Source organism: Somniosus microcephalus, chromosome 1, assembly GCF_052327205.1.
Source record: "Somniosus microcephalus isolate GS21.2 chromosome 1, FLI_Smic_1.0, whole genome shotgun sequence".
Lineage (NCBI taxonomy): Eukaryota > Metazoa > Chordata > Chondrichthyes > Squaliformes > Somniosidae > Somniosus > Somniosus microcephalus.
This window is the reverse complement of record NC_140987.1, coordinates 215,298,385-215,586,742: the sequence shown is the minus strand read 5'-3', so window position 1 is coordinate 215,586,742 and position 288,358 is coordinate 215,298,385. Positions and strand designations below refer to the sequence as shown.

Genomic DNA, 288,358 nt, shown 5'->3' with positions numbered 1-288,358 from the left:
ACCAAATTTCTCCCCCTTAGTCCTTTTAGAATGATTATTTACTGTGGCCCTGTTTGATTTACACATTTGATTTCTCTGCCTTCTACTTTTGCTTTTCTCCTTCCTGTCTTTTGCTTCTATCCTTGCTTCCCTTTCCTCTGTCTCCCTGCACAGGTTCCCAACCCCCTGCCATTTTAGTTTAAACCCTCCCCAACAGCACTAGCAAACACTCCCCCTAGGACATCGGTCTTGGTCATGCCCAGGTGCAAACCGTCCAGTTTGTATTGGTCCCACCTCCCCCAGAACCGGTTCCAATGTCCCAGGAATTTGAATCCCTCCCCCTTGCACCATTCCTCTAGCCACGTATTTATCTGAAATATCCTTCTATTTCTACTCTGACTAGCACGTGGCACTGGTAGCAATCCTGAGATTACTACCTTTGAGGTCCTATTTTTTAATTTACCTCCTAACTCCCTATATTCAGCTTTTAGGACCTCATCCCGGTTTTTACCTATATCATTGATACCTATATGCACCATGACAGCTGGCTGTTCACCCTCCCCCTCCAGAATGCCCTGCAGCCGCTCCGAGACATCCTTGACCCTTGCACCAGGGAGGCAACATACCATCCTCGAGTCTCATTTGCAGCTGCAGAAACGCCTATCTATTCCCCTTACAATAGAATCCCCTATCACCATAGCTCTCCCGCTCTTTTTCTTCCCATCCTGTGCAGCAGAACCACCCATGGTGCCAGGAAGTTGGCTGCTGCTCCCTTCCCCCGATAAGCCATCTCTCCCAACAATATCCAAAGCGGTATATCTGTTTGAGAGGGGGATGGCCACAGGGGACCCCTGCACTACCTGCCTGCGCCTACTACTCTGCCTGGCAGTCACCCATTCCCTGCCTGCCTGTGCAACCTTTACCTGCGGTGTGACCAACTCCCTGAACATGCTATCCACGACGTCCTCAGCATCGCGAATGCTCCAGTATTCATCCATTCGCAGCTCCAGCGCCGCAATGCGGTCTGCCAGTAGCTGCAGCTGGATACACTTCCCGCACACATGGTCGTCAGGGACACTTCCTGAAGCAAAGTCATTATTTAATATTTCTGCCATCTCTCTATCACTGTCTGTGGCTGCCTATCCCTTAGTGGCCCTATTCCCATCCCGACCTTTGTTTTTTTATTTATGTGCCTGTAAAATGTGCCTGTTGGTTCTGAGAGTCTTGTTGAATCACAGATTAATGGTTAGAGAAAGTGATTTGCAGTTGCTCAGATCCACTGAGAAACCTGCATTTTCAAAACCCACAAGACTTAGTTGGACAAAAATTGACACCAAACCAAAGAAGGAAATTTTAGGAGAGGTGACTAAAAGAGGTAGGTTTTAAGGAGGCCTTGCAGGAGGAGAGAGGTGGAGGTAGAAATTTTAGGAAGGGGATTCCAGAGCTGATGTAGCAAACGGCTGAAGGCACGGCCGCCAGTGGTTAGATGAAGGGAGTGGGGAATGCACAAGAGGCCAGGTCGGAGGACTGCCCAGTTCTTGGATGGTTGTAGGACTAGAGGAGGTCATGAGATATAGAGGAGCAAAGCCAGGGTTTTGAACACGGGGATGAACAGTGGGTTTAAAGTTCCTGACTTAGTATAACTTATCTTTTGGAATAAAGACAATGTGGTTCAACAACAATAATTTGCATTTATGTAGTACTATTAACTTAGAAAAATATCCCAAAAAAAACATGTTACAGAGGCATGAGGAAAAAATGGAGACTGAGAGAAAAAAGGAGATGCTGGGAGGGTGAGCTGAAGTTTATGGAGGATGGTGTATAGAAGGTCAGCCAGGAGAGCATTGGAATACTGAAGTCTGGAAGTGGCAAAGGCATGGTGAGTGTTTCAGTGGCAAATGGGCTGAGGCAGGGGAGACGTTATGGAGGTGGAAGTATGCAGTCTTTGTGACAGAGGATATGGAGTTGGAATCCCATGATTGAATAAGATGCTGAGATTGCGAACAGTCTGGTTCAGCCTGAGATAGTAGGCAGGTAGAGGGATCAAGTTTGTGACAGGGACTGAAGACAATGGGGGAAAAAATCAGTTGTTTGCGCTTCCCATTAGAGCCGTAAGAGGGCGCTAATGGGGCGCAAACCAACTAGCGCCCGGGCGCGGCGATGTTTGTGCCGCTCGCGAAATTAACTAGACATTTTGCAGCAGCGCTAAACGCTACCGCCATGATCTCCTGCGCCGGCAGATCATGACATCAGTGGAGTGCGCAACACCCCGGTAGCGCCCCGGACTGGATATTGAGTGGCGCCCCCTGCCTTACCGCCTGCCGCTAGGAACGACAGGTTGAGGAGAGCGTTTTGCAGTCAGGAAGGGACTGGGGGAGCGCTATTTAAAGGTGACCGCTTCCTGCCTTTTTTTGTTGGTGACATTTTTGCACCACGCATTCTGAGAGAGAGAGAGAGAGACTTCTGGAGAGATCAGCGCTGTGTGAAGGAGTTTTGGGTACTGACCAGCACTTTGCAGGTTCATTTTGATTTGCCCTTCCTTGTATCTATTTAGAAGAGACTGTGGGGGCTGCACTCTGAGCTCTTTCCCTGGGTCTCTCCATTGTTCTTTCCAGCAGATTTGATGTACAGGTCTCTCCAGGCCGAGATTCAAGGCTGCAATGAGCAGGATGTGGATGGAGAGCAAAATCAACCCTCCCCTTTAAGATAAAAACAGAAAATACTGGAGAAACTCAGCAGGTCAAGCAGCATCTGTGAAGAGAGAAACAGAGTTAATGTTTCAGGTCGATGACCTTTCGTCCGAACTCCCCTTTAAGAACTGGCCGGCACCAGTGTGTGTGTGTTCCATTGCTGACTGACATCACATGAGCTTCGCCAGCGCTCTGAGGCAGCGCTTCACTCCTCGGCCTTTGCGCCTTAAGACAGGTTTGAAGCGCCTGATTTAGCGCTCCAATCACCTCCAGGGGCGATAAAAGCCAAGTTTGCCGTCGGAGGCGATAATTAGCGCCAGGCGCTACACTTTGCGCACGGCCGATAATGGTGCTCCAAACGGGACGATACAGAATTTTTCCCCCAATGACTTTGGTTTTCCCAGTGTTTAGCTAGAGAAAATTGCAGCTCATCCAAGACAGAGTGTCAGAAGCACAAAGGCAATGGAGGAGCCGAGATAGGGGGTGGAGTAGTTGAGCTTACATGTAGTAGTTAATCCCATGTCTTTGGATTATGCCACCAAGGGAAAAGGAGGGGACTATGGGTATATCCTTGAGGAACTCTGGAGCGAACAGTGCAAGGGCTGGAAGAGAAGCTATTGCTGGAGATCCTCTGGTATGATCAAATAGGAATGATTGGAAACAAATAAGAGTAGTCCTATGGAGATGAACAATGGAGATGCCTTGGGGAGGATGGTATGGTTGACTGTCAAAGGCTGTCGAGAAGTCAAGGAGCTCAAGGAAAGATAATTCACCACAGTCACATTCACGGAGAGTGTCATTTCAAACAGGGAGTTGCGGGAGTGATGGGCATGGACCTGGGCAGAATTCAGGTGACAGAGTACATTAGAAAGAGAATTCCAAAGTGTGGGGCCTAAATGCCATTGATACAAGAGTTGAGGGAGGATATACAGATAAACATTGGAAAAGTGCAAGCTGGGCTGTAGGAGCTTGCAATTCAGAGCAAGACTGAAACAACATTTCAGAACTGTTCTAACCTTAAATTTACTTTATTTCCTACTTGAGTGCAAAACTCCTACGACATTATAGTGGCAAAATTCGGTTGCATTGCTTCTCCCGTTAGCGCCCTAAGGGGGCACTAACGGGGCGCAAAGAAACTGGCGCCCGAGCGCGACGCCACAAATGCCTCCCGTGAAATTCAGCGGGAGATTAGCAGCAGCGATAGCCGGTAGCACCCTGCGGCACTCTGCCTCCAGCGATGACGTCATCACCGTGCGCAACGCCCCGGCTGCAAACTTCGGTCGCACCCCCTGACGTACCGCCGGACACTATGTCCGACAGGGTCAGGGCGTATGTCTGGCCGGCCTGGGCGACAATATTTAAAAGGGATGTGCTGGGCGGCCATTTTTTTGCTGGCCGCCTGCCAGCGCCTGCCCCCTCTGCCGGCCTCCCCGCTTGAGTGCCAGGCTCTTTTATCGGCACCCTGATCCCCCAGTTCACGCTGCACAAGGCCCCTCCCCTTTAATAAGGGGAGGAAGGCCTGCAGTACCGCGGCGCGACTTGCTGGCGCACGTGGCGCTGCGGCACGTAGCGCCGTAATATTGGGCTAGAGCGCCCCAAGAGGGAGGGGGAGCCCTTCCAGTAGCGCCCCACCTCCTACTTGGGGGGCTGCCATCGAATATCTGGCGTGGGGATGCTAACTTTTTCGGGGCGCTACTTTTAGCGCCCCGGCGAAGTTATACCCTCAAAGGGGGCGCGACCTAATGTTTGCCCCTATTAGTCTTAAGAGGAGCGGGTATGGTTTTTGACTTTATTGTAACTTCTTTTGAAGTAACGAAATTTAATGCACCTCGATGTATTTCCAAATACAGCAGCAAGTAGTGAATTATGGAGGAGTGGAATGTAGTCAGGTGGAAGAGAATGCTTAATACGAGGAGGCTTAATTTTGCAAACATTATGTTGTTGCTGACACGTTGGGCTCAAATTTCCAAGCCCCGTGGAGGCGGGTTTGGAGGCAGGAGTGTGGGGAAAATTGCAGAATCGGGGGGCATGAACCCTTCCCACCCCCAACCTGCCTCCATGTCCGTTTCCCAGGAGGCGGGTACCCGACCTGTGCTGGGAGCCGCCTCCCTGAGGCGGGGAGGGGATTAGTGTCAATTAACTGCCTGTTTTTGGCCTAATCCCTATTTTTAGCCCTGAAGTGTGGGCTGCCCGATGGCTCCAAACCACGCCAAGTTAGCGAGGCGGACTGTCAGGCTGAAGGACTTGGAGGGTTCGAGATGTCCAGTGTTCAGGTGAGTGATGGGTGCATGAGTGCAGAGGTAAGTGTGTTTGGTGTGTGTAAAGTGTTTAAATAAGTTTTACTTACTAATGCAGGCTTCCTTCCTTCAGGTTTCGGGAGTCCCTCATCTCACCGGCACAGAAAGCAGAATGGCTGCGAGCTGTCAAAAGTTGCAGCATTCGGCTTTCTGTTCTGGAGAGATTTCTAATTGAGTCTGTGGAGAAAGACTCAAGTTAGAAGTGAGATTGTCAGTGTTTGACAGCTTCGCAGAGCTGTCAAATGCTGATATTTCATCTGCCAAAAGCTCTTGACAGGTGAAATGTCAATCCCTGACGTTACCTGTAACCGGGTGCCCCTTAATTGGTTTGCTGAGCCCGCTGGGCGGGCTCAACAAGGTCAATCAAGGGAAAATCGCGTGGGTTGGTCACAAATCGATGGAGGCGGGACTACAACCCAAAAAGTGCGAGTCCCACCTCCATCACGTCCCCATTGACAAAATCCAGCCCGCTATGTTTAAACTAAAGGCGTGTCATATGAGGCTCTTATGATGATCAAATTGCCGAGGATACTGAATATAAGTGATTGTATACTTGTTTATATCTCAATTTAAAGCTGCAAACTGCCTAGAGCCATAGTCTACTGGAAAGCCAGCAGTAAGAAAAAAATCATGACCTTTTAAATAACCCAGTAAATGTGGTGGAAAGTGCATTCATCCATACAGAGGAACCAGTCATGAACCTGACTGCTGGTACAAATTCGCTCTAGGCTTTTGACATCAAGAATGTGACCCAGTCTGCTGTCAATTGGTGTTTGAGTTGGAAGTCTGTCTGCATTTGTCCCAAGCTGGCGTTTTTATGGGAAAAATATCCATACCGCAGAGACAGTAGTGTTTTCCATCATTTGTTTAAGAGCATTCTGCCCCCCACCCACCCGCCCAGTCCCCAGCCACCAAACTATTGTCTACCAGTTGCAGTATTTATATTTCAGGTTGACATTGTGCAGTCTTCTTATGTTATACACCAACACCATCATGCATAGCACTGCTGGCTTCCCAGAAATGTGAATATTGGTATCAGTAGTGAGAACTGATTGGTTTAATAGATTTTTGCTCATCACGGTGAGGGATGTTAAAAGGAGCAGTGTCTGATACAGCACAAGCAGATGCAGAATAAAGCTTCCTGTACTCTGCCCCAACAACGTGCTTCAGCCCCAACCTCAGAAAAACCCCAGTGTGACATTTTTTTCCATTTTTCACTTCAGCTATCCTGTGGCCTTTCTGAGTGAAATTGCCAATTAGTGCTGATTTTGACAGTTTTGTGCTAGAACTGGATTAAAACTGCCCAAGCTCATTTTCAAATAAGACTTCTACAGCTAACAGACTGAGGAACCTTTCATCCCATCAGTCTGGGTTGGCTTTGTACACTGGTTTCAGAGATGAAAGACCAGAGCATGCTGCTTCTTTAAACTACACTTTTGAACTTCAGGCAATCTGCTGCATTGCCATTCAACTTGTAATGATTAATTTTAATTTATGCCAGCCAGTGTCTCTCATACACAGAAATCCACCATGCTTAATTGTTGTATCCATGTGTTAATGGAGACACGGAATGCAGGAGTTGGTTTAACAGGTGTTTACTGAACAAAGTCTGGAGGTGAACTAAAAGATACAAGACGCTATACAGGCTTATATACCCGAGTGGTCACTACCGGTATTACAGTACACAGGGGCTCTTAAAGGTACATACACTACAATTCCTCCCCTTTTAGATAATTAGTACATAACATTTTAAGTAATCATTAATTAACATGTTTACAAGAACAATAATCTACACATTTGCTGCAGTTAATCAATTATAAGTCAGTCTCTCTGGAGGCTTCCTGACTTGGTCCGGATAAAGCCTCGGTGGTGTAGTAGTTTTCGGTGGTGTAGTAGGTTCTTTTGGCAAGGTTGATTCGGCTTGAATGCCAGTGTCGGGTTCATCTGGTTCCAGTATCACCGGATCGGAGGTAGATACTATGGGTATCTCTGCTTCATCATTAGGCGTATAGAGTTGTGGTGTAGGCTGTCCCTTTTCGGATGACTCTATGATCTGGTCAGCATGGCGCCTTATTATGCTTTCACCAATGTCCACGGTATACATCAGCGGTCCTAGTCGTGTGCAAATAGTTCCAGGCTGCCATTTCTCGGTACGGTAGTCCCGGGCCAAAACTTGTTGACCTATCTGGAAGGTTCTAGTTGGCCTTTCATTCATGCCTTGAAATTGCCGGTTCTCTACGTCCCTTCTGATGTTTGGCTTGATCAAATCCAGCCGGCATCTTAGTCTTCTATTGAAAAACATCATGGCGGGAGTTTGGTTTGTAACCACGTGTTGCATTCCTGTACGCAAACAAGAAGTTATCTACCTTATGTTGTAGATTTATGTCTTCATTACCCATGGCCTTTATGGCCTTCTTGAAGGTCTGGACAAATCTTTCAGCTAATCCATTGGTGGCGGGATGGTATGGGGCGGACGTGTAGTGCTTAACCCCATTGTTTTTTAAGAACTTCCTGAATTCTTCGGACACAAATTGCGGTCCATTATCAGAACAGATCTGTTCAGGCAGCCCATTCCTGGCAAATATGGTCCTTAATACTGTGATGGTTTTTTCCGTGGTGGTGGAGGACATCTTTATTACCTCCGGCCACTTGGAGTGTGCATCAACCGCGATTAAGAACATTGAGTCCATAAATGGACCAGTAAAGTCGATGTGTACCCTTTGCCATGGAGATGAGGGGTTGATGGTCAGTCAACAAGGTAAATTTTTGTCCGTGTAGGTAATGGTTGAATTTCTTCACTCCCCACACCAGGCTGAGTGCTTCCCTGTCGATCTGGGCATAGTTACGCTCAGCTGAGTTCAATGAGCGTGCCGCAAAAGCTATCGGCCGCTCCGAGCCATCAGGGAATCTATGCGATAATACCGCTCCTACGCCGTAAGGGGATGCATCGCACGCCAGTCTGATTGGCAGTGATGGGTTGTAATGAGCCAACACTTCCTCGGACGTGATCAAGCCTTTGCATTTATGGAAGGCACATTTACAGTCTTCGCTCCATTTCCAAATTACTCCCGTTTGTAGCAGTGCGTTAAGAGGGTGCAGAACAGTTGACAAGTTCGGTAAAAATTTATGATAGTAATTTATCAATCCCAGGAACGACCTTAATTGTGAGACATTTTCAGGTGCTGGGGCTTTTATGACCGCTTCAATTTTTTCAGGTGACTTATGCAACCCTTCTTCGTTAATTATATGGCCACAATATGATATTTGTTTCTGGAAAAATTCGCACCTGGGGCGAGATTTGCTCGTCGGCCCCGTTCTCTCAGCCTAGTGAGCACCTGCTCCAAATTGGCAAGGTGCTCGTTGTTGTTTTCTCCTGTTACAAGGATGTCGTCTAGGTAGCATTGAGTCCCCGGAATCCCTTGCAGGACTTGCTCCATAGCTCTTTGCCAGATAGCTGGAGCTGATGCTACTCCGAAAACCAGTCGATTGTACTGGTACAGGCCTTTGTGTGTGTTTATCGTGAGATACTTTTTAGAGGCCTCCTCAACCTCCATCTGTAGATATGCCTGTGCCAAGTCAATTTTGGTGAAACGTTTCCCTCCGGATAGTGAGGCGAAAATATCTTCTATCCTCGGAAGAGGATACTGTATCGTGTGAAGGACCGGGTTTACAGTCACCTTGAAGTCCCCACAGATGCGAATTTTTCTCTGTTCTTCAGATTTATCATTATTCAACGTTTTCTTCATGACCGGGACGATGGGTGTTGCCCACTCGCTCCAATCTATCTTGGATAACACGCCTGCTTTTTCCAAATTCTCCAGCTCTGCCTCGACTGCTGGACGAATTGCGTATGGCACCGGCCTTGCCTTAAAAAACTTGGGAATTGCCGCATCTTCCACTTTTATTGAGGCGGTGACGCCTTTCAAGGTTCCTAGTTCCTGTTGAAACACTTCTTTGGCGTTAGCCAAGATGTCTTTTAATCGTTCAGGTATGACATCATCATCATTTTTTTTCTTACTGGTCACCGTCAGTGCCTGAATGGAGTGCCAGTCTAAACGTATCTTCCTGATCCATTCACGTCGCAACAACGGTGGACCACCATCTTGCAGAACATATAAATACAACTTCTGTATTTCCTTGCCGTTGTATACAACAGGCACCGTTATTTTCCCTCTGGGGTATACTTTCTGCCCCGTATATGTCTTCAAGATAATGGATGTGTCTTTCAAAGGTATATGCGGAAATAGCCGCTCGTAATCCCGTCGACTTATGATGGTCAGAGCTGATCCTGTATTTAGCTCCATTTTAACTGGGGACCCTGCTATCGTGAGGGTAACCCAAATGGTCTGGTAATCTTCTTTGGCAATTACATTATGTAATTTGAGACAGCTTAGTCTCTTGTTTCCGGAGTCGCTATCGCTCTTCTGGTCTTCGGAGCTACTGTCCATCATCATTTGTACCTTTCTGTACTTTTCCTTATTGATTTTTTTTCTGTCAGTGGATTTTTTGTTTCCAGATCGGCATACACGTGCAATGTGTCCCATCTTTCCGCATTGCCTGCATGCTTTGTCCTTGAACCAGCAGTCCCTCTGGCCATGGGTGGATCTGCCGCAGCAATAACATCTCTCGAAACCCCGTGTCATTTCATGGGTGCCGAAGTCCTGTGGCTTTTGCTGTATCTCTGCAGCTCCTCTTGCTGCTGCTTCGTATGATACAGCCACACTGAAAGCCTTGTCCAGTGTCAAATCTTTCTCAGAAAGTAGCCTTTTCTGTGTTCCTTCACTTAGGAGACCGCAGACGAATTTGTCTCGTAGAGAATCTGCCAGTCCTGCCCCGAATTGGCAGTGCTTTGACAGCTTTCTTAATTCGGTGAGGTAATCAGCGTTACTTTCATTCTTGTGCTGATTCCTCCTGAAGAATTTGAATCGTTCCGTTATCAGCAGCGGTGTTGGGTTTAAGTGCTCCTGTAGGGTATCAACAATCTCCTTAAAATTCTTGTCCATCGGTTTGGCTGGAGTGATTAAGTTTTGTAACAGCCCGTATGTCCTTGCGCCCATCAGATTTAGAAGTACCGATGCCTTTTTATCATCCTCTACTTCATTCGCTGTGCAATATACCTCCACTCTTTCCACATATGTGGTCCAATCCTCTATATTACTATCGAAAGCAGTAATATTGCTAGTCTTAGGCATCCTGAAAATCAAAAATGGCGCCCCGCGCGCTTTCCTTTCTTCCCTGCCGAGAAAAAAATGGCGCCTCCCGCGCTTTCCCGCCGCTGCCGCTGCTGACAACGCTGTTCTCCGCGGTTTTTATTTACACAGATATTTTTAATAGTTGGAGACTCGTTCCCGCCGGACTCTCTGGGACTTTTCCCTCCCTCTGCTTGGTCCGAACCCCGACCTGCTTTGCAGCGCTGGCCGTCTCCCGAGTGCTCCACCCTCCGTCTCTGTTTGCCTCCGCCTTCCGGCTCGCTGCTCGGCCCCGCTGCAGAGCCACCCGATCGAGCCCCAGCCCGCCGCCCAGGAAGGATTAGTGCAGTACCTGCCACCAGCCTGGCTAGCTGGTGAAACCACAGTTTTTTTTTTTCTTCGACCTTTGTCTGAGGAATCGATCTCCTTGAGGTGCTGCCGAATTGCAGGTAAGTCCGTTTCCAATTCGTCGCCACTGTTGTATCCGTGTGTTAATGGAGACACGGAATGCAGGAGTTGGTTTAACAGGTGTTTACTGAACAAAGTCTGGAGGTGAACTAAAAGATACAAGACGCTATACAGGCTTATATACCCGAGTGGTCACTACCGGTATTACAGTACACAGGGGCTCTTAAAGGTACATACACTACAATTAATCATCTCCAAACTGTACTGCTGACAAATCAAAAAATTGTTTTTGTTTGCCTGACTTGGATTGTACGCTCTCTCCTATGGGAACTCACCTAAGCCCAGAGAACTTAGACATAGTTTGACTTAGGGACCCCAAAGTGTAGCTACGCATATTGCTAGCTGACTAAATCCATGAAGCACACAGCACTGATGAACTTTGCCGTTTAGGACCACGCTAGTTATTAAGGCTGACCAGTCGACCTATGCCGGACAGCTTGTGACTTAATGATTAAAGAAGAGATGACTATTAATAACAAAATGTCACCAGCAGTTAGAGGGAGATAAATATCTCCACGTTTATACAATTGAGAATGCTCTGCCTAGCTCCGCTCAATAGTGATGCAAGAAGACAGCATTACCCTGGGTGTCCAATTGTGTCACTATTAGAAACAATATGACTGTCGGGCATAACATTTGCACAAAGTGGAGCCTGTACCGAACTGTTATAGCTGAAGAGGTTGATGATATGTTTCCATCCCAAACCACCAGCTAACATCTTTGTTGTGACACAATGGTTTTCACAAGCATCTCTGGAGCAGCAGTAGTACCTCTGGTGGCAAATGTAATTTCCGTGCCTGAGAGAGCAATAGAAAGACTGCTGCCTCTTACGGCCATGGGCAGGTAGAATGCTCAGAATAAAGATCACACCTGCTGAGTTGACTTTGACAGAAAAATGAATACTAATATATCACCCTCTCATATTAATCTACCTTTACACTGTCACTACTATTACAAAGTACATCTTTAAGAGGTGATAAATTCTAATATTCATACACAAATTTTGGCATTATTTGTGCAATAGCTTAAAAGACTATTTACTGTTCAGTGATCTCCTTTGACATTTATACGTGAGTTAATAAGATAATTAACACCTGTTCCAGAGGTTAAGACTAAAATGCCTGTAAGCCATTTTGAAATGCTTTGAGGCTTTTTTAATCCAACCTAACATTTGCATTTTGCCCTTGTATATATTTTATAATGTTCCAGGTCTATCTAAAATGGCAGTCTTTGTATGTAAATGTTAGAATTTGGCAGCTTTTAAAGATGTATTTTGCAATACCAGTGGCATTGTAAAGTTACATTAATATTTGAGAGATATTTTATCAGTGTTTTTCATGTTTTTCTGTCTAATCAATTCAACAGGCACAATTTTTATACTTGTCTCTAAACAATTGCTACCTAAAACTTTTCACTAATTGTATAGTATAAATTAAGGATTAAAATATGTGTGTGGATTAAACTGAGGCGATACCTTGTGCTGCATTTATGTTACAGAACCACTTCTGCTTGAAGTCATGCTTTCTGTATTTGTAGTTTTGTATAAACTTGTGTAGAAAACTAACTTGGTCTGTCCGGTTCCAGCAGCTCTGTAAGCAACCCCGTTTTGGTCTCAAATACAGCAAAAATTTGGCGCTTCACTTTGCGGCAAATTTTGTATCCGACATTTAAATGCCGGGGGGTGGGTGGTTTCCGCAAGGATCTTCCAATCTCCCGCCATAACTTGGGGAGAAGATTGTCGGAACCCCCGGTGAATGGCCATTTTTAGCCATTTATGCAGCTTCTCCGGGGAATTCTGCCAATCTTCAACCGAAGTTATGTCAGGAGATCGAGCGAACTCCTACAGAAATTCCAGCCGCGGGTGTACTCGACTGGTCTAATGTTCTCAATCCCAGGTTGTATTAAAATGTGTTTGTTTTACATTGTGAGTGATTGATTTGTATAGCACAGGTGGCAACAAGCAACTTTGCATATGCAGTTATTTAAAAGTCATGAATTATAATGTACATTTTACTATTGGTCCTTCCCTGACAGGACTATTGGAGCTTACGGCATGTAAGGAGGTTATTCAGCCCATCATGTCTGTGCTGACTCTTGCTAAGTAATTCAAAGCGAATCCCACTCACTCGCCATAGCCTCATATTTTCCTCCTTTCAAATATTTATCCACTTTTCCTTTAAATGATGCAATGGTTTTTAAGACATTCTATCCTCCGAAAATTCTCCGAGTAAAGAAATTGCTGGAAGATGGGAATCAGTCAGCATCTATTCCCAGCACTTTCCATTCCATTTTTATTGTAATTAACCATGTTTGATTCTCAAATGCAACAGAAACTTGTGCCCCTCACTTTGATTTGTATTCAATATCGGATGCAATGTTAGTCCCAAGTTGTGTTTGCCCGAAGCATAAGTTTTTATTAAAATATTAAAGGGTTTTAGCTTTGAAATTGACTTTGTCTTCACCTCCTTTTAAATTTTAGGTTTCGACATAGTCCAAACTGCTGGTATTTAAGAGACTGGACCATCCACAGCTGGATTCGACAGTGCTTGAAGTATGGTGCTAGGGACAAGGCCTTGCACACAGTGAGAAACCAGGTACAATTAGTAAACTATTTCATTGGATTAACATGCATTTCAATGGACAACATTTTAGGAAAGTATGAAAGAATAATACAGCACAGTATAGAAAAATAGAAACATAGAAGATAGGAACAGGAGTAGGCCATTCGGCCCCTCGAGCCTGCTCCGCCATTCAATAAGATCATGGCTGATCATCCAGATTCAGTACCCTGTCCCTGCCTTCTCTCCATATCCCTTGATCCCTTTAGCCTTAAGAAATATATCCAACTCCTCCTTGAATATATTTAATGAATTGGCCTCTACTGCCTTCTTTGGCAGAGAATTCCACAGGTTCACCACTCTCTGGGTGAAGAAATTCCTCCTCATCTCTGTCCTAAATGGCTTACCCCTTATCCTTAGACTGTGACCCCTGGTTCTGGACTCCCCGACCATCCTTCCAGCATCTAGTCTGTCCAGTCCTGTTAGAATTTTATAAGTTTCGATGAGATCCCCTTTCATTCTTCTAAACTCCAGCGAGTACAAGCCCAATCAACCCAATCTCTCCTCATACGCCATTCCTGCCATCCCAGGTATCAGCCTGGTGAATCTTCGCTGCACTCCTTCCACGGCAAGCACATCCTTCCTCAGATAAGGCGAACAAAACTGCACACAATACTCAAGGTGTGGTCTCACCAAGGCCCTCTACAACTGCAGCAAGACATCCTTGTTCCTGTACTCAAACCCTCTCGCTATGAAGGCCAACATACCATTTGCCTTCTTAACCACCTGCTGCACCTGCATGCTTACTTTCAGCGACTGGTGCACAAGGACGCCCAGGTCTCGTTGCACTTCCCCTTCTCCCAATCTATTGCCATTCAGATAATAATCTGCCTTCCTGTTTTTGACACCAAAGTGGATAACCTCGCATTTATCCACGTTATATTGCATCTGCCATGGTTCTGCCCAATCACCCAACCTGTCCAAATCATACTGGAGTTTCTCGGCATCCTCCTCACAGCACACACGCCCACCCAGCTTTGTGTCGTCTGCAAACTTGGAGATATTACATCTAGTTCCCTCGTCCAGATCATTAATATATATTGTGAATAGCTGGGGTCCAAGGACCGATCCCTGCGGTACCCCACTAGTCACTGCCTGCCACTCGGAAAAAGATTTGTTTATTCCAACTCTTTGCTTTCTGTCTGCCAACCAGTTCTCTATCCAAGTCAGTACCTTGCCCCCAATCCCATGTGCCTTAACTTTACACGCTAATCTCTTATGTGGGACCTTATCGAAAGCCTTTTGAAAATCCAAATACACCACATCCACTGGTTCTCCCTTATCTATTTTACCAGTTACATCCTCAAAAAATTCCTGTAGATTAGTCAAGCACAATTTACCTTTTGTAAATCCATATTGACTTTGTCCGATCCAGTCACTTTTTTCCAAGTGCTCTGCCATTACATCCTTTATAATGGACTCTAGCATTTTCCCCACTACCGATGTCAGGCTTACCGGTCTGTAATTCCCCGTTTTCTCTCTACCACCCTTTTTGAACAGTGGGGTAACATTAGCTACCCACCAATGCATGGGTACTGTTCCAGAGTCTATCGAATTTTGGAAGATGACCAGCAATGCATCTACTATTTCTAGGGCCACTTCCTTAAGTACCCTAGGATGTAGATTATCAGGACCTGGGGATTTATCGGCCTGCAATCCCATCAATTTCCCTAACACCATTTCCCTACAAATACTGATTTCTATCAGTTCCTCCCTTTCATTAGACCCCATGTTCCCCGACATCTTTGGGAGGTTATTTGTGTCCTCCTTTGTGAAGACAGAACCAAAGTATGTATTTAATTGGTCGGCCATTTCTTTGTTCCCCATTATAAACTCCCCTGATTCTGACTGAAAGGGACCTACGTTTGACTTAACCAATCTTTTTCTCTTCACACACAAAAGCTTTTACAGTCAGTTTTTATGTTCCCTGCAAGCTTACTCTCATACTCTATTTTCCCCCTCTTAATTAATCCGTTTGTCCTCCTTTGTTGGATCCTAAACTGCTCCCAATCCTCAGGTTTACTGCTTTTTCTGGCCAATTTATATGTCCTCTCCTTGGATCTTATGCTATCCCTAATTTCCCTTGTTAGCCACAGTTGAGTCACCTTTTTTGTTTTATTTTTATGCCAAACTGTGATGAACAAATTCTGTAGTTCATCCATGCGATCTTTGAATGTTTGCCATTGCCCATCCACCGTCAACCCTTTGAGTGACATTCCCCAATCAATCCTACCCAACTCACACCTCATACCATCGTAGTCTCCTTTATTTAAATTCAGGACCCTAGTCTCTGGGTCAATTATTTCACTCTCCATCTTAATGAAGAATTCTCTCATATTATGATCGCTCCGACCCAAGGGACCTCGCACAACAAGATTGCTGATTAATCCTTTCTCATTACATAATACCCAGTCTAAGATGGCCTGATCTCTAGTTGGTTCCTCGACATATTGGTCCAGGAAACCATCCCGTATACACTCCAGGAATTCCTCCTCCACAGTATTGTTACTAATTTGGTTAGCCCAATCTATATGTAGATTAAAGTCACCCATGATAACTGCTGTGCCCTTATTGCACGCTTCTCTAATTTCCCATTTAATGCTATCCCCGACCTCCGCATTACTGTTTGGAGGTCTATATACCACTCCCGCTAATGTTTTCTGCCCCTTGGTATTTCTCAGTTCTACCCATACAGATTCCACATCATCAGAGCTAATATCTTTCCTTTCAATTGTGTTAATCCCCTCTTTAACCAGCAATGCTATCCCACCTCCTTTTCCTTGTTGCCTATCTTTCCTGAATATTGAATACCCCTGGATGTTGAGTCCCCAGCCTTGGCCACCCTGGAGCCATGTTTCCGTAATCCCAACCATATCATATTCGTTTACCTCTATTTGCGCAGCTAATTCATCCACCTTATTACGAATGCTCCTCGCATTTAGACACAAAGCCTTCAGGCTTGTTTTTTTAACGCTCTTAGATCTTTTAGAATTAATATTTAATGTGGCCATGTTTGATTTAAACCCTTGATTTCTCTGCCTGTCACTTTTGTTTTTCTCCTTCCTATCTTTTGCTTTTATCCTTGTTTCCCTTTCCTCTGTCCCCCTGCTCAGTTCCCAACCCCCTGCCATTTTTGTTTAAAGCCTCCCCCAGAGCACTAGCAAACACTCCCCCTAGGACACCGGTCCCAGCCCTGCCCAGGTGCAAACCGCCCGGTTTGTACTGGTCCCACCTCCCCCAGAACCAGTTCCAATGTCCCAGGAATTTGAATCCTTCCTCCTTGCACCATTCCTCTAGCCACATATTCATCTGAAATATCCTTCTATTTCTACTCTGACAACACGTGGCACTGGTAGCAATCCTGAGATTACTACCTTTGAGGTCCTATTTTTTAATTTACCTCCTAACTCCCTATATTCAGCTTTTAGGACCTCATCCCGTTTTTTACCTATGTCGTTGGTACCTATATGCACCACGACAACTGGCTGTTCACCCTCCCCTTCCAAAATGTTCTGCAGCTGCTCTGAGACATCCTTGACCCTTGCACCAGGGAGGCAACACACCATCCTCGAGTCTCGTTTGCAGCCGCAGAAACGCCTATCTATTCCCCTTACAATAGAATCCCCTATTACTATAGCTCTCCCCCTCTTTTTCCTCCCGTCCTGTGCAGCAGAGCCACCTCTGGTGCCAGGAAGTTGGCTGCTGCTGCCTTCCCCTGGTAAGCCATCCCCCCCATCAGTATCCAAAGCGGTATATCTGTTTGAGAGGGGGATTGCCACAGGGGACCCCTGCACTACCTGCCTGCGCCTACTACTCTGCCTGTTGGTCACCCGTTCCCTTTCTGCCTGTGCCACCTTTATCTGCGGTGTGACCAACTGATTAAATGTGCTATTCACGACGTCCTCAGCATCGCGAATGATCCAGTATGAATCCAATCGCTGCTCCAGCGCTGCAATGCGGTCTGCCAGTAGCTGCAGCTGGACACACTTCCTGCATACATAGTTGTCAGGGACACAGGAAGTGTCCCTGAGTTCCCACATAGTATGAAAAATAAATATTAAAATGGGTGAAGATTATATTTTTAATTCTGTTTTAGTACTCCTGGCATTGGTCTGAAAGATTTGTCAAACAATTTATTTGTACATATTTGATCTAAAAGTGATTCATTTTTCATAAAATAAGTTATAAACTGTAAAAAATAAAGACTTGCATTTATATAGTGCCTTTCACGACCTCAGGACGTCTCAAAGCGCTTTACAGCCAATGAAGTACTTTTGAAGTGTAGTCACTGTTGTAATGTAGGAAACGCGGCAGCCAGTTTGCGCACAGCAAGGTCCCACAAACAGCAATGTAGTAATGATCAAATAATCTGTTTTTAGTGATGTTGATTGAGGGATAAATATTGGCCTGGACACCAGGGATACCTCCCCTGCTCTTTTTCGAAATTGTGCCATTGGATCTTTTACGTCCACCTGAGAGAACAGACAGGGCCTCGGTTTAACGTCTCATCTGAAAGCTGGCACCTCTGACAGTGCAGCACTCCCTCAGTACTGCACTGGAGTGTCAGCCTAGATTTTTGTGCTCCAGTCTCTGGAGTGGGACTTAAACCCACAACCTGCTGACATATATATAAATTCATATTTCCAAGAAGCAACTAATTTGAACTTCATCACAGAAATGGCAGTGCATAAAATAGAGTTTCTGGTGTATTCCCAAGGTGGAGTGCAGAACAATCCTGATGGCATAGGTAAAGCACAAAATATATTCCCACTGAAAACAAGAATGTAGCATGCAATCCTGCACTGCGTTATCACTCACATAGGCAGCATCACCTCATTTTGAGTCATACAATGCAGTTACTGAGTCAGAATTTATTGCTACCAGTTTTCATAAAGACTAAGCCTGTGTGTTATTAGAACACTTCTGTATATGTGCTTCCAGAGAATAACTGATAACTTTAAATTGCTGGAGTTTTCTTTCACGCTTGACTTCATGACTTCATCTAAACTCTCAAGCTACTTTTTTGTAACAATTGTAAACTTTGTATTCTGTACAGTATCAGGCATACGACTAGAAAGATGTTTGAGGCTTATCTCCAGGTAGGAGATTGGAATTCTGATCGTCATATCTAAGGCTGTTGACAATTTGGCAGTGGTAGTGTACCAGAAAGCTATCCCTCAGTAATAAATAGATCCGAATATTTTCTGACAGATTCCCCCTAACATCCTGAAGGGGATTTGTAGCTAAAAGATCATAGCCTAGATGTCCCTTTTTATGATGAGATTACCACTTTGCTTGACAAGAGAATAATGAACTATGTTCCCACAGTCAGTACTTGGAATGCCAGAATGGAGAGAATAGGGTAACCAACGGTAGAAACAGCAGAATTATGAACCTACTCTTAAATTTCCTCCATTTATTCAATCTCAAGGGTGACCTTAACGATGCAATGTTGCACTGGTGATTTTTTAAATATATATCAATAAATTGCCCATCTGTGTTGCCATTGTACCACAGGGCAGTTGTGCTTACAGCGCAAGTTAATTTTCTTCTCTTTCTCGCTGGCAGTAGCCACGTTTCTGGCTCGAACAGCACCAGTTTTTTTTATTTGATTGGCATTAGTGGAAAATATGCTCAAGGGAAAACTCACCGCTTGTGATGGTAGCTATCACCTATCAAGAGATGAATCTGCATCTATCGTTCCTCCCCGGGCTGCTGGTTTTCTTCCCTTTTCTTCTGAAGGCAGTAATTTCTGCTGAGGTAAAGTTGCCCAATAGCTATCGGTCACACTTTCGAAAAAGGGTCAGTGGATAGTAATGTGAATTCTGGCTAACTAATTTCACCCTTGGAATTCAGAATCTAATTGTAGTGACTTTATGGCTATCTTAGTTGATATTAGATTACTCAATACAGACCAGAGATTGAACCTGAGACCTTGGGTGTGTATACTGCATTAGCACACCAGGCTGTGGTTATACCCAATGGGCCATCAGATTAAAAACTATAATTTTCAGTTACAATGAAGGGTGAAGTTGGTAAGTTTATCTTTCATCTTCAGAACTCCAGAAGTTGCCTTCGGCCCCCTCCCCTTCCTCATCTACATGCTGTCCCTTGGTGACATTATCCGTAGACACAATCAGCTTCCGTTTGTACATTGGTGACCCCTTATTCTACTTCTCCACCATTTCCCTCAAGCCCACAGCCACCTCTGCACTATCAGCATGCTTGTCTGACATTACGTTATGGAGGAACCAGAATGTCCAACAGTTGAACACCGGGTAGACTGTAACAATAGTGTGCAACCTCTGCCAAAACCTCCACACACTTTTTTTTAATATTCATTCACGGGCTGTGGGCATCGCAGTTCCTTTAATGGGCTGCACGGCCCATTCAGAATTTCGTGCATGAAATCAGATTTGAAAAGTCGGTCCCGGGCTGCGCAGGACCTCCAGACAGCGCAGTTTACAGGGAACGTTCGTCAGGAGTGTGATGGAATACTCTCCACTTGCCTGGATGAGTGCAGCTCCAACAACACTCAAGAAGCTCGACACCATCCAGGACAAAGCAGCTCGCTTGATTGGCACCCCATCCACCACCTTAAACATTCACTCCCTCCACCACCGGTGCACCATGGCTGCAGTGTGTGCCATCTACAAGATGCACTGCAGCTACTTGCCAAGGCTTCTTCAGCAGCACCTCCCAAACCCGCGACCTCTTCCACCTACAAGGACAAGGGCAGCAGGCGCATGGGAACATCACCACCTCCAGGTTCCCCTCCAAGTCACACACCATCCTGACTTGGAAATATTTTGCCGTTCCTTCATCGTCACTGGGTCAAAATCCTGGAACTCCCTACCTAACAGCACTGTGGGAGTACCTTCACCACACTGACTGCAGCAGTTCAAGAAAGCGGATCACCACCACCTTCTCAAGGGCAATGAGGGATGGGCAATAAATGCTGGCCTTGCCAGCAATGTCCACATCCCAGGAACGAATAAGGAGAAAAAAAATTTACTACCTGCAGAAATTACATGCAACAGTTTAAATTGTTAAATTTCTGGGCCAGAGAGGTTGATTGCCATTGTATTAACAATTATCTTATTACTTATGCTGTTAATTTCCAGACTTGAGTTTGTGTGGTGAGTTTAGTGGACAATTAATGTGCAAATCCAGCAAGTTCTTAAAAATAACAGGGAGGCTAAGGGCGAGATGCCATTTGAGTGAAGCAAATGCCAGAGCGGGGTGACTCGACCAGCAGGTTCTGGAGATTCGCAACTCACAGCGAATGTATCTCTTCATCCCCTGGAATTGCTGGCCAATTTGCGCATTAATAACGGCGTGTGTCGTTAACACGCCGTTACTTTTCCAGCAAGATCCGGCCCTATATCTGCAATATATTCAAATTTATTTCTCCCAAGTGCTGAGCTTATATTTTCATTTTTTTAAACCAGGCCATTTATCTTCTAATGAATTTTGTTCTAGACCCAAATATACACTATTGCATGCTTTGTGGTCACAACCTTTTCATTTAGACGATTTAAGTATGATTTAACTTTATCATGATGACTAACTATAATACTGATATGTGAAACAGATGTTTTCCAGCGTCAGTTTTAATCTCTTTTTCCAAATTACCATGAACTGCTATGCAGTAACGTCAGTGGATTACCCTGAGTGCTGGAGTGAGGTAGTGTGTTCACAGTAGTGGATTGTTATAGCTAGCTGTTTTTGCACTAGATTGGCGTACTGTCTTTTTGCCATGCTAATAGAATTTCTGACACAGATTCAATAACTAGAATTTAAAATATAGGGAGAATTCTCAACAAGAACCTGGAATCCAGAGTCTGTTTTCCACTATACGGTGCATCTATTAATTAAAAAATATAAATTTAGTTTTAATAACTATTATAGGTTGTTTAACTCTTAAACTGACAGCAGGTTAAGGGAAACTCTTGTTTCCCTAAACTATCCCGGTCTCTTTATCAGCATGGCTGCTCAGGGACTGAAAGTAAATATTGATGATACAGCAATAATTCGGGTCGCTAGACATCTGCAGCACCCATAGAATCATATAATGGTACAGCACAGAAGAAAGCCATTCAGCCCATCGTGCCTGTGCCAGCTCTTTGAAAGAGCTATTCAATTAATCCCACTCCCCTGCTCATTCCCCATAGCCCTATACATTTTTTTCCTTCATGTATTTATCTAATTCCCTTTTGAATGTTACTATTGAATCGGCTTCCGCCAGCCTTTCAGGCAGTGCCTTCCAGATCATAGCAACTCGCTGTGTGGAAAAAAAAAGTTTCCTCATGTTACCTCTGGTTCTTTTGCCAATCACCTTAAGTCTGTGTCCTCTGGTTACCGACCCTTCTGCCACTGGATACGGTGTCTCCTTATTTACTCTATCAAGATCCTTCATGATTTTGATCACCTCTATCAAATCTCCTCTTAATCTTCTCTGCTCTAAGGAGAACAACCCCAGCTTCTCCAGTCTCTCCACATAACTGAAGTCGCTCATACCTGGTACCATTCTAGTAAATTTCTTCTGCCCGGAATTGAACACAATACTCCAGCTGTGGCCTAAACAGTTTTATAAAGGATTAGCATAACTCCTTGCTTTTGTACTCTATTCTTCTATTTACTAAGCCAAGGATCCCATATGCTTTTTTAACAGCCTTTTCAACTTGTCCTGCCACTTTCAAAGATTTGTGAATGTACACCCCCAGGTTTCTCTGTCCCTGCATCCCCTTTAATATGATACCATTTAGTTTATATTGCCTCTCCTCACTCTTCCTACCCAAAGCGGATTTCTGTGGCAAGCCCAGCCAGATTCTGCAGCACATATTTATATCTTCTGAAAAATGTAACTGTAGCAATTTTTATATTAAAAAGCACAAGTTTAGAGAATGGGACTTGAATTACAAACCTACAGTCCATGGTGAGGAAGTGAGGAAATGGAGAGCAGCAATGAAACAAGCTGAAGGAAAGACTGCAGCCGCCAGGAGCAGACTGGGAAACCGAGACCGGGAGCAGCCAGTCAGCCAATAGCCAGTCTACAGCCACGCCAACAGCCAGCAGTCAGATTGTTATCTTAACACTCGGCTTTAAATGTACAACTTCACATCGATATTGAAGGCGGCACTTTGGCCAAAGACTACTGACCCCTAGATTTTTGCCATTATACAAATCTGTCCATATACTGGCTAATGTAGGATGGCAGCGCCATCATATACACTCTCCTGCCTTTACAGAAGGTGAACTGAAAAGCACTGTAGTGAGAGGAGGCATGACTGCAAACCAACAAATTGACGTATTTTACATAATTACAGAAATGAGTGAATAGAATAGTTTTCATGGCAATGTCAGTTATTTCCCTATGTTCCTCATTTCATGAAAAGTGAAAAAGATATATTCTCACCAATTCTTACTTTTAAGCTAGCTATCCCCAAGTTAATTGGCCCTGTCTTTTCTGTAATATGCAACAAGTCTTCTATGTATGATCCTCAGGTGACATTATCATTTAATTGAATATTGGGCAATAAAAGGTGCACTCCTGATCAAAGAGGACGTGAGGTCCACTTATGGGAGTGAGCGGTGATGCTGAACTCGGGGGAAGATCTAGCACAAAACCCAAAGTTTTTGTAACAACTATCGGATTTGGATTGACACTCACACCCCTTGTAATTGGGAAGTTGGCAGAACTTTGTGTCATTGTCAAACAATGATAACATTTGATGTTTGTATTCATTCTTCTGTTCAAATTATGTTTTAGAGTTTAATCATTTGCCTTCTATTCAGACTCCTATTACAGAAAGATCAATTGATTTCTATTACAATATTTATCACCAGACTGTGTTTGGTTACATTTTTCACTAGCAAAAATATAATGCTTGTTGTTTCGCTGATGAATTTGACCTTGACAGACTCGATCATTTTTTTAGAAAAGCATTGTGTCTGGTACTAAGACAGAGTATGCATCCTTCGCTAATGATAAATCAATACATCCTGAAAGGATTGCCTTGTATGATTGTAGGAGACTTGAGGCATATTGAAAAAATGGATGCTTCATTTATTTTATTGCACTACTACACTACTACTAGAGAGAGGCCCCAGTGTTGTTTGAGACACACAGGCTGAGTGGGCCAGCCCAACAAAGTATTTTCCTCTATGTAATTTTAAGAGAAAAAAAATCTAAATCACTACACATGATCAGATGGTATACCCACATAAATTGACAATTTTAGATTTTCCCTGCAGGGATCAAAATGGTGAGGAGGTGGCACTACATTTTTAAGTGAACACGATTTAGGAATAGAGACTATAAGCCTGTTTATTGCCAGTGCAGTACTAAATTAAGTTGCTTTGCAAATGAGACCAGCAGTCGTGGTGAATCTTGGGCAAGAGGTACACTGGTTGAGTCTAGGTGATTTAGTATTCTAGTGCAGCTTGTATTAAATCAAAAGGAAATGTTGTATAAAAGTTATATTTTAGAAGACTCCTTTGATTTAGGTGTTGGAGATTTTATTTTCCTCTTTTAGATCTGTAATTTTCAAATCCTTTTGCAGGTGCAATATGGAATTTTTCCAGATAACTTCACATTTAATCTACTAATGGACTCTTTCATTAAGGAGGAAGACATTACAAGTAAGTGAGGAAGTGAATTGTCTGACTATAGTTTGTATATTTAAAACAATTTTCTGCTTTGAGGGAAAAACACTGCCTGTCTTTTATCTCCATATTGTTCATTGTATAAAGGTTATAAGTGTGCTAAAAGTCTGTCTTTGGGCATATAAACCATATATACATTTAATGTTATGTAAGATTCCTGTCATTAAAATCTCTTTAGTTTGATGATGCCATATGTGCTAGTAATTATTAAATGTCAGTTTGCTAATGGCAATGCAGTGCATTTTGACCGTCAATATGCGCTGCCATGGAGTGAGAGGATGTAGCTTTCCATCCTTGGTTACCTACACATTACTTTACTGGCTTCAGCTGCACCGTCATTAGAAGGCCCCATGTGGAGACCAAGGGGGCTACATTCAATAGCCCCCGAAAACGGGCACAGGGATCGCGATGCGCGATTAACCCACGCCCGTTCAATGTGATACAGGCAGCATGCGAACTTCATGCTGCCTGCTCATTGCCATGATTGTAATGTGCAGCGAGCGCTAACCGCACTGTTGATTGGCTGCATGCATCAGCAGGGGCCCAAAATCGTGAGGTTAGCACCACTTAAAGCTACTTAAAGGGGAGGTGCATTGTGGCTGGAGCAGGTGGTGGAAGTCGTTGTACAACTGATTCTGACCTGGGAAACATTCAATAATAGCACAACATGGGAGAGCGCGTTCGCCAAGGTTTTCCGCGCTGCACTGGAGACCTTGGTGGAGGAGGTGGAAATGAGGAGAGATGTGCTGTATCCACAGGAGGCCAGGGGGTCCTCCAGACACATGCTCAGAAGGCAATGGGACCAGATAGCCATGGTGTTCAATGCCAGGAGTCAAGCCCCGAGGACCTGGATGCAGTGCCATAAAAAATTCAATAACCTTATACAAGTGGTCAAGGTTACGGGGATAGGGCTTGGGTGGGATGGCTGTCGGTGTAGGGACCGGGTGCTAGGGTTTGGATGATCAGCCATGATCTCGTTAAATGGCGGAGCAGGCTCGAAGGGCCGAATGGCCTACTCCTGCTCCTATCTTCTATGTTTCTATGTTTCAATGAATGCATCTTCAAATGCCATATCACATCAACTGCACCATTAGCCTCATCAACTGCACAATGCACCACAATCCCATCGCTCACCTACCAACAATCTCTATCAATCAGGACTCATACCTAACATTCATAGCTTCAGCTCACCCTCACACACTTAGCACTGCTGCAAGCCTCACACCCACATCTCACAACTTGCACCCACTGCCAGCTATTCAACCATGACATAAGAACATAAGAGTTAGGAACAGGAATAGGCCACAGTGCCCCGTGAGCCTGTTCCGCCATTCAATAACATCATGGCTGATCTTCGACCTCAACTTCACTTTCCTGCACTATAGAAACATAGAAGATAGGAGCAGGAGAGGCCATTCGGCCCCTCGAGCTTGTTCCACCATTTAATGAGATCATGGCTGATTATCCAAACTCAGTACCCTATCCCTGCTTTCTCCCCATATCCCTTGATCCCTTTAGCCTTAAGAAATATATCTAACTTCTTCTTGAATATATTTAATGAATTGGCCTCAACTGCCTTCTGTGGTAGAGAATTCCACAAGTTCACCACTCTGGGTGAAGAAATTCCTCCTCATCTCAGTCCTAAATGGCTTACCCCTTATCCTTAGACTGTGACCCCTGGTTCTGGACTCCCCCGCCATTGGGAACATCCTTCCTGCATCTAGTCTGTCTAGTCATGTTAGAATTTTATGAGTTTCAATGAGATCCCCTCTCATTCTTCTAAACTCTAGCGAATACAAGCCCAATCAACACAATCTCTCTTCATACGTCATTCCTGCCATCCCAGGTATCAGTCTGGTGAATCTTCGCTGCACACCCTCCATGGCAAGAACATCCTTCCTCAGATAAGGTGACCAAAACTGCACACAATACTCAAGGTGTAGCCTCACCAAGGCCCTGTATAACTGCAGCAAGACATCCTTGCTCCTGTAATCGAATCCTCTCGCTATGAAGGCCAACATACCGTTTGCCTTCTTAACCGCCTGCTACACCTGCATGCTTACCTTCAGCGACTGGTGCACAAGGACACCCAGGAATCGTTGCACTTCCCCTTTTCCCAATCTATTGCCGTTCAGATAATAATCTGCCTTCCTGTTTTTGCCACCAAAGTGGATAACCTCGCATTTATCCACATTATCATGCATCTGCCCAATCATCCAACCTGTTGAAATCATACTGGAGTTTCTCTGCATCCTCCTCACAGCACACACGCCCACCCAGCTTTGTGTCGTCTGCAAACTTGGAGATATTACATCTAGTTCCCTCGTCTAGATCATTAATATATATTATGAATAACTGGGGTCCTAGCACCGATCCCTGCGATACTCCACTAGTCACTGCCTGCCACTCGGGAAAAAGACCCGTTTATTCCAACTCTTTGCTTCCTGTCTGCCAACCAGTTCTCTATCCAAGTCAGTACCTTACCCCCAATCCCATGTGCTTTAACTTTACACGCTAATCTCTTATGCGGGACCTTATCGAAAGCCTTCTGAAAGTCCAAATACACCACATCCACTGGTTCTCCCTTATCTATTCTATCAGGTACATCCTCAAAAAATTCCAGTAGATTAGTCAAGCATGATTACCTTTTGTAAATCCATGTTGACTTTGTCCGATCCTGTCACTGTTTTCCAACTGCTCTGCTATTACATCTTTTATAATGGACTCTAGCATTTTCCCCACTACCGATGTCAGGCTTACCGGTCTATAATTCCCCATTTTCTCTCTCCCACCTTTTTTAAATAGTGGGGTTACATTAGCTACCCTCCAATCCATGGGGACTGTTCCAGAGTCTATAGAATTTTGGAAGATGACCAGTAATGCATCTACTATTTCTCGGGCCACTTCCTTAAGTACCCTAGGATGTAAATTACCAGGCCCTGGGGATTTATCGGCCTTCAACCCCATCAATTTCCCTAACACCATTTCCCTACAGATACTGATTTCATTCAGTTCCTCCCTCTCATTAGACCCTATGTTCCCCGACATCTCTGGGAGGTTATTTGTGTCCTCCTTTGTGAAGACAGAACCAAAGTATGTATTTAATTGGTCAGCCATTTCTTTGTTCCCCATTATAAATTCTCCTGTTTCTGACTGCAAGGGACCTACGCTAGACTTCACCAATCTTTTTCTCTTCACATATCTATAGAAGCTTTTACAGTCAGTTTTTATGTTCCCTGCAAGCTTACTCTCATACTCTATTTCCCCCCTCTTAATTAATTCCTTTGTCCTCCTTTGCTGAATCCTAAACTGCTCCCAATCCTCAAGTTTACTGCTTTTTCTGGCTAAATTATATGTCCTCTCCTTGGATCTTATGCTATCCCTAATTTCCCTTGTTAGCCACAGTTGAGTCATCTTTTTTGTTTTATTTTTATGCCAAACAGTGATGAACAAATTCTGTAGTTTATCCATGCGACCTTTAAATGTTAGCCATTGCCTGTCCACCGTCAACCCTTTAAGTAACATTCCCCAATCCATCCTAGCCAACTCACGCCTCATACCATCATAGTTTCCTTTATTTAAATTCAGGACTCTAGTCTCTGAGTCAACTACTTCACTCGCCATCTTAATGAAGAATTCTACCATATTATGATCGCACCTCCCCAAGGGGCCTCGCACAACAAGATTGCTAATTAATCCTTTCTCATTTCATAATACCCAGTCTAAGATGGCCTGATTTCTAGTTGGTTCCTCAACATATTGGTCCAGGAAACCATCCCGTATACACTCTCGGAATTCCTCCTCCACAGTATTGTTACTAATTTGGCTAGCCCAATCTATATGTAGATTAAAGTCACCCATGATAACTGCTGTGCCCTTATTGTACGCATCTCTAATTTCCCGTTTAATGCCATCCCCGACCTCCGCATTACTGTTTGGAGGTCTATAAAGCACTCCCACTAATGTTTTCTGCCTCTTGGTATTTCTCAGCTCTACCCATACAGATTCCACATCATCAGAGCTAACATCCTTCCTTAGTATTGTGTTAAATCTCCTCTTTAACCAGCAATGCTTCCCCACCTCCTTTTCGCCTGTCTTTCCTGAATATTGAATACCCCTGGATGTTGAATTCCCAGCCTTGGTCACCCTGGAGCCATGACTCCGTAATCCCAATTATATCATATCCGTTTACATCTATTTGCGCAGCTAATTCATCCACCTTATTACGAATATCCCCATATCCCTTGATTTCCCTAGAGTCCAAAAATCTATCGATCTCTGTCTTCAATATACTCAACGACTGATCATCCACAGCCATCTGAGATAAAGAATTCCAAAGATTCCCAACCCTCTGAGTGAAGAAATTCCTCCTTATCTCAGTCTTAAATGGCCGACCCCTTATCTTGAGACTATGCCCTCTAGTTCTAGACTCTCCAGCCAGGGGAAACAACCTCTCAGCATCTACCCTGTCAATCCCCCTCAGAATCTTATGTTTCAATGAGATCACCTCTCATTCTTCTAAACTCCAGAGAGTATAGACCCATTCTACTCAATCTCTCCTCATAGGACAACCCTCTCATCCCAGGGATCAATCTAGTGAACCTTCGTTGCACCGCCTCTAAGGCAAGAATATCCTTTCTCAGATAAGGAGACCAAAACTGTGCACAGTACTCCAGGAGTCGTCTCACCAAGGCCCTGTACAATTGGAGCGAGACTTCCTTACTCTTCTACTCCAATAAAGGCCAACAGGCCATTTGTCTTCCTAATTGCTTGCTGTACCTGCATGCTAACTCTGTGTTTCCTGTACGAGGACACCTAAATCTCTCTGAACACCAGCATTTAATATTTTCTCACCATTTAAAAAATATTCTGTTTTTCTATTCTTCCTACCAAGGTGAATAACCTCACATTTCTCCACATTATACTCCATCTGCCACTTTATTGCCCACTCACTTAACCTGTCTATATCCCTTTGCAGGCTCTTTGTGTTCTCCTCACAGCTTACTTTATCACCTAGCTTTGTCTCATCAGCAAACTTGGATACATTTTACTCGGACTCTTCATCTAAGTAATTGATATAGCTTGTATATAGCTGAGGCCCAAGCACTGATCCTTGCGGCACCCCACTAATTAAATAAGCCTGCCAACCCGCTCTCTGTTTTCTATCTGTTAACCAATCCTCCGTCCATGCTAATATATTACCCCCAAACCCATGAGCACTTAACTTGCATAACAACCTTTTTTGTGGCACCTTATCGAATGCCTTTTGGAAATCCAAATATACTATCGCCGGAGGGTGAGGTCGCACACGAGTTCTGCTGCAAAGGACTCAGATGAGCACTTTGATGGGGCAGGCTACAGAAGAAGGCTGATGGGTATGCACAATGAAATGCTTCCAGAAAGTCTACGTGCAATGTCGAGGAGCATGGAGGAGTCTGGCACCAACATTCACAGGGCTTTGCGCAGAGCTTGCAGCCCATCCTTTCCAGCATGGAAGTGGTGGCCAACTCCATTAGCACACTTGTGGACCCAACCACGAAACAGCGTCTGATGGCCGATGTCTCAGCTTGCATTGCAGCACACGCAGCAGCCACCCAACGTCTGAGTGATGCAGTGAAAACTCAGACTACTGCCATGCAAGCTCAGACTGCTGCCGTCATGTCTCTGGATTCTAGTGTGCAAAGGGGCTTGCAGGCCCTCACAGCAGTCCAGCAATTTGTGCTCTAACAGATTACTAGGATTGCTGAGGATCCTCCTCGGGGGAGTGGCAGTGGCTCCGTGGAGCACGAACCTGCTGTCCTCTCTCAGGATGACCGCATTCATCCTTCCACCACTGCCACTCTGCCAGTGACCTTGCTGTTGCCCGTCAGTCAGCCAGCATAGACTGCTGCCGCCTATGCCGAGATGGTGCAGTGCGCAACGGGCCTTTTAGGCCCAGAGCTGCTTGAGGTCATCCTCCAAGGCCATCTGCAGTCTCCCATACTGAAAGCCTTTCACCAGCCATGCTGCAGCGGCTGATGTAGCACTGTGTAGGAGCACTCGGACAGGGAAAGGCACACGGAAGACGGGCACTAAGGGAATGCACAAGGGTGATTAGTTTACATTTGTATGCAATATGGCATGATTTCATTTATAAAATCCTCTTCCTCCTCCTCTTCCTCATCCTATTCCTCAGCTCGTCACAGTATAGCTGGTGGCAAGAGCTGTGCCCTCATGATGGCGAGGTTGATGCAGCAGACCACCATGAATCTTGACACCCGCTCTGCCGAGTACTCCAGGGCTCCTCCAGAGCAGTCCAGGCAGCGGACATGTTGTTACATCACGCCAATGGTCTGCTCTATCACATTTTGTGTGCCAGCGTGGCTTTCATTGTATGCATGCTGCCCACGTGTGCATGGGTTGCGCATCAGAGTCATGAACCATGTCGTCAGTGGGTAGCCCAGTAGCCACCCTTTGGTTTGGCAGGGTGGCGCAAATGCAGAAGGCACAGCGGACTGCCACAGAGTGAAGGATCATGACTGCTGCCAGGATACCGGGCATTGACCTGCATGACTCGCTGCTTATGGTCACACACCAGCTGGACATTGAGGGAGTGGAATCCTTTTCGGTTGCGGTACATGGCAGAGTTGACATGCGGCGCCTGCAAAGCGACATGCGTGCAGTCAATGGCACCCTGCACCATGGGTAAGCCTGCAATCATAGTGAAGTTGTGTGCTCGCTGTGCCTGCTGCTCACTGGCAAGACAATGAAATGTATTCAGCTCTCTTCGAATAGAGAGCCTCAGTGACCTCCCTTACGCAACAGTGGACAGTAAACTGCGAGATGTTGCAAATATCCCCAGCTCCAGCCTGGAAGGAGCCCGATGCATAAAAGTTCATTGCCACGGATACCTTCACGGCCATTGCTATCCTTGCCCTGCTCTGAGGTTACAGCTGTGGCTGCAGCAGGTAGCAGATTTCAGTGAGGACGTTGTTACTGAAGCGCAGATGTCTCACACACTGTTCCTCGCTGAGGTTCAGGTAGGAGAATTGCTCCCTGAACACCCTGGGCGGATATGGCCTCCTGCTGAGAGCCCTTCTCCCCCTCCTCCTCCCTCTTCTAGCAGTTTGTCCTGCTCTGCGTGCCTCTGTTCATTCTCCAAGTCATGCTGCATTCCAAGGGGAATGCCTACTGGTGCACCCATGTCTGTCAGCAAGTGGTTTGTGCAGAAACCTTGAAGTCAGCAAAAAGTCTTTCACTTGCCACACCACTCCCTGTAGACTTTTGCAACTTGAAACAACTATAGAAAGCACCAAACACTTGTAGAATCATAGCAACAGCCAGAAGAAAGCAGCAACTAACCTGTAAATAGGTGATGATCCCTTTAAATAGCGCTGGTGTGAGGGTCCTTCCTGCTGCTGAATGCGTGTTCAGCTGTGCGAAGTTAAGGGAGGACATTGAGCTCCAAAATGGCAGCGCTGGATTCAAATCAGCATTACACGCTGATTGACGTCATGATCTACCTACTCTGCATACATTCGGCGGATTCTCACTGTGCATGTGCTAACGCACTCACCAGTATGGCGTCCGACGCGACTCGCACCAGAAGTTTGCGGGCCTATTTTGGACCTCTAAGGACACTCGTAGCACTCAAAAAACGGATGCTATGGATCCAAATTTTGCACCACAGGTGTTTTCCTATACGGATGGAAAAGTCACCCTCACCCACTGTCAATGTCCTAGCCATTGGTTATTGAGTGATATACTCCGGCCATCATGGTGTATAGGGCAGGCTTGATGGACCAGCTGGTCTTTTCCTGCCCGTCAATTTTGTATATTCGAATATATAGAGGCTGAAAGCAAGCCACCCATCCATCCACCCTTTTGGCCAACCAAGCTTGATACATTAGTTGGAGTACATCAGGAGTCATAGAGTCATAATGGCACAGAAGGAGGGCATTCGGCCCATCGAGTCCGTGCGGCTCTCTGCAGAGCAATCCAGTCAGTCCCATTCCCCCGCTCTATCCCCGTAGACCTGCAAGTTTATTTCCCTCAAGTGCCTATCCAGTCTCCCCTTGAAAACATTGAGTGTGTCCACTTCCACCACTTCTGTCGACAGCAAGTTCCAGGTCCTCACCACTCGCTGCGTAAAAAAGTTTTTCCTCACATCCCCCCTGTATCTCTTGCCCAAAACCTGAAATCTGTGTCCCCTAGTCCTTGTACCATCAACTAGTGGGAACAGCCTTTCCCCGTCTAGCCTATCCAAATCCATCATAATCTTGTACACCTCTATCAAATCACCCCTCAACCTCCTTTGCTCTAATGAAAACAAATCCAGCTTCTCCAATCTGTCCTTGTAGCTAAGATCCCCCATCCCCGGAACCATTCTGGTAAATCTCCTCTGCAACCTCTCAAGGGCCTTCACATCCTTCCTAAAGTGTGGTGACCAGAACTGGACGTAATACTCCAGTTGTGGCCTAACCAGCACTTTATAAAGGTTCAGCATAACTTCTCTACTTTTGTACTCAATACCTCTATTTATGAAGCCCAAGAGCCCATATGCTTTGTTAACCACACTCTCTCAATATGTCCTGCCACCTTCAGGGATCTATGCACATTAACTCCCAGGTCCCTCTGTCCCTGCACACTCTTTAAAACTGTGCCATTAAGTGCATATTGCCTCTCCCTGTTCCTTCTGCCAAAATGCATCACCTCACATTTCTCTGTATTAAATTCCATCTGCCACTTGTCTGCCCATTCTGCTAGCCTTTCTATGTCCTGTTGCAGTTGATTAGTATCATCATCACAGTTTGCCACACCCCCAAGTTTGGTGTCATTGGCAAATTTAGAAATTCTACTCTGTATTCCAATATCCAGGTCATTTATTTATATATATATATATATCAAAAAAAGCAGTGGCCCCAGCACTGACCTTTGGGGAACACCACTGTCGACCATCCTCCAGTCTGAAAAACAGCCATTTATCACAACTCACTGTTTTCTGGAGGGGAAGAAGGTTTTTTTCAATTTCACCTAAAAAATTGATTCAGTATGGCTAATGATGATCCTCCCTTCCAACTAACCTAGATCACTTCAATCTTTTTTTCCCATGGTTAGCTGTCTCTTCCAAGTGCTGCGACCATTCAGTATAGTTGCGAAATGCACCTTCAAACAAAGAGAAAGTTAAATGTTCATTAAGATTTGTGTTTGGGGAGTGAGAAAGGCTTGGGATACACAACAGTGAGCTGTCTGACAGTTTCAGCATTTAATTAACAAGAAGGATGAAATCTCTCCCCAGTGGCTCAGTAAGTAGATGCACTGATTTTTATGGAACTGAGGCATGTCTTCACCTCCACCGTGTGCTGCAATCAGTTTCATTCATACAAAAATCTGTCAAACCAATGATGTTAACTATGATGTGAGGCCCTTCTTAAGGCAGGCTGTGTAACTGAGGTCATGGTTCTCTGCTCCATTGTTGTGATTACTTTCATTTTTAATGATTGTACAATAGATTTATAATTTTGTACACACTTAGAAGGAGAAAGGGTGTTTGTGCAATAAATAATATGTAGGAGAAATGGGGTTTGCCTTAATTAAAAATATTTTGTTTCTACATTGACTATGAGGATGACACGTGAAACTGTTATTCTCTTTCCAGATGCACTAGCTGTTGTCAGTGAAGTGATGCTACAAGAAGTGTTTGATGAGCAATGTACACAGCTTCTTTCTCTCTATGTTCTACATAAATATCTACATAGTAAGCCAGAACTGAAGGTAAAAAAATACGTAGATTTTCTCAATAGTGTCATTGTTATGAAACACACATCCTAGCTCTGGTTCAGTAGTTGACTTATGGTGACAAGTTGCAAAGGAATTTATTTTCTCCCTGAGAAGCCGATTTGAATTCCGCATGTGTCTGCACTTTCATTAGTTAACCATATTTTGGCTGACATGTGAAGGAGCATTAAACCTTCAGTATATCTTCAGTATTTATGCATTTAAGGGGAAGATAATGCATTCAAGGGGAAGTAAGAGAAGCATATGAGGGAGAAAAGAATAGAAGGTTATATATTTTTTTATTCGTTCATGGGATGTGGGCATCGCTGACAAGGCAACACCATCAACTGCGAGGGATTATGGAGTGTCCTCCTCCAATTCGGCTGCCCTCAAAAGTTTGTCACCATCCTCCACCTGCTTCACGACGACATGCAAGCCGTGATCCCGACCAACGGATCCACCACAGACCCAATTCACGTACTGACCGAGGTCAAGCAAGTCTGTGTCATCGCACCAACGCTCTTCTCGATCTTCCTGGCTGCAATGCTCCATCTCACCCTCCGTAAGCTCCCCGCTGGAGTGGAGCTAATCTACAGAACAAATGGGAAACTGTTCAACCTCCGTCGCCTCCAGTCCAAATCCAAGGTCTTCCCATCCTCTGTCATTGAATTACAGTATACTCTGAGGTCGAACTCCAAACCATCGTCAACATCTTCACCGAAGCATACGCGAGCATGGGCCTTACACTAAACATCCATAAGACAAAAGTCCTCTACCAACCTTCTCCCACCATACAGTACTGCTCCCCGATTATCAAAATCCATGACGAGGCCTTGGACAACGTGGACCACTTTCCATACCTCGGGAGCCTACTGTCAACAAGGGCAGACGTCGATGACGAAGTCCAACACCACCTTCAGTGTGCCAGTGCAGCCTTCGGTCCCCTGAGGAAGAGAGTGTTTGAAGACCAGGACCTCAAACCCAGCACCAAACTCATGGTCTACAGAGCAGCAGTGATACCTGCCCTCCTGTATGGCTCAGAGACATGGACCATGTACAGCAGGCACCTCAAAGCACTGGAGAGGTACCACCAATGCTGCCTCTGCAAGATTCTGCAAATCCATTGGCAGGAAAAGCACACCAACATCAGTGTTCTCGTTCAGGCCAACATCCCCAGCATCGAAGCTTTGACCACGCTCGATCAGCTCCAATGGACGGGCCACATCGTCCGCATGCCCATACGAGACTCTCAAAACAAGTGCTCTACTCGGAGCTCCGACACGGCGAGAGAGCCCCAGGTGGGCAGAGGAAACGCTTCAAGGACACCCTCAAAGCCTCCTTAGAAAAAGTGCAACATCCCCACCGACACCCGGGAATCCCTGGCCCAAGACCGCACAAAGTGGAGGAGAAGCATCCAGGAAGGCGCCGAACACCTCAAGTCTCTTCGCCGGGAGCAAGCGGAAGCCAAGCGCAAAGAGCGGAAGGAGCGCATGTCAACCCAAGCACCCCACCCACCCGCCCCTTCAACCACCGTCTGCCCCACCTGTGACAGAGACGGTAGGTCCCGCATTGGACTCATCAGTCACCTGAGAACTCATTTTTAGTGTGGAAGCAAGTCATCCTCGGTTCCGAGGGACTGCCTAAGAAGAGGAGAAGATTTATTTCCCATCCCTAATTGCCTTTGAGTGGCTTGCTGAGCCATTCAGAGGGCTGTTAAGAGTCAACCACATTGCTGTGGGTCTGGAGCCACATATAGGCCAGACCACGTAACGGTGGCAGATTTCCTTCCCTAAAAGACATTAGTGAACCAGATGGGTTTTTACGACAATCCGGCAGTTTCATGGTCACCATATTACTGATACTAGCTTTTTATTCCAGATTTATTTAATTAACTGAATTTACTCCAGCTGCCGTGGAACTCTTCCCTCCAGAATGTTAGTCCAGGCCTCTGGATTACTAGTCAAGGTTAGATGAAGAGGGTTGGGAGGAGGCTCGTGTGGAGCGTAAACAGTGGCATGGATCGGTTGGGCCGAATGGCCTGTTTCTGTGCTGTACATTCTGTGTCATTCTATGTCTTTTTCTTCTGTTCAGGCCAATGGCAGATGATTGCAGTTACAAGAGAACAAAAGGGCAGTTGGGGGATGGTGATCGGAATCTTACAATTATATGAAACTCCAGCTTGGAGTAAATTGTTTGGAGTAAATTGTTTGCTGATTCCTAATGCACTGAATGCAAGCCTGAAGTCATTGTCATTGTCTCAATGTGTGTAAGTTTGAATATGCAAAAATTTCCATAAAAGGAAATTGTGATCTTAGCAACTATTCTATAGATGATTCTCACATGCGTATCCAAACCCTGCACCCAGGCAGCTTGGTTGTTACCAATAGCTATATATTCCTAAACGTGAGTTATAGATAAAACTCTTGGTTGATCGAGTTTAAAAATACTAGCCTGCAACCTTGACGGTTAAAGTTACCAAGTTTCTATGCATTTTGCGTGATGCTCTAATATAAACTTACATGACAATCCCACTTATTGGTTCTAATTTTTGCATTTATGGTGCTGAAATAGCACAGCGATCCTCTAAGGATTACTAGGCGGATTACTCCAGGACTACTTATGCTGTGAAAGTAAGTGTTAAGTACCACAATCAAAATTAAAATCTCTTTTTTAAAATTCTTTTCACGAAACCATGATTGTACTTTTTATCTTGTGTATATACAGATTAATCCTGACTAATTTATAAGATCTCAGTGGCAATCATGTGGAACATTAAAGCTCTCTCTAACGTGTGATGGATTTTTATTGCTTTCTTTCACTTATGGATCAATTATAATATTGCATTTGATACTTCAGATGTAAAATGCATCATCACTACAGCAGATATGTTACCTGAAATCTGACATATTTTAGAACAAAAGAGCTCAGAGGTTGAACAAAAATGATAATTTTTGAACCTGCACTTTAAGTTGTTCTGCGGGGCAAGTCTAATAACAGGCTTTGATTTCTATCAAAATCATAGCTGATTAAGATATATAGGCCTACCTAATCAATGGTCTTGTGGCATATCAGAGTAGCAATTCATCATTTTATGACCTTGTATGTATCTTGTATGTATGAGACAATCTAATGAAAACTTTGCAGCAGATCTAAACAAAAGCTGATTTGAAAGTTTTTTTTCCCCTCTTCCTCCATCCCATTTCTATTTGTTCATTTTCCATTCTCTGAACCCCTGCAGTCCAGCCTATTGTTGCCTGTCCAGCCGTCATCTGTGGAAGTTGCATTAGTAAACTGGCTGTGAAGTGGTGTTTTCTAATCGGGAGTCCATCACTCTAGTATTGTCAACTATTAGGCTGCCTTCAACATAACGCATTTCCCAAGAACAAAGTGTTTTGCATAATGGTTTAATATTTAATGTGTCCAAGTTTTTATTTAGGAAAATGTACATCGAGTGATATTAGAAATGCTTAAAAAAGAGAGCATATTAAATCCATACCTAAAAAATTCTCTTTGGTACCTTGCAAGTGTTCTGTTTTATCTTAACATAAAAATGAGTTTTATAGCATAAATGGTGAGGTTAGGCAGCCTCCACTCATTCAGGCCCGATACAGAGACTGGACCTTCCATGCCAGACTCTTTGCTGTGTGCAGTATTACTGAGGAATCTGTGTGAGACAGTGGTCCAATTGGAGTGCAGAATTGCAGCTCGTTGCACTGTCTTAGTTCTGTTTTGTAAACCGAGGTTAGATTTGTGTTTTTCTCCTCTCCTGAAGGTGCTGACTCTTGCGTGGTTCACCAGGCATTGCTGATCCTCCATTACCTTGCAGCTGTGGCCATTTTTACCATGTAGGCCTAAACAACAACAACTTGTATTTATATAGTGCCTTTAATGTAGTAAAACGTCCCAAGGCGCTTCACAGGAGTATTAAAAGACAAAAAATGTTTTTGACACCGAGCACATAAGGAGAAATTAGGGCAGGTGACCAAAAGCTTTGTCAAAGAGGTAGGTTTTAAGGAGCATCTTAAAGGAGGAAAGAGAGGTAGCGAGGCGGAGAGGTTTAGGAAGGGAATTCCAGAGCTTAGGGCCTAGGCAACAGAAGGCACGGCCACCAATGGTTGAGCGATTATAATCAGGGATTCTCAAGAGGGCAGAACTAGAGGAGTGCAGATATCTCGGGGGGGGGGGGGCGCGGTTATGGGGCTGAAGGAAATTACAGAGATAGGGAGGGGCGGGGCCATGGAGGGATTTGAAATCAAGGTGTTTCTTAACCGGGAGCCAATGTAGGTCAGCGAGCACAGGGGTGATGGGTGAATGGGACATGTTTAGGACATGGGCAGCCAAGTTTTGGTTAACCTCAAGTTTCCGTAGGGTAGAATGTGGGAGGTCAGCCAGGAGAGTGCTGGAATAGTCAAGTCTAGAGGTCTAAAGGCATGGATGAGGGTTTCAGCAGCGGATGAGCTGAGGCAAGGGCGGAGACAGGTGATGTTACGGAGGTGGAAATAGGCGGTCTTAGTTATGCTGCGGAAAGGTGGTCGGAAGCTCATTTCAGGGTCATATATGACACCAAGATTGCGAACATTGTGTTTCAGCCTCAGACAGATGTTAGGGAAAGGGATGGAATCAGTGGCTAGGGAACGTTGGGTGTTGGCAGGTTATTCAACATGGAGGGCATCACAGCCGAGCCTGATTCTGTCCTCGCATGACATTCACACATGCACATTTTCCAGGGGGGAGGAAAACCAAAACAAAGGTGTGGATAAAAAATATAAGTAAAAATGTAATAGGGGCCGAGGTTATGATCTGAAATTGTTGAACTCGATATTGAGTTTTGGTTTTGGTTTTCCCCCCCCCTTTCCTTTTTTTCTCTCTCCCGCATGGCAGCTGTCTCCCATTCTGCCAGCGCATTTCACACCTAATGTAGAGCCGTCTTTTGTTTCCACTAGTCCTATCACCATCTCGTCTCGTTTTGAATACCTCTTAATGTCTCTTCTCTTTTGTTCTCTCCCAGCCTGGCCTCTTAATCTATTTCATTCCCTGTGCCTCTTTAGTCTTGATAAAGGGTTTTGACCCAAAACGTTGACTCTAATTTCTCTCCACGGATGTTGCCTGGCCTGCTGAGTTTTTCCAGCATTTTCTGTTGTTATTTCGGATTTCCAGCACCTGCAGTATTTTGCTATCAAATTACTTTTTACAGTGTTTTACAACAGTTTTTAATTAGAATTAACTTTTTAAAGTTTTAAATTGATCTAAAGTGATTTCAGAACAGACAGCTCACTCACCCCTCAATGCCAAGCCTTGCTCTGATTTATAGCGTCTGTTCCCAGCTTTTCATAGCACCATGTGGTCGGCCTGCAGGGTCAGCTAATAGCTGTGCCATGAACAAAGTCTTTGCTTCGTCATTGAGCTCGCTACGTTGCAGTCAAATCAATGTGTGGTGTATTGCACCATTGCAGAAATGTCCGGGCCGTTGACAGGTGTGTGATCCCGGACAAGATGTGGTTTCAGTTGTCATCAGGTGCCAACAGCAAACTGTCTGCGAGGTTGCCTGTCTTTACATTAAAGAAAGTATATCCAATAAATGGGCAGCATGGTGGCATAGTGGTTAGCACTGTTGCCTCACAGCGCCAGGGACCCGGGTTCAAATCCGGCCTCGGGGTGACTGTCTGTGTGGAGTTTGCACATTCTCCCCGTGTTTGCGTGGGTTTTCTCCGGGTGCTCCGGTTTCCTCCCACGGTCCAAAGATGTGCGGGTTAGGTTGATTGGCCATGATAAAAAAATTGGCCCTTAGTGTTAGGGGGGGATTAAATACGTGGGGTTATGGGGTTACGGGGATAGGGCTTGGGTGGGATGGCTGTCGGTGTAGGGACCGGGTGCTAGGGTTTGGATGATCAGCCATGATCTCGTTGAATGGCGGAGCAGGCTCGAAGGGCCGAATGGCCTACTCCTGCTCCTAGTTTCTATAATTCACAGTCCATCCTGTGATTTTCAGTTCCCTACTTTGCACAGCCTATAACACATGAGGTGGCTAAGAGGAGCTTTGTGGAGTCGTTTCCCACCTAATGCCCATTAGAATTTCAGTCAGAGGCTACTAACGAGATGTACAAAGATCTCAGTCCATTTCTTTTGTTTTGAATCAGTTTATCTGGTATTTCACTTTTTAGTTTCTTGCTGCATCTTTCTGCTTCTGTGTATAATTTTGTAGGTAAATTTGACTATTTTGGCCTTGTAGGTTAGTCTGATGTTGTATTTACTAACTTTTGCATAGACAGAATATGGTGAGCATCCCACGTGTTTTGTGGAGCAAATACCATAATTAAGAGGTAATTGTTAGCCTATAGCTTGCTATCTCACTCTCAGGTTTCGGTTCAAAGGAGACTCACCTTGTGGAAACTAACTTTTTGCTGTGAGCAGAAATTAAGGGTGCTGGAAGAAAGACAAAATCACAAAAATCAAATCTGAAATATTTTTAGGTCTTGGTTAGTGGTTAACTGATAGATTTCTAACTGTAAAGCCAGCTCAAATGTAAAGATTTTTATCTATTACACTTATTTTCTGTATAATCTGCTTTTTTCCAGTCACAAGATGAGCGGAATCTGGGTGCAGTTTTACTTTTGGTCGGGCTGAAGCAGAACAACACGGTTGGCTTTAGCTCTCAGCTTCTGGGCTTTGCATTGCTTGGTATGTTTCCTGCAGCTGTTTACTTTAATATATCTAATGTACCATCTTACATGAGAAATATATAATATACAGTATGTTCAGATTGCTTTTGACCCTAAGCAGATTTATCTATATGTATTAATTTTCTGACAATGTGGATAATCTTAACAGGAAAAGTTGAACTATCTAAAGGGATCCGTGCTGTTTGCACCAAAATGCCCCTGATCTGGACTCCAGGGTACTTGAATCGAGCTCTAAATGTAATGGAGAACACGGTGAAAGCATCAAATGGAAAAAGGCTTTGTAAAGAAGCGGTAAGAAATAACAAAATAGATAGCATTTCTTTTTCATTTGAGCTCTTAATCTGCTATATGTGGATGCTACTTTGTATTAAAATTCACTCTGCTTAAAGGCCTTGCTTGTATCAAACATAAGCATCCTGCATCTACTGCCAGTGACACTTATGGTTGGCCTTAATGGGGGCAAGTGAGATTGGATGGTGAAAGTTTGCATCACTCTCCTCTTCCATTTAGCTGGGCACTTGAGATGGGGTCTCAGCGCGGAGTAGGGAATGGCACCTTTGTCCCACTGATCCCTGCTCAGACACACTGCAGTACTGGAAAAAATACAATGTTATAATTGATTCCATTCAGAATGCCAAGACATTTAGTTTAAACATAAAATATAAAATACTTTTAAAATAGTTTGGTTTCCCTTTTAAAAGCTCTAAGTAGACTCTTGGAGACAATACACAGGTACAAATGGAAGAATGTGGCACATGTGAAGTTATTTTGTTTGTGTGCAGAAGATCTTCAGCCAGTCCCGTGTACGACATCAAAATGTCAATTATTTGCATTACGAATATTTTCAGTCCCGCAAACCATATTTCCTCTTTACCTTGGGATGGGTATGAAGGTCTGAGCCGTAAACATTCTCTGTAAGTGGAGGACGATGTCTGTTCTTCCTGCCTGACCTGAATTGCCTTGCCTCTATGCGATGATTTGGTCAGAAACTGGCACAATACTGACAAAACTCATTCGTAGAGCTGAGCACGTTTGAGTGGCAGCCAATCCGGGGACTCTCCTCTAATCGGGAGCCACTTTAATTCCTGAACCACCTGCAGTGCCATATATTTTAATGCACTTTAATGATCTTTAATCTGTGTAGCTTCTATAAACAGGAATTGAGTGAATTACGTTACATTTTTTAAAAGCTATTTTGATTATAAAACACATCTTCAGCACAGGATAGAATTTCTTCCTCTTCTACACCGTATCTGCACTGCTCAAAGTTCATTGTGCCTGAGGGTAATTGCTGAGCAGTAGCCCACATAATGCTGGCAATTGACCATCTAATTTAATTGCCAGCAACTGTCTGCTGCTGTTAACATCCTCAAATACTTCAGCCAGTTCAGAGAAGTGTTCGTAATGTCGATGTTTTGAGCACTGTATCCTATTGCCATAAAATATTAGATTTAACTATTTGAGGACATTGGTGCTTGACTTATGAAACCTCTCAACAAACAAGTAAAAAGTCAACATTAAATAAAAGTGCTGAAGGCAGCGTACTCCTACAATATCATTTGTAGTATTGTAAAGAACGTTGTTGAAATTAAATATTATGTTACCATATGCATTTGTAACAAAAGAAAATGCTGATGGATTTTACAAATGAATAATTCTTTGTGTAGCTCTGGAAAATTGTTCATAGTAGTGCAGAAATGAAAGCCCATCGAGGATTATGGCCTTGTAAGGTTCAGTTTTGAGATCTTAATTCCAGCTCCTGTGGCAAGCTAACCCAAAACATGAAATCATTCCTTTTTTAGAAATGACTTGAGCTTTTAAATTAATAAAGTGGGTGGATAAAAAGCTCTTCATTTAAACATCCCCCACACATCTTGGAAGTGAAGCCTAGCTAGATTAGTTGTAGAGAACCTTGTGCTTAGCACATAACAAAAATGTCATCCTGACATTGTAGTTATACGGTGTAGCCTGTGGCCTCTTATTGAAGTAAAAGCCCTTATCGTCCTTGATTGGCACTGGCGAGGCACTCTTGTGGACTCGCTCTGAGTGTCTGCCAAAAGTTGCTTCCCGGTTTCATTTTGGGCCAACAAACTGTCCTATTGTTTTATCTGCTGTCACCCCATTTTGAAGTGGAGTGCTTTTACTTTGTAGCCACTAATAGAACTCTAAGTTACTCTGTCTCACAAAGCAAAATTTGGAAGTGTCTACAGATATTTGTTTCCTGTGGTGTAAAGCTGCAGATAGCTAAGTGGATGGTTAAGTGCATTCTGTACCACTCACGTCTTGCAGGGAATAATGCCAAGGAGCAGAGTCAAGGGTCATTCCACTCTTTCCTTCATTTCTTTCTGAGCATCTTTCAATCGGGTTCCAAATGATAGTATTTACAAGGCTACCACATGGAGCAAACATTGCACGTTTGTTAAACAATATCACCTTCACACAAAGGGTAGTGGAAATCTGGAAATCTCTCCCTCAAAAAGCTGTTGAGGCTAGGTCAATTGAAAATTTAAAAACTGAGATTGATAGCTTTTTGTTAGGCAAGGGTATTAAGTGTTATGGAGCCAAGGTGGGTAGATGGAGTTAAGATACTGATCAGCCATGATATAATTGAATGGGGGAACTGGCTCAAGGGGCTGAATGGCCTACTCCTGTTCCTATCTGCACACAATATTGACTTTGGCAGATCAGTCCTGGCAGCTGGTGTTTGAATTGTTAGCTGGTCAGCATAAGTGGGACATAAATTTATGGGCCAGCCAACTCACAACATCACCAGCAGAATGAACTGTGATTTTGTAAAATGTGCTATTCTTGATGCCTGAAGAGTGCAGTCGAATGTTTAAGAAATTAAGGAATAATCGTTCAGTACATACAGAGAAATGGAATTAGAAGATGTGTGGAAGATGTGGCTAAAAAGCGAAAATGTGACTGGCTGCCAAGATTGTTGTTGTGAACTGAAGTAACTGGAGCGTGAGAGGCCAGAAGAGTGTCGACGTGAACTTCTGGAGTAGAGGACAAGTTGCAGGACAAAGGGGGCGATTTAGTCAATGGGGGCGCCTTGGAGGCAGGACTGCTGCTTGTCGGGTTTTAGTCCCGCCTCCATCGACTTCTGGCCAGCCCACGCTATTTTCCCTTGATTGACCTTGTTAAGCCCACCCAACGGGTTTAGCAGACCAATTAAGGGGAAGTCGGTTACAGAGAACATCAGCGTATGACGTTTCATCTGTCAAAAATTTTTGACAGATGAATTGCCATCTGACAGCCCTGTGAAGCTGTCAAACACTGACATTCTATGTTGTTTGATGAGTCCTTGTATTCAAGACTCATCAAACCTCTTTTGTGAGCAGAAATTAGATGGCTGCTGCATCGGAAAATGCAGCAGCCATCTGTCATCTCTGCCGGTGAGATGCGAGACTCCCCGCATCCCCAACTCTTGAAGCCTGCAGGAAGAAACAAAGGTAAGTAAACATTTTCTATCACTTTTCACTCACCTCACATACTTACCTCTCCACACTTGCACCCATCACTCACCTCCACAGCGCACTTTTACACCCCGCAGACCCACTGCTCGCCTCGGTAACCCTGGCGGGGTTTCCCGACGTTGGGAAGCCTGCGCCTCTGTTGGAAAAATGGAAATAATCCTCTTAACTGCCTGTTAACTACCTGTTAACAGGCAGTTAAATGGCTGTAATCCCCTTAACGCCTCCAGGAGACGGGACCCGACGCGGGTCGGCTACCCGCCTCCTGGGAAGATGGCACGGAGGCGGGTTGGGGGCGGGTTGGGGGCGGGATGGGCACCTGTCCCCAAATTCTGCCATTTTCCCGGCAGTCCCGCCTCCCCTGGGCTGGCAAAATCGCGCCCAAAGTCTCAGAAACAATGGAAGCTTTTAAATTGTCAGGCATTACAGGAGATAAATGGGAAACTGCAATTAGTCTGAGTTTACCCAGTGGACATTTCACAGGACAATGAATATTTTAGAACTTACTAACCAGGAAATCACTCATGCCTCAATGTGAATTCAGCCTCGAGGTGCCATTTGACAGGAATTTTAACTTTATTTTTCTTAAACTTAATACTTGTGTAAAGTAAGAGGAGTTTGATTCTTATGGGAGTTCAGGCTAACACTATCTACATTTTCCAGAGTGTATCCACGGGCAGCGTATTTACATTGAGTGTTGGAAAATGAGGATCTTTGTGCTCAAGCAGCAATTGGCTGCACTCCACAGTATGATAGAAGATGATGGGTTTCTGGATCCTACTCTCCAGAATGTGGTCAACCTAGAGGCTGTGCTAGACAGTTCAGGATTCGGAGCTAATGTAGAAAGAGAGAACTGGGTGACCATCCTCAAGGGTCAGCAGTGGGATGCAGGATCCACAGATGCAGGGAACCCCTCAGTTACTGGAACTCTTCAGTAGATATAGCATTGGACGAGTATGAGGTGAACAGGGACAGCGTCTGAGCATAGTGGTACTAAGCAATATTGCAGCACCGTGGAGTGAGAGACCACCTAAGGGGGGTTGAGATGCAGGTAGACTACAAGAATAGGAGAATGGTAGAAGTGGGAGATTCTATAGTTATTAAAAGTATATAAGACCTTTTTTGGTATTATGACTGGGTGTCGCAAATTATTTCCTCATCAAGGTTTTCTTTTGTTTGTGGCCAGTAAAACCCTCAATTAATTAAACCCCAATTTCCAATGGCATAAACATGTTAATCTTGCCCTCCTGTCTCATCACTTGTCCTCTTGTCTTAACAGTAATTGGGTCCCTCTTGTCATTCCACTAGCCTCTGCATCATTACGTCTTCTGCCTTCTATCACAAGATGGCACCATAAAACACATCCTAGCTTTCCCTCTCCACTTTTTGGAGACACCATTTCCCTCTGTGGTACTCTCATTGACTTTTCCATCACCTACACTCTTTCCCATGCAACTGTACCAGATGTACCACCTGTCCATTTGCTTCTTCCCACATCATTGCCAGGGGCACCAAGCACACTTTGTATATGAAGGATTTATATGTACCTGCTCCAGTCCAGTATATTGTATTCGCTGCTCACTGTGTGGTGGTCTCTATCTTATGGCAATCAAATGCAGATGCTGACAGCTTTGCTGGACATCTCCATTCTGTCTGCAAGTCTGATTCTGATCTCCAGTGCCCCTCCCATTCTCACTGACCTTTTCATCTGTGCCTTCCTGTCTCATCCCTCTCCCTCCTCTCTTACAACAATAACTAACCAGGTCCCACTTGTTGGCTCTTTCCATTCCACTAGCCTCCACATCACTAAATCATATGCAATTTCCAATGAATTGCAATGCAAACTTCAAGAACATAGGAACAGGAGTAGGCCACTCAGCCCTTCCAAACTATCCTACTATTCAATTCAATTGTAGATCTGCACCTCAACTCCATTTACCCGCCATATCTCTTGATACCCTTACCTAACAAAAATGTATCGCTCTCAGTCCTGAAAATTTCAATTCACCCAGCACTCTCAGCCATTTGGGGGGAGAGAGTTCCAGATTTGCACTACCCTTTCTGTGGAAAAAGTGCTTCCTGATTTTTCTGTATCTACCCTATCGAATCCCTTAATCATTTTAAATACCTTGATTAGATCACCCCTCAACCTCCCAAACATGAGGGAATGCAAGCCACATTTATGCAACTTGTTCTCATAATTTAACCATTTATGCTTTGTATCATTCTGGTAAATCTGCACTGTGTCACCTCCAAGGCCAATATATCCTTCCTGAGGTTTGGGGCCCAAAACTGATCGCAATATTCCAGATGGGATCTGACCAGGGCTCTATACAGCTCAGGTCAGAAGTGGGGCTGCTTGCTGATGATTGCAGTGTTCAGCTTCATTCGCAATTACTCAGATAATGAAGCAGTTCATGCCCACATACAGCAAGACCTGGACAACATCAGGCTTGGGCTGATAAATGGTAAGTAAAATTTACACCACACAAGTGCCAGACAATGACCATCTCCAACAAGAGAGAGCCTAACTACCTCCCTTTGACATTCAGTGGCATTACCATTGCTGAATCCCCCACCATCAATGTCATGGGGGTCACAATTGACAAGACCTCAACTGGACCAGCCACATAAATACTGTTGCTACTAAAGTAGGGTATTCTGTGGAATGGCTCACCTCCTGACTCCCCAAAACCTATCCAAGGCATAACTCAGGAGTGTGATGGAATACGCTCCAGTTTCCTGGATGGGTGCAGCTACAACAACATTTAAGAAGCTCAACACCATCCAGGACAATGCAGTCCACTTGATTGGCACCCTATCCACCAGCTTAAACATTCACTCCCTCCACCACCTGCGTACCATGGCTGCAGTGTGTACCATCTACAAGATGCACTGCAGCAAGTTGCCAAAGCTTCTTTAGCGACACCTCCTAAACCCACGATCTCTTCCACATCACCTCCACACACCATTCTGACTTGGAAGTATATTGCCATTCCTTCATCATTGCTGGGTCAAAATCCTGGAACTCCCTCCCTAACAGCATTGTGGGAGTATCTTCATCTCACGGACTGCAGCCATTTAAAATAAAGACTCACCACTACCTTCTCAAAGGCAACTAGGGATGGGCAATAAATGCCGGCCTTGCCAGCAACGCCCATATCCTGCGAATAAATAATTTAAAAAGTTTTGAAGCATCACTTCCTCACCTTTGTATTACCACCCCTTAAGATAAAGGCCAAAATTCCATTAGCCTTTTTGATTACTTTTTGTACCTGTCTACTAGATTTTAGTGATCCATGCACATGGACACCCCAATCCCTTTGCTCCTTCACAGTTTCTAGTCTATCATTATTGAGAAAATATTCTGATTTGTCTTTCTTGAATCCAAAGTGGAAGGCCTTGCATTTCCCCACATTGAACTCCATCTGCCGTAGATTTGCTGGCTCTTCCACCTCCGTAACATTGCCTGTCTCCGCCCTTGCCTCACCTCATCCGCTGCTGAAACCCTCATCCATGCCTTTGTTACCTCTAGACTTGACCTTTCCAACGCACTCCTGGCTGGCCTCCCACATTCCACCCTACGTAAACTTGAGGTCATCCAAAACTCAGCTGCCCATGTCCTAACTCGCACCAAGTCCCTTCGCCCGTCTCCCCTGTGCTTGCTGGCCTACATTGGCTCCTGGTTAAGCAGCGCCTCGTTTTCAGAATTCTCATCCTTGTTTTCAAATCCCTCCATAGCCTCGCCCCTTCCTATCTCTGTAACCTCCTTCAGCCCCACAACCTCCCCGAGATATCTGCGCTCCTCTAATTCTGCTCTCTTTAGCATCTCTGATTATAATCGCTCAACCTTTGGTGGCCGTGCCTTCTGTTGCCTAGGCCCTAAGCTCTGGAATTCCCTGCCTAAACCTGTCCGCCTCGCTACCTCTCTTTCCTCCTTTAAGACGCTCCTTAAAACCTACCTCTTTGACCAAGCTTTTGGTCACCTGCTCTAATTTATCCTTATGTGGCTCGATGTCAAATTTTTTGTCTTAAAATACTCCTGTGCAGCGCCTTGGGACGTTTTACTACTTTAAAGCTGCTATATAAATACAAGTTGTTGTTGACTCATCTGTCTGTGTCCCTTTGTAACTTCCTGCTCCCATCTACACAACTAGTGCAATGTCTCTTTCTCCTGGGCACTCTGCTGGCCTCTTTTCTCAATATTAGCAAATTCAGTCTTCATGATTTTCCTGCCAGCTTCTCCCATTCACATTCCACTTTGCTCCCTTCCATTTTGGAGCTGTTTTACTCAAGGTTTGTCTTGCTAATTCCTTTTTGCAGCCGGACAGAGATAACCCTTATATGTCATCCTGCACTTTTCCTCTCTTTTCAGTTTTTAAAAATCAATTTACAGGGTATTAAACTCACAACTGAAGTGGACTGTGGTAAGCCCTATGACATGGTGTACCTCAGCTTCCAAAAGACTTCTGATAAAAGTTTCACATGAAAGGCTATAAATTATACTCAAAACTGTAGGGATTCAGGGTAAACCCTATGAATGCATAAGAAACTAGTTGAAGAGTAGGAAACAATGAGTACCCTTTAGAGGAGTTATGTGAGAGTGGGGCAAAGTACTGAGTAGGGTGCCTCAAGCCTCAATACTTGGAGGACAACGGTTTCAGAAAACCAATGCAAAGTAGTTGAATTTGCAGATGATACTAAACTAGGTGGTCAGTAGAATCAAAATAATCAGCTCAGAAGATACAGAATGAGGTGGACAAGTTATGTGAGTGGGCAGAACAATGGCAAATGAAATTTAATGCAGATAAATGTTACACATAGAAAGAAAAAATAGACAATATACATATTCCATGAATGTTGTTGACATTGTTAAGGAGTCTTAGTAAATCAGGGCACTGGAGCGTAGTCCAGAACAGCAACTGCAAATGCTGACTTATTAGCTGGTGAAGTCACTGGAGATTTTTGTTCTACAGGTGGATGCCATGGCAACCATATTGGAGATGGCAGCAACTGAGACCAGTGAACCCACGGTGACAGACGAATCACAGGAAACAAAACAAGAAGCTGCACTTGATGAGGATGATGATAATGAAAAATCAAAACTTACAGACTACTTGAACAAATTTAAGGTATTTAGAAAAATGACAATGTTCTTTACATTTTGTGTACACTGAAATAGTTATGTGAATTTCTAATACAAAATATAATTCCACATCAAGCTAGATTTGTACAAAATAACATTGGGAAACTGTCCCAGGAGAGTCTGAGATTACTGTTACACTGAATGCTCCTTCCCAGTATCCCTACTGTATTATTTTGTTTAAGCACCTAATCTCTGGCCTTCATAGATAGGCAGACACGTACATTACCTTTATGTAGTAATAACTAGCAAAATATATTTTTACTATTTTAATTTTTATAAGCCACTTTTCCAAAATCCTTTATATTTGCTAGTGTAAAATGTCCCTATCACACTGAAGGCTGTTTTCCTTGGGCTTTTTATGCACAAATGCTTGCTTTTTAAAATCTTCCCTCACAACAATCAAGACACTTAAGTTTCTATCACATCTAATAAAGAAACAAAGCTTTAGTTCATCTTTTATTTAAAGAACATTCTGGAATGATACTCTGATCAGGAAATGTTTTTTTCCAAATCAATAACATTAATGTTCATTACAAAGCAACCGTTCAGTACCTAGCCTTTAATTCAAACAGGAAATAGTTTGTTGACAAGCAAAGCAAGATCCAAGGCCACACATTTTCTCTCTGCAGGGATCTGCCTAATGTCACTATAGATTTTTTGGGTCAATCATAGTTGTATTACCAACAATGACAACTCCTTAAAGGCCCATTATGTTGCGCTGCATTGAGCTATTTCTGACTGACCAGACTAACTTGCCCAGCCTTGTTGGTTTACTGTTTCAAATCAGTTGTCTAGTACCTTAGAATTAAAGTGCACTAAGGTACTGTGTACTTAATTATTCATTTGCTGTTGTGTTGAAACTTAACTTCAAAACAAGATATAATTACACACTGCTGACTGAGAAATGGGATTTAAGAAACTGAGGGAACGAAAGTACATTAATTTCTTTAAAATTCTGTTTTATCGCAAGGTGTCTAAGAATGAGAAGGTACACAACATGTTTCAGAGCAATGTATTATCTCAATACCAATTGCAGGATTGGTTTGTTTTGGGCTAGTAGCCTAGAAAACAGGCTTCATTTAATGTTTTGTCGTTGCTCAGGCTCGCATATATTTGAGTCTGTTTGAATGTGATATTTTAGAAATTTACTTTAATTTTAATACTCAGAAGATTCAAAATGTTACATTGAGAAATTCCAGTTTTTCACAAAGACTGTTACAATTTCTGTAACTGCTTTGCTGCAGACTTTTGTTAAAATATAATGAGGGGGGGAAAGCTCCTCGTTTTAAATATGAAGCTGCATTCTGCTCTAACATGTCTGTGTTTCATTTGTTTTTCTGTGACTTAGAGATAGACAAGCTAAGATAAACAAACTTTCATTTTTTTTCCAAGACAAAAAAAGGTGTTTAATCTTCTTGCCTGTTGAACAGATGAACTCTCTGTGGAATGACAAGGAGCCTCCAATTTAAGTTGATACTTGAGCTACCACTAAACACTAGGGACAATATTTTCCTCTAATTGCTAAAGAGTAGGTGTGATCCAATATGTCACTAGAGAGTAGCAGTGGATGTTTGTGCTTAGTTACTGCAGGGAGTATCCTACCCTTCCAAAGATTCATGAAAAGTTCAGGAAAAAAATGGATTTATGCTTGTTTCATTAAGGAACATGCGTAGCATTTCTCAGTTGCAGTCAAATTGAAAAATTGAGTGTTTTACTCCTGATCAGACCTGGTGTTGGTGAGTTTAAAGAATGGGAAGATTTCAAATATGGCTATAGCAGTGACCAAAGTGAATAGCGCAAGCCAATACAATGGAAGGGAGAGGCGTTTTGTATAAATTAAATACAGCTCTTGGAGGATGTGTAGGGATAAAGTAGACAGGGGTGTGAAGGTGTGGGAAAATCTGGGGATTTTATTTCTTTTTTTAATTAATGCCTCTATTTAGTGCAGAAAAACTCCTAACTGTGCAATGTTAGGTTTGCATATATGCACAGGATCCTGCTGGTAAGAATTATAGAAGAATACAGCACAGAAGGAGGCCATCATGTCTGTGCTGGCTCTTTGAAAGAGCTATCTAATTAGTCCTACACCCCTGCTTTTTCCCCATAACCCTACAAATGTTTCCCCTTCAAATATTTATCCAATTCCCTTTTGAAAATTATTGCTGATTCATAAGCTGATTCTAGATCATAACAACTCTCTGCGTAAAAAAACATTCTACTCATCTCGCCTCTGGTTCTTTGCCAGTTATCTGCTCTAAGGAGAACAACCCCAGTTTCTCTAGTCTCTCTATGTAATTGAAAGTCTTTCATCCTTGGCATCATTCGAGTAAATCTCCTCTGGTTACCGACCCTCCTGCCACTGGAAACAGTTTCTCCCTATGTACTCTTATCAAAATCCCTCAAAATGTTGAATACCTTTATCAAATCTCCCATTAACCTCCTCTGCTCCAAGGAGAACAATCCCAGCTTCTCCAGTCTCTCTATGTAACTGAAGCCTTTCATCCTTGGCACCTTTCTAGTAAATCTCCTCTCTAAAGCCTTGTCATCCTTCCTAAAGTATGGTGCCCAGAATTGGCCACATTACTCTAGCTGTGGCCTAACCAATGTAAATAAAGGTTTAGCATAACTTCCTTGATTTTGTACTCTATTACTCTATTTATAAAGCCAAGGATCCCATATGCCTTTTTAACAGCCTTTTCAACTTGTCCTGCCCCCTTCAGAGATTTGTGTGTGTGAGCCCCCAGGTCTCTCTGTTCCTGCGACCCCATTAAAATTGTACCGTATAGTTTATATTTCCTTTCCTCATTCTTCCTACCAAAATGAATCACTTCACACTTTTCTGCATTAAATTTGGTCTGCCCATTTCACCAGTCTGTGTCCTCTTGAAATCCGTTACTATCCTCCTCACTTGAATATATTTCCAAGATTCATCTGCAAACTTTGTAATTATGCCCTGTATACCCAAATCCAGGTCATTTATATAAATCAAAAAGAGCAGCGGTCCCAACATTGGCCCCTGGGGGATGCCACTGCATACTTCCCTCCAGTCTGAAAAACAACTGTTCAACGCTACTCTCTGCTTTCTGCCCCTTAGCCAATTTTGTATCCACACAGCCACTTCCCCATGGGCTTCAATTTGCTAACCAGTCTATTCTGTGGTACTTTATCAAACACCTTTTGAAAGTCCATATACACAACATCAACCGCACTACCCTCATTAACACTTTCCATTACTTCAAAGAACTATTCTAAACCTGATGATATTATGATCACTGTTTCCCAAATGCTCCCCCACTGAAACATGCTCCACTTGTCCTACTTCATTCCCCAAAACTAGATCCAGCACTGCTTCCTTCCTCGTTGGGCTGGAAACATACTTGGCAAGAAAGTTGATCAAAGAAGCATCCATGCACATGAAAATAGTTTGTATGGTGACATTCACTGTATTAGCCTGGCTGATTATTTACTGTAAATTAAGTTTCAAGGGGAGGAAAATGAGCTAAAAATAAGGGTTAAAGGGCCAAAGATGAGGCAAGGAAATGCAAATTGGCACTGGCTTCATAAAGTAATAATCATGAGAATTACAAATGTAGGCTTTTGTACAAAGGTTCAGGCACAGCCAGTTCTAAGGAAGGGTTAGACACAGCGGCCCAGTAATTCCGGTCCCAACGCGTGGGTACGGACGGGGTACTCACACGTGGGCCCGTTGGAAGTGCCAGATTTCAGCATGCACAGCGCATGCGCGGGAAACTGGCATTTCCTCCAAGGGGTTCAGAGGTCCAACGCGTGCGCGCAGGACTCTGCGCGCACGCGTTGAACTTCCTTCTTTTTGACAGGTTTGCCCGTGTGTAAGGGCCTCAACTTTTTAGAAATGTAAAAAGGAGACGTAAGGACTTGATTATTTAAGGTAAGTGGTCTATTATTTAAAATTATAACATTTTTTCCACAGCTTTATTGTTTTTAAGGACTTTACAGTAAGGTAAGTGTATTTTTAGACCCGATTTCTTAAAAAAAAAAAATTCAAAAATTTGATTAATTGTTTAAAATAGTTTTTTAAAGTTATTTATAGTTCATTTAATTAGTGGGATGTTTTTTAAAATTTTATTTAAAGTTTAAGTAGTGTTTTGGACGCACGTAGTTTTCATGAGTTTGACAGTTCTTACTATCAAACTCATGAATGAAGTTTTCCCTCCCCTGATTGGCTGCCCAGTGCTCACCTGATCCCAGCCGGCACATCAAACTAACTACTCCGCTGGATCAGGCAAGCACAGCGCTCCGACAGCTGAACCGGGCCAGTGACAGGAATTCCAAGCAGGCCCAGGCTTCAGCTGTCGGCGCGCCGGGTAAGTGCACATCGGGGGCTTGCACGCACGGCAAGCCCCCGAACCTAATTTCTGGGCCAATATATTAACTTGTCATTTCTAATTACCAATATTGGCTGATCTGTTATGCATTTCCCGCATTTTCTGATTTTATTCCCATTTCTAGCATTTCTTATTATTTTTCCATGTTTATTGATATCTTTGGTGTTTTAATTGTTTTACAGGATGTTTTCTCACCACTGTTTTTTATTTAGTATCTCTCTTGTGGTTAAATTGTGCCACAAAATTACCAATGACCAGTAACACCAGCCAGTTTCACTGTCGGATTTCCGGCCACCTTCCACCCCCTTTCTGTGTGTCTGTTTTGTTTCTCCTGTGTGTTTCTCTCTCCTTCCATTTGTTCTTTTACCTTCCCTCCTGTATGTGTGTGTCTGTCTATTTTTTCCTGCTGCCCCTTTCTGGTTTGATCTTGTGTTCTCTCTCTCACTCTCTCTGGTTCACATGCTCTCTTTTTCTCTCTCTGTCTGTCTCAAGCTCCCCCTCTCACACCTTGTCCCCTTTTCCAATTTATTGTCTTACCTAGTTTGCTTTTTCTGATTCAGTTTCTTATTTAGTTCATTTTTTCTCTTTCCTTTTCTGATTCTTTCTCACCGTTTTTCCTCTCTTTAGTCTCTCCTCTATTCTCTCTCTCTCTTTTCTATGTCTTCCCTCTTCTCTCTTCTCTCTCCTTCATCCCCGTTTCTTACCTGTTTATTCTTCTGCGGGATGAGAAGACAGCAGGTGCTTGATCAAGATTTGCTGGATCCAGGGCTGTGGGAGCAGGCTAACCTGTAGTGGCCGTGGGAAGAAGTGAGTCAGGACTATTGCAGAGTGAAACAGAGTAGATCAGGTAGAAGTGGGTCAGGAGGACCATTGCAGAGTGAGAATGAGTGAGTCAGGACCGGTGCCGAGTGATTCAGTGTAGACCAGGTAGAAGTGGGCCAGGACCATTGCAGAATGAGAGAGAGTGGTGGTGATTTCGCCAGTGGAGGCAGGATCGCAGCGGGAGAGGTGGTTGGCGGGTTCTGGTCCCATTCCCAGCTACAACTGCTCTGCAAAAAGGATTTTCCGTTAATGGGGCTTGTTAAACCCGCCCTGCGGGGTTGCTGGCCAATTAAAAGGAAGCGGGTCTGATGACGTCATTTGATGACGCGTCATCGACCGGTTTCCTTAAAGGGACCATGGCCACATTTATTTTGACAGTTGTGCTGTCAGTGTTCTACAGCATTGAGGTGCTGCAAACACTGACGAGCACTGCACAAAGGTGCACGGCTGCACCCAGGCTCTCCCAGGACTCCCTCCATATGCTTATGGAGGGAGTCACAGCACGCAGGGAGCTTCTCCTCCTCTCCAAGGGCGGAAGAGACCTCCCCAGGACATCAACACAGCCTGGTTGCACATTGCACAGGAGGGCACAAGCAGGGATGTCGTCAGGAGGACCAGGCTGCAATGGCGCAAACCTTTCAATGATCTCAGTAGATCACGAAACGTTACTGCAAAGCCACACTCAACCTCATCCTGCAGTGCCACTCGTCACATCCCCATAACTCTGCCTTCCCTATAATACTCCTGCACATCTTTACTCACACCAACTCACCTTGCACCTCCACCCATCCCTCTCTATCTACATTATCACTTCCCCATCTCACTAGCCACCCCTCACACTCACCCTCATCCTAGTGCAATCATACCAACTAACAACACACAAGGGTAGGCACTTGGGTGTTTTATGCAATGTTCATGTAAATTTTCTGTTAATGTGCGGTCAAACATTGAAATCTTTATTTTCAACACTTTGCCTTATTGTACAGATCTGTGCTCACATTTGGAAGTGTCTTAGTGAGTTGCAGTGAATGGTGAGACATAACGGTATCCCCGCAATGGTGATGAGTGTGAAAGGAATGGCTTGGTCATTGTAGGAATGCTTTATGGTGATGGTGTAGGGTGATGTTAACCTGGCGGTGACAGTGGATAGAGTTTTTACTCCAAACACTTCCAAACTGCATACAGCTCAAAAGTGTTTTCCAAGTCCTGAAGGCTCAAGCTTCTAACATTGGAAAGTGACCAGCTGTGAAATGGAAGCTTTCAGACCACTTTTGCAACTGTCACCTATTCACAGCAATGGGGAGACATAGAGAACCCAACCTACTTACCTGACGTGATCTCCGAACGACATGAGCCCCGTTAAAAAAGTGGTAAAATAGAAAAAGGCTGGCAAAATAGTAGTAAACAAGCAGTTAAGTATCTTAAATGCCTCCCCCACCACTTGGTGTCGGGTCTGTTCTGAAATCGCAGACCCGGCACTCTGGAAACTTACATGGCGGCGGGTTCCCAACATGCTGTCAATCACTTCGATTTTGACAGCGGACCCGCCTCCAAACCCGCACTCTGAGCGCCAGCAAAATCCAGCCCAGAGCGCCAGCAAAATCCAGCCCAGTGTATCAGGAGGAATTGGGTCATTGGCAACAAAGGCAGTAGCCCCAGCTACTTATTCAAAATGGAAGAACTGGAAGGGAGGGGCTTGCCAAGACTGGCATGACCTGCAGCCACTAAGAAACAGCTGAAGCAGAGCCACCCCCTCCGCCCCCATACCAATAGTTTTTAAGACACTTTTTAAGGAGCTTTCACCATGTTGCAAGCTTGCATGCCAAAGTTTCAAATTCACAAAAAAAATGTGTACTTGTGCCTGGATGCCCACCCCTGAGAAAAACCTAGGTGATTGGCCAAGGCCCATTGTTCAGGATAAAAGATTGGGGGGGACAAGATTTATTTATCAAGATAAATCAAGAAGATATGCTAATGTGACATCACACTTGGGCTTTAAAAGCTTGTAGATTGCTGCTGCTTTAGTTGTACATAGTTCCAAGGGTTTTGGTGTGATAAATATTGGTTTACAGTGAAACTGTAGTGAACAAAATATGGATTGAACTTCATAGTATGTAAAAATGGAAAAATAGCAAATGCTGGAAATCTAAAAAGAAACAGAAAATGCTGGAAATACATAGCAAGTCAGTCAGCAACTGTAAAGAGAAACAATAGGTTATGACTCTTTGGGTGTGGCCCTTCATCAGAACTGAAGTCTGAGATAAACAGACATTTTAGTAAAGGTGGAAAAATACAGAGACAAGCAGAGAAGCAACTGGTACACCAATTACAGAGCAGGGGTTCATGTGTTAAATGATCCGCAAACCGTTTAATAGAAAACTGGTAGGTGGTATGAAAGATAATCCGTGAGACAGTGCAGGACAAAAGATTGTGCGAATTGTGGGGAAGACATGAAAAGAAACAGGAGAGGTCTGTGTACATAAATGTATGAGAAATTTTTTTAAATGAGATAAAAGCTGCAATACAGCAGATATGAAATAAAAGAATATGAAATGAAATGGCAGAACATCCAAAGGTGACACGAGGAAAAACTTTTTTACACAGCGAGTGGTTATGCACTGCCTGAAAGGGTGGTGGAGGCAGATTTAATCGTGGCTTTCAAAAGGGTTGTAGTCCCGCCTCCATCGAGATGCGGCCAATCCACGCGATTTTCACTTGATTGACCTTGTTGAGCCCGCCCAGCGGGCTCAGCAGGCCAATTAAGGGCCACCCAGCAACAGGTGACATCACAGACTGAAATTTCATCTGTCAAGACATGTTGACAGATGAAGTATGAGTGTTTGACAGCTGTTTGAAGCTGTCAAACACTGACAGTCTTACTTCTAACCTGAGTCCTTCTACGCAGACTCAGTTAGAAATCTCGCCGGCACTGAAAGCTGCAGGCTGTCACTTTTGACAGATCGCAGCCATTCTGCTTCCTGTGCCGGCTGAATGATGGACTCCTGAAGCCTAGAGGAAGGAAGGCTGTAAAGGTAAGTACAGGTAATTTAAACTTCTTTACACACTTTAGACACACCAAACACACTTACCTTTGCACTCATGCATCCATCACTCACCTGAACACTGACATCTCGACCCCTCCAAGTCCTTCAACCCGACGGCCCAACTCCTCTAACCTGGCGTGGTTTGGAGCCGTCGGGAATCCCACACGACACCCTTCAAAATAGGGACTAGGCTAAAAACTGCCTGTTAACAGGCAGTTAATTGGCACTAATCCCTTCCCGCCTCAGGTCGGCGGGTCCCAGTGCAGGGCGGGTATCCGCCTCCTTTGAAACTTACGGGATGGTGTCGGGACCCCCGAATTCGGGATTTTAGCCCCCCGCACGCCTAAAAGCCCGCCTCACGGCACACTGAAAATCGACCCCTGTGGAACTGCCAATCACAATAAGAGGAAAGAAACGGATCCATACCAAGGCTTCCAACTCCCGTCAGCTCTGAAAAAGGGTCTCCGATCTAAAGTTGTTCTCTCCCAGGACACTGGAGCATACCTCCTGTTTCTTTTCACCTTGCCACTATTTGCACATTCTTTTGTCTTTTTCATATGCCTGAAATTTCTGACCAATGATCTTTTATATTACTTATCTGTCTTCCATTGAGCAGTTTGCAGGTCGTTTAACACACAAACTCTCCCTCTTTGATTGGTGTATCTGATGGTTTTCTCTTCCGCCCGTTCCCTCTTTTTCTCTCTATTTTTCCACCCTTACTAAAAATGTCTGTTTATCTCTGTCTTCAGTTCTGATGACGGATAAATGTCCAAAACAGTACAACCTGCCTTTTCTCTTCATAGACGCTGTCTGACCTTGCAGTTCTGGTTTTTATGAATAGTATGTAGTTACTTTCTCTAATATGAATGCACCTGTTCACCGTACTCTTGCAGACAAGTTCTTCTGTTTAGTTTGGTGGTATTGCTTTGTTTAACTTGGCAGGAACTAGGAGAAAGAAGGGTCTATGGTTGGTGCTGATGCCAAGAACAAATTCCTTGGCTCATCACATTCATACATTTCCTTATGCTTTTTAGGTTCCTAATACTGTTTCTGTGAGCCTCATTGTAGACTAATAGAAATTTCTTTCTAGATTTATATTCTACTGATGGTAATATAGATTCTTGGTTCCCCTCTGATAGGAGCTATATGCAGAGCTGGAGTCTCTTGGAAAGATTGAAGCAGAAAGTCTATTGACTCTGACAGACAAGCTTGTCAAAGAAAATCTCCCATCATCTGAAGCTGCTGAGATCCTTAATTACGAGAAGAAGTTAGAAAAGTGGGAAGAAGAGCGTGCAGCACTGATTCAGCGAGAAAAAGAGTTGAGGGAGAAGGCTCGTCAAGAAAAAGAAGCCAGATTAGCAGCGAAAGCCGCAAGCCAAACCTAGTTAAGCTCCACCTTCTGTGGAGGTGACCATGTTGTCCTGCAAAGTTGATTAAATTGTGCCTGGAAATGCAGCGTGTGTGTATTTTTTTTCATTCTATTTTCAAAAATTATAAAGCAATAGAACCACTTTTGAGTCTTGCCGAGTGAAATCTGCAAAGTTACAAATATATATTTTCCTAATTCAATCCGAACTTCTGTATGTGGATCATAACACTTTCATCCCACAGTGAACGTAAACTAACATCTAACTGTTTGTAAACTGAAAATGTATTACAGGTCAAATAACCATTTATATCTGGGTAAGAATTACTTAACATAAAGATGCCCAAGAGCATATCGGTGTTAAGATTACTACATTCACCAGTCAGACTTATAATGAGCCAATCATTTGCAGAAGACCCTTATTTGGTCAACTGTTATATTAAATATTAATACTATTAGGAGAGTGTAACCTTCATAGAAAGTTGGCAGTTGTGATATCCTCTCAAGTTATTTGCATTGGGTTGTAAAATTCTAGCATTATAAAGTTTCAGATGGAAAATTACTGTTTTAAGTTATTATAGGAGAATGATCCACAAAGTAACTTTATCCTTATCCCACTTTAAACTTTTAGATATTGATGAATTGTCTTTTATGGGGTTACTAAGAGCTTAAAAATTGGGAAATTCCCCTTTATTGTAATGTATTTGCAATTTTATCTCCTGTTAACCATGCTAAGTCTCTATTTCAAGCCTGATTTGGAACACTTATTAGATCCATTGATACATGGTTTAGATCAAACAAAGGGTCTAGCAAGCAATAGTGATAAAATAAAAATGCTGGTGTTTAGTTGTTTATAACACTAATAAATCGTGACTTTATTTGACAATTTTTAGAAGTTATGGATGACGCACACAATACAAACTCTGTCTTGCTCCTTTTTATGTCCTTGCACTTAGGTGTCCAATAACCCTGATACATCACCTCTGTCAGTTTAAAACAAACCAGCTAAGCCATTTCTGCTAATCTTCGCAAGACCATCCTGTCTTCTGCATTGCAGTGAGTATTCAAGGGAATGAAAGCAGGAATGTGTATATTTTTCAGGGGGATGCAAAGGAGGTGATATATTTGGAGTTGTCTTCTTGTCATCTCCAAATGGGAAACTAAGGTAGAAGGGCCAAGCCCCATAGTGCAGGACACTAAGATTGAAAAGAGTAAAACCAAAAATGAGATAAAACAAAAAGTATTGATGCCAAACTTGGTTTTAACAACCTGAAGCTTGTATAAGGAAAAAATATGCAGGGGTAAGGTGTTTCATGGTTTTGAAATTCTGGGAGAGAATGTGTTCCAGTTGGAGACTGTGATGTGAGTCTTGACGTTAATACAGTGGTGAGAGGCTGTATGGAGAAGGAAGAGTGTTCTGGACTGCTAGACTTAAGAAGTCACCTCATTGTCATCAGCATCTCCAACTGTGAATACATAAACATTGGCTGGATATTAATCTGTGGTAACTTTGCATTTCAGAATTTTTTCCTTCTAGGCTGTTATTGAGGCTTTGGCTGGTTTTGTAAGTTTTATATTCCATTCTTAGAGTGCACGTACTACACCTGCAACTGTAGATGATGTTTTTTTCTCCAATTTTCTCCCTTCCTCGGGGTGAAGTCTCATGCCATAATCTGGACACACAGGCTAGCAGCCCTCCAAAATCTCCCACCAAATGGCATGCTTCATGTGTGAATTTCAACATTGAGTGGCGATGGATTATTACACCTAGAGGAGACATCACCACAAAGCCTGATTGTACTCTCACCCAGGGTTCACACCCACCCATTTTCCAGCAGAGGTCACTAGATTATGATTCCATATTAACTGACAAGTTTGTAAACCCTTGACCATTTTTTCTCCTCCCTAGTCCAGCTACACAAAGGCCAATTGTAGCACCCTTATCACTGTCTAGGCAGAAGTCAGCTAATTGAGCGCAGGTTCGGGATTGAACCTTGCACTATCCTAGTTTTGGCTCAGTGTCATATTAGATGGTACTATTTATCCAAAAGATCTCAGTATTCAAATTTTGCATGGTCTGTCTAATCACTATTTAACGATGTGCAAAATGGAGTGGAGGATAGAAAAGAGTAGAAACTTGGTACTAAACATGAATTAGGGAAAAAAGACCTTGTTCTGTATTTTTTGAAAGAGTGATGTGGTAGTGTGAACTCCTGCTATGAAGCACTAAGCTGGCGATCAGCTGGCCTTGCTAGTGATGCCCATATCCCAAGAATGAATTAAAAAAATGGGAAGTCATATTTGCTCCAGTCTAGGTTATTGCAGGATGAACCACAAAGCAATTTTGATATCTTATGGTAAAGTAGGAGGCATATTTGCACCTGTGACTTTCCACATATGCTAAATGAATACCCAGGTCTTTTCCCATACAGAGGGAAAGGAAAATGAACTGATGCATTACTGCTTTGGTTTTCCTTGATTTTTAAGAGGGCTTTTTTTTTGGAAACTGGCTTGTTACCATTGACTTCTGGCATACAGCCTGTGGTCTCTGTGTTCACACTCCCCCGGTCCCTTGGTCTAGGTCACCCACACTGAACTACGGACGATTGCCTCATTCACAACAAAGAAAAAAACTATTTCTCCACCTTTAAGTATGGAGACAGCAAAGTAAATAACAGGAAGACATGATAGAATTTAAGAGTTTACAAGTAAAGGGTTACAGAAAGGACAGTGCAATGAAATACCGAACTGAAAATACCAGAAAGCCTGGAGCACAAAATAGCTGAAAAATGAATAGAGTAGTTTTATAATACAGTAACGTTGTGGTCAAAAATATATGCTGCATCAATTGACTTTCTTCCTTCAACCAACACTTCCAAAAACAGATTATTTAGTCATTTATCTCATAGCTGTTTATGGGACCTTGCAATGTGCAAATTGGCTTCCACACTTATCCACGCAATAACGGTAACTACACTTTGAGTGTTTATGGACATCCTGTAAACATGATAAGATACTATATAAATGGAGGTTTTTGTCTTTAGCAAGAGAGACTCTTGGAGACATACTGAAGGTGTAAGACCCAGAAGGGAGGAACAGAATTGTCTAGTTGTGCAGCTTTGCATTGAAATAGCACTTACCAATGTGTAAAATGGAGTGCAGGCTGGAAAAGTAATGAAACACAAATTATTGAAAAGTTTTCCTACTGAATACTGGATGTCAGTTCAAAATGGACAGATTGAGATTCTGTACAGGCACAATTTGTGATATAGCAGAGGCAATAGATCAATAAAACCACGGGTTTACAACACAGAAGGAGGCTATTTGACTCATTGGAGGTGATTTTAACTTTTGACGCCCATTATAAACCTCGCCTGATTTTCCTTTCCATTGAAGTCAGTGGAAAGGAAAATCTTGCAGGGATGTAATGTTTATGTACTCTTCCCTGAAACAATGTCTCCGTTATTCCCTGCGGCAAAGCATTCTTTACTCTAATGACTACATAAAGAAATGTCTCTCGACCTCTCTTTTCACTCTCTTGGTCATAGCTTTAAATTGATGACCACTTGTCACTTAATCCTCAACCAGAGAAAACAGCCTTTCCCTACTTAATCTATCAAAAACACTTCATAATTTAAAAAACCTATATTAAATCCCCTCTTCACCTTTTCTGCTCCAGTGGGAATAGTCCCAGCATCTCAAGACTCAAAGCTATGATATGTCATCCCTGGTATCATCTTGGTGAACCTTCATTCTGTACTATGGCTTCAATACCCTTTCTATAATGGGGGTAACTGCACACAGCTCTTTAACTGTGGGATAACCAATGTTATGTATAAATTCATCATTACTTCTTTATACTTGTACTCTGCCCCTATTTATAAAACCCAAAATTCTATTTGTCTTTTTAATGGCTTCATCAACCCACACTTGCACTTTCAGGGAATTGTATATTTGAACTCCTAGGTCTCCCTGTTCAACTGCATCCTTCAGTGTCTTTTCATTAAACATATACTTCAATTCTTTGTTTTATCTCCCTTTATCATCTCACATTTATCCACATTAAAATGTATCTGCCATCTGTCTCTCCATTCTGCTAACCTGCTACGCCCTCCTGAAGTCTTTCACAGTCTTCTTTACTGTTTGCCAAACCCCCAGTTTTCTCAGCTTTTCTTGCAAAGGTGCTAACTCACGCTGGTAGTTCTGCAGACACTGGACACCTTTCAGTATCTTGTCCAAATAGGCATTCTTCAAATGTGAGCCTAGTCAGTGGATGTTGATAGTCTTTTCAACCATGGGGTCATCACAGCCAAACCCATTTCATGTCCTCACCTGACATCGTCATGTGGTTGCTGAATATCAATCAGGAGTGGAAACCCTGGTAGATTTTTTTTCCCTTACCAAGGCAGTGGGACCAATTGTGTGGCCCGTACTGTCACCCAGTTAAAATCAAATTTAAAGTTTTCCTTTCTATTTTGTAATATATTTCCACCTCTTCCAAGTCAGAACTTCAAACCCCATTCTACGACTTGAGCAAAGAAGATCAAAGAGCACGTCTGCTGCCCTGGCTAATAATTATCCTTAAGCCAATGCCTTCAAACAACAGATTAATTGGTTATTCCTATTTGTGAGACTTACAAAACAGCAATGACTACACATTAAAAGAATAGTTGGCTATGGAGTGATCTTAGACCAAGGCACCCTATAAATGCAAGTTCTTTTAATGCAGTGTGTAAGGTGTTAAAGACGTGAATATCGGCACTTGGGGAGATACCAGAGGACAACTCGCATGCCCCAGTAAGAACGCAACACCTTCCGGACAGGACACCTTTGATGTCATCAGGACATTCTAAAGTGTTTCACACAGCCAATGTATTACTTTTGAAGTGTAGCGTGGCTGCAAATGTTATAGCCACTTTTGTGAACAGTAAGGTCCCACAAACAACAAATGAGATAAATAATGAATCAACTCTGCTGATGTCAGCTGAGATATGAACCTTGGCCAAGAGAACTTAATGCTCTTTGAGCAGTGCTGCAAGGTCTTTAACATCCACTTGAATAGGCAGATAGAGTTTCTGTTTCATATCTCATCAAAAAAAATGCAACTCAAAGTACACCATATTAGATCCGTGTGTTAATGGAGACACGGAATGCAGGAGTTGGTTTAACAAGTCTTTACTGAATGGAGACAACCTGGAAACTGAAACTACAGAAGCCTGCTAGGGCCTTTTATACAGGGGTGGTCACTGCCGGTACTGCAGTCTGAGACCAGTTATTCCCTTAAAGGGACATACACAACACACCATCCTCTCAGTAACACAATGAAGCACCAACCTAGAGTACAGGCTGAAGTCCTGGGGGGTGCTTAGAACCCACAACTTTCTGGCTCAGAGATGAAAGCGCTACCAACTAAGTTAAGCTGAGACTTTGACTTAGATGGTAGCGTTCTTTGGAGGGGAGCAGAGAAAGGAAAACATTTCGGCTGACTTGTAAAGTTAACTTAAATGTGTTTAAAAAAGTAGTCAAACTTGCTAAGTAGTGCATAACGTTTAAAATGTTTTCCAGTAACTGAAGTTTGTGATAAATCCTAAGCATAGCAACACTAGCTACTGACTGCTTCAGTAATTCAGAAACTGACTGAACTTTTCATGGAAATGATGTCAAACTCTGATAATTTTGCTATCGTTTTTCATGTATGAAACTTTAATCACTAGCAACCATCCTAATGTGACATTCATTTTCTAATTTGAATAATGTTACAGGCCACTTTTGTGACTGTTTAATGACTGAGATTGCACTTTGTTTTTAATTCCATGGAATACTCTTGCTTTATGATACGTAGAATAACCTCCAGCCGTGAGTGTGTTCAGACATGCTAATAGCATCACAAACTACAAGAGTGAAATTGAAGCAGTTTATGAATTCTATCCTGAATCCCAAAATTGGGTTACAGCCTTTTGTCACCTGTGTGCTGTTTAGTTGCCTAGGCCCTAAGCTCTGGAATCCCCTCCCTAAACATCTCTGCATCATTACCTCCCTCTTCCTTTAAGACGCTCCTTAAAATCTACCTCTTTGACCAAGCTTTTGATCACCAGTCCCAATATCTCTCTATGTGGCTCGGTGTCAAATTTTCTCTGATAACGCTCCTGTGAAGCGACTTGGGATGTTTTACTATGAAAGTGGCGCTATATAAATGCAAGTTATTGTTATTTAATATGTCTTTTCAGAAAGGACAATTTTACAGTAACAAGTTTAAAGCACTGTGCAGTGTTTTAGCATTGAAGCCACGGTGTGAGTTTAAAACCATCCTGCAACTCACTCCTGTGTTATACAGTTGTACCTTAAAAACATAGAGGATCATGTGAGTATGGGCATAATAGTAAAAGAAATGTCAATAGGCATAAGCCATTAATAGGTTGGTCTGATATCTGTGAGCAATGTAGTCTTGACTGAGTTACAAACAGCACCATGACTAGCAATATTTTTCATAGATTTCCTTGCTTCCAATGTAGTGAGTGCTTTATTCAAAAATAGATTATTATTTGAATTTTTATGTTGCTTTTTTCTTTTAACTGGTATTTATGTGAGGTAGGCAGACCATTTAATACCCATCTTCATGTCAGCTGTTTCCCCAAAAATGGCATTGCAACCATATCTGAACCTCCCTGTCCTAATGTCCGTCCACATTCACACTTCCTCGCAGGAGTCACTGGAGAGCAGGAGTGAGAATTTGGTCCCATTCCCTCTCCAGCTCAGTAACATGGAGGCTAAACATTGTGCTCCATCAGTCCAGGTCATCTAATTCAGCACAGGGCAAGGTTTCTTCCTGCTCAGTGCCATGTCACATGGTGCATTTACTCCATAAGCCACCAGAGCACTCCTAGGTTCTCAAAATGATTGAGGGGTCACCTTCATGGAGGTAGAAATTGAAATGAGCTATATGTCAAATGAGTAGATTATAATGTTGGGGGTGGGGGATAGGAAAGTGCTTGTTGCTGAGACTGCAGTGTTGGTAAAACAATAATTCCACTCCCTGCAGTTAATGATGTTGTGCAATGTAAAATATGGAAAACATTTCCCTAGGTTAGTCCCCACATATAATACTTTTTAAACATAGAACAAAGTGATTTGATGTGGAAATTAGCATCTACCTATGCAGCTGAGAGGAAAGAGCCGTACATCATTAAGAAACAGAGCACAAGTATCTGTCTCAATCTTGTCTCTCACCCTCCCATAATTTCTCAGCAGGAAAACGGATAAGTATGTTTTAAAATATTATTCAGAGTTTTGTTTAAACTACCTCATGGCTGCTTCTAGAATCATTATTGTACTAGTGCTGGCAGCAAATCAAATAGAATGTGAAGCTGTTGCTTAAAAAAACATGATGCCATGGGGGACATGTTTCCATTGTGTGGTCTCTGGAGGCCTATTACTGCTTTTTAAAAAAAAAATAAAAACATTATGCTTGTGAAGGTGAAGATTGACTTTGCAGCAAGTTGACAGTAGCAGGTCAGGATTGGTATCTACTGACTCTTTACTGCAGTTCACAAATCTTGGGGAACTTTGGTACAGAGTTAGAAAACATTCCTTGAACAACAGCCAGCAAGTTGCATTCATAGTTTAAAATCTAATATGTTACATTCATCTAAAAAAATATATTTTAATAATTTAGCAAGAGATATTCTGAGGTGCAGTAGAAAGAACTTGCATTCACAAAGTGCCTTATAATGTCCTCAGCACATCTCAATGTGCTTCATGAGCAGTTTTAGGCTAATTACAATGTTATTCATAACTGAATGAACATGAACTGAATCATATTCAGAATGAAAATGCAGATAAGTTTATTGCAGTACATTTCCCATTAAGGAAGGTGTATTTAAATTTGAAGTTGTTCACTGACTTTCAATAGTGAATAGATTTTTAAAGCAGATAAAGCAAACAGTGCTTTATTAGAGGAGAATTTTGTCTGCATCAAAACTGATCAAGCTATGCTTAAAATGAATACATATGCATGCGGGTACAGTAGCATAGAGGTTACGTTACTGGACTAGTAATCCAGAGGCCTGGACTAACAACCCAGAGACTTGTGAGTTCAAATCCCACCACAACAGCCTGACATAGTCATACTCACAGAATCATACCTTTCAGCCAATGTCCTAGACTCCTCCATCACCATCCCTGGATATGTCCTGTCCCACTGGCAGGACAGACCCACCAGGGGTGGCGGCACAGTGGTATACAATCGGGAGGGAGTGGCCCTGGGAGTCCTCAACATTGACTCCAGACCCCATGAAGTCTCATGGCTTCAGGTCAACCATGGGCAAGGAAACCTCCTGCTGATTTCCACCTACCGCCTGCCCACAGCTGATGAAACAGTTCTCCTCCATGTTGAACACCACTTGGAAGAAGCACTGAGGGTAGCAAGGGCACAGAGTGTACTCTGGGTGGGGGACTTCAATGTCTATCGCCAAGAGTGGCTCAGTAGCAGCACTACTGACTGAGCTGTCATAGCTGCCAGACTGGGCCTGCGGCAGGTGGTGAGAGAACCAACACGAGGGAAAACCCTACTTGACCTCATCCTCACCAACCTACCTGTTGCAGATGCATCTATCCATGACAGTATTGGAAGTAGTGACCACTGCACAGTCGTTGTGGAGACAAAGTCCCATCTTCACACTAAGGACATCCTCCATCGTGTTATAAGATACTACCACCATGCTAAATGGGATAGATTCAGAACAGATCTAGCACCTAAAAACTGGGCATCCATAAGGTGCTGTGGGCCATCAGCAGCAGCAGAATTGTATTCCACCACTATCTGTAACCTCATGGCCCAGCATATCCCTCACTCTACCATTACCATCAAGCCAGGGGACCAATACGATAGCAAAATACTGCAGATGCTGGAAATCCAAAATAACAACAGAAAATGCTGGAAAAACTCAGCAGGCCAGGCAACATCCATGGAGAGAGAAATAGAGTCAACGTTTCAGTTCGAAACCCTTTGTCAAGACTGAAAAAGCACAGGAAATGAAACAGATTAAAAGGCCAGGCTGGGAGAGAACAAAAAAGAAGTGAAGAGACATTAAGAGGTATTCAAAGCCAGGGGACCAACCCTGGTTCAATGAGGAGTGTAGAAGAGCATGCCAGGAGCAGCACCAGGCATACCTAAAATGAGGTGCCAACCTGGGGAAGCTGCAACACAGGACTACATACATGCTAAACAGAGGAAACACAATGATATAGTCAGAGTTAAGCAATCCCACAATCAATGGATCAGAGCAAAGCTCTGCAGTCCTGCCAAATCCAGTTGTGAATGGTGGTGGACCATTAAACAACTAACGGGAGGAGGAGGCTCCATGAACATCCCCATTCTCAATGATGGCGAAACCCAATACACAAGTACAAAAAACAAAGCTGAAGCATTTGCTACTATCTTCAGCCAGAAGTGCAGAGTGGATGGTCCATCTCGGCCACCTCCTGAGGTCCTCACCATCAGAGAAGCCAGTCTTCAGCCAGTTCAAATCACTCCACGTGATATCAAGAAACAGCTGAGCGCACTGGATACAGCAAAGGCTATGGGCCCCGACAAAATCCCGGCTGTCGTGCTGAAGACTTGTGCTCCAGAAGTAGCCGTGCCTCTAGCCAAGCTGTTCATGTACAGCTGCAACACTGGCATCTACCTGACAATGTGGAAAACTGCCCACAAAAAGCAGGACAACTCCAATCCAGGCAATTACCACCCCATCAGTCTACTCTCAATCATCAGCAAAGCGATGGAAAGTGTCATCGATACTGCTATCAAGCGGCACCTATTCACCAATAACCTGCTCACTGATGCCCAGTTTGGGTTCCGCCAGGACCACTCGACTCCAGACCTCATTACAGCCTTGGTCCAAACAAGGACAAAAGAGCTGAATTCCAGAGGTGAAGGGAGAGTGACTGCCCTTGACATCAAGGCAGCATTTGACCCAGTGTGGCATCAAGGAACCCTAGTAAAACTGAAGTCAATGGGAATCGGAGGGAAAACTCTCCACTGGCTGGAATCATACCTAGCACAAAGGAAGATGTTTGTGGTTTTTGGAGGCCAATCATCTCAGCCCCAGGACATCGCTGCAGGAGTTCCTCAGGACAGTGTCCTAGGCCCAACTATCTTCAGCTGCTTCAACAATGACATTTCCTCCAACATAAGGTCAGAAGTGGGGATGTTCGCTGATGATTGCAGTGTTCAGTTCCATTCACGACTCCTCAGATAATGAAGCAGTCCGTGCCCACGTGCAGCAAGACCTGGACGACATTCAGGCTGGGGCTGATAAGTGGCAGGTAACATTCGCACCACACAACTGCCAGGCACTGACTATCTCCAACAAGCGAGAGCCTAACCACCACCTCTTGACATTCAACAGCATTACCATCGCCGAATCCCCCACCATCAACACCCTGGGGGTCACCACTGACCAGAAACTTAGCTGGACCAGCCACATAAATACTGTGGCTACAAGAGCAGGTCAGAGGCTAGGTATTCTGTGGTGAGTGCCTCACCTCCTGACTCCCCAAAGCCTTTTCACCATCTACAAGGCAGAAGGAGTGTGATAGAATACTCTCCACTTGCCTGGATGAGTGCAGCTCCAATAACACTCAAGAAGTTTGACACTATCCAGGACAAAGCAGCCCGCTTGATTGGGACCCCATCCACCACCTTAAACATTCACTCCCTCCACCACCAGCACACCGTGGCTGCAGTGTGTACCATCTACAAGATGCACTGCAGTAACTCACCAAGGCTTCTTCGGCAGCACCTCCCAAACCCGTGACCTCTACCACCTAGAAGGACAAGGGCAGCAGGCTTATGGGAACACCATTAGCTCCAAGTTTCCCTCCAAGTCACACACCATCCTGACTTGAAAATATATCGCCATTCTTTCATTGTCGCTGGGTCAAAATCCTGGAACTCCCTACCTAACAGCACTGTGGGAGTACCTTCACCACACGGACTGCAGCTGTTCAAGAAGGTGGCTCACCACCACCTTCTCAAGGGCAATTAAGGATGGGCAATAAATGCTGGCCTTGCCAGCAACGCCCACATCCCAGAAACGAATAAAAATAATATCCATTTTGGTAAGGTGCTTTCATTGAAACCATTGTGGATTTTTACATAATTGTATAATGACGTTATTATATTCTTTACAATTACTGGTTTCAGGCAGACATTTTGCATTAAAACTCCCTCTCAAAATGACATCAACAGGTTCTAATCCAATGGTAGGAATATGAACAGTGGGTTGTGGATAGCACTTGCATGATGCCACCTGAGAGGAATTCTACACAAAGGGCTCATTTTAACTCCCTGGCGGGAACACAGTAAAGCGAGCAGCCAGCCCGTCAGGGAGCGGTACCAGGCAGGCTTAGCTGATATTAGTGGCCAGCCCTCATTAACATGCTACTTGCAGACTTCCCAACTAAAAGGGCTCAAAAGTCAGATAGTAAGAGTTTTTATAGTTATATAAAAAGAAAAAGGATGGCTAAAGTAAATGTTGGTCCCTTAGAGGATGAGACCGGGAAATTAATGGTGGGAAATATGGAGATGGCAAAAACACTGAATGAATATTTTATATCAGTCTTTACAGTAGAAGACACTAAGAATATCCCAACACTGGACAAACAGGGGGCTAAAGGGGGGGGGGAGGAGCTAAACACGATCAAAATCACTAAGGAAGTGGTACTCGGTAAAATAATGGGACTCAAGGTGGATAAATCACCTGGACCTGATGGCTTACATCCTAGGGTCTTGAGGGAAGTGATGGTAGGGATTGTGGATGCATTGGTAATAATTTTCCAAAACTCCCTGGACTCGGCAAAGGTCCCGGCAGACTGGAAAACTGCTAATGTAACACCCTTATTTAAAAAGGGCAGTAGACAGAAGGCTGGAAACTATAGACCGGTTAGCCTAACATCTGTGGTAGGTAAAATTTTGGAGTCCATTATTAAGGAGACAGTAATAGGACATTTGGATAATCATAATTTAATAGGACAAAGTCAGCATGGTTTTATGAAGGGGAAGTCATGTTTGACAAATTTGCTGGAGTTCTTTGAGGAAGTAACATATAGGGTGGATAAAGGGGAACCAGTGGACATAGTGTATTTAGACTTCCAAAAGGCATTTGACAAGGTGCCACACAAAAGATTATTGCTTAAGATAAAAAATCACGGGATTGGGGGTAATATTCTGGCATGGATAGAGGATTGGCTATCTAACAGAAGGCAGAGAGTTGGGATAAATGGTTCATTCTCAGACTGGCAATCAGTAACTAGTGGTGTTCCGCAGGGGTCAGTGCTGGGTCCCCAACTCTTTACAATCTATATTAACAATTTGGAGGAGGGGACCGAGTGTAACATATCAAAGTTTGCAGATGATACTAAGATGGGAGGGAAAGTAGTGAGTGAGGAGGACATAAAAAACCTGCAAGGGGACATAGACAGGCTAAGTAAGTGGGCAGAGATTTGGCAGATGGAATACAATACTGGAAAGTGTGAGGTTATGCACTTTGGCAGGAAAAATCGTAGAGCAAGTTATTATCTTAATGGCAAGAAACTGGAAAGTACTGAAGTACAAAGGGATCTGGGGGTCCTGGTGCACGAAACGCAAAAGGTTAGTATGCAGGTGCAGCAAGTGATTAAGAAGGCCAATGGAATGTTGGCTTTCATTGCTAGGGGGATAGAATATAAAAATAGGGAGGTATTGCTTCAGTTGTACAAGGTATTGGTGAGACCGCACCTGGAATACTGCGTACAGTTTTGGTGTCCATACTTAAGAAAGGACATACTTGCTCTCGAGTCAGTACAAAGAAGGTTCACTCGGTTAATCCCGGGGATGAGGGGATGGACATATGAGGAGAGGTTGAGTAGATTGGGACTCTACTCATTGGAGTTCAGAAGAATGAGAGGCGATCTTATTGAAACATATAGGATTGTGAAGGGGTTGGATCGGGTGGATGCGGGGAAGATGTTCCCGATGATGGGTGAAACTAGAACTAGGGGGCATAGTCTTAGAATAAGGGGCTGCTCTTTCAAAACTGAGATGAGGAGGAACTACTTCACTCAGAGGGTGGTAGGTCCATGGAATATGCTGCCCCATAAAGCTGTAGAAGCTACATCATTACATAAATTTAAAACAGAAATAGACAGTTTCCTAGAAGTAAAGGGAATTAAGGGTTACGGGGAGCGGGCAGGAATTTGGACATGAGTCTAGGTTCGGATCGGTCATGGCCCTGTGGGTAGCGGAGCGGGCCCAGGGGCCGTGTAGCCTGAACCTGCTCCTATTTCATGTGTCTAATTCTGTTAGATTCAGGAGATGGTTCTGTGATAGTGGATTGGCGGTTAGGATCAGATCAGCCATGATCTTATTGAATGGCGGAGCAGGCTCGAGGGGCCGATTGGCCTACTCCTGCTCCTATTTCTTATGTTCTTATGTAAGCGACTACCTGACCAATAAAATCAGGTAACAGGAAGCCGTCATCGGGGACCCAGGGAAACAGTCCTCGGCACAAGGTTAGTGCTCCAGAGGGAAATCCCGATCGGGGAGGAGAGGGGAGCCTGGGTTGAGGGAGGCCGAAGGTTCTCTTGAGGCGCCAGGAAAAGCACGTCTGCTCTTTCTGGCCCACAAGGAAACTTAAAAAAATGTTTAAAGCTTACCTTGCTGGCCCTGGCTGGTTTAACGTTGCAGGGAAACCACCAATACTCTCCCACTCAGGCCTCAGGTTAAAATAACAGATTGGGCCCTGATAACGACAATTAAAATTTTTTTAATTGCAGTCAGCCAGATCGGGGCAGGAAAGGAGTAAGTTCCCTATTCCATTTTAACTGCCCCCCACCTGGTGAAAGTTATAAGCTACTCCAAAATGTCTACTCGCCAGCCTGCTTTTACCCAGCTGTGTTAAAGATCAGAACAAGGTAACTAAGAAACATTGATAAGCGCACATGCCTCTGTTTTTCTCCCTTTATATTTAGAATTATGGGAACAATTAGTGAATCGTATTTCCTCCTTAAGTAAATTAGTGCAACACCCACTCGCCAAATAAATTCATACATAAACTCTGTATTTGCTTTAATGTAAACTAAAAGTGGACGGCAGTATGTAACAAAAACTTGTAAAGTCTAGTTTTGTTAGAAATGAAACAAACCACAAGGTGCATTATAATATTACAGATTCTATCCTTGCAATCTGTCTCTCAACGAAAGCAGTCAAAATTAGGTTAATGTAAGGAGTGAGACCTATGCTCAAAATGAGAGTAATTGCTGATCCTTTAAATATGCAGCTGTGATTGCTTTTAATACATTAAAACAGAGTCTGACTGTAAACGATCTGGAATTGACTGGCCAAACCAAATTAGCAATAATATTGTGGAGGATGAATTCCTGGAGTGTGTACTAGATGTTTTTTTAGACCAGTACATTGAGGAGCCAACTAGGGAACAGGCTATCCTAGATTGGGTATTGTGCAATGAGAAGGGGTTAATTAATAATCTTGTTGTGCGGGGTCCTTTAGGGAAGGGTGACCATAACATGATAGAATTTTTCATGGATGCAGGGAGGATGTTTCCCCTGGCTGGGTGGTCTAGAACGAGGGGTCACAATCTCAGGATACGGGGTAGGACATTTAGGACTGAGATGAGGAGAAATGTCTTCATTCAGAGGGTGATGAACCTGTGGAATTCTCTACCACAGAAGGCTGTGGAGGCCAAGTCACTGAGTATATTTAAGAAGGAGATAGATAGATTTCTAGACACAAAAGGCATCAAGGGGTATGGGGAGAGAGCAGGAATATGGTATTGAGATAGAGGATCAGCCATGATCATATTGAATGGCGGAGCAGGCTCGAAGGGCCAAATGGCCGCCTCCTGCTCCTATTTTTCTATGTTTCTATGACAGGGTTGTATATTGGGCAAAACTCAGAGGTGTAAGTGAAACTTTCTGTGATTGCTGCAAAATTGCATTACAAAGAAATGGCTGCAGAGATAGTGGATGCATTGGTTGTGATCTTCCAAAATTCCCTAGATTCTAGAATGGCCCCAGTGGATTGGAAGGTAGCAAATGTAACCCTGCTATTCAAGGAAGGAGAGAGAGAGGAAACAGGGAACTCCTTCTTCTTCTTCTTAGGCAGTCCCTCGGAACCGAGGATGACTTGCTTCCACATTAAAAATGAGTTCTCAGGTGACTGATGAGTCCAATGCGGGACCTACAGTCTCTGTCACAGGTGGGGCAGACGGTGGTTGAAGGGGCGGGTGGGTGGGGTGCTTGGGTTGACGTGCGCTCCTTGCGCTGCCTGTGCTTGGCTTCAGCTTGCTCCGGGCAGGAACTACAGGCCAGTTAGCCTGACATCAGTCATTGGAAAAATGCTGGAATCCATTGTTAAGGAAGTGGTAACAGGGCATTTAGAAAATCATATGATTAGGCAGAGTCAACATGGTTTTATGAAAGGGAAATCATGTTTAACAAATCTATTAAGAGTTTTTTGAAGTTGTAACTAACTGGGTAGATAAAGGGACATAATATATTTGGATTTCGAAAAGGCATTCAATAAGGTGCCACACAAAACGTTGTTATGCAAGATAAGGGCTCATGGGGTTGGGGGTAATATTTTAGCATGGATAGAGGATTGGTTAATGGACAGAAAACAGAGAAGGGATAAACGGGTAATTTTCAGGTTGGCAGGCTGTAACGAGGGGGGTGCCACAAGGATCAGTGCTTGGACCTCCGCTATTTACAAAACTAGGTGATAAAGTAAGCTGTGAGGAGGACACAAAGAGCCTGCAAAGGGATACAGACAGGTTAAGTGAGTGGGCAATAAGTTAGCAGATGAAGTATAATGTGAGGAAATGTGAGGTTATTCACTTTGGTAGGATGAATAGAAAAACAGAATATTTTTTAAATGGTAAAGAACTATTAAATGTTGATGTTCAAAGAGATGTGGGTGTCCTCGTACAGGAAACACAGAGTTAGTGTGTAGGTACGGACAAGGTCAACATGGATTCACAAAAGGTAAATCGTGCTTGACTAATCTACTGGAATTTTTTGAGGATGTAACTGGTAAAATAGATAAGGGAGAACCAGTGAATGTGGTGTATCTGGACTTTCAGAAGGCTTTCGATAAGGTCCCACATAAGAGATTAGCGTGTAAAGTTAAGGCACATGTGATTGGGGCAAGGTATTGACTTGGATAGAGAACTGGTTGGCAGACAAAAAGCAAAGAGTTGGAATAAACGGGTCTTTTTCCGAGTGGCAGGCAGTGACTAGTGGGGTATCGCAGGGATCGGTCCTTGGACCCCAGCTATTCACAATATATATTAATGATCTAGACAAGGGAACTAGATGTAATATCTCCAAATTTGCAGATGACACAAAGCTGGGTGGGTGTGTGTGCTGTGAGGAGGATGTCGAGAAACTCCAGGATGATTGGGTGATTGGGCAGAAACATGGCAGATGCAATATAACGTGGATAAATGTGAGGTTATCCACTTTGGTGGCAAAAACAGGAAGGCAGATTATTATCTAAATGGCAATAGATTGGGAGAAGGGGAAGCGCAACGAGACCTGGGTATCCTTGTGCACCAGTCGCTGAAGGTAAGCATGCAGGTGCAGCAGGCGGTTAAGAAGGCAAATGGTATGTTGGCCTTCGTAGCGAGAGGGTTTGAGTACAGGAACAAGGATGTCTTGCTGCAGTTGTACAGGGCCTTGGTGAGACCACATCTTGAGTATTGTGTGCAGTTTTGGTCGCCTTATCTGAGGAAGGATGTTCTTGCCATGGAAGGAGTTCAGCGAAGATTCACCAGGCTGATACCTGGGATGGCAGGAATGACGTATGAGGAGAGATTGGGTCGATTGGGCTTGTACTCGCTGGAGTTTAAAAGAATGAGAGGGGATCTCATTGAAACTTATAAAATTCTGACAGGACTGGACAGACTAGATGCAGGAAGGATGTTCCTGATGGTCCGGGAGTCCAGAACCAGGGGACACAGTCTAAGGATAAAGGGTAGGCCATTTAGGACTAAGATGAGGAGGAATTTCTTCACCCAGAGAGTGGTGAACCTGTGGAACACTCTACCACAGAAGGCGGTGCAGGCCGGTTCATTAAATATATTCAAGAAGGAGTTGGATATATTTCTTAAGGCTAAAGGGATCAAGGGGTATGGGGAGAAAGCAGGGACAGGGTACTGAATTTGGATGATCAGCCATGATCGCATTGAATGGCGGAGCAGGCTCGAGGGGCCTGGAATGTTGGCCTTTATTGCAAGGGGGTTGCCGTACAAGAGTAAGGAAGTCTTGCTACAATTGTATTGGGCTGTGGTGAGACCACACCTGGAGTACTGTGCACAGTTTTGGTCTCCTTATCTGAGGAAGGATGTAGTTGCCTTAGAGGCAGTGCAACGAAGGTTCACTAGATTGATTCCTGGGATGAGAGGGTTGTCCTATGAGGAGAGATTGAGTATATTGGGCTTATACTCTCGAGTTTAGAAGAACGAGAGGTGATCTCATTGAAACATATAAGATTCTGAGGGGGATTGACAGGGTAGATGCTGAGAGGTTGTTTCCCCTGGCTGAAGAGTCTAGAACTAGAGGGCATAGTCTCAGGATAAGGGGTCGGCCATTTAAGACTGAGATGAGGAGGAATTTTGTCACTCAGAGGGTTGTGAATCTTTGGAATTCCCTACCTCAAAGGGCTGTGGATGCTGATTTGTTGAGTATATTCAAAGCTGACATAGATTTTTGGATTCTCGGGGAATCAAGGGATATGGAGATTGGGCGGGAAAATGGAGATGAGGTCAAAGGTCAGCCAGGCTCGCGGGTCGTATGACCTACTCCTCCTTATTCAAAAAATTGCAGTAGCAAGAGTGTCACAGCTCAATTTGACTTAAGTATTTACCTTCAATTTGTTATAATGGTTTAGACTATGATTATGATAGAAAATAGCTCTAAATAGAACAGTCAATAAATAGTTCTAACCAGAAATCATTTAATTCTACCAAGGGTACAACCTCATACAATTAGCTAAGGTTAGCCTGTTTGCACTGGGCTAATTTGAAATTACTTGCTGTAGAACAGTGAGGGCTCTTGAATGATGTATCTTCCATAAGAGCACAAGGTGACCACTTCTTTTTAACTGCCAGGTTAGAATTGATTTGATCAATTGATGTCTAACGGCGTTTCCGCTGAGGGTCCTTCCTATCTTTATTGAGGTTGGTGTTGATTTGGGTCATCATCCTTTGCAATATCATACCCTGATCTTCCCTACTGTGTTAGCGTGTCCCTAAATCATGGAGCAAGAAATAGCCAATTGGCCCATCCAATCTACACCCTCCAAAGACAATGTACAACCAACCCTATCATGCAAAATCCAGATCGTTCATCAATATTCTCATCTCCATTGTTTAGCCTGTCCTTCAAAATTTCTCTTGATTTTTTTTTATCATCTCATTCTATGCCTATGATATTTATCCACCTTTTAAAGAATTGAATCCACTCGGCCTCAACTGCATTTGTTGTACTTAATATTGACTACTGTGTGGGAAGATAGTTTCTAATCTGGCTCAGACTTGTTAATTTTAAACCAGTGTCTTCTAGTTCTGATCTCACAGTCCAAGTTAAATAGTCTGATTGCCACTACATCATGTACGTCTCTTGGCAATTCAACAATTTGGATCATATCTCTTTCAATTGTCTTTCCTCTAATGAAAACAAGCTTTGACTTAAGAGTCTCTCCTCATAACTTACAACCCAATGTCCTGAAATCAATGTCATTTCACTTCTTTGAATCCTCACCAATATCTTAAAAATGACATTAATATGAAACATTATCATGTCCTCGGGACATTCTAAATCACTCCATATCCAATTATTTTTTTTGAAGTGTAGTTACTGTTATATAAACAAATGTGCAGAGTCATACAAACAAGACATTACCAGTTAACCTATTTTTGGTTGGTGTTGGTCAGGACAACTTCAAGTTCTTTTTCCATGAAATTGTTTATATTCACCTGAACAGGCAGGCTGGGCCTTAGGTTAACACTTCATCTGAAAAATGGCACGTCTACTCACTACTCCCTCAGTCCTGCACTGAGGTGTCAGTCTAGATTATGTCCTCATGTCCTGGAGTGTAGTTTGATGCCACAACCTTTTGACGTAAAAGCAAGAGTACTATTGAATGAGCCAAGTTAACACATTAATAGAGCTGTTGCACACAATAAGTGACTGTCCTAACAAAGAACCTCAAATTACACATACTATTCCAGGTATGGTCTCACCAGTGATCCGAACAAGGTTAGAATAATTTGTTTCAACTTCTAGTCACATCTATGTTTACATCTTGAAAACCCACTTGCTCCCAGCCAAATAAGTGTCCTGTTCCTTTTCAAAAAAGTTAATAATCTCAGCTTTAATTGCTCTCAAATGTGATTACATTAATGGAATACAGTACAGTACATACAGCACCAAAGGAGGCCATTTAACCCATTATGTCTGTGCTGGCTCTTTGCTAGAACATTCCAAAACTAATCCCGCCTCTCTGCTCTCTCCCCATAGCTTGAATGTTCCGCTGCATTGTCTCTGTAAAAGATGCACTGGTCTCTTCCTCAACTACTCCCTGTGGCAAAGCATTAGCTTTCTTTGTACAGAAATTTCTCTCCCCATTATGACAATTTTAAATTGATGACCCTTTCACCGCTAATTCCCCAAACCGAGGAAAATTGTTGGGAGCGGTGAGAGCGGAGTTTCAGTATTTAAACTCACTTTCGCGGGCTTTTTTTACAGAGGCCATTGTCGAGAGCAGCGTTTCAGTGAGTAGTTAAACTCACTTTCGCAGGCTTTTTTACAGAGGCCATTGTCGGGAGCGGTGAGAGCGGAGGTTCAGTGAGTAAACTCACTTTCGCAGGCTTTTTTTACAGAGGCCATTGTCGGGAGCGGTGAGAGCGGCGTTTCAGTGAGTAGTTAAACTCACTTTCGCAGGCTTTTTTACAGAGGCCAGTGTCGGGAGCGGTGAGAGCGGAGGTTCAGTGAGTATTTAAACTCACTTTCGCGGGCTTTTTTTCACAGGCCAGTGTCGGGAGCAGTGAGAGCGGAGGTTCAGTGAGTATTTAAACTCACTTTCGTGGGCATTTTTACAGAGTCTTACCAATCTCGCAGACCGGCGGCTGCGTTCCAGAGCCATGTCATAATTCAAAACGTGACGCGGGCAGGAGGGAGCAGCTGATTGGGTGAGTACTTATACTACTCTATAGTTTGACAGTTAAGGTTCATAGTTTATAAAATTTAGAAGGTCTTAATTTTGTGGTTATAGTTTCTACAGTCTCTGTTGTGTAGCGGGAAATGCTAGGATACGAGGGCCCTTGAGTATATCATTTAATTGTAGTATAATTGGTGGTATTGATTTAATTTAAATTAATTAAAGGGTAAGTCATGGCAGCAAAGCACGGCCCCGTGGCATGCTCCTCCTGCACTATGTGGGAAATCAGGGACAGTTCCTGTGTCCCTGACAACCATGTGTACGGGAAGTGTATCCAGCTGCAGCTACTGGCAGACTGCATTGCGGTGCTGGAGCTGCGAATGGATACATACTGGAGCATTCGCTATGCTGAGGACGTCGTGGATATCACGTTTAATCAGTTGGTCACACTGCAGGTAAAGGCTGCACAGGCAGGAAGGGAATGGGTGACCACCAGGCAGAGTAGTAGGCGCAGGCAGGTAGTGTAAGGGTCCCCTGTGGCCATCCCCCTCTCAAACAGATATACCGCTTTGGATATTGTTGGGGAGGATGGCTTATCGGGGGAAGGCAGCAGCAACCAATTCCCTGGCACCATGGGTGGTTCTGCTGCATGGGATGGAGCGGCTGCAGGGCATTCTGGAGGGGGAGGGTGAACAGCCAGTTGTCGTGGTGCATATAGGTACCAACGATATAGGTAAAAAATGGGATGAGGTCCTAAAAGCTGAATATAGGGAGTTAGGAGGTAAATTAAAAACTAGGACCTCAAAGGTAGTAATCTCAGGATTGCTACCAGTGCCACGTGCTAGTCAGAGTAGAAATAGAAGGATATTTCAGATGAATACGTGGCTAGAAGAATGGTGCAAGGGGGAGGGATTCAAATTCCTGGGACATTGGAACCGGTTCTGGGGGAGGTGGGACCAGTACAAACTGGACGGTTTGCACCTGGGCAGGACCGGGACCGATGTCCTAGGGGAGTGTTTGCTAGTGCTGTTGGGGAGGGGTTTAAACTAAAATGGCAGGGGGTTGGGAAGCTGTGCAGGGAGACAGAGAGAAGGGAAGAAAGGATAGAAGCAAAAGACAGGAAGGAGAAAAGCAAAAGTGGAAGTCAGAGAAATCAAGGATGTAAATCAAACATGGCCGCAGTAAACAATAATTCTAAAAGGTCTAAGAGTGTTAAATAAACAAGCCTGAAGGCTTTGTGTCTTAATGTGAGGAGCATTCATAATAAGGTGGATGAATTAGCTGCGCAAATAGATGTAAACTGGTATGATATAATTGGGATTACAGAGACATGGCTCCAGGGTGACCAAAGCTGGGAATTCAACATCTAGGGGTATTCAATATTCAGGAAGGACAGGCAAAAAGGAAAAGGCGGTGGGGTAGCATTGCTGGTTAAAGAGATTAACACAATAGTAAGGAAGGATATTAGCTCTGATGATGTGGAATCTTTATGGGTAGAGCTGAGAAATACCATGGGGCAGAAAACGTTAGTGGGAGTTGTATACAGACCCCCAAACAGTAATGCTGAAGTTGGGGATGACATTAAACGGGAAATTAGAGATGCATGCAATAAGGGCACAGCAGTTATCATGGGTGACTTTAATCTACATATCGATTGGGCTAACCAAATTAGTAACAATACTGTGGAAGAGGAATTCCTAGAGTGTATATGGGATGGTTTCCTGGACCAATATGTCGAGGAACCAACTAGAGATCAGGCCATCTTAGACTGGGTATTATGTAATGAGAAAGGATTAATTAGCAATCTTGTTGTGTGAGGCCCCTTGGGGAGGAGCGATCATATGATAGAATTCTTCATTAAGATGGAGAGTGAAGTAGTTGATTCAGTGACCTGTGTACTGAATTTAAATAAAGAAAACTACGATGGTATGAGGCGCGAGTTGACTAGGATGGATTGGGGAATGTTACTTAAAGGGTTGACGGCGAATAGGCAATGGCAAACATTTAAAGATCGCATGGATGAACTACAGAATTTGTTCCTCCCTGTTTGGCATAAAAATAAAACAAAAAAGGTGACTCACCATTGGCTAACAAGGGAAATTAGGGATAGCATAAGATCCTAGGAGAGGACATATAAATTGGCCAGAAAAAGCAGCAAACCTGAGGATTGGGAGCAGTTTAGGATTCAGCAAAGGAGGACAAAGGGATTAATTAAGAGGGGGAAAATAGAGTCTGAGAGTAAGCTTGTAGGGAACATAAAAACTGACTGTAAAAGCTTCTATAGATATGTGAAGAGAAAAAGATTGGTGAAGTCAAGCATAGGTCCCTTGCAGTCAGAATCAGGGGAATTTATAATGGGGAACAAAAACATGGCAGACCAATTAAATACATACTTTGGTTCTGTCTTCACAAAGGAGGACACAATTAAACTCCCAGAGATGTCGGGGAACATAGGGTCTAATGAGAGGGAGGAACTGAATGAAATCAGTATTTGTAGGGAAATGGTGTTAGGGAAATTGACGGGATTGAAGGCCGATAAATCCCCAGGGCCTGATAATCTACATCCTAGGGTACTTAAGGAAGTGGCCCTAGAAATAGTACATGCATTGCTGGTCATCTTCCAAAATTCGATAGACTCTGGAACAGTTCCCATGGATTGGAGGGTAGCTAATGTAACCCCTCTATTCAAAAAAGGTGGTAGAGCAAAAACGGGGAATTATAGACCGGTAATCCTGACATCGGTAGTGGGGAAAATGCTAGAGTCCATTATAAAAGATGTAATAGCAGAGCACTTGGAAAAAAGTGACCGGATCGGACAAAGTCAACATGGATTTACAAAAGGTAATTCATGCTTGACTAATCTACTGGAATTTTTTGAGGATGTAACTGGTAGAATAGATAAGGGCGAACCAGTGGATGGGGTGTATTTGGACTTTCAGAAGGCTTTCGATAAGGTCCCACATAAGAGACTAGCGTGCAAAGTTAAAGCACATGGGATTGGGGGTATGGTACTGACTTGGATAGAAAACTGGTTGGCAGACAGGAAGCAGTTGGAATAAACGGGTCTTTTTCTGAGTGGAAGGTAGTGACTAGTGGGGCATCACAGGGATCGGTGCTAGGACCCCAGTTATTCACAATATATATTAATGATGATCTAGACGAGGGAACTAGATGTAATATCTCCAAGTTTGCAGATGACACAAAGCTGGGTGGGCGTGTGTGCTGTGAGGAGGATGCAGAGGAACTCCAGTATGATTTGGACAGGTTGGGCGATTGGGCAGATGCAGTATAATGTGGATAAATGCAAGGTTATCCACTTTGGTGGCAAAAACAGGATGGCAGATTATTACATGAACGGCAATAGATTGGGAAAAGGGGAAGTGCAGCGAGACCTGGGTGTCCTTGTGCACCAGTCGCTGAAGGTAAGCATGCAGGTGCAACAGGCGGTTAAGAAGGCAAATGGTATGCTGGCCTTCATAGCGAGAGGATTCGAGTACAGGAGCAAGGATGTCTTGCTGCAGTTGTAGAGGGCCTTGGTGAGACCACACCTTGAGTATTGTGTGCAGTTTTGGTCGCCTTATCTGAGGAAGGATGTTCTTGCCATGGAGGAAGTGCAGCGAAGATTAGCAGACTGATACCTGGGATGGCAGGTGTGGTGTATGTGCATTTAAGAGCAATTATGGTGTATGTGCCTTTAAGAGCCCCAGGTGTGCGTAATGCCGGTAATTGCCACTTGGGCTATATAAGCCTGTGTATTGTGTATATCCTTTAGAAACCCCCCCCCAGACTTGCTTAGTAAATACCTATGAACCAACTCCTGTCTTCAGTGTCTTTACACACGGACACTACAGTGGCGACGAAGTGGAAACGGACTTACCTGCAATTTGGCAGCACCTCAAGGACATCAATTCCTCCAGCGTCCAGAAGACTCAAGGAAGTAAGAGAAACTGTGGTTTCACCAGCTGGCCAAGCTGGTTACAGGTACTGCGCTAATTCTTCCTGGGCGTCAGGCTGGAGCTCCAGCGGCGGGCTCTACAGCTGAGACAGGCAGCGAAATCGGAGGCAAGCAATAACGGACTGGGAGGGTGCACTCGAGAGACGGCCGGCGCGGCAAGCAGGTCAGCGTTTAGACCTCCGTCGGGAACGAGTCTCCAACAGTGAATAAACGGAAACCACAGTAAAACAGCGTTGTTATCGGTAGCAGCGGCGGGAAAGCGCGGGAAGCGCTATATCGTTGCTACAGAGAGAAAAAAAAAGCGTGGGAAGCGTCATATCGTTTCTGAAATGCCTAAATCTGGTAATATTGAGGCTTTTGATGGCGAAATAGAAGATTGGACCACATACGTGGAAAGAGTAGAGGTTTATTGCACTGCAAATGGAATAACAGATGAAAAAAAAGCTTCAGTACTTCTGAACTTAATGGGCGCGAAGACATATGGGCTGTTACGAAATTTAATCACTCCAGCCAAACCAAAGGACAAGACTTTTAAAGAAATTGTTGATACCCTGCAGGAGCATTTAAACCCAACACCGCTGCTGATAGCGGAACGATTCAAGTTCTTCAAGAGAAATCAACACAAGAATGAAAGTAATGCTGATTACCTAACCGAATTAAGAAAGCTATCAAAGTACTGCCAATTCGGAGCAGGACTATCGGATTATCTTCGAGACAAATTTGTTTGCGGTCTCTTAAGTGAAGGAACACAAAAAAGACTGCTTTCTGAAAAAGATTTAACATTGGACAAAGCTTTCAGTATGGCTGTATCATACGAAGCAGCAGCAAAAGGAGCTGCAGAGATACAACAAGAGACACAGGACTTCGGCACCCATAAAATGACACAGGAGTTCGGAAGATGTTATTGCTGCGGCAGATCCACCCATAACCAGAGGGACTGCTGGTTCAAGGGCAAAGCATGCAGGCAATGTGGTAAGATTGGACACATTACACGGGTATGCCAATCTGGACAAAATAAATCCACTGACAGAAAACAAAAAATCAATAAAGAAAAGTACAGGAAGGTACAAATGATGACGGACAATAGCTCCGAAGACCAGAATAGCGATAGCGACTCCGGAAACAAGAGACTAAGCTGTCTCAAATTACATAATGTACTTGCCAAAGAGGATTACCAAACCATTTGGGTTACCCTCACAATAGCAGAGTCCCCAGTTAAAATGGAGCTAGATACAGGATCAGCTCTAACCGTAATAAATCGACGAGATTACGAGAGGCTATTTTCGCATATACCTCTAAAAGACACATCCATTATCTTAAAAACATATACGGGGCAGAAAGTCTACCCCAAAGGAAAAATAAGGGTGCCTGTGGTATACAACGGCAAAGAAATACAAAAGTTGTATTTATACATTCTACAAGATGGTGGTCCACCGTTGTTGGGACGTGAATGGATAAGGAAGATACGTTTAGACTGGCACTCCATTCAGGCACTGACGGTGACCAGTAAGGAAAAAAACAATGATGACATCATACCTGAACGATTAAAAGACATCTTGGCCAACGCCAAAGAAGTGTTTCAAGAGAAACTAGGAACCTTGAAAGGCATCACCGCCTCAATAAAAGTGGAAGATACAGCAATTCCAAAATTTTTTAAGGCAAGACCGGTGCCAAAGGCAATACGTCCGGCAGTCGAGGCAGAGCTGAAGAATTTGGAAAAGGCAGGCGTATTATCCAAAATAGATTGGAGCGAATGGGCAACACCCATCGTTCCAGTCATGAAAAAATCATTGAAAAATAACTCTGAGGAACAGAAAAAAATTCGCATCTGTGGGGACTTTAAGGTGACTGTAAACCCGGTCCTTCACACGGTACAGTATCCTCTTCCGAGGATAGAAGATATTTTCGCCTCACTATCCGGAGGGAAACGTTTCACAAAAATTGACTTGGCACAGGCATATCTGCAGATGGAGGTTGAGGAGACCTCTAAAAAGTATCTCACAATAAACACACACAAAGGCCTGTACCAGTACAATCGACTGGTTTTTGGAATAGCATCAGCTCCAGCTATCTGGCAAAGAGCTATGGAGCAAGTCCTGCAAGGGATTCCGGGGACTCAATGCTACCTAGACGACATCCTTATAACAGGAGAAAACGACAACGAGCACCTTGCCAATTTGGAGCAGGTGCTCACTAGGCTGAAAGAACGGGGCCTACGAGCAAATCGCCCCAAGTGCGAATTTTTCCAAAATCAGATATCATATTGTGGCCACATAATTAATAAGGAAGGGTTGCATAAGTCACCTGAAAAAAATTGAAGCAGTTATAAAAGCCCCAGCACCTGAAAATGTTTCACAATTAACGTCATTCCTGGGATTAATAAATTACTATCATAAATTTTTACTGAACTTATCAACTATTCTACACCCTCTTAATGATCTTCTACAGACAGGAGTGATTTGGAAATGGAACGAAGACTGTAAACGTGCCTTCCATAAATGTAAAGACTTAATCACATCCGAGAAAATTTTGGCTCATTACAACCCATCACTACCAATCAGACTGGCGTGTGATGCATCCCCTTACGGCATAGTAGCGGTATTGTCCCATAGATTCCCTGATGGCTCGGAACGGCCGATAGCTTTTGCGTCACGCTCATTGAACTCAGCTGAGCGTAACTATGCCCAGATAGACAGGGAAGGACTCAGCCTGGTATGGGGAGTGAAGAAATTCAACCATTACCTACACGGACAAAAATTTACCTTGCTGACTGACCATCAACCCCTCATCTCCATATTCAACCCTAAAAAAGGTGTCCCCATTATGACGGCACAAAGACTACAGAGGTGTTCCCTTTTTCTAGGGGCACACCAATACAACATTGAATACAAAGGGTCAAAACAGCATGGGAATGCTGACGGTTTATCACGCCTACCGTTGCCAACGATAGAAGTGGCACCTACAGTAGACCCAGTAGAGATATTCCACTCTACCATAGTGGAATGTCTACCGGTGACAAATTCTGCCATTGAAAGGGAGACAAGAAATGACCCTACTCTCTCACGGGTCTACGATTTAACAGTGAAGGGATGGCCAGCACATGGCGAACCACTGTTGCCAGCATTCTCGCAAAGAAGAGAACAGCTGTCAGTGTGCCGAGGAACCTTGATGTGTGGATCCAGAGTGGTGATTCCACCCAAACTCCAGGATAAAGTGCTAAAGGAGCTTCATGAGGGGCATCTGGGTGGAGTGAAAATGAAGAACCTAGCTAGGGCGTTTGTATGGTGGCCAGGTCTCAATGGAGACATCGAAGACATGACCAAGAGCTGCCTAGGATGCCAGAAGGTCCAAAATGCTCCGCCACAGGCCCCTCTACATCCATGGGAGTGGCCCTCATCTCCCTGGCAAAGGGTGCACATCGACTTTGCTGGTCCATTTATGGACTCAATGTTCTTAATCGCAGTTGATGCACACTCCAAGTGGCCGGAGGTAATAAAGATGTCCTCCACCACCACGGAAAAAACCATCACAGTATTAAGGACCATATTTGCCAGGAATGGGCTGCCGGAGCAGATATGTTCTGATAATGGACCGCAATTTGTGTCCGAAGAATTCAGAAAGTTCTTAAAGAACAATGGGGTAAAGCACTACACGTCCGCCCCATACCATCCCGCCACCAATGGATTGGCTGAAAGGTTTGTCCAGACCTTCAAGAAGGCCATCAAGGCCATGGGTAATGAAGACATAAAACTTCAGCACAAGGTGGATAACTTCTTATTTGCATATAGGAATGCAACGCATATGGTTACTAACCAAACTCCCGCCATGATGTTCTACAATAGAAACCTAAGATGCCGGCTGGATTTGGTCAAGCCCAACATCCGAAGGGACGTGGAGAACCGGCAGTTTCAGGGCATGAATGAAAGGCCAACTAGGGCCTTCCAGATAGGCCAACCGGTTTTGGCCCGGGACTACCGTACCGAGAAATGGCAGCCTGGAACTATCTGCACACGATTAGGACCACTGATGTATACCGTGGACATCGGAGACAGCATAATAAGGCGCCATGCTGACGAAATCATCAAGTCATCCGAAAAGGGACAACCTACACCACCACTCCATACATCTAACGATGAAGTAGAGATACCCATATCTACCTCCGATCCGGTGATACTGGAGCCCGATGAACCCGACACTGGCCTTCAAGCCGAATCAGCCTTGCCAGAAGAACCTACTACACCACCAGAAACTACTACACCCCCGAGGCGTTATCTGGACCGAGTCAGGAAGCCTCCTGAGAGACTAACTTATAATTAATTAATACAGCAATGTATATTATTTTGCATATAACATGTAATTAATAATTACTTAAAATATGATGTACTAGTTAGCTAGAAGGGGAGGAATTGTGGTGTATGTGCCTTTAAGAGCAATTATGGTGTATGTGCCTTTAAGAGCCCCAGGTGTGCGTAATGCCGGTAATTGCCACTTGGGCTATATAAGCCTGTGTATTGTGTATATCCTTTAGAAACCCCCCCCAGACTTGCTTAGTAAATACCTATGAACCAACTCCTGTCTTCAGTGTCTTTATCTACACACGGACACTACAGCAGGAATGACGTATGGAGAGAGATTGGGTCGATTAGGCTTATATTCGCTAGAGTTAATAGCAAAACACTCACTGTGGAGTGGGTGAATATGGGTTTCTGTCACCATTGGGCGAACGGGAACCATTACTTTATATTCGGCCATTGACACTGAGTAAAAACTGCTAATTCAGTCACATCTATTATTAAGTATCTTACAGGCATCCTGTAAACAGAGTATTGTAGCCTGCATATCGCCTTATCTGAGGAAGGATGTTCTTGCCATGGAGAGAGTGCAGCGAAGATTCACCAAGCTGATACCTGGGATGGCAGGAATGACGTATGAGGAGAGATTGGGTCGATTGGGCTTGTACTCGCTGGAGTTTAGAAAAATGAGAGGGGATCTCATTGAAACTTATAAAATTCTAACAGGACTAGACAGACTTGATGCAGGAAGGCTGTTCCCAATGGCGGGGGAGTCCAGAACCAGGGGTCACAGTCTAAGGATAAAGGGTAAGCCATTTAGGACTGAGATGAGGAGGAATTTCTTCACCCAGAGAGTGGTGAACCTGTGGAATTCTCTACCACAGAAGACAGTTGAGGCCAATTCATTAAATATATTCAAGAAGGAGTTAGATATATTTCTTAAGGCTAGGGATCAAGGGATATGGGGAGAAAGCAGGGACAGGGTACTGAATTTGGATGATCAGCCATGATCGCATTGAATGGCGGAGCAGGCTCGAGGGGCCGAATGGCCTACTCGTGCTCCTATCTTCTATGTTTCTAAAATATCTTTCGCTATTCACTCTAGCAAAGCTCTTCATAATTTAAAAAAATCTCTATTATATCTCAATCTTCTATGCTCCAGTGAAAATAGTCCCAGAATCTCAAGTCTCTCCTCTTAATGATAGTTTCTCATCCCTGGTATCACCCTGCTGAATCTCTGCTATATCTCTATGGCTTTAATGTCCTTTCTATAATTTGGTGGCCAAAACTGCACACATTGCTTTAACTGTTGCATAACCACTGCCTTGTACAAATTTATCATTAGAATAACTATAGACTGGGACAGCAGATGGGAAATGTAATTTTCTCATATTTGTTGCACATCACAGAAACATTGCTGGGAAAAAAATAACCACAACTCATTGTCATATTTCATTTTATTGTGGGTTTTAATTTAATTGTTCCCTTTACATCAAATACTCCAGTGGCAGGGGATATTGCACACAATATCTGAAAAGCACTACATAATACTTTCACTGAAAACTAAGTTCTACATTAGATATGACTGGATAGAAGTTTGCAGGATTATAAGACACAAATACCATACACAGCTGCAGTTTGACACATAAAACATTATTCAGATAATGGGAGGATTGTGAGTTGCTGCTCAGCCAGCTGTAAGGCTGGTGCTTTCCATATCTGGAAGATAAAACTGCATGCAAGTGTTTAAGCAGATTCTTTATGCTCGCAGTCTATTCATTTTTACAAGTCATCAGCGGAACTTCTGTGAATTAGGGATGAGAGTAAATTTGGACAGTCACATGGTTGGTTGCAGTCACTTACCCGGGCATTAGGCATGAACAGTTTTTGGTCACTATTACTTTGTAATGTCACAAACATCCCATAAACAGCATCACTTAGTAAATCAGCTGAAGTATCATCAAGTCACAGCTACACAATGGTGTCACACATATAATTCAATGTGTCGAAACACTTTTACAATGAGATTTGTTTTAAAAAACACTCGAAACCCCAAACACCCATTCATTCTGATCTCTACAAGTGAGCAAGTTCCCTCACCACAGTTGCTATCCCAATTTTAATGTACTCAATTTTTCTTTTTATTAAAACAAACTTCACAACACATACCCTTTTGATCCACAGACTACCATAATGGGCACATTTGTGGTAAGGTGGGAATGAATTGCATTGCGACCTTTAAACTTGCAAGTGGATTGTGAACAATTGTATCACCAGAACCCAGTACGTTAGTTTGGAATACAGTATATAAATCTGGAAGAAAGTTAACTATGGCAGGATATCAGTGGATTGTCTATTTCAAAAAAAGGTTGGTTGTTGGAATGTAACATGTTCAAACCCACTTAGTTATGGCAATTCATCATGGCTTGTTCTTTGATCCTCAAGGCCTTTGGAAACCATCAGAAATAAGTACGCAATCATTTTCACCTTACTGACATTGTGAGTTTGAAGTCTTTCAAAAATACCACACAGAAAAAGTAATTGTACAATACATAGCCAAATTCAGGTAAACTCATTCCATAAATTCTACCATAGAGGTTCCATGCTTGCCACGGCACAGAGTTTGACTTCTTACCAAGTTCCTTTAATATTGACATTTAGTACCACAGTGCAATCTTACAATTACACATGATTTGTCCAACTCAGTAAAATTACCCTTTTTGTCTGCAGGAAATGTAAACATGAAACAGGAAACAAACAAGGGTGCAATCATCAAATACAACTTGCTGTTTATTTTTTACAAAAAGCTGACTTTGACCATCCAGCCTTTACCCCCTCTTCCATATTTGCTGCCCCCATCCTAATTTCATGCTTTACAGCAATTTAACACTCCTCCGAAGGCCAGGTTTTGATGTTTTATTTTTAAAAAGAAAAAATGGTTGCTACAAAACATTCCATCACTATTCAGTAGAAATTAATGAAAAAAAGAGCAGGGGAAGGGACCTGTGTAAAGGTAAGCTTTAAAAGTACAACAATGCATTTGAAGAACTGCACCCCGTGTCAAAAAGTGTGTACCATTAGGAAAAGCTACACACCACTCCGTGCATATATGCACCTTGTTCTGGGCAAATGACATGCCTCTTCAACCAGAACTATTTGAGAAGGTGTAAAGACACACTTAAATGAACTTGAAGCAAGTCTCCACAAACATTTTACACAGGGACACCAATAAAACAGCATGCCACGTGCACATTCTCTCAACACTCATCCCATGATAACACAACTATCTGCTCGAGGTTTCATTATGGTTTCAAAGAAGTGTAGGGAAGGGCAATTTATCTGAAACAGTCATAACAAACTCCTTCACATAAACATAAATTAAAACAGCTTATCTTACAATATTTTTAAATTCAACCATTGGTTCTAGACTAGAATCATACAGCAACGAAAGAGGCATTTGGCCCATCAGGCCTGTGCTGGCTCTTTGAAAGAGCTATCCAATTAGAAAAGGGATTTTTTAAAAATTGGTTAATAATTTTGTACAGTCAGTAAGCTATGGACTATAATGGAACTAAATCTTCAAAAGTGTTCTTGTACCAACTTATTTGAACACAGCAAAGTTACTAGTGTCAAGAAACTGGAGCGTATGAAACAGGGCAGTTACATTTTTCATGTTTTGTCTGTCTTCAGAGCTGTGCTAAGGATGTTCCCGTGTGAAGAATCATTCAAACGATTTTCTTGAATCTTTTGAATTTTGCTGTTTTTGTATCTCTCCACGATTCTAAAAAATAAATGCTACTTAGCAACATAATGAGCACAAGGAAAGAAGATAAGGTGGCATGGCGTCACTTTTGTAAGATACCTGAACCACCACCCCAACTATCTGCACCTAGCCTTTACTAGACTGCTCTTGAGCCAGCTAGTAGGAGATGTGCAAGAGTGGCTCGGGGCTTCATTTATTGATTATTTTTTAAAATGCTGTCTTGTGGGGAAGTATCGGAGACTTCACTTGGCCCTTCGTCCTGACAGCGTGGCTGATAATAGGACCACGTTGTGTAAAAGCTGAATTCTGTCACCCTGTAGTATAATGTACAGTTTCTAACACCAGCACCTTTGAGCAGCTCAAACAAGCCTAATATAAAGTACATGGTCACTGACTTTTTAAACTTCTACATAATTATAATTAGGGTGAGACTATCATTTAAAAGTACAGCCTTTAATTTAGTTAGCATTAAACCATACAGGTACAAAACAAACACCTTTAGAGTATCTAAAATTTACTTAAAATTGAAATGTTGGCATTAATCATAGAAGCTAAAATTAAAAAGGTGTTTTTTAAATAGCAAAAACAAATAATTTAAAACCATGTGCTTCATTAATGCTTCTTAAATAACCTACTTGGAACAATATCTTCAAATAAAATACCACAATAACAAAACTTTATAATACAAATGTAATATTGCATAAGTTCGGTGTCTGAAGCAACACAATAAAATTTGATTCTAATGAAGCCTGCCACATTAGGAAAGCTGTGTACAAAAACAGTGCAAACATAACGGTGCTTTCATTTTCTGTTAAAACAATTTTGCATCACACTTTTGTTCACAAAGTATTTAAAAATAAAATAATCAGCTTTTAAAAAAAAGTACTATACAAAAATGAGGTCATATCTGTGGGGAAGCAGCTGCTTAAGTTGTACATCTGGCAAAGTTACAATCAGTGGGGGTCAAAGGGCATCTAATTCCTGACTAAGGTTCATTAACTAGATCCAACAGTGGACATTTTTGGACCACAATGGTGAAGGAAGTTAAATCAGATGTGAGGGGTTACTAAGAAGTCAGTACGTTTTCACTGTCCTCATGCATATTTTTTCTGTGCACTGATTAATTTTTGTGTGTCCGGGCAGAAATCCCATTATGTAAATAGAGTAATGATCCACTTTTGTAAATAACAATCTCTCAAGGAATTCTGGCAGGGGGTGCACAACACTATCTACATGTTATGACTGCCTTTCACCAAAATAGTTGGAGGCCACAATATTTAAACCCAATCAAAAATCTCAACAAAGCATCCACAAATCTGAATGACACATGATACCACAGTTTCAATCCAATGTGATTTCAATTCTGCACATTCAGCTGGAGGTGGAAACATGCAAGTATTACAGCAAAGAAACAGCTGTCATATTTGGTATAAAAGAAAAGTACATTCTTGTCACAAAGATTTACATGGTATTCTGCTCTCAGTTATAAGGATTTTTAACTGGAAAACTGCAAGCTTTGGAATAGTAAGCATACAAGAATGAATCAAGACTATTTGAAAATAATGGGCTTCAGATTATCATTAACGCTGCACATTCACATCTTGTGTAGCATTGAGTGTTATACTGTGCTACCGTTTATCAGATTAAAACACAACTACTGTAGTTCTCAATGCATTTCACTTGAACATTTAGGCATTTGTTGACTTGCGTTTCTCCTAAAATTAATTTCCCCTATTTCAACAAAGAAATATATTTACTAAAATATACACCAAATACATTCTCAACACAAAAATATAGTATTCAAAAATATACACGAGCTTCCTTGCAAGATTTTCTAGGAAAGGTTCACAAGTAGGAACAAAATTATGACTAACGTTCATAGGGAGGGTATTTGCAATCATTTTAGATGCCTAAAATGGCTTATGTGGACTCCAATCATACTGCTGAAAAATCCCCAAAACCTTCATTGCAAGTACCTAATTCACTGATGAACTGCTGGTAAACCATTTGAAATAACTTTGATTTGAAATAGTGTTAATTTTTCTAGCATTACTTTAGTCTTCAACTAACCAATCATTATCATCATCCACATACACATTTTAATGTTTTGTTAAAGGTACAAGTTGATTTCGGAAAACTCCCCCAATATTTCCAACAGCACCATCTCCTATCGGGAATCCAGTTTTATACAACATGAAACTGCTTATTTATTTGCTCAAAAACATGCAGCACACATTTTTTCTTTACCAAAATAATTTAAAAAAAATCTTAAGTGCTTCCCAGGTTTTGACACTGCACTCCCTCACTTTTCAACTCAAAGATTGACTGGTTTTAACCTTCTAGCAAAACAACGCTGTGAAGAAATGCACTCAACACTTCTTGATTCCTTCCATGACACAAACACTACAATTTTGTTCACCACATAGTTTGGTACACTTATACTTACACCTGTACAACTTGTGTGTGGGTTTCAAGGTAAAACAACTCAAAAGTTTTATCATTACAAATGCTTTGCAAGTACAAACTTATTGAAGAAGATATACCAAAATGTTTTTCCACTGTTGGATCTTTTTCAAATGTGAATTAAAACAGAATGAATTCAAATTTGGACTGTACATTAACAGTATTACACCAGTGACTGCACATTGCCAGACCGAGTCAAACTTGGATGTCGTACTATTAAAGGTAAGCTATAAGGATTCTAGCAAGATCATTTTTTGACCTATAAATGGTCAATAATTTAGCTAGTTACATGAGCCACCACCCTTTCTATCTAAGTCAACATAATGCACCCAGCTAGTGAACCTTTACTTGGCTTTTTTTGGCTGAAAAAAAAATTAATTCATTCAAAAAGAATGGAGGCTACCTACTAATAACATGTTACATAACCAAAACAAAGAAATAAAACTCTCTACACACTTGTAGTGATTCTTTTTCCATATTCCAATTTCACTTGATCCTGTGGTTGCTAAAAACAATTACTTTTGGAAAAAAAAGTATACATCACATCTGCTATGACTGGTCTCAAGGAAATCATGGTGTCGCATACACATACAGACACATCCACACCCACACACATCACAGCACTACTCAAACTACCGTCCTACACTGATCTTCACTACTGATCTGTTGTCTGCCTCATACACTTCCCATTTAAAAAAAAAGTGCAACCTAGATCACAATACATTCAAGTCACTGTCTAAGGCAAAATGACTAGTATGTGTACTCCCAACTCCTTTGGTCTCTGCTTAAGTATATTAGCTGTCATTTTTTTAAGCATGCAGTTTTATCAAGGCTTAATGGCAATATGCCACGTTCAAACGCAGAATTAAATCTGTCAAGAAGCTGGTACACAGGGAACATGCCTTAGTTAAATATCTCTGCATATTTATGGGGGGGATGGGCTGGTTATGTGAATAGGGTTCAAAATACTTGTGAGTTTAGTACATGTTAAAGATATTGTGTTACCATGTGGAGTTCAAAGTTGTATACTGCCTCGCACAACATTATAGTCATTAAAAAGTTACATTTTACACTTTTTTAAACTATTGTTGTTAACAGTTTGTGACGATTTGTTGCCGTGTAAAAGTTGTTCCCACAGGTAAGAATCATGTAACCTTCTTTCACTGAATCAGTTTTTTCTAAACACAAAGAGCCTGAACTAGGATCAACCACACCACAAGTGTAATGGATTCCGAGCTTGGCATTTCCAAGTATTTTAAACCCTGTTGTTATTTTTTTAGGAATACGAAAGTTTTGCCTTAGCATAGGAACTAAATAGTCTGGAAAGTGTTACACGCTAGTGACCTGTATAACAAATCTATCGTACAGTATTCAGCAGACATTGATTTACATCTGCTCTCCCTCTTTTTTTAAAATTTCCATTTGAGTGCTTCCCCTTAGACAACTGGTTGAATGTTCTGGTTTTATGGGATTCCCAGTTACAGTTCGATCTTGCACGCAGGGAACGATTCGTCTTGCATGACGACAGTGCTGCTGCTTGCTAGTACCATGATGTTGAGGTCCTGTTGCTTCTCGTGAGTTTGCTGGTACCATTCCCGCATGACTTCGGAATCATGGGTTGGGATCAGGGTAACCTATAATCCAACACAAAACCATGGTGAAACTACTCCATCTACTAACTACTAAACAATCAGAGTCACAGCTACTCACTATTCCCTTAGTATGAGGATAATAGATCCATGAAACAAGCTGGCAGCTGGTGCAGTGAGTGCTGACTCTTTGCAACCACTCAAAAGAGAGCTGAACCAGTTCCTGGCTGAGGCAGAGATAACATCTTATAAAAGATAGCTGAAATACCAGCTAATATAAGCAACAACAACTTGCATTTATATTGCATCTTTAATGTAGTAAAATGTCCCAAAGGGCTTCACGGGAGCGAATTTTAAAACGAAATTTGACACCGAGCCACTTAAGGAGATATTAGAACAGATGACCAAAGGCTTGGTCAAAGAAGTAGGTTTTAAGGAACGTCATAAAGGAGAAGAGAGATGTAGAGAGGTGGAGAGGTTTAGGGAAGGAATTCCGGAGTTTAGGGCCTAGGCAGCTGAAGGCAGGGCCGCCAATGGTGCAATGATTAAAATCAGGATGTGCAAGAGGCCAGAATTGGAGGAGCACAGATATCTCAGAGGGTTGTAGGGCTGGAAGTGGTTACAGAGATAGGGAGGGTTGAGGCCATGGAAGGATTTGAAAACAAGGGTGAGAATTTTAACATCGAGGCCAGTGAGCCTAACATCAGTGCTAGGGAAATTATTGGAAAAAATTCTGAGGGACAGAATTAGTCTCCACTTGGAGAGGCAAGGATTAATCAAGGATAGTCAGCATGGCTTTGTCAGGGGGAGATCATGTCTAACCAATTTGATTGAATTTTTCAAGGGGGTGACTAGGTGTGTGGATGAGGGTAGTGCAGTTGATGTAGTCTACATGGACTTCAGTAAGGCTTTTGACAAAGTCCCACATGGGAGACTGATCAAGAAGGTAAGAGCCCATGGGATCCAGGGCAATTTGGCACATTGGATCCAAAATTGGTTTAATGGCAGGAGGCAGAGGGTGATGGTCAAAGGTTATTTTTGTGACTGGAAGCCTGTGTCCGGTGGTGTACCGCAGGGATCGGTGCTGGGTCCTTTGCTGTTTGTAGTGTACATTAATGATTTAGATATGAATGTAGGAGGTATGAACAGTAGGTTCGCAGATGACACGAAAATTGGTGGAGTGGTAAATAGCGAGGAGGGAAGCCTCAGGCTACAGGACGATATAGATGGGTTGGTTAGATGGGCAGAACAGTGGCAAATGGAACTTAACCCTGAAAAGTGTGAGATGATGCATTTTGGGAGGACTAACAAGGCCAGGGAATACACAATGAATGGTAGGACCCTAGGAAGGACAGAGGATCAGAGGGACCTTGGTGTGCATGTACATAGATCCCTGAAGGCAGCAAGACAGGTAGATAAGGTGGTAAAAAAGGCATATGGGATACTTGCCTTCATTAACCGAGGCATAGAATATAAGAGCAGGGAGGTTATGATGGAGCTGTACAAAACGCTAGTTAGGCCACAGCTGGAATACTGTGTGCAGTTCTGGTCGCCACACTAGAGGAAGGATGTGATTGCATTGGAGAGGGTGCAGAGGAGATTCACCAGGATGTTACCTGAGCTGGAGTGCTTCAGCTATGAAGAGAGACTGGACAGGCTGGGGTTGTTTTCCTTAGAGCAGAGAAGGCTGAGGGGGGACCTGATTGATGTGTACAAAATTATGAGGGGCATAGATAGGGTAGATAGAAAGGAACTTTTCCCTTTCTTCTTCTTAGGCAGTCCCTCGGAACCGAGGATGACTTGCTTCCACATTAAAAATGAGTCTGCAGGTGACTGATGAGTCCAATGCGGGACCTACAGATTCTGTCACAGGTGGGGCAGACGGTGGTTGAAGGGGCGGGTGGGTGGAGTGCTTGGGTTGACGTGCGCTCCTTGCGCTGCTTGCGCTTGGCTTCCGCTTGCTCCCGGTGAAGAGACTCGAGGTGTTCTGCGCCTTCCCGGATGCTTCTCCTCCACTTTGTGTGGTCTTGGGCCAGGGATTCCCAGGTGTCGATGGGGATGTTAGCCTCCTTGAAAAAGTGTTTGAGGGTGTCCTTGAAGCGTTTCCTCTGCCCACCTGGGGCTCTCTTGCCGTGCTGGAGCTCCGAGTAGAGCACTTGTTTTGGGAGTTTCGTATCGGGCATGCGGACAATGTGACCTGTCCATCGGAGCTGATTGAGCGTGGTCAAAGCTTCGATGCTGGGGATGTTAGCCTGAGCAAGAACACTGACGTTGGTGCGCCTATCCTACCAATGGATTTCCCTTTACTGGAGGGGTCAATAACCAGGGGGCATAGTTTCAAGGTAAGGGGCAAGAGGTTTAGAGGGAATTTGAGGAAAAACTTTTTCACCCAGAGGGTGGTTGAAATCTGGAACTCACTGCCTGAAAGGGTGGTAGAGGCAGGAACCCTCACAACATTCAAGAAGCATTTAGATGAGCACTTGAAACACCATAGCATACAGGGCTACGGACCAAATGCTGGAAAATGGGATTAGAATAGACAGGGCTTGATGGTCGGCACAGACACGATGGGCCGAAGGGCCTCTTTCTGAGCTGTATAACTTTATGACTGTGAGACTATGACAGACCGGGAGCCAATGCAGGTCAGCGAACACAGGGGTGACGGGTGAACTGGACTTGGTGTTAAGATACATGCAGCAGAGTTTTGGATGAGCTCAACTTTATGTAGGGTACAAAGTGCGAGGCCGGCCAGGGTCAATGTGGTCTCCTGGACTAGTTTTGATCACCTAAGGGGGTCAGAGATGCATTTTCCAGGATTTTTTCCCCTAATATGCTATGGGGTTTTAAACATTTCTTTGCCTCTCAAAGGCGATTACATGGCTGCTGGTGGCTAGGGGGTGTCTAATCATGATGCTTCAGGCATCACGACTGTGCAGCCTTGATGGACCAGATGGTCTTTTTCTGCCCATCATTTTTGTATGTTCGTGCAAATGATGCTGATGAACAAAATCGCTATTGTTAGAAGATACTAAACAGGGATTACCAATGATTCTTTTTCATATTTACATTAGTTAAATATTTTCTATTGCATCACTGATTTTGAGGTCGCTATGCTTAGCTTCATGTTCCACCATGTCCCCTGCTCTAATTGTTGTGGTGGTGGAACAGCAGTCATCTCCAAATACCACCTTTTACTCATTCTTCCAGCTCCTCCTCTTTTGAACGCTTGATTCTTGCAGGCCTCACACCTCTTCAAGATCCTCCTCATCTAATGATTCACAGTTGCTTTCCTCTCAGAATTTTCTTCCCTCATATCTGTCCTCAGGTTTTTGCACCAAGAGTCCACATCTAGGGTGATTTCAATCCCCATCGGAACTCACACTCACTCACCCGAGCTGACTTCCTTGCCCTCTCTTCCATCGTCAACCTCGCCCTTCAAACTCACTCCCCCATTGATACACGGCCATCTTCTTGATGTCAAGACACAATCGCAGAAATTGGACTTGTGCCAAAAATGGGTGGCAAGTCAGTGAAGCGATTGCTTTGCGTGCTGGTCTGTGCTGGCCTGAGGCACAAGCCAAATTCGGCATCGGGCCGCATTTGAATAAAAGCAGCAAGTTGTGAGCACCAAACAGATGTCCTGAATACAGCTCACACCTCATGGCCTGACAAATTCTGGCCAGCTCCAATGCTGAGCTGGTCCACAGCTGGGTCCTTGGCGGTGGGGGGGAAGGTAAAGCCAAGGGCTGGGGGGGGGGGGGCGGGGTGGGGGAGTGGAAACTGACAAGCATGGGCGGGCAGAGGCCCACAATATATAACTTTTAAAATGATTTGTAGCTATTTTTTGAGTGGTCTGCTGGTTAAGCTGTTCAAGACCTTATTTTCAGTAGATCCCAGACAGTCTCCACAGCTTAACATTTAACCTGGTACATTAGCCACCTCCACAAGTAGTCCTACACCTGGCTTAGGGCCCCAATCTGTATAGAAAAGCAGCCATATGCCTGTTTCAGGTGAGCAAACTGCTCATCCATTTACAAGTCCTCATGGCATTTGTCTGATTAATGTGGTTGTGGAGCGCCTTGGGATGTTTTTCTACATTAATGGCGCTATATAAATGCAAGTTGTTGTTGTAACGTAAATGGAAAATAGTTATATCCAGTGCAAGTAAAAAATTTAAACATTGTAAATATATTATTTAACTGCGATTCATTCTGAAAATTGTAAAAATTATAAAATATATTTTGAAAGAAAGAGTCAATAACCTTACCTGCATGTTGCTGCCCCACTGAGACTTGCCCTCCAGGAGAGCATCCAGCACAGCCCTGCTCGGTTCCTCAGCTGCATGGTCATTTCCACTCACTACATAGTAGGAAGATCTCACTCGTTTGAAAAATTCTGCATCCACAGTCTTGGCACTGCAGTGATTTGGAATGTATACCAGGTCAAGGTACATAGGAGGTCCTGGGGGCACCGATGGCATGCCTGCTGCCTTACTGCCGCTGGAACCTTAAATAGAAAGGATTCAATGTTTTACTATAATGACATTGCAAAAATTGATACCTTTTAAGAGAATTTGAATTCCAAAGTTTTTATCTAAACACTATAGTTTAGCAACGATACTTAAATCAAATGCATTTTTCCCCAATTTCTCCTTGCCGTTCTTGAAGGCACTGATTCATGTTGGATATAGTTCTGCAGATGCTGGTAGCCCAACAGAACCTTGGCCAAGCCATTCATCATGTGCGAGCCTTGACAATGCACTTTGGAGCACTATTCAACCACTGGGGGCCTAAACTGTCCTCACCTGAATGCTACTCTGACTGAGTCCTGCTCCCATCCTAAAATATGTTCACAGAAATTAGCAGCACAGAAAATACATTTTGCTTATTAAGACCTTGTTAAAAGCCAATCAAGAACAACTTGGTCACAATTATGCAGCCAGGAGAGGAGCGGAGGGAAAGATAAAAGAAAAGTGGGCCCTGAGTTCCAGTTCAGAATGGTGTTACCAAGGACAAGATTTCAATGTATCCACAGCATTGAGAAGTGAATGGTACAGAGGAGCTTTCAGCTTACAGCCAGTGTAGCAGCCATTGCTGAGTAACTCTTAATACAGCTGGGTCGGAAGAAGAGGACAACCCAGGAATATAGAGAGCAGATGAGCGCACATCTTGCAGAACAAACACCTCAGACAGTAGATCTACCACAACAGCATTAACTACCAGGGGGCTTGACCAAGGTGCAATGCTTAGGTTGAACAGAGAGGCCTTGCGGAGACAATCAACTACTACTGGCAGTGAAGGCCACCAGTGCTCTCACGTTATATGCCACAGGGTCTCTCCCAAGCACTTAGGGCATCACAGGAGTCTGCTATCTTGCTGACTGCTACTCCATTAAGGTGTTAACTAAAGACCTGTTATGCTATGCACCCACTTACATATAGTTCAGTAACAATTAGCAGCAGAGGCAGCTAAAGATTTTGAAAATGGTTGCTTTATCACACTACAGGTATTATTCACTGTACACGTGTAGTCATTTGTGTCCATTAACAATTCTTTGACATACCTAAACAGGAAGGGGCATTGTTGCATAATGACAGTTGGTGGAATGCCACCAGAAAATCATGAGAGGTCTAGACAGAGTAGATAGAGAGAAACTGTTCCCATTGTCGGAAGGGTCAAGAACCAGAGGACACAGATTTAAGGTGATTGGCAGAAGAACCAAAGGCGACATGAGGAAAAACCTTTTTACGCAGCGAGTGGTTATGATCTGGAATGCACTGCCTGAAAGGGTGGTGGAGGCAGACTCAATCGTGGCTTTCAAAAGGAAATTGGTAAGTACCTGAAGGAATTTTTTTTACAGGGCTACAGGAAAAGGGCGGGGCAGTGGGAATAGCCGAAGTGCTCTTGCAGAGAGCCGGCACGGGCTCGATGGGCCGAATGGCCTCCTTCTGTGCTATAACCATTCTATGATTCTAAAATAATTTACATCAGGTTGTTTTCATTCTGGGGCAGTCAAATGTGGCACAACTCCATGAAGGAGAGGAATAATGGATAGCTGGCTCATTGAAGATGTGAAAGACATGGTGCAACCATGCCTGGTGACACCTTTCCATAATCCTCTACAGCAGAGAACAGAAGGGGTTCTCAAGTGGAAACTCTTTGGGATCAAGTTAGCACTAAGATGGCACGACTGGGATGAAAGGTTGTAACCAAGGCGACCTTCCATGGTAGATTCAGTAATCCGATACATGACCAGACAGGTTCACAGTATTCCAGGCACTGTTGATGACTGACCAGCCAGCCTGGCTCATTAATGGAACATCAAGGGATGGACCGGTCAATGGCAGATGGGATTCATCCCATTAAGACTCCAGATATCCCTGAAAGCCAATAACCTAATAGGTAGGTTGGTCCTAGCAGAACAAGCAGCAGGAAGATTACCTGCATTCAGTGGTGCTAAACTGCAGTTTTAGTTGGTCAAACTCCAGCAATCGCATTAAGTTTAAGCAGACTTTGGTAAGTGGCAGAAAAAGTCTTTTAAGTGCATTTACTGAATTTTAGTGAGTAAAAAAGTGAATTATTTGAAGTAAGTTAAATTTTTTTGAGTAAATTAAGCTGTTGGGGAGTTGAAACCGGAAGTAGAATCCGGGTATAAAAAGGGGCGGGCTTTCGGGCAAGTGGGAGGTGAGGGGGTGCTTGTTGCTCTGTTTTGCTTCCCTCTCTCAGGCTAATCCAACACTGCGGACGTGGAGCAGTGAGACAATTCAACCAGACAGGTCCCCCAGACAGCTTCTACGAGGGAGGTTGGTGATCAGCTGGTTGGTAGGTTCTCTTCCTTCTCTTCTATACCTTTAAGTTGGTAAGTCCTATTAAATAGTGGTGTAATATTATCATCTATATCAGGGCAGAGGGTCTTCATAACTAATAATAAGAAATTTAATTAATTACACAGATATGGGTGAACAGGTGATGTGTCACTGTTGCGAAATGTGGGAGCTGGTGGACCCCATTGAGGCTCACGGTGATTACATTTGCGATAAGTGTTTGCTGCTAGAGGAACTCAAGCTCCATGTTAAAGAGCTTGAGACCGAGCTTCAGACACTGCGACACATCAGGGAGGGGGAGAAGTTCCTGGACTCTATGTTTCAGGAGGTGGTCACACCTATGAAATTAATTACTGCAGATGTAGTCCGTGGTCAGGGACAGGACGGTGTGACTACGAGTGAGGAAGGTACAGGGATCCAGGATGTAGTGTTGAAGGAGCCGCAGCCCTTGCTCTTGTCAAGCAGGATTGAGGTTCTTACTCCCTGTGAGGGCAGGAGTGGGGACTGCAGGGAGGATGAGCAACCTGGCCACAGCACCATGGTACAGGGGGCCATTCAAGTGGAGGGAGTAAAAAGAAATGTTGTAGTGGTAGGGGATAGTATCATTAGGGGGATAGATAGGGTTCTCTGCAGTCAAGAGCGGGAGTCCCGAAGGCTGTGTTGCCTGCCCGGTGCCAGGGTTAAGGACATCTCTTCTGGGCTGGAAAGAAACTTGGAGTGGGAGGGGGAGGATCCAGTTGTCGTGGTCCATGTTGGTACAAACGATGTAGTTAGGACAAGGAAGAAGGTTCTGTTAAAGGAGTATGAGCAGCTAGGGGTCAAATTAAAAAACAGAACCTCAAGGGTAATAATCTCTGGGTTATTACCTGAGCCACGAGCGAATTTGGCTAGGATAAATAAAATTAAAGAGTTAAATGCGTGGCTCAAAGACTGGTGTGGGAGAAATGGGTTTTGCTTCTTGGGACACTGGCACCAGTACTGGGACAGGAGGGAGCTGTTCCGTTGGGACGGACTCCACTTGGCCAGTGCTGGGACTAGAGTCCTGGCGAATCATATAACTAGGGCTGTAGAGAGGGCTTTAAACTAATTAGTGGGGGGGAGGTTTCTGGAGAGCAAATAACAGAAATGACAACGGAGAAGGTCATAGACTTAGGTAGCAGTGGGGAAATTAAAAAACAGAACGTGTCAGGAAGGGACAGAAGTTATAGAGTAAAAGGTAAAGTAGTAAAAGGGGAAAAAACAGGAACTAAGTGTCACAAAACATATTTGAAAGTTCTTTATCTGAATGCACGTAGCATTCGTAACAAAATGAATGAGTTAACGGCACAAATAACTACATATGGGTATGATCTTGTGGCCATTACAGAAACATGGCTGCAGGGTGACCATGACTGGGAATTAAACATACCAGGTTATTTAACAATCAGGAAGGACAGGCAGGAAGGGAGGGGAGGTGGGGTGGCTATGTTAATAAAGGAAGGAATCACTATAATACAGAGAAATGATATTGGGTCAAAGGAGCAGGATAGTGAAACAGTTTGGGTAGAGATAAGGAATAATAAGGGGAAAAAAACACTAGTGGGCGTAGTCTATAGGCCTCCGAACAGTTGCAACTCTGTTGGACGGAGTATTAATCAGGAAATAGTTGAGGCTTGTAATAAGGGAACAGCTATAATTATGGGGGATTTTAACTATCATATTAACTGGACAAATCAAATTGGGCAGAGCAGCCTTGAGGATGAGTTCATTGAGTGTATTAGGGATGGGTTTCTTGAGCAGTATGTAACTGAACCGACCAGGGGGCAAGCAACCTTAGATTTGGTCCTGTGTAATGAGACAGGATTAATTAAAAATGTCCTAGTAAAGGATCCCCTTGGAATGAGTGACCATAACATGGTTGAATTCCATATTCAAGTAGAGGGTGAGAAGGTTGGATCTCAAACAAGCGTGCTGAGCTTGAATAAAGGAGACTATGAAGGTATGAGAGCGGAATTGATTAGAGTGGACTGGGAAAATAGATTAAAGCGTAAGACGGTACATGATCAGTGGTGTACATTTAAGGAGTTATTTTACAACTTTCAAAAAATATATATTCCACTGAGGAAAAAAGGGTGTAAAAGAAAAGATAGCCATCCGTGGCTAAGTAAAGTAATTAAGGATAGTATCCGACTAAAAACAAGGGCATATAAGGTAGCCAAATCTAGTGGGAGGATAGAAGATTGGGAAGTCTTTAAAAGACAGCAAAAAATAACTCAAAGATTGATTAAGAAAGAGAAGATAGATAATGAAAGTAAATTAGAAAAAAATGTAAAAATGGATAGCAAAAGTTTCTATAGTTATATAAAAAGAAAAAGGGTGGCTAAAGTAAATGTTGGTCCCTTAGAGGATGAGACTGGGAAATTAATGGTGGGAAACATGGAGATGGCAAAAACGCTGAACAAATATTTTGTATCAGTCTTTACAGTAGAGGACACTAAGAATATCCCAACACTGGACAAACAGGGGGCTCTAGGGGGAGAGGAGCTAAATACAATTAAAATCACTAAGGAAGTGGTACTTGGTAAAATAATGGGACTTAAGCCGGATAAATCCCCTGGACCCGATGGCTTACATCCTAGGGTCTTGAGGGAAGTGGCGGTAGGGATTGTGGATGCATTGGTAATAATTTTCCAAAACTCCCTGGACTCAGCAAAGGTCCCAGCAGATTGGAAAACTGCTAATGTAACACCCTTATTTAAAAAGGGTAGTAGGCAGAAGGCTGGAAACTATAGACCTGTTAGCCTAACATCTGTGGTTGGTAAAATGTTAGAGTCCATTATTAAGGAGACAGTAACGGGATATTTGGATAAACATAATTTAATAGGACAAACTCAGCATGGTTTCATGAAGGGGAAGTCATGTTTGACAAATTTGCTTGAGTTCTCTGAGGAAGTAACATACAGGGTAGATAAAGGAGAACCAGTGGACGTAGTGTATTTAGACTTCCAAAAGGCATTTGACAAGGTGCCACACAAAAGATTATTGCTCAAGATAAAAAATCACGGGATTGTGGGTAATATTCTGGCGTGGGTGGAGAATTGGCTCTCTAACAGAAAGCAGAGAGTTGGGACAAATGGTTCATTCTCAGACTGGCAATCAGTAACTAGTGGTGTTCCGCAGGGGTCAGTGCTGGGTCCCCAACTCTTTACAATCTATATTAACGATTTGGAGGAGGGGACCGAGTGTAACATATCAAAGTTTGCAGATGATACTAAGATGGGAGGGAAAGTAGTGAGTGAGGAGGACATAAAAAACCTGCAAAGTGACATAGACAGGCTAAGTAAGTGGGCAGAGATTTGGCAGATGGAATACAATACTGGAAAGTGTGAGGTTATGCACTTTGGCAGGAAATATCATAGAGCAAGTTATTATCTTAATGGCAAGAAACTGGAAAGTACTGTAGTACAAAGGGATCTGGGGGTCCTGGTGCACGAAACTCAAAAAGTTAGTATGCAGGTGCAGCAAGTGATCAAGAAGGCCAATGGAATGTTGGCTTTTATTGCTAGGGGGATAGAATATAAAAACAGGGAGGTATTGCTGCAGTATTGGTGAGACCGCACCTGGAATACTGCATACAGTTTTGGTGTCCATACTTAAGAAAAGACATACTTGCTCTGGAGTCAGTACAAAGAAGGTTCACTCGGTTAATCCTGGGGATGAGGGGGTGGTCATATGAGGAGAGGTTGAGTAGATTGGGACTCTACTCATTGGAGTTCAGAAGAATGAGAGGCGATCTTATTGAAACATATAAGATTGTGAAGGGGCTTGATCGGGTGGATGCGGTGAGGATGTTCCCAATGATGGGTGAAACTAGAACTAGGGGGCATAATCTTAAAATAAGGGGCTGCTCTTTCAAAACTGAGATGAGGAGAAACTTCTTCACTCAGAGGGTGGTAGATTTGTGGAATTTGCTGCCCCAGAAAGCTGTGGAAGCTACATCATTAAATAAATTTAAAACAGAAATAGATAGTTTCCTAGAAGTAAAGGGAATTAAGGGTTACAGGGAGCGGGCAGGAAATTGGACATGAGTCTAGGTTCGGAATGGTCATGGCCCTGTGGGTAGTGGAGCGGGCCCAGGGGCCGTGTAGCCTGGTTCTGCTCCTACTTCTTGTGTTCTAATTCTGTTAGATTTCAGGAGATGGTTTTATCCCTGTTCCTGGCTGGGGTGGAGATCGCCTTTACAGAAGGTAAGTACTGTAGAAAATATAGGGACAGCGTGATCTCCTGGAAGAGTTTCGATCGCCTCGATGGGTCGGAGAGGAATTTCCCAGATTTTTTCTCCAAAATTGGCCATTGGGTTTTTAATCTGGTTTTTTGCCTCTCCCGGGAGATCACATGGGTTCGGGTGGGATGGAGAGTGATAGAAGATTTGAGGTTAGGATCAGATCAGCCATGATCTTATTGAATGGTGGAGCAGGCTCGAGGGGCCGATTGGCTACTCCTGCTCCTATTTCTTATGTTCTTAGCAGTACGCCCACATGCACTTGGAGACGTTCAGTCACCAATGGTCACTTTTACTGGGTCCGGCTTTTTATTTCCAGATTTTTAAAATTTAGAATTTGAATTCACAAGTGAACATGAAGCTGTCGGATTGTCACTAAACCCCAAATGGTTAACTAATGTTCTGTAGGGAAGGAAACCATCCTTACCCGGTATGGTCTATATTAACTCCAGCCCCACACCAATGTGGTTGACTCTAAACTGCGCTCTGTAACCTAGCAAGCAAGTCCACCACCACCTTCTCAGAGGAACGAGGGATGGGTAATGAAAGCTGGCCTTGCCAGCAACGCCCACATCTCAAGAATGAATAAGTAAAAAATTTTTTTTTAACAACCCTGTGCCTAAGCTCTTTGGCCTTCGGTAAGTGCGGTAAGTCCCTATGATCATACCCCAAGTACACAAGTCCAGAGAGTTTTCATTCCATATCGGGCAAACAGAAATTCTAGGTGTAGACATCTTAGTAGCTTAGCTCAGAGACTCTTAAGCATGGTGACGAAAGGTCATCAACCTGAAATGTTAACTCTGTTCCTCTCTCCACAGATGCTGTCTGACCTGCTGAGTATTTCCAGCATTTTCTAATTTTATTTCAGATTTCCAGAATCCGCAGTATTTTGCTTTTGTAGCCTTGTATTATCTTCCTTGTTACATCTTAATTAACAGTTCTCTGTATAAGATTTTACTGATATAATGTTAATTATCTACCACTTAACTTCATTTCTGCATCTGTCCAATACTGCTACTTTATAATTGCCTTTCTGCGGTGCTCTTTCTCAAACTGTGAACCTTGTTCAGTTGTGAAGTTCCTCTAGTGCTTCTTAGTAGTGAACTTGGGGGGCAGCTGATCGGTCTTGCCATTATGCAGTTGACAGGGACCTCCATGGTCCTGTCAGTGAAATGGATTCACAAATTTGCTGTGGAGCTATTTCTCAAAAGCTTTACACACTCTAAAGCTGAATTAACAAACGTTTCCTTACTTATACTGCTTAAGTGGTCTGTTTGCTGCTTGAGAAGTGTTAACGGACCATTACAAATGCATGATAAACCAGTTTTCTGCCATTCACATTAACAAGTTATGCTGCACATAATTGCTTATTGTGAAGATCATTAAAATCATGAGAAAAGACATTTAGCCTTTTTTCAAAATAAGAGGAAAATGTGGTACCTAATCAATAATTTAACCGTGTAAGGAATACTATAGCAAAAGTCCAGCCTAATCAAAGCACAATAAAAAGCACTGTGAGTGAACAAGTACTCAATCATTTAGTGCATTCCTGCTTCTACTTAACACTAACATTTACAGAAACTGAGGTTATATAAGGTGGCAGAATTTCCTCAGGGTTTATGGTGGGAGAATTTCTGTAATGTTGTCCCAATTTCCCACCGTAACTTCGGAGAATGATCAGCAGAGACCCTTGGGAAATGGCATAAATTCCTCCTGGGTTTCTTGCAAGGTTATGGAGGGAGATCAAGAGAACACTTGTGGAAATTCCTGGCAAATAAGTTTATTTATTTTAAAAGAGCTTAAATACTCAAAATGTTGTGGTATTCTGGATCTAAATTGAATTATTCAATGCACCAGGTCACTATATAAAGTCTAAGGGGTAGAAATTCGGTTGATTAGCGTCTCCGGGGGTTGATAATGGGGCGCTAGCAACTTGCCGACCGGGCACAGCAATGTTACCGCCACCCGCAAAATTCACCTGGCGTTTTGCGGCGGCGGTAACCCCAGGAGCCACGATCTCCTGCGTCATTGTGACGCCATCCGGCTGCACAGCGCCCCGGACCTGAACTTCGGTTCTGCCCCCCTGCAGCATCGCTGGGCGGAAATACCGGCAGCTGCAGGAGGCGTTCATCAGGAGGCCGGGCACTTCCTTCCTGGAGCACTAAAACCCAATTTTTTAAATACTGGGCATCATCAGTACCTGACGCTAAGTTTCCCAGCTTTCAAAAGTTACCGCCCCCAAATGGGGCAATACGGAATTTCTCCCCCTAAGCATTTTACCTGGATTTTTAGTAGTATGTGTAGATTTTGAATTTGTGGTGTTAGTAGCATTCTTTGCTTCTTTGTCATCACCTCGAGCGGCCTTTACTTCTGGATTAGTGCTAGCTTTGGCTCCTTTGTCCACTGAATCTTTCTTTTTAGGAGAAGCTGTTTTTGCAGTTTTATCAGATGATTCCTTAGCAGATGCTGGTGCATTTGTTCTGGAAGGAGCACTGGGATGCTTTGGTTTGCTGTCAGCTTTTCTAGAAGGAGAGGAAGACTTTGTCTTCGTGGCCTGTTTTTTGGTCTTCGTTCTCTCTTTAACCTCTTTCTTCAAAGGCTTATCTGCCTTTGCCACGTTCTGTTCAGTAGGCAACGCTTCAGGATCTACCATGCAAACATCTGGATGTGGTGGAGGAGGACTAGGGTCCTTTAACAGAACAGGTGGGGGATCCATTGGTCTGTGTACAAGTGTTCTGTCTGTAGGAAGAGTTTCTGACTCATCTTCGGAGTCTAAGGCAGCATCTGCAGTGATGGACGGGCATTCTTCTGTTCCAGGAGGAAAATCTGAATCAGTCTGTGATGGAGCTGACTCACTGACTGACGTTCCTGGGGTATCGTCACATTGACGCGCTTGCTGCTTTCCACCAGATGGGGGCTGGGCTCCTCCACCTTGTGTCAGTGGTCTTTCAAGATCTTCAGGAGCATCTTCTTGCTCAAAAAATTCTAATGGGCTTGGATTGATAAAAGAAGGAGAAAGATCAGCCATATTGAGCTTGAATGAAGTAGGAGTTTTAAAACATACATCGGCACTATGTTGAACCTCTGTTGGATGCACTGTTCTGGATGCAAAATGTCCATCTCCAAGCTCACGTATATCTTTGGCTTTATCTTGTTTGCTGCTGAATATCTCCATTTCTTCCATGTCTGACTGCACTATTGGAATTTTGCTTTGTGAGAGAGCAGGCTCTTGTAATGAGCGCAATGCATACACAGCAGATACTTGCTCTGAAGAAGAAAACATTGATGATACCACTGGAGTCTTCTCCTGCAGCAGACCTGAGCTTGATGAATCATACATGTGCAGATGAGACACTTCTTTTGCAAGTGAAGGAGACTGCGAAAGATCAAACATCTGCAGATCCTCCTGTTCTTGCAGTGGAGAAGTTGTTTGCGGTGTATGGGCAGTTGATACCCTTTCTGAGAGTAATGGCTCTCCAGAAATAATTGCTTTTGCAGATGGGATGACAGATGGGACTGAAGTATAAACACCATATTCCTCTTGGAGTGGAGAAGTTGTTTGTGGTGTACGAGCAGATGAAGTTGATGGAGAAGCCTCTGTAGGTGGGGTTGAACCAAATTGCAAATGATCCCTTTCTTGATTGTAGAATGGTCTGTCAAGTGTAGGCATGCCACATGGGATAAATCCAGGCTCGTGCATGTCAGATGGACTATAATCTACTTCAGTAGGCCCATTTTCAGATATGTGCTGGAAGCTGGCATTAAATGCAGGTTGTTCAGGAGATTGTCTACTGAAGTCCAAAGCCAAAGACTGTTCAGGTGACTCCTGACTAAACTCCACAGACATTGTTGAATGCTCAGGTGACCTAACTTCCTGTACAGGGGTTCTAGATTTTGCAGTTTTTGGAGAGACCTCTGGAGGAGAAATTGACATCGGCCTTGGGCAATCCTCTTTAGAAGGTGAAACTTCAGCTTCTTGGAATGCTGTAGGCGTTTGCACAACAGATACTGAAAGGGATTCATCCACTTCGGTTGAATGAGGAGACCCAACTTCTGCATGCAATGAGGGAGATACATCATCTGCTGTAGGTTCTGGAAAAGAACTTGTAGCAAGAGATGCTGTTGAAGCTGATGCAACACCTTCTATATGGGAATAAGTGTCTTCTGCTACCACCTCATCAACAGGAGTAGCTGATTTGTCTGATGTGGTTCCTTCGGAAATAGACATTTTGCTGTCTTCTTTAATAGAACCAATCTGGCTGAAATCTACCAGTGTTGGGGACAGTTCAGCTGCTGTTTTATGTGCTTCAAAGGGACCGAGTGATGGGAAGGTAGCAACTGCGCTTTCCTCCACTTTGCGTTCCTGGCTAAAACTATCTTTGGGGGTCAACAGTTCAAAACCTGCTGCATTTTCTTTTTCAGGTGCAGCAGGACTGGATGAAAAATCTTTAAATGGATAAAGACGGGGTGAAGAAAGAAGTTTAAGTTTATCGCTTGTGAGTTCCATTGCACCTTCAAGAAATTGTACTGGGAATTCTTCTCCATCATTTGGAGAGCTATCAACAGGTGAACTGGAACCCAACATTGGGGGACTACGTAGCGGAGACAAAACTTTTTCTACAGGTGATTCTGAATCGGGTACAGGCTCATCCATGGGACTATACCTTGGACTAGTCTCATCGACTTTCATATCATCAGTCTCAATAATAATTGGGGTTGGGAATTTTCCTGTTAATTCAGTTGGAACTTGACTGTCTTTCTCATCTACTGGAGACTGATAAAATGGGGTGTGACCAGCACTAGGAGGACCAGACTGTGCGGGAGATGCCATCTCTAAGGTTTTTTCTTCAGGACTAGCACAATGATCATCTGGAACTTTATGGTCAGATGCTGTAAGACCTGTGGATGCCTTGATTTCTGATGGAGTCAAATCAAAGTTGACATTACGATCACTTAAAGGTGTCCTAGATTGTGGTGAAGATCCAACTGGACTCCTTGGAGGGCTTAGTTTGGTTTCAAGATCTTTTATTTGATTCTCCTGCATTTCAGCCTCTAGGTCCTCCTGTTTTTCACATTCATCATGTTTAGGAATACAAATGCCAGTTGATGGACATTTAAAGCACTTGTCTTCTTCCAGAGATGATGAAGGCGATATTGTTGAGGCCGAAGCTGGATAATCATCACCTTGCGTCACATCAGTTTTTGAAGTTTCTAATGAGAGTCCATTGTAAGTGTCAGGAACTGGAGAAAGCTTGGCTCCCTCTTGACCTTGAGAAATAACAGTAGTTTCAAACTTTGTCATGCTTACAAACTCCTGAGTAGGAGACTCAGTTTCTTCATTGTTGGTCTCATCACTCATAATGTCTCTAGGTGTGGACATATCATCCATTGGTGTAGGCTCACTAGAAATTTCAATTGTCGATTGAGTAAAACCTGATGTAGCTGTAAATTCTTCTGGTGGCTCTTCATGGATTTCTTCATCAGAAACTGTTGTTTCACTTTCAAAATCAGTAGGTATTGTTTCATTACGAATAGACAATGTTTGGTCAATAATTGAAGAATGAAATGCAGAGAGTTTATCCAAAGCTGCACCGGGGGATGGAACTTTTACTTTATCTATCTCAGTGCTTTTAGTCTCACCTATATCTTTCTCTTCATAAATCTCAGCTTCTTTGCTATCATCTACTCTATTCTCTTCATCTTCTGCCTCTTCTTCAGTTCCAGCCTTTTCAAGAAGAAAGTCTTCTCGTTCTCTATGATCATCTCCAGCTTCGGATTCTTCTGTCTCTTCTTTGTCTACTATCTCTTCAACTTCAACTGGCTCTTCAGTTTCAATTAATTCTTCTGCTTCAATGTCTTCGGCCTCAAATTTCCCCCCAGTAACGACATGCTCATGTTCAGTTTTGGTTGGGAGCATCTTTTCCACCATATCTTCTGCTAGCTCCTCAACATCTTCAGTCTCTGCCTTTTCTTCATAGTCACCAGGTTCAGAGGATTCTTCAAAAGCAGCACCTTCATCCTCAAATCTTTCTAATGTGACCTTATTTCCAGTCTCAATGTACTCTTGAGGAGACTGTTCAAATTCACCTTCTGCTTCAGTGGTTGTTATTCCTTCATCAGGAGATTCATCTGTCTCTAAAGCATCTCTGTGAATTGTAAGCCCTACCTTTTCCTCAAGTGCAGCTTCTTGCACTTCATTATTGATTGAATTCTCTGTTGGGACAACAGGTTCTTGTATGTCTCTTTTTTCTTCTTCATTAAGTTCTTCAAAGTCCTTGGTTAAATCTTCTGGTGAAGACATTAGTGATCGTTCAATCTCAAGTTCATCGGTAGTCACAGTAACTACTGCTGCTGCTGCCGCTGTTACTGCCCCTGCTGCTGTTGCTGCCCCTGCTGCTCCCACCATGGAAACATTGGTCTCTTTCTTGCCTACTTTTGGCTTTCCTTTTTCTTTTGGTTTACTTGGGGTAGTGTCTTCCTTCTTTATTGGTTCAGTTTTCCTTTCCACTTTGGGCTTTGTTGGTAATTTTTTGGCCTCAGTTGCAGTCACAGTTTTTTTGACTTCCTTCGCAGGCTTCTTCAGGTCTTTCTTGACATCTTTGTCATTTTTCTTGACTTCTTTCTTTTCTTCCTTTTTTGCTTCTTTCAATGGTGTTTCTTTTTTCTTCACTTCTTTTTTAATATCTTTCTTTGTTTCTTTCTTTATTTCTTCTCTTTTAGGCTTCTCTTCCTTTTTAACCTTTTCTTTTTTAATAACTGCTTTGTCTTCCTTTGCCTCTGGCTTCGCACTCTCTTTTTTCACTTCCTTTTCCTCTTTTTTCTTGTCTTCTGGTTTCTTTGCTTTTACCTCTTTCTTCACGATTCTTTCCTTTACAGGTTTTGGTTTGTTCTCAGACTTTTGCTTTTCATCTCTGTGTGTTTTTTCTTCAAGTTCCTGTTTAGCTGGTTCTTCTTTTGCTTTTGTTTCCTTCTCTTCAGGCTTTGATTGTGACTCTGTTCTGGGTTTTTCCTTCTTAACTACAGGTTTTTCCTTCTTCTCTACCTTTTGAAGTTTTTCTTTAGCAGCCTCTTGTTGATTAACTGGAGTAGGTTTTGCCACCTCTGGTGCTTCTTCCTTGGCATCCTTCCTAACCCCTTTACCAGCAGGTGGCTTAGAATTAGATTTGAGACTCTCCTTGCTGTCACTGCGTTGTTTCATCTTGGCCTGTTTAACTGTTGGGACAGCCAAGGCAGCTGTTAGCTCTTTCTGTGTTACCACTGGGTGTTTCAGGAAGTCTAAATGCTTGAGTTTTTCTAATCCATCCAGGATGTTGTACTGTGGAGCATTTCCTGGGAACAGGGCACGTACTATTTTCTCAGTTGGATTAGCTGGATGCCATACAATCAATGAGGATATTGAAGTCAAGTATGGAAATGAAATTTCTGCATCTTTGCCATTTGGCAACACTATTCCAGTTTTAGCTTTGTTGTTGCTGGACCAATGCTGCATGAAAAATTGTAGCTCTTTGCTTCCTTTCACTGGATTTAAAATGTACATTTCCAGTCTTCCCACACCCATTTTCTGGAACAGTATTACTGGATCAATGACATTTCCTACAGTCCTATACAGGGGTTCTGGTTTTATAGACAATTTGTTTAAGTACTGGAGAGTAAGGCAGGTTTCCTCAGTGTTTCTCCTGACCCTGAAGTTAGGCTGCAGGTTTGTCATATTTTCTGGGACATTAAGAAATACAACTCCCAGCTCAGGTGAGATAAGATTTTTCATCCAGTCACTGTTAGCGGTGGACCCTTGTGACTGCTCCTCTTCTAGTTCTGCTATTTTACGTTGCAACAAACTGTTGACTCCGGGGAGATTATCAGCTCCATTGTGGGTGAGTAGAATTGAGTCGACTCTGTCCAAATGTCGAACCAGTTTCCAGAAGCATGACTTACGATCTGAACCCCCATTTATAAGCATGTTAAATCCATTCACAGCAAACAAAGCGGAGTCACCTCTCCCACCAGGGAAAATGTAGCAGCAAGGTTTTGATAGTTTCAGGAAGCCGCCAGATGCTGGGGGCTCCAATACGTCAAAGGATGATGGTACCTCAACCGATTCTGAAAGATATTCAGTGAATTCTGAAAGTCCTTCCATTTCTGGTAAAATGGAGACTGAGTTCAGTTTTATATTGATGAAGTCCTGCAGGTTATGCTTTTCCAGGTTTGTGTTTTTCCAATCGCCTTCCTCAGGGCAGAATAATGTGAGGCTGGCTTTATTGGCTGGATGTGTAGTGCTTAGTAGTTCTCCAATCTGACAGCAGAATAAAAGATAATGCTTAATTAGTAGCAATTAATGAAAGACCTCAATTAACACCAAGTTGCCTTTTACAAATAGATTGTACTACAATCAATTCCTGTCAAATGAATTATAATTACTTATCAGGAATACTCACATCAGAAAGAAACAATGAAATATTCGTACCTTCCATTACCGAAATAAATGTAAATATTTTGAATTGCTCATTTTAACTTGGTGTAGCTAGATTATAGAGAAAACAGAACTCATAGCGTGTTTGTGTGCAATGTCACTTTTCTCTAAAGTCCCAATTGTATTCAGTAAATCCCCATTCATTTACAAATATATAAGAACTGTCTTTTTCCATTTACATTTTTACATGTGGGTTTATTTTAAGGTAATTTTCTTGCCCCCCCCCTTGCTAACGAGATATCCAGAGATGTAGGAAATCTGATTATTGGTAAAGGATGATTAATTTTATTGTAACCTGTTTTGTAGGGAAATAAAGCAGTACATAAATTTATACAAATAACCCAATAAAATTCAAGACACCAATTTTATTACTTGGTGCTAGTAATGATCTTTAAAGAAGTAACCTGGGATTGTTCCTTACAGCCCGGAATTTCTGCCTTGCAAGCAGGAAGTTCTTAAATGTATGTAAATCCGCCTGTTCAGCACAATCCAACAGCACACTGAGCTTCACTAGCAACATTTTTGGCATGCTTAAACACCAGCTCAAAGCAATTGCTGACTGCCACCATGTTAGATAACCCATTTCCCCAGTGATGGACTATTTTATTTCTTTCGCCTCCAAATGGTTTGACAACACCTCCCCAAGATCCAAAATAGGTTAGTTGAAACAAGGTTTACAGCAGACCAGCACTGGCAGTATCAAAGTGCAAAGCGTTTGCTGACTTACCTCTTGATCTGTAAAGATTTCAATGAAGTTCTGAAATGAGAATGAACCAGACTGTAGAATCAGTTCCCCTGTGTTTTCACAGCACTGTCCAGTTAGCACCAGCAGCTTGTGTCGAGCAGCATCAGTGATCAAGAGGCGTACCTAAGAAAAGGATACATGGCTTAGAAATGTAGTGCAAATAGCTACCAGGGTACATTTTACAAACTTGCACTCCCAGCGTGGAGCTTCTCACACCTGCTGACCTCCATGTAGGATTTACCCAATGTGTGCTCCCAGTACACGAAGGACTGTGCTGGGAGCATGGGTAGATTTTACAAATTTGCTGTCCCCACATTGACCATCATGCATTGGGAACACAAATTGAGAAAATCTACCCTATAATAATAACAGCCATGTGTAACTCTTAATAATTAGTAAAGGAAGAACAAATGTTGCACAGAACATTCTGCTGATGAACACACTGGCACTCCTGATAAACAATGCCATTCCATACTACGGCACAGCTTTACACCTGCGATTCCCACAGAGGGCTGGATTTTAATTGAGGAGGCGTGTAGGAGGCAGGACTACAACTTTCGGAGTTGTAGTCCCGCCTCCATCGAGTTGTGGCCAACCCACGCGATTTTCACTTGATTGACCTCGTTGAGCCCGCCCAGCGGGCTCAGCAGGCCAATTAACGGCCACCCGGCAACAGGTGACGTCACAGATTGATATTTCATCTGTCGAGCTTTTGACAGATGAAATATCAGCATTTGACAGCTGTTTGAAGCTGTCAAACACTGACAATCTGTACTCCAAGTTAATTCCTTCCTCTCAGGCTGATTTAGAGATCTCTCCAGAACAGAAAGCTGAATGCTGCAACTTTTGACAGCTCGCGGCCATTCTGCTTTCTGTGCCGGTGAGATGAGGAACTCCCAAGACCTGAAGGAAGGAAGGAAGGCTGCAAAGGTAAGTAAATGTAAGTAAAACTTCTTTAAACACTTTACACACACCAAACACTTACCTCTGAACTCATGCACCCATCACTCACCTGAACACCGGACATCTCGAACCCTCCAAGCCCTTCAGCCCGACGGCCCGCCTCGCTAACTTGGCGTGGTTTGGAGCCGTCGGGAATCCCACACTTCAGCAATAAAAATAGGGAGTAGGCTAAAAACTGCCTGTTAACTACCTGTTAACAGGCAGTTAATTGGCACTAATCCCCTTCCCGCCTCGGGGAGGCGGGTCCCAGCAAAGGTCGGGTATCCGCCTCCTTTGAAACTGGCATGGAGGCGGGATGGGTTCGTGCCCCCCCGATTTCGAGATTTTAACCCCCACACGCCTCCAATCCCGCCTCCACGGCCCAATGAAAATCCTGCCCTCTGAGTTCCCAATACCAGGAATGTAATGGTACTGGCTAGAGTCCTGGTACTCACCCATTTAGCAATGATGTTACAGGTGAAATAAAACATGCTTCCAGATTTATACTATATAGTAACTGCAAATAAGTTACACCTTAGAATACAGAGAAAACTACTGTTAAGCAAGGTTGGAATGATTACATGCAACGATTAGCTGTGAAGAAATGATTCCAACTTTGGTAAGTTACTCTTTGGCCTAGAAATTCGGTGGAGCTCCAAACGGGGCGCCAAGCTCGCCTGGGCACCGGAATTACCACTGCGAACGGAGCAGTTGCGCCCGCCGGAAATTCAGTTTGAGCGCCCCAAGAGGGACGCGGGGCGCTGCTCGAGGCGCCCCGCGTCCCTCTTGGGGCGCTGAAACTGAATATCGCAGCACAACGTGCCGCAGCGCCACACGCTGCAGCACGGCACGCTGCGGTACTGCAGGCCTTCCTCCCCTTCTTAAGGGGGAGGGGCCTGCACCAGCACGATGACCGATCGCGAGTGCTGGCAAAAGAGCCCGGCACCGAGGAGAAGTGCCGGGCTCTCGGGACACAGCCAGCACTGCCCGGGGGGCGGGGGGTGGCGATCAGGAGGCCTGGGACGGAGGTACTGGCAGGCGGCCACCGAAAAAATGGCCGCCCCGCACCTCCACCTTAATTTGCGCCACTACCGCCACAGGTAGGCCCCGTGAACCGGGCGCGATTTGCAATCGGCGTTACAGATGCGGGCGCGACCAAATATCGCGATAGGGGCAGTAGCGGGGCGCTGCGCACACCGATGACGTTATCGGTGGCGGTGCAGCGCTACAGGCTAACGCCGACATTAGCGCCCTGCTAAATATCGCGGGAGGCGTGGCCAGTGGCGCTAAAGCCACTGAGTGCCCTCTAGGTGCTAACTGGTGGCGCAGCCCACCGAATTTCTAGGCCTTTGTATTTTCAGCTATTTTCCATTTGGTTAGGAAGGCAGCAAGCACTACTGTTATGAATAATTGCAGGTTGATCTCTGATTGTCTACTCATTGAATCCCATTCTGTTTCTTAACTGAGAGCAATTGCAAGCGGCGTTGTCTCATAATTTTAACTTCTTAAATTGGATCTCTCGTGGCATTGCCCACAGAAAGGCAAGACAAGCAGATTACCCTTAGAATACACTAGTGATGGCTTAAAGTATAAGTCTTGGGATCTGCAGCTTCTGGATCTTATGAAGCTCCAGTTAGTGGTAAAAATGTGCAGCTGTTGGCATGACTGAGTGTCACATAACGGCGACACCCAAATATGGGGCGCGTGACATACATAGCAAATTTAATGGTCCGGAATTTGCAGTCGGGATGATGGCGAACTGGCAGTGTTGGCCTGTGGAATTCCCGAAGTTGTGGTCTGTCAATGACAGCTCCGAAACTGGCTGCGCTGAGCCAACATTTAAGAAAATTTTCAAAAAACATTTTTTAAGTTTGTCCATCTTTATTTCAGGTTTGCCTTTTCCCCACGTGAGAGCCCCAATCTCTCTTTTGCTTTCTCTAACTATTTTAAAAAGTTAGAATTTTAAGAGCTTACTCACTTCATTAATCGCTTCTGTGAGAATTCTGCCTTTTGAACGGCTGCTTAGACAGCCTGTTGACGTCACAGCAGTTCGAACAAGAGAATCCCGACTAAGTCCGTTGATTTGAATTGAAGGTCAGAAAGACCTGAATTTCTCGACACAGGAATTGCGAGATCCTTGTGCGGAACGTACTTCGGGGCCAGCAGCGAACACCTTCTCTTCACTGCTGACCGCACATTCCAGGCCATTTTAATATATTACAGATTTATGACTTTTCCCATTACTCAGCCTGTACATTTTATTTACAAAAACTTCCCATTCTTTCTAAGTCAGTATTTCAAAGAATAAAGTAAATTAATAACTACAGCTGGCCTTCAAAGCCTAGGTAACAGTCTTTTTTGGACAGCTGTGCCTTCAGCTGCCTGGGCCCTAAGCTCTGGAATTCCCTCCCTAAAATCTCCGCCTCTCTATCTCTCTCTCTCATTTAAGACGCTCCTTAAAACCCACTTCTTTGACCAAGCTTTTGGTCACCTGTCCTAATAGCTCTTTATGTGGCTTGGTGTTAAATTTTGTCTGATAACGCTTCTGTGAAGCACCTTGGGACTTTTTTACCACAATAAAAGACGCTATATAAATGCAAGTTGTTGTTTATGTTATTTATGGAGGCTGTAAAGAATTATTCTTACCTAGTTGGTGGATAAATTCTAAATCAGAAGTACCAAGACTGCATATTCATTAAGTATCAACAGCTTGATATGTATCTAAATTAATGGTAACACCAATTTAAACTTTATAGGGTTGATTTCACTAACCATTACCCCTAGTGAATGCTTAGTTCTCTGTGAAAAGCTAAGAAAGGGCAGAGACCCTGGGCTGGATATGCCGGGTCCCACCCACACGGTGCAGGGGTACCCGGGAGACAGGAGACAGCAGGAAACCCGGAAGTTCAGGTTCCCCGCCCAAAAGTCAGCCTGATTGAGAGGCTGGCTTCCAGTCATGCGGGGAACGCAGACCAGGAGGCCACAGGACGAGGTAAGTGGTGGTCCAAGCCTGGGGGGGTGGGTGCGCGGAGTTCGAAATCCGGGAGGGGTCCGATCCCTGACCCCGGGGCTGAGTCATGATCCTGGGGGTGCGAGGGGGGTCCAATCCTGGGGAAGGGCAGGCTCCTCCCGGCCCACAAGGCTTGCTCCCCGAAGCTGAGGCCGCCTCGTTGCAGCCACCGGGAATCCCAAGCCCCAGGATCCCTGGCCGCCTGCAGGAAAACCTGCAAAGCAGGTTAAAGTAGAGGCTTCAGGCCTTATTATAATATTTAAATTGCCAACCCGCCTCCTGGCAGTGTGTTGGCAGCCTCCCCACACCCCCCGTCCCTCCTGAGTTAAAGGTGAAAGCAGGCGGGTTGGGGTCGGGGTTCACATTTTTTCAACTTTCACTTCCCCACCCACGCCTCCAACCCACCTGTTCTTACCTCAGAAAATTCCGGCCTCTGATTGCCCAGTCTCTGTCCTTTTAACGATGCCCTATAGCCTCCCTTGGAGTCCCCACCAACCATAGGGTCCACATGGCAAAGAATTACTCCACAGATGAGTTTAATCTCGTCCCCCAGGCCCCGAAACCCTATTGGTTGCCAACTGAGATCAAGGTGCCCATCCCCCAGGCCTGCAGCTGCCTGTTACTTTCCTGGATCTTCTCGGGGATAGGCCCTGCTGGAGTGTCCTCGGATATATAAGTGGCCTGGTGAGATGCACTGCTCCTGCTTAGCACTCAGGAGGCAGCCAGAAAAATAGGCCCTTATTTGTGGCCACCATGGTGCACACCTATGCAATCCATGAAGACAAAAGGCTTGGACACCCCTGAACTCTAGGACATTGGGACCAGATCTGGGCCGAGGTGGCCTGTAGAGGATGGACATGCATCCTAGGGTACTGAAGGAGGTGGCCCTAGAGATAGCGGATGCACTAAGGATGATTTTTCAGAATTCATTAGACTCGGGAACAGTGCCGATGGATTGGAGGGTAGCTAACGTTACCCCACTATTCAAAAAGGGGGGTAGGGAAAAAGCAGGTAATTACAGACCTGTAAGCCTTACATCAGTTGTGGGCAAAATGCTGGAGTCCATCATTAAGGATGAAATAGCGGAGCACTTAGCAAATGGGGACAGGATAGGACAGAGTCAACATGGATTTACAAAGGGTAAATCGTGCTTGACTAATCTATTGGAATTTTTTGAGGGAGTAACTGGTAGAATAGATGGGGGAGAGCCAGTAGATGTGGTGTACCTGGACTTCCAAAAGGCCTTCGATAAGGTCCCACATAAAAGATTAGCATGGAAAATTGAGGCTCATGGGATAAAGGGGAAAGTTTTGGCGTGGATAGGGAACTGGCTGTCAGATAGAAAACAGAGAGTTGGAATAAACGGCTCATTTTCTGAATGGCAGGCAGTAACAAGTGGGGTACCACAGGGATCTGTCCTGGGCCCCCAGCTGTTCACAATTTACATTAATGACCTGGATCAGGGAGTCGGATGCAGCATTTCCAAATTTGCAGACGACACTAAACTAGGAGGGGGGGTGGGCTCAGAGGAAGAGACCAGGAAGCTCCAGAGCGATTTGGACAGACTGGGCGATTGGGCGGATAAATGGCAGATGCACTATAATGTGGACAAGTGCGAAGTTATCCACCTTGGGTGCAGGAACGGGAGGGCAAATTATTATTTAAATGGCAATAGATTGGGAGAGGGGGAAGTACAGAGAGACCTGGGTGTTCTTGTACACCAGTCACTGAAGGCGAGCATGCAGGTGCAACAGGCGGTCAAGAAGGCAAACGGTATGCTGGCCTTCATAGCAAAAGGGTTAGAATACAGGAACAGGGATACCTTGCTGCAGCTGTACAGGGCACTGGTGAGACCACACCTCGAGTACTGTGTACAGTTTTGGTCGCCTCATCTGAGGAAGGATGTTCTTGCCATGGAGGGGGTGCAGCGGCGATTCACCAGGCTGATACCAGGAATGGCGGGAATGACCTATGAGGAGAGACTATGTAGTTTAGGGATGTACACACTGGAGTTTAGAAGATTGAGAGGGGACCTCATAGAAGTGTATAAAATTCTGACAGGTCTAGACAGACTGGATGCAGAAGGAATGTTTCCCTTGGCGGGTGAGAACAGAACTAGAGGACATAATTTAAGGATAAGGGCTAAACCATTTAGGACAGAGATGAGGGGGAATTTCTTCACTCAGAGAGTGGTGAACCTGTGGAACTCATTGCCACAGAGGGCAGTGTACGCCAGCTCATTAAATATATTTAAGAGGGAATTAGATATATTTCTACGGGCAAAAGGGGTTAAGGGTTACGGAGAGAAGGCGGGGACGGGATACTGAATTAAAGGATCAGCCATGATCTCATCGAATGGCGGAGCAGGCACGAAGGGCCGAATGGCCTACTCCTGCTCCTATCTTCTATGTATCTATGTATCTATGACAGGCTTCACCTGAAGCAGGCTGAGAATAATCTAACTAGTGCAGTGGGGGAAGGTGTTCACCATAAAATTGCACAGTAGTGAATCTCCTACTGAACCCAGAAAATTCAGAAGGTTCAACGGAAGAGGTTTCCAGTGGGTACATCTGGCACTTATGCTGGGAACACAGACTCATGCATTTTCAGCTCCAAGATTAATGATCCAAAAAACTGGAGTCAGGATTAAGAGGTATATTTGTGAATGCACAAAGCAATCAAAACAAAATTGAAGAGATAGAAGCATTAATGATACGAGTGTTTAAAATTATGACAGGATGGAACAGATTATATAGTGATTGAGGGGTTTAGAATAAGGGGACAGAGATAGAAGATTAAATGTACTAGACTTAGGACAGAGAGTAAGAGATTTTATTTTACAGAGGTTTGTGTGGCTGTGGAATGCACAACTGGAGTTAGTGATTAATGCAGAGGCCATGGGCTGGATTTTCATTGGGCCGTGGAGTCGGGATTGGAGGCGTGTGGGGGTTTAAAATCCCGAAATCAGGGTTCCCGCCCCCATGCCAGTTTCAAAGGAGGCGAGTACCCGCCCCGCACTGGGACCCGCCTCCCCAAGGCGGGAAGGGGATTAGTGCCAATTAACTGTCTGTTAACAGGTAGTTAACAGGCAGTTTTTAGCCTAATCCCTATTTTCATTGTTGAAATGTGGGATTCCCGATGGCTCCAAACCACGCCAAGTTAGCGAGGTGGGCCGTCGGGATGAAGGGATGGAGGGGTCGAGATGTCCAGTGTTCAGGTGAGTGATGGGTGCATGAGTGCAGAGGTAAGTGTGTTTGGTCTGTGTAAAGTGTTTAAAGAAGTTCTACTAACCTTTACAGCCTTCCTTCCTTCAGGTCTCTGGAGTCCCTCATCTCACCGGCACAGAAAGCAGAATGGCCACCAGCTGTCAAAATCTTCAGCCTCTGCTTTCTGTTCCGGGGAGATCCCTAAATCATCTTGAGGAAGAAATTAACCTGGAGTACAGATTGTCAGTGTTTGACAGCTTCAAACAGCTGTGAAATGCTGATATTTCATCTGTCAAAAGGTCTCGACAGATGAAATGTCAATCTGTGATGTCACCTGTTGCCAGGTGGTCCTTAATTGGCCTGCTGAGCCCGCTGGGCGGGCTCAACAAGGTCAATCAAGTCAAAATCGTGTGGGTTGGCTAGAACTCGATGGAGGCGGGACTACAACCCCAAAAGTTGTAGTCCCGCCTCCTACCCGACTCCTCAATGAAAATCCAGCCCCATGTCAACATTTAAGAATAGGTCAGATAGGTGGTTGAAGGAAAAAGGAACAAAGGGATATGGGAATAGGTGAGCATATAGGGTTAAGATTATTGCTCGTGTGGAAGATAAACAGAAACACTGGTTGGGCTGAATGGCCTGCTTCCATGGGGGTGATTTTCCCAGCCTTGGCGAGGTGGGTATGGAGGCGGGACTGCCGGTAAAATAGCAGAATCTGGGAGCGGGTACCCATCCCGCCCCCAACTCGCCTCCGTGTCATCTTCCCAGGAGGTGGGTACCTGACCCGCGCCGGGTCCCGTCTCCTTGAGGCGGGAAGAGGATTAGTGCCAATTATAACAGGCAGTTTTTTGGCTAATCCTTATTTTGAGCCCTAAAGTGTGGGCTTCCCGACGGCTCCGAACTTCGCCAGGGTCAGCGAGGCGAGCCATGGGTCTGTGGGGGTCGGAGGGGCCGAAATGTCTGGTGTGCAGGTGAGTGATAAGTGCAAGTGTGGAGAGGTAAGTGTGTGAGGTGAGTCTAAAGGCCTAGAAATTCATTGTAGCCACTTTTGGGGCGGTAAAGTCGGGCGGCCGCTAAAGTTTGCGCCCGCCGCCAAATCGAGGCCACTTCTCCGAAATTCATTAGCTTCGCCCTAAGAGTTTGCTCGAGCGCTAAAACTGGCGCTGGACGCCTCTCTTTAGGCGCTAAGCCAGAGGTGCTGAGCGAGAGCGCCGAGGCCGGGCGCAGCGCAGGTGCGGCCATCTCGTGATTGACAGCAGACACCCTGGCGCCGGCCAGCTCTTAAGGGGGAAGGGTCGACTTGGTCTGCTGCCACGCCCTGGATAGTGGAGCCCTCCAGCTAGGCCTGAACACTGCTGCTGGACCCAAATAGCGCCTGAAGCCATGCAGAAGGCCCATGAACGAGTGCAGCGCTTCTCAGAGCGTGATCTGAGTGTGCTGGTTGGTGGTGTGGAGAAGAGGTGCCATATTTTGTACCCGGACAATGGCAGGAAGGCGCCGGTCCGCGTCTACCGGAGAGCCTGGAGGCATGTCGCCAGCAAGCTGTCAGCCAACAGCGAGGTCCCCAGGACCGGTGTCCAATGCCGCAAAAAGTTTAATGACCTCACTCGGATTGTCAGGGTGAGTACCCTTTCCAGTGACCTCCTCATCCTTGCATGTGCACCTCACATTATGGGCAAAGGGACCTGAAAGCCCTAATGGCCAGCCCTCATCCAGCAGCTATGGGACAGGAATGAACATCAATTGCACATTCTGCACTTAACACACTGGCCAAGCTATTCCACCATGGGAGGCAGTGCACACAAGATCAGGGCGACACACTGGCCAGGCTATTCCACCATGGGAGGCAGTGCACACAAGATCAGGGCGACACACTGGCCAGGCTATTCCACCATGGGAGGCAGTGCACACAAGATCAGGGCGACACACTGGCCAGGCTATTCCACCATGGGAGGCAGTGCACACAAGATCAGGGCTACACACTGTACTTAGAGGCCGTCCTTTCTCTTGCAGGCCAAGCTGGCCAATAACAAGAAGAGCCGGACTGCGACCGGGGGGGGGCCGACCCCAGATCCAGCCGCTCACCGAGCTGCAACATCGCGTGGAGCGCATCATGGGTGGCCGGGTGATTGGCCCCGTTGCATGTGGAGATGCCGACCCTGTTCTGGGCACCAATGGTAAGGACATCACCTTTTGGACCTCTCTCGTCCCATTTGCGCATCAGATCTACATCCTTTGCCACTGTCCGACCAATGCGCTGAATGCCACCACTCATGCATCCCTCGCTGACGCCCTCTCCTCACTCTAAAGCTACTCTTGTGCCTTCCTGCTTTCAGATGGTGAGGAGGAGGTCCCTGAACTTGCCAGTGACAGCCCCTCAGGAGAGGAGGAGGAGCAAGAGGAAGGCGGCCCATCAGGGGAACCCACAGCCGCGGCAACCCATGCGAATGTAGGGGACACGTCTTCCCTGGAGGGGAGCGTGGCGGAAGTGTCGGAGGGGAGGGGAGCTCATGGGACCTGCGGCCTGCAGAAACGCGGGAGGGGGGTGGAAGCTCGGCGGCCTTCTCCCCAGAGGGGGGGGGAAGGGTCGGAGGGGAGTCCAATTGCTGGGCCCAGCGGCGTCCAGCAACGCAGGAAGGGTCGGCCAGCTCGGCGGCCTTCTCCCCAGAGATGGTCTTCGGTGAGGAGATGGAACGCCTCGAGGACTTGTCCGCGGACTCGGAGCGCCGGCACACGGAGCTCATGGGGGTAGTGGCACGGTTGCCTGAGGCCATCGAGTCCCTCTCTCGGAGTGTGACCGACGTCGGGGCCTCACAGGCCATCAGTTTGGCGGAATTCGGGGCAGAGCAGGCAGCGAGTCGGGCGGCATTCGGGGCAGCTCAGGCAGCGAGTGGGCAGCTGATCAGTGGTGCCGTGCAGTCACTGGGTGCTCTGATGAGGTCACTGAACAGGTCAACACGGGCACTCACTGCTGCCACACTCGCTGTGTCAGCCAGGCATCGCCAGGGCACCCGGCACGCTGCAGCAGCACAGCGGTCTGTCCCTCGGCAGATTGGTGCGCATGCTGCAGTGCTGGCCCGGGCGAGTGCCAGTGTCTCAGGCGACCAGCGAGCGCCTGCCATCCGCCAGCTTGCCCCCATTCCTCCAGCCGCCACTGCCACTCCCCCAGTGGAGCTGGCAGGAGCTGCTGCAGCGACTGATGCTGGCCAGCCACAGCTGCAGCATTCAACAGCCGCCCACTCGACGGCCAGACCTCGACTAGGCCGACCCCCAAGGGCATCTGCCGTCATGACATGTGCCCCTCAGGAGCCTGCCCCCAGCCTTGCAGCAGCCAATGGCCTTACTTTGAGGAGGAGCAGCAGGGCGGGCAGGGGCCACACAAAGATGGCCAAGGCATCGCCCTAGCGGGCCAAAAAGTCGAATGTGTGGCCAGTTGTATTTGTTTTTTGAGGCCGAGAATTGGATGTTTGTTTTTTGAGGCCGAGAATTGGATGTTTGTTTTTTGAAGGCCGAGGATGTGGCCATTTTAGTGGCGCAGTTTTGTTAATCCTCTCCAGGTTGTGGGAGCGAGTAATGTGTTTGAGTGTTTTTTGGGGGTTTCGTCTGTTTTTGGTTTTCATGTGGGAAGGGCCCTGAGTTTGTACAATAAAGCATTTTATTTATTAACATTGTCCATGTTTGATCTTTGAAGTGTTTGTTGCCTTAACCGGCTGAGGGCTTGCGGAGTGGCTGCAATCATGTTCTTTCATTGGCACAAGCCATTCCCTGACAGGGGGCCTAGAAGTGACGTTCAATAAGCCGCCGACGGGCGGCCCTTGGACCTTGTGCCTCCCTCCTGGGCTGGTACTCCTCGTCCTCCTCCTCCTCATGCTCCTCCTCCTGAGGTGGTGGTCCAACGTGAGGTGGCAGTGCCTGAGTCCTGCGGATAGCCAGGTTGTGCAGCATGCAGCAAACGACGACGAATTGGGAGACTCGCTCCTGCGAATACTGGAGGGCTCCCCCGGAGCGATCGAGACAGCGGAACCGTTGCTTGAGGACGCCGATTGTTTGTTCTATGATGTTCCTAGTCGCTTGATGGCTCTCGTTGTATGCCTCTTCAGCAGGGGTCGTGGGCGCGCGGAGCGGGGTCATGAGCCAGGTACACAAAGGATAGCCTTTGTCCCCGATAAGCCATCCTCTTGGGGGAGGCTGTGCCTGGAACATGTCAGCCACAGTTGTCTGTCGCAGGATAAAGGCATCGTGGCTGCTGCCTGGAAAGCGGGCATTGACAGCTAGGATGCGCTGCCTGTGGTCACACACCAGCTGTACGTTGAGGGAATGGTAGCCCTTCCGGTTGCGGTAATCCTCGGCATGCTCCAGAGGTGCCCGCAAAGCCACATGCGTGCAGTCAATGGCGCCCTGCACCATGGGGAAGCCCGCTATTCTTGCAAATCCCACTGCACGCTGCTGCAGCTTGTCCAGGGTCATGGGGAAGGAGATGAATTGATGTCTCCTTCTGAAAAGGGCTTCGGTCACCTGGCGGATGCAGCAATGCACGGCGAACTGGGAGATGTTAGCGATGTCCCCAGCAGCGGATTGGAAGGAGCCGGTGGCATAGAAGTTGAGAGCCACCGTCACCTTCACTGCCACCGACAGAGACGTCCTGCGCATCAGCTGTGGCTGCAGATCTCTGTGAAGCAGCTGGCAGATGTCTGCAACCACCTCCCTTCTGAATCGCAGCCTCCTAACACACATCGCGGCAGACATGGTCAGATAGGAGGACTGCTGGCGGTATACCCTGGGTGGGTAAGGCCTCAGTTGGCGACGCCTGTTGCCCCCTCTGCGTCTAGCCAGGGCTGCCACTCTCTCACGGCGTCTGTAAGCCCTTCTGGCATAAGGCTGAAAGTCAGGGTTGGCACCCAATGCAGCCCCCATTATATGCTGGCAAACACTGAGCTCTCAATGAAAGCAAAGATAATTGCTAAGCTCTGGCCTGAGCCAAAAATACCTGTCCTAGTGTTGGTCCAAACCAGTAAGCTCTCCTCCTTGGTCTCTCTCCAAAAAACCGTTGCACAAGAGTGAATGCTGCAAAATGGCTGGCCTTTATACTGCAGGGTAAGTGCCCTTTAATTAGCGCTCCCCGCGGCCCGCCTCGGCTGTGTACCGTTCCACTTCAGAGTCGTTAGGGCCGCCTGGCGCACAATGGCCCGGCGCGAGTGAAGTTCCGGTTCGGGGCGCACAAAGGGCGTTGCACTAGTAAATGACGTCATGATCTGCGCGCGCAGCAGGGCGCGCGCTAAGACTTTGCGCCGGCGCTAAATTTGTACTGAAGTTGGGACGAGGCGCAGATCGCGCTGCGCCCGGGCGCTAAGCGCCTAGCGCTCGAGATCTACTCCTCCTAAGGCGCTAACGGCTGGCGCGCCCAACTGAATTTCTAGGCCAAAGTGTTTTAATAGGATTACTTACCTTTGCTTCTTCCTCCAGGTTTCATCCCTTTAGGCTGCGGAGCTGCCTCATCTCCACAGCAGAGATGACAAAATGGCTGCTGCATTCTCCGATGCAACAGCCATCTGATTTCTGCTCAGGAAGGAGGTTTGGTGAGTCCTGAGTACAAGGACTCACCAAAGAACAGAGATTGTCAGTGTTTAACAGCTTCTCAAAGCTGTCAAATGATGACAATTCATCTGTCAAAGATTTTTGACAGATGAAACGTCATATGCTGATGTTCTCTGTCACCGGCTTTCCCTTAATTGACCTGCTAAGCCCGCTAAGGTCAAGCAAGGGAAAATAGCGTGGGTTGGCCGGACGTCGATGGAGGCGGGACTAAAACCCGATAAGCAGCTTTCCCACCTCCATCACGTCCCCATTGATAGAAACTACAACATGGGGGGTGATTTTATGTAATTCTATGTAAAAAGATTTTTTCAATTTCTTCTCGGGAATGTGGCAAAGCTATTTTTATTGCCCATCCTCTAGCTGCCCTGAGAAAGTGGTGATGGGGCTTCCTAAACTGCTGCAGCGATTGTGCTGATGGTGCTCCCAAAAGAGTCAAAATCCTGGAATTCCAATGATGAGGAAAAAAACACAGTATATGTCCAATTCAGGATGGTGTGTAACTTGGAGATGATGGTAGTCCCATGATTTTACCTCTTATCCTTCTCGGTGGTCGAAGTCATGAGGCTGACGAAGCAACTGAAAATGGTTGGTCAGAGGAAACTGCAGATGTCCCCCAACTCCTGATAAATGACCCGAACTACCTCCAATTATGATCTTGAATGGCTAGAAGCATTTAGTGCTATGAAACCTACTCCAGCTAAATGCTAAGCTTATTGGTAACTAGGCCACAAGATTGCTCTATGTACTAATTAAAGAATTTCTTGATAAAAGGTGCAGGAACAAGTTTCCCCCGCATCAGCTTTTTTCCAACTTTTCTTTTGTACTCAAGGTGAGAGATGTTAGTGCTGAGGAACCCTTCCTATTTCAGGCATCCAGTGTCAGTATCAAGTACTTCCAGAGGAGTTTCAGAGTAAAGCTCCCTCTACTCGTGCCTCAGTCCTAACCTCAGAAGTTAAGGCATTTTTTTTCCATTCTCCATACCAGTTATCTCAGTGAGATTGCTCATTTGTGCTGAATGGCAGGTAGATTTGGTGCCATAACCATTTCACATAAAACCATTACAGCTAGCATACAGATTAGATTTTCATCCAGTCAGTCTTGGCTGCACTTGAGTCCAAAGCCCCAATTGTAAGTCCAGGCGGATTTTGGGCAGGTGGGTAGCGAGGCGAGTTAGAAACTCAAATAACAACAGAAAATGCTGGAAACACTCAGCAGGTCAGGTAGCATCCGTGGAGAGAGGAAAACAGAGGTAGTTAACAGGCAGATAAGAGGATTATCCCCATTTTGAGCCCTGAAGTGCGGGCTTCCCGAAGGCAGTGAACCCTGCCAGGGTCACTGAGGCGAGTAGTGCGTCAGCGGGGTTCGAAGGAACGGCAGCATATTTCCAAGTCAGGATGGTGTGTGACTTGGAGGGGAACTTGGAGGTGATGGTGTTCCCATGCGCCTGCTGCCCTTGTCCTTCTAGGTGGTAGAGGTGGTGGATTTGGGAGGTGCTGTCGAAGAAGCCTTGGCTGTAGATGGTACACACTGCAGCCACGGTACGCTGGTGGTGGAGGGAGTGAATGTTTAAGATGGTGCATTGAGTGCGATCAAGCGGCTGCTTTGTCCTGGATGGTGTTGAGCTTCTTGAGAGTTGTTGGAGCTGCACTCCTCCAGGCAAGTGTAGAATATTCCATCACACTCCTTACTTGTGCCTTGTAGATGGTGGAAAGGCTTTGGGGAGTCAGGAGGCGAGACACACACCACAGAATACCCAGCCTCTGACCTGCTCTTGTAGCTACAGTATTTATGTGACTGGTCCAGTTAAGTTTCTGGTCAATGGTAACCCCCAGGATGTTGATGGTGGGGGATTCGGCAATGGTAATGTTGTTGAATGCCAAGGGGCGGTGGTTGGTTAGACTCTCTCTTGTTGGAAATAGTCAGTGCCTGGCACTTGTGTGCAGCGAATGTTACTTATCACTTATCAGCCCAAGCCTGAATGTTGTCCAGGTCTTGCTGCTTGCGGGCATTGACTCCTTCATTATCTGGGGAGTTGCGAATGGAACTGAACACTGTGCAATCATCAGCGAACATCTCCACTTCTGACCTTATGATGGAGGGAAGGTCATTGATGAAGCAGCGGAAGTTGGTTGGGCCTAGGATGCCTGCAGCGATGTCCTGGGGCTGTGATGATTGATCTCCAACAACCACAACCATCTTCCTTTGTGCTAGGTATGACTCCAGCCAGTGGAGAGATTTCCCTCGATTCCCATTGACTTCAGTTTTATTAGGGCTCCTTGATGCCACCCTCGGTCAAATGCTGCCTTGATGTCAAGGGCAGTCACTCTCACCTCACCTCTGGAACTCAGCTCTTTTGTCCATGTTTGGACCAAGGCTGTAATGAGGTTGGGAGCCAAGTGGTCTTGGTGGAACCCAAACTGAGCATCAGTGAGCAGGTTATTGGTGAGTAAGTGTCACTTGATAGCACTATCGACGACACCTTCCATCACTTTGCTGATGATTGAGAGTGGACTGATGGGGCCGTAATTGGCCGGATTGGATTTGTTCTGTTTTTTGTGGCTAGGACATACCTGGGCAGTTTTCCACATTGTCAGGTAAATGCCAGTGTTGTAGCCGTAATGGAAAAGCTTGGCTAGAGGCGCAGCTAGTCCTGGAGTGCAAGTCTTCAGCACGACAGCTGGGATGTTGTCGGGGCCCATAGCCTTTGCTATATCCAGTGCGCTCAGCCGTTTCTTGATATCACGTGGAGTGAATCGAATTGGCTGAAGACTGGCTTCTTTGATGGTGGGGACTTCAGGAGGAGGCCGATATGGATCATTCATTCGGCACTTCTAGCTGAAGATAGTTGCAAACGCTTCAGCCTTGTCTTTAGCTTGTCCTCACTGTCAGCATATGCACAACAAGCAGATGCCCCACATCTATACATTCTTTTCATTACAGCTTCTTAGTCTGCATTGTCAGAAAGTCCTTGACATAAAGGTTGGCTGATGTTTCAATGTTCTTTAATGTAGAATCAAGGGATTGGTGAAGGGGTAACAAGGACTGTTAATAGTGAGGTGTTTTTGTCCTGACTTTTCAAGTGGGGAATTGAGGAGCTCATTAAAAGCACTGCTCACTCCCTAAAGGACATTAGGGAGCCAGATGTGTTTTTACAACAATCCAACAGCTTCATGGTCACTTTTATTGATACCAGTTTGTTTGATTTCCAGATTTTTTCAAACTGAATTCAAATTCTCAAACTGCCATGGTAGGATTTGAAGTCATGATTATTAGTCCAGGCTTGGGCTTACGCTACAAACTCCAGAAAGAGATTTGAACCCAACCATATCAACTCTATCCCTTTACCACCACGACAGTTTCAACCTACAAACCCACAGGGAGCAAGCTATAGCACAGCATAATCAGTGTTGCATTTCAATATTCTTCACTATCCCATTCCCCTGTGTTCCCTGCCATCTGTCAAGTTCCTGCTGTTCTCTTACCTCAGTGCTCACTGCCTCGTCTGAAGGGTTGATGAGGACAACGGTTTCCAAAACATCACTTCTGTGGTGAAGAATTTTCTGACCTATCACAGAAAAAGTGTGTAAATAAAAAGATTTCAGTGCATGCTGGATAATGTATCCCGTAAAGATGATTTGCTCCTTTTAAGACAAAACCACTTATACCTGAACATGAGCAAATAGAGGAAGGTTAATATCAAAGGCAAATATATATTTGGATAGGATCAGTTATTCATTTGTTGGTAGAATATTTTACATTATGCTCACTAAATTCACTTTAGAAATTGCATCAAACAGTTTTTAAATTAGCATTCAGGATATTAGGATCCCTGTGTGTCAAATTTGGATCAATTATTTGTTAATTTTCCAAAACTTTACTAGTATAAATTGTAGGAACTATTAAAATTAATAGTATCTTGTTCTTTTGGACTATTTCACTGTACAATGATAAAAGACAAGTTGAAAAGAAAATGTCCATTCCTACTGGTAATGTCATTGGTGTTTCTGATTTAATGAATATATTCCCCCAAAGTATATCAGCAAAGTTCCAGACTAGCAATAGTAATGACATTCAAACATGTCAGGACTGTATATTACTTCAAAAGCATAAATGAAGCTGAAAAACATTTCCCTTTTATGTGAGAAGTCTTCTATTCACTCTTAAAACCCTTTGGGGGAGAAATTCAGTAGGTTGCGCCACCCGTTAGCGCCTTAAGAGGGCACTAAGTGGGTCGCAAGCCAACTGGCGCCCGGGCGCGGCGCTGCCCACGTCTCCCGCTAAATTCCGCGGGACGTTAGTGGTGGCGCTAACCGTTAGCGCTGCGCCGCTGCCGATGACGTCATCGGTGTGCGCAGCGCCCCGCTGACGCCCCGGCTGCGATATTTGGCAGCGCCCCCTGATTTACCGCCGGACGCTATGTCCGACAGGTTCAGGGGGGCCCACCTGCGGCCGGGGAGGCGCAAATTAAAGGCGAGGTGCGGGGCGGCCATTTTTGTTGTTGGCCGCCTGCCAGCACCTGCCTGCGCTCCCGTCCCCGGCCTCCTGAACCCCCCCCCCGCAGAGTGCGGGCTGCGCTCCAAGAGCCCGGCACTTCTCCTCGGTGCTGGGCTCTTTTGCCTGCACTCCCGATCCTCGGGGGCCCAGCTGGGCCCCAGATCACGCTGCACAAGGCCCTTCCCCTTTAAGAAGGGGAGGAAGGCCTGCAATACCGCAGCGCGACGTGCTGCAGCGTGTGGCGCTGCGGCACGTAGCGCCACGATATTCACTCGCAGCGCCCCGAGAGGGATGCGGGGTGCCTCCAGTAGCGCCGCGCTTCCCTTTGGGGCGCAACAACTCAATTTCCGGTGCGGGGGCGCGAATGTTTTCGGGGCGCTACTTTTAGCGCATTGGCGAGGCTGGCGCCCCAAACGGGGCTCTACCCAATTTCTCCCCCTTTATAACTTAAAAAATCACCTCTTAGCCATCTCTGCTCCAATGGAAACAATCCCAGTATCACAAGTCTCTCCTCATAACTGCAGTTTCTCATCACTATCATCCTGGTGAATCTACACTGAATGCTCGCTATGGCAGTAATGTCCTTTCTATAATGAGATGCCCAAAATGGCACACAGTATTCTAACTATGTTTTGTATAAATTTATTATTACTTCTGTACTCTTGTACTCTATACCCCTATATATAAACCCGAAATTGTATTGGCTTTTTTATAACTTTATCTGCAGTCAGCACTCTACACACCCCCACTCCCATGATTTTTACTCATTAAAATTAGTGGACTGAAAATAAGAACATAAGAAACAGGAGCAGGAGTAGGCCATTTGGCCCCTCGAGCCAGCCCCGCCATTCAATAAGATCATGGCTGATCTGGTCAACTCCACTTTCCTGCTCGCTCCCGATAACCCTTGACTCCCTTATTGTTCAAAAATCTGTCTATCTCCACCTTAAATATATTCAATGACTCCGCCTCCACAGCTCTCTGGGGTAAAGAATTCCAAAGATTCACGACCCTCTGAGAGAAGAAATTCCTCCTCATCTCTGTTTTAAAATCATGGGGTTGTATGCCTGAACTCTAATATCCACTCCGGACATGTGAAACTCTGTACCAGGATTAACAGAACCACAGAAACTTACAGCACAAAGGGCAGCCATTCAGTTCATCATGTCTTTGGCAAAACAATCTAAAATGTTCTATCTCAGCCTTGAATATACTCAACGACTCAGCATCCACAGCCCTTTCGGGTAGAGAATTCCAAAGTCACAGCCCTCTGAGTGAAGAAATTCCTCCTCATCTCAGTCTTAAATGGTCGACCCCTTACCCTGAGACTATGCCCCCTAGTTCTCCAGCCAGGGAAAACAACCTCTCAGCATCTACCCTGTCAATCCCCCTCAGAATCTTATATGTTTCAATGAGATCACCTCTCATTCTTCTAAACTCCAGAGAGTATAGGCCCAATCTACTCAATCTCTCCTCATAGGACAGCCCTCTCATCCCAGGGATCAATCTAGTGAACCTTCGTTACACTGCCTCTAAGGCAAGTACAGGAAACTTTGTGCTATCCGGCACCCACGGGACCGAGCTGCTGCGGTTGCCTGAAAACTGCCGTACTCTCCAGAGTTAATGTTGAGAGATACGGAGATTCTTATCTCCGTATTTGACAACAAACACTGTTCACAGAATCACAGAATCACAGAAACCCCACAGTGCAGATAGAGGCCATTTCGGCCCATCGAGCCTGCACCGACACTTATCCCACCCGATCCCCGTAACCCCTACACCAATACATATCCCACCCTATCCCTGTAACCCCATGTATTTAATCCCCCCTAACACTAAGGGTCAATTTATCATAGCCAATCAACCTAACCCGCACATCTTTGGACTGTGGGAGGAAACCGGAGCACCCGGAGGAAACCCACGCAAACACGGGGAGAATGTGCAAACTCCACACAGACAGTCGCCCGAGGCCGGATTCGAACCCGGGTCTCTGGCGCTGTGAGGCAACAGTGCTAACCACTATGCCACCGTGCATAGCAACAGCTTCTAAACACTCGGGTGTGGCCCTAAAGCTCTGTAGCTGAAGCTGTTGCTATAGCTACAGACCTTGCACAGCTTGACTGTTCAAACAAAGCAAAAAAAAAACAAAAAAAATAAAAAAGGGCTGCTGATTTTTGCCAGTGGCTCCAGATTGCCGGATAGCTCACCTCCGGATAGCACAAAGTTTCCTGTATATCCTTCCTCAGATAAGGTGACCAAAACTGTGCACGGTACTCCAGGTGTGCACTCTCCAAAGCCCTGTACAATTGTAGCAAGACTTCCTTACTCTTGTACTCCAACCCCCTTGCAAATGCCATTTGCCTTCCTAATTGCTTGCCGTACCTGTATGTTAACGCTCTGTGTTTCCTGTACGAGGACACCTAAATCTCTCTGAACACCAACATTTAATAGTTCCTCACCATTTAGAAAATATTCTGTTTTTCTATTCTTCCTACCAGTGAATATCCTCACATTTCCCCACATTATACTCCATCTGCCACCTTATTGCCCACTCACTAAGGTGGCAGATGGAGTTTAATGTGGAGAAATGTGAGGTTATTCATTTTGGTAGAAAGAATTGTATGACCTATTCCTGTCATTTGCACATTTTTTAACACACCCACCCATATTTGAGCAGATGTATGCTACATCCCTCATCATTTCCAGGGGAAGGCCTCTGGAGAATGAGTGGAATAGTTCCCCAGCTGATTTTCTGACGCCACCCACTGGAATTACCCCAGCAGAAAATCCTGACCATGAAATTTAAAATATCTGGCATGGTAGGAAAATAATACTTAAAACAGTATTATACAGGCTCCTGAACACTCCTGAATTCACAGTATGGAAGGATAGAGAAACAGATTTTTAAAACTGCACAACACGGATTGCACTGGAATGAAAACCCATTAAATAGAATCGGTCACAACAGTGGTGCCTCAATTTAAAGAGAGCTGATATGAATGATGCAGAATACTTTCACAACAGATTGTTTCTGTGAACTCTTCAATCTATGTGGAGACAATCCTCAAGGCTTTAAGGCAACTTGGTCCTTCAGAAATCATTGCAGGCAGAGTGCTGCAGTCAGCATAGCTCTCTGACACTGGCATCTGCATTCCCCATCAATACAAACTGAGCTGTCAGCGCACTCAGCTCCCAAGAGGCCTGCCTCCAGGTTACATTGTAGATGTGCTCAGCAAATTACCAGGCTACATAATGAAAATACTACCAGCCAGATTGCCAGCACCACCCACTTGCAAATCTTAGATGCAAGAACATTGTGCAGCACATAGTGTTTATTTGAATACTGAACATTCCTCTCCTACATTTCCAAACAGCAGTGTGGTTAGGGTGTCACAAACCTCGCCAGATAGCTTTTATTTTTGATGCGGTCTAAAGTTTCTCAAATCGGATGAAATACAATGTTTAGGTTTATATAATACACGAGCCATAAAAATAAGGAGACAAGAACAGGACTTAAAAGGATTTGCTTACCTCACATGAAGTAAACATTAATAACACAAGAGTGCTATTTAGCACCAATGAAAACATGTCACCAAAGATTCCGGAGATTTGCAGCTGCTGCTGCCCAGCTGACACCACCCAAGACTGTAGTCACAGTAATGGGTTTTGAAGGTAAAACATTAGCGGTAATTTTATGATGCTCCACTGCTAATACATAGGCTGTCTAGCAGCGAATGCAGGTTGGAGAATTTGGTCTGTAAGAGTAGATTTCATGAATTTGCGCTCCTAGTATGAAGCTTCCTGAAGCAGGAGCGCCTACTGGGAATTTGAGTTCAGAGGCGGTCCTCGGAAACTCCAGTGGGACCTGCTAATCTCCACGCCCTCATTTTTAATATATACGTCTGATACATAAGGCTCCATGTCAGGAGCAATCTACCCTATATTGTACTATTTCTATCTTGGACACGTGCTCCCATCGAGCGAGCTCTGCACTGGGACTGTAGGCTTGCTGAAACTGCCCTTGCAGCCCCATCTCTGAGCTGTGCTCATGTCTAACAAGGCTCTGTGCAACTAATGGAGCCTCATAAAATTACCCCTATTATTTTTCAACCCATTCCTTGCTTTAGCTATGTGACTGTTGTACCTATTTCCTTCAGACTTTCTATCCCAGTGTGTGCATCTATTCTTAACCCACTGTTTGTTTGACAGAAAAATCCTTGGAGTTTCAAAAATAGGAAAAGACACATAACACCTTTCATTTCTGGCCAAATAGTGTTAATAGCATAAACCTATATACAGTACCAGAAATTCAGAAGCTCTAGCAGTATTAAAAAGACATCAATAAGATGAGGACAGAAACTGTTAATGAATGCGCTGTACACCAGCAGAGAAAGCTCCCTCACTTTGTCAATTATTGGGTTTTACTTCTTAATGATTTATATACACAAGGCTATGCAGATAAACTGAGAGGGTTTTGTTAGCACAGATGCACCCTCACCCTAGTTTGCCAAGACAATCTGTGCTTGGAACAGGATTTCTATAAACTAGAGAGTAAAACAACAAATCTTTGACACCAAGCATTTTTTTAGTAACTCAACTAGAACAGTCATATATTTTATACACGTGATCAAGCTTCCACTTGGTATGTTACAACCTCTAGGTTAAATGGAGCAGTGTTTCATTCACCTATCTGTTGTACGCTGAGCATTCAAAACTTAGTAACATTTTATACTTTAATCATGACATTGTATAAGGATGGCTGGATTGGAAACTTTATACAATGATGAATGGGATCTTGATTTAGTGCATTGGAATTCTCTGCTTGGATTAGAATTATTCTTAGATGTTATTAGTTATATATTATAATAAGCTTACTTTAAACCAACTGAATATATAGATCAAATAAATGAACTATCTCTAAAGAACATTGTGAGCAACACTAAATATCAAATTCTGGTAATACATCTATTCTTCATTCCTCACTCCAACAACTTTACAAATATGCAGTTTCATACTCATTATTAACTTTAAAAGTAATGTTGTTCAGCTGCAATCATTCCGTATCCAATTATATTTTATTCCTCCGAGGGTTGACTTTAAATATTTGAGCATAAATAGGAACAATTAGCACTTGCAACATGCACCAAAAGCTAAGAAACATTTAGCAGTCATTACATTCTCTTCCAATAAGCGCTTTAACATTGAGATTATGGGGGAGAAATTGGGTGGAGCCGCAAACGGGGCGCCAAGCTCGCCTGGGCGCCGGAATTAGCGCAGCGATCGGAGCATCTGCGACCGCCGGAAATTCAGCTTGAACGCCCCAAGTGGGACACGGGGCGAGGCTCGAGGCACTCCGCGTCCCTCTTAGGGCGCTGAAACTGAATATCGCAGCGCAACGTGCCGCAGCGCCACACGCTGCGGCATGGCGCGCTGCGGTACTGCAGGCCTTCCTCCCATTCTTAAGGGGGAGGGGCCTGCACCAGCGCGATCGGAGATCGCGAGTGCCGGCAAAAGAGCCCGGCACCGAGGAGAAGTGCCGGGCTCTCGGAAAACAGCCGGCACTGCTGCGGGGGGAGATCAGGAGGCTGGGGACGGAGGTGCTGGCAGGCGGCCGCTGAAAAAAATGGCCGCCCCGCACCTCCACCTTAATTTGCGCCATTGCCGCCACAGGTAGGCCCTGTGAACCGGGCGCGATTTGCGAATGGCGCTACAGAGGCGGGCGCTACCAAATCTCAAGATCGGGGCGGTAGCGGGGCGCTGCGCACACCGATGACGTCATCGGTGGCGGCGCAGCGCAACAGGCTAACGCCGCCATTAGCGCCCCAGCTAAATATCGCAGGAGGCGTGGCCAGTGGCGCTAAAGCCACTGAGTGCCCTCTTTAGGCGCTAACTGGTGGCGCAGCCCACCGAATTTCTAGGCCTATGTGACAATCCCTTTATATGCAATTACTGTAGCAGACACTGCGTGATTTTTCTTTTTATTTAACGAACAGGCATTTTAATGTAATGATTTCTAAGGGGCTCTGAAAAGCTTGGCTATGCCATTAGGTTAGTAGCAGCCTCCTCATATGATGACTCACATCAGTAATGATTCCCAGTGGTACTATAGTAGAAGGCATCCAGACTTGGTACACTCACGCTTTCCTGCAGCCAGCAAATCTCTACACAATGTGTGCGTTCAAAGCAATAGGTCTTGCCCCATCGTCCTGCTGGATGAACAAGCACATTGTGACCAGGACTTTGTCTGACCCCAGACATGGTGCACAAGTGCACATTCATCACCTTGGAACAAGCATTGTTCTGTTAATTCAATCAGGCTCTTGTGCACAATCATATGTTTGGTATGAGCGCAGCTCAATCAATCCCTTCTTTTCTTGCTGTTGGCTACCGAAGGGGATGGCAGCCTATAGATGACATCACATTGCTTTCCGAGCTCGGAGGAGGAATTACTTAACGCTTTCAGAACTTCGGTAGATTTGAGTCCCGTCATTGAAATACCAGGAACACAAAAATGTTCTGTTGTCCCTAATTATTTGTCAGTAAAGCCATATTCAAAAGAAAATTGTATTTTAAACCCTTTTGTTCTATCCTCTATCTTAAAATTAACTTGAAATGGAAATGAATGTTTCCTACTGTGTTTGTAATTACAGATTAAAGCATTATGCTAAATATTTTGGTTGCATTCTTTAAAGAAGGGTCCATGGTACTTTCTGTGTAAGAATCAATGGCTACTTTTTTTCCAGTTTTCTTTCCCGCTCTCTTGAAGGTGTTTATTCTTGATGGGGTACAGTTTCATGGGCAAAAGAAGCTTTCCCGAAAATGCTCTCCTCTTTTTCCCCTCACCGAGCCAGTCCACCTTTCATCTTCCCCTACTCGAGCATCAGGCCCATCCCAATCCCTACTCTCACCGATTATTACTCCTCAGCCTACTTTCTCTCCTGCCATCGTCCCAGGACCAAATCCCTGATGAACAATTCCATAGCATTCTTCAGTTGCCTTCATCGAGATTCTCTACTGGGCCCAATGCTCCCTCCTGAAGAGCCACAACAACATATGCCCCATCGTCCACTCTTCTGGACTATGTTGGCCAGCGCACTTCTCAGGAGGTAACTTCACCAACCTCCTCGTCATCCCACTCACACTAACCTCAATGGCAGATCAACAATCACCACCCCTCTCTGTATTTTTCTCCAAGATGTCTGTTCACTCGTGAACGAGGCCCTTTCCATCTACAACCGCAATGTGGGTGAATGTATTGTCATCTTGACACTAACAAAAACATGAGTCATGGGCAGAAACTCCCAGAAGCCTCCCTGTCTGGCTATTCTTTTCACCATCTGCTCCAATGAATTAAATTTAAAATCTTATGCCACACTAATTCTGCAATCTCCCCCCGCACGCTCAGTGACAAAAGTACTTCATTGGCTGTAAAGCGATTTGAGATGTCCGGTGGTCATGAAAGGCGCTACATAAATGCAAGTCTTTCTTTTTTTTCAGTACCTCTGATTCCAGCCTTTTATGCTTCTCCTCGACCTCTCTTCCACTCCTTCCCGAGGGCCTGCACCTTGACATGTTGGTATTGCTTGTGTGCTCCTACGGCCCCGAGAGCAATATTGGTGGAAGTATCATTTCTGGTAAGGCCACCAAAGACAGACACGTTGAAAGGCAAGAGCCAGGCTAAAGGCAGTCCACCGGTCCTCCTCATAGGCGGTTGTGAGTCAGGCTAATTATTATTTTTTAATACTTTAAAGAAAGGTAAGTTTATTTTTAGCCCCATTAAAAACTGTAATTAATTTTTTCAAAAATTTAAATTATTGTTTAAAATAGTTATTTTATGTAATTTATAGTTATTTTTAAAATCTGATGTTTAAAAAAAAAATTATTTGAAGTTTTAGTTATGTTTTGGGGCCGAACTGTATTCATAGATTTGACAGGTCTTCCCTGGGATACGCAAGCACTGCGCGCCGGCAGTTGAAGCAGGCCCAGGATCGGAATCCCACGCGGGTCCACAGCACAACGGCCGGCGCGCTAGGTAAGTGCAGGTGTGGGGCTTGCACCCGCGGGAAGCCTCCGACCCGAATTTCTGGCCCATTAAAAACCCTGTCCAATAAGGTAAGTTTATTTTTAGCCCCTTTAAAACATAGAAATTTTTTTTCAAAAAATTTAACTTTTGTTTAAATTAAATGGCATTTTAATTAATTTCAAATATGTAATTTTTAAAAATTTATTTTATGTGTTTGTGTATTTTTTAAGTGATCCCCATTCATACTTATGGGGATTCCGTACATACGGAACTCCCATAAGTACAAATGGGGATTCCCATTCTTTTATTGGTTGGTCCGGCCCACGTGATCCTAGAGGTGCTTGCGAACCGCCTGCACCCCGGGATACGTGGGCCTCTACCAGCACGTACCCGGAGAGACCCAGGAGCGCGAGTCTCCGCACCTCCCGGGCCACCAGGTAAATTTGTAGATTTTTTACAGGTCGGAGGCATCCGCCCGCAGGAAGCCTCCGACTGCAAATTCTGGCCCAATCATATAACAAGGTCTCAGATGTTGCATATTTAGAACCTGAATTAAAATTTAATGTGTTCATAATATTGTTAGAATAGACATAATTCAGCTTGTGCTGCTCCAGTCCGATGTTGCTTGGTTATAAGTGACCTCCTGGAGGTGTTGGTGTTCATTTCACTTGGGTATCATTGCTCACGGAGTGTGGTACGAGATGTCTATGAGCAGATGTGATCTTTATTAGCAAGGACTCAAAATCAGCTTTGATGGCTTGTGGGCAGATGTGTTCAACCCCATGGAAATGAGATATAACTTCGTCAAATGTCAAAAGGCATTTAAAAAAAAAAATTAGATGAGTGCAACTGATTGAAAACATGCATGGCTCTATGCATTGGCTGAACTCCACAGTATTAATGTCCCCATGCTTAGGGAACTGATGGTACCATGGATCCATGATTATGTGGGTCTATGAATAAACTGTCAGATTAAAAGGTACTAGTTTCAGGAACGTAAATGTAGAGAGCCAGTGCCTATAGCTACTTTCCTGAAATGAACACAGTAAATACGTTCCTTTATACTTGAAAAGGAGGTGGTTGAGACGGAACTTAATAGAAGGACACAAGGTTTAAAATGGTGCCGATAAGCTTCTTAATGCAGAGGGGTGTGGAGCAGGAAATGCTTTGCCACAGGGTGTGGTTGAGACAGAAACCACTGCAATTTTTTAAGAGAAAACTGGATGAATATTTGAAGCAGAGGAAAGAGTATTGAGCAGAGGGATTAGTTTTGCATTGCTCTAGCAAAGAGCCAGCAAAGACACAATGGACTGAGTTTAAACTTCTGTGCTGTAACCTTCTATGTTCTATGGGCATGGAACTGCCAGGAACATGTTATTAGGGCAAACAAAGGGGCAAAGATTAGATACAGTTAAAAGATGTGATGCAGGGATTTTTTCCCCCTGCATGGATGAGCCAAGTGGCCTCTCTTATCTGTATTTTTCTGATGCCAGATTCTGTATTTCAGCAGTGATGCAATACTGAAAACCACTGGCTGATCTCAGATACATCATTTGTTATAGAAACATAGAAGATAGGAGCAGGAGTAGGCCATTCGGCCCTTCGAGCCTGCTCTGCCATTCAATGAGATCATGGCTGATCATCCAAATTCAGTACCCTGTCCCTGCTTTCTCCCCATATCCCTTGATCCCTTTAGCCTCAAGAAATATATCCAACTCCTTCTTGAATATATTTAATGAATTGGCCTCAACTGCCTTCTGTGGTAGAGAATTCCACAGGTTCACCACTCTCTGGATGAAGAAATTCCTCCTCATTTCTGTCCTAAATGGCTTACCCTTTATCCTTAGACTGTGACCCCTGGTTCTGGGCTCCCTCACCATCAGGAACATCCTTCCTGCATCTAGTCTGTCTAGTCCTGTTAGAATTTTATAAGTTTCAATGAGATCCCCTCTCATTCTTCTAAACTCCAGCAAATATAAGCCCAATCGACCCAATCTCTCCTCATACGTCATTCCTGCCATCCCAGGTATCAGCCTGGTGAATCTTCGCTGCACTCTCTCCATGGCAAGAACATCCTTCCTCAGATAAGGCGATATGCAGGCTACAATACTCTGTTTACAGGATGCCTGTAAGATACTTAATAATAGATGTGACTGAATTAGCAGTTTTTACTCAGTGTCAATGGCCGAATATAAAGTCATGGTTCCCGTTCGCCCAATGGTGACAGAAACCCATATTCACCCACTCCACAGTGAGTGTCTGTTTTGCTATTAACTAATGCTTAGAAAGATGATATATTAATGATCTAGAGAAGGGAACTAGATGTAATATCTCCAAATTTGCAGATGACACAAAGCTGGGTGGGTGAGTGTGCTGTGAGGAGGATGCCGAGAAACTCCAGGATGATTTGGACAGGTTGGGTGATTGGGCTGGAGTTTAGAAGAATGAGAGGGGATCTCATTGAAACTTATAAAATTCTGACAGGACTGGACAGACTAGATGCAGGAAGGATGTTCCCGATGGTCGGGGAGTCCAGAACCAGGGGTCACAGTCTAAGGATAAGGGGTAAGCCATTTAGGACAGAGATGAGGAGGAATTTCCTCACCCAGAGAGTGGTGAACCTGTGGAATTCTCTACCATAGAAGGCAGTAGAGGCCAATTCATTAAATATATTCAAGAAGGAGTTGGATATATTTCTTAAGGCTAAAGGGATCAAGGGGTATGGGGAGAAAGCAGGGACAGGGTACTGAATTTGGATGATCAGCCATGATCGCATTGAATGGCGGAGCAGGCTCGAGGGGCCGAATGGCCTACTCCTGCTTCTGTCTTCTATGTTTCTATGATGAAATATCAGCAAGTTACTGGGCACCTGCAGAAAGGACAGGGTAGTGTCTCACTGTTTATTAAAGTTCTCGTTGCCTGAGGTGGGAATTGTTAGCTGTAGAATCACAAGCAACGTTGTTAATGAGATTCTACTGGTAACATCGTCTAGAATCATTACCATTGTTTTAAAATTAATTAAAAGCAGATTAACCCCCATTCTGGCATCATTTCCAGTGTGGAGATTGAAAAAACTACCGCTGCATGATTCTGTCTCTCTGCAGTCTGACTGCATTTCCTAGGTGATGCAAGGACAGGTTAGAACAGCCTTGACCCAGAGGCAGCTGTAACAGTAAAGATCCTGCAAACATTTTGTGTAATCAGTCACCATGGATCAACCAGGAATTCAATGCTTTGTATCAGAATTTATGATCTGTATAGTAATACTGCAAGTTTGCAGTGTTTTACTTGAGGTAGACAGCAGCCAATTTCCTTTGCATTAGCAACAATTTACTTTCATCTAATAATGTTTATGACCTAAAATTCTACAGTAAAATTGTCTTTCTTCCCTCTTTTTGTTTTTCATTCCATGTTAAATTTTTAGTACTGTTGAATTCTAAAACTGTAAATGCTCTGGGATTTCTGAAGAAGAACGCGGATGACAACAACAACAAAAACAACTTGTATTTATCTAGCGCCGTTAACGTAGTAAAACGTCCCAAGGCGCTTCACAGGAGCATTATAAAACAAAATTTGACACCAAGCCACATAAGGAGAAATTAGGGCAGGTGACCAAAAGCTTGGTCAAAGAGGTGGGTTTTAAGGACTGTCTTAAAGGAGGAAAGAGAGGTAGCGAGGCAGAGAGGTTTAGGCAGGGAATTCCAGAGCTTAGGGCCTAGGCAACAGAAGGCACGGCCACCAATGGTTGAGCGATTATAATCAGGGATTCTCAAGAGGGCAGAATTAGAGGAGCGCAGATATCTCGGGGGGTTGTGGGGCTGAAGGAGATTACAGAGTTAGGGAGGGGCGAGGCCATGGAGGGGTTTGAAAACAAGGATGCGAATTTTGAAATCGAGGCGCTGCTTAACCGGGAGCTAATGTAGGTCAGCGAGCACAGGGGTGATGGGTGAAGGGGACTTGGTGCGAGTTAGGACACAGGCAGCCGAGTTTTGGATGACCTCAAGTTTATGTAGGGTGGAATGTGGGAGGCCAGCCAGGAGTGCGTTGGAATAGTCAAGTCTAGAGTTAACAAAGGCATGGATGAGGGTTTCAGCAGTGGATGAGCTGAGGCAAGGGCGGAGACGGGCGATGTTACAGAGATGGAAGTAGGCGGTCTTTGTTATGCTGCGGATATGTGGTCGGAAGCTCATTTCAGGGTCAAATATGACACCAAAGTTGTGAATAGTGTGGTTTAGGCTCAGACAGAAGTTAGGGAGACGGATGGAGTCAGTGGCTAGGGAACGGATTTTGTGGCGGGGACTGAAAACAACGGCTTCGGTCTTCCCAATATTTAATTGGAGAAAATTTCTGCTGATGCCGGGCAAGCAGTCTGACAATTGAGACTGTGGAGGGGTCGAGAGAAGAGGTAGTGAGGTAGAGCTGGGTATCGTCAGCGTACATGTGGAAAGTGACGCTGTGTTTTCGGATGATGTCGCCAAGGGGCAACATGACGATTTGTCATTCCCAAGCAGCTGAAGGTTACTCTTGGCACTTGGTCAGTGAAGGTGAAGCCCATCTGTTACAGAATGCATGGTAACCAATACTTAATGCACTGATGCTACAAAGAACCCAGACCCTTTTCAATGTTAAACACTCTCAAAATCCAATTATGCTTCCTGCTTCTGAAAAATGACTTTTTCACATTTCTAATACTGCAGAATTTTTTTTTTTTAATGTAGCACTTCATGGACCATTTTATAAATAAATTAATGCATTTATCGTTGGATACAAAAATGCTACCACAACACACAAAAGGTTAGAAGTGGTCTAGACAGAAGCCATCATGCTGTTTACAGTCGCTAGGGGTTAATCTTTCCCCTCATCTCCACCACTCACTCACTCAGAGGTGGGTGGGTAGCCTGCTTATAGGCATGTGCCTATGCTGCTTTGGGGCATGATACCAGAAGGTGGACAACAGCAACACTGATTGTGGTCCCCTGATTTTCCTTCTCTCTCTCTGGGGAAGTGCTTTGCCAGGACTGAAGGCTCTCCATGACTGCCAGGGCTGGATTTTGTCAATGAGGGCCCATTGGGGGCGGGACTGCTGGTTTTCGGGTTTCAGTCCTGCCCCCAACGACGTCTGACCAACCCACGCTATTTTCCCTTGATTGACCTTGTTAAGCCCGCCCTGTGGGCTTAGCCAGTCAATTAAGGGAAAGCCGGTGACAGAGGACGTCACCATATGACGTTTCATGTGTCAAAAAAATGTTGACAGCTGAATTGTCAGTGTTTGACAGCTTTGAGAAGCTGTCAAACACTGACGATCTCTGTTCTAAGGTGAGCCCTTGCACTGAAGGCACACCAAAACCTCTCTCCTCAGCAGAAAGCAGATGGCTGCTGCATCTGAGAATGCAGCAGCCATTCTATCATCACTGCCGTTGAGATGAGGCACCTCCGGATCCCCAAGGGTTGAAACCTGCAGGAAGAAGCAAAGGTAAGTAAACTTTTTCTAACACTTTACACTCACCACTCATACTTACCTCTCCACTCTTGCACCCATCACTCACCTCTACAGCGGACTTTTCGATCCCTCTCATCCCCGCAGACCCACTGCTCGCCTCATTGACCCTGGCGAGGTTCGCAGCTGTTGGGAAGCTCGCACTTGCAGGGGTAAAATGGGGATAAGCCTCACAACTGCCTGTTAACAGGTAGTTAATTGGCTTTAATCCCGGGAGGATGGTACAGAGGCGGGTTGGGAGCGGGTTTGTGCCATTTTCCCGGCAGTCACACCTCCATACCCACCTCCCCAGGGCTGGGAAAATTCCCCTCCTTGTTTCAGATCAGGCCATCTTAGACTGGGTATTATGTAACGAGAAAGGATTAATTAGCAATCTTGTTGTACGAGGCCCCTTGGGTCAGAGCGATCATAATATGATAGAATTCTTCATTAAGATGGAGAATGAAGTTGTTGGCTCAGAGACTAGGGTCTTGAATTTAAATAAAGGAAACTACGATGGTCTGAGGCGTGAGTTGGGTAGGATTGATTGGGGAATGTCACTCAAAGGGTTGACGGTGGATAGGCAATGGCAAACATTCAAAGACCGCATGGATGAACTACAGAATTTGTTCATCCCAGTTTGGCATAAAAATAAAACAAAAAAGGTGACTCAACCGTGGCTAACAAGGGAAATTAGGGATAGCATAAGATCCAAGGAGAGGACATATAAATTGGCCAGAAAAAGCAGTAAACCTAATTATTGGGAGCAGTTTAGGATTCAAAAAAGGAGGACAAAGGGATTAATTAAGAAGGGGAAAATAGAATATGAGAGTAAGCTTGCAGGGAACATAAAAACTGACTGCAAAAGCTTTTATAGATATGTGAAGAGAAAAAGATTGGTGAAGTCAAGCGTAGGTCCCTTGCAGTCAGAATCAGGGGAATTTATAATGGGGAACAAAGAAATGGCTGACCAATTAAATACATATTTCGGTTCTGTCTTCACAAAGGAGGACACAAATAACCTCCCACAGATGTTGGGGTACATAGGGTCTGATGAAAGGGAGGAACTGAAAGAAATCAGTATTTGTAGGGAAATGGTGTTAAGGAAATTGATGGGATTGCAGGCCGATAAATGCCCAGGGCCTGATAATCTACATCCTAGGGTACTTAAGGAAGTGGCCCTAGAAATAGTAGATGCATTGCTGATCACCTTCCAACATTTGATGGAATCTGGAACAGTACCCATGGATTGGAGGGTAGCTAATGTTACCCCACTATTCAAAAAAGGTGGTAGAGAGAAAACGGGGAATTACAGACCGGTAAGCCTGATGTCGGTAGTGGGGAAAATGCTAGAGTCCATTATAAAAGATGTGATAGCAGAGCACTTGGAAAACAGTGACAGGATCGGACAAAGTCAACATGGATTTACAAAAGGTAAATCGTGCTTGACTAATCTACTGGAATTTTTTGAGGATGTAACTGGTAAAATAGATAAGGGAGAACCAGTGGATGTGGTGTATTTGGACTTTCAGAAGGTTTTCGATAAGGTCCCGCATAAGAGATTAGCGTGTAAAGTTAAGGCACATGGGATTGGGGCAAGGTATTGACTTGGATAGAGAACTGGTTGGCAGACAGAAAGCAAAGAGTTGGAATAAATGGGTCGTTTTCCGAGTGGCAGGCAGTGACTAGTGGGGTACCGCAGGGATCGGTCCTTGGACCCCAGCTATTCACAATATATATTAATGATCTAGAGAAGGGAACTAGATGCAATATCTCCAAATTTGCAGACGACACAAATCTGGGTGGGCGTGTGTGCTGTGAGGAGGATGCCGAGAAACTCCAAAATGATTTGGACAGGTTGGGTGATTGGGCAGAAGCAAGGCAGGTGCAATATAACGTGGATAAATGTGAGGTTATCCACTTTGGTGGCAAAAACAGGAAGGCAGATTATTATCTGAATGGCAATAGCTTGGGAGAAGGGGAAGTGCAACGAGTCCTGGGTGTCCTTGTGCACCAGTCGCTGAAGGTAAGCATGCAGGTGCAGCAGGCGGTTAAGAAGGCAAATGGTATGTTTGCCTTCGTAGCGAGAGGGTTTGAGTACAGGAACAAGGATGTCTTGCTGCAGTTGTACAGGGTCTTGGTGAGACCACATCTTGAGTATTGTGTGCAGTTTTGGTCGCCTTATCTGAGGAAGGATGTTCTTGCCATGGAAGGAGTTCAGCGAAGATTCACCAGGCTGATACCTGGGATGGCAGGAATGACGTATGAGGAGAGATTGGGTCGATTGGGCTTGTACTCGCTGGAGTTTAGAAGAATGAGAGGGGATCTCATTGAAACTTATAAAATTCTGACAGGACTGGACAGACGAGATGCAGGAAGGATGTTCTCGATGGTCAGGGAATCCAGAACCAGGGGTCACAGTCTAAGGATAAGGGGTAAGCCATTTAGGACAGAAATGAGGAGGAATTTCTTCACCCAGAGAGTGGTGAACCTGTGGAATTCTCTACAACAGAAGGCAGTTGAGGCCAATTCATTAAATATATTCAAGAAGGAGTTGGATATATTTCTAAGGCTAAAGGGATCAAGGGGTATGGGGAGAAGGCAGGGACAGGGTACTGAATTTGGATGATCAGCCATGATCACATTGAATGGCGGAGCAGGCTCGAGGGGCCGAATGGCCTACTCCTGCTCCTATCTTCTATGTTTCTATCAGCGACTCAGACATGAAGAACTTTTGGCGCAGGTCTTAATCCTAACGCTTTATTTAAGGCGCAGTACAATAGCACACTAATGTGCTGCACTTTTAGGCCACCTAGACCATTAGATTTATACACCTATGGAGCTGATAATGCAATTCCCAAAGCAGTGCAGTGCTTCAGGTCCTAGAGCCCTGTACCATCAGGTATAGAGGGCTGAGGCCTACCAAGCATCCTGCCCGCTTGGAGCACTCTCACATGCAGTCAACCAAGGCACTTTGGGAGTCTGCATAAAATGGCTGCGATTTCGCCAGCTGTGGCGAGTCCGGTGCGGCTGGAGTAGACAGAGGCCTCAAACTCTGCTGCCATTTTCATCCCACCTCCTCTAAGTGATTTTCCCCTGATTGGGCTTGTTAAACCCGCCCTGCGAGTTTCTCGGCCAATTAAAAGGAAGCGGGTCTGACATCATCAGCCGGTTTCCTTAAAGGGACCATGTCCACATTCATTTTGACAGTTGTGCTGTCAGTGTTCTACAGCATTGAGGTGATGCAAACACTGACAAGCACTGCACAAAGGTGCACGGCTGCACCCAGGCTCTCCCAGGACTCCCTCCATATCACAGCACGCAGAGAGGTTCTCTTCCCTTCCAATGGGTGGTAGAAACCTCCCCAGGATACCAACACAGCCTTGTTGTACATTGCACAGGAGGACACAAGCAGGGATGTGGTCAGGAGGACCAGGCTGCAGTGGTGCAAACCTTTCAATTATCTCAGTAGATCACGAAACGTTACTGCAAAGCCACACACATCATCCTGATGTGCCACTCATCACATCCCCATCACTCTGCCTTCACTACCCTACTCCTGCACATCCTTACTCACACCATTTACTTTGCACCTCCACCCATCCCTCCCTATCTACATTATCACTTCCCCATCTCACTAGCCACCTCTCACACTCACCCTCATCCTAGTTCAATCATACAAACTAACAACACACAAACGTAAGCACTTGGATGTTTTAGCCAATGTTTGTGTAAACTTTCTGTCAATGTGTTTTCCAAGCATTGAAATCCTCATTGTCACCACTTTGCCTTCTTGGACACATTTGTGTGCACCTTTGAAAGTGTCTTAGTGAGTCACAGTGAATGGTGAGGTTTAACACCCACCCCCCAATGGAGATGAGTGTGAGAGGAATGGCTTGGACATTGTAGGGATGCTTTATGGTGCTGGTGTGGGGTGGTGCCAACCTGGTGCATCATGTGGCAGCCAGGGTGTACAGTGTTAAATGAAGCAAATCTGGACATGGTGAGGCCATCACTGGCATCCCGGGCAGCAATGTGCATGAGCGATGATGCCCTGTGTCCAGTGTAGCATCAGTTGATTGCGGAGAAGGTTTGTGTGGATGTTGGTGCTGCTGGTGTGCCCGGTGATGCTGGTGTTGGGGCTGATCGTGTTGGGATTCTGAGGACGAAGGTGAGATTTTTTCAACAGCACCGATGCTAATGGCAGGTGAGGTTGAGATGACAGAAGCAATCTGTCAATGTTGAGATAGGTTGTTCCAAGGAGGTGACAGTGGATAGAGAGATTACTCCAAACACTTCAAACGTGCATAAAGCTCAAAAGTAGGTTCCAAATCATTAATGTTCCAGCTTCTAAGATTGGGAAGTGAACAGCTGTGAAATGGTAGGTTTTATACCACTTTTGCAGGTTTCACCTATCCACAGCAATCCACAGTCATTGAGAACCCGACATACTTACCTGATGTGATAGCCGCTCTCTGGGAACCTTGTTGTAAACCTGGTAAAATGTTAAGTACATGAGAAAATGGTTCTTAACTACCTTTTAATAAGCTTTTAACTATCTAAATTGGCTGACCCGCCGCTTGGTGTCGGGTCTGTTCAGGGATGACAGACCCGACACTTGGGAAACTGACAAGGAGGCGGGTTTACAGCAGGATACCGACCCGCTGTCAATCTTTGTGATTTTGACAGCAGACCCGCCTCCAAACCTGCACTCTGAGCGCCAGCAAAATTCAGCCCAATGTGTGCAATGCTCCTTAATGCCTCAGAATTTATTTAAATGAAGGGGCATCCCCACAACTTTCCTCTTAATATCATGTCATCCTTCCTTGTTGCCACCTTTTGGCCTTCAATGGCCCAATCTAGCCAGGAGACCCCAGCAGCTGAAAAAAAAAGTGGCAACACATCATTGACAGGCAGCAGCCCTTCACTGACTGCTGGTGCTTAAAATTCCAATCCTTGATCTCTGTGGCACCCGCAGATCATGCAGCACATGCCGGGAACACCATTACAGAAAGAAAGAACTTGCATTTATATAGCGCCTTTCACGAGCTCAGGACACCCCACAGCACTTTACAGCCAATGAAGTACTTTTGAAGTGTAATCACTGTTATAATGTAGGAAACATGGCAGCCCATTTGTGAACAGCAAGATCCCACAAACAGCCATGTGAAAATGACCAGATAAGCTATTTTAGTGGTGTTGGTTGAGGGATAAATATTGAACTAGGACACCAGGGTGAACTCCCCTGCTCATCTTCAAATAATGCCATGAGATCTTTTACATCCACCTGAAAGGGCAATCAAAGCCCCAGTTTAATGTCTCATTTGAAAGACAGCACCCGACAGTGCAGCACTGCCTCAGTATAGCACTGAAGTGCCTGTTTGGATTTTGTGGTCAAGTCCCTGGACCAGGACTCAAACCTACAGCCTTCTGACTCAGAGGCAAGAGAGCTACCGACTGAACCACAGCTAACACACAATATGTAAATACATTGACCTTACACTATAGCTGTTGCAGCACTGCATTAGCAACCCTTAAATATTACTGGAGCAGTAGCTCACCCCCATTAAAATAAATCCTGTATTTGAGGAGGGGCGGAGGGGGGAACAATAAATATGCTCAGAACATTTCAACTTGAGGGAAAAATATATTTGTATTTTTATCGCTGGATAGTGAAAAGAAAACAGCTTGCCTGTGTATAGTGACATCACATCTTTCAAAAATGTTTCAAAGTGCTTCACATACAATGAAGTGCAATGACTGTTGTTATGTAAGCAGATGTTGCACACAACAAGATCCCACAAACTGCAATAAAATAATGATCGGTTCATCCATTTTTCAGTTGTATTAGTTGAGGGATTCTTGGCCAAGAGGCTAGTTGACAAAGCTGCTATTCAACATTGAACAGGACACATCCAATTCCTAGATGACAGTGGCAAACCACTTACAATCTCAACAGTTCAAATTACTATTATATGTTACAATACTCTGCAAGCTAAATGTCAAAAGAGTCAGACATCATTGACTCGTAGCCAGCCCTACTGAGAATAAAAACTGCTGATAGTGCCTCTGTCACTGCCACTTTGTGCAGAAATGCTCCAGGAATAAAGGTTAATCAAGGACAATAATGTTCATTTCCTCTTTTAGCCTTTCCTGTCTTGCAGTGTTGTACCAACTCACCATACATCGCCACTTGGTATGCCATTCTGAGGACTGCCTTTTAACACATTATCCACAGAAAATTGACAACATTAGAAATTATCTGTGGAGGCTTTCAGGAAAATTATTTGTTCTACAAACCTTGTGATCTACAGAGCTGGAACTGTACATATGTTTATAGCAGGCATTAGATGATCAATGGAGATTCCACAGACATCAACAACAAGATGCATAATTAAATTAAAAATTGGATTTTGACACTTGCTTTGTGTAGTGTTTTATGACTGCAAGCCTCAGTCAAGAGTATAATCATGTTAAAGGGCTTTCATTTTGACCTCTAGACATACATTTGACCATAACCCTTGCAGTAAAGTTATTTATTTAATTTATTCATTTATAGTTGACCACTGCAGCTGTACAGATTGAATAAAAGACACAAACAAAATCGGATACAAGTGATTCCATGCATGAGCAGATCACCCGGTTTAATTCTGTTATTAATCATTTTTACCTGATGGAGTTAGCACTCTTTTCCTTTTATGACCTCCATCAATAATCTAGAAATTGGTTTCAGGCACTTTTGATGAGACTTACCAGTGTTCCTTAGCTGGTAGTTACTAACAGGAGCTTGGAGCAAGCAAAGTATCCCTGGAGGAGATTTGTCCTGGAGAGTAATGACACACTACAGAATGTTTAAAATCCAGTTTGAAAAAGAACATTAATAAAGGTAGAAAAATAAAGGTGGTTGGTGAGGGAGGAATAACATAAGGAACTACATTTATCTCTTTGAAAGTACTCAGGGCAATTAGTTCTCAGGCTTCCTCTGAGTTTAAGTTCTAAATGTCTCTCTCCTCTGAGGCCATCAGGTGATTCACTTAATCCATCACTCATTTGGCCATTTTCTCTGGTTTCACTGTACAGTTTGATCTGATTAATAGCACTGGGACCCTTCTCTTTCCTCAAGGAATTTATAAGAATTAGACATTTTTAAAAGAAATTGTGCAGCATTTCAGAGTAACCAGTTAATTAAATAAAATATTCACCAATATCTTACAGAACCCAGTAGAGCCCTGGAGAACAACTTGAATCATTCCAGTATCACTTTTGGTGTATATTAACCACCGAAATGGTTTAAAAATATAATTAAAGACCCATTTAAAGCATACATATTTCTGGGTTTAATCTAGAAAAAGTACAATTGCCCTAAGCAAGCTGAGCACAGTTTGCCCACCACATGATTTAAGTGTCAGCTGCAAGCACTCTTTCCTCTGAGTCAGAAAGTGGTGGTTTTAAAGTGTAATTCCAAGACATAACCTAAGCTGACACATCAGTACAGTATTGAAGGAGTGCTGCAGTGTCAGAGGTTCTGTCCTTTAGGTGGGCATTAAAGATTACAAGGTACTGTTCGACGCACAGCATGGAGTTCTTCTGGTATCCTGGCCAATATTTCTCCTTCAAACAGCACCAAAGACACTGGTCATTCATCCCACTTGCTCTTTGTGGAACTGTTGAAAATTGCCTGTTGTGTTTACAACAGTGACACTAATTCATTGGATATGAAGTGCTTTGGGATATCCTGAGCCACAGGGTTAAGGTGCTATAGAAATGCAAGTTCTTTCCTCATTTGCGCTGTGTGCCACAGGCATTTCTAAATCAGTTGCAAGTTCTTCATAAACTGAAGTGCCCACTAAATTACAGTATACTTGTGAGTGTGTTTATTCGAGTACCATTTCTGCAAGTTGAAGCAATAAATGAGTAAAACTGGAGAACTGCCATTCCACTCACTTTCCTCCAGAGTTTCATTTCTTTCCTAAGCAGAGACCGATTTTACATAGTCTTACAGCTGGCAGAAGGAAATGGTCAGGGAACAGACAAATGAAGGGGAAAGAGATTGCTTATAATAAGAGATAGGGAAGAAAATGAATGATATGATTAGTTATAAAATGATACTATAAAGCTATTACAGTTCCATGCCCTGTCTTACATTAAAAATATATAGAACACCGTTACTTTCTTTCACTTGTATGCAAGACACACAGTCAAATAATTTTTGAAGGTCCTTCTCATTACTGGAAGAAGTTGTAACCTACAACCAGCAATGCAAGATTCTATGATGTGGTTATCGTTTGCATCATGCTTAAAAAATGATCAAATGTGGGATTCAGTGCAAGTGATTTGTTAATAATTCAAGATTCTCACTTGCCTGGAGATTCCTGAGGTGCTGCTCGACCAGTGTAAATGGGGCGGAGCGGAAGCCCCACCCATCCCAAATTTCAGGGCTGGGATCATTTGCATAGCAGGGTGGGCTGCTGGCGCCTGCAAGGGTGCATCAGTGATGGTCACTTGAACCCAAGCCAATCAGCCATTCGAAACCAGAGCAGAGGCTCCTGGAGGCCTAAATGGGCTGAAGAAATTTTTTTTTCACTCTCGGATCCCAGTGGATCCACTCCGACTAGAAAAGGTAATCAATCCCCTTCGGAATCAATTACCGTACTTTAGAGATGGTTTGAGGCCTTAAGGGACTCATGTCAGGTCTGAACTGGCACGAGTTCTGCTGAGGCCTTTCAAGGCACATGACGAGGAACTTCTCAGGGAAGTCTGATAACTCTTCTCGACATGCCCCCGTGACATGGAGGGAGGGCGGCCATCTGCTCACACTCCCCCCTCCAGAATTTAAAAGTCCGTCTAAATGTGATGGAATCTTGGCAGAGCTGAAATCCGGCCCAAATTCTGCACTCCCCACAGCAGGGGTAAATGTGACTTACACCCGCTCCAGTCCCAAGAATTTTAGGGCCATTACCTTTTAGTAATATGTTGACAACAGTGAAAATAATAAATTAACCAGTTCTATTTATAAATAAACCTATCTATTATAAATATGATAAAATAGTACGCCTGATGTGCATTTCCCATTGTAAGTGTCACACTCAATTTTCTGTGTTACGCTTCAAAAGAAACAAAGAACCTCTCTAGGAACAGAAAATACTGGTACCAGCATATGTCCCGTCCCTTAATTGAACTCACCTAGTGTTTACTTAACAGCAGAAGCAGCTGACCTTAAAGGGGCACACACTCACACTTTACATATTAAAATGTTTCTGATTTTATAAAAAAGAGTGCATCCTTTGAGTTACCAGGAGCAGTGCCATGAGAAATCTGCTGGTAATAATGTTAAAAGAAATACCTAGCCATATATTTCCTGTCTATCTCACTTTGGTCACATTTCAAACGGCACACTCAAACTTCTGTGCCAGATGTTTGGAAAACAGTTATAAAGAAACAAGGGAACTCTGCTAAAGTACTGACAAATGCCAATGGCAGTATTAGCCATTATCTCACATTTCCATATTACACTGTCGAGCACTCATGATACCTAGCACAAAAGTCCACTTGCTATTGCAGTCACATGATATCAGAACATCTGTTCTGATCTATCTTTTGAGTCAGAAGACAAACCCAAAAGCCAGAGAAAATATCATCACTGCTCCATTTTAATCTCATTGTTCATTGAAGGTTATATTATATTTTTTCATCTTGGTATCCAATGCCCAGCCCCAAGCAAACTAATTCACATGTCTGCTTTACGATCTTGCAAAAGCAGAATTTATTTCAACTATAAACAGCTCTTAAAGGCTTTTGAAACTGGAAGCAATCTGTTCAGATCTTTCAGAACAAAATCCAGCTTCAAGGACTTCTATTACATTGTGTATCATAGAGCAGGATTCTATTGAGGTTTCCTTTTTTTTTTACAAGCACTGGTATATAGTTTTAATAAAAAGGTAATAATGCAATACACGCTATTTTGGTACAATATGTTACTCAGATAATTTTAATGGTACTCGAGTGAATTTAGATAGCCTGGGCCCAACTTTAGTTTGACATACCACAAATTTCAATTTAATAAAAATCTAAAGACATTTCTAAAAGAATACCCTATGTCACTGAAATCTATACAGTATATAGATTACAAATGCTAAGAACAATAAATTTTATTATACCTGTACCCGCAAAATATTTGTGGATAAGGTCGCTGGATTAGGTACAATACTGTCCTAAAATTGCAGTGGAAATTTTCTAAAGATGGTGAGAAGCAATTATTCAGTGAAATTTGCAATGAAAACTGTTTGAAAATTATTTCATGTGGCTACACTATTTGACTCTGGAGTCATTTGAATAAAAAAATGGGTAGCTTCCAGGGACCACAACTAAAATATGATAAAATGAAGACAGATCATAGGAAAACAGGAATGTCCTGGGAACAGACATACGCTATTTTGCCCAATAAATCTGACCTCTTTTGGTTGATCTCAACCCACTCTCCTCAGCTTTGCTTCTCAATTCCTTCTTACTTTAGCTTCTCAATCCCTTATTTTTTCAACTTTTTAAAAATATTTTTTGCTTTAGAATAAATTACCAGGGAAATGTATTAAACATGTATGACCCTAACTATGAAATATGTCTCCCTGAATTCCCTACTTACTCTTGAATTCCTCATCTTTAAAATATGTTCCCTATTTGTTGAATTATTGAAATGAACGGACACTGCAGAACCACATGAATGTTAACGGGGGAATTAATGTCTGTCAAAGATACAATGCCAGGTTTGTAAACAGACATGTACAGTGTGATATGATGACACTGATTGCATTCGCCTTTTAAATAGTGTAACATTTATATAAAATTTAACTAAAGCCAGGCAAAAGACTAGAAAATAAGCCTCCACTGCAATGCATATTTACCACACTAACAGACCTATCCATGTCTAAACTGAGCTTTATGAACAAGTTACCATTGGCTGATCCAGGAACTGCAGCTGCCTGAAAATTCAGGTAATGAGGCAATACCACTCTTACAACAATTGGCCAGGGTTTCTGCTCCAGGTGTCCACTAACTCCTGTTGAAACTGCACTGGTGGGTGCCTCTGGGTTATTCTTCAAGACTCTAGACAGTAAGCGTTGGCTATTCAATTGTGTAGATATCACATTGTGCCCGATTCTGTCCTCACACAACACCCACACTTGCTCATTTTCCAGCAGGAATCACTGGATTAGAGTGGAGCAGGATTCCTGAGTCAATTTTTCTCCTCACTAGCCCAGAAACACTAATGCCACTTGCAGATCACTATGGTTGAGATCAGCTAACTGAGAAAAGACCAGAGATCAAACTGGGAAGCTTCCTGATCTCCATGGTTTTGTTCTAGACCAGGCAGTGCATTTGCTCATGTGTCCATCAGGGAAGCCCATTGGGAGAAAATGTTTAAAATGAACCACCATTATATTATTCAAAGGCAATGTTTGCTTTATATCATTCTTCTGTGATATGGGGGAAAAATTCAGTTGTTTGCGCTTCCCGTTAGCGCCTTAAGAGGGCGCCAATTGGGGCGCAAAGCAACTAGCACCCGGGCGCGGCGATGTTTGCGCCGCTCGCAAAATTAACTAGACATTTTGCGGCGGCGCTAAACACTACCGCCATGATCTCCTGCGCCGGCAGATCGTGACGTCAGTTGAGTGCGCAACGCCCCATTAGCGCCCCGGACCGGATATTGAGTGGCGCCCCCTGCCTTACCGCCTGCCGCTAGCAACGACAGGTTGAGGGGAGCGTTCTGCTGTCAGAAAGGGACTAGAGGAGCGCTATTTAAAGGCGACCACTTCCTGCCTTTTTTTGTCGGTGACATTTTTGCACCACGCATTCTGAGAGAGAGAGAGAGAGACTTCTGGAGAGATTCAATGCTGTGTGAAGGAGTTTTGGGTACTGAGCAGCACTCTGCAGGTTCATTTTGATTTGCCCTTCCTTGCTTCGCCAGCGCTCTGAGGTAGCGCCTCGCTCCTCGGCCTTTGCGCCTTAAGACAGGTGTGAAGCGCCTGATTTAGCACTCCAATCACCTCCAGGGGCAATAAAAGCCAAGTTTGCCGTCGGAGGCGATAATTAGCGCCAGGCGCTAAACTTTGCGCACGGCCGATAATGGCGCCCCAAACGGGGCGATACTGAATTTTTCCTCCAATTACTTTGTTTACGGAATGTGAGCTATACAGGTGTTTTACTCCGAATATATAGTACGGGTATGTAGTACTGCAGCTCTGCACCCTATTGAACATCATAACTGCAATATTAGCTGTGTATACAACTTTGATATGATAAAAACACAGCTCTTTGGTATCACAATTGCTCCATCCAAATTTATTGCGTTTTTAATAAAGGTCAGGATTAATTATCAGGATTTTAAAATGAATTGCCAATGCATTTTAAATCTTTTTTTCTCCCACAACATGTCCAAAAATATATAACAATGCAATTCATTTAAGTAATACCAGTACCTAAGGACCATGTTGAAACACCACACTGCATCAGATATTAAGATATATAGATCAGGCATTAAGAAACTCATCGGTGTTGAGCACAACTCTGCACAGTTGAAATAGGTCAATGAAAAGCACATCCTTCAACCAGTAGCTACTGAAGCAGTTCAACTAAGATTACTTAATACAGCATTACTGAAGTACTAAAACTTTCTAAAACATTAATTTGGGAGGAGATAGCAAGAAGTTCTCCTTAACAGATTGAAGTGTTAGCAGAGCTGTATTTCCAAAGGCTTTGGGCCACATCTGTGGCTCTTGCTATAATTAAATTTGCCAAGGCTTATAGTAATTTGGCTTCTCTGACCTACGGTTTTGCTATAGGCTGATTTCATTTGTGCAGCCCACTATCAACCTTGGGATGAATTAAAAGTAGCAACTAGTCTCCTGCTTTCATTAAAAACATTTATGAAGCAAAAGCATCAAAAAGAAATGAATTTGTCCATATTCATTCCATTTGCTCTTTTATGCAGGGCTTCAGTTTTGTACACAATTCTACTGGCAAAATATCAAATGAAAATTATTTACTAGTTGCAAAGAACAGACTCAAGTGAAATAAATGCTGCTTAATATATCAAATAGAACATTTATCGTCTTATCAGGTTCTATGAAATACCCTGAAAGATCTGCAATTTCATTTAAAAATGGGTTTATTGTACAAATTATTTCTAGGTATTTAGAATGTAGCTCGCCAACTATGAATAATTCATGAACCAGCCATTTTGCAAGCAGCTTGTGTTGTCAGCAGTGCATCCAAAACATTCATGTCACACAAGCTGCAGCTCCTATACCTTTGCACTCAAAATGGCAGAGTTATCAATACAGAGGTTGCGGACTTAGAGGAGCAACTGTCCCATTCAACCCAAACTCTCCTGTAAGCGTCGGTAGGGAATGGGATTAAACTGAAACAAGACCATTTGAGTTCTTTTGGCTTGATTGAAGCTTTGTAAATTTCTTTCTATAAAATAGTAAACTGCTCACACAAGGGATGTTGTACACAGCAACTAGGCACTGGGAAAATCACACTGGGGCAGGGTGCGGTGGTGGGGGGGGGTGATTTTTTTTTAATATGGGGTATAGTAATATAAACCCATTCTTAATAAAACAGGTTTACAATTTCACTATATCTAGCACACAACGGAAAGCTTCACTCAATATTTTATGAAAGGTAACTGTTTCTGTGGATTGTTATATGCTTAGAATTTTCCTTTGTGCTGGGACAGGATTACTGTGGATGGAGTGGGTTTCTGGCAAAATTCATACTTATTTTGGACGTAAAGCATGAATTTTTTTCAGTATCACAATGGCCTCAACACAGCAGTGCTAATTAGATAAAATTGTATGATGGTATAATGACAGATTGCACCTCTGTATCTGACCTTGTGCTCCATGAAGGAAAATAAAGCTATGAAAGGACTAGTTCTCCACCCTTCCAAATTCCCTACCATTTTCTTTGGCCGCGATTTTGCCGGCGCTCAGAGGACGGGTTTGGAGGCGGGTCAAAGGGTAAAATCGTTTTGACTGACAGCGGGTTGCGATCCCGCCATCAAACCACCTCCAAACAATTTTCCCAAGTGTCGGGTCCCCGATTTGCGAATGGACCTGACACCTAGCAGAGTGAAGAAGATTAAAGCCAATTAATTACCTGCCTATTAATAGGTAGTTGCTAGTAGTTGACAGACTATTTTTTAATTTTGCCGCTTCTGCCTCGGGTTTCCCGACATCCGGACACCACGCCAGACAAGTGTGGCGTGTTGTGAGTCTGCTGTAATGTTTCTGGATTGATGACAGCTGCAGAGGTGGTGTGAAGGATCCAATGTTGCACATGATGAGTCTCAGAGGTAAGAAAATGTTGGGAAATGTATTTTTAATATATTTACACATTTCTTTAGGTTACAAGTTTTGACATCCATGTCCAGTGCCACCTCATTGGGAGAACCTCTCTCACCAATGACAGATTGCTTCTGTCACCTCACCTGCAGCTGCCATCTATTCCAGGCCATGGAGGGAGTCATTGGAGAGCCTGGGTGCAAGGGCTCACCTTTGTGCAGTGATTGTCAGCACCTCAATGCTGTCAAACACTGAGAAATCAACCGTCAAAAAAAAATCGTGCATGGTACCTTTAAGAAAACCGGCAGATGACGCGTCATCTAATGACGTCATCTGACCAGCTTCCTCTTAATCAGCTGGCAAGCCCGCAGGGCGGGCTTAACAAGGCCAATCAATGTAAAATCACATCTGTGGGCCGGATGCAGCTGGGGGCAGGACTGGAAGCTGGAAACCACCTGACCCGCACCCAACCCGCCTCCATTGATAAAATCGCAGCTAAAGGTGGTGACTTATGCAGGGGTCTGGCTCCACAGTGGCGATAAACCAGTTGGACATTCTTCAGGCACAAGTCGAACAGTGTGTTCTATTTGATTATAACAAACATCATAGCTGAGCCTGTTGCTGTCTTACCTAACATCCAGACACAAACGATTTCAGAGGAGTGGGTGAGAATGGGGCATCACTGCACAGCAATCACGAGTGGAAGGCCTGGCTGATGTTTCCCCTCCTTCGAGGGGAGAACACTTATGCACAGCTTCATATGGGGGAGGAGATGAATGACTTGGACTAACCTGTGCTGTTTGGTGACCATCTATTATACCCAGTACTCCAGGACAAGTATGACTTTATAGGGCTGTAAGTGCATCAGAAGTACATTCAAATTCCATATGCACATGCCAACTCATTACATCATGTCACAGGATCTAACGGAACACTGTGCACCATAGCATGCCCAATCATTTAGTGAACACTAATGTCAATAGTGATAACATCTTGCGCGATGGTTTTACTGAGCAATGGTGTCTCATTAATATATAGGGATCTGCAAAACAAGTTGACAAATACAAATACTATGACTATGACAAATGCATAAACAAAAAATAATGTTGATCAGCTACAAAGGATTATCAAAAAATACCAAAAAATGTCCATTTTCCTTGTTCCTCGACTGGTGTCCAGTATGCTCGCATTACACCGTAAGCCATAGGGGGGAGGGGAGCAAAGAAAGGAAACAGATGTCTCCCCCCAATATCTTTGTCATGATTAATTCCCTCCCACTGCATTCTAATCATGAAAACTGCCCCTGATGCCCCCCTCAATTCTTAATACATGGTTGCGTCTCTTCGCCACCGCTTTGTTATAGCTCGGTTACATCACTCCCAAATACCAACAACATTAATTACACTGTAATCCTTTATTGTCCAGAAAGCTCAATGAATTCTGATGAGTCTTGAGAAAAACAAACACGAATCAGTGTGACTAATCTGTATTCAGCTCGCTTGATGGATCAGTGGCTGAATGCAGTGCCCGATTTATTTCTGAGTCATGCAGGCCAGGAAAGTTCCAAGTTTGATTTTCAGTCTGTGCTGAGTTAGCGGAGTGCTGCCAAGACAGTTATGGAGGTACAAGAATTGGCCTCAGTGTCACTACTGTGGGCGGGGGGGGGGGGGAGGGGGGGGGTGAAATCAGTCGGATTTCCTGCTCCTATCCAGTGAGCCCTGTTGCAGCATCTCGATGCGTGAGGACAGAACCCCACCCCCGTTAAATGATCATTTGGCCATGGCACTACGCAGCTGCTAGCACCCATGGGACCATATCCCAGCTTGGGTCACTGATCTCAGGGCAGGATTGGAAGAATTGGGGAAATAAAAGGTAAGCAATATTTACAATTAGACATGCAGAATCATAAACAACAGCAAGTATCTTAAACAAAATATCAAGTCTTAGAAACTACTTGCCTTCTCTGAAACAGGGGCTTTATCCATTTCTTGACAACTAGTTTTATCTTATAAAAGACAAGTTTAGAAATTAAAATAGCAATAAGGCATTCCACCATTTACAAATCTTTTCTGCTCCATGAGAAAATGCACTACAATTAAAATGTTGAACTTTGGGGCAGAGTTTAATATTCATCATAAAATGAAATTGCTTAATAAAGTAGAATAAAATATTGTCCATTTGTTTCTAATGAAAATGCCACTGAGTCTCCTTTAATAATCCCATTTATCAAAACAGACCTTATCAAATAAATTGATATTTGAAAAGAAATGTAATTATTACAACATGAAAATAGACAATTTCTTCTGGTCACCAATCTGGCCATGTGTTGCGAAATCACAGGCATACTACCCACGACTGCCTGTCCATTAAACCTAATGGTCAGAAAGAAGTGTGATGTGCAGCCGGCAGATATGTCCCTCACCAACTGTGTGATTTCAGAAATTCTGCCCTCCTACCATCACAATTTCTAGAAAAATGGGCCAAATCATGCTGCAAAAATAATGGCATTCTAATGGTGCAGGGCGTTATTAATGTGCAAATCAGGCAGCAAGTTCAGGGGATTAAGAGGTACGCTGTGAGTTGCGAATGTCCAGAAGTTGCTGGTCGATTTACGTCGCTCAGCTATTTGCTTTGCACAAACGACATCTCGCCCTTAGCCTCCCCGTTATTTTTGAGAACTTGCTGGATTTCCACATTGCCCATTAAACTCGCGGCAGAAAGTTACACCTAGTGATTCAAGAGCGTAAGCACCTTTTTAACAAATATTCCAACATGGACCTGTTTGCATACAGGTACTTATTCAGAAGGTTTCCATTGACAGGAGGTGTACATTTATAGCTAGTTTAGTGTCTATACACTTTTCACCTAGTACTCTTAATTCATCACCTCAAATCACTCTTACCACTAGCATCACAAGTACTTCATCCGCGTTTTGGAGCTCTTAAAGCCTTCTTCGATCTGAACGCAAGTATAGGAGGATATTTTCTGGGTATTCCTCCAAGGATAATAAGTTAAGAAAATTTCACACACTCATCATTACATTTAACTGAATCCTAATAACAACACAGTAATATAATGATCTTTTACAATGTGGAACATTAATAATCTGACAGGACACTGGTTCTCACTAACTACCTGCAGACCTCCCAGGTAACTAGAATGCATTACCAAAGCTTTTCTTTCTTACTTCAACAATTGAAGTGATGTGAAATGCCAAAGAAATTATATAAAGTGAAAGTATTAAATGTACAGATGGCATAATGATAATTAGAAAACAGTCTGGTTGCTCTGCAAACATATGTAAATTTCAAAAAATAAATGGAATTACTCTACCATATTTGTAATTAAATGTATTCAAGCATGATGGAAAACTTGCACAGTCTATAAAACATGAAGAGCTCAGGCAGCAAAACCAGTTAAAAGAAAAAAACCTGCTTATATTGAATCACCATCACAAGATTTCTGTTCATATTTCAAGAAAAATAAGATATAGAGGTAACAAAGTGTGATTTCACGAATTTTCAAAAAGCAATTGTACGCCACGACTGAACAATTATTTCCTAATCTTTTGCTAAATGGTACTTAGGCTCCTTCTCGGGTTGAAGCTGATGAGATGGCCCATTTGTTCAGACTAAATTGCCAGCTCACCTAAAAGCAGCTCCCAGCTGGTTTCTTTCTTTCCATAGGCCCGCAGGCTACATGCAAGCTCCCATCTGTACCCTGACAGCAACACAGGTCACCTGTTCTGACAGCTTCATTTCCATCTCACTGTTTATCGTACAGCTTTGATTTGCACAACTGTTGCATAATTCTTGCTTAATCTGCATATCATAGAAGAGAACTGCAACTCAAAAAAAGTGGTAGGCACAGATGTTTCAAGGTTTTTAATGTATCAAACATTAACATCAATTCTTTGGACAAAATCTGGCGCTCTAAAAATAGTAGAACACATTTTTTCTTACCTTGGATTGGCCACTAGTGCAGCATTAGGCACCAAGTTATAATTTTTATTGTTGATTTCAGGCAGTCATGCACCAGGTCAAAAGCTGCATGTAAATGATATATTCCTTCAGTTCTCCCATGGTGTTGCTGACAGTAAGTCAGAGGATATGCTGTGTTGCATGTAATGTGCAGTGTATTATCCTGCTGCTAAAGTGTAGCTCCTCATAACCCGGCCTGTCTCTTAAACGCTGCAAGGTCTAATTGCAGATTCTACAATCAATTAGAGCCACTTCTTCTCAGGTACTCCAGAAGTCAATTAAAGGGTGACTGTTCCTCTGGAGATTGGCAGTAACAGGCAATGACAGGCTGTCTTTCTTTTACATTTTCTAAAAGATTGTTCTCGGGAGATTTTTTCTGCCTGTTATGTGTAAGGAAATCATAAACCTGTTTACGACTTTCTCGCACAGACTAGTTGAGCTGATTTTTTTTTCCATTCCTATCTTTTTTTCAGAAAAGGGAAATATTTTGTTACGTATAGTTTTATTGCGCAGTATTTAGGGGAGACTGTATTAAAGTAGTTGGTTGATTGCACATCTGCTAGGAATTACATGTTATTTGGAGATCAAGATAATTTGGCGATGTCCTAGGGGGTTTTGGCTGCAACCAGAAAGACAAGAATCGACACCAATCCTGGCTATGCCATCTCATTCAGCCATTTTGACAGCAGTCCAGGAGGCCACAGAGAACATGACGAGGCCAGTAACTCCTGTCAAATGGGCCTGCCCTCCGGAGAGTGAGCTCTTACCCTGGCAACATTTCAAAGCTAATTGCAGGAGAATATTCTGATTCATGGCAGAGTGTAGCCCTCCCTGCACAAATATGTGGGTGAAATATCCATAGAATGGGTGATCTGCTCCACCTGGCGTTCTAGAGGTGCCAAACAATCTGTACTGGGCTGGGTGCGCGCACGCACTCTCCATCCAGTATCAGCTGGTGGTCTTTCCAAAGAGGAGACCACAGGTAAGTCTGTGTTTATTTTTGTGGGACCAGAAGATGCAGGAGCGCTCCTCTGTGCACCATAAAACCAGTCTGGGCCACTGCCAGTCCAGGAACCTCCCGCGTGACCTACCTCTTCCGACTCGGAGGCCGGCCAGGCTGCCCCGGGGCCCTCGATTCTGGCCTGATGCTAATGAGGCCTGGCCCTCAAAATGGACTTGGTCTGCCATTGGCACTCTGCCCAATAGTTAAAGTCTATGTCATAATTTCTCTTCTGTCCTTTGTTACTAATGATTTATCCACTAGTTTGTATTAAAGAAGTATCATCTTGAGCTTTGAGGAGGGAGTAAACCCATGCACCATGTCTATCAGGCAACATCACATGTAAATGATGCAAAAATCCTTTTCCAGGTACATAAATACAAATGGGCAAACAAACAAAGAATGACTTGCCCGCACATTTTAATAAAAATAATGGGGGTGAATTTCCTTGGGGCTTTTCCTGCTCCACCAATGTAACTCAGGCAGAAACCAACTTATATGGTTAAACGGGGTTTCCACTGAACTTCCAAAGTTACGGCAGTGGAATGGGTGAAGCCCTGAGGGACTTCACCCCAATGCCTTTTTAAAAGTAGAGCGATCAAATAGTATATCGTTACCACATCTATTTTAAAAGCAATGTTTTTAGTGAGAATAATGTTGCATCTGCACTATAAAAGCAGCGGTGTCTGAATAATTCAAGTCCAAATAATTTTCATAAGTGGTTCCACATTTTAACTTCATTCCAATATATTGACATCTATATCCCATTTTTGGGAATCTTATGGGTAATAAACAGGTGTGAAATTGCTGGAAACATATACTAAAGTATTACACTTTTTTCCCAGAAGGATTTGAACAGAATCCTGTACATCCTATTGGATCCAAATCCATCAGCCAAGTGCATCACCGTGGCAATCAGACTTTGTCAATCACAGGTCAGCCACCGTTAAAGCTCATCAGTAGTCACCCTGTACTGTGGAAAAGAATGTTACTGACATTGGATACATTGCATGGTTGGAAAAGCAAGCAAATCAATTATATTGGGGTCTTGAGTCAGCAGAGTCAGGACTCTGAAAAATCTATAGCAGTGAAGTGTGAAAAGAATACACAACTGTCCTGCATGAAAACAAGCACATTTGTCAAAACTGAATGAAAGACAACTATTTCTCCCCTTCCTCTGCTCCCAATTTCCTCCGAAAGAAAGTGAGGTAAACTTCTACAAGCACCTGTAGTCCTCCGGTACCTTGCTCAAGTGGCCATTCTTCATAGAATAATTGAATCAGAGAAATTTACGGCACAGAAGGAGGCCATTCTCAGCCCATTGTGTCTGTGCCAGCCGTAAAAGAGCTATCCAGCCTAATCCCACTTTCCAGCTCTTGGTCTGTAGCCCTGTAGATTCTGGCACTTCAAGCGCATATCCAAGTACTTTTTATATGCAGTGAAGGTTTCTGCTTCTACCACCCTTTCAGGCAGTGCGTCCCAGCCCCCCACCACCCTCTGGGTGAGAAAAGTTCTCCTCAACTCCCCTCTAATCCTTCTACCAATTACTTTAAATCTATGCCCCCAGTTATTGACCACTCTGCTAAGGGAAATAGGTCCTTCCTATCCACTCTATCTAGGCCCCTCATAATTTTATACACCTCAATTAAGTCTCCCTCAGCCTCCTCTGTGCCAAAGAAAACAACCCCAGCCTAGAAGCCTTGGCAATGACTGGTAATAAGTTATTTAAATGTTGAAGGGATCACAACTGAACTAATCCTGCTGTCGTTCGATGTCCAGAAATGCACATTTTCTAGTACACATCACTTGATAACAGGAACTCTCATTCATTTCCTCTGCCACCCGACACCCCCACCCCCAGACCAGAGAACAACTTAATTGCTGCCCAACTGCGATCAGTCAAACCAGTGAGTAAACTTATACGATAGCAAAATGCTGCGGATTCTGGAAATCCGAAATAATAGGAAACACTGGAAAAACTCAGCAGGCCAGGCAGCATCGGTGGAGAGAGAAACAGAGTTAACGTTTCAGGTTGATGACCTTTCGTCAGAACTGGAAAAAAACATCAACTTCATCAACTCTTGAACACCAACGCCCCTCCGGAACCTTCTTCCCCTTCACTTTCCTCTGACCCCCCCCTCCCAATCTCACCCCCTGCCGTGTTTTCACTATCCCTTCTGACCTTCCCCTCTCTGACACCGAATGATCTGTTCTCAGCAAAGGCCTGAGCTTCATTCCCTTACGCCTCCACCTCAATGAATTTTGAGCTCGGCACGATGCTGAACTCTTTTTCCGCCGCCTTCGCCTCCGTGCCCACTTCTTTGGCCAGGAGTCTTCCCCCCACACAGCTGACCCTTTCTCCCGCTTTCAGAATTCTCGTTCTACTTGGACCCCTCCCTCTGGCCTCTTACCCTCTCAAGATCTTTTCACTGCAAACTGCCGGCGTGACATCGGCCGTCTCCATTTCTCTGCTCCCCTCTCTCACTCCAACCTACCTCCCGCTGAACTTGCAGCACTCCATTCTCTCAGATCCAACCCTAACATTATCATTAAACCTGCTGACAAGGGTGGTGCTGTTGTAGTTTGGCGAACCGACCTCTACCTAGCGGACGCTGAACGCCAACTTTCCAACACCTCCACCTGGACCATGACCCCACTACCGAACATCAAGCCACCTTTTCCAAGACTGTCACTGACCTCATCTCCTCTGGAGATCTTCCCCCCACGGCCACCAACCTCATAGTTCCCCAACCCCGCACAGCCCGCTTCTACCTCCTTCCCAAGGTCCACAAACAGGACTGCCCTGGTAGACCCATCGTTTCAGCCTGTTCTTGCCCTACAGAACTTATCTCTTCCTATCTCGACTCTATTTTTTCTCCCCTTGTCCAGTCTCTTCCCACCTACATCCGCGACTCTTCCGACGCCCTCCGCCACTTTAACAGTTTCCAGTTTCCCGGCCCCAACCGCCTCATTTTCACCATGGACGTACAATCCCTCTTCACCTCCATCCCCCACCCGGATGGCCTGAGGGCGCTCCGCTTCTTCCTTGAACAGAGGCCAGACCAGTCCCCATCCACCACCACCCTCCTCCGCTTGGCTGAACTTGTTCTCACATTGAACAACTTCTCCTTTGACTCCACTCATTTCCTCCAAATCAAAGGTGTTGCTATGGGTACCCGCATGGGTCCTAGCTATGCCTGCTTTTTCGTGGGCTATGTGGAATACTCTTTGTTCCAGTTCTACTTGGGTCCCCTCCCTCACCTCTTTTTCCGGTACATTGATGACTGTATCGGTGCCGTCTCCTGCTCTCGCCCTGAACTAGAAAATTTCATTCACTTTGCTTCCAATTTCCACCCTTCCCTCACCTTCACATGGTCCATCTCCGACTCTTCCCTTCCCTTCCTCGACTTCTCCATCTCCATTTCTGGGGATAGGTTATTGACTAACATTCACTACAAGCCCACTGACTCCCACAGCTACCTGGACTACACTTCCTCCCACCCTGCCTCCTGTAACAACTCTATTCCATTCTCCCAGTTTCTCTGTTTCCGCAGCATCTGCTCCGACGATGCCACCTTCCATACCAGTGCTTCCGACATGTCTTCCTTTTTCCTCAACCAAGGATTCCCCTCTACTGTGGTCGACACGGCCCTCGACCGTGTCCGTTCTATCTCCCGTACTTCTGCCCTCACCCCTGCCCCTCCCTCCTGGAACCACGATAGAGTTCCCCTTGTCCTCCCCTTTCACCCCACCAGCCTCCACATTCAACGGATCATCCTCCACCATTTCCGCCACCTCCCGCGTGATCCCACCACCAAACGCATCTTCCCCTCACCTCCCCTTTCAGCATTCCGTAGGGACCGCTCCCTCCGCGACACCCTAGTCCACTCCTCTACCACCCCCAGCACCCCTTCCCCTTCGCCCAGCACCTTCCCGTGCAAGCGCAGGAGATGCAACACATGCCCATATACCTCCCCCCTTCCCACTGTCCAGGGCCCCAAACACCCCTTCCAGGTGAAACAGCGATTTACTTGTACTTCTTGCAATTTAGTATACTGTATTCGCTGCTCACAATGTGGTCTCCTCTACATTGGGGAGACCAAACGCAGATTCAAATCAAAAATTAAATCAACTTTTATTGTCATTGTTAGTGCACAAGTGCAGTACAACGAAATGTAGGCTTGCGGCTCCCGAGAGTGTACATTTGGATTAAGACATTTAAACATTCAACATACATTTGGCTTGTAGTATATTAACATAAATATGACCATAATAAAGTGCATTGGCAGATGTGCAGGCTTTAGAGTTTATTTGTGGAGTTCAGTAGGATGACAGCCCTGGGAAAGAAGCTGTTCCTAAATCTGGTCGTACGGGTGCGAATGCATCTGTAGCGTCTCCCAGATGGTAGGAGGGTGAACAGACTGTGGCTGGGGTGGGTAGGGTCTTTGATGATGGACCGTGACCTCCGTAAACAGCGTTTCTGGTATATGTGCTCTATGGTCGGTAGCCGGGTGCCGGTAATGCGTTGGGCAGTTTTGACTGCCCACTTTGCGGATCACCTCCATTCAGTCCGTAAGGGTGACCCCGAGCTTCCGGTCGCCTGTCACATTAATTCACCGCCCCATTCCCACTCAGACCTCTCCGTCCTCGGCCTCTTGCATTGTTCCATGGAAGCTCAGCGTAAGCTCGAGGAACAGCACCTCATCTTTTGATTAGGCACTTTACAGCCTTCTGGACTCAATATAGAGTTCCACAATTTCAGATCATAACCTTGGCCCCCATCACATATATATATTTTCTTCTTTTTTTTTATCCACACTTTGTTTTTTCTTCCCTCCCTTCAGCTGTCCTTCATTCTACCAGCGCAATTCACACCCCATCTAGAACCATCCTTTTTCCTCAACCTGTCCCATTTCCACCTCCCCTTGAATATCTCTGAATGTCTCTTAATCTCTCCTGCTTTCTATCCTATCACTGACCTTCACTTTTATTCTTTCATCCCCTCCCCCTTTTCCCAGCCCCCAAACTTGCTTTCCATTTCCTGTTTTTTTTCCAGTTCTGGCGAAAGGTCATCGACCTGAAATGTTTAATCTGTTTCTCTCTCCACCAATGCTCCCTGGCCTGCTGAGTTTTTCCAGCGTTTCCTGTTATTTCAGTGATTAAACTTGGCACTTTTGGCTTTGTATCACACCTGCCATTACATTTAGCCACTCGGTCACCAGGGGAGTTGAGAGATAACTTTCAAACGTTCTGTTCTGAAAGTACCTGAAGTGAAATAATACCCCACTGTCCTGGAAAAACCATTATTCCAATTACAGATAGCCGTGAGTAAATAATGTTCTGTGAATTAAAAAAATAATTACAACATCATATACAGATTACCTAACATAAATACATTTCATTACAATTTGACTTTGATGCCCCAGTGCATTGAAGTACAATATTTGATTTCCATCGAAAGTCAGGGTCTTTGAATGAGGTAAGTGACTGTCAATCGTGGTTGGGTATCAGAATGGCTTTCACTCACCTAACCACTATAGGTTGCTAGATGGAATACCTTGAAGTTGCAGAGTGCTCCCTGTGCAGCAGAAGAAATACCAGGAAGGCTGCTTCCATAGTAGCAATGTAGCATAAATGTGATAACAAAATAGTACAATTTACACGATCCAATGCAGGCTAAAAGTTGGAATATGAAAAACTTGAGGGGTAATGACCAAATAATTTCAATTTGGACCAGTAGCTTTATGAGATTAAGTCATTCTTCCATAAAATAAATTTACAATTATACGGACGATGCCAATGAAAAAAGGCAGATTTTACTGTAATATTCTGTACAGAAACTACTTGAGCACAGCAACACAAGAGAAAAACTATTGGGCAAATTAGCAGCAGGTAAATTTCCTCCAACAACACAATAGAGGTTTAGATTCCCATTCTACAGCCTGAGGTCAGGTGTAAGAGCCGCTCTGTCAGCTACATGCGATGGGTATCCTCCATTCTCCACAAGGTTATGTGGTGCGTAAAGTATTAGACTATGAGAGGAAGAAAATATCGACAGGGAGTAAAGTGATTTTGGGCCATTTTGTGCTGAGTTAGTTGATCTCAGCCAGAATGATGGTCAAGCACAATTAGTCTCGATGTTCGCAGGCTAGGGGGGAAATGGTAGCAAAGTTCCTCCTCCTGACCAGTCCCCTTGGCCCCCGCTGAAAGTCCATGCATCTGGACATTGGGTTAGAAAATGGTCAGGCTTGGCTGTAATGGTCCACAGTTAGTTGAATAGCCCATCAATACTCGCTGTCTAGGCTGACACATGAAAAATGGTCACAGACAGGGTATTGAAGGACTGACTTCAGTGGAGGTGAAAAGAGGGGACAATAACCAATGGAAGAGAAAGTGGCTGTATGAGATTCATTATGGTTCGAAATTCATTACGATCCAACCTACTCATTCCACCAAAATCCATTTATTACTATATATAGACGGAACTCTAAAATGTCACAACACTTCTAGTTAGTTTCATCTTATAAGGCCTGTGTAATATCATACATTTTTCTAGACTAAGGCACCTCAGCTAACCAAAATTAGGCTGCTTTTGGCAAACACCAAAACCTTGATGCACCAAGCCCCAGTGTGAGCAACACTGTTAATATCACATTATCATGTGGGCAGCCTGAACCAGAGACGATAATCCTTTAAGGATCCCTTCAAACTTGTTCTGCACTATTTCTTAATACACATCTTTCCCGTTGCTTTTTGGTTCAGTTCTTACCCTATCAATGAGGTGTGAAACCCACGTATCGTTAATAAAATGTCTCCATCACATCCCTAGCCCACCAGGCAATCTATTCCCCAGTCCCTTGTAATGCAATTCTCCACTGGGTGCTAGGAGGGAGAGGAAGGACAGCAACCTAAGATGATATTCTTGATTTCTTCTCCCTTCTTCCCTGTGGAAAAGCACATGGCCTCTAACTAACCTGATCCCACACTGGCAGGAAATCAGGAAATCCAGCTAACTACTGCCACCCATTAAAATATCCAACTGCTTTTTGAATGATTCCAGAGTTTCCACCTCCGCTATCCTACCCAGAAGACCATTCTGGCTATTAATCACACTGTATGAAGAAGTGTTACCTCACATCAGTCCTGAACTTGACTTTTACAAGTTTCTACCTTTGCTCCCTTGTCCTGCAGTCATGCTTAAACTTGAAATTTCTGCCCAGATTAACCTTTCTATTACACTTTGATTTATTGTAAGAATTTCCTCAGCATGTAACAAGGCAGTTATAAAATATGATACATGTAAATTGGGAGAAAATACCAATGTGGATAAACTTGCTGTTAAGCAACAATATCCACTTTGGTGGCAAAAACAGGAAGGCAGATTATTATCTGAATGGCAATAGATTGGGAGAAGGGGAAGTGCAACAGGACCTGGGTGTCCTTGTGCACCAGTCGCTGAAGGTAAGCATGCAGGTGCAGCAGGCGGTTAAGAAGGCAAATGGTATGTTGGCCTTCGTAGCGAGAGGGTTCGAGTACAGGAACAAGGATGTCTTGCTGCAGTTGTTCAGGGCCTTGGTGAGACCACACCTTGAGTATTGTGTGCAGTTTTGGTCGCCTTATCTGAGGAAGGATGTTCTTGCCATGGAGGGAGTGCAGCGAAGATTCACCAGACTGATACCTGGGATGGCAGGAATGACATATGAGGAGAGATTGGATCGATTGGGCTTATACTCGCTGGAGTTTAGAAGAATGAGAGGGGATCTCATTGAAACTTATAAAATTCTAACAGGACTAGACAGACTAGATGCAGGAAGGATGTTCCCGATGGCAGGGGAGTCCAGAACCAGGGGTCACAGTCTAAGGATAAGGGGTAAGCCATTTAAGACAGAGATGAGGAGGAATTTCTTCACCCAGAGAGTGGTGAACCTGTGGAATTCTCTACCACAGAAGGCAGTTGAGGCAAATTCATTAAATATATTCAAGAAGGAGTTAGATATATTTCTTAAGGCTAAAGGGATCAAGGGGTATGGGGAGAAAGCAGGGACCGGGTACTGAATTTGGATGATCAGCCATGATCTCATTGAATGGCGGAGCAGGCTCGAGGGACTGAAATGCCTACTCCTGCTCCTATCTTCTATGTTTCTATAACTGTTCTGCAGGAAAAAAACAAAAGTTTCAAGTGTGAAAGTCCTTATTTCATTCCACTAGTACAATTAGTAACTCTAATCTTAACATTTCTACATTTTTTTCCCTTGCTGCCCACTTGAGCACTAGTTCCTATACAGCTGGTACCCAAACACAGTGTGATCACTGACTGCAATGACTCACGAGAGCCTGATGCCTCATCTGTAGCCAATCAGCATCCACCACAGAGCTGCATGCCAATGCAGCAAGAATACCAAGGAGGAGCCATTTCACTGCATTGAATCAGTGGGGCAAAAAACAGTTTTTTAATATATCTTGTCTAGAGTGTCTGATAACTGACTCATCATCTCTGAATAATTCATCCAGAATGTAGTTCAGTGCTGGAAGTACTGCTGAATATATGTGGTATCACCTCAGATACTTGCTTTCCACCATCTGGCACTAGTGTTAATAAAGATGAATTGATGATGCCTCTTTGCAACTTAATATTTAACAATCTCGGGCTTAGCTCCCAAATAGCGGTACCATTTTCACACCCTCCCTATCATAATCAACTATCCCCAATAACCATTACTCCTTCAGCTGCACTCAGTGGGAGCTAACAGCAATTTCCAAATTGGTTGTTATAATTGGTGCACTAACATAATGATAAAAGGTGATGTCCACCTTTCCAGATGATTACCCTCATGCAGATTAAGCAAGTGGACAAATTCCATGTGCGATAATTTTAATCCCCAAGTAAAAGGAATTAAAAGGTAAATCCTCAGCCTCAGCTACATGACATTAGTGCTTAAAGAAAGAGATTCTCATCCTGATTTACCTTCTAGCCATTTCTATTAACCGAAGGGGTTAAAGGGGTGAAACTAACTTGATCTTAAATCAGAAATAGCACAACATCTGGATATCAATGTGATTGGTATCCCTGCTCTGGATCCTAAAATGCACCAAACAACTACAGTAAAGGATCCAGTGCCAATACACAGCAAGGTAAGGGGAGTGGAAGGGAAGGGAATGTCCCTGGGCTTACCAGTGTTGTTTGCACCTAGCTCTTTAATTTTAGTGAAAAAGCGATGAATTGAAAAACACTGGCCCCGATGTTTATGGGGAGGCGGGGAAGATGCGGGGAAATGGTGCAGCACGGGGAAAACCCAACAAGGCCGAGGCCGCAGAGATCCTGCCGCGCTTAACGGCAGAACCTCATTATCATTTTTTCTTCCATTTCCCACCCGGCAGCCGACCAAATTGACAGGATGAAGGCTACCAGGCAGGAAAACCAGCAGCAGGAGGCCATAGCCGGGGATCCTTGGGGACAATTCCCGGCAATTGGGAGGGAGCGAGAGATCGGGGGTTGGTGGGGGGTGGAAGAAAGCCACAATTGGGAGGGAGGGTGCCAGATATCGGGACAGGGTGGGGAAGTTCACCAATTGTGGCAGGGGGAGGGAGAGGCCGCGATCGGCAGAGGGGAGGCCGAAGGCTTCCTTGAGGGGCGGGGGGAACACTCTTGCTCCTCCTGGGCCACAAGGAATGCCGTAAAAGGCACTTACCTTCTGGAGTCAGCAGCTTGTACCTCCCTTTTACTGCCAGGTTTCCCAACCCCTGGGAAACCTGCACAGCAACTGTAACATTTAAATCAGGAGCCCAATTGCACTGTGGGAGACAGATTTAAATCTGTTAATGAAGTGTCCCCCCTCTCCCACATGACACGCTACCTGCCACCTAAAAAATGGCGGCAGGTAGCCATGATCTTATTGAATGGCGGAGCAGGCTCGAGGGGCTGATTGGCCTACTCCTGCTCCTATTTCTTATGTTCTTAGGTGCGTAAGCAGCAGTTTGGGGATGCGTTTCCCATTTCTTCATTTTTAACCCCCCACCCCGACCCTTTACCGCCCACGTAGGGGGTTAATATCAAAACCAGTAATTCACAACTTTATACTCATGTCTTTTTTGTTAAAAAAAGTGATGAAGGGGATTTCACCCTGTTTGTGTTTTCTGGCCCAGGACAGGTATAACAATACTCTGTTTTTGTTTTTTTTATTTACTCTACCAATCTTCATTTAAAAGGATTTAATAGACCATTAATCAGTAACGTGGTTCATTAACTATTGCTTCCAATGTTGCCCATCGGAACTCTGCAAAAGTGGTTACCCTCCAGTCTAATTCACTCCATTTTTCTTTTGCTTTGTATCGAAAGTGAAAAGATTTGACAATTTTTTAAAAATTATTTTTTCCCCCACACTGTTCAAAATTGTATTGTAGCATTACCCCCTCTGTGTGAAATTCCAGCTACCTTTCTGTCTATTGGTTTAACTGACTACAGTCAGGTGATACTGCGTACATCCTCATTCAGCCAACCTGGCATGAAGTAGGGCAATCTTTACATGAAATGACACTGACTGGTATCTACAAGGAAAAATCTATATTACAATCGCAACAGTGTATTCCCCGAGTCAGTGCTGTATGCCAATAGTCTTTCCAGAAGCACTATATGCGTTCTGATTATATAGCAATATAACGGTGTATTATTTAAAAGCTAAAATAGTTATTGTTGCCTTTAAAGTAACAGGCTGTATAACTGATTAACAAAAGAGATTATGTGTGAGTAGCTTTAAGATTGTTTCACTTAGAATCATAGAATCATAGAATGGTTGCAGCACAGAAGGAGGCCATTCGGCCCGTCGAGCCCGTGCCGGCTCTCTGCAAGAGCACTTCAGCTAGTCCCACTCCCCCGCCCTTTCCCCGCAGCCCTGCAATTTTTTTTCCTTCAGGTACTTATCCAATTCCCTTTTGAAAGCCACGATTGAATCTGCCTCCACCACCCTCTCAGGCAGTGCATTCCAGATCCTAATCACTTGCATAAAAAAGCTTTTCCTCATGTCACCTTTGGTTCTTCTTCCAATCACCTTAATCTGTTCCTCTGGTTCTCGACCCTTCCGCTAATGGGAACAGTTTCTCTCCATCTATTCTGTCTAGATCCCTCATGAATTTGAAAGACCCCTTATGACTTCATTTTAAAATTCACAATTAATGCACTTATACCAGAGTAAATATGAGAATTTTCCATTATCTGTTCTGTATGTGGTGACTTAGGAATGTGCAGAAATGGCTTTTTGTTATGATGCGACACAAGTAAATTAGATTACATATGGCTAGAATACAATAACATACAAAACAATTGGGGCTAGAAATTCGGTGCATTTGTGCTTCTCGTTAATGCCCCCCGGGGGTGCTAATGGGGCACAAACAACTTTTCACCCGGGCGTGCTGCTGCTAATGACTCCCGCTAAATTCAGCGGGAGTTTAGTGGTGGCAGTAACCGGTAGAGCCCCGCTCCGCTGCACAGGCGATGACGACATCATCACCGTGCACAGCGCCCCATTTTCGCCCCGCCTTCAAAATTGGCCCACGCCACCTGAATCTGCGCCGGGCGATGACAGCGACCGATTCAGGGGGCGGGAACGGAGCGGCAGGAGGCTTGCAGGGCGCTAACTAAAGAGGAGGTGCTGGCCGGGGAAAAAAAACGTCCGACTTGCTTGTCGTGGCCCGTTGCAATCTGGCAGCCTGGCACGCCTCTTGAGTACTGAGCTGCTGGCATGGCACCCTGCTCCCTGGTGGTCCAGGTAGGGCCCCGCAGATTTGTGGGCTTGTGCCCTCTCCTTTAATGAGGGGAAAGGCCCTTCCATGCGGCAGTTAGCGCCCCAAAGTGGTCGATACTGAATTTTCCCCCCTTGCTTTCACAGCTCACTGTTCAAACACCACACCCAATCTTTCTAAATAACTCCTTTACAACTGTATAGACAGATCTAAGCTGTTTGACTTCTTCTATGGTCCAGCCATATCTTCCCATTTTCAGCTGGTCTTATGGAGAAGGCTTTTCCTGGGCACTGCACTTGATTAATGTGACTTGTGGGCTTTGAGCTGCTCCGATAAGAGCAGGCAACAGACTTTCTGCAGGAACCAGCCACACACATTCAATGTATGTGACTGCCACATCAGCAATTTCCAGAACATAAATTACTCTGGGGGCCCTGCCAATGATTATATTGCACCATCACTTCTTGTAATATTAAATCTGCTTCCCTTGGACAGTAGCACTCTGTGTCTAGGAGACTGATCTAATTATATATTTCAAATTTAATTGAAGTGGTGGTGAGCCATTTGAGCAGGATGTTCCTAGGTCTGTACTGCATTAGTTGATTTCAAGTAGGGTAAAAATTCCATAGAATCATGGAATCATACAACACAGAAGGAGGCCATTCGGCCCATTGTGCCTGTGCCGACTCTTTGAAAGAGCTATCCAATTAGTCCCACTCCCCTGCTCTTTCCCCATAGCCCTGGAGTTGTTTTGGTTTCCCCAGAGCAGAGTAGAGGGAAAAACAGCCAGGGTCTCCACTACCAATTGTTATCCAAAATGTGAGTATGTGGATGTTGGGAGCAGTTAGGAGAAGGAAGGAAGGTGACAGCAGGAACCCTGGGACAGGCACATCAACTGGGGGAATCTCATTGTTTGAGGTGCTGAAAAGTGTGCGATAAAAAGGCCTGCTGCCACTTACAAACCAAGAAGAGCCACTTGGATAAGATATTGGAGGATTGTTGGTGTCAACATTCTTACATTGAGCAGAGAGGAGAATTTAAACTAGTATAAAAAAAAGAGCAAAAAGTAGCAGAAAAATCAAATAAGTAGATTTAAACAATAGACTTATATAATTCAGATGCTTATATATGAAAGATAGATAGAAGTATTTGTAACAAGGTGATTGGACTTGAGGTTGTTGTTGCAATTGGGAACTATGATTTATTAGGAACTCAGAAACCTGACTAACCCTTAATAATGGAGATGAGTACAACATAGAAGGGTTTAGGTGTTCATGATGCCTTGCCACCATCTACAAGGCACAAGTCAAGGGTGTGATGGAATACTCTCCACTTGCCTGGATGAGTGCAGTTCCAACAACACTCAAGAAGCTTGACACCATCCAGGACAAAGCAGCTGGCATGGACTGGCTGGGCTGAATGGCCTGTTTCTGTGCTATATATCCTATGTAAGCCCATTTGATTGGTACCCCATCCACCACCTTAAACATTCACTCCCTCCACCACCGGCGTACCGTGGCTGCAGCATGCACCATCTACAAGATGCACTGCAGCAACTCACCAAAGCTTCTTCGGCAGCACCTCCCAAACCCGCAATCTCTGCCACCTAGAAGGACAAGGGCAGCAGGCACATGGGAACACCATCACCTGTAAGTTCCCCTCCAAGTTACACACCATTCTGACTTGGAAATATATCGTCATTCCTTCATCGTCGCTGGGTCAAAATCCTGGAACTCGCTTCCTAACAGCATTATGGGAGTACCTTCACCACACGGACTGCAGCGGTTCAAGAAAGAGGCTCACCACCACCTTCTCAAGGGTAATTAGGGATGGGCAATAAATGCTGGCCTTGCCAGTGACGCTCACATCATGAACAAATAAAAAAAATGAAGGCAGGAAAGGAGCTAGGAGCTGGTGCACCTGGGATGGGGGGGGGGGGGGGCGGCGTGCAGGTAAAAGTATAGGATAATCTTTCCAATGATTTAGTCTGACTGGAAGTATATAATACAAAGGGAATGATGATAATGAACAGGGTTTACAATGGACCGTCGGGTCAAAACAAAATGTAAGACAGGTTACTGAATGAAGAGACAAGAAGGGCAGATGCACGTCAAAGGATCATACTAATGGTGGATTTTAACCAACCTAGTATAAACTGGGAATGCAAGTTAATCTAGAATCTGAACTGGTAAATGTTGTGTATGTAATATGTGTGCTACTTTGAACCTATGGACAGGACTGCACTACTTGTTGGGCGTAGTGATACGCAGTACCACTCCTGGCCATAGGGGTATAAATAGTACTGTGGGTACTGATCTCCCCTCAGTTCCCGCCTGTGGGCATGAAGTAAAGACCTACGTATAGTCCCTACCTCCAACCAGTAAAGACCTGTTTGAGTTATACGTTTAAGTCTTTGTGTTAATTGTTCAATACAATACACATACTTAACACTGGCGACGAGTCAGGTTCTTACCCTGCGGCAGTTGAAGAGAGGTTTCAAACATCACCACCCCACTAGAAGCGACAGGCTTTAGGACTCTGAAGCCTCCATCAGCGACTGAGCACTGGAGTGCAGCAGCCATCCTGACAGCTTCCAGCGACTGACAGAAGTCTTTCTGCAGTTTCCTTGTTCAACCTAGGTGGTGGGGTAAGCCGTGCAGCGTTGGCTGCAAAGACAGGGCTGGGGAAGTTGGAGAAGATAAGGGCGATCGCAATCCCTGATAAGAGCCGCGGTGAAACGCGCGAGCGGGTAAGCCAGAGCCCGGGAGGGAGCAAGCAAGAGCCGCGCGAGCGGGTGAGCCAGAGGCCGGGAGCCGCTTCAAGTGCGAGGCGCAGCGCGGGCCAGCGATCGGGACCAAAGATAAGGGCCGCACTCGGACTGAAAGGCGCGGCGGCTGCAGAAGCTCAAGGTGCGAGAGCCGCGGTGCACAGCGCGGGCTATCGATCGCGGCGAAGATAAGGGCCGCACTCGGGGGCTGAAGGGAGACGGCGCCGGGGGACGGGTGAAGACCGCCAAGCGCGGGAAAACCGCCATTTTGTGGGCGGAGGACAACGGCAAGAGCGGGAAGCCGCCATCTTTGATAACAAGTAAACAAAATAAAATCTGAGAAATTGCAAATCTACAATGCCTAAACACGGGAATATTAGCACCTTTGATAGTGACCTCGAAGATTGGGCCATATATGTTGAAAGAGTAAAAAATTATTGTAAGGCCAATAAAATTCGTGACCAAGATAAAGCTCTAACATTATTAAATTTAATGGGTGCGAAGACATACGGGCAATTGAAACACCTGTTATCACCAGATGAACCGGCGGATAAGACGTTCGATGAGATTGTTACTGTCCTGAAAGATCATCTAAACCCCACGCCGCTGATGCTAGCGGAACGATTTAAATTTTACGACAGAAGGCAGCTACAGCATGAAAGCAATGCTGAATATTTGCTGGAATTGCGTAAATTAGCGAAATATTGCCAGTTTGGAACGGGACTGACAGATGCACTACGAGACAAATTTGTGTGTGGTTTATTTAAACAGGATACACAAAAGCGACTGCTCGAGGAGAATGAGCTGACGCTTGAGAAGGCGGTCACTATGGCAGCAGCACACGAAGCCGCAGCGAGAGGCACGGCAGTAATGCAGCTACGGTCACCGGAGCTCAGTGCACACAAATTGGGTGTGAGTTCTGGCAAATGTTATCGTTGTGGAAAGACAACGCATGATCAGAACCAGTGTTGGTTTAAAAACCAAGAATGTAGAACTTGTGGTAGGCTTGGACATATAGCTAGAGTATGCAGGTCAGGGAAGAAGACCAGCAACAAGAAGTCACCGCAAGGAAAATACGCAAAGGTACACAAGGTGACCGAACAGGAGTCCGATTCAGACGCTAGCAGTAATGAACTGGCTAGCTTAAGCTGTAATGAACTGGCTAGCTTAAGAGTACTCAACGCTGGTAAGGGTGCAGACCTCCAGACAATTTGGGTCACTCTTCAGATAGAAGGAGTCCAAGTAAAACTGGAATTGGACACTGGATCGGCATTGACGGTCATAAATAAGAAAGATTACGGAAAGTTATTCCAACATATTCCCCTACAGGATACGGGGATTATATTGAAAACATACACGGGGCAAAGAGTGTACCCCATCGGGAAAATAGAGGTTGCAGTGGTCCACAAGGGCGAAGACAGTCAAATAATGGACTTATATGTGATATCTGAAGGAGGTTCTCCACTACTAGGACGGGAGTGGATTAGGAAAATGAATATGGACTGGCATTTCCTACAAACAATAACGAGTGAGAACTCGGTGAAGATAGTCGGCCCAGACTCTGGAACGGATGATGGTAAGCCCAACTCAGGTGCAAAAGACAAAGTTTCAGCACAGAATTCCACTGAGCAACAACAACATAGTTTAACTGTGGATTCTGAGTCTGGCAAGTCTACTGATGTGCCCATTTCTGAGGGACACCGGGCTCGAACTCAACTCCATTTCAAACTACAACAGCAATTAGAACAAATGCTTTGCCGTTTTGAGCAAGAGTTGAATGCAACGAAAGAGTTCTTTGATATATAGAGTTGGAGAATCTGGAAAGACAACAGAAGCAGCTGATGGAGAAAATGGAGCAGGAGCACACAAAACGTCTGATGTCAGAGGAGTTAACGGTCAGCCAACTCCTGCATATGCTGAAGGACAGGACTCTGAAATGGGAAAAACTTGAACACGAACTTCAATATTCAAACGAAAGGGGTTCGGAGCTCTCAAAGGTTATTGGAAGAGCTGAGGTGGCAACACAGACTGAGATGACTGCAACAGAGCAGCCCTTGGATGCCAAAAGTACGCTGACTCACCAACGTAGAACAACAGACCGCTGAAACAGCTGCTCCGGTAGAGGGATTGAATAGTCCGATCAATCAATCTCCAAAAGAAGTTGAAGTAGTAAAATCTCAAATGAGGTCATTAGTAAACGACTTGCTGAAAGCCCAGAAAAAGCTGGATGAAGAGGTACGCATGAAGAAGTCTCTTCAGGAAAGATGTCTGGACTTGGAACAAAAGCTGGCTAACGCCCAGCTGGGTATGGAGGAAATAGAAGACCCTCTCGCTGGCCTAGATCAGGACGACACCGAATATTACTATGTCCTGTCCTGCCCAACTTGTAACTTCGACTCCCACCATACAGAAATCATGGAGGAGCACCGAAAGTCTACGGAACATCGGGAGAAGGTGGCTCTACTACGGAAAAAGGAGGAAGAGAAGGAGGAACTGCGCATGCAGCTGGCAGTGGAGCCCAGAGAGTCTCCAAGAAGCAGAAAAGGAAAAGTCGAAACAGAAGATGACCCATCTGAACCATTATTACCTCTACCAGATCACACACGTGGTCCCTCCGAACGGAGCCAATTCAGTTCGGAAGTTCAAACTGTTAAATCCATGGAAGGACTATTGAATGAGTCACTCCAGCAACGTGAACCGACTACACCACAGAGATTGAATCTGTGAACTGTTTTCCGCAGAGACTGAATCTGTGATCTGTTTTGACATGAAGTTATCTATGTATCTATGTTATTCTGTTATGTAAACCTGAAGTTATATATGTATATATGTTATTACGTTATGTTAAATGGGGAGATGACTGTAAAGCTAGGAAGGGAGGAATGTTGTGTATGTAATATGTGTGCTACTTTGAACCTATGGACATGACTGCACTACTTGTTGGGCGTAGTGATACGCAGTACCACTCCTGGCCATAGGGGTATAAATAGTACTGTGGGTACTGATCTCCCCTCAGTTCCCGCCTGTGGGCATGAAGTAAAGACCTACGTATAGTCCCTACCTCCAACCAGTAAAGACCTGTTTGAGTTATACGTTTAAGTCTTTGTGTTAATTGTTCAATACAATACACATACTTAACAGTAAATGTAATGGGTGACTGCATTCGGGATGCCATCAGAGATAACTTGCATTTATAATCTCTAAACAATTGACCAAGATTATGTCTGGGAATGGATATAATGGCAGCAATGATCATAATGTGAGTAAATTTAGCAAACTGGGATAAACCAATACCCCGAAATACAAAGAGCAACTTCAAGGGAACAAGAAAAGAGTTTGACAAGACAATATGTAGTGAAATTAGTAAGAAAAAGTGGCCTGGATTTTGTGGACGGCGGCGTAATTAAGGATTACGCTGCCAGCGTCTGAACGGAATGCACACTTACTTGATGGGGACTCTCCTTCGAGAACTTGCTGGTAGACACTGCGTATTAGACACTGCGGAGTAGCCCACGGATCCCGGGGCGCACCATGTGTGGAAGTGTACCTGGGATCACGTGGGCCGATGCTCCAATCAAGAAACAGAAGGTCTCTCATTCACCCCCAGTCTCTCACTCATGAGCCAGTCAAATTTTTATCGTGGGAAATTGCTTATATGTAAATGCTTGCAACATTCAAGTAAAATGCAGCAACTTTCTATTTGCCGTCATACCGACCGCGAATTCAGGGCCATTAACTCTACAAAGCCAATAGGAAGAAATGAGGGAAACCACTAGGAAGAATGCAAGAATTCAAAATGATGTAAAATAAACAGAGGACCAATGTCGGCATAGCTGTAGAAGTCAAATACAAGAGTCAGAAACTCTTCTCATATTATGTTAGTATTATAAAAGCAAGTGGGTTATCAAAGAAGAATTGAGGTGCCTTAAGGTTTAAATGGTGTTGAAACTGAGTCTAACGTATTAAATAATTACTTTCTTGAAGTATTCATTACAGAAGACACAAGTAGATTGCCATCCATCATAAAAGGTTCTATAACTAAACTCAATGACTGGTATCACGTGCACGGTGGTCGGAGATAAGGTCAAAGGGCACAAAACAAATAAATCCCCGGGGATGCACAGTTCAAATTATGTCAATGAAATGTGAAAACAAGTAGTTACATGGATGTTGTAACTTAAGCTCTAGATACACCCAACATTCCTTGTCTTGCATTGGAAAGAAAAACAAATAACTCGATGAGAAAGGAAATCCAAATGTGGAAGACACAAAATTGGTGGTGTATTTCTATGGAATCTGGCGGCATGCATTCTGGTTAATGTTAAGCACTTTTATACTTCACTATTGATAGCTTTTTACTTTAAAGAAACAAAAAACAAAATGGCATTTAGATTTTCAGCAGACTAATCAAACCAAATCCCAAAAGTTACCTCAACAGTCACTCTGCCCCCTATGGATCCAGTTCACAGAGACACTGTACTCCATTCAACTCGCCATTCTTTCACAGAGACTCTCTGCCCTATTCCAACCCTCCCAGTTAAAACTGGGACTCTTTGCCCTTCCCCCATCCTCTCAATTTAACCTGCCACTCATCTGCCCCTCCAATCCAGTTCAAGCTGGCACTCTTCTTCCATCTCCTCCAGTTCAAGCTGCCACTCTTTTCCCTCCATAATCCCTTCGGTTCAACCTGGCAGTTCTTTCTCCACCCCAGTTAATGCTGGCACTCTCCCTCCCTACTCCCTCTCAGTTAATGCTGGCACTCTCCCTCCCTACTCCCTCTCAGTTAATGCTGGCACTTTACTTCCACCCCATCCTAAAGCCCGTCTGTCCCTTTTTTCTTCCCATTATTATCAACCACTCCCCTTCCCTCTCCCCTTCATTCCCATTAGTTCCCCGCCACTCCCTGCTTAAGTCAAGAATTGATTCTGGCCACTGCACTCTATAGACGGGAACTCCTATTTTCATGAGGATTCCTGTCCATAGTATACAGCAGTTAGTTAGAAAGCACTGTCACATAAACCAGTCCTTCAAAATATCCATAGGAAAGTGATTGTTGACATGTATGAAGAATAAAGGAAGGGCAGAAACTACAAAGCCAAGACAGTATTTACAAAGAGTTTCAGGGGAAGAGAAGTGGCCATGCTGCAGGTACAAGGCTTCAGAGAAACATAGGCTGAGGGAGCAGATAGAAAGGACTCAGGGAGGACACAAATTTATAACACTTATATTGTAAGGCTTTGGACTTCAAAATGTTGGATTCCAGGATTGCTTTTATACAATCGTCATGGAAACTTTATTATTTTCACAGATTGTTGATTATAAATTTCATGTTATGACTTTTGACACCACAATATTATCAACTTGCTTCAGGATTTTTGGGGGATTTTTTTCCTTCATCTCATCTATTATGAATTTTTTTTGGTAATTTTTGCATCTGTGATTCCACACATTTCACTTATGCTGAGCTTGAAGTGCTCCACGCCATTTCAAACTCATCAGTTCGGCTTAAAATAGGAAAGATGTGATCACACTACTTCAACAACAGCCTCTCTTTCACAGAATTGCTGTTGGACTGATTGCAAACATATAAAACATTAGTTTGTACCAGCCCCTTTCACTTAGTCCTGGTGACAGAATGATTCAAGCGATCATGACTCATTCCTGCACTGGTTTCTAAACCTGCAGCCAAGGCACACTGAGCATTCTCTCTAATATTTTTGACATTAGCAGCCCAGGACTTTTTATACTGCTTCCACTGCATTATAATAAAAAATAGCAAGAACTACACACTCTGCAAACTTATGGTGAAAATAAGAGCTCTGTTCTACTTAAAGATTATTTCAATGCAACTGTTCTGTTGCATAGCTAAAACTTGTATTATTGTAATAATTACTACTGAGAATAATTAATTTAATTAGAAACAATTAACTTGGTGGGATCTCTTTTACGGTGAACCTTTACTGTCTTTCATTATGTGCATCAGAAGTGTCAATTTGGGCATCAAAAGAACAAAGAATAAAATTCTGTTCCATAATATATGTTATATTATCCAGACTTGCCACCTAACTGAGTAATGGCTGTCCTACATAAAGAATTACATTTCTTTCTCCCCCAATTTTCTGGCCCCCTCTCCTGAAGGTGCTGATTCGCAATGGGGTACAGTTCCACAGATACAAGCAGCCCTCAGGTATCTCACCCAATTGGCCACTCTTCATGTACAAGCCTAGTTAGTGTGTGTTGAATACTACTCGACCATGAAGGGCACCATAATGAAGCTCAATCCTGTCTTCCCTCAATGTGTATTTCCAGCAGGGGTTGCTGAATAGAAAGGTGGAGTGGGTAGATGCAGGGAGGATGTTTCCTCTGGCTGGGGAATCTAGAACCAGGGGTCACAGTCTCAGAATAAGGGGTCGGCCATTTAGGACTGAAATGATGAGAAATTTCTTCACTCCGAGGGCAGTGAATCTTTGGAATTCTCTACCCCAGAGGGCTGTGGAGACTCAATCGTTGAGTATATTCAAGACAGAGATCGATAGATTTTTGACTATTAAGAGAATCAAGGGATATGGGGATAGTGCAGCAAAGTGGAGATGAGGTAGAAGATCAGCCATGATCTTATTGAATGTCGGAGCAGGCTCGAAGGGCCAAATGGCCTACTCTTGCTCCTATTTTTTATGTTCTTATGAACCCTGGACTACTTCCCTCACACTAACACAGGGGTGCTAAAGCCAATTGCTGAGCCCAGTTGAGATCTGCTAACTGCACTGACTGGGGATTGAAGCGCAAACATTCCTGGTCTATGTGGCTCAGTACTACAATGGGCAGTGCATTTATTCACTAAACCACTGGGGAGCTGCATAAGTATCTTATATATATATAAATGAGTCTGTCTGTCTGTCTGTCTGTGTGTATGTCCGCGGTAAACACAAAAGTTATAGAGCGTACCTACACATATGTTGTATCAAAAGAAAGCTTATGATTAGGGGAGTGTCATAGGCGTATTTACTTTTTGGTCAGACAAACATTGCTCGGACAGTATACAAAAAACATTCAAAAAACGGACAAAATCTGCTCATTAGCGTTGAGTGACGTGATGGTTGACCAATCCTACGGGGGAAGCGCGGTGCGTCACGGGGGGCGTTTCATGGCGTGTGTGGGCGGGGCCTAATCCTCCAGCCTGCTGTGAGTGCGGGACCGGGAAAACAGATACACAGACATAGACAGAGACAACCACGCGGCCCGAGAGACAGCGAGCATACACACACAGAGACAGATACACCCGCGCGGCCTGAGAGCCCGAAAGACAGCGAGCGGGGGAGCGGCGGCGGCGGGCCGGAGCGGGAGCTGAGCTGGGGTCACTCGGGCCGGGCCTTAGGCGCTACGCCGCACACGGGGGCTCCGGGTCACCAAGGCCGGGCTCTGAGTCCAACCCCTTCCCCGGGGTGTCTTCCTCTCTTCTCTATCTCCTTCCCTAACTCTCTCCTTCCCTCTCTCTCTCTCTCTCTGTATCACTCTCCTTCCCTCTCTCTCTCCTTCCCCCTCTCTCTCTCTCCTTCCCCCTCTCTCTCTCTCTCTCCTTCCCCCTCTCTCTCTCTCTCTCCTTCCCCCTCTCTCTCTCTCCTTCCCCCCCCTCTCTCTCTCTCTCTCTCCCTCTCTCTCCTAACCACACTTGGAGTTACTGTGAACGGTTCCGGTCTCCATCTATTTCGTTCTGCCCTGCAGCTGCCCATCAATCTGCTCGACGCCAATATTACCCTCCTCCTCGGTGGAAACTTGCATTCATCTGGTACTTCTCTCGACCGGGGCAGGGATGGGCAGCAAGCACAGAGTACAGCGGGCAAGGACACTGAAGGCACAATTGGAAGAGTTAGATTGTTAGGCAGGGGAGGGAGGGAGCGAGAGGGGGAAACAAGGGGAGGGAGAGAGAGAGGGGGAGGGAGGGAGAGACAGGGGGAGGGAGAGAGAGGGAGAGGAGAGGGGGAGAGAGGGAGAGGGGAGGGAGGGAGAGGAAAGGAGGGAGAGACAGGGGGAGGGAGAGAGGGGGAGGGAGGGAGAGGAGATGGGGAGAGGGAGAGAGAGCGGGGAGGGAGGGGAGAGGGGAGAGAGAGGGGCAGGGAGAGGGGGAGGGAGAGAGAGGGGGAGGGAGAAAGAGGGGGAGGGAGAGAGGGGGAGGGAGGGAAAGAGTGAGGGGGTGGGAGAGGGAGGGAGGGAAGGAGCGCGGGGAGGGAGAGAGAGGGGGAGGGAGGGAGAAAGTGAAGGGCAGGGAGTGAGAGAGAGGGGGAGGGGGAGAGAGGGAGAGAGTGAAGGGGAGGGAGTGAGAGGGAGGGAGAGGAAGGGAGGGAGGGAGGGGGAGGGAGAGGGAGGGGGCAGTCAGAGACTCCTGACCAGACTCAGGCACGGCAGGCTGTTGACCAGGTGAGACATACCCAAAACTGTAAAACCTGGAGTATATGGCTACTGGCGATCCCCATTAACAAAAAACGAAGTTAAAGAACCACCTCCTGGGTGCTTACGAAGAGTTCTTCAATCCCAACAGTTTTATAAACAGTTTTATAAACATGGCAGAGGGTTCTTCAGTTCCCTCGGCAACGCCGGGTACTCCAGCAAGTAGTTCATAAAAAAAAGCAATTGCTTAGAACTTAGTATGTGTCACAGAGTTCTATGACTTGTGACAAGATTGGTTTGTATTAACAAAGCTCTTCAGCCCATATGCTTTCAACTTTCCAAAATACCAACCCAACCACTTCCCATTATAACATCATGTGATTACCTAAATATGTCCAGTATCCTGGCCTCGACCACTTTCCATTACAACATCAAACGATTTCTTAAGTAAGTCCAGTATCTGGACCTCAACCACTTTCCCAGGCAAACTGCTCCAGATGTTAATCAACTTATCAGTCAAAATATTTCCTGATATCTGCCTTAAATTTTCCTTCCACAACCTTTAGCCCTTTTCTTGTATATCTGCAAGTATTGTTTCAGCCTTTTTATCCCACATATCCCGTAGTATCTCATAGACCTCTATAAGTTACTCTCGGAGGTGTCTCTTTTCAAAACAGTAGAGACCTAGTTTATCAAATCAATCCTCATAGAATTTCCCGCTGACACTGGATATCGATGCTATCCTCTGCATTGCCTCTAGTGCCTGGATGGCCTTCTTGTGTGGGGCTGATCAGAACTGTATGCAATGCTAAAAATGCAGCATAACTTGGACACTTTACAGCCTCAGCATGACCTCTGGAAATTTCAACTCAGGAAGGGGTCAATTTTAACTGTCCCACCGGGCAGAAAATGAACAACCGGTCAATGGAAAGGATAATCGGGCGGTTTATAAAATGATCTGCTGCTGCCTGTATCCTGCCTGTTTAACGCCTGACGGCGACAGTTAAAATTTACCAATATAACCCAGCACCCTATTTGCATTGGTTATCACTACTTCCCACTGTTTACGACAAGTTATCTAATGCCCAAAGGTCTGTTTCAACTCCTCCATTAGTATGTTCTGCCCCACCTGTACAGCACGTATGCCTCCCATTTGTGCTTCCAGTATGTATTACCTTGCATCTGATTGTATTGAATTTCATTTGCCAGTGATCAGCCCAAGGGCAGACCCTGTCAAGCCCTCCTTGTAAGATCTTGGCCGTCTCCTTGTCTACAGAACCCCAAGCTGAATCTGATCTGTATTGATACAGAGGAGTACTGTAACGTTTTGTCAACCCCATGCTTAGCCCATTAGCTGAAATTACAAAAGTGAACTATGAAGCAAATCTAGGTTTATGATTCACAACAAACACATATTATAAATATATACCAAAAAAATGTTATTCTATGTTTTGAAGTGCTGTGTGATACCACATAGGAGGGCCTCGGGAATCCCAGCAGCTGCAGCGAGACGAGGACAGCCTCGGGAAGCAATCCTTGTGGGCCAGGAGGAGCAGGAGTGCTTCATAAGAACATAAGAAATAGGAGCAGGAGTAGGCCATACGGCCCTTCGAGCCTGCTCCGCATTTCAATAAGATTATGGCTGATCTTTGACCTCAACGTTTTCCCGCCCGATCCTCATATCCCTTGATTCTCCTAGAGTCCAAAACTCTACCTCTCTCAGCCTTGAATATACTCAAAGTCTCAGCATCCACAGCCCTCTGGGGCAGAGAATTCCAAAGATTCACAAACCTCTGAGTGAAGAAATTCCTCCTCATCTCAATCTTAAATGGCCGACCCCTTATCCTGAGACCATGTCACCTAGTTCTAGACTCTCCAGCCAGAGGAAACAACCTCTCAGCATCTACCCTGTCAATCCCCCTCAGAATCTTGTATGTTTCAATGAGATCACCTCTCATTCTTCTAAACTCCAGAGAGTATAGGCCCATTCTACACAATCTCTCATCATAGGACAGCCCTCTCATCCCAGGAATCAGTCTAGTGAACCTCTAAGGCAATCATGTCCTTTCTCAGATAAGGAGACCAAAACTGTGCGCTCACCAAAGCCCTGTACAATTGTAGTAAGGTTTCCTTGTTCTTGTACTTCAACCCTCTTACAAACTCATGGGGTGGGGTTAATATAGTAGCATGGATTGAGGATTGGTTAACGGACAGAAAAGAGAGAGTAGGAATAAATATGTAATTTTCAGGTTGGCAGGCTGTAACTAGTGGGGTACCGCAAGGATCAGTGCTTGGGCCTCAGCTATTCACAATCTATATCAATGATTTGGATGAGGGGACCAAATGTAATACAGGTAGACTATCCTTTATCCGCACTTCTGAAAACCGAAAACCTCTGAAAACCGAAAGTTTTTTTGTGGAGCGTAAGTCGTGCGCACGACATAACCCGAGTGGCGCCAAACATGACCCGACGCGGCCGATGCTTTTCTGACCTGATTTGCAGGCCAGCTTAGCGTAGGAGTCAGCCGATATCCGGCTTTCCCACAACTGGCAGCGGCAGTCGAGCCCCAGACCCCCGCTAAGTCAAGGAATTCAGATACGGAGCAGGGGGAGCTGTAAACAGACTGGGAGCGGCAGCACAGAGAAGCAGGAAGGGGAATGAGACACGGAGCAGGGAGAGCTGTAAACAGACTGTGAGCGACAGCACAGAGAAGCAGGAAGGGGAATGAGACACGCAACAGTCGCAAGAGGTAGCCTGAACTTTTAAAATTTATATTAAATACAAATACTAATTACCAAATTAATTTAATGTTCAGAGTTTCCCAGTCTGAAATAATACCTTCTGAAATCTGAAAATTTACGAAAACCGAGCCTGGTTCTGCTCCTACTGTGTTCTAATTCTGTGTTAGATTTCAGGAGATGGTTTTATTCCTGTTCCTGGCTGGGGTGGAGAGCGCCTTTACAGAAGGTAAGTACTGTAGAAAATATAGGGACAGAGTGATCTCCTGGAAGAATTTCGATCGCCTAGATGGGTCGGAGAGGAATTTCCCAGATTTTTTTCTCCCAAATTGGCCATTGGGTCTTTATCTGGTTTTTCGCCTCTCCCGGGAGATCACATGGGTTCGGGTGGATGCAGAGTGATAGAAGATTTGAGGTTAGGATCAGATCAGCCATGATCTTATTGAATGGTGGAGCAGGCTCGAGGGGCCGATTGGCCTACTCCAGCTCCTATTTCTTATGTTCTTATGAAACACAGCTGGTCCCAAGGTTTTCGGATAAGGGATAGTCAACCTGTATATCCAAGTTTGCTGATGATACAAAGCTAGGTGGGAATGTAAGTTGTGAGGAGGATGCAAAGAGGCTTCAAGGGGATATAGACAGGCTAAGTGAGTGGGCAAGAACATGGCAAATGGAATATAATGTGGAGAAATGTGAAGTTATCCACTTTGGTAGGAAAAATAGAAAAGCAGAGTATTTTTTAAATGGTGGGAGATTGGGAAATGTTGGTGCTCAGAGGGACCTGGGTGTCGTTGCACACGAATCACTGAAAGTTAACATGCAGGTACAGCAAGCAATTAGGAAAGCAAATGGTATGTTGGCCTTTATTACAAGAGGATTTGAGTATAAGAGTAAAGACGTCTTACTGCAATTATATAGGGCCCTAGTGAGACCACACCTGGAGTATTGTGTACAGTTTTGGTCTCCTTACCTAAGGAAGGATATACTTGCCATAGAGGGAGTGCAACGAAGATTCACCAGACTGGTTCCTGGGATGGGGGGATTGTCCTATGAGGAGAGATTGAGTAGACTTCGGCCTATATTCGCTAGAGTTTAGAAGAATGAGAGGTGATCTCATTGAAACATACAAAATTCTTACAGGGCTCGACAGGGTAGATGCAGGGAGGATGTTTCCCCTGGCTGGGGAGTCTAGAACCAGGGGTCACAGTCTCAGAATAAGGGGTTGACCATTTAGGACTGAGATGAGGAGAAATGTCTTCATTCAGAGGATGGTGAATCTTTGGAATTCTCTACCCCAGAGGGCTGTGGAGGCTCGGTCGGTCGTTGCGTATATTCAAGACAGAGATCGATAAGATTTTTGGATATTAAGGGAATCAAGGGATATGGGGATAGTGCAGGAAAGTGGAGTTGAGATAGAAGATCAGCCATGATCTTATTGAATGGTGGAGCAGGCTCGATGGGCCGAATGGCCTACTCCTGCTCCTATGTCTTCTGTTCTTTTGTTCTCCACACAGTTACATGGAGAGTGGAGAGGCTAGAGAAGCTGGGATTGTTTTCCTTCAAGCAGAAAAGGGTAAAGTGAGATTTTATAGAGGTGTTCAAAATTATGAGGGCTTTTGATAGAGTAAATAAGGAGAACCTGTTTCCACTGATGATGGATCAGTAACTAAAGGACACAGATTTAAGATAATTGGCAAAAGCACTAGAGGAGAAATGAGGAGATTTTATTTTGCACAACGAGTTGTTATGCCTGGAATGCACTGCCTGAAAGGGTGGTGGAATTCAATAGTAACTTTCAAAAGAGAATTGGATATACTTGAAAAGGAAACATTTACAGGGCTATGTGGAAAGGGCTGGGAAGTGGGAATAATTGTATAGCTCTTTCAAAGAGCCGGAACAGGCACAATGGGCCAAACTGCCTCCTTCTGTGCTGTAAGATTCTATGATTCAAGATCCTGGCCAACATTTCTTCCTGAACCAACACCACTAAAAACAGATTAACTCATTTGCTTTTTCGTGAGATCTTGCTGTGTACAAATTGGTTGCTGTGTTTAGCTATACAACAGCAGCGATTATAGTTCAAAAGTAATTCCTAAAATTTAAAGCACTTCGGGACACCCTAAAGGTGTGAGAAGGCACTACAGTCTAATTTGAAGTTCCTTAATTGAAATTCATTGATAATTCAATTTTTAGTATTGGAAAAAAGCCTTCTATGCTTTGTTATTTCAATTGCTTAATTCAAATTACTGGACAATTCAATTTTTTAGTCTAAAAAATGACTGTGAATTATTAGGATTAAACTGTGTATAAATGCAAGTTCCGTCTTTCTACCCTTTAAAAAATTTGAATCTCTCCAACAGAATAAAATGAAGGTATGTGGAACGCCAAAAAATAAGCACCAACTGAAGCTCGTTTCATTAGTCACCATAAACCTGAGCTTAAACGTATGCATCACTGCCGTCTCTGAAATAATGACTAGCTTTATAGAACTGTCCATTTTGTGCTAGTTAACTGTAAAGAATTACATTCTTGTCATGGCCTAGTAATTAACTTTGATTAAATGTGGGTATTTAAATGGTCCATCAAATTTAAATACCTTCTGATATCAAGTACTAAATAAATCTGTGTATTTGATGCGCATAAGACAGGGTCTAGTTATAAGCAGCCTTCAGCTGTCTCATGAGATCAGTTGCATTGTGATAATGAATGGGGGATGGAGACCACAGGCAACAAACATCTACACATTCATCCCCAGCATTCTTTGGAGGAGCTTAAGGGTACGACAAACAAATTTTGCCTGCACAGTGAGGTTTAGCCCTTTGAGGACTGCACCAAAAACAATAATTCTTTTGTTTAATTTGAGAATATTTAAAATTAGAAAGCAATCACTCATTCTCTACCATTCTCAAGTTCTACTTTATTAAACATTTGTCTTAAGTATGTAAATTATTAAATCAATATTATGTGAAAGATTGCATTTTGAAAACTAAGAAACTTCTGAAAGATTAAAGGATACTCAAACCGTGATTCACTAAAAAATTTCCAGTCCATGACTGTCCAAAAAATAATGGCAGTTAAAATGCTGTGTCATTAGTATTTCTGGATCACAAGCCTGAAACTTCATCCAGCTATCACATTGTCTCTGTAGCTGCTCAGCAATCCAGTAGACTATAGCAACAGAAAATAAGAGACATACAATAAAGACTTTTCTTCAGTCTGAACAAAAAGCTTCAGACTAAAGCTTTTAAACAAAGATGTGTTTCTGAAATAATACATTGCATATCACAACACCAGAACATTAGAACTGTAGTGTATGTACTTTGAAGAAGGAACTATATTCTGCAGCCCCTGTATACTGCAGTACCAGTAATGACCACCCCTGTATATAAGCCTGTGTAGTAACTTTGCATAGTAGTTCCAGTTTTGTCTCCACTCAGTAAACACCTGTTATAACCAACTCCTGCAGTCCGTGTCTCAATTACACACGGATGTAACACTGGCAACGAACAGATCCGAACTTACCTACAGTTCTGCACCACCTCATGGGGATCCATCCCTGAAGCGAAGTTGTTAGAGGTTGAGGCCAGAAGGAAGAAAAGAAAAAAAAACAAACAGAAGAAACGGGCGTCGACTGTGGGCAACCGCCTCTGATTCATCGGATTTGAAGATTTGCAGGAGAGGCTGTCGAGAGCGGGGCTTGGTTATCCTGTCTATGGTGTTCCAGCTAATCGGGCTGGTGGCAGGTAGTACACTGATCCTTCCTGGGCTGCGGCGGGCTAGAGCTCGATCGGGTGGCTTTTCAACGGGGCCGAGCAGCGTTGTTGGGAAGAGGAGAGAGAGAGAGAGAGAGAGGGTGGAGCACACAGGGCGCAGCCGGTGCTACGAAGCCGGGCAGCGTACGGACCCGAGAAGAGGGAGGAAAGTGTCACGTAGGGTTTGCTCTGACGACGGAAACAGTAATTAAAATAAAAGAAATTAGAAGCGCAGAAAGCCGCGAGGAGCTGCAGTTTGCCACGGGGACCGCGGAGAGCGGCGTTAGCAGCAGCGCGGGGGGGGGAAGTGCGCGAAGACCATAGGGCGTCGCCATCAAGGCATAAAAACGGCAGCAACAGCGCTAGCAGCAGCGGAGAAGACAGAAAGCGCGGGAGGCGCCATCTTAATCCAGCGGGGAAGAAGGCAAAGCACGGGAGGCGCCATTTTGTTCAATCAGGGAAGAAGGCAAAGCGCAGGAGGCGCCATCTTAGATTTCCAAGATGCCGAAGACTGGCAATATCACTGCCTTCGATAATGCAATAGAAGACTGGACCACGTATGTGGAAAGAGTCGAAGTATATTGCAAGGCAAATGAAGTAGCCGATGAGATAAAGGCATCGGTACTACTAAACGTAATGGGCGCAAGAACGTACGGCCTATTGCGGAACCTGATCACTCCAGCCAAACCGATGGCGAAGAGTTTTAACGAAATTGTTGATATCCTACAGGAACACCTAAATCCTACACCGCTGCTGATAGCAGAAAGATTTAAATTCCACAAGAGAAATCAGCATAAAGATGAGAGCAATGCTGATTACCTTACGGAACTACGCAAGCTATCAAAGCACTGCCAGTTCGGAGCAGGACTGGCAGATACCCTACGGGACAAATTTGTCTGTGGACTCCTGAGTGAAGGAACCCAGAAGAGGTTACTCTCAGAGAAAGAGCTGACGCTAGACAAGGCTTTCAGCGTGGCAGTATCGTACGAAGCAGCAGCAAGGGGAGCTGCGGAAATACAGCAAAAGCCACAGGAATACGGCACCCATGAAATGACACGGGGATTTGAAAAATGTTATCGCTGCGGCAGAACAACCCATGACCAGAAGGACTGCTGGTCCAAGGGCAAAATATGCAGGCAATGCGGAAAGATGGGACACATTGCACGAGTTTGCAGGTCCGGGAAGAAGACTAACGACAACAAAAAGGCTACTAAGGAACAGTACAGGAAAGTACAAAAGATGACGGACAGTAGTTCCGAAGACCAGAAGAGCGATAGCGAATCCGGGAACAAGAGACTAAGCTGTCTCAAACTTCACAACGTAATCGCAAAAGAGGATCACCAAACCATTTGGGTCACCCTCACGATAGCAGGGTCCCAAGTCAAAATGGAATAGGATACAGGATCAGCCCTGACCGTCATGAATCGACAAGACTATGAGCGGTTATTTTCACACATACCCTTGAAAGACACATCCATTGTCTTGAAGACATATACAGGGCAGAAAGTATACCCCAGAGGGAAAATAAGGGTGCCTGTCGAATACAACGGCAAGGAAATACAGAAATTGTATCTGTACATACTGCAAGATGGTGGACCACCGTTATTGGGACGTGAATGGATCAGAAAGATAAGTTTAGACTGGCACTCCATTCAGGCACAGACGGTGGCTGGTAAAAAGGATGATGACGTCACACCTGGACGATTGTCAAAAATCTTAGCTAACGCTAAAGAGGTATTTCAACAAGAACTGGGAACTCTTAAAGGCGTAACCGCCTTGATAAAAATAGAAGAGAATGCAATTCCCAAGTTTTTCAAAGCAAGACCGGTACCGTATGCAATTCGCCCAGCCGTCGAGGCAGAGCTGGAGAATGCAGGCGTGTTATCTAAGGTAGACTGGAGCGAGTGGGCGACACCCATCGTTCCTGTCATGAAGAAAACGTTAAACAATAAGTCTGAGGAGCCAAGGAAGGTTCGCATCTGTGGGGACTTCAAGGTGACGGTGAACCCAGTCCTTCACACAGTACAGTATCCTCTCCCGAGGACAGAAGATATTTTCACCTCACTATCTGGAGGGAAGCGTTTTACAAAAATTGACCTAGCACAAGCATATTTGCAGATGGAGGTTGAAGAATCCTCCAGGAAGTATCTCACGATAAACACTCACAAAGGTCTTTACCAGTATAATCGACTGGTATTCGGAGTAGCATCAGCTCCGGCGATATGGCAAAGAGCGATGGAACAAGTCCTGCAAGGGATTCCGGGGACTCAGTGTTACTTGGACGACATCCTAGTGACAGGTGAAAATGACAGTGAACACCTTGCCAACCTAGAGCAGGTGCTCACTGGACTAAGAGAACATGGGCTACGAGCCAATCGCCCCAAGTGCGAGTTTTTTAAGAAACAGATGTCGTATTGTGGCCACGTGATTGATGAAGAGTGGTTACATAAGTCCCCTGACAAAATTGAAGCGGTAGTTAAGGCTCCAGCGCCTGAAAATGTGTCGCAACTGAGGTCATTCCTCGGATTGGTGAATTACTACCATAAGTTTTTGCCGAATTTGTCCACAATTCTGCACCCACTGACCGCACTACTACAAACTGGAGTAGCATGGAAATGGAGTGATGAATGTAAGCGGGCCTTTCAGAAGAGTAAAGACCTAATCACTTCAAGAGAAGTATTGGCTCACTACAACCAATCACTACCGATAAGACTGGCGTGTGATGCATCTTCCGACGGCATTGGAGCGGTACTGTCACATAAATTCCTTGATGGTTCAGAGAGGCCGATAGCTTTTGCGTCACGCTCGTTAACTTCAGCCGAGTGTAACTACGCCCAGATTGACAGAGAGGCCCTCAGCCTGGTGTGGGGGGTGAAGAAGTTCAATCACTACCTGCACGGTCAGAAATTTACTCTACTAACTGATCATCAACCTCTTGTCTCCATTTTCAACCCTCAGAATGGCGTCCCGATAATGACAGCACAACGGCTACAGAGGTGGTCCCTTTTCCTAGGGGCACACCAATATGACATCGAGTACAAAGGAACTAAACAGCATGGGAATGCTGATGGATTGTCACACCTACCATTGCCGACGGTGGAAGAAGCACCTGCAGTGGATCCTGTGGAGATATTCCACTCGACCATAGTCGAATGTCTACCTGTGACGAATGCAAACATAGAAAAGGAAACACAAAATGACCCGACACTCTCCAGGGTCTATGATTTAACGGTGAAGGGATGGCCAGCACATGGCGAACCACTGTTGCCAGCATTCTCGCTGAGAAGAGAACAGCTGTCAGTGTGCAGAGGAACCTTGATGTGTGGATCCAGAGTAGTAATTCCACCCAAATTGAAGGATAGAGTGCTCAATGAGCTTCATGAGGGTCATCTGGGAGGGGTAAAAATGAAGAACTTAGCCAGAGCGTTTGTGTGGTGGCCAGGAATCGATAGAGAAATCGAAGAGATGACCAAGAGCTGTACAGGATGCCAGAAGGTCCAAAACGCCCCACCACAAGCCCCTCTACATCCATGGGAGTGGCCCTCATCTCCATGGCAAAGGGTGCACATTGATTTTGCTGGTCCATTTATGGACTCGATGTTTTTAATTGCGGTGGATGCACATTTAAAGTGGCCAGAGGTAATAAAAATGTCCTCAGCCACCACAGAAAAAACTATCACAGTCTTACGAACCATATTCGCCAGAAATGGGCTGCCTGAACAGATTTGCTCCGACAATGGACCACAGTTTGTGTCTGAAGAGTTCCGGAGGTTCTTAAAGAACAATGGTGTTAAGCATTACACATCCGCCCCATATCATCCAGCCACCAATGGATTGGCTGAGAGGTTCGTTCAAACATTCAAGAAGGCTATCAAGGCAATGTGTAATGAAGACATACCCCTACAACACAAGGTGGATAACTTCTTGTTTACCTACCGGAATACGACACATGTGGTTACCAACCAAACTCCAGCCATGATGTTCTTCAATCGAAGACTACGATGCCGCTTGGATTTGGTTAAGCCAAACATCAGAAGAGATGTGGAGAACAGGCAGTTTCAGAATATGAATGAAAGGCCGACCAGGAGTTTTAAGATAGGTCAACCAGTTTTGGCCCGGGACTACCGCACAGAGAAATGGCAGCCAGGAACGATCTGCACACGGCAAGGACCTCTAATGTATACCGTGGACGTTGGAGAGAGCATTGTAAGATGCCATGCTGACCAGATTCTAGAGTCACTGGGAAACGTCAAATCCACACCACGATCCGATACACCTGGTGATGAAACCGAAGTACCAATTGCATCTACCTCAGAATTGGTGATATTGGAAGCAGACGAACCAAACAACGACGTTGATCCCGAATCAACTTTGCCAGAAGAACCTGATACCCCAAAGAGGCGTTATCCAGACAGAATCAGGAAGCCTCCTCAAAGACTGAATTTATAATTGTTTAACTTCAGCTAATGTATATAGCAACTGCAATTGTAAATATGTTATTTAATTATTAATCGAATGTTATGTATTGTTTAGCTAAAAGGGGAGGAATTGTAGTGTATGTACTTTGAAGAAAGAACTATATTCTGCAGCCCCTGTATACTGCAGTACCAGTAGTGACCACCCCTGTATATAAGCCTGTGTAGTAACTTTGCATAGTAGTTCCAGTTTTGTCTCCACTCAGTAAACACCTGTTATAACCAACTGCTGCAGTCCGTGTCTCAATTACACACGGACTTAACAAGAACAAAGCAGAAAGACAGACTTTACACTATACAGCGCTTGATCACATCCTCATTATGTCCCAATATATTGTTTTGGAAGTGTAGTCACTGTCGATATATAGGCAAACGCGGCAGCCAATTTGTACACAGCAAGATCCCACAACAGCAGTGACATGAATCACCAGTTATTTTTTTTTTGGTGATGTTGGTTGGGGTAGGAATATTGTCCACCAGGCGAACTTCTTGCCCTCCTCCAAATAATGCTGTGGAATCTGTAGTATCTATCTGAATGACGCGGATAGGACCCTGGTTTAAAGTTTCACCCAACGGACAGCAACTCCTACAAAGTAGCACCCAATCAGACTACACTGGTGTGGGACTTGGACCTATAACCTTCTTACTCAGAGGTGTCAGTGCAACCAACTGAACCTAACTCCATTTCTCACAACATTCCAGTTCCTTATTGTTTTGATCTGTGCAATGTAAAGCCTTAGTACATCTTCTGTAAAGCTGTATTCAATTGTTTTGCCTGAAAATTCGAGCACTTTTTTTATTGCTTCACCACATTGTCTGGACATTGAAAGTGTTATGTCTACTATTACTCCCAGCTCCTTTTCTAAGTCTCACTGATTAATTCTATTCCATTCGTTGTATATATGCCCATCACTCACCCACATCATTCTCTTGGTATAGCTCCCACCTCTGCATTCTAAAATCTGAAGGCCACCTCGTGATGAACCATGTGACTGATAAATATTGCTTGATCATGTCAAGCGTTATCACACCTCCTTCTCCACACCCAAATCCTCCTACTACTCCAGGGTCATTCTGAAGGTTAAGGGACAAATCACAACTCATTTTTTAATAGAAAACTGTTACCTCAAAGCCCCTTGCCTGTCCCCTTCCACGCTCACCTCTAACACCAAGTGCGAGGAGCTCACGGGCCTCTTCGGGTCAAAAGTTGAGACCATCTGACAAGCTTCGTCAGCTGCCACCTCCTTCTTCACATCCCTGCCCCAAATCATTCCTAGCTCCTCAATCATCATAGATTCCCCCCGCGCCCCACCCCCTCTCCATCACTCTGCAGCTTCTCTCCCATTTTCACCCCTACCATTTCCAAGTATATAGGGAGATAGGATCAGGAAAAGGCCAATCAGACCCTTGAGCCTGTTCATGATTATGGCTTGTACCTCAACTCCATTTGCAGGATTTGTACTTAAGGGACAGAACAACTCCATTTACTCTTTTGGTGGATATATTAATGCATTCGGAACAATTCAATTTACAGTAACTTACCAACTTCAGGCATGTCGTTAGTGGCACATCAAAAGTCCCCCTTCAACACAGTGCCATGTGATATTCAAGCAGACTGACCTACAATCTGAAGGGATATTTGCTGCATCTCCATTGAAGGAACAAGGCAACTCCAAGTAAGAATACCTATATGATGAAAAGGCTTGCCCTATTTCTACATTTTTTATAGAGCTTTTGCTAAGCTGGATAAATATTTATTAATTTGTGACCTTGTGTACTCTTGAAGACTCTATAATTAGGCCAAATGCACATAATAACCTAGTGATAAGATGTACACTTAAGACAGTCTCTGTGCAAAATAAAGGACAAAATGAAGAAAGAAAAAAATTAAATTGTGAACTTATGTCTGCTTGCTGTGGTATGGGTGGTAAATGTACCAAGCTTATTTCTTTACAAGGGAATACATATTCTAAAATTAACATACTATCATTATTTCACTTCCATTAAAACCGAAGAGCCCCGCTGACTCTCCGGTATGTGTTAATCTCTCCTGGTCCTGCGATGACATTAGCCTGTCCCACCAGTGCACAAACAGTGGCTCAAGTTGTAATTACAGGGCTTGTACTTTTCACAAGCTGCACAACAAATGTTCTCACTAGGGAGGCTCCAAGGACAAAGAAAGATCTACCAGCAACCTCAAGGGGCATTTGATGAAACAAGCAGTCCTTTGCTCCAGCTAAAGAAACAAAAGACTTTAACAGATTACTATGAGAATTTAAATAATCTGTTTCGGCTGCTAAAGCAAAATTTTGATTGCAAAGATAGAGCATATTATAGGTATAGCCATTCAAATACATTGAATGTTCTGCAGTAGAAATAGCATGTTCTCTGGGGTTCCTTGTTTTTATTGATTGATAGAACTGCTACAGTACCTAAACAAAAGAAAATGCTGCTATTGTCTTTTATGGCTAGGTAGCGAATATAATTTTCTCACATATAGTGAAAAGAAAAAGAAATGAGTAAATATTAGATAATATAACCCATTCATTACAAGTTAAAGATATTGAAACAAGGTCAGTTAAAGGCAAATGATTTATACAATATGAAACTGCAACAGGAGGCAGTCACTGTCAGCAAAATTGGCAACTGTATCTACAGAAAAACAGAAATATTCATGTCTGTAAATTCTCCTCACATTGTTTCTGCGCAATGATACTTTGTGTGTTTGAATGTGAAAATTTAGGGGATGCAGCTATCAATGAAGACGTCACAGAAGACTGAGTGTGAAATAATACAAATCATGTCATAGGTACATCAACTGTGATGTATATGATCAATCCTGCACACAAGGGATTTTTAAGGCATTATTAAAATACATTACTAACTTTCCCTAATATATAGATAATGCAACTATAAGCATGTTGGCAAGTCATAATCTCTGTTACAGTACACTCCAGTATTAACAGAAACCATGTAAAACATCCTCTTTGCAACACATCTCGATAATTATATTGTTATATGTCTCCCAATGCTGTGCTGTATATGCTTCAGATGGATCTTGATTGTTTATTATGTGAGGTGCAAGTGGATCCCAGTATAATTACACCCCTCTCCCTTCACAGGTAAGGGGCCTTTCAAATAAATTAATTGCATACAGATAACCACCTGACTTAAATACAACATTGGGAATGTTTTTCCCTGTGGAAGTGAACATTGTCTTTAATGATGCCTTTTTTATTGTTACATTTCTTCCCATTTTCTTTTCTCCCAGTAGATGGTTCATATCACATTAAGGCAAAGCAATCTAGTGCACTATTTTCATTTTAAACCAGATGGTCAGGATGCATTTGAGGCAATTTTGCAACACCTTACCTGCCACAATAGTCAACAGCACTCCATAATCAGCCAACAGGAGATGCAGCTGGTGAAACTGGCCCTTGCCAATAGTGTAAAACAGGTGGTAATGAATCGATAGCCTCTTTTACACCTCGTCCGATTTCCTTTTCCAATGGCTTCAATGGGCAAGAAAATCGGGCAGGGTGTAAAAAGAACTGTTGATTCGCTATTGCCCGTTTTGTGCAACCACCGAAGACCTACTTCACCCCCGCAGTTTTGTAAGCTGAGCTTGGTGCTGTCAGCTGTTCCTCCTCATGGGATGGAATGTCTCGCTTTGTATGGCAATAAACTACCAAGCTAAGGGAGAAAGCTTATCCAAATGGGGGCAAACAGATTTGAGTGAGAGACAATGCTGGGACTCAAAGCTGTGATTTTCTGGTCAGAAGGTAACGTCCCTTTCCACTGCTTGTTTTGTGTTAGAGTTAATAGTGCCTTCAAAGAAAGATTACTATTAAAAGGAGGAGAATCATCATATTTTGGGAAAGAAGAGTAGAAGCCGGATTAATGAATCACAATGAATGAAATCACAATGTGAACAATGCCAGAGTAATACATTTAGAAAACATTGGCAAAATCCCTACTGATAACTTTCAAGAGTGATACTGCCTCTTTAAGGCAGCTTGGTCGCACGCAGTATTGAAGCAACCAATGGTCCACACTGTGGAATGGTAGAAGGTTCACACACATAATTCCCTCAGCCATGCGAAGCAGAGGGTAGTGGCAAGCAAAGGCTGGGTGCTTCCTCTAAGGGAGATAGTGGTAAAACTTGGCAGCCACTCTTCTAAATTTCCACATAACTGGATGAAGAGCAGCATCAGCAGAGCCTAGGAGTAGCTATCTGTGAAATGAATGCAAAGAGTAGGAAGACCCAATAGGAGAAATGATAAAGAAAATAGTAATGGGGGTGGAATTTTAAAACAACTAACAATTAATAGAATTGGTCTGTAGCTCCTCTCCACCAGGGAGGCTATAAGGAGACTTAATTTGTCTCAGCACATGTGAATGGGGAGGGCAGTGCAGAGAAAGAGTAATCATCCAGGGTTCCTGCTCCTGATAATGTGTGGATGCCAGGCGAGGACAAGATTGGAGTCGACTGTGGTGTCCCCAAGGTCAAAATGCCTGTAGACACTCACTGTCTAGACTCATAGAATGGCCAATTGTGCAAGGTAGTGAAGAGCTGCCAGCTGCTGTGGAGCCAAAACCCAGATGAATTAATGGGGAAAAAAATTAAGTAAATTTAAGGAAATTAGAATGTAATTTGTTTAAGTTCAATAACTGCATGTAAAAATCATATGGATCACTCTCTGAATTAGAGATTACATAAATGATGTGTGCAAAAAAGATAATTTCAATTTTACTTAGAAGTATTTAATAAGTTAAATATCAGAACATTATAACATTAACATAGTATTATTTGTCTAGCTCTATAACCTTGTAAGTGCCTCCGTATTAAAGGCCTTTGTCACTCCCTCTATGTCTGAATGTCAGCACTGCTTGCTGCATGCATTTTAAAGATTTTCAGCAGAACTGATGGAATAATTCATCACTGCTGTCAGCTGGGGCAACACATCCTACATTGAAATAACTGAGCCGTTATGCCACCACATTCTGTTCATCTCACTTTCTGTAGATTTACACTGTAGATGTATTTTTTCCTCTAAGTGACAAATCCTAAAATATAAACCAGTTAAATGAAGAAATGTTACTTCGATCACAGCTGTTTTAGAAGAACTATTTTATCCTGCAAAATTAAACTCTTGTTTTATTTTAAATCTTATATTTCCCACCCCCACATTTTATATTGGAAAATGATTTTATTTTTCCTTCGTTACATCCCCTTTTGCCACAAATCATTTGCTGACTGGGAAGATTGGCAGATGACCTGTCTCTATCCATGGCGCTCAGCAAGAGGAGTTCAGGAGTGGTGCTGGGTGATAACCCCGCTGATTTTATCCTTCTCTGTGTCAAGCGAGGCGAGACTGCAACTGCACCATTTGGGTAATCAGTGGCACAAACCCTAATGCTAATACAACATATTATTACACCAATCTGCACAACAGTAAGATACCAATTCATGTGGTTCTGAAGGCCACTAAGGCAAATCACCTCTTAATGCATTAAATAGAGAAAATGCCATCCTTTAGTCACCTTATAATGTCCACAGTGTTCACAATCCCAGAACTGGCAGTGCAAGACATTAAAATTAGTCGTATACTAAAAGCAAAAATCTCTCATGAAATTCAACATTTTCAATAACAAATGGCTATGAGTGTGTACAGTTGGTATGTGGCTTTGCTTAATACTGAATTTAAAATCATAAGGACAGCTCTTTGTGGGTGTCTGCGCCCTTAACCCTTGAAATAATTCAATAGCATTTGAACATCAACATTAAATATAACTTTTTTTCCCAAACTTACTTATTAATCTAGTTTGTTTTGTATGTTTAATTCTACCGCTATAACACCAACCATTGGTACCACTGGTAATGATAGTTGAGCTGAGTTGGCTATTTATAATGTTACCCCTTTCTCATTATTAAGAAAATTTAGAACACAGAAAAATCATGACTCCTAAATGTCGATTAACGTTCTGGTCCATGTGTATTTTAGTAACACTAAACAGAAATCTGCTTTGTAATTTACTGCACTGAATATACTAGTAAATAACAGTAATAAGACTGACTTATACCAAAATTTGTTATGTCGAAGAATATCTTGAAGGAAATAAAGATTAATTCCTGGAACATGTGCATTTTGTACATTACTATCATTGGACAGGGAAAGTGCTCCTTCATAATAAATTGTCAGTTTGGAACACGAAATAACGTTTTGCAGGTCCAGTCAAGTTAAAATATAAATAACAAGAGAGAGAGAGGGCTGAAGAAATTAATGTAAACAGAGTCTGGAGAAGCTCAGGAAAAAACAATAAAACCAGCCAGAAGACTGAAGATTTACAACAGTGTAAAAGAAGTCTGGATCATCATGAAATTGCCCAATATGGAAACCCAAGGACATTGAATGTAATGACGGAATCTGACAAGAATACTTAATGTGAGTCTACATGCTCAGAATCCTTTTATTTGTCAAACCCGTTTTTAATTGACCAGCTCCAGGAAATGAGTGTCAGTTCAATGCTCTTTGCAGACACCACAATACTAATACATTTGCTTCTGATCATTTCTCTTCAAACGTTCTTATTGAAACTGAATTAAATTATAGACCGTGATATATATGCTTTGCATAGATCCTCCCGTGGAAAGGCACAGAGCTGAACTCAACAGTCCTGGCACATTCAGTTTTACTGCAGCTTGGACATCATTCTGTGTTACTAATGACGCAGGTGAACTCGATTCATTGTCCACTCAAGATTGAGGTATAATGCCTTTCGCCCTGAGCAGCACTATAACTTAACACAGTAAAATCCAATTCAAATTTTTTTTTTTTTTAAGCTATTTTTTTTTAAAGCTACTTTTAAAAAAATGGAAGACTGTAAATAAAGCCAAGTGTTACTGCAATAATGTTCAGGTGTAAGAGGCAGAATCAACCGTAGAGAGAATGTTACTTTTCTGCACAGTTTTGAGGGTTTGCTTTAGCAATTACATCGTCCTAAAATGACTCATACCATATTGAGTGTTCTCCTCTCCGCAGCACCACCGAACCCCCCCACCCCCAAACGGTATAAGAACACCAATTAAGTGCCATTTCCAGCTAGTATGTTCTGGATCACAGCTTTTGTTGAAATGATTGGTACGTCCAAGTTAGAAAGAGTTATGTTTGGGGAGGCTAGCTAATATAATGTGATACCATTAAGTTAAATGAATCTTCAATGATCCCCAAAGATATTTTAAAAAACTGAAGTAATAAATTGATTTATAATTAAATAGCAAAACAATGGCACATTACATATATCTTGAAAAAGCATCAATTTCAATAGGTTGTAGTAACGAGCTGCACCATCAAGCAGCGTCACTTCCTGCATGTCACGACATTCCCAATCTCTGTACGGAGATGCTGAGTGAAGATCAGGCACCTCTTCATGATAGAAGGTAAAAGACAAGGGAGCATCAATGTTGGGTCACTATATCATGCTTCATACTGATTGGCTGAAGAGGGCACGAGGCCCAGGAAGAGGCTGGTCACAGGAGTTTTGTGGCCTGACATAACCAGGAGCTAAAGGATAATCTAATCTCAATGTTTATCTATTTTATAGTTTGTTCATAGCCCACATCAGCTCCAGCTTTTTATAAATGCCTTATAACTTGTAAGTACTGTACCTTTTTCACTGTGATAAATATTAAACATATTTCTAAGAAACTAGGGTTGAGATCTAAATGAAATTTCAAATCCACATCAAGCCAAATTACACATTAACTTGGAAAATATCTAAGTTTGCCTATAGTTGAATGGTTTGAATTTACCAAATTCTTGAAGAAAATGGTGCAATTTTGTAGAAAGACAATTCTGTCCATTCTACTGCTAAAGCAATACCATTTTGCTGGCATCCTGCAAATAATTTGCATGCCTCCACATTTTGTGAGTTTTTTGTATCAGTAGGTAGAAAAGAGCAACTGACAAAGAACATTATTATCTTTACTTGTTTTTTTTTAAATGACAGTTTGATATTAATTTTTTCTAAGCTGTCCAACATCCCAGTATTCTAGACAGCCATGCATCCAAGGATTAATTTCTCTGCTATTCTAAGGCCAATCTCTCTGAAGGATTTGTTTCACTGGTGACCTGGAATCCATTCAATGAGGTAATCTGTCTAGGAAGCTGCCCCTACGGACACTCTTTTCTATGCTTGATTCAAAATATATGTCTGCTTTCCATAATAGACTCCTTAAAAACTCACAAATGTGGGGAAAAAGGAATTTTTATTTCTCAGTATTGACCTGGTTGAGAATTTTCAATAATATACATCAGATAACTTCTACAAACCTTGTTCTACATATAACTTTAACCCAATTCACCTTTGTCTGACACTAGCATCCCTACTTTATCAGCCAGTGTGTTTTTTCCCTCGATGTTTTTCTATACTCCTTTCCTCAAGGTCTTCACTCTTGTTCCGCAGGCAGTGGGAACCCTCTGGTACCTTGCTTAAGTGGCTATTCTTCGTATGTAAGCCTTTTTTTGATTACCGTGTGAAGCGCCTTGGGGCATCTTTCTGCTGCAACGTATATGCAAACTGTTGCTATCGTAGCAGACAGTGAGTGTTGGCAGCTTTTTACACCATGGAGGGTTTCACAACAGTTTTGTTTTCACCAGATGGCCACACATGTGAATTTTCCAGCCAAGTTCACTAGATAGCATCAGCAATGGGAACCCTAGCTGGTTTCCCCTCCCTATCTCAAGGATGTTGAAACCAGTTGTAACAAGCTAAATGTTTTCCCGGTCTGTGCTAGCTAGGCATCGACCCTGGGACCTTCTGGTCTGTTTGGCTTAATGCTATACTGAGTGGTGTTTTCAGCCCATAAGCCATTGAGGGAACTCCTGTGTGGGATTTCTTTGGCCACCATGTTCATGTTATGTTCATATATAGAAAAATAGAAAATTGGCCTTCAGATATACAAAAGGGGATTCAGGCATATCATAATCATTCATCCTTTAATATAAATATAATATTTAAATGAAATGCATGATTTTAGACACTTTAATTCATCAACAGAGCAAATCTTTCCTGTGGGAGATACTATTAAACTGAAAGGACGTCGATTTTTTTTCTGCTGCAGCCATATTTCATAAATTACATTACTGTATATCATAATGGTCGCAAAATAAGTGGGTGACCATGGTGTACGAAAAATATTCTGTGATTGCCTCAGGCGCAAGTGCCAAAGTTTGGGGCTGATTTTGTCATATTTCATCCCCATATCCTATTTACACCATAAAGATATTGCAAGCTATTATCAGCATTTCAAAAATCACGATGATTCATTTGTTGTTTCAATTAATACTTGATTCCACAAGTTAGAGCAACGCCTACTAGAACCAGCAAATGGAACTGAACATATCGGAAGTAGCCCCACTTACCATGATAGTAAATTAACGTCATTCAGTACTTCCAGGCTTGGTCCTGAAATTCCACAGAGGTTCCACTGGTCTTTCACCATAAATCCGGCAGGACTCCCAGGGAAATGATGGAACGGGTGTGTCTGGTGGAGTTACAATGAGTGACCAGTGGAAGCCCTGTGGAATTTCAGCCCCATTGTGTAAAACCAAGTTGTAGCCACATGCCATTATTTGCATCATGCGCTACTTGATTCTCCAAGAAACCAGTTATAACTGATTAAAATAAATAAATTCTAAATCATTCATTTATTCATTGCTCAAACAAAATACTTGTCATATGGAACTAAACCCAGTGGAATTGGTGAAAAATGAATAGCATTACAGTCCTGCGAAAGATTTATGTAATTCAGAGCCTTGGTGGGGGTGGGTTATTGGGTCTTGCAAGCTCATGCAACCTAATATCTCTGAATATTCTTTTAGTATTTTATATAAACATATTTAAATATTATTGATATCATTATAAGAGTTTAGTGCGTTTTTGAAAACCTAAAGTAATTTTGATTTTGTTACTGTATCAAATGAACTAGTGAATAATGTGAAAGGTTCATCTGTCACAAATCATGGTTAAGATAAGCTGTTTTATTTTTAAAGTCTAGTGTTTCACAAACAAGTGCTACTTACAATCTGGTTACATTTGTAACAAGCCTTACCTCTAACATCTGCAGAAAATCTAGCTGAATGGCGTGATACAAAGAGCTTGAGTTCCTGGTCTAGGTTGCAGGCTATCAAGTCTGTATCCCAGGAGCGGATACCTGGAAAGAAAAGCAGCAATGGGATTATTTCTGGCATAAACCAGAATCTATAGTAAAAAGCGTTTGCATTGCCCAGTCTCTATAATGCAGGTTATGTTTTTGAAATGGTGGTAACCAGCTGGTAACCCTCAGGTCTCAGACTTAAAGGAATTAGCTTGTTGCATAGGGTCTGAAGAAAACTATATTTCCCAGAATTCCTCATGAATGCCCAAGAAACGTAAACAAATCATAATGTCATAATATACTGCTCAAAAGTAATAGTACTTCATTTTTGTTTAATGGACACTGTCCAGTACTGAACCATACAGGCCAGGAAAGTCCCAGGTTTAATCTTCAGTATGCAGTGAGTTCACTGATCTCAGACAGGACCTTAGTCAGAGTGCTACTGCTGGTGTCAGTGCTTCTGGTCATGGGAGAGAAAAATCATACAGGGTTTCTACTCCTGACCCCTAGCCAATTACCCATGCTAATTAGTGCATGTGTGTAGACACCAGGTCAAGAAAGGATTGAGCTTGGGTCAAATGCCCCACAAGACCAAACAGCCTGGTGACACTGCCTGTCTCGCCTTACACATGGAGAATGTGCACTTGGCTGAGATACTGGTGGGCACCTAACCCCATTGATCCATACTTCAACATAAATCAGTGCCTTCAGGGGAAAGCAGAATAAAAGGAGTAAAAATACTTGGTGCATATAATTTCAGTGAAAAGATTATGTCCAGTTTAACATCAAATCTCATGTAATATTGATTAAATATGACGTCACATAAATTCATGATCATTCTTAGAACATCTGGGTGAGGAACTGAGCTTTGGGGGAGGGGCATGTAGAATCCGCCTACATTGTTGGCACATACACATGTGGGCTTAGTGACCAGGTACAGGTACCGCTTGTTACACCACTGACACCTCAGCAAATAGTATATTTAAAACTAGATTTAGTTTGATTCCAGATTTAGTTTAATTCCAGATGTTACATTTCCTACCTATTTGCAATGTATGCCCTTGATCAATAATACTATATAGTTCTCAGCCCCGTAACCTAAGGGAATGGTAGAGAAGTGTTGAGACTCCCGCTGTTTTTACAGTAATTCAATTGGAACAAAAATATGCTACTGTCCTTGACTGGGAGTGCAAAGATAGCTTCCAAGCATCATAGCAAGCCAATACTCTATCACTTCTGCCCTCGTGCACCAAAGTAAAGAATTCTATAGTGAGTAACAAAGCAGCCTATGTTCAATAATGCTTCATAATTCGCATTACATCTATTCTTGCATTCAAATAACTGAAGCTTCTTAATGCTTAGTAGATACCTGCCATTAACCAATCTCATTCAAATCTTGATAAAATTCCTGAAAATATTCATTTAGATCCTCAATCTGTCCATTTTTTTTCTTTGTGTGATTGCTCTTTAAGGAAATAAGGGAGAATGTTCCCACTTGGGCAGCAATAGAAAAGGAATAGTGCATACAATAGTGCCTCTGGCCCTATGAGGTGAACAAATCACGGTTTGTTTTGTGCTAATCAAAATTTTGACTGGTTCTTGGAGCCAAACATTAGATTGCTGAATTGGTCCTAAACCAATAAAATCCAAACCATGGAGTTAATCTACTCTTGTACTTATTTGCAACACAAGTGGGTTGGACCAGATTTCTGATTGCTTCCCTTGGCGGACAAGACACACCCAACACTTTGTCTAGAATGTGTAATTTGATCCTGCCTGCTATAGAGTACGCTGCAATGTGTAATTTGATCCATGATCCAGTCTCGTCAGGCAACCTACAGAAAGTTGTGCTGTAGTTAGCTTTGTGAAGATCCTCTGTTATCTAGTGTTCTGCAATTGTAATTATAGCTGTCCTTGGGTGGTAAAATAAAAGACTTTATACTCTAATTAATAGGTTTTTTTCTGAAAGTGATAAAAATTATTTAATTCAGAATGAAGGGACCAAGGTCAAGGCTACAACTTTAAGGCAGAAATGCTCATTAAAATGGGAAATGGAAAACAAGAAGTGCAAATACTCAATGGCCTCCAGATCTCAGGTGGTGCTACTACAGCAGGAAGCTAGTAATGATTTGCCAGTAAATAAACCAATGGGTGCAAGCGTGTAGGGTGCCTGTGTGTGGGGTCCATGTGTGTGGACACCCATACACGCACCCGCACACCACACACACGCATGGGCACACACACATGCCCGCACCTATTGGTTTATTGACTGGCAAATCCTTACTAGCTTCCTGCTATAGTAGCACCACCTGAGATCTGGAGGCCATTGAGTATTTGCACTTCGTTTTCTATTTCCCATTTTAATGAGCCTTAAAGTTGTAGCCTTGACCTTGGTCCCTTCATTCTGAATTAAAGAATTTTTATCACATCCAGAAAGAAAAAAAAGACATAACTCCAAAGTAACTAACCCACTAATTAGAGAATAAAGTATTTTATTTTACCAGCCAAGAACAACTATAATTACAATTGCAGAACACTAGATAACAGCAGGCAGCAAGGGCAGCAGCTTCAGGCTCCACACATTTCAGGCTCCATGCAAGACAACAAGCTGCAAGCGGCTCCAGGCTTCAGGCTCGGCAGGCTCCACCTCCGGTTTCCTCATGCGCGTCTGACCGAGTGCGCATGCGCAGTACCAGAATGGTCTTCAGGCCCTCCAAAAGGGGCGCATGCACAGAAGGATGGATAGACCTTGCAAATAATCACTATTTATTTAAAAGTTGCCTGTGCCAAACTCAGATACATTTGTTTCTTCTTGCAAGCCATAAAAGCAACAAAAGGACAATGTGACTGATTAGTTTAATGTCCAGGCATGAATCCAATTCCTAGCTCTAATCACTGCAGTGAAAAGGGTGGGTCACCTCAAAGGCAATACTTTAGGACCAATGCTAGTATTTGTTAGGTTATTGCTGTCAATTTCTGTTTGACAGCCCAGATCAGCTGGCTTGCAATACTTCCCCAAAGTACCTGCTTGATTCTCAGCATGCGCATCTCCCTATCTAACAGCTACATCTGGCTCTCATCACTTCCCCCATCGTTACTGCATTTCATTATTGCATTTTTAATCCCATATGCTTGAGTAGCAAATGAGTATCCATATGTCACAAGAGCTATTTATATACCTGTTGAAATGCATTGTTCATTGAAAATGTAGAATATACTGGAAAACATCAAGAAGAATTTTTTAATCATTCTCGGGATGTGGGCACCACTGGCAAGGCTGGCATTTATTGCTCATCCCTAGATTTGATAGAATTGAGCGGCTTGCTAGGCCACTTCAGAAACAGTAAAGCACGTTGGTTTGGGACCGGTTAAGGACAGCAGCTTTCCTTCCTTAAAGGACACTAGTGAACCAGTTGGATTTTTATGACAATCTGACAGCTTCATGTTCACGTTTATTGATACCAGTTTATTTTTTTAATGAATTCAAATTCTCAAACTGCCATGGTGGGATCATTAGTCCAGACCTCGGGATTATTAGTCTAGAAACATAACCACTACACTACTGTACCCGATCTGATTAACAATGATGCTGCCAGATTACAAAAGGATGCACAAGAAAGCTTTGAGTTAATTTATTTTTGTATGCAATATTGCAATTAATAGAAATGTAATTTATCTCTTATATTCCTCAATAAAATTTCCTAAATATATATTCTATTGCAGCATAATGTTTATTTAGGAAGTGCTGCATATGTTCTTTTGGTCATCTTCAATTGAGCACACTTTAAATAATGACTGCAGGATTGGGAGGAGTCAGTGATGCTGACATTGTGGAAATGGAGGACAAGAAGGGGGAAGGAATGCATACTGTACACTGAAAAAATCTGTTCCATTGATTAAAAATCTATTTTTATAATGCATTTATTATGAAAATATTAGGGAAATAGGTTAAGCAAATGTTTACAATGCATGGATATCATAACACGTTTCCTATTCCAAAGGGAAAGCACTATAATTAAACAAAAGCTTATTTAAAATTGTAACAAAAATTCATACACCTAAGTTTAAAAAAAAATCAGCCCTACTGATTACATTTTTCTTTTGTGAATTGCTCTTTGTATAGCAACATCTTCAGCTTGAACTTGCTTTGTCTGAAGATTGAGGGGCATCATGTCTCATTGTCACTCATTTTATTCATAAATGCATGCATACACAGTTAATACTGTGAAGTATATGCTTCCCTTGTTCTCTGGTTTCAAGAATACTGCTGGTGACACCATATTCTTGACAGCCACAAATATTCTTTGTCAAGCCACAAGCTGGAGCTTTCTACTCAATTGGTGACAGAGGGGAACAGGAGAAATTAAAACGAATCCAACCTTTGAGCAGGCATGTCCCCTGTTGACTGAGCATGGAGTAGCAACCAGTGACTGGAGAAATCTGCTGCTCTAGTTGCCCCACCCATCTGAATGAACAAGGAGACATGATGGAGTCCAGAAGCCTAAGGAAATTTAAATAGGGAAGCGGGCCAAGGACAGGTGGGGCGGGGGGAAATGTAAACACAGCAGTAATTATTATTAATAGATTTATTAAAAATGTAATTATGCCTCCTATGTTCAATTCAACGGTGGGGGATGGATGTGTTCTTGGAAATATAATTCACTGTCTATTCGCCCATAAATTTACACTCACAGTGCTTATGGTTAAAATAAAGCTGCAATAATCCATAAACTAATTTATATAGCTTTTCATCTATATTGAATCACAATCCTGCTTGCAATACAGGCTTTTTTTTTTAACTGGGATTGCTGTAATTTTTCAATATAAAATGTCAATCTTTTTGCACTCACAATATTTGCAGATTACACTATTATTAACCGTGTCACACTAATTAATCCCAATTGCAGAGGTAGGATCTTGGTTTGAAATATCAATGTTTGTATCACTTGTGACCACCGTATTATGCTTGGCAACAGTTCAATTTTCCAGAACAATCTAATTTATGTGGAATGTTTCCTGTGTCAGTCTCTAAAACAGCAGCACCTCCATTCCTCTTAAAAGGAACAGAAAAATTCTGGAGCTCATACAAGCAGCACCCCCAACCCCCTCCCCTCCTTTACACCCTTGACCTTTACGTCTGCTGCAAATCAATGTCATGCACGTTAAATCAAACGTTTTCAATTCTTACGGTGCGGGCATTCATTTCTAAGGTGTGAGGAGCTTTACGAACATCTTGTGGACTGCTCAAAGTTGCAGGACTACAATTCCCAGCAGGCGCCTGCATGTTGAGCCGGGCCCTGTGGCCCTCCCTTTGTCTGAATGTTCCTTCGCAGCTTCCGGAGAGACCGCAGTGCGGAGAGCGCGCCACGCCCACTAGCCGGTACCGGCTCAATGCATGAGAAGCGGCAACTCCGGGGATTGCAAAACCGCATCTCTTACCAGCATTCTTTTCTTTTCTTAAAATTTTATTCAACACTTCGCCCATCATTAAAAACTCCCCATTTTTTGTGCAATCTCTATTAGGCACAGGAAGCTGCGTTTGAATGAGAATTCTGCTACCTATTTCATACAGTATCAATCAATGTGAGACTCAATGGCTTTTACAGATTGGGGGGGGGGGGGGGGAAGAGGAGGACAACGCCTTTACAGTTACTAAATTCATACAGCGCCTCGATGTCCCACTCAAAAGAAAAGCATCGATGCGAAACATCAAATAAAACACATTTTAAAGAAACCCATGTGAACATCTGCAATAAGTTTGTAGCAATTTATAAACAATAAAAAGGTGTCTGCTGTTCATCGTACAAGCCGGTTGGGTACATTTTTATACATGCTGGTGAACTGTGCCGATTCATACCATTTTTAGTCGTACTTTTTTGTTGTTTAGGTGCTTTGGCAAAAGATCTACATGCAATGAAGAAATAAAAAGCAAATGCAAGTAGATTTAATTTGCTATTCGATCAATTTTGTCTCTACGTTTGGGACAACACTTTAGTTTTATCTATTAAATAAATATTGTGCACGGATAAGAATTTTGACTGCTTCAAATAAATACGCTTAACAAAAGAAAACCAAGCCAACGATCCAGATTTCCGGAATTGCCTTTAATGGTAACTTCGAGCCGCAGCGCCAACAGATGATTTAATGTGGGGTAGACAGGGTGGGGTGTGAGATCTTTCAGCTAGAAAATATATATTTTTTATCCATAATAAAAATTAAGGAGCGAAGGAAACTGCACCCCTTAAATGCATCGGTGCTGTGCATCTTATTGGTTTCTTCAAGGTTATCTCTAAGTCGCAAATACAGTACAGGCTCAAATTCCCAAAGCAAGACCAGCTAGCCTCCAAATCATTGAGATGTGATTTTTTTATGTTGCAATATTACATTTCGTTGCTACTAAACATTTCACCCCTGCGTTTATCCCTAATGCTCCGCGTTATAATATCAGTTAACGCTGCTGGCAAGCCCCTTACCTCGCTCTATATCTGAAATGGCACATCTCAGATGGTCTTCTGTAACAATTTCCCCAATAACCACTAGTAAATAGAACTTATTGTCGAGGAATCGGTGAGTCAGGCTTGTGTTTGATGGCGATGGGCTTAATTTGCTACACGAAGCTTCTGGGTCCACGTCTATGGTCGCCATCCTCAGCCTCTCTGTCCGTACTGGGCACTAGACAGGGAGGGAGTGAGCCTGGGAGGCGAGGCTGGCCGGCTTTTATAGTGCAGACGCTCGCCTGGTCCTGGGGAGGAGAGACAACGAAACTGCCTACTTCACATCGCCAGCTGATGTCATCGGCAGCGAATCAGACCCTCGGTAAGCAGAGGCTAAACGTCCTCGAGTTTGCAGCAATCATTACATTACAGTGCAGGCAAGATTCCGCCAAGTTTTTTTTGTTTTGGTTTCCTAACAGCACAGCACTGTACCGCATTTTCCTTTTGACAGAATGAAATCTACTCGAGGTCAGAATATATCCAGCATTTACGACTCCGATTTCCAATTGTTTGTGCGGGAATGGCTGGGATAATGTTGAAATGAGTCATGATATTGGGGATGCTTCACTTATTTGGGCAAGACCGCTAAAACTAATAATTATATTGGACCATTAACTATTGACTATCACTCAGTGGACACAGTGATTACATTAGTCAGCTAGCATGAATGTCAACATGTCAATGACACGCAGAGTACTTACAATCGACATCTGTGCCTTCGTCTTCCATTGGGATATCCGGCGTACAACACGTGGCGTGGGCAAAGATCACCAGGCAGAAGGCTTCATATTCAGGAATCTTTCCCGGCAATACTGGGGACTTGGGTTGGTAAGTGCTGCACGGCATGGTGGGATTGAACACCTATCTGAGCCTCTGCATGGATGTCCTGCCTACATGTCCATTGTGTGGTCAGGACAAAGCCAAAGGGTCAATACCCTGAGTTTCACTCAAAGACTGCCCCATGTATGCAGCATGCAAGCATTGTGGAATTTGGCTGCTGATTTGCCTTCCAGATTTGCTTTTCTGATAGTTTTCATGGTGAATCTTTTGCATTTCAAGTCTCCTTTGGCACAGATTTCTAGCCACAGTATTGTTGCTGCCATCAGTTGACAACCTCAGCTCTAACAGCGCCAGATTTCATTGGCCTGCCAATGGCTGTCATGAATTTGGAGGAGGAAGAAGAGTTCACGCAAAGGGAAGAAAGGCAGGTGTCAGGCATGACCTCAGAGTGTGTTTTCCGAAACAGTTTTTGTGGCGACCAGCCAGTAGAAGGAAGTGCATCCATCTACACAAACGAGAACATGTCTGTATCCCAAAGACGGGGGAAGTGGTCCAATAAAGTCAATAAAGAATTTTCCCATTGGCTCATCAGCTTTCACAGGAACCAACGGTGGTGGCTTAATTAGTGATGACTTATTGGTTAAATAGCATGGCTCACAATTTGCCACGTATATTTTACAGGCCTTAAGCATGCCTGGCCACCAATATAAGGGGGTCAATTTACAGAATGTTGTTCTGGCACCACAATGTGCTTGACCTTGTGAGCTTCTTTTACAAGCTGTTCTCGTTTGTGTCTCGGGGGTACTTCTCGGTTTCCCTTGGGCAACTTAACTAGCACAATACCCGTAGGGGTTTCCGAGTAAAAGTACTTTGGTGGATATCCTGGTGGATTCTCTTTTGTTGGGTCTAATAGCTGAATCAGTTCCTCATCCTGATTAGCTGCCCATTCTGCCCTCGTGATTACACTAATATTGGCAGGCCCCTCTCGAGGGGGTGTCATGCAGACCAAACGTTTCGCTTGTTCGTCTGCAAGACTGTTTCCTTTTGAGTGTACTGTCCCAGTGGTATGCCCGTTTACATGAATCACCTGACAATTCTGTTTCTCCATTCTCGAACGGAGAATGTCTTCCCATAATGACTTATGTTTTATGGGTTTACCCTTATGATTGGTAAAATTTGTTCCCAGAAAACTAGATCTTGGTTATATCCTCTTTTACAATAGTCACTATCCATACAGATTAGTGTGGGTTTAATAGGGTCTGCCTTTTCTAAAGCATACCGTAATGCTGCGGCTTCAGCATATTGCACTGTCTTATGGCCAAGGGGCACGGACAGTAATTCTTCTGGATAAAAAGAATAGGAATCTCGAAAAGCCCCTACTACTATCCCCATCCCAGCTGAGGATTGTTGGGATGTCCCTTTTTTAATCGTCATCAAAGATCCATCACAGTAAATGACTTGATGGTATTCTGTAAGGGGTCTCGTAGGTATTTGTTTGATTCCCTCCTCCGTATAATCATCCTCCATGATGGGGAGATGCTCTAAGTCCATTTCCAGGGAGAGGAATTTAAAAATGAGTGTAGGATCATTCAAGAACGATGCCCATTTATCATATCAGATCTGGGTGGCTCTTTTTTCATCAGAGGTCATCCTCAATACTGATCTTAAATCGGGAATCTCAGTATAGATGGTAATGGGGTATTTCCCTTGAAGCGTTCATGCCTTGATGAGGCATTGGATTACCTTAGTCATGACCCTTTCTTTTTTAATGTACCTCCTTTCGACATTGGAAAAGTTATAAGAATGGCACTGAATGGGCACTATTCTCTTTTCATTGTAGAAAACTGCAACTGGCTCTTTAGGTGATGACCTGAGATGAATTTTGAGGGGAACTTGTAAGTCCCTCTGTTCCAGGTCTATGGCTTTTTGTACCTCTCGGCATAATTGTTGCAATTTTGAGTAATCGTCTGGTGAAAATATGAATGGTCCTTTTGCTGCTTCGCCCACTCTAGCGTACAGGGGTGCTGAGAGCTCGACAAAGTTTGGCGTAAAGGATCGAGCAAAATTCAGGAGTCCTAAACTTGCTTGCAGATTTTTCAGAGTTTTAGGATATTGACTGGTGGCTAATTTTTCTTTATAGGATTGAATTAATCCTCTAGCGTTTCCAGTTATTCGCAGGCCCAGAAAATCTACCTCTTCCCTAACTAGTTGACTCTTTTTATGTTGATGAAGTACCCAGCAGTTGTAAGTCTGGATAAAACACTATCAATGGCTTTCAAGTGCTCTTGGAGATTGTCATGTAACATATATATCGTCCACATAAGAATTGACGTTAGGTAGGTCTTTTAAAAGATCAATGATGTGGGCTGAAAAGAGAACGGGACTGTTTTGAAATCCCTGGGGCAATCTGGTCCAGCAATACTGATAACCATCGGGTCCAGTCATTGCTGTTTTTGGCCAATCAGCTTTTTCGATTGGATGTGACCAGAAGCCGTTTGCTAGATCAATACAAGATTTATATTTTTCCCTCGTGATTCCAGAGAGAAGGGCTGTGGAATTTTGCTGTTGTGCAGTATGTGGGGCCGTTACCTTATTTAAGGCTGTATAATCGACCACTAATCTCCACCTCCCATCTAGTTTAGCAACACCAAACAATGGTGAATTAGTTCTAGATGCCATTTTGATTAAGACACCTTGTTCTGTTAGTTCTTTGAGCATTGTTAGGAGATCTATTTTTCCTTTGTGGTCTTGAATAGGCCACTGTTTTTTAGGTTTGTGCCAGCCAGCATCAAGTGGGTGGGGTTTGATGTCTATCTTTCCACATTGATTTGGATAGCGTTGTAGATAAGGATAGTATCTATTAATGAGTAGCTCGAGGAGGTCTTTGCCTCCCCCCTCTAGGCAAGTTCGATCAAGCTGTATCAGAACATGTTTTTCCCTGTCATCCTGGTCTGTGGTTGCTTCTACAGGCCTGGTTGAGAGTTTAAGGTAATGTTTCATGTCTGGTTGTCCTATAATGAGGGAACAGGCCAATTGTGGTACCAGTCCTACATCTAGGGTCACCGTGATTCCATATATAGTAATAGGTATTTTGTAAAAATTAATTATTTTGGTTTTGTCTTGTGTGAATCCCCTTAGTGGCCTTTTACAAATTGGGCTCTCCAAATCTGTCCACTTAGTTTTTATAATTGCAGGATCTATTACAGTGTAATCAGCTCCCGTATCAAACAGAGCCTTCACTTATGTGTTTGTGGGCAAGGTTGCCAGGGTATAGGGGAATTCAAGAGGCCCTGGCTGGGTGGCAGGCCTCCAATCCTGGGATTGTTCATCCTCAGGAGCCTGAGTTTCATTTGCTGCTTTGTCTTAATTATTTTAACTGATTTTTGTTCCTCCCTCTTGGGGTTATCATGTTTTCCAGATCCCTTAGGGGGTTTGTCGGACCGTTTATTATCTTGACGATCCTCCTGTTGGGGTGGACGTTAGTTCTGCCGGGAATCTTTTTGATCCCCATTTCGGTTTTCCCGGTATCCTCCCATGGCTCTCTGAAGGTAAGCATGCAGGTGCAGCAGGCGGTTAAGAAGGCAAATGGTATGTTGGCCTTCGTAGCGAGAGGGTTTGAGTACAGGAACAAGGATGTCTTGCTGTAGTTGTACAGGGCCTTGGTGAGACCGCACCTTCAGTATTGTGTGCAGTTTTGGTCGCCTTATCTGAGGAAGGACGTTCTTGCCATGGAAGGAGTGCAGCGAAGATTCACCAGGCTGATACCTGGGATGGCAGGAATGACGTATGAGGAGAGATTGGGTCGATTGGGCTTATACTCACTGGAGTTTAGAAGATTGAGAGGGGATCTCATCGAAACCTATAAAATTCTGTCAGGCCTGGACAGACTAGATGCAGGAAGGATGTTTCCGATGGCCGGGGAGTCCAGAACCAGGGGTCATAGTCTAAGGATAAGGGGTAAGCCATTTAGGACTGAGATGAGGCAGAATTTCTTCACCCAGAGAGTGGTGAACTTGTGGAATTCTCTGCCACAGAGGGTAGTGGAGGCCAGTTCATTAAATATATTCAAGAAGGAGTTGGATATATTTCTTGAGGCTAAAGGGATCAATGGATATGGGGAGAAGGCAGGGACAGGGTACTGAATTTGGATGATCAGCCATGATCTCATTGAATGGCGGAGCAGGCTCGAGGGGCCGAATGGCCTACTCCTGCTCCTATCTTCTATGTTTCTATGTTTCTATGATAGTTTTGGCCCGTGTAAAAGCTGTCCCCATAGGGAGTCCACTGTCCTTCGCTTTCCTTTCGAGGTCTAGCCCTTCGTCTATCCCATCTTTCTGGGGACAAATCGTTCTCGTATTGTGGGCGAGTTGGGGGTGTAAACCTTCTGGAATACCCTCTTGGGGGTCCCGAGCCACGGGTTTGTGTCTGGGCAGGGTGGGCTTGAGACTTGGGTCCATACAGTCCTTGTTTCTGAGTACCAAAGGTACCTTCTCTAGTTTTTTTATCCCTAGTTTCTGATCTCATTATAGGTTTAGTTTGGGGTAAACCTAAGAGGTCATGATTTAATTGGATAATGCGATTGACATTATCCCATCTTTGTTGGTTATCTCGATAATCATTTAGAGCACCCTCACAGGCAAGTTTGAGGGCTGTATTTTGATATTGATTGGCCAGGCAACCATGGACAATGTCCCAGTTATCCTCTGTAAGTACTTTGCCTAATCTGTAGGCAGCTACCAGCCCTTTAGTTGTGGCTGTATTAGTGAGTATTTCCTTGATTGAACCCATTACATGCCCTCCCTGAGTTGCCGTGAGAACATAGGCGTATATTTGAACCCAGTTGTTACACTGGTTTAATGGGGGAATTAAGTCTGAATTTAGTATCATTTGCAGTAGTTGCCTCAAGTGTTGGGCATTCCAATCTTGGCAACAGGTTTCCAATTTATCAAGGTTAGTTAGAATCCAGCAGGTTTTTTCCTGGCTGGTGTTTCCCGCTCTACCACACATTGTGTAGATAGAGCTCAGGTTTACTTGACCTAGGGGCGCAATGTGTGGTTGCTGGGGTTGGCTTACTGGACCAGTGATCATTGCGCCTCCAGCATTTAGATAAGATTGAGCTAGTGCCTGTCGGCATTGATTATAATGGATTCTAAGCTGTCTGTAGTTTTCTCAAAGATTCTGGTCATTTATTTCATCATGAGCTTGCCACCTTAACCGGAATCCATGGCCCCCAGGAGCATAGGGTGCTCTGGGTCCTACTATTCAGCCATGGTTGCCACCACCTTGTTGGGCACCGTTCATTAGGCATCCCAATTGTGCAGGTGTGCACCTTATCATTAAGGAATTTAGTGGATTTGGAGTATGTATTTGTTTGATTACTCCACTGAATATTCTGCATCCCCTGGTTCTGGGGATCAACATTAATCGCACCATGATTTCTATCAGCTCCATCGGCATCAAAGCCTTCTATTTCAAAAATTATCACTTGGATTTGTGGAGGTACAGGGATAGGATTCTTTCCCCTAATAAAGCAATCGTTTGAATTTCCTAATAAAAAGACTTGGCCAATTCCGAAAGGGTTTGCCATTTCATCAGGACCTAACCTCGGTTAGGATTTAATATGAACTTTATAAGAAATTTCTAGACCTCAATGGTATATTGAGGGAGTTCTGATTTAAGTTCTACAAGGCCTGATCAGGGACTTGTCGTCACTAGAGACTTAAATCTGGGTCTTAGTACCACTGTCAGTAAAACACTCCTTCTATACTTAACAATCAACAAGATGGATATAGATATAAATATAAGTATAGGTTCAGTATCAACTCGTTAACACACATGTTGGGTGCGAACTGAAGGGATAATTACTAGTCCTAGCCCCTTTAGGGCTACCCTGGATCAGGCGTATTCCCCAGACGTTCACTTTCAACTAAAGTTAGAGGTAGCCGAATTCTAAAGATGCTTAATTGGGTCTAAATGTCCAGACTATCTCTCCCTAAAGGAAAGGAACAGCCCGAAGATGTTACCATCCTCCAGATAGCACTTTTAATAAGTTTAGCTAGACTGTAACATTCCGGATATTATATGGGTCTGGAAAACTCCCCCAGAATTCTGCAACTCCTCACCAAGGAGCGTACAGAGATTGAGTTCGCGAGTTTGTTACAGAAGTACTATGTGAGACAATTCTAAAAATATATAGATTTATTAAAGAACTGACATGTAATTACAGTAGGTGTATTAGATTGTATTGTATTAATTAACAGGGTATTGGTTGTATTAATTAGCAGGGTTTTGTATTAATTTACAAGGTATTGGGTTGTATTAACTAGCAAGGTATTGGGTTGTATTAATTAACAGGGTATTGGGTTGTATTAATTAGCAGGGTGTTGGATTGTAATAATTAACAGGGTGTTGGTTGTATTAATTAACAGGGTATTGGTTGTATTAATTAGCAGGGTTTTGTATTTGTCGTCATATGTGTCTTCACACTGTTCCCTTTGGGGAACTGTATGAAGTGGTGGAAGGATTTCTGGCTGTGATTAATGCTCCTTCTGTGACCGTAACCATCTTTGTACCAGCCATTAGGGTGGTTAGTCCTATGGTGGGGGGGTTTTACGGGCTCCCACAACCCATACGAGGGGGGGGGGCCACCCACACCCACGGACGCAAGTATCCCGCTGGATGTCAACCCAGAATTTAGAACTGGAACTTTGACTCAACTTGCCAGGACTGTCTGGAGTGGGGTTCGAAACCCTACGCCTTCTGGCCCAGCGGCGGGGATGCTACCGCTACGCCAAAGGCCCACTCCTGGTTTTGTATTAATTTACAAGGTATTGGGTTGTATTAATTAGCAAGGTATTGGGTTGTATTAATTAGCAGGGTATTGGGTTGTATTAATTAGCAGGGTATTGGGTTGTATTAATTAGCAGGGTGTTGGATTGTATTAATTAACAGGGTGTTGGTTGTATTAATTAACAGGGTATTGGTTGTATTAATTAGCAGGGTTTTGTATTAATTTACAAGGTATTGGGTTGTATTAATTAGCAGGGTATTGGGTTGTATTAATTAGCAGGGTATTGGGTTGTATTAATAGAACCATTAAATACAAGTCAAAAGACACCTTTTATCATTGTACAGGTTGCTGGTTACACCAGTGAGTTTTGGTCCCCTCACATGGTGGGTGATATAGTGGCCTTGGAAAAGGTTCAGAGGAGAGCTACAAGAATGATTCCTAGCTTAAGCCAAAATTTTCCGGGGGGTCAGCGGGCACGATCGGTGGAGGGCCAGGTGGAAAAGTGTTTTTTTCCCCCAGCAGGTCGGGACCCCGCTGTGAACCCGCTGCCACGCGCCTTTCCCAATGTCGGGTCTGCCAGCATTGAGCAGACCTGACACGCAGCGGCGGGGGAGCAAATTTAAATGATTAGTGGCTTATTTACAGCCACTTAACAATAGTTTTAAACTGACCTTTTGAATTAGACAGCTTGCCCACGGGTTTCACGCTGTTGTTAGACCACGTCTGTGAAGCTGAGGCGGGAGGTCAGTGGCCATTGAATCAGCTAATGAGTTGACAGCTTCAAATGTCAAGTAAAAGCTCCCACCTTACAGAGATATCTTCCCTCAGCCACAAGCTCTTCCTCACTGCATTTCCACAACAGATTCACCATGCTGCAAGTCTTTACACAAGTCTCCATCTAGTCTGACCTCATCACCTGTCTCACCATTGACAGATCGCTTCTGTCATCTCTACTTCACCTGCAATCTATTCCATCAGCATGGGTGCCCTTTATACTCTCTCACCTTGGTCCTCAGAATCTCACCATGATCAGCCCCAATACCAGCAGCACCAGGCACACCAGCAGCACCAACAACAACACCAACCTTCTCCGCAATCAACTGATGCTGCACAGGACACAGGGCATCAGCACTCAACCACATTGCTGCCCGGGAGGCCAGGGATGGCCTCAGCATGGTCAGATTTATTCCACTTGACGCTGTGCACCCTGGCTGCCACATGATGTGCCAGGTTGGCACCACCCCACACCAACACCATAAAGCATCCCTACAATGTCCAAGCCATTCCTCTCACACACCACCATTGCGGGGGGTACCATTATGTCTCACCATTCACTGCAACTCACTAAGCCATTTCCAAAGGTGCACACAAATCTGTTCAAGAATGCAAAGTGTTGAAAATAAAGGTTTCAATGTTTGACACCACATTAAAAAAAACTTTACATGGACATTGGATAAAACACCCAAGTGGCTACCCTTGTGTGTTGTTAGTTGGTATGATTGCACTAGGATGAGGGTGAGTGTGAGGGGTGACTAGTGAGATGGAGAAGTGATAATGTAGATAGAGAGGGCTGGGTGGAGGTGCAAGGTAAGTTGGTGTGAGTAAGGATGTGCAGGAGTAGGGTAGTGACGGCAGAGTGATGGGGATGTGATGAGAGGCACAGCAGGATGAAGTTGAGTGTGGCTTTGCAGTAACGTTTCGTGATCTACTGAGATCATTGAAACATTTGCGGCACTGCACCCAGGTCCTCCTGACCACATCCCTGCTTGTGCCCTCCTCTGCAATGTGCAACCAGGCTGTGTTGATCTTCTGGGGAGGTCTCTTCCGCCCATGGGAAGGGAAGAGAACCTCCCTGCGTGCTGTGACTTCCTCCATAAGCATATGGAGGGAGCCATGGGAGAGCCTGGGTGCAGCCTGCACCTCTGTGCCATGTTTGTCAGCATTTGCAGCACCTCAGTGCTGTAGAACACTGACAGCACAAATGTCAAAATAAATTTAGACATGGTCCCTTTAAGGAAACCGACTGATGATGCGTCATCAAATGACGTCACCAGACCCGCTTCCTCTAATTGGCCGGGAAACGCGCTGGGCAGGCGTAACAAGCCCCATTGAGGGAAATTCATTTCAGATAGCGGGATGGAGCCAGCATCGGGGTCAGGACCCACCACTGGTATCGCCCGCCATGGACCCACCAAGGTTAGCAAAATCACAGCCTTAGTTACTCAGATAGGCTTAAGAAGCTGGGTCTATTTACTTTAGAGTAGCGTAGATTTATAGGCGACCTGATAGAGGTTTATAAAATAATGAAAGGGCTGGATAGTGTGCCTATTGATAGATCATTCCAGTTTGACAGATTGGGGAGGACCAGGGGACCTGCATTTAAACTACACAAGAGTATGAATAGATTGGATGTTAGGCTGTTCTTCTTTTCCCAGAGAGTAGTGAGCCTCTAGAACGCGTTGCTGATTGGTGCGGTGGGTGCTGACTCTCTGCATGCCTTCAAGAGGGAGCTAGACTGGTTCTTGACTGGGGCAGAGATCACATCATATAGAAGGTAAGTGGTTTTACAGATAACACAAGGTCCATGTGATCTCCTCGACGGGTTTTGATAACCTGAGAGGGCCGGAGAAGACATTTCCAGTGTATTTTTTCCCTATTGGTCCTGGGTTTTTTCTGTTTTTTGCCTCTCCCAGGAGATTACATGGCTGTGGGGGAGTAAGAAGTGTCTAGTCATGATGCTCCGGCCATCAATGCACAGGGTGAGTAGATTGCGGGATTTCCTAGTGGATCTGCTTCTGGGACTATCAAAATCGACCATGCACAGGACCAGGATGTGTAGACTCACTGGGAAGGATTTCTCCAACAGTTGTTCATATTTTGATCTCTGTTATGCAGAAGGCTCTCCATAGAGTACAACCACATTGTATATTCTGGTTTTCTAGAAGCTTTCTGCAAATGGTTGGCACCACAGGGCATCAACTGTGTAATTGGTCCAAGTTTCCAAATTGTTTTCTAAAGGGTCTACTACTCGCATGCATTTTTAATTTGGACGTGTACATTTTCATATGTGATGCCCTCATTCCAGCGCAGTGCATGTAGATGTTCTGGTGGAATTGGCTTTCCCAACACCATCCTATCAGCCTGAACAAAAGTGGACAGTCAGAGTCTATCATAACAACCATTGCTTGGGAGATTTTTTTTGCTGGAAACAGAATAAAACCACCACTATACACTTCACAATGCTAATATACAAATAGCACCCTGCAGCAATTTCAAAGTTGTGATTTCATCTGAAGTTCAGCTAATAGTCATAAGCTGCATGTTTATAATTACTAAAGGGCAATCTTCATTTATGGTGTTACTTCATCCAAAACTCTCAATGAGATCACTATCTTGTGACATAAATGTAGAACAAAAAGACACAGGTTAAAACGAGTGAAAGGCTAATGTCAGGAAGGCCTTCGGGCAAAGAGTGAAAGGTCAATGTCAAAATCTTTTCATGCAGAGAGCGATTAACATTTGGAATATACTTATAGGTAGTGTAGTAGAGGCAAAGGGCTGAATTTTTACCTGTGAGTGGGTTCGGGCGCGGTGGGGGGGACACGTAGCAGGTTACCACCACGAACTTTCCATCAGCGCGCTCTCTACTGTGTGTTTAACTTAACGAGATCAATTGACTGAGTCATGCGGGTTTCCCGGCCAATTAAATGGAGCGGATCTGATGACATCACGGATGACGCACCTTCAGTTCACCTATTTAAAGGAGCCTTGCACACATCAGCGTTGAAGGTTGTTGTAGGAGGGTCTGAGGTGGTTGTGAGAGGTGCCTGTCACTGTGAGGGTGCAAGCATTTATAGCCAAGGAAGCAGTCTCAGCACCAGAAGGCTGCGCCCAGGTTCTTTCATTCCTCCCTGGAAACCCTGCTCCAGGGAGTGAGAGCAAGGAAGGAGGTCCTCTTCCCTGGTGATGGCTGGAAGTGGCCAGCCAGTAAAACAAAGAGGGCATGTCTGGAGATCGCCCATGAAGTGAGCAGCAGGTGTGTTATGAGCCACTCCTGGATTCAGTGTAGGAAGAGATTTAGGCCTAGAAATTCATTGTAGCCACTTTTGGGGTGGTAAAGTGGGGCGGCCGCTAAAGTTTGCGCCCGCCGCCAAATCGAGGCCACTTCTCTGATATTCATTAGCTTCGCCCTAAGAGTTCGCTCGAGCGCTAAAACTGGTGCTGGACGCCTCTCTTTGGGCGCTAAGCCGGAGGTGCTGATCGATAGCGCCGAGGCCGGGTGCAGTGCAGGTGCGGCCATCTCATGATTGACAGCAGACACCCTGGCGCCGGCCAGCGCTTAAGGGGGAAGGGTCGACTGTGTCTGCTGCCACGCCCTGGATAGTGGAGCCCTCCAGCTAGGCCTGAACACTGCTGCTGGACCCAAATAGCGCCTGATGCCATGCAGAAGGCCCGTGAACGTGCGCAGCGCTTCTCAGAGCGTGATCTGAGTGTGCTGGTTGGTGCTGTGGAGAAGAGGCGCCATGTTTTGTACCCGGACAATGGCAAGAAGGCGCCGTTCCGCGTCTACAGGAGAGCCTGGAGGCATGTCGCCAGCAAGCTGTCAGCCAACAGCGAGGTCCCCAGGAGCGGTGTCCAATGCCGCAAAAAGTTTAATGACCTCACTCAGATTGTCAGGGTGAGTACCCTTTCCAGTGTCCTCCTCATCCTTGCATGTGCACCTCACATTATGGGCAAAGGGACCTGAAAGCCCTAATGGCCAGCCCTCATCCAGCAGCGATGGGACAGGCATGAACATCAATTGCACATTCTGCACTTAACACACTGGCCAAACTATTCCACCATGGGAGGCAGTGCACACAAGATCAGGGCGACACACTGGCGAGGCTATTCCACCATGGGAGGCAGTGCACACAAGATCAGGGCGACACACTGGCCAGGCTATTCCACCATGGGAGGCAGTGCACACAAGATCAGGGCGACACACTGGCCAGGCTATTCCACCATGGGAGGCAGTGCACACAAGATCAGGGCGACACACTGTACTTAGAGGCCGTCCTTTCTCTTGCAGGCCAAGCTGGCGAATAATAGGAAGAGCCGGACTGCGACCGGGGGAGGCCGACCCCATATCCAGCCACTCACCGAGCTGCAACATCGCGTGGAGTGCATCATGGGTGGCCGGGTGATTGGGCCCGTTGCATGTGGAGATGTTGACCCTGTTCTGGCCAGCAATGGTAAGGACATCACCTTTTGGACCTCTCTCGTCCCACTTGCGCATCAGATCTACATCCTTTGCCACTGTCCGACCAATGCGCTGAATGCCACCACTCATGCATCCCTTGCTGACGCCCTCTCCTCACTCTAAAGCTACTCTTGTGCCTTCCTGCTTTCAGATGGTGAGGAGGAGGTCCCTGAACTTGCCAGTGACAGCCCCTCTGAAGAGGAGCAGGAGGAGGAATAGAGGAAGGCGGCCCATCAGGGGAACCCTCAGCTGCGGCCACCCAGGCCAATGTAGGGGACACGTCTTCCCTGGAGGGGAGCGTGGCGGAAGTGTCGAAGGGGAGGGGAGCTCATGGGACCTGCGGCCTGCAGAAACGCGGGAGGGGGGTGGAAGCTCGGCGGCCTTCTCCCCAGAGGGGGGATGCGTCGGAGGGGAGCCCAATTGCTGGGCCCAGCGGCGTCCAGCAACGCAGGAAGGGTCGGCCAGCTCGGCGGCCTTCTCCCCAGAGGGAGAGTCCGGCCTCCAGTCCGGAGATGGTCTTCGCCGAGGAGATGGAACGCCTCGAGGATTTGTCTGCGGTCTCGGAGCGCCGGCACACGGAGCTCATGGCGGCAGTGGCACGGTTGCCTGAGGCCATCGAGTCCCTCTCTCGGAGTGTGACCGAGTTCGGGCTCTCAGAGGCCACCAGTCGGGCGGAATTCCAGGCAGATCAGGCAGCGAGTCGGGCGGAATTCGGGGCAGCTCTGGCAGCGAGTCGGGCGGAATTCGGGGCAGATCAGGCAGCGAGTCGGGCGGAATTCGGGGCAGCTCTGGCAGCGACTGGCCAGGTGATCAGTGGTGCCATCCAGTCACTGGCTGCTCTGATGCGGTCAGTGAACAGGTCAACACGGGCACTCACTGCTGCCACACTCGCTGTGTCAGCCAGGCATCGCCAGGGCACCCGGTGCGCTGCAGCAGCACAGCGGTCTGTCCCTCGGTTGATTGGTGCGCATGCTGCAGTGCTGGCCCGGGCGAGTGCCAGTGTCTCAAGCGACCAGCAAGCGCCTGCCATCCGCCAGCTTGCCCCCATTCCTCCAGCCGCCACTGCCACTCCCCCAGTGGAGCTGCCAGGAGCTGCTGCAGCGACTGATGCTGGCCAGCCACAGCTGCAGCATTCAACAGCCGCCCGCTCGACGGCCAGACGTCAACTAGGCCGACCCCCAAGGGCATCTGCCGTCACAACATGTGCCCCTCAGGAGCCTGCCCCCAGCCTTGCAGCAGCCAATGGCCTTACTTTGAGGAGGAGCAGCAGGGCGGGCAGGGGCCACACAAAGATGGCCAAGGCAGCGCCCTAGCGGGCCAAATAGTCGAATGTGTGGCCAGTTGTGTTTGTTTTTTGAGGCCGAGAATTGGATGTTTGTTTTTTGAAGGCCGATGATGTGATGTTTGTTTTTTACGAAGGCCGAGAATGACGGCCATTTTAGTTGCACTATTTTGTTAATCCTCTCCAGGTTGTGGGAGCGAGTAATGTGTTTGAGTGTTTTTTGGGGGTTTCGTCTGGTTTTGGTTTTCATGTGGGAAGGGACCTGAGTTTGAACAATAAAGCATTTTATTTATTAACATTGTCCATGTTTGATCTTTGAAGTGTTTGTTGCCTTAACCGGCTGAGGGCTTGCGGAGCGGCTGCAATCATGTTCTTTCATTGACACAAGCCATTCCCTGACAGGGGGCCTAGAAGTGACGTTCAATAAGCCGCCGACGGGCAGCCCTTGGACCTTGTGCCTCCCTCCTGGGCTGGTACTCCTCGTCCTCCTCCTCCTCATGCTCCTCCTGCTCCTCCTCCTGAGGTGGTGGTCCAACGTGAGGTGGCAGTGCCTGAGTCCTGCGGATAGCCAGGTTGTGCAGCATGCAGCAAACGACGACGAATTGGGAGACTCGATCCTGCGAATACTGGAGGGCTCCCCCGGAGCGATCGAGACAGCGGAACCGTTGCTTGAGGACGCCGATTGTTTGTTCTATGATGTTCCTAGTCGCTTGATGGCTCTCGTTGTATGCCTCTTCAGCAGGGGTCGTGGGCGCGCGGAGCGGGGTCATGAGCCAGGTACACAAAGGATAGCCTTTGTCCCCGATAAGCCATCCTCTTGGGGGAGGCTGTGCCTGGAATATGTCAGCCACAGTTGTCTGTCGCAGGATAAAGGCATCGTGGCTGCTGCCTGGAAAGCGGGCATTGACAGCTAGGATGCGCTGCCTGTGGTCACACACCAGCTGTACATTGAGGGAATGGTAGCCCTTCCGGTTGCGGTAATCCTCGGCATGCTCAAGAGGTGCCCGCAAAGCCACATGCGTGCAGTCAATGGCGCCCTGCACCATGGGGAAGCCCGCTATTCTTGCAAATCCCACTGCACGCTGCTGCTGCTTGTCCAGGGTCATGGGGAAGGAGATGAATTGATGTCTCCTTGTGAAAAGGGCTTCGGTCACCTGGCGGATGCAGCAATGCACGGCGAACTGGGAGATGTTAGCGATGTCCCCAGTAGCGGATTGGAAGGAGCCGGTGGCATAGAAGTTGAGAGCCACCGTCACCTTCACTGCCACCGACAGAGACGTCCTGCGCATCAGCTGTGGCTGCAGATCTCTCTGAAGCAGCCGGCAGATGTCTACAACCACCTCCCTTCTGAATCGCAGCCTCCTAACACACATCGCGGCAGACATGGTCAGGTAGGAGGACTGCTGGCGGTATACCCTGGGTGGGTAAGGCCTCAGTTGGCGACGCCTGTTGCCCCCTCTGCATCTAGCCAGGGCTGCCACTCTCTCACGGCGTCTGTAAGCCCTTCTGGCATAAGGCTGAAAGTCAGCGTTGCCACCCAATGCAGCCCCCATTATATGCTGGCAAACACTGAGCTCTCAATGAAGGCAAAGATAATTGCTAAGCTCTGGCCTGAGCCAAAAATACCTGTCCTAGTGTTGGTCCAAACCAGTAAGCTCTCCTCCTTGGTCTCTGTCCAAAAAACCGTTGCACAAGAGTGAATGCTGCAAAATGGCAGCCCTTTATAGTGCAGGGTAAGCGCCCTTTAATTAGCGCTCCCCGCGGCCCGGCTCGGCTGTGTACAGTTCCACTTCACAGTCGTTAGGGCCGCCCGGCGCACAATGGGCCGGCGCGAGTGAAGTTCCGGTTTGGGGCGCACAAAGGGCGTTGCACGAGGAAATGACGTCATGATCTGCGCGCGCAGCAGGGCGCGCGCTAAGACTTTGCGCAGGCGCTAAATGTGTACTGACGTTGGGGCGAGGCGCAGATCGCGCTGCGCCCGGGCGCTAAGCGCCTAGCACTCGAGATCTACTCCTCCTAAGGCGCTAACGGCTGGCGCGCCCAACTGAATTTCTAGGCCTTAATGACCTCATGAGGTCAGGAAGGCTGAGTACAATGCCACATTCAACTACATCCTAATAGCGTGTCACCCAAACCCATCACTCTGCCTTCCCAAGCCTACTCCTGCATGTCACTCCTCACACCAACCTATATTGCAAGTGCAACATCCCTCACTGTCTATGCACCCACTCACATCCCCATCTGACCAACTACCACTGATACTCAGCCTCAGCCTAATGCAATGCTAGAAAGTGACATCACAAAAGGAAGCTATTTGGCAATGTCATGCCACTCCCTCATAGTCATCCTCTACAGGTGTAGCCCATCCATCCCCTACACTCATTCCATCACTCGCACTCAAAGTTCTCTTCTTTCTCTTTTTGCAGGAGAAGAGAGCGCAGAACAACAGGGAGAGTCAGAGAACCGGAGATGGCCCTCCAATTTAAAGTACATTGACACCAGCAGAGGAGGAGGCACTGGAAATAAGCGGAGCGACTGAGCTGCTGGTGGTGGGAGATGGTGAGAGGGGAACCTCCCAGCATCCTGGTGACAAAATTAAATAACATACAGCCACCCATGGTGACTTGATGTTAGCAGCCTGTGAAATATCATGATGTACATAATGGTAACATTAAACATTCTTATCATAAGAGTTCTAATTCATGTCTTTACTCTCCCACAGGTCCATCAAGTGTCCCCCCCCCCCCCACTACCCAGCCGGAGGAGGAAGAGGTGTCCTCAGAGGAAGCTGCAGTCTCTGAGGGTGCACCGGCACCAGACCCATGCGCACTCAGCACCAGCGCAGATATGCACACCTCGGTGGGTCCTGCGAGTCATAGGGGGAAAAATTCAGTTGTTTGTGCCTCCTGTTAGCGCCTTAAGAGGGCCCTAATGGGGCGCAAAGCAACTAGCGTCCGGGCGCGGCGATGTTTGCGCCGCTCGCGAAATTAACTAGACATGTTGCGGCGGCACTAAACACTACCGTCACGATCTCCTGCGCCGGCAGGTCATGACGTCAGTCGAGTGCGCAACGCCCCGGTAGCGCCCCGGACTGGATATTGAGTGGTGCCCCCTGCCTTACCACCTTCCACTAGCAACGACAGGTTGAGGGGAGTGTTTTGCAGTCAGAAAGGGACTGGGGGAGCGCTATTTAAAGGGGACCGCTTCCTGCCTTTTTTTGTTGGTGACATTTTTGCACCACGCATTCTGAGAGAGAGAGAGAGAGACTTCTGGAGAGATTCAACGCTGTGTGAAGGAGTTTTGAGTACTGAGCAGCACTCTGCAGGTTCATTTTGATTTGCCCTTCCTTGCTTCGCTGGTGCTCTGAGGTAGCGCCTCGCTCCTCGGCCTTTGCACCTTAAGACAGGTGTGTGGCACCTGATTTAGCGCTCCAATCACCTCCAGGGGCAATAAAAGCCAAGTTTGCTGTTGGAAGCGATAATTAACGCCAGGCGCTAAACTTTGCGCACGTCCGATAATGGCGCCCCAAACGGGGTGATACTGAATTTTTCTCCCTATATAGAGTAGTGTTGTCATCTGGTGTCTCACACATCACAAGTGAGCAAGAGCAGATGGCGGAGACAGGGACAGCAGTGCTGCGTCCTTGCCGGAGGCCGCAGGACACTCCAAGCTTTGATCAGCTGGATACACATTCTGAACCTCGGGGGCCATCGTCAAAGAGGTTTATCTTGGAGGAGCAGCAACAAATACGCGAGGCTCTGGCAGTTTTTCCAGGCGTGATGTGCGCGATTGTAGAATGGAGGAGTCCATCTCCAACATGAGCAGTACCATGTCGCAGGCGATGGCTACGATGTGCTTTCCCATGGCAAGGATGGCCACCTGAAGGAGCAGCTAATGCGCCAGTCAAAGGAGTCTATACTTGCTGTGAACAACAGATTGCAGACTCTGATTGCAGTCATCTCTAGAATGGATAGTAACGTAGGCTTGGGCATTCATTGCCCCACTGATGTGCAGGAAGGTGCTCTCCAGCTCCTTGTTAGCAGGGAAGTGCAGGTAGCCCATGAGAGGGATGATGGTGAGAGTGGACATGGAAGTGGGGGCTCTGCTCATAGCACTCCCACTTCTCCCCCATTGTCTTCCCCTCAGTCAGACCCCACATACTGCCTCAGGTCCCGATGGCCGAGTCTGCCCCTGCACAGTTGTAGGAGGAGCAGTCTTTGGCGGTGCCCTCACAGGCTCCAAAACCCAGAGGACATCAACCAAAAGTGTCTAAGCAGTCACAGCAGGAAAGTGAGCAGTCTGCAACTACCTTTGCTGAAGCCATAGGGGTAGCACCTCGTAGAAGCACTTGGGAAAGAAAATGACACAATCATAGATGCACAAGTGTAGGCACGTGGGCGTTTGCCAAAATGTTAGTGTTAAGTTTCAGTTCTATTTATGAGCCGCATAAATTTATTTCTTTGCACCACTTTCCCATCTTGCCCATTTTTGCCTGCTACCTGGGAAGTGGCCTTGTCAGTTGGAGTGAATGGTGAGACATTACTTAACCTTAAGCAGTAGGTGTGTGTGTGACAGGAGTGGTTTGGTCATTTTAGGACTGATGTGTGGTGTTGGTGGAGGGGGTGGCCGGGGGAAGTTGGTACAGCATCTGGGAGCAAGATGGGTGCACTGGTGCAACTTAACTAAATCGGGCCATTATGAGGCCATCCCGGGCCTCCCGGGCAGCAATGTGCGCCATGTCTACCTCAGGTTCCTCCTCCTCCTCTTCCTCATGTTTCACCTACTCCTCCTTCTCATCCTCCTCCGAAGAGGCTCTGCGCTCTGTGCCTTGCTCCTCCTGCAGCTCCAATCCTCACTGCTGTGCTACGTTGTGCAGTGCACAGCATACGACGATCATTCTGGAGACCCTGGCTGGTGCGTATTGAAGGCCTCCTCCAGATCTGTCAAGGCATCTGAAGCACATCTTCAGCATGCTGATTGATGTAAGAAAAAGGAGACTTACCATCAAGTAACTTTAAAGTAAGCTTTAAGTAACTTATAAACACACTATATACACAAGAGAGGTCTTTACCATGCCTCTGGTAGAAGCCTCTTACAATACTGAACAGACCAGTATTTATACCAGTCCAACAGGAAGTGACATATGACAGGAAGTGAGGTATGTACACAGTTCATAGTTCACAGGAAGTGATGACATAACTTCCCGGAAGTTATCATTTTTATCACATTCTTCCCTCCTGCAGGATTAGGAGGCTGTGGTCTACCTTTTGGTCCGCAGCCGCCGAACAAGGAAGAGTCGCACCCGTTTGGATTCCCGTCGTTGAGGGTCGCTGGTCCTCTTACATGCGGTTGGCCATTGGTCAGAGTCTGTGTGGCCTGGATTGCCCTGTGAAGGGTCGGGGAGATCATGGCTTCGAGTACGAGCCCCAATAGGTTCAAAGTCGGACTGCCTCTGTTCAGAGGGAGGTGCAGAGCTGGTCTGTGGCGGATCAGTACTTTCATGCGCGGTACTGGAAGGGTCGCAACCTTGAGCACGGGGTTCTACCGGCACCAAGCTAGTTGGTGTCCGATCAGGATCCTGGAGAGGGGTACCCGATAGGTCCCAAGAGTTTCCTGGTGAAATGCCATCACCCGATGTCCCACTAGGTCCTGGTGGGCAGGGAGCCAGATCCCGTAATGATACGGTAGATTCTCGGCCGTCGGAATATCGTATGTTTGCATAGGTGGGGTTGGCATCGGTTAGTTCGACCTCGTCTACAAGAGGGTCATTTTTAGACGTCCGAACGTATCTTCGGAGTAATACAGGTCCAGGAGTAGTTAGCCATGACGGGAGTGATGTCCCATGAGATGAGCGACGCTGGAATCCAAAGAACCGCTCATGAGGTGTAGTATTTGTGGCTGTAGAAAGCAGGGACCGTATAGAGTGCAATGCATCCGGAAGCACTGTTTCCCATTGCTGGTCTGGTAGGCCCCGAGATCTTAAAGCGAGACGTACGGAATTCCAGATGATACCGTTATACCTCTCTACCTGCCCATTTCCGATGGGATGGTATGGTGTTGTTTTGCTTGTAGCAATTCCCCGTTCTGAGAGGTAGTCCTTGAGTTCCCTTGACATAAAGGATGGACCCCGATCTGAGTGAATATAAGCCGGCATGCCACAGAGAGAAAATACCTGCTCAAGGCAGCAGATTACTGTGGACGCCAGCATATTGGAGCAGGGGAAGGCAAACGGAAAACGTGAATATTCGTCGATCATGGTGAGCAAATATGTGTTCCGAGTTGAAGAGGGCACTGGGCCCTTAAAATCGATGCTAAGTCGTTGCATCGGTTGGGTTGCATGTATGAGTATACCATCTGAGGGGCGGAAGAACTGAGGTTTTAATTCCGCACAAAGCCGGCATTCTGAGCATATTTTCTTTACATCTCCAGTGGAAAAAGGGAGATTCCGTGATTGTACGAAATGTAGCATGCGCGTAACGCCAGGATGACACAAACCATTGTGGACATCCATGAGAGTGGAGGATGACATAGTGGAGCAGAATGCCCGTGTGAGGGTGTCCGGGGCCACATTCTCCTTGCCAGGCCGATAGAGAATGGTATAACCAAAAGAGGCCAGTTCCATCCTCCAAAGTTGTATTTTATTATTCTTAATTTTGGTTCGTTTTCGATTATCGAGCATGAAGGCGACTGATCGTTGGTCCGTGATCAATGTAAAGTGCTGGCGAGCTAGAAAATGGTTGCACTTCCGTACTGCCTCTATGATGGCTGTGGCTTCTTTCTCAACCGGAGGATAATGTAGCTCGGCACCTTGTAAGGTCCTGGACATAAATGCTACAGGACGACCTTCCTGATTCAGGGTAGCCGAGATCGCCACCTCCGAGGCATCACATTCAACCACGAAAGGGAGATTCTCATCAATGGAGTGAAGAGCCGCTTTCTCCAACTGTTTTTTGAGAAGGTTAAAGGCTGCAACAGCCGCTGTTCCCAGTGGAAATGATCTAGCATGCAGCAAGGGTTGGATTTTGTCCGAAAAATGAGGAATCCATTTAGCGTAGTATGCAAACAGACCGAGAGCCCGACGTAAAGAAGCCGGATTCTTAGGTGACGGGAGCTCTTGGAGCGGGCGAAGTCTTTCTGGGTCTGGCTTAATGATACCATTGCCTACGCAGTAGCCAAGGATGTTGATGGTCGGTTGCGACTCAACAGATTTGGATTCATTCAGGGTCAAATTACGGCGATGGAGGGCATCCCGAAATTTTTGGAGGTTGGAGTCGTGTTCCTGTTGATCGTGACCTGCAATGGTAATGTTATCAAGATAGGGAAAAGTGTCCCTTAGGTTTTCCTGCTTAACCAGGCCATCCATTGCCCGTTGAAAGACAGCCACTCCATTAGTAACCCCGAATGGGAGGCGACGAAATTGGTACAGCCGTCCATTAGCCTCAAAGGCTGTGTACTGCTTATCTGAGACCTTCAAGGGTAACTGATGATAGGCACTTTTTAAATCGTAAGTTGAGAACACTTTGTATTCGGCCAGTTTATTAACCATATCATCAATGCGTGGCAATGGGTAGGCGTCCAAGTCGGTATATTGATTGATGGTTTGCGAATAATCGATGCATAGTCGCTGTTTGTGAGGTTTTAGAGGGTTCTTGACAATGACGACTTGAGCCCGCCAGGGCGACGAACATGGTTCAATGATATCCTCTGCTAGAAGTCGAGAGATTTCAGCCGCAATAAAAGATTGGTCTTCCTGATTAAAGCGCCGCGATTTCGTTATTATCGGTTGGCATTGAGGCGGAATACTGGCAAATAATGAGGGTTCATCAAGTGAAGCTGCTGATAATGCACAAAATGGTAATTTAGACGGTATGTTAGAAATAGTAAGTCCGGGTTTGGATCCACCAAACTCAATGGTGAGTTTCTTATGCTGTTTTTGGAAGTCCAGCCCTAAGAGGAGATCACTACATAAGTCCTTGAGCACCGAAAGTCGGGTGGAGGGATACATACGACCATGAAGTGTCATATCAACAACACAAAAGCCGGAGATTCTGGTATTAAGTGATGACTGGGCCATCGCAATTGCCTGGTCCGATGGGAAGACATGTAGTTTCAATTTCGCAACAATCTGTTCCTTAATGAAACTATCAGTACTTCCTGAGTCAATTAAGGCATCTAAGGTATGCCCTTTAATTGAAATTTTTGTGGCTGCATGAGACAGGTTCTGTGGGCAAGCAGCTGTAATTGGTGTCGTTGCACAGAGAGTGGCTAAAACTCTCGGTGTGCTTCTTCGGGAGAGAGCTCGAGAGGAAGCTTGATAGGTCCTAGCTGGAGCATCTTGATAGGCCCTAATTGGGGCAGTTCGGTAGGCCTTAGCTGGATTGGCCCTCGTAGAGGCCCTTGATAGGCAAACTTTAGCAAAGTGTCCTTTTTTCCCGCAATAACTGCAGATTGCATTGCGAGCAGGGCAGGTTTTCCTAGGGTGAAAAGCATCTCCACAAAAGAAGCATTCCTTCCTAGATTGCCAAGAGGCTGCTAAAGTGGGGTCGTCCTCCTCTTCTTCATCAGAATTATCAGAATTAGATTCCCCCATGATAGGGTTCACCTGAGACCGCTTGAATTGTCTGGTTGCAGCTACAGCAGCAGATCGAGATCTGGGCAGCTGATAGAGGTCTGCATTTCTCTTTGCCAAATCCAGTGAACAAGCTAGGTCAAAAGCTTTTTGTAGCTCAAGTGTTTTACTTTCTAGTAGACGCTGGCGTATAAATGGAGAGGCAATCCCGCAGATGAAAGCATCACGAATCATTTCTTGGCGGTACAGCTCAGCTGAGGCTGCCTGAAAGTTACAATCTACGCTGAGCCTGCGAAGTTCTTGCAGGAATTCGTCAATTGATTCCCCTGGCCCTTGTCGGGCTGTGGCCAGTAGATGTCTAGCATAGACCTCATTTGGGGTCTTCGCATACAGTTTCTTAAGTGCCCGAATCACCTCTTCGTAATTATCCCAGTCATCAACATATTCGAACACTTTTGGGGTCACATAATTGACAAGTATCTTCAATTTAGCAGGAGCATCCGCTTTACATTCATCCAGAAAATTCTCAAAAGTACGATACCAATGCTTCCATACCCTGCCAGCTGCTGGTGTATTCGGGTCCAAGTCCAGACGAATAGGTCTAAGGATTTTATCCATGATGGGTGGTTCCCTGGATCCTTAACTTCCGAGTTTGTCTGAAGGTCTAGTATTTGTCAGTGTAAATATTAAGTTACTTAAATTGATGTAAGAAAAAGGAGACTTACCATCAAGTAACTTTAAAGTAAGCTTTAAGTAACTTATAAACACACTATATACACAAGAGAGGTCTTTACCATGCCTCTGGTAGAAGCCTCTTACAATACTGAACAGACCAGTATTTATACCAGTCCAACAGGAAGTGACATATGACAGGAAGTGAGGTATGTACACAGTTCATAGTTCATAGTTCACAGGAAGTGATGACATAACTTCCCGGAAGTTATCATTTTTATCACACTGATTGCTTACTCTATTACACATCTGGCCATCACATGGCTTTCATTATAGTGCTCCTCCGCCTCATTGCTTGGCTTCCTCAAGGGTGTCATCAGCCACGTCTTCAGTGGATAGCCTTTGTCTCCAAGCAGCTAGCCGTTAAGCCTACACCTGTGGGAAGCCAGCCAGAGCTGCAAAGCCAAGTGCCCACTCAGTAACACTGGCTTCATCAGTGGCAAAGTGTACATAAGTGCCTGACTTTTCAAACATGGTATCAGTCACCTGGGTGATGCATCTGTGAGCAGCCAACTGCAAGATTCTGCAGATGTCTGCTGCAGATCCCTGGAAGGAGCCTGAGGCAAAGAAGTTGAGGGCGGTGGTGACTTTGACAGCCACTGGTAAGGCATGTCCACCAGGTCTACTTGGCAGCAGGTCTTCTTCCAGCAAGCTACAAATGTCTGCCACCACCTGGCACGATAGCCTGAGCCTCCTGAACCACTGCTGTTCAGTCATGTCCAGGAAGTTCATCCTCTGCCTAAAAACCCTGTGTTGGGGGTATTGCCTCCGGCGAGGTGCACCCCTGTGCTGATCCCCTCTCTCCTGTGGAGCATCAGGTCAGTGAGGAGAAGGCTGCTGGTGTTGTTGCTGCTGCTGCTGGTGTTGTTGGTGCTGCTGCTGGTGTTGTTGGTGCTGGTGTTGTTGTTGCTGCTGCAGGTGTTGTTGATGCTGCTGCTGGTGTTGATGCTGCTGCTGGTGTTGTTGATGCTGCTGCTGGTGTTGTTGTTGCTGCTGCTGGTGTTGTTGGTGCTGCTGCTGGTGTTGTTGGTGCTGCTGCTGGTGTTGTTGATGCTGGTGCTCATCTTGGTCCAAGTCTGAGGTCCAAGGTGAGACAGTATAAGCGGGCCTGATGCTGCTCTGATAGATGCCAGGTAACGTGGAGATCAGAGGCACAATCCTCCAATGTAGTGAGAGTGACTTGCAATGTGGTGAGAGTGGCTTCCGAGTTTGCAGAAATCACCTGCAAACTCCTGAAAGCAAATTTTCTGCACAAAATGGTGTCAGCAAGAGCCTTTCCATTAGGCAAGGAAGCAGGTGTAAGGTGTGAGTATTGATGTGCTTTTTGAAGCTGTCAATTGATGAACTCGCACAATGGCTGAGCTCTCGTCTTGCCTTCACAGCCGAGCTTCAGGAAGTCCGTGAACCCCGCGCACAAGCAGTAAAAGCTGAAACCTCAGGTTAAAAAGCCTCTTAAGGGTCTGTCAACGAGCTGTTAAATACTTCAATGAGGTCGCCCGCCTGTCCTGTGCGGGTCCATGGCGCGCTGGAAAACGCGCCCACGTTAAAGGCAGAAGTTGGCGGGATGAAGGCAGGTTCCCGACGTGCTGTCAATTTCAGCACTTTTAACTGCCGACCCGCTCATGGACCTGCACTCTCTTCAATGTAAAAATTCCGGCCAAAGTCTTTGTATCAACTAAGATACAGTTCGATGGTATGATGGGGTGGGGGGGGGGGGGGGGGGGAGGCGGGGGCGGTGGTGGTACTGTAGGCTTTTTTATAGACAGATGGGCAAAAAACCTTCCTCATCTGTCCTTATTTTGTGATCCACCCCAAGAATCCAGTATTCAGTATTAATTAATTTTTCAGGTGATCCGCCACTATTAAAGAAAACCAGTCCAGATGATACATTTTAATTATTTTATAAAGTAGATGCTAATGTTTTGCCACTTTTCTCAGCACATGTCTCCAGTTATGACACATTCCACATGGATTCTGACTCAAATCTCACCCTTCCCATATCAGAACCACCCATGATCATCAATATCACCGTGATACTCAATGTTCCTCCAATCATTGCTTTTGATACTTCATGAAATCCACCATCTCCAACATGCACCGTCACATACATCGTCTCAGCCTCTCTGTTCAGCAGTTTGAATCATTTTATTTTACAGCTCTTCTGGTCCCCAGTTCCATATCATCCTTCGTTTCACCCGGTGCCTTAACAAAAAAGTTCTCCCTTTCAGGTAGCAAAGACCATAAGCTTCAACAACTCTAGGATGTCAGCTGAAGTATCCTTCAGTTCTGATGAAGGGTCCACACCTGAAATGTCAACTGGTCTCTTCACAGATGCTGTCTGACTTGCTGAGTGTTTCCGGTGTTTTCTGTTTTTGTTTCAGATCTCCAGCTTCTGCAAAACGTTATTTGCCAGAAATCCTTTGTCGCCCGTGTAGAGGGTAAATTTTGGAAAAGAGTTTCCCAATTACTGCTCTTACAATAATAATAAAAAATATAGTGCCTTTTGTATGAAAAATACTGTGCAAACAGCAGCTCCTTGCTATATCTGTTACTAGTGAAGCAACATTTCAAGTGTAAAAAAGGTCAGGCCTGGCTTAGTGGTGTGCTCACCTCTGAGTTAGAAGGCCATGTGTTGAGCCTCACTCCAGAGAGTTGAGCACATAATCTGACACAATTCATCAATATAGTACTGAAGGATGACTGCACTGTTGGAAATGTCATCTTTCAAATGAGACATTAAATTGAAGCCCTGTCTGCCCTTCAAAGGGATGTAAAAGATCCTATGGTACTCCAATTATCCCTCAACAAACATCACAAAAACCATATTTCCAGGTAATTTATCTCATGTATAACTCAGCATTTTAAATACGGGGATCATGTCTCACCCACAGTCTTTTCTGCAATATGAAAACTAGTTCAGTTTTGTGAGCTTCTCATAATTCGGAGTCCTGAGTTTTAGCTTCATTCTTGTTGCTCTATCAGCTCTCTCTTCAATGCATCAATGTCTTTCTGAGGTAGGGTTCCATTTTGAATGTATATCATTGTTTTTTTTTGAAGGTTGTGTGCCCAAAACTGTGCACAGTATTCCAACTGAGACCACAACAAGGTATGAAGGTAGTACTTCTTTCAACTTACAGCCAAATGCCCTTGAGATGTATTCTAGTTTTTGATTAGCTTTGTTGACAACAGCTTCACATTGACTAGAAATGTTCAGTGGATAATCAATAATTAGACCCAGTTCTCTTTCCAGTTCCACCCCTATTAACAGAAAACTTTCATCGTGAACACACATTTATCATTTCCTATTCCAATATGCATTACTCAACATTTATCTACATTAAAATCAATCCAGGATCTTGCAGTGGACAAGTTGGCTACCTCATTTGCCTACAAAATAGTGACTACACTTCAAAGAAGTAATTAATTGGCTGTAAAGTGCTTTGAGACGTTCTGAGGACATGAAAGGGACATTATAAATTCAAGTCTTTTAATTCTTTATGACAACTGCTTGTTTGGTCTGAACATTATTGAATGTTATTTGTCTTCCTTATATTTTTTACTTGGTATATATTGGTATGTAGTGTGCACCACCGGGAACTTGGAACAAGTTCTTGAGGAGCTCCACTAGCCAATACCTCACAGTCAAACCTTTTCCTGTTTAACATCACCTTATACTTCCAAAGAGACTTAGGGGTCCATGTACATATATCGTTAAAATGGCATGGACAGGTACAGAAAATAATCAAAAAGGTTAATGGAATGCTGGCCTTTATATCTGGAGGACTAGAATACAAAGGGGTAGAAGTCATGCTATAGCTATACAAAGCCCTGGTTAAACCACACCTGGAATACTGTGTTCTGGGAACCACACCTTAGGAAGGATATATTGGCCATAGGGGGTGTAACATTTGCATATTGAATTATCATTGGCCCGCAGGCATCTGTAAGGAATAACTATTATATTCACGTGATCACATGCTGAGTTGTCATTGGCCTGTAGGCATCTGTAAGGGGTCCTAACTCCATCTTGTCCCCACTGTGCTGTATGATTGAGATCACAGACCTGATGCTTCATAAAATAGTTTAAACTGTAATACTCCATTGTCTTGCAATTTATTATTTTTGTACAAAGTGTGCGAAACAAGACATGGTGTCAGAACAGGGATTTGAAATGGACATCGTTGGAGCTCCCTTACCTCGAATAAATTGGGAATCTTTGAACTTACATAGAGAATGGCGCAAGTTCAAGCAACACGTGCAGTTGATATTCTCGGGTCCGTTGAAAAGCAAAGGGGAGGAAGAAAGATGCAGCTACCTACTCCTGTGGATCGGAGAAAAAGGGAGAGACATTTTTAACACATGGTCTCTCACCGCAGATGAAGCAAAGGTACTGAAAAGTTACTTTGACCGTTTTGAAGCATATGTGATGCCCAAGACAAATACGATATTCGCTAGGTACAAGTTTCAGGAGAAAGTACAAGGAGCTAGTGAGTCGTTTGAACAGTTCGTGACTGAGTTAAAACTGCTGGTAAATGACTGTGAATATGCAGATAAAGATGAGATGGTCAGAGACCGCATCGTGTTTGGAATACATTCAGCTAAAGTGAGAGAGAAACTTTTGAATGTTGAGGAAAACAGGGCACAGAGCTTAGGTTTAAACTAGACACTGGAGCGCAGGTTAATGTAATTCCTCTGAGTGAGTATCACAGCTTGAAGGATGAGTGTGAGCTACAGCCCACCTCACGCAGACTGACCAGCTATGGGGGTGAGCAGCTCATTGTAAAAGGCACATGCGTGATGAAATGCAAGTACAAAGAAAGCGACATGTTGTTGGACTTTTACATTGTTGACACTCGAGCACCTCCAGTGCTAGGTCTAAAGGCATGTTTAGACATGGACCTCGTCAAGCTAGTGCTATCATTGACAGCACCAGTTGAGAAGCAGACAGTCATGGAGGAGTTTGCCGACGTTTTCAAAGGAATCGGACTATTCCCAGGTGAATGCACTATTCACCTTGACCCAGCAGCAACCCCTGTGGTTTGCCCACCGAGAAGGATACCCCTTGCTCTATGTAGTCGCCTGAAGGAGGAGCTGCAGAGCATGGAGAATACAGAAATCATCGTCCGGGAAGTAGAACCGACAGAGTGGGTCAACGCGTTAGTAGTGGTTGAGAAACCACGAACAGGCAAGCTCAGAGTCTGTCTCGACCTCAGAGATTTGAACAAGGCTATCAAACACCCTCACTACCCTCTACCAACGCTAGATGACATCACACCCAAGCTAGTGGGAGCACGTTACTTCAGTGTAATGGATGCACGATCAGGATACTGGACTATCAAGCTCACGGAAGAGTCATCTAAGCTAACAACGTTCAACACACCATTTGGACGCTACCGATTTCTGCGTTTACCATTTGGTCTTATCTCAGCTCAGGATGAATTCCAGTGGAAGATCGACGAAACCTATGAAGGCCTCAACCGAGTAATCACAATCGTAGATGACATCCTCATCTATGGCAGGAATAGAGAGGAACATGACAGGAACCTCCGTGCGATGCTACAAAGATCACGGGAGAAAGGTATCCGGCTCAACCCTGAGAAAAGCATAATCGGATCCACCGAGATCAGTTATTTCGGGCATCGCCTCTCAACTGATGGCATTAAGCCGGATCCAGAGAAGATGGAGCCGCCGAAGAACTGCGCAGAGCTAGAGACAGTACTAGGCATGGTTAACTACTTAGCCAATTTGCCCCGAGCCTCTCCAACATCAGCGCACCTATGCGTCAGCTGCTCAAACAATCCAATGAGTTCCTGTGGGACAAAGAACATGACACAGCATTTCAGAAAATGAAAGACCTAATCACCAGAGAACCAGGACCAGTTCTTGCCTACTTCGACCCCAACAAAGAGCTCAGACTACAAGTGGACGCGTCAAAGTACGGACTAGGCGCAGCATTACTGCAAGAAGGAAAGCCCATCGGCTACGCTTCCAGATCTCTCACAGACAATGAAATCAACTATGCTCAAATCGAGAAAGAGCTATATGCAATTCTGTTTGGATGTAAGCGTTTCCACCAGTAGGTCTATGGCTGACAAGTCATTGTGGAATCCGACCACAAGTCCCTCGAGTCAATCATGAGGAAACCACTAACCACAGCCCCACCAAGGCTACAGAGAATGATCCTTCAGCTACAGAAGTACGACTTCACAATCATTCACCGTCCAGGCAAAGACATTCCTGTTGCAGAAACACTCTCCAGAAAGTCTTGTAGCTACCAGGACAGCAGCCTCAGTGAAGGCATGGATGTGCAGGTGCACATGGTGTACAACAGCTTACCTGTGAGTGACTCAAAACGGAAGGAGATCCGAGCAGGAACAGAGAAAGATGCACAACTCACACTGCTGAGCAAAGTCATACATGAAGGATGGCCTGAGGAAAGGAGGAAATGCCCTCAGAGCATATCTGAATTCTGGAACCACAGAGGTGAACTGTCACAAATCAACAGAATCGTCTTCAAAGGGGAGAAAATCATCATTCCTACCAGTCTCAGAGAAGAGATGTTGACAAAAATTCATGCTGGACATATGGGCATGGAAAAATGCAAATAAAGAGCACATGACATTATGTTTTGGCCCGGAATGTGCAAACACATTGAGGACATTGTCGGAAAATGTTCCATTTGTCTAGAACGCCGCCCATCAAATGCCAAAGAGCCCATGATACCTCACTGTATCCCAGACAGGCCCTGGCAGGTCGCGGCAATGGATCTGTTCACATGGAACAACGAGGACTACATAGTGACTGTTGATTACTACAGCAGATTTTTTGAATTGGACAAGCTTCACAGCACCACATCTGCAGCTGTGATCCACAAGCTAAAGGCAGCCTTTGCCAGGCATGGCATAGTAGAGACTTTAGTCTCAGAAAATGGCCCCCAATACAAATCAAAAGAGTTCGAGTCGTTTGCCAAGGCATGGGATTTCACACATGTCACATCAAGCCCACATTACCCTCAAAGTACTGGTCTTGCTGAAAAAACTGACAAGATTGCAAAAACACTCATGGACAAAGCCAAAGCGGACAAAAGAGACCCCTACATCAGTTTCCTTGAGTACTGCAACACTCCGGTTGACAACTTCAAGTCACCAGCACAGCTGTTGATGAGCCACAGACTTCACTCAATCCTTCCAAGCACCAACCAGCAGCTGCAGCCAGAGGTCGTCAGCTGCAAGCAAGTGCATGCAAAACATGTACAGAGACAGCAACACCAAAACAGATACTATGACAGGTCAGCTAGACTACTGCCGTCGTTGCACAATGGAGAATCTGTCAGAATCCAGGAACAAGACTACTGGAAACCAGCAGTCGTCATCCAGCCAGCTGACACTGAGCGATCGTATCACGTCCGCACCCCAGAAGGACAGGTGTACCGCCACAATCGCAGGCACCTCCTGAACACCAAGGAACAACACCGTCATTCCGACGAGAGGATCAGTTCAACAGAGTGTGATGAACAGAGCAATACACAAAACACATCATACTTACCTGAACCTAAACCTGAACCTGATTTGTTGACCGATTCAGGAGCATGCTCAGTTCCATACCACACAAGGTCGGGATGAGAGGTCAAGCCTAGAGTTATCCTTGACTTGTAAACTGTCAAAGGGTGTAGGCGGATCGCTGCCCTAAAAAAAAACTGTACATTGTTATTGAAACGTTGAGATGTTTTCAGTGCTAGTTAAATGCTGAGTTTACTTATATGTTTATGCTACCGAGAACATTATGTAGAAGAAAGGTTTAAAAGTAATGCATAACATTTTTCTTTTAAAAGAAAGGGGATGTAACATTTGCATATTGAATTATCATTGGCCCGCAGGCACCTGTAAGGAATACCTATTATATTCACATGTGATCACATGCTGAGTTGTCATTGGCCTGCAGGCATCTGTAAGGGGTCCTAACTCCATCTTGTCCCCACTGTGCTGTATGATTGAGATCACAGACCTGATGCTTCATAAAAGAGTTTAAACTGTAATACTCCGTTGTCCTGCAATTTATTATTTTTGTACAAAGTGTGCAAAACAAGACAGGGGGGAGTGCAGCGTAGGTTTACCAGAATGATACCTGGACTGCAAATGTTAAAGTACGAGGAGGGATTACACAAACTAGGGTTGTATTCCCTGGAATTTAGAAGATTAAGGGGTGATTTGGTTGAAGTTTTCAAGATATTAATGGGAACTGATAGGGTAGATAGAGAGACAATATTTTTACTGGTTGGAGAATCTAGGACTAGGGTACATAGCCTAAAAATTAGAGCCAGGCCTTTCAGGAGTGAAGTTAGGAAACACTTCTACACACAAAGAGTGGTAGCGGTTTGGAGCTCTCTTCCGCAAATGGCAGTATATGCTAGGTCAATTGTTAATTTTAAATCTGAGATTGATAGGTTTTTGTTAACCAAAGGTATTAAGGGATATGGGGCAAAGCCATGTATATGGCATAGGTCAGACATCAGCCATGATCTCATTGAATTGCGGAACAGGCTTGAGGGTTAAATGACCAACTCCTGTTCCTATGTTCTTATTGCCAAACCAGTTTACAATCCATTTATTTAGTTTGCTAATAATTCCATGAGACTTAACATTCTTTAAATGTGGGAATTTATCAAATGCATTCAGAATATCCAAGTAAATTATATGCGCAAGATAGCCCCCATCCATTAGCTTCCTCCTTAAAGAATTCCAAAAGAGGTGTGAGACCTTACCTATTCTTGCTTCTAAATCAATGCTTATTGCTCTTTATGGTCCCTGTGCTATTTAGATGAACATTGATTACATCTTGCACAACATTTTTGAGTATTTTCCCTGCCACAGATATTAGATTATGTGGCCAATAATTTCCAGTTTGAGTGCAGTTTAAACAGAGTGCTGCAAGTTGGGTGAGTCAGGGAGTTAGGTGAGGAGTGGAAGGAGGAGCTCCCTTGCTTCGCCTTTGTTTTTCATAACGTTTCACCCTGTAGGAATTGGTTCTTACTTTACACCAAGGAAAGAGTCCGAGAGCGGGAGCAGTCAAACAACAACTGCGAAACCGCTAAAGTGACGTCACAACCAGGGAAGGAGCTGATTGGTAAGTAGGACCTGGTGAGTCGTTAAAGTCAAAGTAAGGTCTCTAGTTTAGAGGAAGTAGTGTTTAAAGGGAAATAAGGTCCCTAGTGTATTTAATATTCTTTAATTTAAAGGAAGTAAAGGGAGTAAATTAAGGGTAGGACATGGCAGGGCAGCGTGGCACCGTGGAGTGCTCCTCCTGTGCTATGTGGGAAGTCAGGGACACTTTAGGTGTCCAGGGCGAACACATGTGCAGGAAGTGTCTCCAGCTGCAGCTACTCAAAATCCATGCTTCGGAGCTGGAGCTGGAGCTGGAGTCACTGTGGAGCATCCACGAAGCTGAGATCTTCGTGGATAGCACGTTTAACGAGGTGGTCACACTGCAGGTAAAGAGTGCACAGGCAGACAGGAAATGGGTGATCGCCAGACAGAGTAAAACAACTAGGAAAGTAGTGCAGGAGTACCCTGGGTCCATCTCCCTCTCCAACAGATTTTCCATTTTGGATACTGCTGGGGGAGATGGTTTCTCAGGGGAATGCAGCAAGAGCCAAGTCCGTGGCACTACAAGTGGCTCAGCTGCACAGGAGGGGAGGAAAAAGAGTGGGAGAGCAATAGTGATAGGGGATTCTATCGTAAGGGGAACAGATAGACTTTTCTGTGGCCACAGACGTGACTCCAGGATGGTATGTTGCATCCCTGGTGCCAGGGTCAAGGATGTCACTGAATGGCTGCAGGGCATTCTGAAGGGGGAGGGTGAACAGTCAGAGGTCGTGGTTCACATTGGTACCAACGACATGGGTAGAAAGAGGGAGGAGGTCCTGCAACAAGAATTTAGGGAGCTAGGTAGCAGATTAAAAAGCAGGACCTCAAAGGTTGTAATCTCTGGATTACTCCCGCCCTGCTGTATGCCTGAGAGACTTGGACCATGTACAGCAGGCACCTCAAAGCACTGGAGAGGTACCACCAACGCTGCCTCCGCAAGATCCTGCAAATCCATTGGAAGGATAGGCGCACCAACGTCAGTGTTCTTGCTCAGGCCAACATCCCCAGCATCGAAGCTTTGACCACGCTCGATCAGCTCCGATGGACGGGTCACATTGTCCGCATGCCCGATACAAGACACCCAAAATAAGCGCTCTACTCGGAACTCCGGCATGGCAAGAGAGCCCCAGGTGGGCAGAGGAAACGCTTCAAGGACACCCTCAAAGCCTCCTTGAAAAAGTGTAACATCCCCACTGACACCTGGGAATCCCTGGCCCAAGACCGCACAAAGTGGAGGAGAAGCATCCGGGAAGGCGCCGAACACCTCGAGTCTCTTCGCCGGGAGCAAGCGGAAGCCAAGCGCAGGCAGTGCAAGGAGCGCACATCAACCCAAGCACCCCACCCACCCACCCCTTCAACCACTGTCTGCCCCACCTGTGACAGAGACTGTAAGTCCCGCATTGAACTCATCAGTCACCTGCGAACTCATTTTTAATGTGGAAGCAAGTCATCCTCGGTTCCGAGGGACTGCCTAAGAAGACTCCCGGTGCCACGTGCTGGTGAGTATAGGAATAGGAGGATATAGCAGATGAATGCATGGCTAAAGAGTTGGTGCAGGAGGGAGAGCTTTAATTTCTTGGATCACTGGGTCTGCTTCTGGGGAAGGTGGGACCTGTACAAGTCGGACAGGTTGCACCTGAACCAGAATGGGACCAACATCCTTGCAGGGTGGTTTGCTAGTACTGTTGGGGGGGTTTAAACTAACTTGGCAGGGGGATGGGATACAGAGTGGAGCTATAGTAGGGGGTGATGGACAGCCAAATATAGAGGAAAAACAAGTCAGCCTGGAAGGCAGAGCAAATATGTAACGGCACAAGGGAATATGGCAAGGTTGGATGGCATTTATCTTAATGCAAGGAGTCTTGCAAGTAAGGCAGATGAATTGAAGGTGTTGATGAACATGTGGGAGTATGATATTGTTGCTATCACAGAGACATGGTTGAGGGAGGGGCAGGACTGGCAGCTCAATATTCCAGGGTATAGAATCTTCAGGCGAGACAGAGGGGGATGTAAAAGAGGAGGGGGTGTCGCAATATTAATCAAGGAGTCAATTACTGCCGTAAGGAGGGATGATATCTTAGCAGGTTCCTCTAATGAGGCCATATGGGTAGAACTTAAAAACAAAAAGGGGGCAAGCACTTTGCTGGGAGTGTACTATAGGTCTCCAAACTGTCAGGGGGAGATAGAGGAACAGATATGTAGGCAAATCTCAGGGAAGTGTAGAAATAATAGGGTACTAATAGTAGGGGATTTCAACTTCCCCAATATTAACTGGGATAGTCAGAGTGTGAAAGGCTTAGAGGGTGCAGAATTCTTAAAGTGCATCCAGGAGAGCTTTTTGAGCCAGCATGTAGAAAGTCCGACAAGACAGGGGGCGATACTGGACCTAATTCTAGCGAATGTAGCCGGGCAAGTGGTAGAAGTGTCAGCAGGAGAGCATTTTGGTGACATAATTCGGTGAGATTTAAGGTAATCATGGAAAAGGACAAAGATGGCCCGGAAATTGGGGGAAGGCCGATTTTAATATGATAAGGCAGGATCTGGGCAAAGTGGACTGGGATCAGCTACTTGCAGGAAAATCCACATCAGAGCAGTGGGAGTCTTTCAGAAAGGAAATAGAGAGAGTACAATGCCAACATGTTCCCGTAAAGTTCAAGGGTGGGACCAATAAACCCAGGGAACCCTGGATGTCAAGGGATATGCAAGAATGGATTAGGAAAAAAAGTGAGGTTTTTGGCAGATACAAAGGACTAAAAACAGTGGAAGCCCTAGAGGAGTATAGAAAGTGCAGGGGAGTACTTAAAAAAGAAATTAGGAGAGCGAAGAGGGGGCATGAAAAAACACTGGCGGGCAAAATAAAGGAAAATCCCAAGGTGTTTTATAAGTATATTAAGGACAAGAGGATAACCAGGGGAAGAGTAGGGCCCATTAAGTGGCAAGCTGTGTGTAGAGCCGGAAGATGTAGGTGAGGTTTTAAATGAATATTTTGCATCTGTGTTCACTATGGAGAAGGACAAAGTAGGCATAGAAATCAGGCAGGAGGATTGTGATATACTTGAACAAATTAGTATTGAGAGGGAGGAGGTACTAGCGGTTTTAGCGGGCTTAAAAGTGGATAAATCCCCAGGCCCTGATGGGATGTATCCCAGGCTGCTGTGTGAGGCAAGGGAGGAGATTGCAGGGGCTCTGACACAAATTTTCAGAACTCTCTGGCCATAGGGGAGGTGCCAGAGGACTGGAGAACAACTAACATAGTACCATTGTTCAAGAAGGGTAGTAGGGATAAACCAGGGAATTACAGGCCATTGAGCCGAACATCAGTGGTAGGGAAATTATTGGAAAAAATTCTGAGGGACAGAAGTCGTCTCCACTTGGAGAGGCAAGGAGTAATCAGGGATAGTCAGCATGGCTTTGTCAGGGGGAGTTCATGTCTGACCAATTTGATTGAACTTTTCGAGGGGGTGACTAGGTGTGTGGATGAGGGTAGTGCAGTTGATGTAGTCTACATGGACTTCAGTAAAGCTTTTGACAAAGTCCTGCATGGGAGACTGGTCAAGAAGGTAAGAGCCCATGGGATCCAGGGCAATTTGGCACATTGGATCCAAAATTGGCTTAGTGGCAGGAGGCAGGGCATGATGTTCGAAGTAACAACAGAAAATGCTGGAAAAACTCAGCAGGCCAGGCAACATCCGTGGAGAGAAATTAGAGTCGACATTTCGCGTTGAAACCCTTTTTCAAAACGGTTTTGAAAAAGGGTTTCAACCCGAAACGTCGACTCTAATTTCTCTCCACGGATGTTGCCTGGCCTGCTGAGTTTTTCCAGCATTTTCTGTTGTTATTTTGGATTTCCAGCATCTGCAGTATTTTGCTATCGTACATGATGGTCGAAGGTTGTTTTTGTGACTGGAAGCCTGTGTCCAGTGGCATAACGCAGGGATCGATGCTGGGTCCCTTGCTGTTTGTAGTGTACATTAATGATTTAGATATGAATGTAGGAGGTATGATCAGTAAGTTTGCAGATGACACGGAACTTGGTGGAGTGGTAAATAGCGAGGAGGGAAGCCTCAGACTACAGGACGATATAGACGGGATGGTTAGATGGGCAGAACAGTGGCAAATGGAATTTAACCCTGAAAAGTGTGAGGTGATGCATTTTGGGAGGACTAACAAGGCAAGGGAATACACAATGAATGGTAGGACCCTAGGAAGGACAGAGGATCAGAGGGACCTTGGTGTGCATGTACATAGATCCCTGAAGGCAGCAGGACAGGTAGATAAGGTGGTTAAAAAGGCATATGGAATACTTGCCTTCATTAGCCGAGGCATAGAATATAAGAGCAGAGAGGTAATGATGGAGCTGTACAAAACGCTAGTTAGGCCACAGCTGGAATACTGCGTGCAGTTCTGGTCGCCACACTATAGGAAGGATGTGATTGCATTGGAGAGGGTGCAGAGGAGATTCACCAGGATATTACCTGGGCTGGAGCACTTGTTGTTTTCCTTAGAGCAGAGAAGGCTGAGGGGGGACCTGATTGAGGTGTATAAAATTATGAGGGGCATAGATAGGGTAGATAGAAAGGAACTTTTCCCCTTATTAGAGGGGTCAATAACCAGGGGGCATAGTTTCAAAGTAAGGGGCAGGAGGTTTAGAGGGGATTTGAGGAAAAACTTTTTCACCCAGAGGGGTGGTTGGAATCTGGAACTCACTGCCTGAAAGGGTGGTAGAGGCAGAAACCCTCACAACATTCAAGAAGCATTTAGATGAGCCCTTGAAACGCCATAGCATACAAGGCTACGGACCAAGTGCTGGAAAATGGGATTAGAATAGACAGGGCTTGATGGCCGGCGTGGACACGATGGGCCGAAGGCCTCTTTCTGTGCTGTATAACGCTATGACTGTATGATGTTTCTGTTTCTTGAATATCAGGATAATTGTCATCTTTTGAGATGTTTGATCATTTTTCCTCACAGAAATGATTTTGGCATTGAGATATTTAAGTGAATTCACACAGGTTTAAAAGAAATACACAGGCTGCATGCATTGAAGATGTGTATTAAAGCCAAATGGGACAGTTTGTGGAATGTCACAGTTCACAGTCTATTTCAGAAGGATACAATGAGGCTCTGTTGTCTCATCCAATGCCCATTATCTAGGATGAACAGGGACATTAAACAATTCGTTGTCACCCTTCAGATGGGTAATAAATGGGTAATAAATGATCACACCTATTGTAGTGAGAACACTTTTATTCATGTAGACACCACCCCTGTTTTCTGGGGTCAGAAGTAACAAAACAAAGGAAAATAAAAAATAACAACAGAAAACGCTGGAAAAACTCAGCAGGCCAGGCAACATCCATGGAGAGAGAAACTGAGTTAATGTTTCAGGTCGAAACCCTTCTTCAGAACTGAGAAAAAAGCAGGAAATGAAACAGATTAAAAGGCCAGTGTGGGGGCTGGGAAATGGGGGCGGGGATGAAAGAACAAAAGGGAAGGTCTGAGAGGTGAAGAGACATTAAGAGATATTCAAGACGAGACGAGATGGTAATAGGACAGGTAAAGAGACAAAAGATGGCTCTAGATGAAGTGTGAAATGCGCTGGCAGAATGAGAGACAGCTGCCATGTGGGAGAGAAAAAAAGGAAAAGGCACAAACCAAAGGTGTGGATAAAAAATATATAAAAATATAATAGGGGCCGAGGTTATGATCTGAAATTGTTGAACTCGATATTGAGTCCGGAAGGCTGTAAAGCGCCTAATCGGAAGATGAGGTGCTGTTCCTTGAGCTTACGCTGAGCTTCCGTGGAACAATGCAAGAGGCCATGGATGGAGAGGTCCGAGTGGGAATGGAGCGGTGAATTAAAGTGACAGGCGACCGGAAGCTCGGGGTCACCCTTACGGACTGAACGGAGGTGTTCCGCAAAGCGGTCACCCAATCTGCGTTTGGTCTCCCCAATGTAGAGGAGACCACATCGTGAGCAGCGAATACAGTATACTAGATTGCAGGAAGTACAAATAAATTGCTGTTTCACCTGGAAGGGGTGTTTGGGGCCCTGGACAGTGGGAAGGGGGGAGGTATATGGGCAGGTGTTACATCTCCTGCGCTTGCACGGGAAGGTGCCGGGGGAAGGGGAAGGGGTGCTGGGGGTGATAGAGGAGTGGACTAGGGTGTCTCGGAGGGAGCGGTCCCTACGGAATGCTGAAAAGGGAGGGGAGGGGAAGATGCATTTGGTGGTGGGATCACCTTGGAGGTGGCGGAAATGGCGGAGGATGATCCGTTGAATGTGGAGGCTGGTGGGGTGAAAGGTGAGGACAAGGGGAACCCTATCGTGTTTCCGGGAGGGAGGGGCAGGGGTGAGGGCAGAAGTGTGGGAGATAGAACGGACACGGTCGAGGGCCGTGTCAACCACGGTAGAGGGGAATCCTCGGTTGAGGAAAAAGGAAGACATGTCGGAAGCATTGGTGTAGAAGGTGGCATCGTCGGAGCAGATGCGGCGGAGACGGAGAAACTGGGAAAATGGAATAGAGTCCTTACAGGAGGTGAGGTGGGAGGAGGTGTAGTCCAGGTAGCTGTGGGAGTCAGTGGGCTTGTAGTGAATGTTAGTCCATAACCTATCCCCAGAGATGGAGATGGAGAAGTCGAGGAAGGGAAGGGAAGAGTCAGAGATGGATCATGTGAAGGTGAGGGAAGGGTGGAAATTGGAAGCAAAGTGAATTAAATTTTCTAGTTCAGGGCGAGAGCAGGAGACGGCACCGATACAGTCATCAATGTACCGGAAAAAGAGGTGAGGGAGGGGACCTGAGTAGGACTGGAACAAAGAGTGTTCCACAAGGAAAATAAAACATGTTTTGGGCAGTGAGATTTTAAATAAGGTACTGCAAGGTGCAGGACTGTGGCCCAGAGCTCAAAGCTAAATTGCAGGAGGTCAATTTTTGTAGTTAGAAGCTATCTAGGAAGAAAAATAAATCAGCCCACAAAAGGGATGGGACATATAGTTTAATATTTTTTCCCATTTTTTAAGGAGAAAATTTAGATTTAGTGAAATAAGCAAATTTTGCTTTGACTGTTACTCGATATGTTTATTTGCTTTCTGTGAATTAAAGCAGCTTATTGATTTGTATCTGGAATCGTCTCACCAAATGGTTTTCAGTCTGCCTTCGAAAAGATTAGAGAAGCGCACATAAGGGTAAATGTGAAAGACACAATACCCATTTCACATCATATGGGGATACTATTGTTACATCTTTGGGTTATACGAACATACGAACATACGAATTAGGAGCAGGAGTAGGCCACTCGGCCCCTCGAGCCTGCTCCGCCATTCAATAAGATCATGGCTGATCCGATTACTCCACATTCCCGCCTACCCCCCGATAACTTTTCACCCCCTTGCTTACCAAGAATCTATCTACCACTGCCTTAAAAATATTCAAAGACTCTGCTTCCACCGCCCTCTGAGGAAGAGAGTTCCAAAGACTCACGACCCTCTGTGAGAAAAAAATTCTCCTCATCTCGGTCTTAAATGGGCGACCCCTTATTTTTAAACAGTGACCCCTAGTTCTAGATTCTCCCACAAGAGGAAACATCCTCTCCACATCCACCCTGTCCCGACCCCTCAGGATCTTATGTTTCAATCAAGTCACCTCTTACTCTTCTAAACTCCAGTGGATTCAAGCCTAGCCTGTCGAACCTTTCCTCATAAGACAACCCGCCCATTCCAGGTATTAGTCTAGTAAATCTTCTCTGAACTGCTTCCAACCGCATTTACATCCTTCCTTAAATAAGGAGACCAATACTGTACACAGTACTCCAGATGTGGTCTCACCAATGCTCTGTATAACTGAAGCATAACCATCCTACTTTTGTATTCATTTCCCCTCGCAATAAGAACATAAGAACATAAGAAGTAGGAGCAGGAGTAGGCCATACGGCCCCTCGGGCCTGCTCCGTCATTCAATAGGATCATGGCTGATCTGAACCTAGACTCACGTCCACTTCCCTGCCCGCTCCCCGTAACCCCTAATTCCCTTATCAGCTAGGAAACTGTCTATCTCTGTTTTAAACTTATTTAATGTCGCAGCTTCCACAGCTCTCTGAGGTAGCAAATTCCATAGATTTACTACCCTCTGAGTGAAGAAGTTTCTCCTCATCTCAGTTTTGAATGGGCAGCCCCTTATTCTAAGATTATGCCCCCTAGTTCTAGTCTCACCCATCAGTGGAAACATCCTCCCCGCATCCACCCAATCAAGCCCCCTCACAATCTTATATGTTTCGATAAGAGCGCCTCTTATTCTTCTGAATTCCAATGAGTAGAGGCCCAAACTACTCAACCTTTCCTCATAAGTCAACCCCCTCATCTCCGGAATCAACTGAGTGAACCTTCTCTGAACTGCCTCGAGAGCAAGTATATCTTTTCTTAAATATGGAAACCAAAACTGTACGCAGTATTCCAGGTGTGGCCTCACCAGTACTCTGTATAACTGAAGCAAGACTTCCCTGCTTTTATACTCCATCCCCCTTGCAATAAAAGCCATGATTCCATTGGCCTTCCTGATCACCTGCTGTACCTGCATACTAACCTTCTGTGTTTCATGCACCAGGACCCCCAGATCCCTTTGTACTGTAGCACTTTGCAGTTTCTCTCCATTTAGATAATAACTTGCTCTTTGATTTTTTCTGCCAAAGTGCATAACCTCACACTTTCCAACATTATATTCCATCTGCCAAATTTCTGCCCACTCACTTAGCCTGTCTATGTCCTTTTGCAGGTTTTTTATGTCCTCCTCACTCACTGCTTTTCCTCCCATCTTTGTATCGTCGGCAAACTTGGATATGTTGCACTTGGTCCCCTCCTCCAAATCGTTAATATAGATTGTAAAGAGTTGGGGTCCCAGCACTGACCCCTGCGGAACACCACTAGTTACTGATTGCCAACCTGAGAATGAACCATTTATCCCAACTCTCTGTTTTCTGTTAGATAGCCAATCTTCCACCCATGCCAGTATATTACCCCCAATCCTGTGATTTTTTATATTGTGCAGTAATCTTTTGTGTGGCACCTTGTCAAATGCCTTTTGGAAGTCCAAATACACCACATCCACTGCTTCCCCGTTATCCACCCTGTTTGTTACGTCCTCAAAGAATTCGAGCAAATTTGTCAAACATGATTTCCCCTTCATAAAACCATGCTGACTCTGTCCGATTAAATTATGCTTATCCAAATGTCCTGTTACTGCTTCCTTAATAATGGACTCCAACATTTTACCAACCACAGATGTTAGGCTAACTGGTCTATAGTTTCCAGCCTTTTGTCTACCTCCCTTTTTAAATAAGGGCATTACATTAGCAGTTTTCCAATCTGTTGGGACCTTTCCTGAATCCAGTGAGTTTTGGAAAATTACCACCAATGCATCCGCAATCCCTACTGCTACTTCTCTCAAGACCCTAGGATGTAAGCCATCAGGTCCAGGGGATTTATCCGCCTTAAGTCCCATTATCTTACCGAGCACCATCTCCTTAGTGATTTTAATCGTGTTTAGCTCCTCCCCCCCATAGCCCCCTGTTTGTCCAGCGTTGGGATATTTTTAGTGTCCTCTACTGTAAAGACTGATACAAAATATTTGTTCAGCGTTTTTGCCATCTCCATGTTCCCCACTATTAATTTCCTGGTCTCATCCTCTAAGGGACCAACATTCACTTTAGCCACCCTTTTTATATAACTGTAGAAACTCTTGCTATCTGTTTTTATATTTTTTGCTAGTTTACTTTCATAATCTATCTTCCCTTTCTTAATTAATCTTTTAGTTATTCTTTGCTGGCTTTTAAATGCTTCCCAATCTTCTATCCTCCCACTAGATTTGGCTACATTATATGCCCTTGTTTTCAGTCGGATACTATCCTTTACTACTTCACTTAGCCACGGATGGCTGTCTTTTCTTTTACTCCCCTTTTTCCTCAGTGGAATATAATTTACTTGAAAGTTGTGAAAAATCTCCTTGAACGTACACCACTGCTCATGTACCATCTTACACCTTAATCTATTTTCCCAGTCCACTTTAGTCAACTCTGCTCTCATACCTTCATAGTCTCCTTTATTTAAGCTTAGTACGCTGGTTTGAGATCCAACTCTCTCACCCTCCAACTGAATTTGGAATTCAACCATGTTATGGTCACTCATTCCAAGGGGATCCTTTACTAGGACATTTTTTATTAATCCTGTCTCATTACGCAGGACCAGATCTAAGATTGCCTGCCCCCTGGTTGGTTCAGTAACATACTGCTCAAGGAACCCATCCCTAATGCACTCTATGAACTCTTCCTCAAGGCTGCCCTGCCCAATTTGATTTGTCCAGTCAATATGAAAGTTAAAATCTCCCATGATTATAGCTGTTTCCTTATTACAAGCCCCAACTATTTCCTGATTTATACTCCGACCAATAGCTTTCCTAATTACTTGCTGTACCTGCATAGTAACCTTTTGCGATTCATGCACTAGGACACCCAGATCCCTCTGCATCTCAGAGCTCTGCAATCTCTCACCATTTAGATAATATGCTTCGTTTTTATTCTTCCTGCAAAATGGACAACTTCACATTTTCCCACATTATACTCCATTTGTCAGATCTTTGCCCACTCACATAACCTATCTATATCCCTTTGTAACCTCCTTATGTCCTCTTCACAATTTACTTTCCTACCTATTTTTGTGTCATCAGCAAATTTAGCAACCATACCTTCGGTCCCTTCATCCAAGTCATTTATATAAATTGTAAAAAGCACTGATCCCTGTGGCACACCACTATTGTAAGGGGTCGTTTTAACGAGCTTGTGGTGTGCGAGATCGGTTTTTGATTTCACACTGCTCGTGAGCGGTTCCGAAGCGCTCCCCCCTCACCGGTTCTCGACACTGGGCTTATTGCCAGACCACCTTGACGTGTTGGCCCAACTTGTGACTCGGAAGACAAATGGATCAGGTGAGACAAGGTAAGTTTTAAATCAAAGGTATCTTTATTTTTAAGGAGAATAAAACATAGAGAATGAAGAAACAATGCAGACAAAAATCATGAACACGCCTCTCAATGGGAACTAAAATTTAACACACGAGTTACTTTGACTATTATAATACACCAATTCTAGATCAGCGATATAATAAAACGGGGGTGGAGAAAGCGCACGGCACAACGAAGGATGAATAACACTCCCGAATTACAAAGCCCTTAATATTAAAAACCCTCCCGTCTCTACAGTATACCTCAACTAGATCAGCTAGGTGGAGTTGGGCCTCTATGCTCACCAGGGTTTTTTAAATTGTCCTTGACCTTGGTGCTCCTGTATCGTCCGGGATCTCCAATCTTCCTTATGGGACCGGCTCCTGAACCTGCTCTCCTGCTCGAACTTGTAGGCCCTCCGTGCTCCTCGAACCGTAATCGAACCTCTCCACTCGCTCTGCCTTTGACCTCGTGTCTGTGTGAAACTGTGTTGTTTTTAATGTCTCTTTTCCCCCAACAGTTATACTGTTTTCTTGCCCTTATCTTGGCGCCAAATCAGGGGTTTTCTTTTGTTAAAGTAATGGGCAGGCTGCTTTGACAAAAGCGGGTACTTTATTTTAATGTCTTGTAAATGAAACTAATGGGATCTGTCCTGTGTCCCTCTGAGTTTGGTACAGATAATAGGTTTTATCTGTGCTCTGCGATTTCAGAGATGGGTTTGCGTTTTGCTAGCAATTAACACACCTTGAGGTGTAAATACTTTTGTTTTGACTTCGTTACTACTATAACCATTTTACCATATCAATTGCAGTCAGTTCTGGAATCTTCTAATCGGTGGTGACTCAGGTTTCTTTAAGATACTGCAGTGGTATGTCCTTCTGAAATGAGTCATGTGATCTGCCAATTCCATCTTGTGTTCATAAAATGTGGCCATTTCAGGGGTTTTACAATGTAGACTGTATTTTCCTGGATTTTGCGAATCCTACAGTCTCCCCTGTGATACAATGGACATCTCAAATCGTCTTTTGTATCATGAATGTTTTAGGGTGAGCATAAATCCATTCCCCCCCCAACTGACCTTCCCCGTAGTTTACCTAACTATGGAGTGTACCTCGCACATGCACTTTCCTCATCCCGAAAACGGAGTTGAGTAGATATCCCCTACCGGAGAAACATTTATGCTATGTACAGACTCACCTTAGAGTCATAACCCGACGCAACACAATCTTTGTTATAATACACCAAAAACAGATGGAATAAAAACATTTAGCTACACGGGCGAGTCCCCGTTTATGCTGACATAGTGGCCCCGCCAATTCCGCTGACTAGGGAACTCCCTGTCGTGTCCCTTCCTCCTACACTGGACACAGACCAGGTATAGAACGATCCCTACCTGGCACACCACTAAGACGTGGGAAGCCAGTCTGACCCATGATGGGATCTCTATATTATCAAAAAGGTCCCACCATGGTGGAACCACTATGTCTTGGATTTTTGCCCCTATGTCGGTGGTTTTCTGCTCTAAAGTAAAGAAGTGCTTCTGAGAGACAGTAACTGCTTTCAGCAGTTCGGTTAAATGTTCTGGGAGAGGGGGAATTGTGAAACCAAAGTGGGCCATGTACTTCTGGAGATCGATGAAGTTCTCCTTGACAGTGAGGTGAACAGTGGATGGTTCAGGGATCGGGATAATCCGCAGCTGTGCCACTTGAACTACTGCCTCGGGTTTGAAACAGAAGCTGCTTTCACTGACCGCGCACCAGCCGTGCTGTCCGTGCCGGTAGTGAGACGCTGCGGTGGCGACACAATATGTCCCACCTCCTATGTATGCCACCTGCGGGGGAACATGGTCCTGTGCCATGGCTTCCATGGTGCAATTGATAGGCTTAGCGTCAGCAGAACTGAACCCGCACTGTGGTGTTGAATAGGCATTCAAGTGCTGGGGACACAGGATTATGTGTGCTCCCCAGCTACGGCACCCCGAGAGGTCAGTCCCCGTCATAGCATGCTCCCACTTAATGACGTAGGGTGGGACCTCTGCGAAACGGACGTGTGCTCCCCCCCGAATGACTCCAATGTTCACCACCCTATACACCGGCGCAGGTCGGGCCGCCCTACTCATTACTGGGATCTGCACGACGACCCCCATGATGGTGTGGTTGGAGCGACCACAGTCCACTGGGACTGGGTAGGCCTCAGAAGCGAGCCGGAGCTGGCACGGACTCAACGCGTTCTCAAAGGGGTGGAGGGCTGCGAGGTGTTTGTTACTGATCCAGGAGGGGACCAAACCCTGTTTTAAGTCCTCCAGATTGCTGCGGCCCTCGCCCAGCAACCATGCTCCGTATAGTACGCACACCTCATTCTGGACAGCCTGATCTGAGGCATTCCTGGCCTCCCTAATGAGAGCGTTGACCGTCCGAGCCTGCTTCTCCAGCTCTGCTATGATTTCTTTTAAATGGAGAGTCATAGCCTGGTCCTCATGGAGCGCCGAACCCACCACCCGATTTTCGTCCGTGAGGATCCCCCTCAACTGGGTCTTTAACCCGTTAACCTGCCGTTGCAATTCGATGTCGTCCATACTATTTATGATGGACGACCCAGTGTTAAACCCTGTGAACCAGTCGTTCACGGCGCTCCTTCTTTGTCTCCCCAATTGCTCCCATTCCTTGTGGCCCTCGGTGTAGAGTTTGGTTCTATTGACCCCCTCGAAGTCAAACTCGTAAAACTTCTGCAGGGTCTCTTTCAGCAGGGCCTGATACAGCCTTGCCGTCTCTACGGGACACCATTCCGGCAGGTGCACCTCGGTCAGGTTGAGGATGACCGAGGCCACCGCGTAATGGACCCCCTGATAGGCCATTTGGTCAGTGGGAACTAATACTAACCCGTTCCCTGGTCCCTTGGTGGTGGTGGGGCATCCCTCTGCTACCGTCCGTGGTGTCTGGGTCGTGGGCAGGGGCTGTTGGGGGCGGGTCACTAGCTCAGTGGCATTAACCGCGATTGGGGAGTAGGGGACCGCGCATGCGTCCAAGCGCAATTCCCAGTCTATCCCCCTCCCGTTATCTTGCCACTGGCTGTGGAAAATGATGGAAACACCTGTGGGGCAGACTTTCTCTGAACCCCACATACACACATAAATCCCCTGATCGGGTTCCCACCATTTATCCCAGCACACTGTCAACCCTCCCTGGGTCCCTGTGATAGTCTGGTGAATGTTGTTCCCTAACCTTTCCCACTTTCCTCTGGGGTTCCCCATGTCCCTGCTCAGTTTCCTGAGCCACCACCACCTATCCAGGGGGACGTACCCCCTGCAGGTTAGGCAAATACGTTTCCCCACAGTCACACTGATCCGCGTGGCCTGGATCTTGATCCGAGGACACGACAAAGAGACCTCCCCATATGTGAAGCCAGTTTCGCTTGAATATTTCGTGGCATTCGAGCCCAGCCATCCGGGCCAGTTGCCCTCATGGGTGTACCCAGCGACTTCCTCTGCTTCACGCAGGCCCTGCCCGTCGTGGGCCAGAGGCGCAGATTCCCCGGAGCATCCAAAGATACGGTGATCCTCCGTTTCTCCTCGCCAGGCGACGTTGAGGCCCACCAGGGCCGCGAGGATGATGCCTCCGACTGGCATCATCTTGTTATGATCTGGCGGAGAGATAAAAAAAGGTTTCGAGCCGGGCTCCCTGGGCTCCTCGGCTTGGGTGCGGGGTGAGTGGGTCCCGCGACCCTAGCTCACTTAAAACTTGCCACATTCTACCGCTCCAAAGTGCTACCCTACTTCCAGAAGACCACGTTACTTATTTTCTAAAATTACAATAAACTAAACCTTATTACCCTAAACTATATAAATATATACATCTGCCGCCTGTCTCCGGGCGGCCAGCTTATAATCTGCAGGGACCGTCGCAGGCCTCCCCCTGCTGCGTTCCCACTTCGGTCTCAGCTGCTGGTCCCTGGCAGCCCGTGGCTGCTGGCTGTGGACCGTTTAAACTTCTCGCAGCTTTCTTCCGGGGGGACCCTCTTGTGAAAACCGGCGACCAAACCTTCTTCGGTTGCGGTTTTCTATTTGACCGTCTAAGGGTCACCACATATGAGGCTTCCTCGTAGGTCGGACCCTTGGCTGGAGTTTTGGCCCTGGCTGCAGTCCATGGCTTCCCCACGACTGCCGGCTGTGGGCTTCCTCCCGCAGGCTCCGCCTCCCTAGGCTCTGGGTCAGCGGCAGGCACCTCCCCGCTACCTGGGACTCCAGGTTGAGAGTCTCCGCCCCCAGATGCCACCTCTCTAATGCTGCACTCAGGGGCAAGACCTAAGACCTCCGGCTCCTCCCCTTCACCGCAGTCGGGGGCGGGACCTTCGTCCTCCGACTCGGCTTTCTTGTGACCAGGGACAGGACCTAGGACCTCCGGCTCCTCCCCTTCTGGGTGACCAGGGACAGGACCAAGGACCTCCGGCTCCACCCCTTCTGGGTCCCAGAACAATGGGGGAGTCTCCCGTGTGGACGGGACAACTCCTCCCCTCACGCAGGCTGCTCGTCCAGCCTGTGTGACCTGCGGCTGCAGCTCCTCTGCAGTTTTTAATTCTTTGCTGCCTTTTTCAGCCCCCGCTGCCTGCTTCCCTGCCTCCGGCTTAAACAGCTTACATTGATTGATGTGAAACCATTTTGTGCGCCGGGGCAGTTTTGCAGCATACACCATGGGGCTGGCCTGATCTACGATGCTGTAGGGACCCATGTAAAGTGGCTCAAAACTCCCCACACGGGCGAAGTTCCTTACCATCACTAGATCCCCTACGTCCCAGCGATGGGTTTTACTGGGCTCGAGCAGCATCCTATTTCCCTGGTGCTGCCTCCCCATGTTACCTGCGGCCCCCTCATAGATCCTTTGGAGGCGTTCAAGGAGCGTGCGGGCGAATTTGTCCCGATTCACCTCCCTTAGCTGCCCCTCCGTTAGGACTGGGGCCAGGACATGGGTGGGGGTTCTCATGACCCTCCCGGTCATGAGCTCATGCGGAGAGTACCCCGTACTCTTCGACTGGCTGGAGCGGATCGCCATGAGGACAAGAGGCAGGACTTCTGCCCACCTTTGGGGCGAACCCATTATCTCTTTCCTCATTTTTTCTTTTAAGGTGCGGTTCATCCGCTCCACAATCCCCGATGACTGTGGATTGTAGGCTACGTGCCATTTCCCCTGAATGCCCAGCAGCATCAGGGTGTTCTGCATTACTTGGCCGGTAAACTGGCTTCCCTGATCGCATTCCACGAACTGGGGCAGTCCCCATCTCGAGAACACCTCCCGCACCAAGATTCTCGCAGTCCCTAACGCTGTGGCTGTTCGGCAGGGGAAGGCTTCAACCCATTTAGAGAACACGTCCACCAGAACGAGGCAGTACTTAAAGCCTCCCTGGGTGGCGGGTAAGGGTCCGATATAGTCAATTTGGATTGACTGCCATGGTCCCTCTACCCTCCTAACGTGTCCCATCGGCACCTTCCTCCTGTGAGGATCGGGGTTATTTGCCGCGCACACAAGACAGTTCGCGCAAAACTCACGGACGTCCTCCCGGAGTCCTGGCCACCATCCTGCTTGTTCCACCCGCTGCCAGGTGACCTCAGGCCCGGGGTACCCTGCTCCTGGTCCCTCATGGGCCAGTTGAAGGAATTCCCTCCGGTGCTGCTGAGGCACCACCCACTGCTCTTCTTTAAACAGCATTCCCTCTCTTATGGACAGGGATGCTGCACCATACGGACCTTCCATTTTCTTCCCCTCGCTAAGCGCGTTAAATACCCCTCTCAGGGCAGGGTCCTGAGATTGGACCAATTTGAGGTCCGGGGCTAGCGCTACCCCTACACTCTTCTGGATCCCATCCCTGCCTTTTACAGCTGCCACTGGTCCGGACCCGTAGGGGTCCCAGAAAATGCCGGTCTGGGCATCCTCTCTCGCCAATGCGTCAGCTCGCTGGTTCCCCTGACCGCGAGGTTCTGTGGAGGAGTGAGCCTTCACCTTGTGGATGAAGACCTCACCCTTCTCCCCCACGGCTGCCAGGATCTTCTCCAGCAGGGGCTTTACCACCAAGGGTCTCCCATCCGCGGAAGTGAATCCGCGACGGGACCAGATGGCCAGGTATTCGGTACACGAATTGCATGTAAACATGCTGTCTGAGCAAATCGTGTACGGGGTAGGGAAAACTTCGGGATGGTAACCACATACGCCACAGCAGACAGTTCTGCCTGCTGGGCGCTCATGGTACTGGGGAGTTTAATCGGCAACGCAATGTCAGCCGTTGGGTCATACACTCCGAACCCCGTGAGCCGCTTTCCAGCGGATACTGTGCTGGAACCATCCACGTAAATCTCACGGCCGGTGGGATGTATCCCAGCCTGGAGACCAATGTCGACCTCCCATACCCCTTCAACGGAACATTGATGGGCTGTCACAGGGTAAGCCAGGTTGGCGGCTAATCTGGGCTCACACAGGCCTCGTACCCGCAGATCCATTTGTGAGAGGACTAGGGTCCAGTGCGCAATGCGGGCACTGCTTACTGTCCCATCCTTAAGCCTCCCATCCAAAAGCATCTTGGTGGGCGTGTGGTGTGTGAGGAGGGTGATGGGGGAGGTGCCTGTGAAGATGGCAGATCTTTTCACAGCCCAGTGTGTGGCCAAGAGGTGCCGCTCACAGACCGAGTAGCTCCTCTCCACGTCGGTGAGCACCCTGGAGGAGTAAACCACGGGTCTCAGCTTGCCATGTCGCTCCTGGAGCAACACAGCACTCAGACTGTCCCCGCTGGCTGCCACCTCCAGGAAGAACTCCCTTCCCCCATCTATCGCTCCCAGGGCCGGTGCGGTCTGCAGCTTCCTTTTTAGGAGCTCGAACGCGGCCTGGCATCCTTCATCCCGTGACCACTCCACTCCCTTGTGCAGGAGTCGGAGTAGTGGGGCTGCCATGGCCGCATAGTCCTCCATGAAGTCTCGGCAGTACCCGGTTAGCCCTAGAAACGACCTCACACCCTTTATGGTGACGGGGACCGGTAACTCCTGTACCGCCTCCCTCCTAGCCCTATCGATGGCCCTTTCTCCGGCGCGGATGGTCAGCCCCAGGAACTTGACTTCCTTTTGACCGATCTGCGCTTTCTTTGGGTTGACTTTGAACCCCCTTCTGGTCAGTAGTTCCAACAGTTCAGCCAGCAGTGGGCCGTGCTCCCCGACCATGTCGGTAAACAGGAGCAGGTCGTCCACGTACTATACTAACTGAAGGGGCTGACTGAACTCCTTCAGGCTGTCCGCCATGCATTGGTGGAAAATGCTGGGACTATTGTGGAAGCCTTGTGGCAAGCAATTCCAGGTATACTGTTGCCCTCTGAAAGTAAAGGCAAATTTATACTGGTCCTCCCTCCGCACCGGGATCGACCAGACCCCATTGGAAATATCCAGCACCGCGAACATGGTCGTGGATGCGGGGATACTCCCAATGAGGTCTGCCACTGCTGCCACTGTGGGGGCACATGCGGGGATGTTGCTGTTCAACACCCGATAGTTCACCGTGGCTCTCCAGGAATTATCCGGTTTCTTAACCAGCCAAAGCGGAGAGTTCACATGGGTGGCTATAGGCCTCAGCACCCCCTGCTGCACCAGCGCTGATATGGCCACCTCCATATCAGCCTCTGCTTCCTTTGGGAAGTTGTACTGCCTTTGGGGCCGGGCCATGGGATCCCCATCTATCCTAACCTCAAAGCCAGCAACCCTCCCACAGTCGTGTTTGTGCGTGGCGAACGCACCTAACTGAGCCTGCACCTCGGCTCTAAATACTTCTGGGATACTCTCCATCATTTCACCGAGGTCGTAACTCCCTTTCGGCTTCATGGTACACAGGGTTCCCTTCCCATCCTTTCCCGGGATTACTACCACTCCACTTTCCTTTCCGGTGTTGGCCCCCCAAAGGCAATGGTTCCAGAGGTCCACGAGGATCCCATGGCCCACGATGAAGTCGGCCCCTAGGATCCCCTTCCCTCCCTCCGCATCCCATCTCGCCAGGACACATGTCCACTTTGTCTGGAGTGTGCCCAGGCGGATCGAGAGCGGCCTGGAGAATGCACCCGTCTGCTCCGCCCCTGTGAACCCTGATAGGACGTATGGAACCCCGTTAGACAGAGGTGAGGTGGTGGGTTTCTCCGTATGGATCACGGTGCATGAAGCTCCCGTATCCAACAGATAAGTCCCCGTTTCCTTCTCTACCTCCATCTGCACGAGCGGTCTCTTCCATCCATCGTACTGGAGCGCACATAGATAGACGGGTTGCGCAGGCTCCAGTCATTGCGGGCCACTTTGGGAAGGGGTTGGGGGAACCGCTGGACCGGTGGTGGCTGCTATCTTTCCCTTAGTGAGGACCAAAGACCTCACTGAAGCCAGCAGCACGTCCAGCAGCTCTGGAGGGACATTTGGCTCCGTCTCTCTCTCTGGGGCAGAGGTCGGGGGTGCAGCCGGGGCTTGGGCTGGGGCTGTGGGGACCTTTTCCCTTGTGTCCTTCCAGGGTTTCTTACAGTCCCTGTAAAAAGACCAATGCCCCTCCTTCCCGCAGCCGTAGCACGTTTGTCGGCTTTGGTTGGGACGGCTCCCTTCCTGGCGCCACTCTTTACGGGGCTGGTCACCAGGCCTGACCTCACAAACCTTCCCGTTTTGCTGGGGTGTCTCACTATCCCTCCCGTTTCTAAAGGTGACGGTGAGTTGGCGGATCACCATCGCCTCCATGGTCAGAGAGTTTCGGGGGTCGAACCAGGCCATTGCCTGCGTTCGAACGCGGGGCAGGGAGTTATTCATCAGGCACCTGAGCCAGTGGACTAACTGGTCCCCGTCCAGGTTCGCTCGCGCCGGCATTCCGGGCACGCACCCTGGTAGATTGGCCACAGCCTGTCCGCGAACGCCTGCGGGAATTCCCCGGGGAGCTGGACTGTTTTCTCCACCCGGGTGAACGGACTCCCCTCGTTCATCCCCATGGCCTCCAGGATCTCATCCTTCAGCCTGCCATAATTTTCCTGACCCCTCTTACACCCATCGGGTAGCGTCTGGAGGAGATCGCTACCCAGGGAGAACAACATCATCTTGGCCTTCTCTGCCTCGTCGCAGTCGTTAACACAGGCCGCCTGCTCTATCTCCCTAAAGTGAAGAGAAGGGTCCCCCTTCATGGTGAGCTTGGGGATGTAGCTCACCATGGAGCGCAATTGTTGCGCACCGTGTGGCACCAGGAATTGGTTCTGGAGGTCCCCAGGTTCCCCGTCGTCACCGGGTGGTCCGTACCTCCGTTGTGTCACGGGGTGCACCGGTCCCGGTCCCTAATTCTCTCTCGGGCTACCCTGGTCTACCTTGGATTCTTCATCCTCCACCCCCTCCTGATCCCAGACCTCTGGAAAACTAGGGGCTAGGGGTGGTGGCTGTGAAATCTTGGGTTCCCTAACCCGTTTTGTTCTGGGGGCTGCCTGCGGGACTTCCCTGCTTGGGTTACCATTGAACTCAGCCTGGCCGACTTTGGGGCTAATGAGGCATATCATCCCCTTTGCCCTGGCCAGCGCCAGATTCAGGCTTTCTATTTCCTGCTACAGGGGCCGTGGTCTGCCTCCTCAAACCCTTGAGCGCAGGCCAGCTTATAGGTTGCTTTTACTTCGCCTACCTTTTCCTCCTGTGCCTTCAGTTCCCCTGTAAGGCGGCTAATCTCTGTTTTTAACCTCCTCTCTTTCTCCCTGGATTCTCTTGCCTGATACTCTACGTGTTCTACCCTGAACCTAGCGCTCCCCTCCAGCTCAGCTATCTTGCCCTCCAGCCTTTCTACCTTCCCCCGATGGTCCCGGACCATCGCTGCCCTCTCTTGGCTTATGGCCTCCAGAGCCACTAGCACCTTCCCTCCCGCTGCAACCTTTTCCTGCAGCTCCCGGGACAAATGCTTAACTTTGGTTTCCTTACTGGCCACCGCGTGGTCCAGTACCAGAACCTGCTTTTTATAGCACATAAGCCACACCGCTTTTTCAATGCCCTTGCGGTGCTCTTTACTAGCCGTCCACTGGGCGGCTGCCTTTAGGGGACGCTCGGCTCCTAACAGGTCATATACCCACTTTTTTGCTACATTTACTTTGCCACACACGTAGGAGGATAACCTGTCCTCCATAACATCTGTCTCACCCGAGTCTTTGTCCACCACACAAGGGTTCTGTAGCCAGTGTCCCATCTGGGTCGCCATTCTGTAAGGGGTCGTTTTAACGAGCTTGTGGTGTGCGAGATCGGTTTTTGATTTCACACTGCTCGTGAGCGGTTCCGAAGCGCTCCCCCCTCACCGGTTCTAGACACTGGGCTTATTGCCAGACCACCTTGACGTGTTGGCCCAACTTGTGACTCGGAAGACAAATGGATCAGGTGAGACAAGGTAAGTTTTAAATCAAAGGTATCTTTATTTTTAAGGAGAATAAAACATAGAGAATGAAGAAACAATGCAGACAAAAATCATGAACACGCCTCTCAATGGGAACTAAAATTTAACACACAAGAGTTACTTTGACTATTATAATACATCAATTCTAGATCAGCGATATAATAAAACGGGGGTGGAGAAAGCGCACGGCACAATGAAGGATGAATAACACTCCCGAATTACAAAGCCCTTAATATTAAAAACCCTCCCGTCTCTACAGTATACCTCAACTAGATCAGCTAGGTGGAGTTGGGCGTCTATGCTCACCAGGGTTTTTAAAACTGTCCTTGACCTTGGTGCTCCTGTATCGTCCGGGATCTCCAATCTTCCTTATGGGACCGGCTCCTGAACCTGCTCTCCTGCTCGAACTTGTAGGCCCTCCGTGCTCCTCGAACCGTAATCGAACCTCTCCACTCGCTCTGCCTTTGACCTCGTGTCTGTGTGAAACTGTGTTGTTTTTAATGTCTCTTTTCCCCCAACAGTTATACTGTTTTCTTGCCCTTATCTTGGCGCCAAATCAGGGGTTTTCTTTTGTTAAAGTAATGGGCAGGCTGCTTTGACAAAAGCGGGTACTTTATTTTAATGTCTTGTAAATGAAACTAATGGGATCTGTCCTGTGTCCCTCTGAGTTTGGTACAGATAATAGGTTTTATCTGTGCTCTGCGATTTCAGAGATGGGTTTGCGTTTTGCTAGCAATTAACACACCTTGAGGTGTAAATACTTTTGTTTTGACTTCGTTACTACTGTAACCATTTTACCATATCAATTGCAGTCAGCTCTGGAATCTTCTAATCGGTGGTGACTCAGGTTTCTTTAAGATACTGCAGTGGTATGTCCTTCTGAAATGAGTCATGTGATCTGCCAACTCCATCTTGTGTTCATAAAATGTGGCCATTTCAGGGGTTTTACAATGTAGACTGTATTTTCCTGGATTTTGCGAATCCTACAGTCTCCCCTGTGATACAATGGACATCTCAAATCGTCTTTTGTATCATGAATGTTTTAGGGTGAGCATAAATCCATTCCCCCCCCAACTGACCTTCCCCGTAGTTTACCTGACTATGGAGTGTACCTCGCAAATGCACTTTCCTCATCCCGAAAACGGAGTTGAGTAGATATCCCCTACCGGAGAAACATTTATGCTATGTACAGACTCACCTTAGAGTCATAACCCGACGCAACACAATCTTTGTTATAATACACCAAAAACAGATGGAATAAAAACATTTAGCTACACGGGCGAGTCCCCGTTTATGCTGACATAGTGGCCCCGCCAATTCCGCTGACTAGGGAACTCCCTGTCGTGTCCCTTCCTCCTACACTGGACACAGACCAGGTATAGAACGATCCCTACCTGGCACACCACTAAGACGTGGGAAGCCAGTCTGACCCATGATGGGATCTCTATATTATCAAAAAGGTCCCACCATGGTGGAACCACTATGTCTTGGATTTTTGCCCCTATGTCGGTGGTTTTCTGCTCTAAAGTAAAGAAGTGCTTCTGAGAGACAGTAACTGCTTTCAGCAGTTCGGTTAAATGTTCTGGGAGAGGGGGAATTGTGAAACCAAAGTGGGCCACGTACTTCTGGAGATCGATGAAGTTCTCCTTGACAGTGAGGTGAACAGTGGATGGTTCAGGGATCGGGATAATCCGCAGCTGTGCCACTTGAACTACTGCCTCGGGTTTGAAACAGAAGCTGCTTTCACTGACCGCGCACCAGCCGTGCTGTCCGTGCCGGTAGTGAGACGCTGCGGTGGCGACACAATATGTCCCACCTCCTATGTATGCCACCTGCGGGGGAACATGGTCCTGTGCCATGGCTTCCATGGTGCAATTGATAGGCTTAGCGTCAGCAGAACTGAACCCGCACAGTGGTGTTGAATAGGCATTCAAGTGCTGGGGACACAGGATTATGTGTGCTCCCCAGCTACGGCACCCCGAGAGGTCAGTCCCCGTCATAGCATGCTCCCACTTAATGACGTAGGGTGGGACCTCTGCGAAACGGACGTGTGCTCCCCCCCGAATGACTCCAATGTTCACCACCCTATACACCGGCGCAGGTTGGGCCGCCCTACTCATTACTGGGATCTGCACGACGACCCCCATGATGGTGTGGTTGGAGCGACCACAGTCCACCGGGACTGGGTAGGCCTCAGAAGCGAGCCGGAGCTGGCACGGACTCAACGCGTTCTCAAAGGGGTGGAGGGCTGCGAGGTGATTGTTACTGATCCAGGAGGGGACCAAACCCTGTTTTAAGTCCTCCAGATTGCTGCGGCCCTCGCCCAGCAACCATGCTCCATATAGTACGCACACCTCATTCTGGGCAGCCTGATCTGAGGCGTTCCTGTCCTCCCTAATGAGAGCGTTGACCGTCCGAGCCTGCTTCTCCAGCTCTGCTATGATTTCTTTTAAATGGAGAGTCATAGCCTGGTCCTCATGGAGCTCCGAACCCACCACCCGATTTTCGTCCGTGAGGTCCCCCTCAACTGGGTCTTTAACCCGTTAACCTGCCGTTGCAATTCGATGTCGTCCATACTATTTATGATGGACGACCCAGTGTTAAACCCTGTGAACCAGTCGTTCACGGCGCTCCTTCTTTGTCTCCCCAATTGCTCCCATTCCTTGTGGCCCTCGGTGTAGAGTTCGGTTCTATTGACCCCCTCGAAGTCAAACTCGTAAAACTTCTGCAGGGTCTCTTTCAGCAGGGCCTGATACAGCCTTGCCGTCTCTACGGGACACCATTCCGGCAGGTGCACCTCGGTCAGGTTGAGGATGACCGAGGCCACCGCGTAATGGACCCCCTGATAGGCCATTTGGTCAGTGGGAACTAATACTAACCCGTTCCCTGGTCCCTTGGTGGTGGTGGGGCATCCCTCTGCTACCGTCCGTGGTGTCTGGGTCGTGGGCAGGGGCTGTTGGGGGCGGGTCACTAGCTCAGTGGCATTAACCGCGATTGGGGAGTAGGGGACCGCGCATGCGTCCAAGCGCAATTCCCAGTCTATCCCCCTCCCGTTATCTTGCCACTGGCTGTGGAAAATGATGGAAACACCTGTGGGGCAGACTTTCTCTGAACCCCACATACACACATAAATCCCCTGATCGGGTTCCCACCATTTATCCCAGCACACTGTCAACCCTCCCTGGGTCCCTGTGATAGTCTGGTGAATGTTGTTCCCTAACCTTTCCCACTTTCCTCTGGGGTTCCCCATGTCCCTGCTCAGTTTCCTGAGCCACCACCACCTATCCAGGGGGACGTACCCCCTGCAGGTTAGGCAAATACGTTTCCCCACAGTCACACTGATCCGCGTGGCCTGGATCTTGATCCGAGGACACGACAAAGAGACCTCCCCATATGTGAAGCCAGTTTCGCTTGAATATTTCGTGGCGTTCGAGCCCAGTCATCCGGGCCAGTTGCCCTCATGGGTGTACCCAGCGACTTCCTCTGCTTCACGCAGGCCCTGCCCGTCGTGGGCCAGAGGCGCAGATTCCCCGGAGCATCCAAAGATACGGTGATCCTCCGTTTCTCCTCTCCAGGCGACGTTGAGGCCCACCAGGGCCGCGAGGATGATGCCTCCGACTGGCATCATCTTGTTATGATCTGGCGGAGAGATAAAAAAAGGTTTCGAGCCGGGCTCCCTGGGCTCCTCGGCTTGGGTGCGGGGTGAGTGGGTCCCGCGACCCTAGCTCACTTAAAACTTGCCACATTCTACCGCTCCAAAGTGCTACCCTACTTCCAGAAGACCACGTTACTTATTTTCTAAAATTACAATAAACTAAACCTTATTACCCTAAACTATATAAATATATACATCTGCCGCCTGTCTCCGGGCGGCCAGCTTATAATCTGCGGGGACCGTCGCAGGCCTCCCCCTGCTGCGTTCCCACTTCGGTCTCAGCTGCTGGTCCCTGGCAGCCCGTGGCTGCTGGCTGTGGACCGTTTAAACTTCTCGCAGCTTTCTTCCGGGGGGACCCTCTTGTGAAAACCGGCGACCAAACCTTCTTCGGTTGCGGTTTTCTATTTGACCGTCTAAGGGTCACCACATATGAGGCTTCCTCGTAGGTCGGACCCTTGGCTGGAGTTTTGGCCCTGGCTGCAGTCCGTGGCTTCCCCACGACTGCCGGCTGTGGGCTTCCTCCCGCAGGCTCTGCCTCCCTAGGCTCTGGGTCAGCGGCAGGCACCTCCCCGCTACCTGGGACTCCAGGTTGAGAGTCTCCGCCCCCAGATGCCACCTCTCTAATGCTGCACTCAGGGGCAAGACCTAAGACCTCCGGCTCCTCCCCTTCACCGCAGTCGGGGGCGGGACCTTCGTCCTCCGACTCGGCTTTCTTGTGACCAGGGACAGGACCTAGGACCTCCGGCTCCTCCCCTTCTGGGTGACCAGGGACAGGACCTAGGACCTCCGGCTCCTCCCCTTCTGGGACCCAGAACAATGGGGGAGTCTCCCGTGTGGACGGGACAACTCCTCCCCTCACGCAGGCTGCTCGTCCAGCCTGTGTGACCTGCGGCTGCAGCTCCCCTGCAGTTTTTAATTCTTTGCTGCCTTTTTCAGCCCCCGCTGCCTGCTTCCCTGCCTCCGGCTTAAACAGCTTACATTGATTGATGTGAAACCATTTTGTGCGCCGGGGCAGTTTTGCAGCATACACCATGGGGCTGGCCTGATCTACGATGCTGTAGGGACCCATGTAAAGTGGCTCAAAACTCCCCACACGGGCGAAGTTCCTTACCATCACTAGATCCCCTACGTCCCAGCGATGGGTTTTACTGGGCTCGAGCAGCATCCTATTTCCCTGATGCTGCCTCCCCATGTTACCTGCGGCCCCCTCATAGATCCTTTGGAGGCGTTCAAGGAGCGTGCGGGCGAATTTGTCCCGATTCACCTCCCTTAGCTGCCCCTCCGTTAGGACTGGGGCCAGGACATGGGTGGGGGTTCTCATGACCCTCCCGGTCATGAGCTCATGCGGAGAGTACCCCGTACTCTTCGACTGGCTGGAGCGGATCCCCATGAGGACAAGAGGCAGGACTTCTGCCCACCTTTGGGGCGAACCCATTATCTCTTTCCTCATTTTTTCTTTTAAGGTGCGGTTCATCCGCTCCACAATCCCCGATGACTGTGGATTGTAGGCTACGTGCCATTTCCCCTGAATGCCCAGCAGCATCAGGGTGTTCTGCATTACTTGGCCGGTAAACTGGCTTCCCTGATCGCATTCCATGAACTGGGGCAGTCCCCATCTCGAGAACACCTCCCGCACCAAGATTCTCGCAGTCCCTAACGCTGTGGCTGTTCGGCAGGGGAAGGCTTCAACCCATTTAGAGAACACGTCCACCAGAACGAGGCAGTACTTAAAGCCTCCCTGGGTGGCGGGTAAGGGTCCGATATAGTCAATTTGGATTGACTGCCATGGTCCCTCTACCCTCCTAACGTGTCCCATCGGCACCTTCCTCCTGTGAGGATCGGGGTTATTTGCCGCGTACACAAGACAGTTCGCGCAAAACTCACGGACGTCCTCCCGGAGTCCTGGCCACCATCCTGCTTGTTCCACCCGCTGCCAGGTGACCTCAGGCCCGGGGTGCCCTGCTCCTGGTCCCTCATGGGCCAGTTGAAGGAATTCCCTCCGGTGCTGCTGAGGCACCACCCACTGCTCTTCTTTAAACAGCATTCCCTCTCTTATGGACAGGGATGCTGCACCATACGGGCCTTCCATTTTCTTCCCCTCGCTAAGCGCGTTAAATACCCCTCTCAGGGCAGGGTCCTGAGATTGGACCAATTTGAGGTCCGGGGCTAGCGCTACCCCTACACTCTTCTGGATCCCATCCCTGCCTTTTACAGCTGCCACTGGTCCGGACCCGTAGGGGTCCCAGAAAATGCCGGTCTGGGCATCCTCTCTCGCCAGTGCGTCAGCTCGCTGGTTCCCCTGACCGCGAGGTTCTGTGGAGGAGTGAGCCTTCACCTTGTGGATGAAGACCTCACCCTTCTCCCCCACGGCTGCCAGGATCTTCTCCAGCAGGGGCTTTACCACCAAGGGTCTCCCATCCGCGGAAGTGAATCCGCGACGGGACCAGATGGCCAGGTATTCGGTACACGAATTGCATGTAAACATGCTGTCTGAGCAAATCGTGTACGGGGTAGGGAAAACTTCGGGATGGTAACCACATACGCCACAGCAGACAGTTCTGCCTGCTGGGCGCTCATGGTACTGGGGAGTTTAATCGGCAACGCAATGTCAGCCGTTGGGTCATACACTCCGAACCCCGTGAGCCGCTTTCCAGCGGATACTGTGCTGGAACCATCCACGTAAATCTCACGGCCGGTGGGATGTATCCCAGCCTGGAGACCAACGTCGACCTCCCATACCCCTTCAACGGAACATTGATGGGCTGTCACAGGGTAAGCCAGGTTGGCGGCTAATCTGGGCTCGCACAGGCCTCGTACCCGCAGATCCATTTGTGAGAGGACTAGGGTCCAGTGCGCAATGCGGGCACTGCTTACTGTCCCATCCTTAAGCCTCCCATCCAAAAGCATCTTGGTGGGCGTGTGGTGTGTGAGGAGGGTGATGGGGGAGGTGCCTGTGAAGATGGCGGATCTTTTCACAGCCCAGTGTGTGGCCAAGAGGTGCCGCTCACAGACCGAGTAGCTCCTCTCCACGTCGGTGAGCACCCTGGAGGAGTAAACCACGGGTCTCAGCTTGCCATGTCGCTCCTGGAGCAACACAGCACTCAGACTGTCCCCGCTGGCTGCCACCTCCAGGAAGAACTCCCTTCCCCCATCTATCGCTCCCAGGGCCGGTGCGGTCTGCAGCTTCCTTTTTAGGAGCTCGAACGCGGCCTGGCATCCTTCATCCCGTGACCACTCCACTCCCTTGTGCAGGAGTCGGAGTAGTGGGGCTGCCATGGCCGCATAGTCCTCCATGAAGTCTCGGCAGTACCCGGTTAGCCCTAGAAACGACCTCACACCCTTTATGGTGACGGGGACCGGTAACTCCTGTACCGCCTCCCTCCTAGCCCTATCGATGGCCCTTTCTCCGGCGCGGATGGTCAGCCCCAGGAACTTGACTTCCTTTTGACCGATCTGCGCTTTCTTTGGGTTGACTTTGAACCCCCTTCTGGTCAGTAGTTCCAACAGTTCAGCCAGCAGTGGGCCGTGCTCCCCGACCATGTCGGTAAACAGGAGCAGGTCGTCCACGTACTATACTAACTGAAGGGGCTGACTGAACTCCTTCAGGCTGTCCGCCATGCATTGGTGGAAAATGCTGGGACTATTGTGGAAGCCTTGTGGCAAGCAATTCCAGGTATACTGTTGCCCTCTGAAAGTAAAGGCAAATTTATACTGGTCCTCCCTCCGCACAGGGATCGACCAGAACCCATTGGAAATATCCAGCACCGCGAACATGGTCGTGGATGCGGGGATACTCCCAATGAGGTCTGCCACTGCTGCCACTGTGGGGGCACATGCGGGGATGTTGCTGTTCAACACCCGATAGTTCACCGTGGCTCTCCAGGAATTATCCGGTTTCTTAACCAGCCAAAGCGGAGAGTTCACATGGGTGGCTATAGGCCTCAGCACCCCCTGCTGTACCAGCGCTGATATGGCCACCTCCATATCAGCCTCTGCTTCCTTTGGGAAGTTGTACTGCCTTTGGGGCCGGGCCATGGGATCCCCATCTATCCTAACCTCAAAGCCAGCAACCCTCCCACAGTCGTGTTTGTGCGTGGCGAACGCACCTAACTGAGCCTGCACCTCGGCTCTAAATACTTCTGGGATACTCTCCATCATTTCACCGAGGTCGTAACTCCCTTTCGGCTTCATGGTACACAGGGTTCCCTTCCCATCCTTTCCCGGGATTACTACCACTCCACTTTCCTTTCCGGTGTTGGCCCCCCAAAGGCAATGGTTCCTGAGGTCCACGAGGATCCCATGGCCCACGATGAAGTCGGCCCCTAGGATCCCCTTCCCTCCCTCCGCATCCCATCTCGCCAGGACACATGTCCACTTTGTCTGGAGTGTGCCCAGGCGGATCGAGAGCGGCCTGGAGAATGCACCCGTCTGCTCCGCCCCTGTGAACCCTGATAGGACGTATGGAACCCCGTTAGACAGAGGTGAGGTGGTGGGTTTCTCCGTATGGATCACGGTGCATGAAGCTCCCGTATCCAACAGATAAGTCCCCGTTTCCTTCTCTACCTCCATCTGCACGAGCGGTCTCTTCCATCCATCGTACTGGAGCGCACATAGATAGACGGGCTGCGCAGGCTCCAGTCATTGCGGGCCACTTTGGGAAGGGGTTGGGGGAACCGCTGGACCGGTGGTGGCTGCTATCTTTCCCTTAGTGAGGACCAAAGACCTCACTGAAGCCAGCAGCACGTCCAGCAGCTCTGGAGGGACATTTGGCTCCGTCTCTCTCTCTGGGGCAGAGGTCGGGGGTGCAGCCGGGGCTTGGGCTGGGGCTGTGGGGACCTTTTCCCTTGTGTCCTTCCAGGGTTTCTTACAGTCCCTGCGCCAATGCCCCTCCTTCCCGCAGCCGTAGCACGTTTGTCGGCTTTGGTTGGGACGGCTCCCTTCCTGGCGCCACTCTTTACGGGGCTGGTCACCAGGCCTGACCTCACAAACCTTCCCGTTTTGCTGGGGTGTCTCACTATCCCTCCCGTTTCTAAAGGTGACGGTGAGTTGGCGGATCACCATCGCCTCCGTGGTCAGAGGGTTTCGGGGGTCGAACCAGGCCATTGCCTGCGTTCGAACGCGGGGCAGGGAGTTATTCATCAGGCACCTGAGCCAGTGGACTAACTGGTCCCCGTCCAGGTTCGCTCGCGCCGGCATTCCGGGCACGCACCCTGGTAGATTGGCCACAGCCTGTCCGCGAACGCCTGCGGGAATTCCCCGGGGAGCTGGACTGTTTTCTCCACCCGGGTGAACGGACTCCCCTCGTTCATCCCCATGGCCTCCAGGATCTCATCCTTCAGCCTGCCATAATTTTCCTGACCCCTCTTACACCCATCGGGTAGCGTCTGGAGGAGATCGCTACCCAGGGAGAACAACATCATCTTGGCCTTCTCTGCCTCGTCACAGTCGTTAACACAGGCCGCCTGCTCTATCTCCCTAAAGTGAAGAGAAGGGTCCCCCTTCATGGTGAGCTTGGGGATGTAGCTCACCATGGAGCGCAATTGTTGCGCACCGTGTGGCACCAGGAATTGGTTCTGGAGGTCCCCAGGTTCCCCGTCGTCACCGGGTGGTCCGTACCTCCGTTGTGTCACGGGGTGCACCGGTCCCGGTCCCTAATTCTCTCTCGGGCTACCCTGGTCTACCTTGGATTCTTCATCCTCCACCCCCTCCTGATCCCAGACCTCTGGAAAACTAGGGGCTAGGGGTGGTGGCTGTGAAATCTTGGGTTCCCTAACCCGTTTTGTTCTGGGGGCTGCCTGCGGGACTTCCCTGCTTGGGTTACCATTGAACTCAGCCTGGCCGACTTTGGGGCTAATGAGGCATATCATCCCCTTTGCCCTGGCCAGTGCCAGATTCAGGCTTTCTATTTCCTGCTACAGGGGCCGTGGTCTGCCTCCTCAAACCCTTGAGTGCAGGCCAGCTTATAGGTTGCTTTTACTTCGCCTACCTTTTCCTCCTGTGCCTTCAGTTCCCCTGTAAGGCGGCTAATCTTTGTTTTTAATCTCCTCTCTTTCTCCCTGGATTCTCTTGCCTGATACTCTACGTGTCCTACCCTGCACCTAGCGCTCCCCTCCAGCTCAGCTATCTTGCCCTCCAGCCTTTCTACCTTCCCCCGATGGTCCCGGACCATCGCTGCCCTCTCTTGGCTTATGGCCTCCAGAGCCACTAGCACCTTCCCTCCCGCTGCAACCTTTTCCTGCAGCTCCCGGGACAAATGCTTAACTTTGGTTTCCTTACTGGCCACCGCGTGGTCCAGTACCAGAACCTGCTTTTTATAGCACATAAGCCACGCCGCTTTTTCAATGCCCTTGCGGTGCTCTTTACTAGCCGTCCACTGGGCGGCTGCCTTTAGGGGACGCTCGGCTCCTAACAGGTCATATACCCATTTTTTTGCTACATTTACTTTGCCACACACGTAGGAGGATAACCTGTCCTCCATAACATCTGTCTCACCCGAGTCTTTGTCCACCACACAAGGGTTCTGTAGCCAGTGTCCCATCTGGGTCGCCATTCTGTAAGGGGTCGTTTTAACGAGCTTGTGGTGTGCGAGATCGGTTTTTGATTTCACACTGCTCGTGAGCGGTTCCGAAGCGCTCCCCCCTCACCGGTTCTAGACACTGGGCTTATTGCCAGACCACCTTGACGTGTTGGCCCAACTTGTGACTCGGAAGACAAATGGATCAGGTGAGACAAGGTAAGTTTTAAATCAAAGGTATCTTTATTTTTAAGGAGAATAAAACATAGAGAATGAAGAAACAATGCAGACAAAAATCATGAACACGCCTCTCAATGGGAACTAAAATTTAACACACAAGAGTTACTTTGACTATTATAATACATCAATTCTAGATCAGCGATATAATAAAACGGGGGTGGAGAAAGCGCACGGCACAATGAAGGATGAATAACACTCCCGAATTACAAAGCCCTTAATATTAAAAACCCTCCCGCCTCTACAGTATACCTCAACTAGATCAGCTAGGTGGAGTTGGGCGTCTATGCTCACCAGGGTTTTTAAAACTGTCCTTGACCTTGGTGCTCCTGTATCGTCCGGGATCTCCAATCTTCCTTATGGGACCGGCTCCTGAACCTGCTCTCCTGCTCGAACTTGTAGGCCCTCCGTGCTCCTCGAACCGTAATCGAACCTCTCCACTCGCTCTGCCTTTGACCTCGTGTCTGTGTGAAACTGTGTTGTTTTTAATGTCTCTTTTCCCCCAACAGTTATACTGTTTCTTGCCCTTATCTTGGCGCCAAATCAGGGGTTTTCTTTTGTTAAAGTAATGGGCAGGCTGCTTTGACAAAAGCGGGTACTTTATTTTAACGTCTTGTAAATGAAACTAATGGGATCTGTCCTGTGTCCCTCTGAGTTTGGTACAGATAATAGGTTTTATCTGTGCTCTGCGATTTCAGAGATGGGTTTGCGTTTTGCTAGCAATTAACACACCTTGAGGTGTAAATACTTTTGTTTTGACTTCGTTACTACTGTAACCATTTTACCATATCAATTGCAGTCAGTTCTGGAATCTTCTAATCGGTGATGACTCAGGTTTCTTTAAGATACTGCAGTGGTATGTCCTTCTGAAATGAGTCATGTGATCTGCCAACTCCATCTTGTGTTCATAAAATGTGGCCATTTCAGGGGTTTTACAATGTAGACTGTATTTTCCTGGATTTTGCGAATCCTACACTATCGTATAATTAGATATTGTCAGTATGGGCACACACCTGAACATAAGATGCTCAGACCACTTATAGAAGTGACCAGCACCACTATTCCTGACAGAGTATCGAAAGCAGACTGGAGCTTGTAACAATAATATTTGCCATCCTATAGTCTTGGATACATCGCTAATGTTTTTGGAGTTCCTAAAAAAATATTTGTCAGAACCTCACTTATTTCCTCCCCCATTTACTTAAAAATTCCAGGATGTATTATATCTCCCTTCAAGCAGCTCGCAGTCATTTAATTATTTGACATTTTTTTCATAAATAACACTTGCTTGGCTGATGTCTTCTTGTGTTCAGACTTCTGAGCTAAAAATGACTGGATCTGGAATTTGGCCATGGTGTTTGTGAAATGTATTTGAAGTTTAGAGTGAATTAGTAGATGACCATTGCTAACATGAATAAACATTGCAGAAAAACATTCTGGGAAATGAATTGTATTTGCATGATCAAATAAATGCAATGTCATATACCCAGCCAGATAAAGAAAAATCGTTCACTGGTGATTGTTGGCTTCATATTAGATTTATCTGCAATGAAAAGGAGCACATGGCATATTCATTTTAATATATAAGTGAATGGCTAGACTGATGTTTGCAAACCAAACATTGCTATTAGGTTAGAAGGTCAATTTACAAGGTGAATTTGATAGTAGACAAGACACCTGAAGACAAAGAGCTGATGAAGAATCAATAGGGTGAATTGTGTCCGGTAATTTGTTACCATAGCCTAGCCAGAGTTTACATCTGCACATCGGTCCTTGCAGCTCTCCTCAGTGATTTTCTAGAATGTTTATATACCTTTCACTGCAGGCATCCAGCCAAAAGGAAAGTGATCTGTGTGCAGTCTGGTTACTGAAACAGATGTTTCATGCATAATGATAGATGGTCGTTTCAAACTAAGATAATAAAATCATATTATAAATTTAAATTTCACAGAGTTTACTCCAGATATATTTAAGATATGTAGTGATACCGGCTTTGATTTTTGCTGAACTATAAATCGAAATGATCTACACTGTAAAGTTCTTCAGATCACGTTTAGTTTCACAAATTCTCTCAAGTAGATTAATTCTGATCCCAAGGAAGTCAATTAGCATCAAAGGGAATGATTTTTACAATTAATGGTGATTCTTACATTGATTTTCTGCAATGTAAAGAACAGTTGAGCTTGAAAGTTTAACATGTTGAGAAGTATAGGTGATGCAGATGTAAGTAGTACTAGGGATTAGAACAAACCGTTTATTTCCACGGGGTGATGAGTACATTGAACAGACTACCAGCAAAAGCAATTGAGGCTGAAATGATTAACACTTTCAGAAAGGTATAGTTAAGAATGGGATCCGTGATTATTATAGATATAATAACTGAACAGGCTATATATAAATAGTGGAGATGTGAGGATACATGAATATTGTGGAGTTTTGTTTAATTACTTTTGGAGATAAGGGAGTATCTATGTGGAACTTTCCTTAATGAATTTGCTTAAAATTGTTCTCTCCTCCATTTATTTTAAATGAATTAACACCTCCAGTAAAATAGCAGAGAGAAGAATTTCAGTGAATGAGTTAAGAATTTGTACATTAGGGTTCCACAGCATAATTGCAGGGTTAATACGATTGAAGTAATTTATTATAAATATTGCTCCGATTGTGCCACTTTAAAGATGATTATAAATATCATTCTGGTGTATATTGAGGCATCATGCAGTAATGTTCAACAGGTCAGGCAGCATCTGTGGAGAGAGAAATAGAGTTAACGTTTCAGGTCGATGACCCTTCGTCAGAACTGGAAAAAGCTGGAGATGTAACAGATTTTAAGCAAGTGTTGGGGCAGGGAAAGGGGGGAGGGGAGGAAAGAACAAAAGGGAAGGTCTGTGATAGGATGGGAGACAGGAGAGATTAAGAAGATGGTAAGGCAAAAGAAGATGGTAATGGGACAAGTTAAGAAACAAAAGATGGCTCTAGATGAAGTATAAATGGCATTGGCAGAATGAAAGACAGCTGCCATGTGGGAGAGAGAAATAAAAAATAAATAAATAAATAAAATAAATGGGAAAAAAAGGAAAGGGGCAGAGGTTATGGTCTGAAATTGTTGAACTCTATGTTGAGTCCAGAAGGCTGTAAAGTGCCTAATTGAAAGATGAGGTGCTGTTTCTCGAGCTTACATTGAGCTTCATTGGAACAGTGTAAGTCTGTTACATCTCCAGCTTTTTCCAGTTCTGACAAAGGGTCATCGACCTGAAATGTTAACTTTGTTTCTCGCTCCACAGATGCTGCCTGACCTGCTGAGTATTTCCAGCATTTTCTGTTTTTATTTCAGATTTCCAGCATCCGCAGTATGTTGCTTTTGTATGCAGTAATGTTGATGAGTTTTGCCTACACTGGTGTAACAAAGTATGTGTAACAAATCCTCTTTGCCACTCATTCTGCCAGTGCGTTATTTCGAATGTATACGTTTGACATGCAAATATAAGATTTACATAGTAGATGTTTTTCGCTGTTGTAATTAGCACATGCCAAGATATTCTTCACATGGATATATTAATGGCAGCGGGACCCACAAGATGAAGAGCACTACATGTGATGGCACATTCCAGAAACAGTTGCAGCTGTATCCAGGAGAGAACAATGACAGGATAAAGGGCCCACATTACATATGAACTTGGATTGAAAACTGACATTGATAGGCAAAGATGACACTGGAGACATAAGTGAGAAAAACAGAAACTTTTACTTCAAGAACACAGAAAACAGAGATAAATTAATTCTCAGCTTGCATTAAAAATCCAACATACATCACTTGTTCACTGCAACCTCAGCTAGTGAATATAAAGGAATAATGTATAATACATTAAAAAAATTACAACTATGTTCAATGTGTGCAATACCACAATATATTTGTTCACAACTTCAAGAATCTGGATTTTGCCAAAACAGTATTGTATCAATATATATGTATCAAAGAATGATAGAATGATACAGCACAGAAGGAGGCCATTCGGCCCATCATGCCTGTGCCGGCTCTTTGAAAGAGCTATCTAATTAATCCCACTCCCCTGCTCTTTCCCCATAGCCCTGTAATTTTATTCCCTTCCAGTATTTATCCAAATCCCTTTTGAAAGTTGCAATTGAATCTGCTTCTACCACCCTTTCAGGCAGTGCATTCCAGATCACAACAACTCGTTGTGTAAAAAAAAATCCTCATGTTGCCTGCAGTTATTTTGCCTATCACCTTAAATCTGTGTCCTCTAGTTACCAACCCTTCTGCCACTGGAAACAGTTTTTCCTTATTTACTCTATCAAAACCCTTCATGATTTTGAACACATCTATCATATTTCCCCTTAACCTTCTCTGCTCTAAGGAGAACAACCCAGTTTCTCTAGTCTTTCCACATAACAAACATCCCTCATCCCTGGTACCATTTTAGTAAATCTCTTCTGCATCCTCTCCAAGGCCTTGACATCCTTCCTAAAGTGTGGTGCCCAGAACTGAATGCAATACTCCAGCTGAGGCCTAACCAGTGTTTTGTAAAGGTTTAGCATAACTTCCTTGCTTTTGTAGTCTATGCCTCTATTAATAAGGCCAAGCATCCCATATGATTTTTTGGCAGCCTTCTTAAGTAGCCCTGCCACTTTCAAAGATTTGTATATATACATCCCCAGGTGTCTCTGTTCCTGCACCCCTTAAAAATTGTACTATTTAGTTTGTATTGCCTCTCCTCATTCTTCATACAAAGTGTATCACTTCACACTTTTCTGCATTAACTTTCATCTGCCATGTGCCTGCCCATTTCTCCAGTCTGTCAATGTCCCCCTGAAGTCTGTTACTATCCTCCTCATTGTTTACTGCATTTTCAAGTTTCATGTTGTCTGCAAACTTTGAAATTATGTCCTGTATACCCAAGTCCAGGTCATTAATATATAGCAAAATAGCAGTGGTCCTAGTACTGATCCCTGGGGAACACCACTGTATACTTCTCTCCAGTCTGAAAAACAACTGTTCACCACTACCCTCTGCTTTCTGTCCCGTAGCCAATTTTGTATCTACACTGCCACTGTCCCTTTAATCCCATGGGCTTTAACTTTACTAACATGTCTATTATGTGGTATTTTATCAAATGTCTTTTGCAAGTCCATATACACAACATCAACCGCACTAGCCTCATTAAACCTCTTTGTTACTTCATCAAAGTTAGTCAAACATGATTTACCTTTAAAAATCCATGCTGATGTTTATTTATTAGCCCATACTTTTCCAAGTGCCAATTAACTTTGTCCTGGATTATTGTCTCTAAAAGTTTCCCCACCACTGACATTAGGCTGACTGGCCTGTAATTGCCGGGTTTATACTTCTCCCGTTTTTTGAACAGGAGTGTAACATTTGCATGACATGAGTTAAGATATTGAAATTATGTCTGTTTCACAGATTTGCTAAGCTTTAGGTGGTCCTTGCACTGACAGCATTCTCCACAGGGTGAGATAGAATGGGGGGTGGAGGGGGGGCATTTTAGACACAGGAGAACCGGATTCTAGCCCCCAAAATATATTCAGAAGACTTATGGAAACTATGAATAGCAATGTCCCAAAGCAGAAAGGAAGAGAATTGCTGCTTATGCACTAGTGGGTGAGCAGTTTGACTGGAAAACCAATTTGTTCAGAGAACTGTTATCAGTCAGTTCCATAATACTATGCAAAATGACCACATCAGCATGCAGCTGGATATTACCAGGCTGCCCATTGGCATGGACCATCAGTAGTGTGATCTAGAATGCACATACCGACTAGCAGTTGGCTTTGGGATGAAGGTGGCGGTGAGGGATATCACAAGACCGCAGCATAGCTTTGGATGAAAGAGGTCTTTTGAACCATTTCATCTCAACTTTGCAGAACCCATTACAGTGCATTTATATTACCACTTTCTTCATTCTGGTGTGAGTCCACCCACCGCTTTCCTTTCTATGCTGCCATTGTATTGCAGTAGTCTCTTTACAAGTCCATCAGAAATTGGTTTGGGGTGGGCCCTGGGAACGTCACATTGTGATGCAATTGTGCATCATTGCCAGTTGACCAGTTTTAAAAAGAGGAAAAAAATGTGACAAATCCTATCTGGAATATCTAGCATATCAGCTACAGGGGGTCGGTGTAGCATTTTTTAAAAACTGCACCAGTAACCCTTTGGTATTTTCAGGATGATTTTATTTCTGACACCCAGTGTAATACCACAGAAATGGTATTTACCATATTTAAGGTTCTGTCTCCTTCGCAGCAGAATTTCACTAAATCCAGCAGAAAGTGTAACGGGCGCAGGGGGAAAAATACAATTTGCATTTGGCTAACAAATATATTTGACATCATCGGCACATTTGTGGAGTTCAGTTCATTGCCTTCAATAGTGATGATAACCCAATTACGCACTCATTTTGATAATCAAGTATTGATATCACACTGAAGCTGGATGGTAAAATGACAGGGCGTGTAGTGGATTGATGAGTGCAGATTTAAAACTAGCCGTGTACAATAAATACAGAGAATGTGATACTGATGCACTGAACAGCTCTGTGTGCTTATCAGGCTAGCCCAGGATGTTATACTTCCGACAGCCAGAAGATATGAATTCCCACAAAAAAGTGGGCCTTTACTCCCCTAGGAACAGGGTAGGCTGGATTGTTTATATTTGCAAGTGCTGCGATGGCAGAGAACTGTGCCTTTGCTGTCAGTTGCAATTTTGTAACATGAAAACATTTTGAAATAAGTCGTGTCCTGGCCTCAGCTGTCCTTCCATCTGGTGATCACTCTCCATGTAAAAAATTACTTCCTGAAATCTGTTCTAAATTTGTCCTTCAGAATTAGAACCTGTGTCTTCTTGTTCTGCTGCCCTGATAAATCTGCAAGTATTGTTTTGAATATGCTTTCCTTATACTATTAAATATCTTATGCAACTTTGCAAGGTTCCCTTTAAGACATCTCTTCTTGAAGCGAAGGAGACCTAGCTTATCATGTTGTTTCTCGTAGCTCTAGTCCCCAACACTGGGGATCAGCTTTGTTGCTATTCTCTGAATTGCCTCCAGGGCCTGTGTTGGTTCCCTTATGTTGCACTGACCGAAACTCCAGGTAAAGTTCTGGTTGCTGTGACATAAGGGAATGATCCAGGCCCTAGAGACAATTTAGAGGAGAGCAACAAGGTTGATCCCAGTATGCAGTATTCCAGCTGGACTGATTTGCATACGCTAGAGCTTACACAGTGTACACCAGAGAAGGCCCTACGGAGGAGCTAGCTGCTTCTTGACACTCGCCAGCACAGTGTGGAATCTGTTTTTTAGTGGCTGCAGATGGTTCCCCATTGCTTTAAGAGTTGCTATCTTCCTGTGTTTAGTTACTGTCCCCTTCTGAGAAGCCTCAGAAATCAACGCTGTGGAGCTGAATATAAATGCCCGAAGCAGAGATATGAAGAGCATTGTTGATTGAGTATGCTCTACTGTACATGTATTGGAAATACAGAAGGACTGCTGCAGATGGAGATAGGACTTTATTCATCTGAATTAATGAAACCGCTGTTATTAGCATGTTTTTCAAGATAGTCATCATGAACAGTGCTTTCAATCTATTTTTACTGTATAGGGACTTTGTTTTGAAAGAAATACCACATTTTACACTTGCAAAACTGCTAACACTCTGGTGAAGTGCTTTACCCTCATATTGATCACTGCTATTGCACTCATAGAACCATAGAATCACAGATTCTATCACCCTATCTGAATGTTTACTTCAGCACCTCAGGGCTCCCCTGGTGCGGTTTAAACCTTTGCCTATTACATTCCATTTTGTTCATTGTTTGAGGTTGTTGATCCACTTTTCACAATCCATTGGCATTTGTGGAATCTTGGAAGCTTTGTTGACTTTTCTTTGAATATATAATTCATTCATAAATCTGCCCTTCTGTGTATGGTATTAGTTCCATGCCAAATGAAGCATATTATTGTTTCAGCAATTGTTTTACTAAAATAAACAGATCCCATCCCATAAAGCATGATCACCTTTTGAATTTAGCCTGTGCCTCCATGTTGCAATCTTTATCGCCATTGGAACATGATGATGTGTTCATGAGCATTTGTTAGAATAGATTAGCATACATAAAGAATGTCATTCTCACTTGTTGAGGTGGTGTATTTGATTAATTCTGACAAACTTCAGAGTGGGTGGCTTAATTATACTGTGGGTGCTGATTTAAGGTGTTGCGTATCAGGATTTGCTATGTCCCCCAGCATAGAAAAAAAACCACTTACTGCTGTGCCTTCCAGTCA

The 288,358-nt window shown here is 45.1% G+C and overlaps 2 protein-coding genes across 2 annotated transcripts in view; one reads left to right on the top strand and one right to left on the bottom strand.

The window, feature by feature from the left end:
• The window catches only part of mrps27 (mitochondrial ribosomal protein S27), a 118,525-nt gene extending 59,873 nt beyond the window's left edge, over positions 1 to 58,652 (top strand). Inside the window, exons 6-12 of the mRNA XM_085989964.1 lie at positions 13,103 to 13,217; positions 23,807 to 23,885; positions 33,547 to 33,662; positions 40,241 to 40,343; positions 40,494 to 40,636; positions 48,798 to 48,953; positions 58,337 to 58,652. Coding sequence (XP_085846090.1) covers positions 13,103 to 13,217; positions 23,807 to 23,885; positions 33,547 to 33,662; positions 40,241 to 40,343; positions 40,494 to 40,636; positions 48,798 to 48,953; positions 58,337 to 58,582 — 958 coding nt within the window. The 3' untranslated portion in view covers positions 58,583 to 58,652. The remainder of the gene's footprint in view (positions 1 to 13,102; positions 13,218 to 23,806; positions 23,886 to 33,546; positions 33,663 to 40,240; positions 40,344 to 40,493; positions 40,637 to 48,797; positions 48,954 to 58,336) is intronic.
• A 29,812-nt stretch (positions 58,653 to 88,464) lies between these two features.
• On the bottom strand, positions 88,465 to 215,912 carry map1b (microtubule-associated protein 1B). Its single transcript, XM_085989950.1, has 7 exons — positions 215,691 to 215,912; positions 209,173 to 209,274; positions 131,372 to 131,454; positions 115,119 to 115,259; positions 108,205 to 114,214; positions 99,108 to 99,346; positions 88,465 to 94,885 (listed from the first exon to the last, which is right to left on the bottom strand). The coding sequence occupies exons 1-7, from the start codon at positions 215,860 to 215,862 to the stop codon at positions 94,730 to 94,732; spliced, it is 6,903 nt and encodes a 2,300-aa protein (XP_085846076.1). The 5' UTR covers positions 215,863 to 215,912; the 3' UTR covers positions 88,465 to 94,729.
• Between the last annotated feature and the right edge of the window lie 72,446 nt (positions 215,913 to 288,358).

Bases quoted from the DNA above. Each gene is read 5' to 3' on its own strand.
- map1b (XM_085989950.1), bottom strand. From the start codon at position 215,862: ATGGCGACCATAGACGTGGACCCAGAAGCTTCGTGTAGCAAATTAAGC. The intron at 114,215-115,118 runs GTAAGTCAGCAA...TTCTGCTGTCAG, and splicing joins AAATCTTTACAGATCAAGAG to ATTGGAGAACTACTAAGCAC. The intron at 94,886-99,107 runs GTAAGGTTATTG...GTTGGATTATAG, and splicing joins AGTGGGGCAGCAACATGCAG to GTTACCCTGATCCCAACCCA.